The sequence below is a fragment of the Muscardinus avellanarius genome, assembly GCF_963383645.1.
Source record: "Muscardinus avellanarius genome assembly, chromosome: 3".
NCBI lineage: Eukaryota > Metazoa > Chordata > Mammalia > Rodentia > Gliridae > Muscardinus > Muscardinus avellanarius.
Window position 1 is genome coordinate 138,280,882 of NC_137788.1, and position 283,851 is coordinate 138,564,732.

The following is a 283,851-nucleotide window of genomic DNA, read 5'->3' on the forward strand; positions in this document are numbered from 1 at the left end:
TGCAGAGAAGGGGATTTGAGAAAGAGGTAGCACTCTTCAGGGGTCAAAGAGACTCCATAAAAATAGGTGGAAGCCCTTGAACCCTGTCCTTTAGGCGCTGATATGGTTTGACTTTCTCTGATGGATTGAGGTCATTTGCTGGTAGGTACTGAAACGGGGTTTCTTGAGAAGAAACACAGTGTTTCCTTAAGATGAAATGGAGTTTCTTGAGAAGAAACTCTGCGTTTCCTTACCGGGTTCTTGTCTGCGGTGAGCAAAGGATGACAACCGCAGACCGCAGGAAGGGAAGTAAAAGGTTTATTGGAAGCAGCAGGGAATGGGGAAAAGTGGCCGAACACCCCTACGGGGCTGTCGGAACTCTGAAGTCCAGCTGCAGCCTTCAGGTCACTACCCGAGTGTAGCCCAGGCCAAGTGCCTTCAGTTGCAAGCTGCTTTCTCCCAAAGTCCACGCAATCTGCCAGAAAGAAATAGGGAAAGTGGCCGAACACCCCTAAGGGCTGTTGGGGCTCTGGTGTCCAGTAGCTGCCTTCAGGTCACTACCCGAGTGTATCCCGGGCCAAGTACCTTCAATTGCAAGCTGCTTTCTCCCAAAGTCCACGCGATCTGCCAGAAAGGAAGTGCAGGTCACCCCTAGGGAGCCTGGTCGGCCTTGATGTCCAGCAGAGGCCTTCAGGTCACTACCTGAGTGTAGCCCGCCCAAGTCCCTTCAATTGCACTCCGCCTGCTCTCAAAGCTAATGCGACCTGTGAGAGAAAGAGAGAGAGAGAGAGAGAGAGAGAGAAGCTCCCAAAGTGGGAGGGGTTCCCAGAGTGGGTAACCGTCCTGATGACTGCGCTAGGGGTTTATATATATCTGCATGTCCTCTGTTGCTTGGAGTTTGGGAAGCAGCTCTCAGAATTTGCATAGGGTATTTGCAGGTCCTTTGAGGGGTCTCCTTTCAGTAGGAGTGTCAGACTTGCTCCAGTGATGTCTTCTGGGTTTGTTGATTAGTAAACAGATGGTTTTGTGAAGCTTTGGTCGTTCTTATCTCTGAACCACGGAAGAGCTGGTCTCTTTTAGGAGCCTTGGAAGTTTATTAGTATTCATCGCCCCTCAGGAAATCAAGTTTTTTCTACCGAGGCCTCTTCCCTATCTGCCTACTTCCTATTCTACCTCCTCAGTACCTAGATGGGTGCCTAAGCTCGGTGCCAGGCTCTAAACTGGCAGGGTTCTGGCTAATGTGTCTGAGGCTGGAAGCCTCTCCCATCCTCGGCACTTTGGCTTACTGGGGGTCTTCCACCCTCTGGGAAACAACCACGTTGACTGTGGAACTCTGGAGCAATAAGAGCATCAGTGTCTTGGTGAATGAGGATGCTCGGACTGTGCAGGGCCAGGTTGTCGCAGTGGAAGCCACAGTTAATCAAAGGTGCCACTGTTCTCACCACCTGACTTTGGAGAAACCAGCCCTTTGGATTCAGGAAATTCTTGGTGTTTTTGGAAAATTCAGAGTGGAGGAAGTCCAAGAAAGAGAGTGAGGAGAGGAGAGGAGAGGAGAGGAGAGGAGAGGAGAGGAGAGGAGAGGAGAGAAAAGAGGAGAGGAGAAAAGGGGAAAGGAGAGGAGAGGAAAGGAGAGGAGAAAAGGGGAGAGGAGAGGAGAGGAGAAAAGGAGAGAGGAGAAGAGAAAAGGGGAGAGGAGAGGAGAAAAGGGGAGAGGAGAGGAGAGGAGAGGAGAGGAGAGGAGAGGAGAGGAGAGGAGAGAGGAGAAAAGGGAAGAGGAGAGGAAAGGAGTTCTCGTTCCTTTGGGTGGATTCCAGAGGCTAATACAAATATTTATGAAAGTTTTTCTAGGTCGATATTATAGCATTTATTAAAATACCATGGGTAAGTAGAAACAGCAAAGAACCAAGGAATTAAAATGCAAGCTATGTAAAATCCCAACTAAAACCCAAAAGTATCTAATGTATTTATTCACCAACTAACTAAAAGCACAAGAAAGACAAGACACCCAATATAATAAGGTACTGCAAAACAATTGGCAATTTTCAGTTATCAAAATTGCGGGTTTTGCATTTTGAAATATTGACCTAATTTATAATCTAATTGGATAGAAAAAGTTCATATAATGGAATGGTATAAAACCATTCAAAATGATGTTGGAAAATAATGTATGATGACATGAAATTTCTGGGATATGTTAATTAAAAACTAGCATGAACACAATAAAGAATCTGGTTTTTGCAAGGAATATGTAATTTCTCTTTCTTTCACATTGTGTGTTTGGGACGTTGATGGGGACGCAACCCAGGGCCCTTCTACCTCTGAGCTATACCACCAGCCCTATTTTATTTTTTTATTTTGAAACAAGTTCTCACTAAGTTGCTAATGGAATTGACAAGTTGCTGAGGCTGGCCTCAATCCTGCAATCCTCCTGTCTCAGCCTCCCAAGTACTAAGATTTCAGGCATGTGTCACCACATCTGGAAATATATAATATCTCTATATAGATATAAAATGTGGCTATAGATATAAGGCTGTAAGAATACATACCAGTCAGCAGTGGTTATTTCTGGATGGTAGAACTGTGGATAATTTTTTTTTGGACTTAATATTTATTTTCTAAATTTTCTACAAGGTGCTTGTTTTGCTTTTAGGAGGTTAAATAACAAAGTTTTTTTTAAAGGATTGCTAAGCAGTAAGGGGCCCCCAGCTGAGGCTGAGCCAGAATCTGTAGAGAAGCCAATGCAGGAGGTTAGATGTTAGCTCTCCAGCTGCACTCGGCAGGTCCAGCTCAGGGCTAAGCACCCTGAGGGAGAACCCACCTGGCCAATTTCGGCAGTGTACCTCACCCAGCGTTGCTCGGGTGTGGCCCCTGGAACACATCTAAGGGGAGCTGCCCCGCACTCCCCATCTGCAGCTCTGTAGACCATCCCAACCTGGCAAGCGAGATCAGAGGACGTACGGTGAACTCCCCCCCCCCCCGCAGCTTCTGGGAGGAGTGGACGGCTGTGGCTACGGTTCCCATTACGTGGATTCCCATTACGTGGACGCTGTGTTTGCCTTGCTGCGCAGAGCTGCTTGGGACCAGCAGGCCTGGGGGAAGGAGACTGAGGACAGGGACAGGGCATGTCCCCAGCACTCAGAGGGCAGGCCGGAGTCCCTGAGGAGGACCAGAGCTTCCAGACCCACGTCACCTGGCCCGGGTAGCAGTCCCCCACTTTCAGAGTGACTCTGGCTCCATAAGAGCCTAGGGCCCACTGCTTTGCTGAGCATCAGCCCGCTGGGAGGAGCCTGAGGATGCCGCCCATCTCAATCGGGTCGGCTTAAAGCAGGAAGTCGTTGGTAGATGTGAATGGGTCTCTATTTGGCCAGGTGGAATTGGGGAGGTTACCCACATTCTGCTCTCTGCAGATCCCTGGATGATGACGATGATGATGATGATGATGATGATGATGATGATGATGATGATGATTGTGGCACTGAGGTGGAACCCAGGGGCTTTTCTACCTCCAGGCTATACTCCCAGACCATTTTTATACTTTGTTTGGAAACAGGGTCTCACTAAGTTGCAGAGAGCCTCACTAAGTAGCTGAGGCTGGCTTTGAACCTGTGCGATCCTCCTGTCTCAGCCTCCCAAGCGCGGGGATTACAAGCGTGCGCCACCACGTCCGGCCCTGATCCCTGGACTTTTGATTCACGAGTCAGATGTCACTACCTGCCCCATGGGAGCCCAGCCAGGCCTCTCTGCTCAGCACAGCAGGACTGTATCTCTCCCGGGGGCAGCACCTTTGCTAAGCAGCAGGAGGGGTGAGGTGCACAGGTGAGGAGGAAGTGGCCTCCCCTGACACACCTAATGCCCAGGTAGTCGATTTCATTACAGCCGGATGTGGTGGTGAATGCCTGTAATCCTAGGACTGGGGAAGTTGAGATGGGAGGATCACAGGTTCAAGGCCAGCCTCAGCAACTTCCTGAGACCCTCAGCAACTTAGTGAGACCTTGTTTCAAAATAAAAAATGGGTCTGTCAGGTGTAGCTCAGAGGCAGAATATCCCCGGGCTCAATCCCCAGTATAACAACAGCAATGGAATAATTCCATGCCATCCTCAGTACCTACTGGCGCTCTCTCTCTCTCTCTCTCTCTCTCTCTCTCTCTCTCTCTCTCTCTCTCTCTCTCTCTCTGAGCTTCTCATAAAGACAGTGAAGGAAATGTGATTTATCTCTGACTCATGATGGGCATTCCATAAATACTTGTTGAATGAACAAACAAGTGAGCAAATTAACTTTGTGAACACGGAGACTTTACATAGCTAGATACGAAGACAGGAGCTTTTTGGGCCAGGAGTATATAGATTAAAAATACCCAGAGCCCGGCGTGGTGGCACACACTTGTAATCCAGTACTTGGGAGGCAGAGACAGGAGGATCACAAGTTCATGGCCAGCCTCAGCTACATAGTGAGGCCCTCCGCAACTTAGTGAGACCCTGTTTCAAAATAAAGAATAATAATAATAATAATAAAAAGGCTGGGGGTGTAGCTCGGAGATAGAATGCCCCTGGGTTCAATTCCCAATTCTGAGGGGGAAAAAAAATCAAATCAAATCCCCAGGATGGCTGGCCATGGGTAGAAAAGAAAGGCTAAGCTACCAAGGTTTGTGACTGTAGATCAAAATGTTTCGGTTCTACTCCTGACACTTAAAAGTCACTGGTTGTCGGGCGTGGTGGCACACCCTTGTAATCCCCGCGCTTGGGAGGCGGAGACAGGAGGATCGCGCAGGTTCGAAGCCAGCCGCGCTGGCTTAAGAGACCCTGTTTCCAAATAAAAAAGTATAAAAATAGGTCTGGGAGTGTAGCCCAGAGGTAGAAGGGTTTCCAGGAACCCCAGTACCACCAAAAAAAGAAAAAAAAAAGTCACTGGTTAGCAATAGAACAACAGATTACCAAGTCCAGATGTCAGATAAGAAAACCGAGGTCCAGAAAGAGAAGGGAGGGTCCAAGTTAAAGCCAGCTTCAGTCTCTTGCTTCCAGCCCTGCAGGGCGCTCTGTCCTGCAAGTCACTTCTGCAGCGCCACTGAGCATCTTCTCAGGAGGAGGGGATGTGATCAGCTTCCCTAATAAATAAATATTGGCTAGGCATCTACCAGATATGGCATACCCTACATGCCAAGCAAGTTGCTAGGTGCTGGTGACAGATGGTACACTAGATCTCAACTTGACAGGGAAGGAGACAGGCAATTAATCAAGCAAGCCCGATAAGGAAAGCGCACCCAGTCTGGGACGCTGGAGGAGGAATTCCTAGCCCCAAGCTGGGGTGAAAGGTCGGAAGGCATCACCCCCTCTCCGCCATGGCCATTCCCACTGATCTGTCTCCTAGGTGCTTGTGAATGCCTGGCTCCAGGAGGCAGGCTCTCCAGATAAGAGTCACACCTCTGAGGACAAGGAGACAGAAATGCAAGATGGGTGGGGACTCAGGCTCTAGAGAGAGGCCCTGGGAAGGAAGGGCCTGGTTCAGGAGATGGGGGTGGGGGAGATGGTGTGGAAGCCCTCCCACCCGCAGGCAGCCAGGCTGCCTGTTCTTCCATCATTACCCCAGCTTTTTTTTTGGGGGGGAGAGTATTGCGGATTGAACCAATCTACCTCCAAGGGGCAATCTACCTCCAAGCTACACCCCCAGCCCTATTTTTTATTCTTTATTTTTGAAGCAGGGTCTCACTGAGTTGCAAAGGGCCTCACTAGTACGTTTTGTTTGAAATAGGATTTTGCTAGGTGGCTGAGAGCCTTGCTGTGTTGCTGAGGCTATCCTCAAACCTGCAATCCTCCTGCCTCAGTATTGGGATTACAGGCATGTGTCACCACACCTGGCTACCTCTGTCTTTTTTTGAGGCCAAAGCTTCTCAATCGTCTTTCTTCCTCCCTCCCTCCCTTCCTCTCTCCCTTCTTTCTTTCCTTCCTTCCTTCCTTCCTTCCTCCCTCCCTCCCTCCCTCTTTTCATACTGGGTGTTGAACCCAGAGGCATTCTACCTCCAAGCTATACCCCTAGCCCTGTTTTATTTTTTATTTTTGAATCAGGGTCTCGCTAAGTAGCTGAGGCTGACCTTGAACCTGCCATCCTCCCGGTTCAGCCTCCCAAGCAGTGGGATTGCAGGCATGCACCGCTGCTCCCAGTTTCTGCTCTTCTTTTCTACCTCCTTCCTCTCATCTGCTTGTTACTGGAGTCCCAGGCAAGAGGCCCAGCTCTGGGGATCCCAACAAATCAGGTCAACCATTCATCCCAAAAACCAAACAGAAAAAATATGATGAAAAGCAGGAAATGAGTTCTAATCAAAATGATCATATCGCAAAAATGAGTGAAATCAAGTGTCTCATCCCTGTCTTCAGGGGACTGACAGAGCTTTAGTGAGAGAGAGAGAGAGAGAGAGAGAGAGAGAGAGAGAGAGAGAGGGGAAGAACAGGAGCAAAGTGTGAAAGGTGTGTGTAATTGGGCAGTGTTGTTTAAAGTACATGGAGATGGTCTTAGCTCAGTTCTGGTTTTGCAGGTGGCTTTGAAGAAGTCCTTACTGCTTGAGGGGAAGGTCTCCATTTACTTCTCAGGGTAGGTATCAGCTCTGTGATCCTGGAGTAGGGCAGTTAGGTTCCCATGAGAGGATTATTCCTGCTTAGCGGGCAGGTGTGGCAGGTGTGGGCAGTGACTGGAGGCCCCATGGCTGCTCCAGGCGTCTGCAGCAGGACATTTTAAAGGCTGGCAGTTGAATGTCCCTGCACATCTTGAAAACACCATACTTACTCTTATCTTGATGTCTTCAACCCTGAAGAGAGCAAACTGGCAGCTTTAGATGAGCAATCCTTCAATGAATATCATGTCTGTATGACCCAAAGTTTCAGATAATCAAGGAGACAGATATGAAATGAGAGCAGAGATGCCCAAGTTTTGTCCTGCTTCTGGTCACTCGTTGGGCATTTGCAGGTCCAAGTGAAGAGTCAGCAAGGGCAGCCTCCCTCAGCCTCGGTTATATCCTGATTCTCCATCTCATCACCACGCCTCATCAACCCACCCTCAGTCACTCTCTCAGCCTTCTTTCTTCATTGATTTTTTTTTTTTTTTTGTGGTACTGGGGATCGAACTCAGAGGCATTCTACCTTCAAGCTAAATCCTCAGCCCAATTTTCTTTCTTATTTGGAAACAGGGTCTCCCTAGGTTGCTGAGAGTCCACTACTTGCTAAGGCTGTCCTCAAACCTGCATTCCTCCTGTCTCAGCCTCCAAAGTACTGGGATTACAGGAGTGCACTACCATGCCTGGTTTCTGTTCTTCTTTATTTGATAGAGACAGAGATGGAGAGGGAAGGAGAACAATGATCTCCCCTCTCCCCGTCTATTTTTTGGTATTGGGGATTGGAACCAGGGGCATCCTACCTCTAAGCTATCCCCCAGCCCTTATTTTTTATTTTGAGACAGGTTTCACTAAGTTGCTAAAGGTGACCTTGAATTCATAATCTTCCTGTCTCAGCCTCCCAAGTAATGGGGTTACAGGCATGCGCTCTTTTCATGGATCAGCGAGGTGCTGGGGGGTGGGGTCCTAAAGGATGATGATAAGTTGGGTCCTGTACTCGTGTGACTTTGCATCACGTGACCTCTGCACGGGCAAGGGGGGGGGTGAAACCCCCAGGAGAATTGGGCGTTCCCACGAGTAAACCCCCATCTCGTGAGACGCATACCTTGAAAAGTAGAGCCCACGTCCTCTAGCTTCGGACAGGCGCGCGGGCCCCACGGTGCCCTGATACCCGGGAGAGCCGTGCCATTAAAACTTTACATGCCACGTGTACTGGACCTCTCTCGTGTTTTTCACACTCTGCCATACTCACATTATTTTTTATTTTACTCGCATAATTTTTTATTTTACTTAACAGACACTTCATCGCCTTTTTTATCCAGCTGGACATGCTGGATAAAATAATTGGCTAAGGGAGGTCTAGGTTCTCTGATCTTATTGCTACAGCTGCTTGGCCCAGGACAGGCCCCTGGACCCTTTTCATGCTTCTCAGCAAGGATGTGATCATGCTCCCCAGCTCTGTATCCCCACTCTCCTATTGCCCCGCTTCCTATCTCTTCCTCTGCCTTCCCTTCCTGCCTTTTCTCCTTACCCCCTTCCCTTGGTACAGGGGTTTGAACCCAGGGACATTCTACCTCCGAGCTACACCACCAGCCCTTTTTATTTATTTATTTATTTATTTATTTATTTATTTATTTATTTATTTTTGTGGGTTCCCTACTAGGGTTCCAATGCATGGCTCCAGGTGATCTTTGATGCCTCTGAAATTGTGTGCAAAACATCATGTATTTGCACATATGTCCTTGTTTCTAGAAGGCCCCAGATTCTATCAGATTCCCAAAGGTATCTGCGATACACAAAAAGGGGCAACAGCCCTTCCCCGGGGCTTTAGAGCACCTTCTGCTCACCTGCTTCCTTCCAAGAGGCTCCTTACCCCTCTTCTGAGTTTCTTCTACCATCCTGCTTCTGCAGACAACTGCTCCCCAGAGCCAGCTGGGGCCGTGTGCCTCCCTGTGCTCCTGGACGCAGCACTGTGTCTCCATCGACTGCCCTATTTAGGAACTGCTGAGCTGGCTGCAGAAACCAGGTCTGCATTTGCCCCCACCAGGGGTATCGGGCTTTGAGGAAGGGTGTGGGAAAAGGGCCTCTGACTCTGTGGGCTTATAGAGCTTGAGTTCTGGAGTCAAAAAGGCTTCTTGCACTCCCTCCATGAAGTAATGGGCCTCCCTGAGATTCAGTTTCCTCATCTATAAAATGGGGGAAGTCATGTCTGCCTCCAAGGGCATCGTGAGGACTAGCTAAGGGAACAATTATACAACACCGGGCACTTGGTATATGTTAACTGGTATCTGGCACAATTGGATCCAGAAATTTCCTCCACAGTGCCCCTGGCAGGAGGATGTCCAGCTCCTCCTGGAGAGCTGCTACCTCCTAGGGCAGCCCAGCCTCCACTTGGACAGCTTGATGGTGACAGCTTTCCTACTGCAGTTAGGAGCTCGTGGAGTTGAAGTGACAGGAAACCGGCTCACCGGCTCACCATAAAAGGGAATTTGTTGGCCCAAGAAATTGGGAAGGGCAGAAACAGAGATGACCTCAGGGATTCTAGCCATTGCTAGGTCTTCCCTTCTCTCTCTCTCTCTCTCTCTCTCTCTCTCTCTCTCTCTCTCTCTCTCTCTGCAAGTCTTGACTCTATTTCTCTATGAGACTGAGGATTTTCTATTCTCCCCAAACATGTCGAGACAACTTAGTGGACCAGAGGAGAGAGCTTCTTTCTTTCAGTGGCCACATAAATTCCTGGAGAAGGACTGAGACTGGCCAGGCTTGGGTCACATAACCCATTTCTGAGCCAATCACTGTGAATTGTCCCTGGCCAGTTATGTTGGCCCATTTCACATGACCTGGGGGTAGAAGGTAGCATACTCTGAGTGGGAACCACATCGAAGCCATGATGGATGTGGGAGGTTAGACGACCCCCCCCCACCAAGCAGGAATGTTCTTTCTAAAATATGGACAAACAGAACCCCTGGGTGCTCACTACTCTTCCTTGCACTGGCCCCGATTCCTGTCCTTCTGGCGACCTTCGATCCAGCAACAGCCCTAGCTCTGTCCTCGTGGCCGGCACGGGCCAAGGCTGTCCACTCAGCTGAGTCAGCACCACAGAAATATGAAGAGTCCTATGATCTCCCCAATCTTCTTTTCTCCAAACTGAGTTCTTTTATTTCTTCCATCTCTGAGTACAATGGGTTTCCAACTCCCAGCTTCCTCTAGTCCTGAGCAGATGGCAGCAGTCTGGGTGGAGGCTGAAATGGAGCCCAGACAAGAATTAGCAAATGGAATGCAGATGAAAATGATGGGGGTCTTTAGTACCCCTTAGTGGCAGCCACTAATCTGGTGTCTCTTTAGCTACAGAAGGAGTTGAGGAGGAAGGAGAGGTAGGTGATGGCTGGGCAGAGGAGAAGGGTAAAGAGAAGGCGGGGAGTGGGGTGTGGTGATGCTATAATCCCAATATTTGGGAGACCGAGACAGGAATACTGCAGGCTGGAGGCTAGTCTCAGCCACTTAGTGAAGCTCTCTTTCTAAAAAAAATAAATAAATAAAAGCCGGGCGTGGTGGCGCACATTTGTAATCCCTGCATTCGGAATGCTGAGATGGGAGGATGAGTTTCACTGACATCCTCAGCTACTGAGTGAGGTCCTCTGCAACTTAGTGAGACCCTGTTTCAAAATAAAGAATAGAAGTAGGGCAAGGGGTGTAGCTCAGAGGTCAAATGCTCCTGGGTTCCATCCCCAAACCCGCAAAAATAAAAAATAAATAAATAAAAATAAAAATAATAAAAATAAAAAGGGCTGGTGGTGTAGCTCGGAGGTAGAATGTCCCTGGGTTCAAACCCCTGTACCAAGGGAAGGGGGTAAGGAGAAAAGGCAGAAAGGGAAGGCAAAGGAAGAGAGAGGAAGTGGGGGGGGGGATACAGAGCTGGGAGCATGATCACATCCTTTAAAAGGTACCCAGAATTGCTGGGCATGGTGGTGCACTCTTGTAATTTGAGTACCTGGGAGGCTGAGACAGGAGGATCGTAGAGTACAGGCCAGCCTAAGCAACTCATCAAGACCCTCGGCAACTTAGCAAGTCCCTGTTTCAAAAAATAAATAAAAAGAAGTGGGAATGTAGCTTGAAGGTAAAATGTCCCTGGGTTCAATCCCAGTACCAAAAAAGAAAAAAAAAGTACTTAAGTTTGTGCAGTACAAACTGTAAGTGCAGAAGGAGCTCATGGCTGGAAGCCATCTGGGTGGTCAGGGGAAGTGTCTTAGTCTGTTTGGTTTACTATAACAAATTACTAGACTGGGTGGTGTGTAAACAACAGAAGTTTCTTCCTCACAGTTTGGAGGCTGAGAGCAGGTGCCAGCATGGTTGGGTTCCCATGAGAGCCGCTTTCAGGTTGTGCCTTCATGCGGCAGAGGGGCAAGCAAGCGCAGCTGCTGTGTGTGTGTGTGTGTGTGTGTGTGTGTGTGTGTGTGTGTGTGTGGCACTGGAGATTGAATCCAGGGGTATTTTACCTTGGAGCTATCCCTCAACCATTTTTATTTTTGATTTTGAAATAGGATCTCACTAAGTTGCTAAGGCCAGCCTGTCTCAATCTCCCAAACACTGGGATTACAGGCACACACCACCACGCCCAGCTAAGCAAAAGCCTCTGAGCCTGTTGTGGAAGGGCACCAATCCCAGTCACGGGGACCCCACCCTCAGGACCTCATCACCTCCCAGAGCAGCAGATGCTCACAATGGAGATGAGGTTTCAACATTCGAATGCTAGGAACACATAAACATTCAGACTGCAGCCGCAGGCTTCCTGGGAGAGGGGGCCTTGAAGGAAGAAGAGGACCACGAAGCCGGAGCTTGCTGGATGCGTAGGATGCTCTCCGCCCAACTGGAGGGTCGGGGGCAGGCTGGTAGGAGAAGGGACTTCTCTCCTGTGTCCTGACGTTCTTCTTATTCCCAGTTGGACTGCCCCACTGAAGTCACCCCCAGGCTAAGCAGGAATCTTCCTGAAGTTTAAAAGCAATTAAGCAACAAATGGCTTCTGATTAGTCCTTTCTCTTGATGAGAATTTCAGTGAAAAGCCTCCTCTCCCCCACTGCCTCCCCTGCACCCTGGAGGTTAGCCAGCCTTGGATTTGCCTTGAGGGGCCCCCAGGGGTGTCTGGGAAGGCTGAGAGAGGGATGTGAGGGGCTCGAGTGGGATCCAAGGGGCTTTCCCAGCACAGCAAGCCCCCCAACTCTGCCCCTGCAGTCAGCCTGCATTCGCCCCAACATTTCCTTCCTTCCTTTTTTCCTTCCTCCCTTCTTCCCTCCCTTCCTTTTTTCCTTCCTTCTTTTCCTTTTCTACTGGGGTTTGAACCCAGGAGTATTCTACCTCTGAGCTACACCTCCAGCCCTATTTTATTTTTTTATTTTGAAACAGAGTCTCACTAAATTGTGGAGGCTGGCCTTAAAACTGTGATCCTCCTGTCTCAGCCACCCAAGAACTGGGATTGCAGGTGCATGTCAACACATCGGCTTCTCCTTACATTTCAGAGTGCCATTGTGTCCCCAAGACAGGGGCTGGTCCCTAAGGGGAAGGGGTGAGGGGTAGGGAGAACAGGAGACAGAGACACAGGAACGGGGAAATGATGGAACCAGACTGAGAACTTTGGCAGCTCACCCCCATCAAAGAAGCTGAAGAATAAATAACAAGTAGAAGGTTAACCCAGGACAAAGGGCAGACCTGCTCTGGGAAAGACATTCCTGGGTGGTGAGTGCAAAGTTGCAGGGAGGCACAAGAGGTGGGGACAGGGCTCAGGGGGAGGCAGAATGGTGCCCGGGCAGGACGCACTTCTACAGGATGGGCTGTGTGGTTCTGAGCAGCTGAGTCCCACAGCCCCGCCCCAGTCCTTATACTTTCCCGGAATGTAGTCATGGCGGTTGTTGCTAAGCCTTCCTCTGGGTAATTTTTCGACCCTCCCAGGAGGTGGTACAAGAGAACGCAAAGGAACTGAGGGTAGGATGGGGTAGTGAGTGTGGGGTTGGCTGGGCACCATCTTCTTTCCTACTCCCAAATGGGAGCTCCCCAGCACCATGATGTTGGACCCTGTTCAACATCCACCCCTATTTCACAGGCGGTGAAAGGCCAGGCTCCAGCTAATCTTCAGTCTGGACAGCAGGGCGGGCCGCAGTCTCAGGACCCCGCTCCCTCGGTACTAAAGTGGATGTTGTCCTCTGGGACCCTCACCCAAGCCTCTGTGGGGCAGCTGAGCAGAATGGTCTCAGCCCCACACTCCTGACCATGCCTCCAGCTGAGCAGCAAAGCTGTCTTAAAAGGATAATTAAGCCCATGGCATCTGGTAGAGGAAGAAAAAGGAACTGTTGGGAAAGATGGAGATGGGAACTGTTCCTGGTTCGGGCACCTGAGTAACAACAAGTTTAGAGCCGCCACCTCTACCCAACCTCCTTGGCTTCTGTTTTCTATACCAGGAACTAGCCTGGCCCAGAAGATCGGCTTCCGAGCAGGGCTCTGCAGCTCTGAGCTAGGGCCGGCTGCTCCAGGCTGAGATTCCCTACACTTGGCCCCATGACACCCTCCGGCACCGGCTCCCTCTGGTTGACTTTACAGCCTCAACTTTTGGGAACACGTCGATGTGTCTTTCACACAATGTGGCAATGGATAGGAGCATAGATTGGTCAGGTCTCGTGATGACAAGGGACAGTACCTAGTTCATACTAACGTTAGCACAAAAAGGAGCCAGGCGTGGTAGTGCAGCCCTGTAATGCCAGTACTTGGGAGGCTGAAACAGGAGGATCACAGGTTTGAGGACAGCCTCAGCGACATAGGGAACACGTCAATAGGGACCTGTGGGTGAGATATCAGTACCTTCCATTTTACAGCTGAGGAGACAGGACCTCAGACAGGTATTTCATTAAAATCAAGGAATGTCTGACTCCAAATCCTAGAGTCCTTATCTTTGGATTCCATTCCAACCACTAAGTAAAGCTAACCAAGACAAGAGGGTGCCGAGGCGATACGGCAGGTGGGGCACAGACACTACTGATATGTCTCCAGCCCTCATTCTAATAAACTGTTCCTTCTCTCAGCAACCTAATGACATCCTGTTTCAAAGTCAAAAATAAAATAGAGCTGGATGTAGCTTGGAGGTAAAATCCCCCTGGGTTCAACCTCCAGGATCATAACAACAACATCAACTCTAACAACAGAAAGAAACCTTGTGGACAGTTGTGGTAGTATCAGGTTAACCTTTCCAAGGGGCTGGGTGTGGGATATTACAAACATGCTCCAGTGAACAGGCAGCCTAGAGAATAGCAGGGACATTGTTGGGCCTCAGGAACACTAAACCCAAGTGTGTGTGTGTGTTTGGTGGGGGTTTCAGGGGAATGGACCTGGAGGCATTCTACCTCCAAGCTGCACCTGCAGCACTTTTATGTTTTTGTTTGGAAGCAGCGTCTCCATCGGTTTCTGAGAGTCTCCCCACACGGCTTAGATTGACCTTGAGCCTAGGATCCTCCTATCTCAGTCTTCCAAGTACAAGGATTACAGGTGTGCACCACCACACCCGGCTGAACCTAATCTTGAATGCCGCAGGAACCTGCTTCTTCCTTCTGTCTTTGTCCCTTGTTTCCGCCTCTTTGTAACAGTAGACAGGCTTCCTAAATCTCCTGGGCTCGTCCTCACACCTCAGTTCCTGAAGAGAGGACACTATTTCAGAATCAGTTCAGTCTCAGGAAAGAAGTTGCTGCAATAGTACATGCCTGTAATTGTAGTACTTGGGAGGCCGGGACAGGAGGATCACAGGTTTGAGGCTAACCTCAGCAACTTAGGGAAACCCTATAAAAAGGGTTAAGAGTATAGCTCAGAGGTAGAATGTCCTGGGTTGTTCAATCCCAATACAAAAAAGAAAAAAATCCTCACAGAAAGAGTCAGATTAGCTCACCTTGGTGGAGTCCCGCCCGTAGATCCATCAACTCTGACCAGAGGATAGAGTAACAGCATGGCTGATCCCATGTCAACCCCATGGTGTAGAAAGAGAGAAGGAACAGTTTATTAGAATGAGGGCTGGAGACATATCAGTAGTGTCTGTGCCTCACCTGCCGTATCGCCTTGGCACCCTCTTGTCTTGGTTAGCTTTACTTAGTGGTTGGAATGGAATCCAAAGATAAGGACTCTAGGATTTGGAGTCAGACATTCCTTGATTTTAATGAAATACCTGTCTGAGGTCCTGTCTCCTCAGCTGTAAAATGGAAGGTACTGATATCTCACCCACAGGTCTGTGGTTGGTGCCAGTTTGCAGAGAGAGTGAACATAGCCCATGGTAGGCACTCAAGAAATAAAAGCCAGGCAAAAGCCACGGCAGGATGTAGACTCTTCCGGCTCCTGTACGCTCACCGTGTCTGAGCACGAGCTATTTTTCAGCATGCCAGGGAAGGGTGTGGATACTGCCCAAGTGAGGCATTGAGAAAACCCCTCTCTTGCTCCCCAGCCAAGCCCACCCACATCCCTCCGGATCCCTCTCTTTCCTGGGAGAATGTCAAGACCCTGGTGAAAGCTCGTGGGCCCTCTTTGGCCTTAAGGAAAAGAATTAATTCCCTAGCGCACATCCTGAGAACAGAGAGGCTCAGGGAAGGGCGGCCCTGCACAGAACCCTGGACACATCTGTCCTGTGCAGGCTCCCGCGTCTAAATGTTTCCGGCCACAGGGAAACCCTGAAAGCAGGGTTCCGCGGGGCTGCAATCTGCATCAGTGTCCAAACCGTCCCTCTGTGTCGGCACGGGCTGCCCTTTCTGAGGAGCCAGGCGGGGCCAGGTCTGGGCACTGCACACTGGTCTTGGCTTCACTCCTTCCTGCTGGGTCAGTCTCCCCGAGCTGCTGACTGGTGGGCACGGTAGTCATGGCGGGTGGCTGTGGCAAACTAAGACACACAGATGTGTAAGGACACTCTCAGACACACGTGCCGGCCTGAGGGAAACAGATGGCCTGGACCAGAAGCCCGACCGGAGGCCTCCCAGATGCCTAATAATAGGAATTGAGCCTGCGTATACTGGGCACTTACCACGTGCCAGGCACGGGGCTAACCTTTTGGAGTTCATTAAACTCGATTTAATTGAATGACTCCATTGAAGGAGTCATTGAATCCTTTCTGCCCCCACCTCCCAGGATGAGGGCATGGGGATTCCTTTTTACAGAATAGGGACTAGAAGCCCTGAGAGGTAAGTAACTTGTTCACGATTATACTGTCTGTCAGGCGTGGTGAGGCATCCTGTGATCCCAGTACTTGAGCGACTGAGACAGGAGGATCACAGATTTAAAGACAGGCTCAGCAACTTAGTGAGACTTTGTTTTAAAATAAAAAAAATTAAAAGGGCTAGAGGTATAGCTCAAAGGCAAAATGTCCCTGGGTTCAATCCCAAATACCAGAAAAAAAAAAAAAGATTATGCTGTCATACTGTCTGGTTTCAAAGCCCTGTTCTCTTGCTGCTCACGTGGGCAGCACAACTGACCCAGTTTTCCAAAGAAGGAATTCATGGAAGCCAGAAGATGCTCCAAGCAAATGCACTGGCTTTTGCAGAGAAGAGAAAACCAGCCTCAAAGTCATGTGGCAAAGTGGCCGACAGTGCAAGCTCTGTCTTAGCCATCCTCTTGCCACGCACCCTTCCTCCAAGTACCGCTCCAGTGGGGTCAGGGCCCAGGAAATGCATGTATGTGTTACTAGGGAATAAACCCAGGGGTGTTCTCCTACTGAAACAGGATCTCACTAGGTTGCTGAGGCTGGTGTTGAACCCGTGATCCTCCTGGCTCAGCCGCCTAAGTCCTGGGATTATAGGCGTGCACCGCCACGCTGGGTGAGGAAGATCCATTTTAGAGGCTATCTCCCACTGGGCGGGGTAGTGCACACCTGTAATCCCAGGTCTTGGGAGGCTGAGATAGGAGGATCACAAGCTTGAGGCCAGATGCAGAAACTTAGCAAGGTCCTCAGCAACTTTGTGAGATCCCATTTCCAAATAAAAAATAAAATAGGACTGGGAGTATAGCTCAGAAGTAGAATTCCCCGGGGTTCAACCTCCAGTAAACCCCTCCCCCCAAGAAGGGGAAGCTATCTCCCATAATAAGAGCCTCCATTGTAAAAAAAAAAAAAAAAATGTTATTATAAGATTTTGCCTCCAAATGGCTGCAGGTGGGGCACAGGGATTTATATTTTTCACTTGGAAAACATAGAGAAGCTGACTATTATCAAAGTCTGACCACACCCTCTTGGGGGCCTGAATTCATGGCCATAAGCAGTTGCTGGGTTCCTCAGGTAAGTCCCAGGATCTGCACAGAGGACTCCAGGAATTCATTCTGCATTTTGGGAGGAGAGTGCACGCCCTCCAGCTTGCACCTGGCTCCTTAGGCTCCTGAAGGTCCTGTGGACTCAGCCACACAACACGGGCCTGCTTAGAGGAGGTGCCTCGGCCAGGCGGTCCCCATCCATCAGAGAAGGCATTAAAGGCTCCTGCAGAAACCCAGCCTCCCTCTGAGCTCCGCCCAGGACCGGCCCCTGGAAGCCTGGAGCAACCCCTTGGCTTCCTACGCGGACTTCCTCCCACACCATTCTGCCAGACTTACAAAGCTTCTCTTCCAAGAATGTCCTCCCCTGGGTAATTGGACCCTCAGGCCATTGACATTTAAAGAAATGTTCTTGACCTTTTCAGCAGTTCCATAAAATCACAAAATAGAACTCTAAATATTACTGCAGACTCCTCTTTGCCCAGACCCGGGCAGAGGCTCATTTTCCAGGCTAACTCAAGAACGAGATAAAATAGCAAAATTCCAAACAAAAAAAAAAAAAAAAAAAAGAGGGGAGTGGAGCTCTTCTCAAACATCTCCCTTTCAGTAATCATTCCTCTATGGGCTGCTGTTCCCTGTGTCAGGACCGTCCTCCACACCACTCTCTCCTCCAGCACCCCCATCGTCCACGTTGCCGCCACTGCCTTCATTTCACGATTACATAAAAAGCGTGGGGTTGATGCTCTTGAATCCTCGCCGTGTGAAAGGTGGACTTGCATTTTAGGTATGTGATCCAGTTGCCTGAGGACCTCTCGCCAGTCTGCTCCTTCCCCCATGGTTGTGAACCAGAAACGATGGACACAGAAGGACCACTGGCTCTGGACAGCGGCTCAAGAAAGGGCAGGACCTTGGAAGGAGGGGACTGAACGTGTTAGGAGATGTTTTGGGAAGATGGCTAACTTTGGGACATGGATTAGACATTAGATCAGAACCACCCTTAGGTTAACAGAACCTGAGTCAAGCGAGGGTAGAAGTTGAGTGCCAGGCGTGGTGGCATACACCTGTACTCCTGGTCCTTGGGAGGCTGAGAGAAGACGATGGCAGGTTTGTGGCCAGCCTCAGCAGCTTAGAGAGTCCCTCCACAACTTAGTGAGACCCTGTTGCCCTGTTTCAGCATAAAGACTAAGATAGGTCTGGGGATGCAGCTCAGAGGCAGAATGTTCTGGGGTTCGGTCCCCAGGACCTCCCAACACACACACACACACACACACACACACACACACACACACACACACACACACACACAGAGTAGGAGCCGAGTGTGGTGACACATACCTACCATCTCAGTATTTGGGAGGCTAAAACAGAAGGATCACAGGTTAGAGACAAGCCTCATTAATTTAATGAGATTCTCAGCAAGATAGTGAGATTCTGTTTCAAAAACAAAAAATAAAATAGGGCTAGGGTGTAGCTTGGAGGAAGAATGCTGGTGGGTCCAATCTCCACTGCAAAAACAAAACAAAAAGAGTAGAAATTTAGTGCGGGTGGTGGTGTATAATTCCAGTTACTCAGTACTCGGGAGGCAGAGACAGGAGGATCACAAGTTAGAGGGCAACCCTGGGCAATTAGCAAGATCCTGTCTCAAAATAAAATCATAAATAAGGCTGGGGAGCCAGGTACAGTGACACACACCTGAATGGGAGGCTGAGGCAGGAGAACTGCAGGTTTGAGGCTAGCCTCACCGACTAAGGGACACCCTCAGCAACTTAGTGAGAACTTGTTTCAAAATAAGAAATAAAGCTAGGTGTGGTGGCGCATGCTTATAATCCCAGCATTTGGGAGGCTGAGACAGGAGGATCGCGGTTCATGGACAGCCTCAGCGACTCAGTGAAACCCTTTGCAACTCAGTGAGACCCTGTTTCAAAATAAAGAACCAGAAATAGGACTGGAGGTGCAGCTTGGAGGTAGAATGCCCCTGGGTTCCATTTCCAGTACTGCAAAAAAAAAAAAAAAGAAAAAAAAAAGAAAAGAAATAAATAAAATAAAATAAAATAAAATATGGCTAGAGGTGTGGGTCAGAGGTAGAATGTCCCTGGGGTCAATCCCCAATATGGCAAAAAAGTAGAAATTTCAATTTCAATAGTTTTCTCTGTGTGTTGTCAATTAACATAGGAGTTGACAAACTCCAGTCTGCAGGTCAGATCCATTCCTTAACTATTTTTAAGGCCCTTAAATTAAAAATGGTTTTTATATTTTTATAATATCAAAATATAATTCACATACCATAAAGTTCACTTTTTAAAAATATATAGTATAACAGATTTTATAATATTCAGAGTTGTATAACCATCACCACAATCTAATTTTAATTTGGCAACATTTCCATCTCCCCAAAAAGAAAGATGACCTATTAGTAGTCACACCCCACTCCCTTATCTTTCAGTCCCTGGAAGCTACTAATCTACTTTTGATCTCTATGAATTTCCCTTTTTGGACATGTCATATAAGTAGGATTATATAATATGTAGCCCATTGTATATGAGTTATTTTACTTAGCACAATGTTTTCAGGAATCTTTCATGTTGTATCATAAATATCATTCCATTATGTGAATATATAAGCAGTATTTTCTAATTACCATTTCTGACAATAAATGCATTTTTCCCCCTCTGACACCAAATAGTTGTCATTTTCCCACACTATCAACAACTAATTCCCCAATACCCACTGATGTCCAACAAACAATTTAATTCAATTCAGTCTGGCACTACTTGGCATCAGCACAGACCCCATCACTTACAAGACTTAGAAGACGCCTCTGTTACTGGAGTCCTAGGTCAGAGGTCTGACTCTGGGGGCTCAACAAGTCAGGTCTGACCACTTGCCCAAAAAACAAGTGGGAAAAGCAATGGCAAAAAGCAGGAAAGGAGCTTTAATTAGGGAAGACAGGGGACCTGTGTCCCCAGCCATGTCTTGGAAGAGCTGACAAAGACTGAGGTTTTGGCATATATTATGGTATACATATTATATAATACATATTATAAAAATATTTCTATTTTTCATACTATAACATGCTACATTTTCTTTTCTTTTTTTTTTTTTTTTGCGGGTCTGGAACCCAGGGGAATTTGACCTCCAAGCTACACCCCCTGCCCTATTTTTTATTCTTTATTTTGAAACCGGGTCTCAATGAGTTGCAGAGGGCCTCACTAAGTAGCTGAGGCTGTCCGCGAACCGCGATCCTCCAGGTCTCAGCCTCCCGAATGCTGGGATTACAAGCGTGCGCCACCACGCCCAGCTGCCAATACTTATTATTGTCTGCCTTTTTTAGTTTAGACATCCTAGTGGCTATGAAATAATATCTTGTTGTAGTTGACATTTACTCTTTTTAAGAGATTGCAAAAACAAACACATAGGACAGAGAGTTGTGTGCTATATGTGACCTCCATTGAGTATGTGGCTCTTTATGGAAAAAGCTTGCCAAATGTTGGTCTAAATTATCCACTGAACTAAAAGGCAAAGTAAAAATTACAATAATAAATACATATCAAAAGTTTAAATCCAAATTATTTAGCTAAAGCTGAGTTATTTTTTTTTTAATTAGTTATATTGGCTGGGCATGGTGGCACATGCCTGTAATCCCAGTACTTGGGAGGCTGAGACAGGATTATAGGTTCTCAGTTGGCCTCAGATATTTAGCGAGGCCTTTTGCAACTTAGTAGGACCCTGTTTCAAAACAAAGAATAAAAAAGAAGGCTGGAGGTGTAGCTCAGAGATAGAGATTGAACCTTTGGGTTCAATCCCCAGTACCCACAAAAAAAAATTAGTTATATCTGAAGTATTATTATTCAAAATAATCACACTTGCTGGGCATGGTGGTACATGCCTGGAATCCCAGTACTTGGGAGGCTGAAACAGAAGGATTTGTGGCCAGCCGCAGCAACCTATGAGGCCATCTGCAACTTAGTGAAATCCTTTTTCAAAATTTAAAAAAATAGGAAATAGGGAAGATTGTATAGCTCAGAGGTAGAATGCCCCTGGATTCGATCCCTAGTCTCTCTCTCACACACACACACACACACACACACACACACACACACACACACACACAGATATAGATATATATATACATGCATACACACTATATATAAATATATACATATATATAACATATATATTGTGTGTATGCATGTATGTAAACACACATACATAAAATAGGGCTGGTACACACAAAAAATAGTCTATCTATTAGAGTTTCCAATGTAAAGAATCAGCATCATACTTTAGTGATATTACATCTAGATCTAACACATTACAAATTGAAGAGTAATATGAATTGTTTAATTTTGCAAAACATCCCTCAGCCACCGTATGCAAAATAATCACACTTGGTGGGCATGGTGGTACATGCGTGGAATCCCAGTACTTGGAGCACCGTATGCATTACAGCACCGTATGCATTACAGCCACTTTGCTAATTCGCCAGTGTCTCTGGAACCGTGAACTAAACACTCCTGGGACAGACACTTCATTATGCAAGAACCTACTGCATTCACGTTCTCTGAGAAGAAGGGTTTGGCAAGTTAATTAATTTGTCTTTTTCTACTCAAGTGACTCTGTGGCTAAAATCTGTGGGCTCTGGGCGGTGGACCCATCTCCAACTTCAGGAGCTGCATGGCTCTGATGCGTTTGGATGGAGACGCCTTTTACTTGAAGGCCTGGGGTAAGAAGGATGGTGCAGCACTTTTCTGGGTTCTGGATGGGGTTAGTCAGACAGCAGATGTTAGACCTGTGGGTTGTTGGTGCCAGGGCCGGGTACTGTGTGCTGGGCCCAGGGAGATAGAGGTGTCCACAGCATTCTCTACAATTTTGATTTTTGTGTGTGTCTTGAAAATATATGGGAATCCCTAAAGCATGGGGATTGGCTCAGATCTGAAAGTTACACTATATTATTGTATTAGAAGATATTGAGGGATTATTATTAATTTTCTTAGGTATGATCATGGTATTCTGATAAATTTTATAGTCATCCACTAACACTTTTTATTTATGGATAGAATAAAATGCTTTCTGAGATCTGCTTTATAACACTGCAGCAAAAATATGAAGGAGATTTATGATATCAGATTGGCAAATATTAATATTCACAGCTGTTAGAGCTGGGTGATGATATATGAGGGTTCGTTTTACCATTCTCTGTACTTTTTATATGTTTGAAATATTTTCTAATATAAAATTAAAAATAATAAAATGAAATAGAAAAGAAAGAAAGGAAGACCCAGCAAGCAAGTCGGGAAGGGGATCCAGAGATGTCCCTGCCTCCTGGACAGGTGGCCACCTCTTTCTTCCCAATAATCAGGGAGAGAGATAGAGCACCCAGGAAGGGAGAAGGGGCCCAGATACATGAACCTTTTCTACCAACCAGCTGCATAAAAATGGGATGAGATCATTTGAAGTAAAGGGCCAATTAAACTTTCTCCAGGATCCCAGCTGTACATCAGCCGACAGCCGGGCTTCTTGGACATGGACTATTCTCTCTCTCCCTTCTACAAATAAACTTGCCTGGGTGACAAGAGTTCTTGTGACAGGAGCTTGACCTTCAAGGTGGCTCTTTTCCATATCACTGTTAAAATTAGGAGATAGCTCAGGCACTGAAAAATGCATATAAAATAGTTTAACAGGCATCCATGTTCCTACCACTCAGCTTTTCAAATCTTAACATGTGGCCATCTTTGCTTCAGACCTTTTTTGTTGTTTGTTTGTTTGTTTGTTTGTTTGTTTGTTTGGTACTGGGGATTTAACCCAGAGGCATTCTACCTCCAAACTACATCCCCAGACCTATTTTATTATCTCTGTTTTGAAACAGGGTTCAACCTCTCCCTGGTTTAATGAGACTCTCATTACTTGCTGAGGCTGTCCTTGAATCTGTGATCCTCCTTTCTTAGCCTCCCAAGTACTGGGATTACAAGCGTGCACCACCACACCTGGATTTCTTCAGACTTTTAAAATAAATTGAAATAAAATAATACAGACACAGTTTTGAAGCCCAGGTAAATGATTCTGCAATTCTCTTCTCTTCCCTATGTCCTCAGAGGTGACCACTAGCTGGAATTGGTGTTCACTATTCCTTTCTAAACTGGGGTTATAGGTATAGAAGTATATTTCTATAAACAGAATAAGGCACTGTGGTGCATATTTTCAAACTCCACACAAATTGCATTATGCTTAAGCATCTTTCTGCAATTTGCTTTTTTTCCCCACTCACATTTTTTGAGATTTATGTATGTTGATTCTGATTTTATCACAATTTATTCATTCTATTGATGGACATTTGGGGTGATTTCAATATTTTTCAAATATAAACTATGTTGAAATGACAATTCTTGTGCCCGTTTTCCATGCATATGTATGAGAGTCTCTATTTAGCTGCTCGTACAATAATTGTTGATTTCTGGGGTCTGTACATCTTCTATTTAGTAGCTCTTGTTCAAATGTGGTTTATGAGAGTCCCTGTCACACCATAGTGTTTATTTTTGCCATTCTGGTGAGCGTGAAGCAGTAGGTAAAGTCTCTTAATTTTTGCCTATCTCATTATGTATAAGGCTATATACTGTCTACTTAAATTTTTCTTTTCTGTGAATTCCTTATTTGACCATTTATTCTCCTTTGCTTTATTGGTCTCTTTCTCAATGATCTGTAGTTCTTGTAGATTCTCTCTCTATACTGACCCTTTGTAGGATTGATGCATTGCATAGATTGTCTCGGTCAATACTCTGATTTCTCAATTGTGATATATATATATATATATATATATATATATATATATATATATATATTTTTTTTTTTCAGTATTGCAGTACTGAGGATGTAACCCACCCAGGGGCTTTCTACCTCTGAGCTACACCCACACTCCTATTTTTTTATTTTGAAACAGGGTCTCACTGAGTTGCAAAAGGGTCTTACAAAGTAGCTGAGGCTGTCAGCGAACTGCAACCCTCCTGTCTCAGCCTCCCAAATGCTGGGATTACAAGTGTACGCCACCACGCCTGGCTATGATATATTTTTTGCACATTTTTTTTTTAATTTTTAGTACTGGGGATTGAACCCAGAGGCATGCTACCTCCAAGCTACTCCCCAACCTTTTTTTATTTTGAAACAGAGTCTCACTGAGTTGCTGAGGGTCTTGCTAAATTGCCAAGACTGACCTCAAAACTTCAATCTGCCCGTCTCAGCCTCCCAAGCACTGGGATTACAGGCATGTGCCACCGTACCTGGCAAAAGCTTTTACTTTTGATGTAGTTGAGTTCATCTATTTTTCATTTTGTGGATGCTTTTCCCTGACTTTAAGACATCTTTTCCTACTTGAAGGTCATATAAATCTCCTCTATTATTTTCCTCTAACGTTCTGCCTTTCACAACTAGAATCTGCATGAACTATAGAGTGTGTGTGTGCACGCATTACTGGGTATTAAACCAAAGGTGCTCTGCCGCTGAGCTATATTTCAAGCCTTATTTGTTTGTGTGTTTGTGTAGAGACAGGCTCTCACCAAGTTACCCAGGCTGACTTTGAACTTGTGATTCTCCTGCCTTAGCCTCATGAGTCCCTAGGATTGGGAGTGTGTGCCATTGCAACTTTGATACAGATCTATTTTTTTCTTCATATACATAGCCAACATTTTTAGCACCACTTATTTCTGATTCAGAATTCTCTACCCTATATCACATATCCATATAGGCATAGACATATTTGTTGACTCTCTATTCTATTAGGTTTTTCTGTTGGTCAAGGTTTAGTTTATAACATACTCTTAGCCAACACAACTTACTACGAAATATTGCTTTCTGATTGGGAATGCACCTTCTCAGATTATCTTCAAAATTTTCTTGGCTATTTTTGATACTTCTTATTCCATGTAAATGTTAGGATCAGATTGTTCATTTCAATAGAAAACCCTATTGCTCAAAACAATATTTAGTTTATATTTTAATTTGGGATAATTGCCATCCTTACATATCTCCACATTTATTTAGGTAAGGTTTCTTTTTTTGTGTGGTACTGGGGATGGAACCCTTTCTACCCCCAGAGTACACTCCCAGACCTATTTTATATTTTATTTGGAAACAGGGTATCACTAAGTTGCCAAGAGCCTCACTAAGTAGCTGAGGCTGGCTTCGAACCTGCACAATTCTCCTGTCTCAGCTTCCCAAGTGCTGGAATTACAAGCGTGCACCACCACGCCCAGCTTTAGGTAAGTTTTAAGATATTTCAGTAGTTGCTGGGAATGGTGGTGAATGCCTGCAATCCCAGCACATGGGAGGCTGAGACAGGAGGAGTACAAGTTTGAGGCCAGCCTCAGTGATTATTGAGACTTGCAGCAAGCTAGTGATACCCTGTTTCAAAACAAAACAAAACAAAAGACCTAGAGAATATTGTGTTAAGTGAAATTAGCCAGTCACAGAAGGTGAAGGTCATTTGTTTTCTCTAATATGCAGAAGCTAGGGAGTAACTGAGATGCCAAAGGGGCTTCAGATGATGGGGAAACTTCAGTGGAGCCATGGAGGTGGTCTAGGGAAAGGGAGGAGGGAAAATCAATGCAGGAATCACTCCCATTGACATTCTGTACTTATGTGAGATACCAGTCAGTGTCAATACCTGTATGGGAAAGGGGCAGTGGGGAGCGAGCCAGGGAAGCCCACTGCATGTACGCCACCATCACTAGGACTTACATTATGATGTGACGCTAGGATGCACCTGATGTGACGCTAGGACGCACCAATAAGAGTATAGGTAAAATAAAAAAATTAAGAGGGCTGGGAGTGTAGCTTGAAGGTAGAATGCCTCTGGGTTCAATCCCAGTCTCTCTCTCTCTCTCTCTCTCTCTCTCTCTCTCTCTCTCTCTCTCTCTCTCTCTCACACACACACACACACACACACACACACAATTTGTGTGTGTGTGTGTGTGTGTGTGTGTGTGTGTGTGTGTGGTGATACTGGGGGTGGAACCCAAGGGCTTTTCTACCTCCAGGTCATATTACCTCCCAGACCCATTTTATACTTTATTTGGAAACAGGGTCTCATTAAGTTGCTGAGAGCCTCACTACATAGCTGAGGCTGGCTTCGAACCTGTGCGGTCCTCCTGTTTCCGCCTTCCAAGTGCGGAGATTACAAGGGTGCGCCACCACGCCCGGCTTTATTCTTTATTTTAAAACAGGGTCTCAGCCGGGTGTGGTGGCACATGCTTGTAATCCCCGCACTTGGGAGGCGGAGACATGAGGATCGCGCAGGTTCGAAGCCAGCTGCACTGGTTTAAGAGACCCTGTTTCCAAATAAAAAAATATATAAAATAGGTCTGGGAGTGTAGCCCGGAGGTAGAAAGGCTTCCAGGAACCCCAGTACCACCAAAAAATAATAAATAAATAAATAAATAAATAAATAAATAAAAAGGGTCTCACTGAGTTGCAAAGGGCCTCACTAAGTAGTTGAGGTTGTCTCCAAACCACAATCCTCCTGTCTTAGCCTCCCAAGTGTGGGGATTACCACACACACAATTTTAATAGTCTTGTATAATTTTCCCTGTCAAATTTACTCCCTGACTGGTTTTGGTTAGGTTTATTCTTTGTTACCTGTAATTTTGTTTGGCCTTTTTGACAGCTTTTTAAAATTATATTTTATAAGTATTTATTGCTGCCACCTATGAATGCAATTGGTAATCTCATTCCCCCTACACTTAGTTTTAATTTTAATATAGATTAATATGGCTTTTTCTATGCAAATAATATTCTACAAATAATGATGGCTTCATGTATTTCCAATCATTTTTGACATCTCTGTACTATTAATTTCTGCTTTATTGTGCTGCAGCTTTTCCAGTATTTGTTGTTGTTGTGTTTTCCTGTCCTGGCTATGACCTCTACTATTTTATAGAAAAGAAATTATATCAATGGAGAGAATCACTTTATTCCTTACTTTATAAGGAATGCTTTAAGGGGCATAGGAAGATGCTCCCTCCTGTTCTTATCAGGCCAATAATTTTTAAATTTTTATCCTAAATGGGGTCTCTCTCTCTCTCTCTCTCTCTCTCTCTCTCTCTCTCTCTCTCTCTCTCTCTCTCTCCCTCTCTCTCTTCGCTCACTCTCCCTTCTCTCTCTTTCCTCTATGTGATACTGGGGATTGAAACCAGGAGCATTGTACCTCTGAGCTACACCTTTAGCCCTTTTTATTTTGCAACAGGGTCTTGCTGGGTTTCTGAGGGTCTTGATAGGTTTCTGAGGGTCTTGATGGGTCGCTGAGGCTATCCTGGAAACTACAATCCTCCTGTCTTAGCCTCCCAAATACCGGGATTACAGGTGTGTACCACCGCACTTGGGTTTTTTCTGTATCTCTTAGGAAGTTCTCCTCTAAGTTCTGAGTTTTCGCTTGGCCTTGTGTGGAGGCCGGATTCATCGAGAGAGGCTGCAGCGGCATCCCCACCACTGATAGGCCAGGGCACATTTCTTCCTTCCCCGGCTGCAGCTGGAATTCATGCTGGAGCTCAGGCTCCAGTGAGACCGCATCTTCGAACTTGCAGCTTCTTCTCTCTCCATGATGAGCCATTTTCTCTCTCGCTCACAGAATGGGAGAATTTCTCTGAGGACCACTCTCAGGAGCAGAAGATTCTCATCTGGATGTCTTCTTGCAAGGCAAGACCTCACTATGTCATGGGAGCTTCTACCTTTGAGGTATGAAGAAAAACTGAATTGGAGGAAGGCCGGAATGGCGCAAGAGTGGTGGGCTATAGATAAGATGGCTGTGATGGGCAACTCTGTAGCTCACTAAGAACAGCGGTGCAAGAGATGGGGAGAACTGACAACAGGTAGCAGAAGATGCAAGGTCCATGTTAACCACACAGCTGGGGACCAGGTCCAGGTAACCCTTGGGATTGTGGCCCAAATAATAGCGGGGAAAGGGAGTGCTAGCACTGGCATAGAGGAGACCAGAGCTCCTTTATATGTTAAAGGGTTGGGCTGCTCAGAGTTGATGTATGTTGGTCTACAAAAGTGATATGAAATCCCTACACCTGAGGTATCGTGGCTCTCATTCATACCTATTATATGAAAAGGTATTTTTTATTTGCTCACCTAGACTATGAATGACTAAACAAAAGGCAACCAACCTTTCCATTTTTTGTCAAATGAAGATTTGTTGACTGATGAATGAAACCAAAAAACCCAGGGCGTGGCACCGTGATGTGGAAACTGTAGTGGTGTTGGTTAGAGAGATGCTAAGTGAACAGAGGGCTTCACAGACTCAGACAGTGTTTCCCTGACCAAGCCTGATTGAGAGAGCATGCCCACATTCCCTCCTCTTCCCTGGCCTCTTCTGTGTCCTCTCTAAAGGGTGATGAAGCCAGACAAAAGAAAGTGGCGAGAGCCTGTCAACTCACAGGCCCGCTCCCCCCGCAGTGGCTTTTCCCAGCTCGTCTTTATCTGCTCTTGTTTCACTAAGAGAATAAGACACATTTGGCCATGTAGTCTGCTCTTCTTCCCTACAAGCTGTCAGCTTGCCTGTCAGAGTTTATTCTTGCAAAACCATCAGCGATCAGAAAATACGGTGCTGGGTCCCCTGTCCTTGCTGTCTCCAGCAGAACCACAGGAAAAGCACGGATCACATCCCAACCCCTTTCTCTTCCCATGTCCTCTCCTCTCCAAGTCCCTACCGCATCCTCCATGATACTTTCTCCTAGTTAGAGATGTTGAAAAGCTAAAAACGGGGTTTCTCAGATCCTTTGCCTATGGTCTGCTGGGTTCAAAGTAGCTTTTTACCAAATAAATGCACTCCCGTGGTGTTTGGAGGTAAGAAGCCAGGGAGAGGCCATCTGCTGCTGCTTTTGAGTTAGGCTGAGAGGGTGTGGCCAAAGCTTGTGGTTCCGAGGTCCGGTCCTGTAGGTTGAGGCGCAGCTGTGGCGTCGGCAGAGTTGACAGCAGTGGCTTCCTGATAACTTTAGTGGCGTGGTCATTGATACTATAGTGTAGTAGCAGAACCCTAACTTCCATGCCACGAATTTCTTCCCCAAACTTACCTCCTTTTTTGCATTAAAACCCCTTCTGCATATGGTAATTAGAGCAATTTCTCTTCTCTTTATTGAGCTGATTGGTGCCTCTATCCTCTGTTAGGTTCCCTAAATATGTAACACTTTTCCCAGGAGAAAGTTCATTTGGTCTAGTTCAGTTCCAAATCTCCTGACTCTCCCTGTGCGTCCAGTCCATTTCAGTGGGTCCTGTCTTTAGGAAGTCCATCTGGGCATGGGGACCCATGCACGGGGTCTGTAGTCATAAATGGTACCAAGTACAAGGCGCCAATGAGACTTTACATCCACTCTCTTTCTCATCGTAACCCTCTAACATATATGTATTGAGAAAGACATTTTTTTTTTTTTGGTCACAAGCATTAGAAGACCTTAGCACTTATTTACATAAGTAAAGAGTTTGTTTTTTCCACACAAACAGATGTTCCTGCTAGAAAGTTTAGTACTGTATGGCTGGTTAAGGACGTTATGAAGAAGAATCCTTTTGTCTACCTACCTCACGTGTGTGTGTGTGTGTGTGTGTGTGTGTGTGTGTGTGTGTTTCACTTAAATAGAATGGAATAGGTGTTGCATCTCCAGACATCCCAACCAAATTCTAGGCAGAAAGAAGAGAGATTGAGGGAGACAAAAGCAGCAGAATGCAGTCATCTCTTCCTGGTGAGACATTGCCTTTTTATTCCAGAAGGAAAGACCTCCTTGTGGTCTTCTGCCGAATCTCCCTAGCTGGATTTGTAGCTCGTCATGGGCAACTCTGTCTGCAAGAGGGACAGGGGATGTAGACATTTTACTTGTTATCTTTTGTCATAGAGTAAGGCAGGAGAAATATGGTTAAAACAGATGCTAAATCAGCTAATCTGTGGTATCTGCCAGGGAAAGTGTTATCCCAGCTTTACAAATGAGCAGTCTAAGTCTGAGAGAACTTGCATGATCTGCCTGAGTTAACAGGAGAATGTGGACCATGGATAATGTCAGTCTGTCCTTGAGTAGCATCTGCTCATTGCATTGAAAGAAGGGGAGGAGCCCTTCTCAGGACCCGACCCAGCCTCCTTGGCCTCTCCTTCCTGTAGCCATCCTCAGACCTTGGACAGGAAGCACAGAGCTGAGGAAATGCAGAGCCTTTGACATCCCTAAACCTAGAGGCTGAGAAACCTACCTTACCATGTTAGTGGCCTTCCTGGAGCTGAAGCATTACTATGGGATGTACAGGCAACTGTGAGAAGAGAGGACGGAGGGGAAGTTTTCACAGTAAGCACCATCTACTCATCAGGAGCACTTGCTAGCACTTTTGTGGGGGACACTGTCACTAGGTGGAACAGTTTTTGCACAGAGCACCAGACAAGGGTCTATGGCTTATCTGTTCCACAAATGCTCAGAGTCAAATTGGCAGGAAAATAGGTTTTATTCAAAGCCAGTCTGAAGGAAGAGAAAAGATACTGTCTTGTTTCAGATCTCCATATTCAGAGAGGTCAAGGGCAAGGGAAGCTTTTATTAAAAAAAAAAAGGCAAGCAAATGGACAAAAGAAAGGAAATGTACAGATTAAATGCAGATTTAACTAGGCAGAGAACCTGTGAGTCTCAGCCAGGTCTCCAGTTCCTTGGTGCCTACTGGGGAGAGGGTGGCAGCCCTTCGCCTTTACTCTAATCAGGGGTGAAAAACAAGTTATCAGAAAGTTGCCAGCTTTAGGGCGAATCCGTCAGAGGGAGTGTGTCGTTTTAGGGGAGCCTGTCTCAGCACCGGGAGAGAGCATCAGGGCTGCCAGGGAATAGTATCAATGCTGAGATGAGACAGAGATGAGCTCCAGCATTTGCGATAGCTCAAAAAAGAAATGGTGAACAGGTAAGTGGCTTGGGAAGGGATGGGCAGAGGAATATTTGTGGTCCTCCTTGGACTCATTGGACTGATCAAAACTGATTGGCTCAGGTTTGAAGGGAGAGTGGAGCTGTGTCCATGGAGCCCTGCGGTGATTGGTGGCATCACAGGGAAGCACTGATGTGATTCAAAGGGAAGTAACTAGATGGTCTAATGACAAGACATTAGTAAAGATTAACTATAAAGTCTTGAGAGCTTTAAAGAAGGCCTAAATAAATGCTGCAGTGTAAGATGTTCATAGGTGGGGAGGCCAATACTGTTAACATGTAAATTTTTCCTAAATTGATCAACAGATTCAGTACAATCCCAACTCAAATCTCAAGATTCTTTTATGAACCGTGATAAGCTGGTCCTGAAATTTATGTGGAAATGTATGTGAAAGTGTATTCAAGATACTCTTTGCCAGGAACGGTGATATGTGCCTGTAATCCCAGTACTTGGAAGGCTAAAACAGAAATATAGCAGGTTCTAGGCCAGCGTCAGCAACTTAGGGAGACCCTGTTTCAAAATAAAAAGGGCTGGGGGCAAAGCTCAGGGGTCGAATGTTCTGGGCTCAATTCCCAGTATCACAAAAGAAATGTGCATATATATATTCGGTACTGGGAATGGAACTCAGGGGCATTCTACCTCAAAGCTACACCCCTAGCCCTATTTTTTATTCTTTATTTTGAAACAGGGTCTCACTGAGTTGCTTAGAGCCTCACTAAGTAGCTGAAGCTGGCTGAGAACCGCAGCCTCCGGAATGCTGGGATTACAAGTGTGAGCCACCACGCCCGGCTACTAAAGATATTCTTATGAAAGAACAAGGTAAGACAGGCGTGGTAGTACACGCCTGTAATTCCAATACTTAGGAAGCTGAGACAGGAGGATTGCAGGTACAAGGACATTTTCAGCAACATAGTGAAATCCTGTTTCAAAACAAAAAATAAAAAAAGGCTAAGGGTGTAGCTCAGAGGCAGAATGCCCTGGGGTTCGATACCCAGAAGCGTGCCCGTGTACACGCACACAAAGTTGGACATGGTGGCACATGCTTTTAATCCCAGTATTTGGGAGGCTGAGACATAAGGATTGCAGGTTCACAGCTAGCCTCAAAAACTTAGTGAGGCTCTTCACAACTTGGTGAGAACTTGTTTCAAAAATTAAAATAATCTTTATAACAGTACTATACTGTTTCAATTATTGTAGCTTTATATGGTTTGAAATCAGAAAATATATATCTTCTAGCTTTGTTCTTTTTTGAGATCGTTTTGGGTATCTAAAGTCCATATTCCATATTAGGATAGATTTTTTTCTGAAAAATAAATATATAAGTATATGATAGTTTCACCTAAAAAAAAAAGAAAAAAAATATTCTCTGGTAAGAAAGAAAGCAAAAAGAAATATTGAAATGTTATCTTTAAGTTATCAAAAGCTTGGTATCAGACAAATGAAACTGTTCTGTGAGATTATCATTTTAAATTTTGGATAAAAATATTGCTATAATACTAGATGTCAACCACTAAGCCAAGCATGGGAAGGAGGGATGGGGAGGGAATGGGGTGGGGATCGGGTGGGGGCTGACTGGGCGATGTGTGCATGTATGTCTACAAAAGTTTTTTTGTATCCCACTATGATGTATGAATACAGTGCACCAATAAAAAAATTTTTAAAAATTAAAATAATCAAATAGGGTTAGGGGAATCCTCAAAGTAAGAATGCCCCTGAGTTCAATTCCCAGTAACCAAAAATAAATATCTTTGTGATCTTAAAGTAGAAAACAAATTCATAGAAACAAAATAGTACTATGGAAATATTCTTCTACATTAAGACCTTTGTTCATCAAAAGTCACTAGTATGAGAGTAAAATGATAGGCATGGAATGGGGGAAAATATTTTCCACAATATAACTGACAAGAAAGAGCTCCTAGAAGTCAATAAGGAAAAGGTAATACAATTTTTTAGATGATGAAGTGTTCAGCCTGGCATGGTGGTTCACGCTTATAATCCCAGTACTTGGGAGGCTGAGACAAGCGGATGGCAGATTCCCAGCCAGCCTCAGCTACTTAGGGAGGTCCTTTGCAACTCAGTGACACCCTGTTTCAAAATAAAGAATACAGAATAAGGCTGGATGTAGCTCTGGGGTAGAATCCCCCTGGGCTCAATCTCCAGTACCAGGGGGGAAAAATGATGAAGTACTGAAAGTCCAGGGCCAGTGCAGTGGCGCACGCCTGTAATTCTACCTACACAAGAGGCTGTGGCAGGAGAATCACAAGTTTGAGGCCAGCCTGGGCAACGTAAAGAGACCTTGTCTCAAAATAAAAAATATAAAAGGGCTAAGAACGTGGCTCAGTGGTAGATTGCCCCTGGGGTGAAATACTACACTATATAGTAGATTGGGGAGGGATTTCGAGAGGCCCTCTGGTTTAGGTCCACTCCATCAAGCAAATCAGAAGTCTTTCAGCAAGACGTGGTGGCGCACGTTTGGAATCCCAGCATTTGGGAGGCTGAGACAGGAGGATTGCAGTTTGACAACAGCCTCACCTACTACTTAGTGAGGCCCTTTGCAACTCAGTGAGACCCTGTTTCAAAATAAAGAATAAAAAAATATGGCTGGCGTTGTACCTCGGAGGTGGAATGCTTCTGGGTTCCATACCCAGTACCACTAAAGGAGGAGGAGGAGGAGGAGGAGGAGGAGGAGGAGGAGGAGGAGGAGGAGGAGGAGGAGAAGAAGAAGAGGAAGAGGAAGAAGAAGAAGAAGAAGAAGAAGAAGAAGAAGAAGAAGAAGAAGAGGAAAAGAAGAGGAGGAGGAGAAAGAGAAGGTGGGGGAAGAGGAAGAGGAGGAGGAAGAGGAAGTCTTTCGCTGGGTGTGGTGGTACAAGCTTGTAATCTCAGTACTTGGGAGGCTGAGATAGGAGGAGTGCAGGTTCAAAGCCAGCCTCAGCACCTTAGTGAGGCTCTCAGCAACTTAAAAAGACCCCATTTCTAAATAAAATATAAAAATAGGTCTGGGGGTATAGCCTGGAGGTAGAAGGGCCCTGGGTTCCACCCCCAGAACAACAACAACAACAAAAAAGAAGTCTTTCGCCGGGCATGGTGGCGCACGCTTGTAATCCCCGCGCTTGGGAGGCAGAGACAGGAGGATCGCGCAGGTTCGAAGCCAGCCGCGCACGCTGGTTTAGGAGACCCTGTTTCCAAATATAAAAAAAATGTAAAAAGAGGTCTGGGAGTGTAGCCCGGAGGTAGAAGGGCTTCCAGGAACCCCAGTACCACCAAAAAAAAAAAAAAAAAAAAAAAAAAAGTCTTTCATCTCCATTTTCAGATAAGGTAAGTCAGTCTGAAAGCTTTAAATGGTGTGTCCCAAGCCATTCAGTGCTAAACATCAAAAGCAGGAACAGAGCCCAGACCTTCTGCAGGTGAAGGCTCTCTCCAATTTACTTTATATTTTTCCCAGCCCAAACATCCATAGCTCCTGAGAGTTAAGCAACACAGTTGAGAGTTTTGCAGGTAGCCTGGATCATCAGCAGGGCCACCTGTTGGGCCTCAGGGCTTCACCCTGAGGGCTCTAGAAGCTTCCCTGGGTCTCTGAGGCTCTTCAGAGTGGAGTTACTCTTGTTTCCTCCTCTGTCCCACATTCTCCATCTATATGCCTGGCTGGAGTGATCAGAAATTCATGTTTGTAGTTTTATGACCCCTTAGTCAAGAAGAGAGCTACCTAGCTGGGCACAGTGGCATATGCTTGTAATTTTAGTACTTGGGAGGCTGAAATAGGTGGACTGTGGGTTGGAGGCCAGCAAGCAGTAACTTAGTGAGACTCTGTTTCAAAATAAAAAATAAAATGGGGCTGGAGGTGTAGCTCAGTGGTAGAACACCCCTGGGTTCAGTCTCTAATACCGAGGAAGAAGGAAGATAATAAAAAGGAGAAAGAAGGAGGAGGGAGAAGAAGGGAGAAGGAGGAAGAAGAGGAGGAAGGAGTTACTTTAAAGATAGAGGGTATAATCTCTGAGAGTGTATGGACCACGTGGGTTTGTCCACAGGCACTCTACTCTTGATGTCTAGCACAGGGTCTAGCACAATACAAAATCTCAAACAACACTGATCAATGGTTTATTGCATGACCCGCCTAGGAGATGGAGGTAGTGACATGGGGATCCCTGAGCCGGAGTGGTCCGTGATCAGCATACAGCCTTTGTCAGTCACTGGTGCCTAGAACTGGGAGAGATCAACGTGGGCTGGCTGCTCAGAGAAGCCACCCTCGAACTGAGTCTAAAAGGATAAATAGGAGTTGATCCGTGAAAAAAGAATGGAGGCTGTTCCTGCATGGGCAGCAACAGCAAGGTACTGGGGACAGTGTTCAGTTGTCCTGAGGGGGTGTGCCAGGGTTCTGGCAGAGTGTCTCACTGCCCTTCTGATGCGGCATTTGATGGGGTTTGTCCTAAAGCTGGTGAAGCTTTCCTTGCGGGTCACAGCAGAGGCTCCTGCAGGACAGGACCTACCTCCTCCGTGGGCCGAGCTCAGCGGCTTTGCTGAGTCTCCCTTCCACGATCGGGCCTCTGTCAGCAGTGTTCTTGCCCTGAGCAGCTGGGTTTCAGATGACGGTTCTCCCAGAAGACCTGGTTTGCATTTTTTACAGGTTGAATCACATTATTTCATCTTGGCCGGCCCACCGCTCTATCCCTCTTGTAGTTCTTCGCCCCGCCCCCCCCCCCCCATATTTTCAGCAACCAATGTAATTAATGTGCTGTCTAATGTGTTTTCCTGGAACTGTGATTATGCTCAAGGTATCTCAAAGCTTTTTACAGTAATTACCGGGAAAAGGCTTGGAGAGTACTAACTGTGCATGCGGAGTGAGCTGTAATCTGGCCCTTGGACACTCAGATATTAAAAATCTCTCCGACTGTGTCTGCCTTCATTTGCATTTCCAAATTTTCAGGTTAGAGGGCCTTTCAGTGGATTGAATAATGGGTTAATGGAATCCTCTCTCTCTAATTAAATCCAGATTGTCCCTTTATGAAAGTACGCACTTGACAGTCTCTATCTGGATCATTCTAATTGCGTTCTGAGGGGGCCACGAGGGCTGCCTTGAAGCACCCATCCTGTCTGAGGGTAGAAACTCTGTGCACGAGGGACAGGAGCAGGAACATTCAGAGGCCACCCAATTCACTGGAACAGGAGGTTTCTGAAAGCAGGGACCCACTCTATCTTTTTATTTTATTTTATTTTCTGGATTTAGGAGAAATGAGGCTTGGGCGACACCCATCTCTCCCTAATATATGCTCTCGTAATGACATGTTAAACAATAGCCACCAGAAGGAATTAGGATCCCTCACCAGGTAAGGCCACCATGTTTCATGTTCAAAGTGAAAAATATTTTAAGAGAAAGAGGAGCACTATTAATCTATTTTTATTTGGAAATAGGGTCTTCAATAAGTTCCAATACATAAATTCTATGGGGACTCAAACCATAGCATGGTGAGAAAAATATTCTGGGCCTGACCACTGCAAGCATTTAAACATAAAATGTAACAAATATTATTTTTAATCACATAGTTAAGTTTATAAGAAATAAAAGTGGATCTTTCTTTAGCCACCATGGAAATTAGAATCATAGCCAGGTGTGGTGGCGCACGCTTATAATCCCAGCATTCAGGAGGCTGAGACAGGAGGATCATGGACAGCCTCAGCTACTTAGTGAGGCCCTCTGCAACTCAGTGACACCTTGTTTCAAAATAAAGAATAAAAAATAGGGCAGAGGTTGTAGTTCAGAGGTAGAATCTCCCTGAGTTCCATCCCCATTACTCCAAAAAAGAAAAAAGAAAAAAGAAAGAAAGAAAGAAAGAAATTAGAATTAGAACCACAATGTGAGACCACTTCACACCTACTAAGATGGGTATAAAAGTAATAAATAAATAAATCCAGAAAATAAAAGGTGTTAGGGTGTGGAGAAATTGGAACTTTTATATTTTACTGATGATAATGAAAAATGACACAGTGGAATGGAAAAGTTTGGCAGCTCCTCAAATAGTTGAATGGAATTACCATATGACCCAGAAACTCCACTCAAGAAAACTGAAAACATATGTTGAAGTAAAAATTCACCGGGCATGGTGGCGCATGCTTGTAATCCCAGTACTTAGGAGGCTGAGACAGGAGGCTCGCGGTTCACGGACAGCCTCAGCTACTTGGTGAGGCCCTCTGCATCTTAGTGAGACCCTGTTTTCAAATAAAGAATAAAAAAATAGGGCAGGGGGTAAAGCTCAGAGGTAGAATGCCCCTGGGTGCAATTCCCAGTATCCCAAAAAACAAAATGAAGAAGAAATAAAAACTCTATATGACGGTTCATTTCAGCATGACTTATAAAAGCCCCCAAATAGAAACAACACAAATGTCTATGAACCAATGAATGTTCAAACAAAAGATAGCAAAGCCATACTAGATAATATTAAGACACCTCAGGCCACTTCCTCCCACCCCAAAGGTTAATGAGAAGATATTCCACATAGAGCCCTGCCTTCTAGAAGGATTTCAGCTTTGCCAGGGGTTGGGTGGGGCAGCAGACCATTTTGGCTTACAGCAATACAAGTCATTCCATTCATGAACCAGGCCCAGTGTTTTACTTTTTACTTTAGCTAGTCACATGGGAACGGCTCATGAAGTCTTAGGTTTGAGCTGAGGGAGAAGTAGTGGTTCAGCTGAGGTAGGTAACACTGGGACTTGGGATACCTGAGTATAATTTACACAGGGTAAATTATTTGAGCTGTGCAGTTTAATTTGGGTTCCATCCGCCCTATGATGGATTGCTGCTGTGTCTCTTTTTTCTTTGCAGGTGAGGGAAACAGGGTTTTTTGCTAAGTTGCTGAGGGTTTCACCAAGTTGCTGAGGCTGGCCTCAAACCTTCAATCCGCTCGTCTCAGCCTCCCAAGTACTGGGCTTACCGGCATGCATCACCTCGCCTGGAGCCGTTGTGTCTCTTATGCCATGATTTGATGAATGCGACAGGACACAACTTATGATGTCAGATCCAGTGAGTCGCTTCATAGCCCGTGGTCATGCGCTCAGTCTCCACCGAGGGCTACCTCTGAAACGATGACTGTCCCTCTCCTGCAGGCAGTTACAGCTTTCTACTAAACGTTGTGTTGCTGCTCTCCTAAAAAGAAAGAAGGAAGGAAAGAAAGAAAGGAAGAAAGAAAGAAAGAAAGAAAGAAAGAAAGAAAGGAAGGAATGAAGGGAGAGAAAAAGAGAGAGAGGGAAAGAAAGGAAGAAAATTTTCAGTTGGGAAGGTGATACATGCCAGTAACCCTCGCACTTGAGAGGCTGAGACGGGAAGATTGCAGCTCAGCATCTTTATCTGTCACAGGTACCTCTGACCCCATTTGTACCTCTGGCCCAGGAACATAGCTGCTTTTGCTGCAGCCTGGGCCTGCGGGAGATCCCATTCTTACTCTAGGCCTAGCTCAAAACCAGCAGCCTTTCAATTCATCTGACAAATGGGACTGAACTGTATTCCCAATATGTTGTCTTTCAAATCCAGAGACCTTCCAAGTACTGTGTTCCCATATGAGTGTGTGTGTGTGGGGGGGGGGGTAAAGGACAGTGGTGTCCACTTGCTGGTGCAGAAGGCTCCCTGAATTTTTATGGGCTCTATGTCTTGTTTTTCTTTTTTCTTTTTTCTTTTTTTTTGGTGGTACTGGGGTTCCTGGAAGCCCTTCTGGCTCTGGGCTACACTCCCAGACCTATTTTTCCATTTTTTAAAATTTGGAAACAGGGTCTCCTAAACCAGCACGCGCGGCTGGCTTCGAACCTGCGCGATCCTCCTGTTTCTGCCTCCCAAGCGCGGGGATTACAAGCGTGCGCCACCACGCCCGGCTCGAGGCTCTATGTCTTACTCTTTGGCACGTGGGTGTCTGACCAAGGCTTCAAGGATACTTATCACCTCCACATTACTGGGTGTGATTAATGAGAATCCGTCAGTATAGTGTATGAACATGACGTTTTGCAGAATCTTGAGATGATGAAGATCTCTTTGGTCTATACTGTGACAGGGAGTAAGAGAGTTCATCTAGCTCTGGGCCAAGGCCAGCAGATGTGACCTGCTCTCTGTCCCGCATAAATGCAAACTGCCATTGATCAGCTTTACTATGGAGATTAAAAATGAACACACTCATCTGCCCAATAGGTGCTACCAAGTACCAAACAGTATGTGGATCTGCTCACTAAAAATACTAAGTCTAGCCTAACAGCTGGGATCGGGACTGCTACTTGTTTAGATTTATGGTGATCCACCAGCATTGGCCGTCATCTATCTGATTTTTAGATTAAGAGTGCTGCTGGGAGATGGAGCTCAGTGGTAAAGCACTTGTCTAGAATGTGTGAGATCCTGAGTTCAGTCCCCAGTACCACAAAAAGATCTCCAATTCAAGTACTTCTAAGGGCTAGGGATATAGCTCAATGGTAGAGAACTCACCTAGCATATGCAAGGGCCTGGGTTCAACCTCCAGTACTATAAAAAAAGATATTTTAGCCAAGCTTGGTGGCACATACCTGTAATCCTAGTGTTTGAGAAGCTGAGACAGGAGGGTTGAAAGTTCAAACCTTGCCTTAGCAACTCAGTAAGATCCTATTTCAAAAGAAAAAGGGCTGAAAATAGAATGCATCTGGGTTCAATTCCAGTATCACAGAAGAAGAAGAAGAAGAAAGAAGAAGAAGAAGAAGAAGAAGAAGAAGAAGAAGAAGAAGAAGAAGAAGAAGAAGAGGAGGAGGAAGAGGAGGAAGGAAGGAAGGAAGGAAGGAAGGAGATATAATGACATCTTCCCCTTGCAGCTCACCCTCTCTTTCTTTCTTTCTTTCTTTCTTTCTTTCTTTCTTTCTTTCTTTCTTTCTTTCTTTCTTTTTGGTGGTACTGGGATTCCTGGAAACCCTTCTACCTCTGGGCTACACTCCCAAACCTATTTTATATATTTTTTTAAATTTGGAAACAGGGTCTCTTAAGCCAGCACGGCTGGCTTCGAACCTGCGCAATCCTCCTGTCTCCACCTCCCAAGAGCAGGGATTACAAGCGTGCATCACCACGCCCGGCTCTTTATATATATATTTTTAACTTTCACATTGTCATTGGCCATGCATTTATCTTGCCCCTCGGAACGTCATTATTTAATAGTTTTTGCTCCAAATCCCCATGGTTTAGTGCCCTTGATTTCCTTCTGGCCTCCCCGCCCGTTGTGGTAATTACACCTACACGGCCTCTGACAGATAGAGCTGCCCCTGATCTGTGCCTCTCCAGAATTCTAACCTCTCACTGACACTGAGGACACCAGTTCCATAGGGCATCGCTTCCCATCAACCCAGACCAGAAAACAGCCACCACGGAGCCTCCTCGCTGGCATATTCCTCATTGCTTTAATGAAAGGAATGTTTTCTGAGCCTTCCCAGGGACACCATCAGCTGAAGGGCTCTCTAGCATTACATAACAAATCTATCCCAACATGCTTATCTTCCTGGGGCTTTTGACCTCCTTATTTCTCTCCTTCCCACCCTCCTTTCTCTTTCTTTCTTTCTTTCTTTCTTTCTTTCTTTCTTTCTTTCTTTCTTCTTCTTGTCTGTCTGTCTGTCTGTCTGTCTGTCTGTTTTTCTGTCTTTCTTTCTTTCCTTTTAGTACTGGGGATTGGATCCAGGAGCATTTATACCTCTGAGCTATACCCCCAGTGTTTTTTATTTTGAAACAGGGGCTTGCTAAGTTACTAAGCCTGGCCTCCAACTGTGATCCTCCTGTCTCAGCCTCCCAAGTACTGGGATTGCAGGCATGTTCCGTCAAGCCCATTTCCACCTTATTTCCTATAGACCATTATGAATCTAAATTCCATATTAGGACCAGGTCCAGGCAAAGCCATGGGGGTGTCTCCATATCGTTACATCTTCCATATCAAGCCTGTAGTCTAACTTCCACGGTCCAACAACCTCAGAATACATTTCCACATGTTTTCCACCTGCGAGTCATGTCCTGTAGCTCTTTTGAATAATAATCCCTTTCATTCCGTGGCAAGGACAATACTGGTCCACTGAAGCCATGCTGGGATCTGACCCTAGTTATGAGTCTTGAAGCAAGGAGGGGCAGCAGCGGGAGGCTGCTTTTCTAACAAGTGTGTGTGGAGGGCTCTAGGCTCTCAAGGGCATCTCCCCAGATATCCCCATCTCGTGTACGGGGTCCTGATCTCATCTTCCCAGGGCCTTGGTTTTGGCATTAGAGACTTCTTAGTTAGGGCTATGATTTCATTTTCCTTTGTAACTTTACCATTCACACAATCAAATATTGCCCTGATTTTTCACACAATGTGCCCACTAGCTGCAGGAGACGAGAATCACTTTTAAAAATTGCCATGGCCTTCATAATGTGTCCTGATTTCATAGTAGGCTGACTTGAGCTTGCTATTTTTTTTCCTTCTAGGTTTCTATGGCAAATAACAATAGGCAACCAACTCTGCTGTCCCTCTGATTAGCATTGCCTCCATATCTTTCAGGTCCTAGAGCTATTGAATAAGCATCTCACCTCTTTCTACTCAAACCCCATTCCAATCTGTGGGTAAGAGGTGTATTAATTATGATAAGATAATGCGACAGCTGGTATCATCACCCCATGAACCACTCGCTGGCATTTGGCTGGCAGATGACACAATCTCAGAATCCCATACTGAGTATCTGCCTCCTTGAGCCATTTTTGACACCAGCATTTTTAGGATGAAAGAAGGATTTGAGTGTGAGTGGCTTATTTTGAAGGTGTTCCCAGAGAGCAGCAGAATGGTGGTAGAAAAGAGAGACAAGGAAAGGAAAGAAGTCAACAGAAGTTAAATCAATACGCAGGCTCATATTCATCATCATCATCCAAGAATCACTCCCAGAAATCTCCATGACCTGGCACGTCTGGCTTCTCACCCAAGTGAGAGAACCTGAGTAGAATCACAGGTGTCTACTGTGGGATATCATTGGTTTGTATGGTAATGATGAAGGCGGTGGGATATGAGTATGCCACTAACAATGTCTACTCCAGTAGGGTAGATAAAACATTCTCCACCCGTACTGGGATGTTAAGGAAACTTGCCTGTTTTGGTTTTGGGGCAAAGAACTATCCTTCGAGAACTTGCAACTATAGGTAAATCCATGTCAGGTAGATCTATACCTGACATGGATTTACTGCTTGAATTTATACTCCTTGATAGTCTGACAACGCAAACTAAGAAATTAACATAAAATTTAACTCAGGTCCCAGGAGTGGTGATGCATGCCTGTAATCTCAGTACACAGGAGGCTGAGATAACAGGTTTGAGGCCAGCCTCAGCAACTTAGTAAGACTCTCAGCTTAGCAAGACCCTGTTTGAAAATAAAAGAATAAGGCTGGGGGGTGCAGCTTGGAGGTAAAAATGCCTCTTAGTGCAACCACCACTGCCATAAAAAAAAAGAAAAAATTAATTCCAGGCCAGTGATATCCATGGATGCTTAGCAGAAACATATGAAAAAAATAAAACAATTCTACATATAACTTAAAATATCCAACAAATGAGGAATGGTTTTTGATAAGGCCAAAAGATATAACTAACATACTGCAACCATTAAAATGATACAAAGAGCCGGGCGTGGTGGCACACGCTTGTAATCCCAGCATTCGGGAGGCTGAGACTGGAGGATCATGGTTCGCAGACAGTCTCAGCTACTTAGTGAGGCCCTCTGCAACTCAGTGAGACCCTGTTTCAAAATAAAGAATAAAAAATAGGGCAGGGGGTGTATCTCAGAGGTTGAAGGCCCCTGGATTCCATCCCCACACCTGCCCAAAAAAAAAAAAAAAATTAAGCCAGGTGTGGTGGCGCACGCTTGTAATCCCCGCGCTCGGGAGGCTGAGACAGGAGGATTGCATGGGTTCGAAGCCATCCTCAGCTACTTAGTGAGGTGTTCAGCAACTTAGCGAGACCCTGTTTCCAAATAAAATATAAAAAGGTCTGGGAGTATAGCCTGGAGGTAGAAAGCCTCTGGGTTCCACCCCTAGTACCACCACAAAAAAAAAAAAAAAAAAATTAAAAAATGATACAAAGAACTAGGGCTTGGGGGAGAGAGAAAAGATGAGTTGTTTAAGAAAGATGAGTAAGTTCTAGAGATCTTTCACAACAATGTGAATATACTTAACATTACTAAACTGCACCCTTAAAAATTGTTAAGAGAAGCCGGGTACAGTGGGGCATATCCATAATCCCAGTACTTGGAAGGTTTAGACAGGATTGCAGGTTCAAGGCAAATCTCTACAATCTAGCAAGACCTTCAGCAATTTAGTGAGACACTGTTTCAAAAATAAAAAGGACTGAGGGTATAATATCTCCAGTATAATTATACATATATGCATATATAAAAATATTATTATAATATATAAATATAACATCAAAGGTACCACAAAATGGTAGTATGCTAGTACCACAAAATCTTCAGTAGCAGTATAGTATCAGAGATATAATGTCCCTGGGTTTAATCCCAATAACACACACACACACACACACACACACACACACACACACACACCGTTAAGATAGTCAATTACATTTTTTGTTTGTTTGTTTGCTTTTTTGCAGCACTAGGGATTGAACCCTGGGGCATTCTACTTCTGAGCTACATCCCCAGACCTATTTTTAATTCTTTATTTTGAAACAGGGTTTCACTAAGTTTTGAAGGGTCTCACTAAGTAGCTGAGGCTGGCCACAAACCTACAATCCTCCTGTCTCAGCCTCCTAAGTACTGGGGTTACAAGTGTGAGCCACCATGCCTAGCTTCAATTATGTATTTTTTCTTTACTGAAAAAAAGATTAAAAATTTAATGACAAGGAGAAAACTTATTTTAGAATTATAGAGAGGAAGGGAGACCCAAACTTGTATAAGCCATCTAATTTCATCTGTGAAAAATATATAGCTACAATAGAGGGAAAAGATTTATGAAAATATATTAAAATGATAACAATACTGGTTGGCAGAATTACAAATAATCGACTTCGTGTTTAAAATCAATCTTAGTAATGTATCACTTAGGTTGCTTTCAAAATTTGCAAGAAATGGAAAATGCTATTTAAACTGGCTTGAAAAATATGGTGGTAGATTCTTTATATGTAAAAAAAGTAACAAACTGGTTTTTTTTAGCCTTTTTCATAGTAATGTGTAGGATGAATTCAGTATTCTGAAACCAACCTTCCTTCCTTTCTTCCTCTCTCTCTTTCCTCTTTCTTCTTTCCTTCCTTCCTTCTTTCTTTCTTTCTTAATTTCTTAATTTCTTTCTCTTTCTTTCTGCAATACTGGAAATTGAACCCAGGGGCATTCTGCCTCTGAGCTACCCCCAGCCCTATTTTTTATTCTTTGTTTATTTTATTTATTTATTTTTCATGGTACTGGGGGTGGAACCCAGTGGCTTTTCTACCTCCGGGTTATACTCCCAGACCTATTTTATACTCTATTTGGAAACAGAGTCTCTCTAAGTTGCTGAAAACCTCACTAAGTAGCTGAGGCTGGCTTTGAACCTGTGCAATCCTCCTTTCTCAGGCTCCTAAATCCTGGTATTACAAGTGTATGCCACCACGCCTGGCTATTCTTTATTTTTGAATAAAAATTAAAGAATGTCATTAAGTTGCGGAGGGCCTCACTAAGTTTCTGAGGCTGGCCATGAATCTCCAACCCTCTTGTCTCAGCCTCTCAAGGATTGGGATTACAATTGTATGTCACCATGCCTGGCTAAAATCAAATTTAACCTAATAATCTTATTAGGGATAATACTAAAAATATTTAATGAATAGTATAGCAGGTATTAATATGAGTGAAGAACCCAAACAATGGGTAAGGGTCACTGGTCATTACACCACATGGATAACCTTGGCTACAATCAGAGTATCACATAAGTCTGTCCATTTGACCTTCAGCCACCAGTTGTGGGCACACGTTAGTTATGGGATGCGTACTTACACTCAGCCTATCACCATGTCCAGGACATAGGGATCCATCCCTACCACCAAATACACAGCTTCAAGGGAGATGAGGACTGCCATTGTCAAACACCAGCGGAGGTATGGACAAAAGAGAGCAAAAGAAAATCTAGGAGAAAAAAAAACCTTCCCTGGTCCTCTGTTGGATTTAGTGAAGAGATACCAAGACACACTAATGTCAAAATGAGCATCATTGGCCAGGCATGGTGGCCATACCCGTATTCCCTGTACTCGGGAGGGAGGCTGAGACAGGATGATCACAGGTTCAAAATCAGCCTAAGCAACTTAGTGAGACCCTGTTTCCAAATAAAAGATAAAATGGGACTGTGAGTGTGGATCAGAGGTAGAATGCCCCTGAGTTTAATCACACACACACACACACACACACACAGTCACACACACTCATGCACGCACATAGCCACACACACGCATGGACACACACACACACACTCATACACGCACACAGCCACACATACGCACACAGTCACACACTCACACACATGGACACACATACTCACACTCACACGCACGTTCCATTGTTTATGCTGTGTCATCTTGGATAAGCTATTTCACCTCCCCAGCATGAATGTTCATATCTATAATATAATTAACATAAAAATAAAAAGAGTAATATATAAAAATGACCTACAAAATTGGCTATTAGCATTAGTCTATTGTCCATTACTATAATTAGTCTAGAATATATTAGTCTACTGTCCATTGCTATAAAAATACCTGCGATAAGGTAATATCTAAAGAAAACAGTCTTATTTAGCTCACAGTTTTGGAGGCTGCTACATCCAAGATCGTGTTCTCCTTTGGCCTGTGGTGAGGACCCTCTTGGCCATGTACCATCAAGGTGACCACATCATGGTTGGTGGGCGGCGAGGTAAGAAGGAAGCCAGAGATCGGGTTCACCCTTTTATAACAACTCACTCTCTCTTGGAAACAACTGAGGTCCCCTGAGAACTTCCTCCATCCCTCCCAAGGACTGCGCCCCCAGTGGCCTAACCATATCCTATTAGACCTCTTAAAGTTTCCATCACCTCAACATCACTAGGTCTAAGTCCCCCACATCCGCATCTTTCAGAGGCAAACCACATACAAAGTTCAGCACAGAAGTTGTGTAAGTAAAGTGTCTCCCTCAGGACTTGTATAGTAGGGAGCTAATTAGTGATAAGTACCTCTTATCAATGCCTCAAGAGACCAGTTGAAAATACCTCGGGGATCTGGGTATGGTGGCACACGCCTGTGATTCTAGCTACTCAGGAGGCTGAAGCAGGAGGATCCCAAGTTCAAGGTCAGCCTGGGCAACTTAGCAATCCCATGTCTCACAATAAGAAGAAGGAGGTGGAAGAGGAGGAGGAGGAAGAGGAGGAGGAGGAGGAGGAGGAGGAGGAGGAGGAGGAGGAGGAGGAGGAGGAGGAGGAGGGCTGAGGACATAGATCAATGGCAAAGTGGCCCTGGGTTCAATCCCCAGTACCGAAAACAAAACAACAACCAAAACCCAAATCAGAAACACCTCAGTAAACCCAGAGGCTCGCAAATACCTGCGTAGGATGATTAACTCTCTGATTTCTGACTCAAGGAAGTAGCTGCTGTTCTTTCCAAAATTTCACCCCAATTTTGAGCTTAAACCATCCATTCATCCACACTGCCCCATCTCTATAAATATACCAGATGACAGCCACTAATGCTGGCAACAGCTCTTTCTGAGCTGGCATTTCTGACAGCTCGACTTCCACAAGCTGTTCATGAGTTATTTCAAGGGACATTTTGCTGTCAATCACGTACCCCCGAAGTGGACTGCACAGGCTCGCCAGTGCCCAGGATCCGGAGAGAGGAGGGAACGTTTGCTTCTTGGAAATTACCACACTGGTACATGACCCACAAAAGGAAGCCAAGAAAAGGAATGTGATGTCAAACGAGGAAACAATTCTTACCAAGAATCCCATACCCAAGCTTATTAGCTCACCGACCCTTTTATGGAAAAAAATTATTCAGTGCCCAGCACTTCTGCTGCCCCCTTATTTTTATTTAAGGCTCTGCAATTCCAACACAGGCTACTACTACCTCCCCCATTGATCCAGCCCCCCCACTCCCAACACGAGATATCACTAACTTTGGGAATCTGTGCTTTAGGTACTATGCTACTTTGTTGAACCCTCACGAGAACCCTAGCGGGCTGCTGACAGATGCCCATTTCATAGGTGGAGAAACGAAGGCTCAAAGATGATAACTGATTTGCCCCAGCCAGAAAGGGAAGGGGCTGCTTCAGACTTGGGGATCTTTGAATGCAAAATTCTTCCAGTCTTCCTCAGAACTGATGCTGTTGGAATTGTGGGCAGAATTTTTTTTAATCTTTATTTTATCTCCTATTGAATGATGTTTTTTGCACTTCTGAGGATGGAAACTAGAGGCATTCTACCTTCAAGCTAGACTTCTGCCCTATTTTTTTTTTATTCTTTATTTTGAAACAGGGTCTCACTGAGTTGCACAGGGCCTCACTAAGTAGCTGAGGCTGTCTGTGAACCATGGTCCTCCTGTCTCAGCCTCCCAAATGTTGGGATCACAAGCGTGCGCCACCATGCCTAGTTCTGATTGAATGATGTTTAACAACTCTGGGCCCTGAAAATTCAAGGTCAACAGCAGGCTGACGCCACTGTAACATCTAACACTGCCTCTGACCTTTTCAGCCCTTCGTTTGTAGAGGGGTGAGATGGCAGACCCCAGGCTGAGAACCACTTCAATCATCTGTAGTAAATCCATCCGTAATAGACAAAACGACATTTCGTTTCAGAGCAGAGTTCTGACAGAATAAGAGGAGAAAAGAGAATTTTGCAGATGTGACTGTGTATGATGTCACCTAGTGTGGAAAGGCACTAGTGAATCCTAGGATGTGTACGCCTATCCAGTTGCCAGTGTTTAACATGCACGTGTGTGAACTCCACCTGTAAATAGCCACCCTGGATCCCCCACTCCTTTCTCTTCCTCCACATCCAATCAATCTTTTCACTCCTGTTGATTTCCTTCCCAGATATATCTGGCATCCACTTCTGCCCTTCATCCCCACTGCTGTCTCCATCAGACCTCTTCCATTCCCCTCCGGACTCTTGCGGCAGCCCTGTCTCTTGCTGTAGAGATCACCAATCCATTCTCCACACTTTCTGCCAGCACGCTCTTCCTAAAAGACAAATCAGACCATATCACCCTCGAACTCAAAAGTCCTTGGTATTTGCCATGGCCCGTAGCACTTTTAGGGCCTGAACCCTCTATCTATCTATCTTCAAACAGAAATGCAAAATGTAAAGCAGATCTGTGCAGAACTGCTCTGTTGAATTATGTCGACACTGTAGCAAGACATTCAAGGACTTTTATAATCTGTCTCCTTGCCTACCTCCCCAGCACCATCTCTTAACTCTACAGTGGCAACGTGCTGGATGGCTGAGTTTGAAGGCTCGAGAACCGAATGGCCTGTGATTAAATTATTTGTCATTTCCTAGCTGTGGACACTTGGGTATGTTATTCTACCTCTCTGTGCCTTAGTGATAAAATGGGAACTATAGTACTTTATGAGGTTCTTTTGAAGATTAGATTCACCTGTACGTTTGAAGTGCCTAAAACTGTTCCTGGCACATAGAATGTGCTCAGGAAATGTTAACCCCTATGGCCTTTCTTATACCTCACCGTGAGTTGCCCTAAATTTCTGCAAGTTCCCTGAAATGTTAGGCTTATCAGCCCTCTGTTACCTTGCATACTGCACATGGGCAGAGAAGCATGCGGGGCTTGGCTGCAAGACTTGGAGTCATGAGGCTACCAGAGAAAGAAAGGGGCCTTATTGCAAGGACACATGTGGACTGGATCTGGCATCCAAAGCTGCCCAGGTCCAAGGGAACTCTAGGCATCAAAGACTCTAACCACATCCCTTCTTCTGAGTGCTGGCTTCACTGCCTTTCTACTCTTATAACACAGATCAAGTTACATTCTCTGAAGTCTTGAGGGATCCAGTCTGATTGGCTGAATACAGTTTCCAATGCCTCCTAATTGGGTAAGACCCTTTGTATCAGGCTACTTCATAGGATTCTGTCTACCTTTGAGAAGAACACTTCTGGTCTAATCTACTTCGTCCAAGAATGGCTTTGGCCTTCTCTTCCCTAAGCAAGTATTGCAGGCGGGGCAGTTGGCAGCTGAAAGGAGCATGGTGACCATGTTTGTAGGACAACATCCCATAGCCACCAGCTGGAAAGGTTCCCTCCTTCCTCCTTCTCTACCTGGCAAACTTATCTGCTTGTCAAGTCTCAGCTCAAGGACCCTCTCCTTCATTCTCTTCCCTGATTGTCCCAAGAGGAATTAGATGCTATATTTACCCATACAGCACCTGGGTACACCCTCCATTGAAGGATACTTATATGGTCAGGAAGCTAGTTATTGTGGCATTGGAGACTGAGCTCAGGGTCTCACGTATGTTGGGCAAGTGCTCTACCATTGAGCTACGTCTGCAAGCAGGAGGGCCTGTCTTAGAAGCTCTCTCTATTTCCAGCTGTCTTTTCACAAGAGTTTTGAGGATTTCTAGCACCTGGGACACACTAGGTAGGCACTGAACAAAAATTGTTAAAAGAATGAGATGAATCTAGATAGAGATACAAACAAAAGTAGATGTCAGCCCATATTTGCTGTATTTGCTGAAAGTATAGCTTTTCTTCAGAACTAAGATAGGTTCACATCAAAGAGGAAAAATAGAACCTTGGGAGAAGTTGATTTGGTTTGTGCGACATTTCGTACCCTTCCCTACCCGCTGGAGGCACAAGTGGCCCTTGAGTCGTCTTCCTCTGCCCGCATTGCCATGTTCTTTGAAGGTACCTCTGACCTACGCCCTTGTCTGCCTGGCCAACTACCCTTCACCCTCGAATAGTTCCTCAGATGCTGGCTTCTCCAGGAACATTTTGATCGTTCACCTCCCCAGCCCAGATATGTCATTCTTCCTGTCCTGAGTCAAGTTTGAACAGCCTAATGTAGCTGCTTTCATTTTGCCGCATGAAATAGAGATTCGTTTTCTTACAGGTTGGTCTTTTTGCCTAGAAGAAAGCTTGTTGAGCACCAGGAAAGGGACTTACTCATCCTCTGGCTCCCACCCACCTAGGAGAGTCTTTGGGCTGCCATATAATATATGCTCAATACGTGTTTGTTGAATGAATGAATGAATGAATGAATTAATGAAAGAATGAAAGAATGCAGAGTGAGTAGCTACTCCAAAATAGTAGAAAATGCTAAATGCTTTAGCTCAGTCTTTGAAATGTAATTATCTTCCCACAGACTTTCTTTTCCCATTGTGTGTGGTTCAGACTGAAGTTGTTTATTTTCCCCTCTCACAGGTTTTGCAATTTCCCTGAGCATATATCAACTGACTGAAGAAAGGGAGGGAATTTAAAAATACTCACTAATGTGCCACCTGTAGACAGCGGAGGCCCAATTCAAACTTTTCAAAACACTTTTTTTGTATGATTCCTTTGGATAAGGTCTTAGTACTCACATTTGGATGAAATGTGCGATTCCTCTACCATCCCCAGTACACACACACACACACACACACACACACACACACACACACACACACGAATGAGGCACTAAAAAAGCTGACTGGAGATATATAACAGTTTGGGCTTTAAAATCAGTGAGCTCTGTAGTAGATTATCAGGTAGGAAGTTGATTTCTACTCTGAGCATTCCCAAATGTCAGGAAATCATTCCGTTTCTTTATTGGGAGGTACTAGAGATTGAACCCAGGGGCATTGTACCTCTGAACTATACCCGCACCCCTTTTATTTTTTTATTTTGAAACATGGTCTTCCTAAGTTGCTGCGTCTGTTTTCAATATGCAAGAACTCTCTGCCTGTGGCTAGGTATTTTGCAGTCATGTTTTGAGAGGGTGTCTCCTTTATCAACTTTCAATTAACCCATCTGTTTTCAGCCCCACATCTCATTCCTGTCTTCTGGGGACACAGCCATCTCTGCCCAACATGGCAGTTTTTCTTCCAGGTTTCCTCCTCCTGTGGTGTCCCAGGCCACAGCTTCTACTACCTTTTTGATTGAACCCAGGGGCATTCTACCTCTGAGCTGAGCTACACCCTGGCCCTGATTTTATTCTTTATTTTGAAACAGGGTCTCACTAAGTTGCAAAGGGCCTCAGTAGCTGAGGCTGGTCTCGAACCTGTAATCCTCCTATCTCAGCCTCCCAAGTACTGGGATTATAAGCGTGGGCCACCATACCCGGTTCTCCTAACCTTCTTTATCAGTTACCCTTCCTCATATAGTTTTGTTCTCTTCAGAAACTTATTGAAGTCTTTCTTCAACTTTGCTATGAAATTATGGGCTCTTTTTTATTTTTTTAGATGAATTGATAGTTGGTTTCCAAGGGCTAGAGAGAGGGAATAATGGGCATGACTGCTGATGGATAAGGGGCTTCTTTTAGGAATGATGAAAATGTTCTGGAACTAGATAATAGTGATGCTTGAACAACACTGGCAGTGTATTGAACATACATTGTAATAGTGTACTTGAAAATGGTTAAAATAATGAATTTCATGTTATGGGAATCGACCATAAGAAATAAAAGGGCCCACTCTTCTGCACACCTTCCTAACTGCTCTTGTTTGAACGTATCTTTCTGCATTTGCATCAACACACCGTTGGGTCCTGTCTTTATTGAGCCTCTTCCACATTATACTGCAAATTTTTTTTTTTTTTTGTATGTCCTCTACCAGACCATAAGCATTTTCAAGAAGAGTTTCATTCTATACGGATTTGTCTCTCTGTTACCTTGCTCAGTGCCGGCACAGAGTAAGTTCAACAAATCCTTGCTAAATAAATGTGTGAACAAATTAGTACAACTGACATGACCATTCCAAAAAAAATTTTTTTTTCTTTTTTCCTCTGGATCTCTCAATTTGTCATTAGAATTAGTCCCTCAGAAAAAAAATATTTTCATTCTGAAATGTACTGTGATGGCCTCAGAGCCAAAACTTTTGGTGTGAGGGAACATTGCGAGCATCCCTGACTGTTCCCAGGGTCATTCCCTAACCCTAACCCCTGACCTCTTACTTGCAAGCCTCACCCAGTCCTTCTTCCTGACATCTGCTGGAGGTATAGTTGCCAAGGTTCAGGCTAAATTATTCCAACGGATTCCAGCACCTAAGCCCACTGCTTCTGCTGAGTCACTCTCTAGCACAGAGCGTTTTCTTTATGATGCTTTCATCTGTCCTCTGAGGTGTAAATCGCAAAGCAGCGTCCCTCTAAGGAGGCGGGTTAAGGGACATCTCCAGGGCCAGGAAACAAATGATGGAATGGGAGAAGTGGTGCAGCAAACTGGAAGGTTTCTGGGGTCTTTGCTCCTTCCTGTATGTGACCACGCACATATAGGTTCCAGGGTTAGAAATTCCCCAAATAAAACAACTACCAGATTATAACTTTGAGATACAAAAATTTCTTTTTTTAAATGTTAGTTCCATTTCCTCTATGTTAGTCTTTTATACACTCCAAATAATTTTTCAATCATCCCCTTTCTCTCTTCCGTATTAACATTTACATTCCTTTCTTGAAAGAAAAATTGGGAACCTACCCTGTGCCAGGGACTCTGGATTTCAAAATAAATAAAATACAGTTCCTCTCTGCAAGATGTGAGTTCATAGCTTTCCATAGGGTTTGCTTTAAGTTCTTAATTCTGTCTCTGACCCAGCTTTATAAAACGTGCTCCCAAATTTACCATCTGGCAAATATTATTTTTTACTAGCTTATTATTCTCTGTGCTTTTAAAAAATGGGAAAAGTCAGTGTTAATCTCTTTTCACGTTGTGCCAATGAACAGCAACCCCGTGGACAGGTTGGGATTGTCTGTGTCACACAGAAATCCCTTCAATTACCTGCAATGAAGCAGCAGATTTTTTTTCTTTTCTTTTTGCATGTGAAAGATACAGAGTGGAAACAAAAATAATTGCTTTCTAGCAGTGAATGTAAAGTTCCAGGGGAACACCCCCTTGGTCACGGCATCCCGGGTCTGGGTCTGGCATTACGGAGACAGCTCATCTGGCTTCACTGATGCAAACAGGGCTGTTCTGGAAACTCCCCCAGACACCAACAGTGCTCTGCAGTTCTCAATCACTCTGTGTGCTGTCCCCCAAGGATGCAGCCACAGAGCAAGGTGCAGATTTCTCTGGCCTGCTGTCATCTGGGAGACTGAAGCCTGAAGCTGTAATTTTCTTTGTTAGGGAGAGGGGATGTTTAAGGTCCCGGTGTGCTTTGAAAGGGACATGCTAGGATTCTCAAATCCTCCAACCACTCACCCGCAAAACAGCCCTAGGTATACAGTAAAAGGATTTGGGATGAAAAATCTGTTTAGTAGGCGGCGTGGTAGCGCACGCTTATAATCCCAGCGCTTGGGAAGCTGAGGCAGGAGGATCGCACAGGTTCGAAGCCAGCCTCAGCTACTTAGTGAGGCGCTCAGCAACTTAGTGAGACCCTGTTTCCAAATAAAGTATAAAATAGGTCTGGGAGTATAGCCTGGAGATAGAAAAGCCCCTGGCTTCCACTCCCAATACCACCCACTCACACACAAAAGTTGCTTAGTGAAACAGATGCTCTTTTCCCTTCCACCTCAGGGGCCAGGTTTTCCTGTCTGGTAACAGATGTGTAAGCTCCTAGTTATCCACCGCTCATTAGAACACACACGCTGCTCTCCTGCTGCTCATCAGCGAGGCAGGGGAGGGTCTTCTTGGGATGTGAGAATCTTCTCTTTCCTCTGCCTCTTGCACCTCCTGCTTGTATGTAACTATATTAAAATGAAATACACAAGGGCGAGGACTAGTGATCTTGTTTGTCACCATCTTAGTTTGGTGTTCCCCAAAAGAAGACCCCAGAACAAGGATTCGAGTGCTAGTTGACTTGAAGGGTAAAGGGCACTGTCAGGAAAAAGTGGTTGAGGTGAGACGAAGAAGGTAAGTTAGCAAAAAGGAAAAAAAAAATGAATGAATTAATCAACAACAGGAGCTTAGGAAATTCTGGGAAACAAGGTATTATGCAAACCTCAATCACCTGAGGAGTGAGGGAGCAGGGGTATTTCTAGGCCAGTTTCTACCAGGCATTGGTTGAGGGCTGCTCCTATGAAGCATTAAGGAAATATCCATACGAAAAAATACTGAATCTCGGTCCCTACTGCATTCCACGCAAATTAATGCAAGGAGGACCATATGTCTAGAGGTTAAAGTTAGAACCACAAAGTTTCTAGACAAAAACATAGGAGACTATATATGTATAACTTTAGAGTAGGCAAGGTTCTTATAAGCAGCTACAGCATGCACTAAAAAAAGCACCTGAAAAAATTAGGAGAGCACTTCATCAGGATTAAATATGGTGGTTTGCTCTTTGCAGAAATATTATGAAAATGAGCCAGGCATGGTGGTGCTTGTAATCCCGGCGCTTGGGAGGCGGAGATAGGAGGATTGCGTAGGTTCGAAGCCCGTCGCTCTGGCTTTTAAGAGACCCTGTTTCCAAATAAAAAGTATAAAATGGGTCTGGGAGTGTAGCCCGGAGGTAGAAGGGCTTCCAGGAACCCCAGTACCACAAAATGAATGAATAAATGAATGAATGAAAAGTCAGATCATAGAATGGGACAATATTTTTTTACAAATATCTAACAGAAGACTCATATTTAGATATATTTTAAAAAAACTTCTACAGGCCATTATTTGAATAATTCAATATATTTGAAAAGATATTTCACAACATAAGATACACAAATGGTGAGTAAACTACTTGAAATAGGGCTCAACCTTATTCATCATCAGAGAAATGCAATTAAAATCCCTATGGATGCCAGGCATGGTGGCACACGCTTGTAATCCCCGCGCTTGGGAGGCAGAGACAGGAGGATCACGCAGGTTCGAAGCCAGCCACGCGTGCTGGCTTAGGAGACCCTGTTTCCAAATAAAAATGTAAAAATAGGTCTGGGAGTGTAGCCCGGAGGTAGAAGGGCTTCCACCAAAAATATAAATAAATAAATAAATAAATAAATAATAAAATCCCTATGGGAAACCACTAAGCACCCACTAAAGCGGCTAAAACTAAAAGACGCAAATGTTGCCAAGGATGAAGAACATCTGTAACTCTCATCTCTTGCCGGTAGGGGTGCAAAGTGCTACAACCACTATGGTGACCTCTTTGACAGATTTTTACAAAGTTAAATATGCCTATTTTTAGGGCCCAGCAATTCTATTACCATATGTTCATTGAAAATAAGTGATAGCACAGATGCACATATCTACACAACAGCCTTGCATGAGAATAGTCGTGCCAGGTGTGGTGGCGCATGCTTGTAATCCCAGTGGAGGCCAGCATGCAAAAGCTTAAAAAGACTATTTCAAAAAAAAAAAAAATCACAGTAGGGTTGGTATTATAGCTCATAGGTAGAACCCCATAGGTTCAATCCCCAGTTACACACACAACAAAAAAAAAAAAAAAAGAAAAAGAAAAAGAAAAAGAAAAAAGAAAAAGAAAAGAATGTTCATAACACCTTAAAAAAAAAAAAGTCTAGCCGGGCCTGGTGGCGCACGCTTGTAATCCCCGTGCTTGGGAGGCTGAGACAGGAGAATTGCGCTGGTTCGGAGCCAGCTGCGCTGGCTTAAGAGACCCTGTTTCCACATAAAAAAGTTAAAAAATAGCTGGGCATGGTGGCGCACGTTTGTAATCCCAGTGCTTGGGAGGCTGAGACAGGAGGATCGCATGGGTTCGAAGCCAGCTTCAGCTACTTAGTGAGGCTCTCAGCAACTCAGTGAGACCCTGTTTCCAAATAATATATAAAAATAGGTCTGGGAGTGTAGCCTGGAGGTAGAAAGCCTCTAAGTTCCATTCCCAGGACCACCAAAAAAAAAAAAAAAAAAAAAAAGTTAAAAAATAGGTCTGGGAGTGTAGCCCGTTGGGAGTGTATCCCGGAGGTAGAAGGGCTTCCAGGAACCTCAGTACCATACACACACACACACACACACACACACACACACACACACACACACAAAGTCTAGTATAAGGTAAAGAACAAGCAAACTGTGAAACATACATCAGAATGCTCTTCAGCTCCCCATGTGAAAGAACTATTGATACACACAGCAAAATGACACTGAGCAAAAGCAGCAGACATAAATGGGGACATTCTGTACGATTTCATGTATGTCGAGTACTGGGACAGAAAAGTTAAGCTATAGTGAGAAAGACTAGACCAGTGGCCGCGCTTGTGAGGTACGGAGTAACTAGAAAGAGGCACTTAGGAGGGGACTTGGGGGCTTGGGAAATGCTCTAGATCTCGTTTTAGGTGGTGGTTACATGGGTTTGCAGAGGCTTCAAAAGTCACCTAATTGAACATTTGTGATTTCTGTTTTTACTGTATCTTAACGAATACTATAGCTCTTCTTTTACAAAACAAAACACAGTGGCCATTAAAAATATGGAGTAATTTGCTCAGTGTTTTGCCCCCCACGGGAGTGTAAGCCTTCGGAGGCCAGAAGCTGATTTCCTCTTTCTCCAAGCACAATGCTTGGTTCCCCTTAAGTGCTGTTAATATTCTAAGTGTGTACGAGGCTCCATGCGTTGAACTGCGGCTTTATCGTCTCTCCCTCTGCGGATGTGACCTGTTCTTGGCAGAGGCTGGTGGCCCCAGAAGCTCAAGTGCAGGTGCATTGTCTAGGAAGGGAGCTTGCAGGTGGGAACCCAGCAGGGCCCTGGGTGTCCTTGGGCACTGGCAGGGTCCCGACTGTGAGCACCATCTGCTCCTGTGAAGGGTGTCTGACAGCAGCTGCAGCCCTGGACCTGGAAGGTGAGTACCTCTGAGACCCAATGTCAGAATCCCATTCCAATCCTCTCTTCTATTGCAATGCACGGAAAGTTGCTTTAACCCTGGAAGCAGAAATGACCAACATGTGTACCACTTTGTAGCTTACCGAGTGTTTTCCCATATATCTTCTTATTTTATCCTCTCAGTGATCCTGTAAGGTAACTTTTGAATCACTCTATTTTACAGAGAGGTGAAGCCACTTCCCGAAGGTCACACAGCTGGCAAGCGGCAGACCTGGGATTCAAACCAAGCTTCTCACCAGTGACGGCTGTATTAAGTGCAGTATTGCTGTGTCATTTAAGGACCTTCAGAAGCAATTTTTGAAATCTGACCCCTTCGGTAAGCTTTGCTGGACTAACGAAAAGATAAGTGACAAATCTCCCCTTGACTTTAATCCAATTTATCCCATATACCCCCAGAGATTAAACTGCCTGGGCTGCCACTAGGACGGTGCCGATCCCCTGCGCATATTTACCGCATTCCTCACCACCCACCAAGGAAAACCCATGCTCCTAAGCTTCTGTTCCATGCTCTTTGCCCCAACTCACCTTTGTAGCCCCATCTTCCTTACAAAACAACTTCATATTTTAGCTAGTGTTGCCATTATCCTCATTTCTGCAACCTTGCTCCTCAAATTCCCTTGGAAACAGGAATACCAGTTTCCTCCCTCGGGACACTTTCTCATCCTACAACTCCTACCTCAAATACCACTGACTTCCCGTTGGTAGATTTTTACTTTATCTGAATCCTTAGAGCACATAGCATTAAATGCCAGGAATCAGGGATGCATTTGGACCTTGTTTTGTCTGCTTTATTAGATCCTAAGATCCCATAGGTTAGATATACATACACCTTACCCATTTCAGTAACCAGATGGTGACTAGCATAGCTGTTTGTACACTGTAGATATTTAATGCTTTATACAGTGAATAATTTACCAGCTTTCCAACAATTGTCTATGTATTTAATACTCTTCTGTGTGTGTAATTTAAAAAATTGTTTGCATTTTAATTCTATTTTATGTGTTTCGTTAACCTAGCCTCCACCCTCTGTATACTTTGCTTCTGATTTGACACAGGCTTTATGAATGCCTAAATATTTTGCAAGTGGGGCTGAGGAATGGAGAGATTGTAAAGTTCACAGTTCTACTCTGGCTCTGCCACTCTCTGGCTGTATAACCTTAGACAAATCACATCTACGTTCTGAACCTTATTTTGCCTCCATTTATTCCATGGGGGCAATCATCCCTGTTTTGCTTCTCTGATTTCACCACAAGGTTGTTGGGAGGATAAATGAAATAACAGATGTGGAAGTGCTTTGCCGACTATAAATCACCCAGAAAGATGGTTTAGTTGCACCTGCTGTCTGATGAAGGCATACCGTTTGTTGCTGGGAGCCCCCTATCCACCTGCTCTTCGCTTATGGTGAACAATTGATGGTCTGGAGGATGCATGTCCGTGGGGGGGGGGGGCAGGATGATGAGTAAACCCTATTTCCTGAATGGCTGGCGGGACTAGAGCTGTGATGTGGTGGGTTTGAGATGGGGCACGATGTTGTCATCGGAGAGGCTGCTGCCAGGAGGGAAACACTGTGTAGGCAGCCCCAGCTGTGTAGGGCGCAGTGGGTACAAGGATTTATCCAGTTTGAAAAATTTCCCAAGAGTCAGATCTGCTGGACGATGTCAAGGGCTTCCTATGGGAAGATGGGGGCCCCAATGCTGCAGCGACAATATTTACTACCACTTATTAAATCTCATAATCCCAAGCAGGGCAGAAGTGCAAAATGGGTGCCTGAAATCAACACAGACGCCCAGGCCCGAGGTGCCTCCTAAAGGAGCATTCGTGGCCTGCTCATTGAGGGGGTGGGCGGGCCTTGAGTATCCGTGCTTTCTGATTGGCTAGTCGCACAGATTGGCAGATCCCGGCAGGCTTCGCGCCCTTGAGGCCAGACATGGCGGAGGCGGGGAAAGCGGCGGTTGGCCTTGGGCTCTCGGAAGGAGAAGTCACTCAGTGGCCTCTGCAGCGGTATGGTCGCTTCATGCTCTCGGGTGCCGGAGAACCTTCCGGGACTGGCCGGGAAGCCAGCCACAGCGCCTCCCACACTTGGAAGGTGAGGCCAAAGGGTTGAAATGGCCGCCGGGAGTTCACACTGCCCGAGGAGGGCGGGAACACGGCTGCGTGGGGCGGGTTGGGCCTTGGAGATGAGAATCGAGGACCGCCACCACCTACGGGGAGTATGGGGGGGATTGATTACAATTCTGAAAGGAGTTGTGAACATTTATATATTCAACAAATTTCAGTTGGGATTCAGTTATGGCTTGACTTTTATACAGGGTTCTAGGGATATAGCAATGGGCAAAATATAAATGGCCCTTACTCTCATTAATGTTTTTAGTTCAGTAGAGAATACGATATTTACCCAAGTAACTATGTACCTTATAATAGGTAGGACTGAATCATAACCAAGTTGTCACGATCTTTGGTAGTCAAACACTCACACAGGACTAAATTTAAATTCTGGTTTTCTTTTGGGTGATGGGTATTGAGCAGGGTCTCCCACATGCTAAGCATGTGCTCTGCCACTGAGCTACACTGCCAACCCCTGAATTCAAGCCTTGCCACTGAATTTCCATGATGTTCAATTCCTTAGTCTCCCTATGCCATATTTATCTGAAAATAGACATAATACTTTAATATATTTTAAAATAATCATTGAGACAAAATAGATGATAAAAGTTTACTTCATAGGATTGAACATTGAATTATAAATATATATCAATCACCCTAAATAGTGCCTGGTATGTTAAGTTGTCTAAGAGCTTGTTATTATTGTTGTTATTGTTTAGTTTGGTGGTATGTTGGTATGTTTTAACACCATGAGTTGTGAGTCATTCATTTCTTTTGGTCTGGTTTGACTCTTGTATACGGACCCTGGGGTTTTGATTATGGACATAAGCGTGTGTGTATTTGAGACAGCAGTAGATAAGAGGAGTAAAATAAAGCAAATAAGCCTTTCCACTAGAACACACATGTTGGAAAGGCCCCCAAACCTGAAAAAAATCTCAGCATGTGTAATACATAGAAGGCCAGTAAAGCTGATGCTTAGAGAACAGAGGAAATGATAGTGTGAGGTGAGGCTGTCTTTGGAGGTCAGCTGGTGTTTTGTGAACATTATCTGAAAACTAGTAACAAGCCACTGAAGTGTTTTAAGCTAGCACATTTTCATCTTTGAAAGATCACTCTGGCTATGGTATGTAGGAGAGTACGAGTGGGTTCAGAAAGGTCACTTTTTTCTTTTTGTGGTACTGGGGATGGAACCCAGGGGCATTCTACCTCTGAAGGACACCCCCAGCCCTATTTTTCATTTTTTTATTTTGAAACAGGGTCTTACTGAGTTGCAAAGGGCCTCAGTAGATGCTGGGGCTGTCCGTGAACTGTGATCCTCCTGTCTCAGCCTCCCAAATGTTGGGATTATAAGTGTGTGCCACCATGCTCGGCTCAGGTCACTTATAACTTTTGCAGGGTTGAAGGCCATAGATGGTAATGGTTTAGGCCTAGGGAGGGCAGTGGAGATGGGGAAATTTTAGAGGCAAAATGACAGGAGTTTGGTGATTGATTGTAAATGAGTGGTGAGAGGAAAAGACTTCTGGGTTTCTGGCAGAAGCAACTGGGTATATAGATGAGGAATGGGAACAATGGAGGGAGAACAGGGAGAGAAAGACTTTGGCTTTGGATGTATTAAGTTTAATTCATTTATGAAGCATCTGAGTGGAGACATTGAATATACAATTGTGTCTACTGTTCTAGATTCAGATCTGGGCTGAGGATGTGAAGGTGTAAGTCGGCAGCAGGAAAGTGATGTGTATAGCCTGGGGTTAGATGAGATCCCAGGACCAAGCCCAAGGTAGTCCAGGGGCTGGAGCCCCAAGAGAAAGTTGACAAAAGACAAAGAGTTGGAAGCACCTTGGAGAACACAAATTTATCAGTGCTAACAATAGTTATTTCAAGAGGGGACAAGTGCCTGAGTAATTTTGTTGAATGATGCTGCAAAGTGAAGAAAAAATAGGAGTAAGAGGTGTCTGTTGCAATTAGAGTGATGGTCCTTTGCAAGCTGAAACCAAGAGGTGTCAGTAGAGCAAAGGAGTAGAAGCCATCGAAGTGTTGATGTTCTAGAATATTAGTGTCAAGGACCCTCCTTAAAGCTTGTAGTCCCATAGAGAGGCATTTAGTACCTGGGTGTGTTCTTGTAGAACTCTCTGTCCTGAGAAACGACAGTAAGTTGAAAATGCAAAGTGGAGTGAGAAGGAAGTAAATTCAAGGATGGCGGGTCTATATTGGATCTTATAAAAAGCTGGGTTTGTCTGAGGACATATTCAACTTTTGAGTCTACTCCAAAAGGTTCCTTAATAACTTCTCTTAATACTCTTTAACCCTTCTCCTAAGGCATCTGTGTTGGGTTCATTGACTGAGATGTAGTTGGATAACTCAAATTCTTACATTGCAACCCAGAAACCATGGACATTTGACCATTTTAAGGAGTCGACTATTATTACAATTTTTTCCTTTTACAAAGCTCTTCGTAATTGCTTAGAAGGAACAACACTTTTGAACAGTTTTCAAATGTTTGGCGTAAAGCCACCGCCACAGTGACAAGAGATGAGGCTGGCTTTTGCAGAGCTTTTGAAAACTGAACATTTGTACCTTCCTTTGAATCTGTGCCGAACCATCTTGCCTGCTGTGATCAGTTTCAGCCTAGGTTTGTTATTTTTTTGAAAAAAGAGAAATAAGATTTGTTCTATTTTATGGGCATTGTGACTATTGTACAATAATAATAATAATAAAAGATGAGCCATCTAAAGCACTGTACTTTTTAAGTCTACACAGGGAACTAAATTTCTTATTTTAAAAATATGTGGTGCCTACAGTAAAAGAATATAGGCAAAGCACAAAAATATATTAGGATGAAGACTAGAATCATTCTGGTAGTGTTTTACTCTAAGGAACTTTGAAATTCAACTTTGGATAAACTTATTTTGATTTTTTTCATTTTTCTTGAAATTAAGAAGAGAATTTGTTCTCTTTGTTCTCTACTACAGAGTTGTTGTTTACTTATAGAAAAGACTTTCATCAGTTGCCACACCCTGAGACAAAATGCCAATCCAAGAGAAAAAAATGAATAGCATAACAAGATTTTTAAGATTTGAAATCCTGGTTGAAAGTAAGGTCAAATATGAGATATAAAGTGTCAATAATGACATATATGTATACTTATTTTATTTACTTCTTTGATTGAATTGTTCTTATTAAAAGTCACCATCTGCAAATAAACTATAATTTGTAAGCAAATAAACTTTTTGTAACAGTAAAAAAGTGGGAAAACATCTATAATAGTTTGTAGATATGCTACTCAGACTTCAATGTGCATAGAAATCATTTGAGAATTTTGTTAAAATTGCAAATTCTGACTCAGTCAGAATAGATTTGGTATGGAGATGAGAGTCTGTGCTTCTAACCGGCTCCCAGGTGACACTGATGCTGTTGGCTTGAGGACCACAGATGGTCCACAGAAGACCTTGGCTGAAGTGGAAAACCATGTAGTACAACTAATTAATAAAATGAATTTATGGAGTCGAGAGGTAAGTTACCCGATTCATAATGCATATGAAGACATTAATAGGGTTACTATTTAAACCATCTGTCATTTAAATGGGACGAGCAAATGAAATACAAACTTGAGCCTGATTTTAGTTCCTTACATCTGTTGGCTCCATCATTCTGAAAAGATGATCATAATAACAGATTGGTCTATTTTATGTATTTTATGTCTGGATATAATTTAGTCTACTAATTTGAGAATAATTTGAAAGGTGATGTTAATTGCAGGTTGCTTTTAAATTAAAGTTTTATCATATTCTTTAGATTCTGAGTATTTCTCAGACATGCCCTAATTGGTTGAACCTGACAACTTCTGAAGATTTTTTTTTCTTTCAAAGGGGGGAAAATTATTCTTTAATTTTTATAGGAGGAACTTAAAATAATTGCCCTACTTAGAAATTAAATAGAATATGAAGTTTGTAATTGAAATGAACTTTTTAAATAACATAGATAAATTTTGGGTCCTTTTATTTTTTTTTTCCTTCTGGTATTTCTAGTGCCTATATACTTCCTAGCATATGACCGGTATTTAGTAAATGTTTATGTGGCATGATAACTTTTCTTATGATAATGTGATATTATGAAATGGTAGCTACTATTTATAATTTGTTTTGGTATATTTCTTACATCAGTCCTGTGAATTAAATATTGTATTTATTTATAGTTAAGTGAACTGAAATATTATATTTATTCATAGATGAGTGAACTGAAACTTGAGAGGTTCAGTGACTTTTCCAGGAATACAAAGATAAGTTCGGAAGAAAGAATTCAAACCTTGGTTTTCCTGCCTCTAAAAGTTGCACTTTTAATCACTATGCTGTTTGCCTTAGAAGTGTTCATATTGCTTATGGGGAATAGCAGTTCAATCATATGGAAGAAGGCTTTTGAGATTAGCACACAGGGTGAAAAGGACAAAGATGACAATTTTGCTTTTGTTTTTAAGGCAAATTTAAGATTCAGTAAAAGCCCAAGAAAAAAAAAATTAAATAGTTCCTTGCATGCCTGATGATTTTTTAATTGGATGCCTATTGTTGTGAATTTAATTTTGTTGGGTACAAGATATTTTTGTATTCCTTTAAATATTCTTGAGCTTTTTTTTTTTTCTGAGATAAGATACTTGGAAACAGATGGATCCTTTTAAATTTTACTCTTAAGCTGTGTTAGGTGAGACCAGAACAGCATTTGGTCTAGGGCTCATTTTTTACATTGTTGAGGCAAAACTCTTCACTCTACCCAGTGCCCCATAATTAAGAGCTTTTTCCTCTGGCTGATGAGAGCAGGTGTTACTCTTTGCCTGCATGAACTCTAGGGATGGCTTCCATAAATCCTCTCTGTTGCTTCTTTCCCAGCCTCTGGTAGTTACAATTTAGGCTGAACTGTACTTAGCAGAAGGGCGGGGCTTTGCTAGCATCACAAGTCTGGCTCCTGCTGCAGCTCTCTGCTTTCTGGTTTTCTGTTCTGCAAACTGAGGGGCTCTGACCTCCTTGGACTCACAGCTCCACCGCAAAACTCAGGGAGACCTGCCAGGCCCTGCCTGAGTGTCTTCTCTTTGCACTTCAGCCTGGAAACTCTCCAAGAGGTAACCTGGGGCAATGGAAGGGCTTTTTTCCCATGTCATTTCTCAAGAAATGTGTCCTTTATTACTTGATATTCAACATCGTGTTGCTTCCTCTCATTTGCCCAGTTTGTTTTTTTTTTTTTTTTTTTGAGTTGTTTTAGGCAGGGGAGTAAATTGATCCCTGTTACTTCATGCTGGACTGAAATGGAAGTCTACAGTGGGTCTTTTGATTCAGTTGCATTTTGCCTTATTCTACTTTAAGTCATCAGGCTAATCAAACATTATTAAATTATCTCCTGGGTTCTTACCATTAAGCGAGGCAATGGAGGGGCTGTGGAACTATACTTGGAGTCACACAATCTTAAAGTACAGTTGTGTTTAGCTGGATGCATTGATGCAGGCCTGGAATCCCAGGGCTTGGAAGGCCGACAGAAAGATCACAAGTTCGAGGCCAGCCTCGGCAACTTGGCGAGTCCATGCTTTAAAACATAAAAAGTACCCCCGGGCTCAATTCCCAGAAAACACACACACACACACACACACACACACACACACACACACACTGCCCTATAACATCAGTACTGCACTGTCAGTTATTCAGTCCCCTCATCACACCCTATCTTCAGAACTGGGAGATGAAGATGGACTGCAGTACATAAGAATCACATGAGGGCCACCCCAGAAACTCTGATTCAAGGGTTTTATCCTGGAAGCAAGAAGCTGCACTTTGAACAGGCATCCTAAGACTGATGAGTCATCTGCCCACCTTGAGCCAGGCCCCAGTGAGCAGGTCCTTCCTGTCCCTTTAATTCTGCACCTCGGTGTCCTGATATAGTCATAGCTGCTTAACGATGTTTCAGTCAACAATAGACCATATATTAACATGATGGTCCCATGAGACTATCACCCAGTGATATCATAGCCTTCTTAATTGGGGTAAATACATACAGTACTATTCACATAAAACTGTCCATTGATTCATTTCTCAGACTGTATGCCTGTCATTAATTGAAACATGACTGTATTGTAGTGGGGAGGGAAGAGGGAGTAGTGGGGATTGAAACCAGGGATGCCCTTTCCCTGAGCTGCACAATCATCCCTTTTGATTTTTATTATTTTTTATTTTATTTTTTGGTACTGGGGATTGAACCCAGAGGCATTCTACCTCCAAGTTATACCCCCAACTCAATTTTATTTCTTATTTGGAAATAGGATTTTACGAAGTTGTGGGGGGCCTCACTAAATTGCCGAGGCATGGTGGTGCACACCTGTAAACCCAGTACTTGGGAGACTTGAGATAGCAGGATTGAAGGTTTCAGGTCGAGTGAGACCCTGAGCAACTCACGAGATACTGTTTCAAACTAAAAATAAAGGGAAAAGGGCTTGGGGGAGTGTAGCTCAAAGATAGAACAGGCCCCCCTTCTCACCCAGTACCAAATACAAACCATAGTTATTAATCTTTCATGGAAAACACTTTTTTTGAAGAGTTAGTTTATGTTTTATATTAGGATTATGATTGACTCTAAGTGACAGAAAATGCAACATGACAGTGAAATAAGATGAAAGCTTATTAATTTATGTAGGTTCAGGCTAATATGACACTCCAGTGTTAGAACTAAGGCTTCTTCCATTTTTTTTCCCCCCTACCATTATGACCATGGTCTTACAAGGTAGAGAGTAGAGATAGGATCAGCGGGAGAACAGATGAAGTGCACAAATAAACGTTTGTGGTATCCTAAGGAAGTTTTATGCAGGCCACTATGTGATACTTCCGCCTACCACTTAATGGTTAGGACTTAGACTTATGGCCATTCTAGCTGCATGGATAGCTGTCATATGCAGTCTGTATTGCATGAGGTCATGTGTCCCACTAAAAACTAGAGGCTAAGTTAGCAGATAAGAAGGAAAAATGGATGTTTGAGGGCAGCTGGCAGTTTGCCACACATCTTTTTCTTCTGAATCTGGATACTAAGAAATGAAGACTTATTTTTGGAGTCCCTAGTTGGAACCCTAAGGCACTTCCAATAATAGCACTATGGTTTAGTTTTGAGTTTGTTCCCCAAAGGCTCATGTGATAGAAGCTTGGTCCCCAGTTCTGAGGTGATGGAGCCTTTAACAGGTGAGGTCCAGTGAAGGTAACGAGGCCATGGGACACCAGCCTCAGCCTCAGAAGGATTAATGCTTGTCTTACGGAGTGAGTTCTCATGAACACTAAAGTGAGGCCACACTAAGTGCTTGGCCCCTTTACCATTCAACCATTCTTTTCTTTCTGCTTCTTGACTGTGTTGTAATATGGCCAAGGGACCCTCACCAGAAGCTAAGCAGATAAGACTGCCTGATCTTGGACTTTCAGCCTCCAAAACTGTGAGCTAAATAAACCTCCTTATAAAGTACCCAGCCACAATAAATGGACTAATAGAAACAACAGAAATAATAATTTAGTGCAAAATTATTGTATGTTAACATATAGAAAGTTCTTGGCATGCCGGGCGTGGTGGCGCACGCTTGTAATCCCTGCGCTTGGGAGGCGGAGACAGGAGGATCGCGCAGGTTCGTAGCCAGCCACTCTGGCGTAAGAGACCCTGTTTCAAAAATATAAAGTAGGTCTGGGAGTGTAGCCCGGAGGTAGAAGGGCTTCCAGGAACCCCAGTACCACCAAAAAAAAAAAAAAAAAAAGAAAAGTTCTTGGCATATGACCCTCAAATATTTATTCAATGAATAAATCAAAACCAGGCATTCTGCTAAGCATCTGAACTCACATATAATTTAATCTTTCTGATAATCCTACAAGGTAGTTGTTACTATTTTTATTTTACAGATGAAGACATTAAGTGTATTTCTGAGTGGCAAAGCTGGGATTTGTTCCTAGGTCTGTCTGATTCCAGATAATGTCTTTCATAAACGGCTAGTCATTAGTGCTGTTCACCAAATATACTAAGATGGCATATCCTTGGATTCTTGAAGTTAAGTGTGTCATATGATTGGTTTGGCTGGTAAAATGTGAGCAGACTGAAAAAAGTCATGGGCAGAAGCTTTAAGAGCCAGTGCACAATTGGTCTTATTTTTCTCCTTTGGCACAGTGTTGCAGAAATGACTCCTCTGTTGGCCTAGGTGCTAAAGTGAGTGATAGGGCAGTGTGAGGGCAGGCTGAGGAAGGATGATGGGTGTATGAGCAAGAAATAAAATTTTGCTTTGGGGGAGGTGTTACTTTCTAGGGTGGTTTTGGTGTGTTTGTGGGGTGTGTGTGTGTGTGTGTGTGTGTGTGTGTGTGTGTGTGTGTGTGTTGCTGAGGATCGAACCCAGGGCCTTGCACATTCTAGGCAAGCACTATTCCACTGATCTACATGCCCAGGAAGGGGGAGAGATGTTAATTCCTGTAGCATACCCTAGCCTATACTTGACTAATAGATATAGAAGTACTTTTATAACTGTGGTTATGTTTGGATTATATTTCACATGCATCATAGATTGGATAGGCTTTTGAGGATGAACCTTGTAGCTGATGTTCTTAACATTTCTTTTCTATGACAAAATCATTACTTGTTCCAAAGCACCAGTTTATAAGTACATATTTTTACCCTGGGGTCAGTCTTTGTTCGCTTCCTTCAAAAACAAACGCTTAATTTTATTGTGTAACAGACATAGTTTTCATAGACGCCATGACTTGTTTGCATAACATGATTTAGGGTAGAATTTATCTAGACAAAGATAGTGATGTGTTTTTTTTTTTTTAAGCTTAGTGGCTTAAGAAATCTGAAGAAGTTACAGTTGAGCATGAGGACCAAGAATATAACAATTTATTTTTAGGATTTATTTCCCACCTGACACTATGCAGGGCTCTTAGAGATGGCAGCAACACAGAACAACTGAGCCATGTAGCCAGTTAAGCTCAGGGGTTTGCTCATGTGGGATACAGGTGCTTTTCACTTTGCTGTTGATGACATTAAGGTGTTTAAGTGATTTAGAAATAGTTTGGGTAGTGAGACTGTTAGGAGCTTAAGCAGCTCTGAGTGGGTGGAAAAGGGCACCTAGGAAGATAGCAAAGGTGAGTGTGAGAGTTGCAGGGACTGAGGGTAGGTGTGCCAATGAGAAGGGCTACTTTCTGGTCCACTTGGTGGTTTTCGTAAGACTTACTAGCCTTGCAAAATTTTAAGGATGTTTTCAGCGTATTAGAGAGGTGTCCTGAGAGTTTATCAGAGGTGCCTGGATTGTTTGAAAGACATAAAGAACTTACTCCTTAGAGGCATGGAAAGTGTTTTGAGTAGATATATTTTAATTTAACTCTAGTGGTTAGTTTTAAAAGGACTGGGTACTTTCAAGATCAACAATCGTATTCTTCAGGATATGTAGTAAAAGAAGGGAAATGATATCTCTTGTTGGGGTACATGAGATCAATTTTGTAGGTCCTAAGAGAAAAAGTCTCCATATATATGTCATTATTTTTTAAGTTGGCAGGGGTAGGGAGTATATGGAATTATGTCTCTTAAAATTGTTTTAATTATTGCTACTGTTAACCCCCTGCATTTCTGTGAAACAATTTTTTTTGGTGTGCGTGGTACTGGGGATTGAACCCAGGGGCATTCTGCCTCTGACCTACACCTCCAGCCCTATTTTTTTATTCTTTATCTTGAAATAGGGTCTCACTAAGTTGCAGAGGGCTTCACTAAGTAGCTGAGGCTGGCCATGAACCCACGATCTTCCTGTCTCAGCCTACCAAGTTCTGGGATTTTAAGTGTGTGCCACCATGCCCAGCTTCTGTGAAATAATTTTTTTGTGTGTGCTACTGGGGGTGGAACCCAGGGGCTTTTCTACCTCTGGGCTATACTCCCAGACCTATTTTATACTTTATTTGGAAACAGGGTCTCACTAATTTGCTGAGAACCTCACTAAGTAGCTGAGGCTGGCTTTAAACCTGTGCAATCCTCCTGTCTCAGCCTCCAAAGCGCTGGGATTACAAGCATGTGCCACCACGCCCATTTGAAACAATTTTTAAAAAGCTAAATTTTACAGATTAGTAATGAGTATGAGGCAAAATCATATTTGTTAGCATAATATATACTACAAATCTCTTAAAATAATTTGAGACTTTTTAGTTATCAAGGAGTCAGTGGGGTAGAAGTTGATAGCCTACTTGGCAGTTCTGCACACTTTAAATTTTTTTTTTTTTTTTTTTTTTTTTACTTTTTATGTAGAAACAGGGTCTCTTAAGCCAGCAAGGGTGGCTCTGAACCAGCGCGATCCTCCTGTTTCCGCCTCCCAAGCGTGGGGATTACAAGCGTGCCTGGCCACTTTTTAAAAATTTTAAACACACAAATCAACAGTTTGGGTCAGTGTATAAAGCCTGATACTTTTCAAGAGGGTCTTAAAAGCAGAAAACAAAACCCTTATTCAAATATATAATTTGTCACCATCTGAAGAATAGTCTACTTGAGCTATTCATGTAGAAACAATTTACTTTAGGTACTTTTGAAATACTTTTCCATTTTTTCACATAGTTTTAGGTTTCATATAGAAAACTATCTTTTCATATAGTTTTAGATTCATCATTATAGATTTACAGAATTTGCACAAAGACATAATATAAATGGTGGGAAAGATTCTGTTTAATCAATGTATAAGTTGTCCTCGGGTTATTTAACTGGCATGTAAACTTGTGATAGGCTTCAAGTATGTCTTGGGGTGTGCTACTGCGTTGATGGCAAAGCAGTGTACTGGGCTGGCCAGGTCGATGCAAATCGCAAGCTTCGTTTAGGTTAACAGCTGGAATGAAGATGCGACTGTGGTTCTTGTTCTGTCATTCCTTATAATTAATCTTTTTTCTGTTATGACTTGGTCATTAGAGATAACATTTTCTTTCTACTTTTCATAGTGTGAACATTTCAGTAAGATGCTAAATTATCACTTAAACGTATTCCCAAGAGCCAGAGATAAGCAGTTTATTTTCCTGTTTGATACCTGGATTATGTTAGGTATTAAGATGCTGGAATTTTTCTGTAGAATGAGGACATTACATTCAAATCTTAAATATAATGTCCTTTATAGCAAACTGGATGCTTTTCTTCACCTTGATTCTACCTAGTCAATAGAGAACATGGAAGCCTCTTGTAATACTTTATTCTAAAAGATTTCAAGCATAATCAAAGACAGAATATGTATATCACTGCTTTAAGAATTACCAACTTATGGCCTGGGGGTTCCTGTGTTGATTACTAGCACTGCCAAACAAATAATATTATCCTTAATATTATCCCTAATATTAAGTAGTCAGTGCCTGAATTCATGTAGTCTTTCATAGGTATCATAGTTGTTTTAAATAGGGCCACATATTGTGAATAACTGGTGCATCTGTTAAACTTTAGGTTTCCCATCCATGCATTTCCTCCACCCAGACTCCTTCCCTTCCTTGCAGTTTATTTGTTGAAGAAGCCAGGTTGTTCTGTAGAGTTTCTCCACAGGATGGATCTTGCTGACTGCATCTCCTGGTACAGTTTAAGGTGATCTTCTGTATTTATTGTGGGTAGGTGGTTCAGTCTCGAGGTTGATCAAATTCAGATTTATTTCTTTGGGGCAAGATTGTTAGTTTGTTTTCTGTTAGAAGATATATAATTTCTATATCCTTATTTATTTGTTTGTTTGTTTATTTATTTTTCTATGTATGGAGCAATACTGGGGATCAAACTTGGGGACATTCTACCTTTGAGCTACACTCCCAGCCCTATTTTATTTTTATTTTGAAATAGGATCTCATTAGTTTGATGAGAGTCTCACTATTTGCTGAGGCTGTCCTCAAACTGTGATCCTCTCATCTCAGTTTCCCAAGCACTGGAATTACAGGTGTGCACTACCACACTCAGCTTATACTGTTTTACACTTACTTACCTTTTTTACAAGGTAGCTGTTGATGAGAAGTTCCTACGGATATTGACTAGGAGTTGTAAAATGGTGATGCTATAATAATTTTTTAGATTATTACCTGGAATATTTCTGTAAAGAAAAACTTCTCTGTATTTACTGTAGGTTACCTGGTGGCTGAATTGTATAGGAGAGGTAAGATAAATGTTTGAGTCTTTCCCTTTGTTTACCACTTATAAAAGAGGAGTTCCCTGGAATCCTCAAACATTGAAGGTAGGAATTTGTGGTTTTGTTTTTAACTGGAAGCTCTTATGATCTTTCTCTAAGCTTGGAATTCAGGAATTTCATCAGAATGCATCTAGTTGTTGATTTTTCTTCCACCCTATTAATGACTGGAACATAACCCCTTCCCATCTTCATTCGTCCTCATGTCTTTCTGCAGTTGGACGTTTTCTTCTATTTGTTTAATCGGTGCCTTTCCTCAGTCTGTTTTCCTCCCTTCACGTTGGCCCTTGTCATTAACATTATAGTTCTCCTGGACGTGAATCCTCATTCCATGTATCTTATGTTGTTACACATGATTTCTTCCTTATTGTGGTTTTGTTCTGTGTTGTTAAATATTTATCCTACTTGGTTTTTCAGACCATTAATTTAGTCTCAACCATTCCCATCCAGTTCTCCAAATATCTTTTGAATTTTTGTATCTATAAAGAATAGTTTCAGCTCCAAGATTCTTTTTTTTTATTAAGAAGCATCTCACTTTTATTATAAGTAAAACAATTTCTTAAGAATTATCTTAGGGAAAAGGGAAGTTTCTGGGGAAAAAGAAGTCTCTGGTTCTTCCCAGGCCACGGCCTCTCAGATGGAATCTGTATGGAGAAGCCCTCCATAGTTGAAGCACCTTCCCCTGCAGCTGAGTCCACGCTGGCCCAAGTCAGGATCCAGGGTGTGGGTTTTACCTACTGTATCTGTATGGTTTTTCTGGAGAAATTTTGTTTTTGAATAATGTGGGGCACCTCTGCCTTTCTTTCCCTGGAGCAACTTTAGGTTCCAGGGGCCAGCACCAGCAGCAGCATGTGTGGAGGATGCCAACAAAAATCCTCATGGTGACCTGCCTCCCATTCTTCCAGTCCTCATGGGTACTGGAGGTGGGCTCAGTACAGGGTTGCAGTGTGCAGGGAGAAGCTTTTTCTGCTGGCCCCTGGGAGGACCAGCTTCCCTCTGCCTTCTCTACACTGCTGGTCTGTCAGAGGCTGGCTTGGGGGGTGCCTCAGGGCCATGCTGGGGGATTGCACTGGGAGGGAGAGTCCTTCACTGGGCAGCTCGGGGAAATGGCAGGTAGGCTGGCCCTTCTGCTGCCCTTCTTCTTGGGCTGTGTGTCCTCCTTGGCTGGCAGATACTTAGAGGGCACAAGCTGGCAGGCGGGAAGGTCCAGCTCTCTGGCTCTCCTTTGCGGCAGCAGGAAGGCAGAAGGATCTGCTGGGGATGGGGGTGACACCACACCCTGATGCTCCCACCTTGCCCTGAGGCTCAGCTGCTGTTGGATCAGCAAGTGTGTAGCCTTAGTGTTGTTAAATGCCCTGTTAGTCACTGACAGCCAGATCTGGTGTGGGTCATCACCCAGGTGACTCATCACACTCAGGATGGTGGGGTTCAGGTGTTTGGGGAGCAGCTCTCTAGGAGGAGGTGAATGTTCCTCACCCGTCTCAGCCATGGGTGCTATAGGATTTCAGTGGTCTGGGCCTCATGTTCAGGTCAATAAGTAGTCAATGAGGCTTTGAACCTGGGCAGAAATGTAAGGGGGCAGAAAGTACCTTCCTGACAGCGTCTGCTTCTGCAACTCCCCCAAGGGGGTGTCACTGAACAGGAGGGAACCTACGAGTATGCAGTAGAGGACAACCTCAGTCCCCAGGCATCTACTTTGGGGCTGTATTCTTTGCTCAGGTAGACTTCTGGGGTGTAGTAGCGGGGACTGCAGCAGATGGTGGTCAGCTTCTGCCCAGTGGTGAAGTGGCAGCTCAGTCCAAAGTCAATGACTTTGATGTTCACTTCCAAGTCCAAGAGTATGTTCTCCAGCTTCAAGTCCCTATGAACGATGCCTTTCTCATGGTAGTAGTGCACCACACTCAGGACCTGCCTGAACATCCTCTGGACCTCCTCTTCCTACATACCAGTGACTCCCAGATGTGAAGCAGCAGCAGCCAGATCCCCCACCCCGCCCTAGGTGCTCCAGTTAGCCAAGTCTGTGATCTCAAATAGCTGGACCACATTTGGGTGCTCCACTGTCCTCATGGTAACCATTTCAGCTCAAAGGAAGGGGCTGTCACTAAATATAGGCAAGACCCTCACAACCATCTTGGTCCTAGTGAGGATATGGCTTGGGGGGTGCCTCAGGGCAAAACTGCCCTTGCCAGTGTCTCTCTTGAAACCAACATAGATGGCTAAGTCTGCATAGATGGGGGCAAACTCCGAGAATTGCCCACTGAACTTCCATGCATAAAAGAATTTAAGAATAAATAGCCTGGTATGGTGGCACATCCTGTAATCCTAGTGCTTGTGAGGCTGAGACAGGAGTATCACAGGTTTGAAGCCAGCCTCAGCAATTTAATAAGACCCTATTTCAAAATAAAAAACTAAAATAGGGCTTGGGATGTAATTCAGAGGTAGAATCCTCCTGGGTTCAATCCCTAGGACCAAAAAGAAAAAAAAAAAAGGAAAGAAAAAAATAATAAACTGGGAGCTGGGAGTGATGGTGCATATCTGTAATCCCAGTACTTTAAAGGCTGAGATAGGAGAATTGTAGGTTTAAGGCCAGCCTCAGCAACTTAGCAACATTTTCAGCAACTAATCAAGACCCTCTTTCAGAACAAAAAATGAAAATAGGGTTGGGGGTGTAGCTTGGATATTGAATATCTCTGGGTCCAATCCACAGTACATATACACACACAGTAATAAACTTGGTTTAGTAGAGCTTGCCTATAATCACAGCAACTGGGGAGGCTGAGGTAGGAGGATCAAGAATTTGAAGTTAGCTTCAGCAGCTTAGCAAGACCCTCTCTTAAAATAAAAATGAAACAGGGCTGGAGCTGGAGCTTAGTGATGGAGTACCTATGGGTCTAATCCTCAGTATCACGAAATAATAATACTCTGATAATTTGCTGCTGACCTGTGTATTTAAACTCAGCAGTTACTCTGGCAATTTCAGTTGACCCTTGAACTGACTGGGCTACTTACATGCAAATTATTCTTTGGAGATTTGTGACAATTTGAAAAAACTGACTAACCCTATAGCTTGGAAATATTAAAAAAATAACTAAGGGAGACTTGGGTATACCAGCCTGTTTTATAATTCACTACCATACAATATACAAAAAGTTAAATATTAATCAAATTTATGCATACAGATAGACCGTGGTACCGTTCACAGTTGAGGGAAATGTAAACAAATGCACAGCTGCAGTGTTAAGTCAGACCTGCACAGACCTAACCGTAGCACAGAGTGTACTACTGGCATTCTGTAGCCACCGCCTGTTGTTTCTGCAGGGACTCAAGTGCTCCGAATGTCCACTTAAAACCCCTATGATGCTGATGATCTCTGCAGGAGCAGTCCATCTCTCCAGTTAATTGCTTATCAAAAAGTTGTCTCTTGCGGGTTCTTGCATATTTTCACTGGAAAAGAGATTTTTGCAGTAAAAAGTGATTTCTCAGGGTTTTCCACATATATAATACATGTGGCTTAGAAAGTATGTTATTTGATTGTCTGCTATTGGTAAGGCTCGTGGTCGATGACAGGCTGTTAGTAATTAAGTTTTGGGGAGTCGAAAGTTTTAGGCGGAGTTCTACCTGGAGTGGAGAGTGGACCCCAGAGTTGGCGAAACAGCCCCACCAGGGCCTAGTTACCATCACACCCAGGAGGGACACAGTGGGCCAGTCACCTTCACCACATCCAAGACACAGCAAGCACTCTCCGCCTGGCCCAGGCCAAGCCCTGCACAATGCAGGGTCTCATATCAGTGCAGCCTGCATGCTAGGAGAAGGCCATTACAAGGAAGGTTTGGAGAACAGTAAAATGGTTCAATGTAAGAAACAGACAGTTTCTTCAGTAGGAAGCACACCAAGGAGGATGTATTTATACACCAGGCTGACAGAGAGAACAACCCCAAGAAGTACCTCTGCAGCTTTGGAAAGACTGCAGAGTTTGATGCTGCTGAGGAAAAGCATGCAGGAGCTGCAAATGTTGCAGGCCTTTGGGGAGTTCTAGGTCACTTATTCATGTAGTAGGGGTCTTGCACACAATTACCAGCAAAATTAGCAGTATTGAAAATGGGGCCAGGGATGTAGCTTAGTGGTGGAGAGCTTGCCTAGTGTGTCGGAGGCCCTGGATTCACTCCCAATGCTATACTGCAAGGAAAAAAAAAGGCCCAGAGAACGCTTGCAAAGGCCAGGCCCAACTACTGCAGTCCTTCTGCCAGTGAAGTTCCTTACTAGATGAGAAGAGCCTATGGGCATCTACCAGTTTTCTAATGCTGTTGTGCAGGCAGAGATGAGGGAGAGAGCTGACAAACAGGGTGGAGGAGAATAGGCTGGACCAGTTAGACATAATTAGGATCCCAGTTATAGACTAGTATTCCGCAAGAGCCCTCCTTGCCAAAGAGGGCCCAGAGAAGAGAACAAGGGAGAAGGAAAGAAGATGGAGATAAAGACCAAGATCAGCAGCCCCCTTAATATCAGCCCTGCCCCAACTTCCACTAGCATACACCCAGAAACCCCTGAACTACAAAGTGACAAAGAGATAAAAGCAGCTGATTTACCTGCTGAGAATTCATCTGCTCCAGAGGTTGAGCAGGGCAGGCTGAATAAACGCTGGCTTGCATTAGCACGTCATCTGGTTTCATCCAACAAGAAACAAATATGAAAGTACAGCAGTAAGACCGGGACAAAGATTGGAGCTGAAGACCTCAGGGGCTTGGTTGTTGCCGGTTGACCAGATAACTAGAACTTACTTGCATTATGTATATCTCATAGGGTTTTTATTATTTTTGTACAAGGACAATGACATTTCTTTTTGGTAACATCAGATGTATTTTTTGTGGTATTTGGGATTGAACCAAGGGGTGCTCTACCTCTAAGCTACACCTCCAGCTTTAATTTTTTATTTGAAACAGGGACTTGCTAAGTTATTATGTGCTGTTGGCTGTGAACTTGGGATCCTCTTGGCTCAGCCTCCCAAGTACTGGGATTAGAGGCATATGCCACCATCCTTGGCTTGGTGTGTGTGTGTATTTTTTATTTATTTTTTTTGGTGGTACTGGGGTTCCTGGAAGCCCTTCTACCTCCGGGCTACACTCCCAGACCTATTTTTACATTTTTATTTGGAAACAGGGTCTCCTAAGCCAGCGGGCGTGGCTGGCTTCGAACCTGCGCAATCCTCCTGTCTCTGCCTCCCAAGCGCGGGGATTACAAGTGTGCGCCACCATATGCAGCTCTGGCTATTGTATTTATAACTTAGACCACAACAAAGGATTTTTTTAAAAGCAGGAATATTTTATCATTGACACTAATTAGAATTGGTGGCAGAATAATAAAGAGCAGGTTGATTTTAGACAAAGAATTGTTTATAAAATGTTTTGTAGATTAAATGCTTCCAGCTAGATTGCTCTTCTATCCTACCATTAGTACTTCACTAATTACATTTATTGTTTGTTTTCTGTACCCTTCCTTCCTTTATACCTCATCCCACATTAGCTCCATTAGGGCAGGAAAGTTTGTTTTATTCAATAATTAATCCACTTAGAATAATGCTTGGTTGCCAGGCCCAGTGGTGCACACCTATAATCCCAACACTTAAGGAGGCTGAGACAAGAGGATTGTAGGTTTGAGGCCAGCCCCAGCAAGTTAGCAAGACACTCGGTAATTTAGCGAGACCTTGTTTCAAAGTAAAAAGGGCTGGGGTAAAAAGAGGTAGAATGTCCCCAGGTTTAATTGCCACTACCATAAAATCAGATAAAAACAGAATAATGTTTGGCATCTCATGGTTCAAGTGTTTGTTGAATGGACAAGTGAATGAATAAAGCATAAGGTCGGGGTTTTCTTCTAATTTTTTTTCTTTCCCAAATTATTTATGTAAGAGGAGTCTGTTCATTGTGGACACTTTGTTAATGTTGACTGACTTAGATGCTTGCTATATGGTCTCTTTGGAAACTTGCATTTCCACATGAGTTTTAGAATCAGCTCATTAATTTCTATAGAGAGTTTAGACATTTTGATTTAGACTGGATAGATCAATTTAGGGAGAATTAACATCTGTACTAGTTTTCTATTTATGTGATAACAAACTGCTACAAACTTAGTGGCTTAACACAACCAAACTTAATAACTTAAAATTCTAGATGTTAGAAGTCTTAGATTTTATGGGGCTATTCTGGGAGAGAATCCGTTCTGGACTTGGCCAAATCAGAGAGACTGCCTGTGTTTCTGCCCACCCTCCGCCTTCATCCAGCAGCACATCTCCCTCTGCCTTCTCCCTTCCCTTATTAATGACCCTTGTGAGTACATTGGGCCCATTTGGATAATCCCGGGTAATTTCTCCAACTCATGACATGTAATCACATCTGCAGTGTCTTTTTCAAACCATGTAAAATAACATGTTCACAAGTTCTAGTATTAGGGCATGGACACTTTGAGGAGACCATTATGCTCTGTTCACTGGAATCTTAACAATACTGAATCTTCCTGTTCATGAATGAAGCATATCTCTTCATGTATGAGTTCTAAATTTCTTTCAACTTTCAGTGTGCTAGTTTTTCACTTCTCTTGTCATATTTATCTTTAGGTGTTTGTGGTTTTGGTGCTATTGAATATTTCAGTACTTCTAAAATTAAGTTCTAATCTCAACTACTAATATATAAATGATTGGTTTTTATTTATTGATCTTGTATATGCCACTTTTCTAAAATTCACATATTCTCCTAAAATTAATTGGCTTTTATACATAGACAGTCAGACTATCTGTGGATGAAGGCAGTTTTACTTCTTGTTTTCCAATCTGGGTGCTTTTTATTTCTTATCTGATTACAGTGGTTAAAACCTCTGGTAACAATGTTGAATGGAAGTGATGAGAGTAGATGTCTTGCTCCTTATCTCAGGGAAAAAGCTTTCACCATAAAGTATGAAGTTAACTGAAGGCTTCTCACAGATGCTATCAGCTTTTATCCCTGGTTTGCTGAGTTTTAAAATCAGGAATGGATTTTGGATTTTGTGACATACTTCTTCTACAATCTCTCATTTATTGAAGTGATCATATATTTTTTTCCTAGTAGGTTAATATGATGAATGTCAGGTTTAAAATATTTCCTAATTTCCCTTTTAATTTCTTATTTGTCCATATAATTTTTAGAAACATTTTATTTAGTTTCAAAATATTTGGACCATTTTTCAGAGACCTTTCTGTTTCTAATTTAATTGTGTTCAGAGAACACTTAATTCTGTTTTAATTGATGCATAATTGTACATGTTTATTTGATATAGCATATTGTTTTGATATATGTGTACATCATATAACAAATCAGTTTTAGTATATCCATCACCTCGTGCATTTATTATTTATTTTAGTAAGAACATTCAAATTCGTCTTTTCTAGCCATTTTGAAATATTCAATGAAATATTGTTAGCCATAGTCACCCTATTGTGCAATAGAACACAGGAACTTATTCCTGTCTAACTGTAATTTTTTGCCTGTTGAACAATCTTTCCCTTTCCTCACGTCCTTCCCCAGCCTCTGGTTACTACCCATCTACTCTCTATTTCTACTAAATCAACTTCTTTGGATTCTAGATAGGCTTGAGATAATACAATAGTTGTTTGTATGTTCCTGGCATATTTCACTAGCATAATGTCCTCCAGGTTCATTCATGTTGCTACTAATAACAGGATTTCATTTTTTCCCCCTGACTTTTCTTTTTCTTTCCACACTGGGGAATGAACTCAGGATCTTGTGCATGCTAGGCAAACTGGTCTACCATTAAGCTACATCCTCAGCCTGAGATTTTATTCTTTGTGGTTGACTAGTATTCTGTTGTGACAAGTATTCCACATTATGTGTATCCACTCACCCACTGATGGACAGCTAGGTTGATTCCATTTCTCAGCCCTGTGAGTAGTGCTGCACTAAACATGGGAGTGCAGCTCATTCCTCAGCATAATGATTTCACTTATTTGGGGTATATAGCCAATAGTTGGATTGCTGAATAATACATTTTAGTTCTATTTTCAATTTTGAGGAATCTCCATATTGTTTTCCATAATGGCTATACTGATTTACAGTTCTACCAACAGTTATAAGAAAAGTTCCTTTTCTTCATATTGATGTCAGCTTTTGTTCTTTTTGGGAGTGTGGGGGTTGACCAAAATGGGGGAAAAACCTCTCTGTCTTCATGAATATTAAATTCTGCTCAGGATGGACAGATATCTGACAAGTAAAAATAAAGTGACAAAAAAGCAGAGCTACAGAGAAAAATAAAGCTGGAAATGAGATAGGAACAGTCTGGGTGATGGGAGTTCTCCAGGATTGTTGGGAAACCAGAGACTGAGAGCAGAGAGGTGGTGGTGGCTGGATCATGCGGGACCTCGCAGGGGTTTTGGAATGCAATGGAAAGCCACTTGCAGGGCTTTGAGCTGGATATGACATGATTGTACTGACGTTGTAAAAGGACCACTCTGGCTGCCATATTGAAAATAAACTCTATGTTGGATGGGGGAAGCCAGCCAGGAGGCTATTATAAAAATCCACTTAGCAATGTTGAAGATAACTCAGACCAGACCTGTGAGAAGTGATTGGATTCTGGATATTTTGAAGGTACTGTGAAGGATTTGCTGATGGATTGGATAGGGGTATGAGAAAAGGAGAAGTAATTCCACGGTTTTTGGTCTAAAGAAATGGAGAGTTAGAATTATTTTTCTAAGGTGGGAAAACTTAAGAGTCAGATGCCTACAACAGCTTAAATATGGTAGGGACTTTGTAAATGGTAAAAAAAAAATGAATGAGAAGGGTAGCAGTTGAGGGTTGGGACTGTTAAATTTGAGATGACTGTTAGACCTTTACATGAAGATGTTGACTGTTGATTGGGTTATCAGAGGCACCACTTGGAGAGCAGGTGAGAAGTTGAAACTCAGATTTTCCTGGAAGTCACTGTTTACCAATTGAAAAAATTATAAAATAATCGGGGAAGAATTGACATCTTTTTAGTGAGTATTCTTACCCACTTACCAGGGGACTTGGGGAAATTCATAATGGCATGTTGTAGTAGACCCAAAATAGTAACTATTTCACCAACACAAAGGTATGAAAAATAGTGACATGGTTATAGGATGGTATACTTCAATAATGAAAATCAATGTACATAAGACAAAAGTCACTTCTGTATGATCAAAATTATATAAATAAAATTAGTGGGGTGTGGTGGTGCATGCTTGTAATCCCAGTACTTGGGAGGCTGATACAGTAGGATTGCGGTTTGTAGCCAGCCTCAGCTGTGAGGCTTTCTGCAGCTTAGACCCCATTTCAAAATAAAGAATAAGAAATAGGGCTGGGAGTGTAGCTCAGAGTTAGAATCCCCCCCACCCCCCGTTCAATACCCAGTATTGTAAAGAATAAGTAAAACTAAATTCTGTTGGTAGAAGACAGGATGGAGATTATTTTAGGGAGGAGGAATCGAGTAGATTGAAGATAACATTGGCAGCTCTTTTGCAAGTCTGGTAACAGATCTGTCTTCACCTGGAGGTACTGATATGTTTGTGTGGTCATCATTTGTTAAGCTGGTCATTTAGTTTTGGAAACTTTTTTGTGTACATAATTACGTTTCTAAAGAACAAAAAAGTTAAACTGTCATATTAACATATTGCCCTCCAAAGAATTTGGTCCAGATTCTAGTTTTGAAAACTCAACTTGCGTCCTGGCTGTCCTGATTCTAGGTGGTCATGAAAAATAAAAGATAATTTATGTAAACTGTAGTACAAAGAATGTTGTATAGGTAACCAAGTTCCTAAGACTGGGAAAAGGCTGAGGAATTACTGCTGAAGGAATTAGCGCAGGGCTTAGTGTATCCCCCTTGACATATAGTGTTTACTTTTTAAGTTTAAAATAAATTAGAACAAAAGAGGAAATTGTGAGTTTAAGTATATTAAAGCTCCAGACCCCACAAAAGAAATGATCAGAGCATTATTTTTCAATAGAATGTAGGAATTTGTTAAATATACCTAAGTAGAGTTAGCTATATGTTAGTTAAACTTTGAACATTAAGGTGTGCTATGATTTATTATTTGCGTAAGGAAACTTGTCTTAGTGTTCATTGATGTTAAAGCTGTCTTTATAATAGAATTACTTAGGACCCAAATCCCAGTCTTATGTACTGGTCATATCTTCCCTGACACTTTGATTTAATGACCTCAGTTTCTTACAACTCAACAGCTGGAAATGTAGTCCACATCTAACATGATAAAATATAATGAGGATAAATCCAAGGCCTGACAGGGTCAAGATGAAGAAAGGGAGAGTAAAGTTTGTCAACGTGGGTGATAAGTTTCAGGGTGTTCACTGATTCAGGATCAAACATATCAATGAGACTACCCCTGAAAAGGTTAGTGTGTTTGAGGCTGCACTGCTGTAAGTGGCCAACGGTAATTAGATTCCAAGAGAATTAAGGTAAGTTTGTGAATGACATTAACATTCTAGAGCTCATCTAAAGGAAAGCCTCAGATTTTGAGCAATTGTGAAAAATGGGTTATTTAGCTGAAGAAATCAAGACTATGAAATCCCACAGCAACCCTGTTAAGGTATTATCCTTATTTTACAGAAAGGAAATTGAGATGCAGAGAGAAAATGCATCTGAAAAATGTAACTGAAAAGTGGTTGAATGGGGACCTGTATCTCTAGATTCTTAATCTGCTAATCATTTTGTTTGAAAATACTGGCTTTTGTTTTATTTTTCCCAAGTTTCCTCTTCATATATGAGGAGAAACTTGAAGCTATAAGGGCAAGGTTACAGATTAAATGAAAGGGAGCAGCCAGGCTAGAAAGATTAATATGAGAAAATAACTTGGTTATTAGAATTATAAATGTATCAGTACTATATAAATATATTTTTTATATCTTTCTCTTTGTCAAGGTTTTTGATTCCAATGAAGAATCCGGATATCTTGTTCTCACCATAGTTATATCAGGTCACTTCTTCATTTCCCAGGGACAGACACTACTGGTAAGTTTTATGCCTAATAATTTAATATGCAGACATGTTTCTTTATCATCTTTGCTTTACATTAATTATTGTGCCATCACGCTTCAGTCTTACTGACATTTCCTAAGTTCAGTAAGGAAAGCATTATTAAACATACTATAACAGTGGGAAACACAAAAACATACTAAATATTGCCTTCCCTAAAGGTATTTGTGTTTAGTGGATCAAAGTAGATGAATGGATTGAGATTAATCAGTATGATAAAAAAAACTTCATAATTGGGGAGATTGATTGAAAAGACAGGAGGATTTTTCAGGTAGAGAAATAGCATATGCAGAAGGGATAGGAGGAGGTAGCTAAAATAAAACAAAGCATGTTATCAATTGATAGGCCTCTATAAAACTCTTAATTTTATAAAAATGAATGTGTTGTTATTTTTCTTTTATTTTGCAGTACTGGAGACTGAACTCAGACATTCTAACTCTGAACAACACCCCAAGCCCTATTTTTTCTTCTTGATTTTTGAAATAGGAGCTGACTAAGTTGTGGAGGGCCTCACTAAGTAGCCAAGGCTGGCCTTGAACCTGCAGTCTTCCTGTTTCAGCCTCCCAAGTACTGGGATTACAAGCATGCAGCACCATGCTCAGCTCTCTATTCTCTTTGTGTGTATATCTCAGGAAATTTGTGAAAGAAAAAATAATCACCTTACTTGAAAGTTTAGGTTCTATTTAGTACATAGAAACAAAACAAGTATTAACCTCCAATTAAATTGTATAAGAAGGGAAAAGTTATAGAAGGATATTTAACATCCTTTAGCTGTGAGAAATGTCTACATAGACATAGTAAATTCATACAACAAATATCTACTGAATATAGATATGGGTATCATTTATTCAATTAACAAATACTATCATTTATTCAATTAGTATATGCTAGGTAGATGTGTGTGTGTGTGTGTGTGTGTGTGTGCGTGCACGTGCGCCCACATTTGTGTTATAGCAGTGAGCAGCATGGACAAAAATACCTGTCATTGTTAAGTATCCTCATTTTAGTGAGGAGAAACATCAGTAGCAAATAGGCCAAATGTAAAGACATTAGTTTTTGGTGAATTCCTTGTATGTCCTACTATGATATGATGAAAAGCTATCATGTGTGATATAGTGATGACTCATCTTTCCACTTAAATGAATGGGAGGTGACCTGCAAAGGCATCTTTTTGTTATTATTTTTGTTGTTGTTCTAGGAATTAAACCCAGGGGCTTTCTACTTCTGAGCCAGACTCCCAGCCCTATTTTATTTTTATTTTAGAAACAGGGTCTCACTAGGTTGCTGAGGGCCTCTCAGTTGTTGAGACTGGCCTTGAACCTGACTCTTCCTGCCTTAGCCTCCCAAGTACTGGGATTACAGGTGTGTACTTCCACTCCCTGTTCTTTCTAATGACTTAAAACTTCAGCATGAGTCACACTGTTTTGTTTTGTTTGCTACTGTCAGGGTCTGTATCCCTAGTACCAGATTAAATTTCTTGAGCTACTAATGAAGAATCTTCCAGATGGTAGCCTTGCGGATGTCTACCGCAGAAATGGGGTGTGGAGGCAAATACACCAAAGGTTGTGTACATGTATGATTTTATCATACTGAACCTCATTATGATGTCTAATTGCAATGCACTAATAAAATTTAAAAAGTGATTACTATAGTCAGCCTAGTTATATCATCACATGATATAAGTACCATTTTGTGTGTGGATGTACATGGTGAAAACACTGAAGATCTGCTCTTTTAGCAAATTTAAAATACACAATACAGTATTATTAGCCATAGTCACCACGGTGTACCTTAGGACTCTGGAGCTGATTCATACCTGAGGCTTTGTACGCTTAGACCAACACCTCCCATTTCCTCCATGCCGTCCGACCACTCCTGGCAGCCACTCTTCTACCCTCCACTTCTGCACATTCAGCCTTTTCAGATTCTACATGTAAGCAAGATTGTGAAATACTCTTCATTTTGTGTTCTGTTTAACTTAGCCTAATGTAGCCCAGGTTCATCTATATTGTCAAAGATGGTAGGATTCCTTCTTTTTAAAGACTGAATAATATTCCATTGTGTGTATGTCGAAATATGTCACAACTTCTTTATCCATTTATCCACTGATGGACATGTAGGTTATTTCTATTTTGTGGCTATTATGACTAGTTAGTCTTATGAACAAAGGAGTGCAGATGCTTCTTCCAAATATTGATTTCATTTCCCTTGGGTATATATTCAGAAGTAAGATTGCTGGATCATAATGGTAGTTCTACTTTAATTTATTTATTTTTTTGAGGAATCTTCATACTATTTTCCATAATGGTTGTACCAGTTTATATCCTAACCTTATCCTAGCGTAGAAGGGTTTCGTTTTCTCCACATTCTCACCAACATTTGTAATCTTTTGACTTTTTGATGATAGCCATTCTAAGAAGTATGAAGTGATATCTCATTGTGGCTTTGATGGTTATTTATGTTGAACACCTTTTCGTATACCTGTTGGCTATTGGTTTTCTTTGGAAAATTATCTATTTAAGTCTACTACAGTTTGGATCAGGTTTCCCAAAGGCTCATATGTTAAAGGCTTGTTCCCCTGAGTTGTATTATTGGAAAGTTGTGGAACCTTTAAGAGGTGCTTAGTGGAGGGTCTTCTGGTAATTGGGAAGGTGCCCTTGAAGGGCATAGTGGGACCTCAGCCCCATCCGTTTCACTTTTGTTTCCTGGCCATAAAGTGAGTTATTTTGCTCTGCTATGTGCTCCCACCATGATGTGCAGCCACAGGCCTAAAGCCAGGGACCAACTGACCAGACTGGACCCTCCAAACCTACAAACTAAATAAACCTTTCCTCTTGAAAATTTTTATCTCAGCTATTTGTTATAGTGATGGAAAGCTGACTTAACCCAGGTTTGCTTATATTTAATTGGATTATTTGTTTTTGTTATTGAATGTGAATTCCTTATATATTTTGGATATTAACCACTTGTCAGATTTATGGTTTGCAGATATTTTCTTTTGTTCTGTAGGTTGTCTTTTCATTTTGTTGATTGTTTCCTTTTCTGTGGTTTACTGAGTTTTTAATCATGAATAGAAGCTGAATTTTGTTGAATGCATTTCTACATCTATTGAGATGGTTTTTCTTTTTTTAGTTCTGCTAATACAATAAATTTAAAAAGTATTCCAGTTCCTACTGAATCAGCCTTTATTATAGAGTATTTGATTTTAAAATTATGTACATGTATAAGTGTGATAAAAATATGAATACATGTTTAAAAGATACTTTACTTTCTTTTTTTTTTTTTTTGGTGGTACTGGGGTTCCTGGAAGCCCTTCTACCTCAGGGCTACACTCCCAGACCTATTTTTACATTTTCATTTTGGAAACAGGGTCTCCTAAGCCAGCGTGCGGCTGGCTTCGAACCTGCGCGATCCTCCTGTCTCCGCCTCCCAAGCGCGGGGATTACAAGCGTACGCCACCACGCCCGGCGAAAGGTACTTTACTTTCTAAACTAAAGAACAGTTTTCATCAATTCATACAATTTCTCAGTATTTTCTGAGTTCCACACACACAAAAAAACACATAGAAGAGCAGACATATTTGGATTATAACATATTTCAACTGCAATTTTTATGTTGGTATTACATGTACATGCCTCATACTAATTTGGGTTGTGATATATTTTTAGAATTTTTCTCAAAAGGTATGGAAAGGACAGCCATGGAAAGCTTTAGCCACTTTGGTTTTAGTATAAGAATCCACCGGGCGTGGTGGCACAGGCTTGTAATCCCCACGCTTGGGAGGCAGAGACAGGAGGATAGCGTAGGTTCAAAGCCAGCCTCTCTGGCTTAAGAGACCCTGTTTCCAAATAAATATACAAAGTAGGTCTGGGAGTGTAACCCAGAGGTAGAAGTGTTCTATCCCCAGTACCACCAAAAAAAAAAAAAAAAAAAAAAAAAAAAAAAAAAAAGAATCCAATTGCTGGCATGAATGAAAATGTACTATATTTATACCCTGAATTTTTGTCAAGGCTGCATCCCCACCCCTCCAAAAGTCCTTTCTTTCAGGGGAATTCATGGCTATGGTCCAATAACAGCTCTCTGACATTTTTTTTCTTTGCAGAAATCTAAACAAGTCAACAAAGATCTAGGCTATTTTCTTGGTCCTGAGTAGCTGTTTGTTTATTTATTTATTTATTTATTTATTCATTTATTCATTTATTTTGCAGAACTAGGGATTGAACCCAGGGGCATTCTACCTCTGAGCTCCACCCCCAGCCCAACTTATTATACTTTTTTTTTGTGTGTGTGGTGCTGGGGATGGAACCCAGCGGCTTTCTACCTTTGGTCTCTACTCCCAGAACTATTTTCTATTTTATTTGGAAACAGAGTCTCACTAAGTTGCTGAGAGCCTCACTAAATAGCTGAGGCTGGCTTTGAACCTATGCAGTCCTCCTGTCTTAGCCTCCTAAGTACTGGGATTACAAGCATGTGCCACCACACCCGGCCCTATTTATTATTCTTTATTTTGAAGCAGGGTCTCACTAAGTTGTGGAGAGCCTCACTAAGTAGCTGAGGCTGACCGCGAACCTGCAATCCTCCTGTCTCAACCTCCCAAGTGCTGGGATTACAAGCGTGTGCCACCACACCCAGCTTGTTTTATACTTTATATAAAATGAAAAATGTAGGATTATTATTATTATTATTATTATTATTATTATTTTGGTGGTACTGGGGTTCCTGGAAACCCTTCTATCTCCGGGCTACACTCCCAGACCTATTTTATACTTTTTTATTTGGAAACAGGGTCTTGTAAGCCAGCACGGCTGGCTTCAAACCTGCGTGATCCTCCTGTCTCCGCCTCCCAAGTGCGGGGATTACAAGCGTGCGCCACCACGTTCGGCAAAATGTAGAACTCTTTTATGTCTGAGTTCTTTGCCTATTTTGAGACTTGTCAGTATTGTTGCGTATAGTTGTAGATTGTCCATTCTTGTTTTGTGATTACCACAGTTTGCTGATCCATTATACTGTTGGGGGGTGTTTGAGTAATTTCCAGTTGTTAGCTATTACAAATAGTGCTGCTGTGAACATTCCAGTACATGTTTTTTGGTAAAAACTCATCTATTTTTATTGTGAATATAACTAGGAATGGAATTTTAGTGGAATTGATGAGTTGCAGGATAGCATTTCTTAGGCTTTAATATGCATCTGAATTACCAGAGCCTTTATTAAAATGCTGTTTGTGAATCAGCAGGTTTGAGGTATCGTCTGAGATTTTGCTTGTCCAGCAGCTCCCAGGTGGTACTGATGCTGCCAATCCAGAAACACTCTGAGGGACAGAGTCATAAAGATGCCTATATTCAGCTTTGGTTGATACTGCCTAAGAACTTTCTAAAGATATTTTGCCTAATTTATACTTCTGTGGTAATATGTGATAGTTCTCTACATATTTAACAACATTCTTGGCAATATAGTCCTGATATTTTCTGTCTAAAGTTAGCCATTTAAGTAGGTATGTAATGATATCTCCCCAAGGTTATAATTTGTATTGCCCCAGTCACTAATGAAGTTGCTGTGGTTTGAATATGGTTTGTCCCCACTAAAACCCACATTGAGGCTTGGTTCCCAGTGTGCAGTGTTGGGAGGTGGGACCTGGCAGGAGGTATTGGGGTCACAGGACAGAGCCCTTGTCTTTCTTGTGTGAGTTCTTTTTCTGGTAGGATTGGATTGGTTGCTGCAAGAGCCTGTTATTGTAAGGTGAGTTCGACTTCCTTAGCTTTCTCTGGCTTCTCTTCTGGACTCCCAAGTTGCTCTTCGACATTTTGCCATGAGGTGAAGCAATGGAAGGCCCTCACCAGAAGCCAAGAAGAGCCAGTGCTGTGTTCTAGGACTTCCCACTCCCAGCGCCATGTGCCAAGTAAAACTGCTCTCCTTCATCAGTTACCTCAGAAAACACACTCGGACGGGTTGGACACCTTTCCTGTGTCTTAGCTACCTGGGTTTCCTCTTTTGTGAAGTGTTTGGAATTTTCTGCTCATTTTTCTCTTGGGTTTTTTTACTTCCACTATTAATTTTTCTTATTCTTAATTCTTCCAACTCCCCACTTTTTTCTACTTTATACTTGGTCAAACCTCAGTGTGCTCTCCAGTACCCAAACTTATTCCCTAATATTTTGTTTCTTGTTTCAAAGACTTCACTTTTGGATTTAATTTCAAATAGTACCGTTTTATACAGCATAATTTTAATTAAAATTTCTACTTCCAGTTTTGTTTATAAAATTGAGTATTATGTTTTCTCTTGCATTTTGGTTATGGAATTTTTCATAGACCATGTATTTTTTCTTTTTTTCCCTCCTTCATTTTCTGCCTCAGATCTCAATTCATTTTTCTTTCCTCCTCCTCCTTTTTTTTAAAAAAAATACATCCTTATACTTGGCGACATCTAGAGAGACCAGTGGGTGGATTTATCTGTATTAACCTCACTGTCCTTGAATACTAATAGATTTTTCTTTCATATGTTACAAAAGACATCTGATTTCCTAGATGATTGTTGGGCATGCGGCAGGACACATTTGAGGGCACAGTTCTTTCAAGTGCTCTGGGTTGGCTGTGCGCCGTGGATTCCAGGGGGAGGCCTCATCACTTTCCCATGGCCCACCTGTTCCTAACTTGGGCCCCTCTTCTTAATGGTGTCTTCGCCAGTATCTCCTCAGCTTTTCTCCAAGTCACAGCACTCCTTTCTCAGGAAGGCATGTCACTAATTGACTCTCAGTATCTTTATTCCATCTAAATCTGTTTTACCATGGCTTGCATAATTATTTACCAGTTTCTCATATGAATGACATCCATTCCTAGTGCATAGTAGTAGTATAGTTTTCTCCTATTTTATATTTTTTGGGGATTTTAATTTTGATGGGATGAAGTTGCTAATTAAAAGTCTCTGTTTAGCCAGGCATGGTGGCACACGCTTGTAATCCCTGTGCTTGGGAGGCTGAGACTAGAGGATCACACAGGTTCGAAGCCAGCCTCAGCTACTTAGTGAGGCTCTCAGCAACTTAGTGAGACCCTGTTTCCAAATAAAATATAAAAAATAGGTCTGGGAGTATAGCCCAGAGGTAGAAAGGTACCCCCAGTACCACCAAAAAAAAAAAAAAAAGTCTCTGTTTAGCCGGGCCTGGTGGCGCACGCTTGTAATCCCTGTGCTTGGGAGGCTGAGACAGGAGGATTGCATAGGTTTGAAGCCAGCCTCTGAGCCCCTGTTTCTAAGTAAAGTATAAAATAGGTCTGGGAGTATAGCCTAGAGGTAGAAAAGCCCCTGGGTTCCACCCCCAGTACTACCAATAAAAAATAAAATAAATAAATAATAAATTTAGAAAGTCTCTGTTTAAGTTTTTGTCTTATCTGGGAATCTAAATTCTTTCAGATTATTTGATTTTTTTTTCTTTTTAACTAAAATACTTGAAGTATTCAAAAAGCACCTTCTTTTCCAGTAGGGTAATGAACGGTTAAATTTTGCCACTTTCTGTGAGGTTTGGCTGCTCACTGTATCTCGGATGAGGTTATGTTTTCTGTAACTGGGTGATCTGCTATCCTAGTGGGCTACAATATCCAAAAATAAATGAAGAACATTAATGTAGATGTAAATAACTCACTGTAGTAGATCAGACAAATGAGGGGCTCTAATTGGGTAGCTGAAATGGTGATCTTTGACCTTAAGCCTTGTTGTACTAAGTGTTTCGTGCAAAGTGAGCTTATGTATCCTGCTCCACTGATACGGTAATGGCTTTGATAGGGAATTCAAGGGCTTGTCTGCTGCTTGCTTTTAAAACTGTAATGATGCATTTGTTCTGTTGCACTTTCATCCTGACCTTATATGTACCACTTTTCTTTCATTACAGACTCTTTCTTGACAATAATTTTTTAAAGAGCTTCTATTTTGCATTTAGTGGGACACTCTTAAGCATGTGAAACCAGTAATGTTGACTATTTTGGTTCTTGTCCTCATCTTTTCTCTCTAAAGGAATCCATAACTTTAAAATAATGCTTTTGCAAGGGTACCAAGGACTCACAAAAAGAGTAGCGTTGTACTTAAAAATCCAAGTGCTTTTTTCCCTCCTCCTTTTGTTTTCATTTTAACATATTGGAATCAAACATATGTGACAGATTTTTATAGACTATATATTTTTAGAGTTTCCCTTTAGTTTACTAGATTTGTAGTTTGAGAGTAAAAGTACCTTTTGGGGGCTAAATTCTAGTTGATTCACAAAGGATATGTTCAAAGTTGCATCAGTAGTGTTTTTTAATTTTTGGATTGGGGATTGAACCCAGGGAGTGTTCTACCTCTGAACTATATGTCCTCAGCCTGTGTGTGTGTGTGTGTGTGTGTGTGTGTGTGTGTGAGAGAGAGAGAGAGAGAGAGAGAGAGAGAGAGAGAGAGAGAGAGAGAGAGAGAGAAGAGGAGAGGAGAGGAGGAGAGGAGAGGAGAGGAGAGGAGAGGAGAGGAGAGGAGAGGAGAGGAGAGGAGAGGGAGGAGAGAGAGAGACTGACTGAGACTGACTGGGGGTGAAACCCTGGGGCCTTCTGCCTCTGAGCTACAATCCCAGCCCTATTTTTTTATTCTTTATTTTGAAACAGGATCTCACTAAGTTGTGGAGGGCCTCACTAAGTAGCTGAGACTGGAGGTGAACCTAGGATCTTCCTGTCTCAGCCTCCCAAGTATTGAGATCACAAGCATGTGCCACCACACTCGGCTACCCCCAGCCCTTTTAATTTTGAGACAGGGTCTTGCTCAGTTGCTCAGGCTGATCTGGAATTTGTCATCCTCCTGTCTCAGCCTTCTAAGTGCTAGGACTATAGTAACTTGTTCACTAGTTATTTGTAATACATTGTATCATTGATGTCATAACCAAAAATAGAACATTATAAATATTTGTCTTAAAAGTATTTTTGCAGTGTTGCTGGGCATTGAGTCGCATGTAATCCCCATGCCTCGGAGACAGGAGGATCACGCAGGTCGAAGCCAGCTCACTGGCTTAAGAGACCCTGTTTCTAAATAAAATACAAAATAGAAGCCGGGCATGGTGGCTCACGCTTGTAATCCCAGCATTTGGGAGTCTGAGACATGAGGATCGTGGTTTGCGGACAGCCTCAGCTACTCAGTGAGGCCCTATACAACTCAGTGAGACCCAGTTTCATAATAAAAAGAATTAAAAAATAGGGCAGGGGGTGTAGCTTGGAGGTCAAATGCCCCTGGGTTCCATCCTTAGACACACACACACACACACACACGTGTGTGTGTGTGTGTGTGTGTGTATATATGTATGTGGTCTGGCAGTGTAATGTATGTGGTCTGGCAGTGTAGCCCGGAGGTAGAAGGATTCCATCCCATTCCCAGTACCACCAAAAAAAAAAAAAAAAAAAAAAAAGTATTTTGCAAGTATTTTGCAGTGTCAACCTTGAAAAAAATATTCCCTCACACCCCCCCCCCTACAGTATTAGGCATTGAACCCAGGGGCTTTCTACCATTGAGCTACACTGCCAGCCCTATTTTATTTTTATTTGGAAACAGGATCCTACTAAATTGCTGAGGCTGGCTTTGAACCTGTGATCTTCCTTTCTCAGCTTCTCAAGTACGATGTGCACTACCACACCTGGCTTTTGTTTCTCTAATTTTATTTATTTATTTATTTATTTATTTATTTATTTATTTGTGTGGGTCTGGGGTGGAACCCAGGGGCATTTGACCTCCGAGCTACACCCCCTGCCCTATTTTTTATTCTTTATTTTGAAACAGGGTCTCACTAAGTTGCGGAGGGCCTCGCTAAGTAGCTGAGACTGTCCATGAACCGCGATCCTCCTGTCTCAGCCTCCCGAATGCTGGGATTACAATCGTGCACCACCACGCTCAGCTTGTTTCTCTTATTTTAGACTGCAACAAAATAATTCTTAGATTAATTTATATCTCTTTTACCCTCTTATTAAATTACATGAAGAACTTAATTATTTCTTAGTATTCTGCTAGGATTCTCAACTCCTTCCTTGTTAAGACTTTATACAATTTAGGGTCTTTTGAAAACACATCTTTGGCAGATGTTCCTCCACTCTGTAGTTAAGTCTACACTAGGTTCAATTGGATTCGTTTCATTTGGGTTCTTTTAAAATAGTAAATTTTTATTAGAGAATAATCGTTTTTTAAAAGTCACTATTAATGAAGGGGAAATGAGTAGGTTTTACTATGACTATTACTATTTAAACTCTTTAAAACTTTAAAGAAATTTAATATTTGGGAATGCTTAATTCTTCAGTGGAGCTTATTGAAGAGGTAAAATTGTATTCTAAAACAAAATTTCAAATGTTAGATTATAAACACCAGGAGTATAATCATTTAAAACAACTTTTAACTTGAAAATACTTTCAGACTTAGAAAAAGGTTGTAAAAATAATATAAGGAACTTTCACTCATCTTCCTCAGTATTTACATTTAGCATAGAACAGTGATCATACCAAGTCACGTTGGCACAATACTGTTAACTAATTCAGGCCTTATTCAGATTTCTACTATTGTATCACTCTCTGTTTTGCTAGTCCCTGACCTAGGTAGAAATCCCATATTGTATTTCATTTCCTTTTTTAATTAATGTTTTGCCAGGCATGGTGGCACAGGCTTGTAATCCCAGTACTTGGGAGGTTGAGACAGGAAGATTGCAGGTTTAAGGACAGCCTTAGCAAATATGAAACTCATTAACCTAGCAAGACCCTGTTAGAAATAACTTTACATGGCATCAAGAAAAGGCACGTGTTCTAAAATCGCTTGGCAAGTGGATTTTACTTTTTTGCAAAAAAGGGGTGCTCCCAGATTTGCGAGAGAGCACACCTGACAACTGGGTGGGTCTTATATCCCTGGCACAAACAACTCCTGTGCCGAACTCCCATTGGTGGTATCGGGTAAGTCCTCAGCTCAGGAACTCAGGATCTGCAGGGTCCTTGACTAACATCGCAGAAAAGAATTTCAGCACAAGCCAGTTAGAGGTAGGAACAAAGGCTTACTTGGGGGACAGGGAAGAGATACACATTCAGGAAAGAATGTGAGCTACCTCAAGAGGAGGAAGGCATACTGGGGAGTTGAGGGCGCTCTTCTTATAGGGGACTTCCGTGAGGGGTGGGCTAGAGGAGGTTTGTGAGGGTAGTCCCTGAGACAGTTTATGGTGGTCTGGTAGTCTGGTCAGTTTTAAGGGTGGATGATCTCAGTCCCATTGTCTCAAAGCACTTGCTGGTGGTCTGGTGGTCTGATCAACCTTAGGGTCCTCAGGCTGATTGGGGTCCTCATTAGCTGATTGACAGATAAGCTAGAGTGTCCTAAATTATAGGTTTCTTGAAATAATCGTATCTGTGTTATCAATGCACAAGGCAATTATAGTTTCTTTTAGTTAACTCTAGTATCTACAGATTTCCCAGGAATTTGGAAGAGTAAGGCCTGGAAAGAGAGCTGGTTTGTGGGCTAGAGGCTGAATCACACAGCTCCAGGTTCGTAAAGTTATATTTTACTTTTCCTTCCTGTCTCCTTTCTACCCACTTGCTTCTTCTATCTTACATCAGTGGGAGCTACAGCTTCCAGTTCTTCCCATCAGCGACCAGGGAGGATGGGGGAGGGGCAGCACCTGCAATGGAGATGCCAATTTTGCAAAGGAATGTAAGTCCCTACCAGACTACAAAATGGCAGTTCACATTAAAACTATTCTCTTGACAGAAAAGATACGACTGTATTCTCACAATCTTGTTTCCAAAATAAAAATAGGGCTGGGGCTGTAGCTTGGAGGTAGAATGCCCCTGAGTCCAATCTTAGTGCCACACACACACACACACACACACACACACACACACAATTAATTAAATTTATATTAATGATGCATTATGTATCAGTGTCTGACATGATATTTTATGTCTTCTTGGGATCCTCCAATTTAGGACAGTTCCTTGATTTTTTATTTTGTAATGACCTTGACAACTTCAAAGGCAGTTATTTAGTGCCCTTCTCAGTCTGTTGTCTGGTGGGGGGGCACATGTTGATAATATATAGCTGGTGATATTAACCTTGGCCATGTAGTTAGGTGGTATCTGCCACCTTCCTCCAGCATGTAGTGTACTGTTTTTCCCCTTTGTAATTAATAAGCATCTTGTGAGATATTCTGAGTGAGGTATGCAAATATTCTGTTCCTCATTATTCTCTTACCTACTAACTTAAGGAGCCATTGATGTTTCTTGCCTCCAACAATTATGCTCTGGTCTATGCCAAATGGATATTTTCTAGTTCTATCATTCATTCTATACTTATTAATTGTAATTCCAATTTAATAAATATCTAGCCACTTTATTATATAGTCATTTATTTTATGATATCAGCATGGAGTCATGAATATTCAGTTTATTCAATAGGTTATCAGTCATTACTATTATTTTGCCCCTAGCACCATGTTATCAGAATATCAGGGTTCTTACTCTAAATTCTCCTGTACCATGAAATTCAAACTTAAGCAAAATATTCAATTATTCTTACCCTCAGTGCCCTCAGTAAAAAAACGGTCATAATATTTGTTTTTCTACATATGAAACAAAGAAAATGAGGTTTCATTTGTTAGACAGATGTTAATATTGTCATAATTTGGCTGCTAAATACTTGTGGGTGGTGAGAGAACATGGCCTCTTTTTAGGGGGAGGCTTGAGAGAGAATATTTTAGACCACTCACTGATTTTTGTAAGTAGGCCCAAGAACGAAGGTGGAGAGAACCAGGTGTACTGAGATCAGAGGCAGAAAGAAGCCCAAAGTGAACCCAGGTACGGGCAGCAGATGTTCTGCATTCTGCTGTGTGCAGTACATTCTTTTTCATTTCCAAGAATACTATGCAGTAGTAAATATATTTCTTTGGATATTATTTTGAAAACTCCCTTGATCCATATAACAAAATGGATTGCCAAATTAGTGTGGCTTTAAAAACAGCAGTAAATTTTTTCCTGTACCTAAAACTGTTGTTTGATTTGGGAATGCTATCTCTGGTGTCCTTTATTAAGAATGTGTGAAGCACACAGAACCATATGGTGTTGTGAATGCTAATACTCTTGGATTCCTCCCCCCACTTTTCCTTTGTGAGTCATTTTGGGTACCTGTGACAGTAGTGTGTGTACAAGTCCTTGATGTAACTTTTTCTCATTAAGTTCTGAATCAGTACATATATCCACTGCTCAGGATCATTTGTTCCTCCATCCTATTTGCTGTAGGAATCTAGAGGATCTATTGAATGTTACTTTTGTAATTAAAGTTGTTTTTCCCCCTATCTTTGCAGATGAAGGTTTTATTTCTTCCTGTCACAACAATCAGGAAAAAAAATAGTAGACTAAGCTGCTAAGTAGGTCGACTTGCCTGAGCACTGTGAGGTGGCAAATTCTAATGAGATTGCCTGACTTCAGTTATCAGTGATAGCAACAGCCAGTAGAAATAGAAGTATTTGAACTTCAAATATCCAAGGAAGAATAAATGAGTTTCCATTTTGTTCAACATTTGTAACTGAGGAAATAGATTTCATACCGTGTGTTATTTTCTCTTTTAATGAATATGATCAAACAAGTCATGAAACCAGAGTGAAAAAAAGAACAGATCACAGTGATGATTATATTAATGGATTTTAGGCTATTCCAGTTGGCAGCTTCTGTGCTGTGTAATACAGTCAAAGATTATAAATGGGCTTCCTCACTGTTGCATACATACATAAAAGCTAACAGAAGGCATTGAAGCTATTAAGGGATGCCATTTTTTCCAGTTATTTTGAGGGTGGATGTCCCCCGGAGGGATTTGTAAAATCCACTGAGACAGCAAATCAACAAGAAATTCTATGCCAGGCTTGGTGGCACATGCTTGTAATCCCAGTATTTGGGAGGCTGAGACAAGAGAACCACAGGTTCAAGACCAACACTGGCAACTTAGTAAAGTTGTCAGCAACTTAGACCCTGTTTCCAAATAAGAAATAAAATAGGTCTGGGGGTGTAGTCTGGAGGTAGAAGTCCCCTGGGTTCTATACCCAGTACCACACACACACACACACACACACACACACACACACACACCCAAAAAGCAACAAAGAGAAATGCTATGTATAAACTTAAAATTTGTGCTTTCATTTATCTTTTGGTCATAGCTTAGAATTTCATCTTTTTCTTGTTCTAGCTGTTGGCTTCTTTGCAGAATGGTGCTCAGCTGAATTTTCCCTCCTGTTAAGTACTTGGTACTTAACTTGAACACTCTTCAGATGGTAACAGCAAGGACAGTGGGTATTCTCATAAAACCCTATTAAGATGCTAGCACTTCTGAATTAATTACTCTAATTTCACTTATTTCTGTATTTATGATTTATTTTGTACTAGGAATTAAGCCCAAGGGCATTCTAACCTTTGAGCTACAACTCCAGCACTTTTATTTATTTATTTATTGGTACTGGGGATTGAACCCCTAGGGACATTCTACCTTTGAACTCGGGATCTCACAAAGTTGTGGAGGGCCTAAGTAGCTGAGGATGCCTGCCAACCTGCGATCCTCCTGTCTCAGCCTCCCAAGTACTGGGATTACAAGTGTGTGCCAACACACCTGGCTCCCCCAACACTTTGTTTATTTATTTATTTACTTACTTATTGCAGTACTGGGGAGATGGAACCCAGGGGCATTTTACCTCTGAGCTACACCCTCAGCCCTAATTTTTTATTCTTTATATTGAAACAGTGTCTCACTGAGCTTCAAAAAGTCTCACTAAGTAGCTGAGGCTGTCTGCATACTACATCCTCCTGGCTCAGCCTCCCAGATGCTGGGATTACAAGTGTGCACCACTACCCTGGCTCACTTTTTTATATTTTAGTTTGAAACAGGGTCTCACTAGGTTGCTGAGAGTGTCACTGAGTTGCCTTGGGAACCTGGGATCCTCTACCTCAACCTCCCAGGTGCTGAGATTGTGTACATACACCAACATGCTCAGCTTCCTTTTATTTAATTGTACTGAACCAGTTATGAGGGGCAAGTATTACTGGAAAATGTTTTTTTTTGCTGCAAAGCCCCATGGAGAATGTTTTTAAATAGTAAAATTAAGTATTTATTTACTAGAACTTCATTTGACCATGTGCTATCTAATGTAGTTGTTTGCGTTAAATCTTTCAGCTTGGTTGACAAAGAGCAACAACAAAGTAGTTTTCAGTTGATGATATTGGAACCAAATATTTTTCGCACCAGTGTTCCCTTCATTTTTATTACCATTACCTCAGTTCAGGTCCTCATTATCTCTCTACACATGTGCACACGCATGTGTGTTACTGGAGATTGAATCTAGGGGCGTTCTACATCTGAGCTATATCCCAAACCTTATTTGATTTTGAAACAGGACCTTGGTAAGATCCCGAGGCTGGCCTTGAACCTGGGATTCTCCTTTCTCAGCCTACCAAGAGTTGGAATTATAAATGTACTTTAATGGCTCTCATTTGCTTTAGGATCAGGTCAGCTTTCTTAGCATAGAATGTAGGACCTTAATATAGTTCTCTTGACTTTTCAGTCTTGACCTTACCATTGTCCCAATAGCTATTTATTTATTTATTTATTTATTTATTTATTTATTTGTCTGGGGATGTGGGGATGGAACTCAGAGGCATTTGACCTCCGAGCTACACCCCCTGCCCTATTTTTTATTCTTTATTTTGAAACAGGGTCTCACTGAGTTGTGGAGGGCCTCACTAAGCAGCTGAGGCTGTCTGTGAATCATGATCCTCCAGTTTCAGCCTCCCAAATGCTGGGATTACAAGCGTGTGCCACAACACCCGGCCCCAAATAGCTTTTGATTTCCTAAAAACTACAGGTTTCCTTCTTGTCTTTTAATGTTGCTTTGCCAGCCATGTTATTGTCTAATTAACAAGTCTCTAGTCAGGCTTTTAGACAAAATTGAAACTTTTAAAACCTCTTTATTACAGATATTGTCAAATATACACAAAAGTAGAGTTTACCATAGTGATCCCTTATGTGTCCACCATTCAGCTTCAGAGTATCACTTAGCAAATCAAACTCAACATTTTTTTCCAATTTAGTCTTTGTTGGAGTCTTTCAGAACTTCCCTAAGCCAAGTAAACCACTACATCACTTCTTCCCTGTGTTCTCCTTAGCACCTTGACCATCGTGCTCTTGGAATGCCTGTAGACTGATGGCAGTACTTGTTTCTCCCTCTAGATCATACATCCCTTCAGGATAGGTGCCATCCCCCTGTTCTCTATGCCTCACATAAATACTGACACATTGTGTCTAATAAATACTAATGAAAGTGTTGAACCAGTTTCATACCTTTTTCATCTCACTTGCCATTTCCTTTTTACTACCCAGAAACACATACATAAAAAATGTGTTCCCCCAAAGAAGCCCGGTAGAAAAGAGCCTATGTGTGAAAGCGTTCCCTGTGTATGTACAATACTATGCTCTCGAGGAAAGGCTGAAGTAATTTATGATCATATAGAAGTTGGAAGAATGCTGTTATGTTGGTGGCAGACAAGGTGGTACCAGTTGACTGGAAGAGGTCATGCATGAAGGAGCCTTCTGGTTCTTGAAGAGTTCTCTCTTGGTCTAGAGGATGGTTAAATGTGTAAAAATGTATTAAGTGGCACACTTAAGATTTGTGTGGCCAGGTATAATGGCACACACTTGTAATCCCAGTATTTGGGAGGCTGAAACAGGAGGATCATGGATTTGGGGCCAGCCTCAGCTTCTTAGTGAGACCCTGTTTCATAATAAAGAATAAAAAATAGGACTGGGATTGTAGCTCAGAAGTAGAATGCCCCTGGGTTCAATCCCTAGTACCGCCAATAAATAAATAGATAAATAAAAATAATTGTGTATTTGCTATATGTAAATTGCACATCATTTTAAAAATGTATAATAAAATCTGCTCAGTTTCTCTTTCTTGCTAGTACCATTGTTTTCTTGATTACCCAAATTAGAAAACTGGGAGTTGCTCCAGACTCCTCCTACTCCCTCCTCTCACCTGATGAGTACATTTATAAAGAGCATTTGAATCCTTCCCTTCTTATTCATCCTTAGCACCTCTGACCCTAGCATGCAGACCAGCCTGTGGACTGGCCCACTTTGTATGAGGTGTCCCCCAGTCTTAAGTGTTGAGGGAGGGAGTCATATGGCTCACTACCCACTTAATAGCACTTGTGGGTGGCACTTGGCTCAAAGGATTTGTCGTTTGGGAAGACAGTGATTCACATTGCTAATATAATTTATTGAAAATTAAGTGATTTTTAGTACCTAAATAACTGAATTCATGTGAGTGAGGTATGATAGTTAAAGTAAAAAGAAAACCCCAAATACTATTTTTGCTAGGTGTATATCTTATTGTGATACATTCTTGAGGGTGCAATATTGAATTTAGTCAAGTAAATGTTAATTGAAGGTTGAAAGAAAATCTGGTGAAGGTATAAACAAACCTGTGGTCCACCCCTGCAGTACTACCCAACAGTATAAATACTTGGACTACTAATATATGCAACAAATGTGCAAGCCAAAGAGCCATACTTAAAAAGGATGCTCTGTGTGATGCCATTCTCCTGACGTTCTAGGAAGTGGGACCGAAAAAAGACAAGTGATTGTCAGTGGCCGTGGGTAGGAGGAGTAGAAGTAGGCGTTATTACAAGGAATACTTTTGGGGGATTATGAAAATGTTCTGTATCTTGTGGTGGTGGGTACACAATTGTTGTATGTTAAACTCAGGACTGTGCACTAAAAAGGGCAACATTTTACTGTATGTAAATTATACCTTGAGAAGTTTGACTTAAGTTTTTTCCCATCTTAAGGATATAACTAAAATGTCTAGAGAAAAAATGCTATGATGTCTGGAATTTGCTTCCAATTTACCTGGCAGTAAAGATGGAGATGAGATGAAGTTGACCATGAAGGAAGTATAAGTACATCAGAAGATGAGTACATGGGTGTTCGTTTTATTATGCTCTTTCTCTATGTGTTTGAAATGCCCTATAATTTTTTAAGTACTTGGAATTAAACCAGTCCTTTTTTTTTAATTTTGAAACAGAATCTCACTAAGTTACTGAGGGCCTTGTCAAGTTGTTGAGGCTGGCCTCAAACATAATCCTCCTGTCTCAGCCTCCCAAGTACTAGGATTATAGGCACGCATCACTATGCCATGATAATTTTTGAATGTTGCTAATCTAATGGATATGAAAATGAAATCTCATAGCCGGGCATGGTGGCGCACGCTTGTAATCCCCACACTTGGGAGGCGGAGACAGGAGGATCACGCAGGTTCGACGCCAGCTGCACTGGCTTAAGAGACCCTGTTTCAAAAAAAAGAATATATATATATATTAGGTCTGGGAGTGTAGCCCAGAGGTAGAAGGGTTTCCAGGAACGGGGCCCCATACCACCAAAAAATAAAAAATGGAATCTCATGTTTTAAAATTTCAATTTCCTTATTATAATGAACTTTACCATTTTTTCATATTGGCAATTCAGGTTTCCTCATCTATGAAGTGTGTGTGTGTGTGTGTGTGTGTGTGTGTGTGTGTGTGTGTGTGTTCCCCATTTTTCTACTAGCTTATTTGTCTTTTTATATAATTTCATTTTGTGCATTATAGTCTTGTATTTTTCAAAAGTAGTTCAGACAGCTGGGCATGGTGGCACACACTTGTAATCCCTGCGCTTGGGAGGCTGAGACAGGAGGATTGCACATGTTTGAAGCCAGCCTCAGCTACGTAGTGAGGCTCTCAGCAACTTAGTGAGACCCTGTTTCCAAATAAAGTATAAAATAGGGCTAGGAGTGTAGCCCGGAGGTAGAAAGCCTCTGGGTTCCACCCCCAGTACCACCAAAAAAAAAAAAAAGTTCAGAATGATAGGGGCATACAAGTTCAGAGCACTTGGTGAGCTCCTCCCCCCAACTCTCTCCCTTCCCTTCCAATACATGGCATTTGAGATTGGCATTGATAATTTCATACACATGCATAATGCCAATGCAAGTGTTTCCTTCCTTAATTCTCCCTCACACCACCCCATCTTCTGCTGGACCTCCTCCATTGCTCCACTGGGGTTTCTCCTCCATTATATCAAGCCCCTTTTGTATCCCGATTACTCCTAGTTTCCACGTATGAGAGAAAACATGACTGTTTGCTTCCTGTGCCTGGCTAATCTCACTTAATGTGGTGTTCTCCAGGTCCATCCATTTTTTTAATAAATAACATAATTTTGCTCTTCTTTATTGCTGAGTAGAATTTCATTGTATGTATGCCTATAATTTTGTAATTTGTTCATTTACTTCTAGACATCTAGTTTGGTTCCATAATTTGGCTATTGTGAATGTGCTGCTATTAACATGGATATGCACATATCACTATAATATTCTAATTTCAGTTCCTTTGGAACTTAACTGGGACTTAACTGGGTCATATGGTGGTTCCATTTGCAGTTTTCTGAGGAACCTCCATATTGATCTCCATAGTGGCTGCACTAATTTGCAATCCCACCAACAGAGTTTCTATTTCCCCACATCCTCACTAACACTTATTATTGTTTGTATTGTTCATGATTGCCATTCTATAATTGGGGCTAGATGGAACTTTAGTGTGGATTTCATTTGCATCCCCTTGATTGCAATGATGTTAAAACATTTCATATATTTGTTGACCAGTTATATTCTTTTGAGAATTGTCTATTTAGTTTAATTACCTATTGATTTTTTGTGTGTGTGTGTGTTAAGTCTTTTAAGTTCTTTGTATTCTAGATATTAGTCATCATCAGAGGAGAACCTGGCAAAGATCTTCTCCCATTCTGTAGGCTCACATTTTAGACTCTTGATGGTTTCCTTTGCTGAACAGAAACTTTTTAATTTGATGCCATCCCATTTATTCTCGTTTTAATTTCATGAACTTTGGGGATCTTACTGAGAAAGTTTCTACCAGAGTCTATATGTTGAAGTGTTGTTCCTCTGCCCTTCTATAGTAATTTCAAAGCTTCTGGTCTAATTTCTAGGTCTCTGATCCATCTGGAGTTGATTTGTGTGGGGTGAGAGGTCGGAGTTAATATCATTTTTCTACAAATGGATGACCAGTTTTCCCAATACTATTCATTGAAAAGGCCATCTTTTCTCCAGTGTATATTTTTGTTACCTTTGTTGGAAATCAGTAAGTGTGTGGATTTGTTTCTGTATCTTTTTTGCTGTTACATTGGTCTGTGTCTGTTTTTGTGCCATATTGTGCTGTTTTTATTACTATTGCTTTCAAGTCAGATATGGTGAAACTGGCTTAATAAAAGGAGTTTGGAAGAAATTCACCTCTTTCTCTTTTACTGAATAATTTGTGGAGGATTGGGTTCTTCTGTAAAGGTTGGGAATGCATCTGGACCTAGACTTCTCCTATCTTGATAGAGAAGTTTTTTAGTGTTGTTTCTATCTCTTTGCTTGCTATTAGTCAGTTTAGTTTATCCTCTTGATTCAATTTAGTAGGTTGTATGTATCTATAAACTCAGTTTCTCCTGTGTTTTTCAGTTTATTGGAATTTAATTTTCAAAATAGTTTCTGATAGTCCTCTGAATTTTCCTGCTGTCTGTGCTGTTTCCTTTTTCATTTCTTATTTTAGTAATTTGAGCCAATTATCTTTCTTTTGGTTAGGTTGGCTAAGAGTTTATCAGTCATGTTAATCTTTTCAAAAATGGCTTTTTGTTTTGTTGATCTTTTGTATTTTTAATTGTTATTTATTTCATTGATTTCTGCTTTGATTTTAATTTCTTACCTTCTACTGGCTTTGGGATTAGTCTGTTTCTCTTTTTTTTGAGGGCCTAGAGTTATATCAATTAGGTTGTTTATTTGTTGACTTTCTGTTTGTTTTTTTTAAATCTCGGCACTTAGTGCTATAAATTTGCCTCTTAAAACTGCCTTCAAAGTGTCCCATAGATTTTGGTATATTGTATCTCTATTTTTCTTTAATTCTAGAAAATGTTTTACTTCTACCCTTATTTTCTCTTTGATCTAGTCATCATTCAAAGGTGTATCTCTGTTTCTAATGTTTATTTTTTGCTTCTTTGTGTTTTATTACTTAAGTAGTTAGAGCAGGGGGAAACAGGATACAGATTCACATGTTGGGCTAGTCTGCAATGATCTGGTTTAAATCATTTAATTTATTAAAGAACTGATCACACACATATGCTGTGTGAAAATTTTATGGGTTGTATTTTTAAGGGGTTTTGTTACAGAACACAAGATATTTTATTGTACTCTATTTTGGTTTTGATTAAGAAACCCTAAGCATTGTGTTAGCCAGGTGGAGTGGTGTATATCTGTAATCCCAGTACTTGGGAGGTTGAGTCAGCAGGATTAGAGGTTTGAGGTCAGCCTCAGCAATTTACTAAGACCCAGTTTCAAAATAAAACAGAATAGTGTTTGGGGTATAGCTCAGATATAGAACGCCCCTGGGTTCGATCTCCAGTACCACCAAAATATATAAATATACTTCCCGCCAAAAAAACTGGACATTGTGTTGCCTAAATTTCCACTGTAATAAAATTGCATCCTCTTTTCTTATAAAATTGGATTACATTCTTTTCCTTGTTCATGCCATGTCATATTTGCATTTTCTGTCTTCACAATTGACTTTTTTCTTTCCTTCTGTGCTTGGGAAACTCCTATGTATTTGTCTTCTTCACTAGTTTGTGAGCTCTGCATCTCATTTGTTTTTGTACAAGTGAATCGTCCATATATAGATACAGATGCACACACATATATACACATTTTTATTTGCATTGCAGTTATACACCACACTGAGGTAGAGAGTGATAGGAGTATATGGGCACACAACTCATGGAGCATTTCCCCCCAGGCCCTGTTCCCCTTGCCCTCCTCCCCCTACATGTCTCTGAGGTTAGAACTGGTAATTTCATATATGTCTATAGCACCATTTCGGCTATTACATTCTTTATGTCTGTCCCTTCATAAACCCCCTCCACCACTCCATTGGAGTCTCTGTTCTTTTATTTGATGGTACACTTGTTTCTCAATTTCTTTCTAGCTTCCACATATAAAAAAACATATAACTTCATTTTTTGATACTGGCTAATCTCACTTAGCAAGTGACATGCATTTTTCTGCAAATGACATACTTTTGTTCTTTTTTGGGGCAGAGCACAATTTCATTGTGTGTATAGACCAGTTTTGTGATCCATTGATCTATTGATGGACACCTAGGTGGTTTCAAAATTTTCAAATATGTGCTGCTATAAACATGGATATGCATATGGATAAGCATGAATATGCTATAATACTCTGATTTTAGTCCCTTTGGAAATATATACAGAAGCAGCAGTTTTGGATGGTTCTAACCCCAATTTTCAGAGGCCCTCTATAACTAAGTGAGACCCTGCGTCAAAAAATAAAAAAAAAAATAAAAATGGGTTAGGGGTATAGCTCAGAGGTAGAATGCTCCTGGGTTCAAACCCCAGTACCACAAAAAAAAAAAGGAAAGGAAGAATTGAAATTATTTTGTTTGCTAATGACATGATCCTTTACTTACATGATTCCCCCCTCAAAAAAAAAAAAATCCTCAACCAAATGACTTTTAAAGATGATAAACTGCTTTTGCAAAGTAGCCACATACAAAATCATCTTACCCTGATCTCTGTGGTGGTTGTACTAGTTTGCACTCCAACACCCTTTCATGTTATATACATAAATAATATATGTGTGTATATACACATGTATATGTGTGTGTTTGTGTATGAGAGAGAGACAGACAGCGGGGGGGGGGAGGGAGGGAGAGAGGGAGAGAGAGAGAGAGGGAGAAGCCCAATGCAATCCCTATCAAAATACTAAGGTCATTCTTCACATATTTAGAGAATTTAGTCATAAAATTCATATGGAAAAAAAAGATACAAAATAACCAAAGCAGTTCTCAGCAATAGGAACCAAGCCAGAGGCATCGAGATACCCAATTTCAAATTATACTACAAAGAGGTAGTAATAAAAAACAGCATGGTATTGGCACAAAGACAGACACATAGACCAATGAAACTAATAGAAGACTCAGAAACAAATCCTCATTTATATATAAAGCCAGTTGATTTTTGATAAAGTTCTCAAAAGCATACACAGGAGAAAAGACAGCCTTTTCAACAAATTTGGTTGAAAAAATGATTATTCATTTATAGAAGAATAGAATTAAACTCCAACTTCTTACCCTGCATAAGAGTCAACTCAAGATCAATCTTATCTTTTAACCTCATTTATCTTGCATAGCATCTAAAATGTAGTTAGGGGCCCTGTAGATGTTTATGAATTATATTTACTGTTTGTGATATTCTTCATGTATAAAAGTTTTAAATTACTTAACTTAGTTTAATCAGTGTTACTTACCAGTTAAACATGTGTGTGATATTATTATCAGATCCTACCATATGAAACTCAACCTGTTTTTCTCAAAATTGCCAACACTACTAAAATTCTTATGAAAATAGTTTTTTCTATTCTTTATACACACATTTTTGCACATTTCTTATACAAACTAGTTAGGACCTTGTTTCTTTTTACTATGCCCTTAACTCTTATAGGGTCTTGTCTTTTCTTAATCTAGAATTCAGTTGTATATCTCCTTCATATTCTAGTTATAGTTTATAGAAATTCCCAGTTATACATTGACTATTTGTAGCTATGGTAACATTATACTCTTAGTTAGAAAAGGCTATTTTTATTTTTATTCCTGTGATGCAGCACTTGAAGAGGGCTTCTTTAAGAAATGTGTTTTGTGCAGAGCACATCCTTTCCAAAATGACAAAGAGAGAACATTCCCACTGCCTTTTTTCTCTTTATAAACAACTGTTTATTGATTAGGGCATTTCATATTAAAAAAACTTTCATAAAATGGAATTATTTACAAAGTAGGCTCTATAAATGAAAAGTAAGAATAACTTTGTCATTTCTTGGAAGCTAAACACTTTGCTTTTTTTGCATGTATCTTTTATCACAACTATTTTCTAATAATGGAAGATAGTGAGAACTGAGAAATAGGATTCTGAGTTGTGACCCTTCTCTTTTTTAAAAGCTTTGCCATGTTCCCTTGATTGTGTTTTTAGTGTCACTTATTAGTGCCTAAGCTGTACTGAAATAGCAAGAGGTGGCATTATACCTAACTCAGCTGGTTCACCATACTGTTATAATTACTACCTGTGAAATCTAAAAATTAAAAGTTTAAAAAGATGCCTGTTGTGCTGATATAACATGGCAGAAGTGCCACTAGAAGTCAGTGCAAGTGAAAGTTCTGGATTTGATATCTTAGGAAGTAGAGGAGAAACTGGTGTTAAATGTGAACAATGTAGATACACTTGGTACAGTTTAATTCAGCCATATATATGGGTTTATATATAAGAACATATATATATATATGGCTTATATATAAGCATATATATATGGCTTATGTATATATGTATGTATGTGTATGTGTGTGTGTATATATATATATATATACACAAATGAAATGAAATAGTCATTTATATAATCCTTGTAATAGTTATAAGTTTGGGAGGTATAAATTAATGATTGTGTTTTATAAATCCTATCACATTCCTGAAAGGTCAGTGATCACATTAAATTTAGAGGCCTTGGAATATCAAGAGAATTATAGTTCTGAAAGAGGGTACTTAAATTTGTGTAGTGGCTTCATAGCTTTTGACCTTACAGGAACTTTTAACTTACCAAGAAAAATACAAATAGATACTATATAAAAATGGAAAACTTTGATATTTCAAATGAAATACATAACCAGATGAAAAAAATAAACAGAAAATGAAGAAAGAAAAAATAGTCTTGGAGTTAGGAGGTCTTTCTAAATCAAATGTAAGCTTATAGTCAATAAAAGAAAAGATTGATAAAGTTGACTATATTAAAAAATTGAACTTGGATTGCAAAAATAAGTATAAAAAAACTAATGACGATATATCAACTCAAGACAAAGTGTTCATTTTCTTTATAATGTTTACAATCCATTTAATGAAATCATAACTTAGTTAAATATGGGCAAAGGAACCACATTAGAAGGACAGAGAACCAAGTAAAGAACCTAATGATACAACTCAAGGACCTAGAAAGATCAAACAGTCTAATCCCAAAGCCAGCAAAAGGCAGGAAATTATTAAAATCAGAGTAGAAATAAATGAAATAGAGAACAAAAAACAATTCAAAGAATCAACAAAACAAAAAGCTGGTTCCTTGAAGAGATTAATAGAATTGATAAACCCCTGGTCAACCTAACCAAAATAGAGAATCAACTCAAATTATTAAAATCAGAAATGAAAAAGGAGACATCACCACAGATAGTAGAGAAATTCAAAGGATTATCAGAAACTATTTTGAAATTTTATACTCCAATGACTAGTTATGAATTTTGTATGGAGAAAGAAAAGACCCGGAATAGCCAAAGCAATTCTCAGCAACAAGAACCAGGCAGGAAGCATCACAATCCCAGACTTCAAATTATACTCTAGAGCAGTAGTAGTAAAAACAACATGGTATTGGCACAGCAATAGGCAGACTGACCAGTGGAACAGAATAGAAGATACAGAAACAAACCCACACATCTATAGTCAATTGATCTTTGACAAAGGGGCCAGACTCATATGCTGGAGAGAAGACAGCCTGTTCAACAAATGGTGCTGGGAGAGCTGGCTATCCATTTGTAGAAAGTTGGATCTGAATCCTTACTTCTCACCGGAATATTTATTGCACAGGAATAATATAAGCACAGGAATATTTATTGCTGGTTTTTCTAAAATGTTTTCATTTGCCAATATTAATCAGAACTACTCTCAACAGTACACAGTTGTCAGCCTTTAACCTAATTCTGTTTCTCAGAATGTGCCTTAAAATGATAATCTAAAATACAAAAATTATGTATCTAAAAATGTCTATCATAGTATTTTCATAATAAGGATTAAAAGTATCCACAGGCGGGCGTGGTGGTGCACGCTTGTAAATCCCTGCGCTTGGGAGGTGGAGACAGGAGGATCACTCAGGTTCGAAGCCAGCCGCGCTGGCTTAAGAGACCCTGTTTCCAAATAAAAAAATAAAAAATAAATAGGTCTGGGAGTGTAGCCCGGAGGTAGAAGGGCTTCCGGGAACCCCAGTACCACACACACAAAAAAAGTATTCACAATAGCTGGTACTAAAGTGAGGCTTTAAAAAAAATTGTTGGCTCTATATGGAATACATTAAAAATTCTTTAAAAATGTAGCAGCATGAAAAAGTGCTTGTGGTAAAATAGTGGTAAATGAAGACATTAAAACATAAGTATAATAAGAATTACAATATGTAAAGAAACTCTAGAAGGAAATACTCTAAAATGAGAAAGCAGGAGGGAATGCCTGTTTGCTACAATTAGAGTAATTTTAAGTACAATGGCTAAACCTTCCTTTCTACAAGAAAGTACTTAATGGGCACTACTCAGTAACAATTTTTTATCTTTAGATATATTCACACATTCAAATGACTTATTGGGTTATCTTTTTGGTAGGAGTCTGAGAGATTCTGACAGTTTTATAGTTATATTATTTTTGTCAAACTACACAGTTTTTATCTTGATGCTTTTGCTTACAGAGTCCCAAAGTATCTTGCAATTGACTTTTTAAGTGTTATGAACTTAATTGTGTCTCTCCTAAAATGTATTTGTTGAAGGCTTAGCACTTAGTGGGATGGGATTTAGAGGTCAGGCCTTAGATGGTCAGGTTTGGATGAGATCATGAGGGTAGAGCCCATGATGAAATTAGGTCCCTTAGAAGAGGAGGAGAGAGAAATATCTCCCTGGCGCCTCTTGTCTCAGAGTACACACCAAAGAAAGAGCACTTGAGCACAGTGAAAAGGTTTCTGTCATTAAGCCAGGACATGGGCCTTCCCCAGACATGGAACCTGCCAAAATCCTGATCTCAGAGGTCCTGGCCTCCAGAACTTGGGATGTAAATCTTAGTTGTTTAGGCCACCTAGTCTGCGAATGTTGTTGTAGCAGCCTGAGTTAAGTTATGGCAACACCCAAAATAGCTACTTTTATATTTTGTCCTTAATCCATATTAGTACAAAAAGTGAACATAAAGACTCAGTAGCTTTAAGGTACCAGTAAAACTAAGGTTCTGATTATTAGTGTTCTAAGAACCTGGGGGTTCTAGAAAGACAAACCCACTGTGAACTTTTATGGTCTTCTAGAATAAAATAAATATATTTCCAAGTCAGGCATGGTGGCACATGCTTGTAATCCCAGTACTTGGGAGGCTGAGACAGGAGGATCTCAGGTTCAAAACCAGCCATGGTAACAGAGCAAGGCTCTCAGTAACCTAGTAAGACCCTGTTTCCAAACAAGAAATAAAATTGGGCTGAAGGTGTAGTTGGGAGGTAAAATGCTTTTGGATTCTATCCCTAGCACCAAAAAAATAAATAAGTAAATAAATAAGTATATTTCCCCAGGAGAGTTAAATTGTAAATATCAAAGCAGAGATGTGGAAACATGTGCCAAGGAAGTACGATGCTCCCAGGCTGAGTCCTGAAGAAAGATAAATGAAGATAGGTCCGCAGAACCTTGCAGGAGACTCTACTGATGAGTGAAGCCCGCCATCATGAAAGTGAGACGGCATTCTGGGCCAGGTCTTACTCAGGAACTGGAAAAGATGTTTATAGGCTGCAGAGCTTCCATGTTAGAAGACCACTCCCATCATTTCCATCTTCCCAACATTGTACTGGGGAGGCCGAGGAAGGAGTTGAGAGAATCCCGCTAGCACAAAGGCTTGCTCTATGTCCTTGGACCTTGAAGTTGAGGCCTAGGTTGTCCTTATGATTTCTTGGCAATTTATGCTCTTCAAAAGCCTTTCGTTAGGCTGCGTGTGGTGGCACACGCTTGTAATCCCTGCACTTGGGAGGTGGAGACAGGAGGATCACGCGGGTTCGAAGCCAGTCTCTCTGGCTTAAGAGAGCCTGTTTCCAAATTTAAAAATATATATAAAAAACAGGTCTGGGAGTGTAGCCTGGAGGTAGAAGGGTTTCCAGGAACCCTAGTACCACCAAAAACCTTTCATTAGTTGGGCTTGGTGGTAATCCCAGAATTTGGGAGACTGGGGGATTACAGGTTCAAGGCCAGTGTTTGCAACTTAGTGAGAACTCCAGCTGTTTAGCAAGAAAAGACCCCATTTTAAAATTAAAAGATAGAAATTAGAGCTGGGTGTGTGGCTCAGAGGTAGAATGCTCCTGGGCAATTCCCAGTACTAAAAAGTAAAAAATATGTGATGTTTATATACTTTACCTTTTCCACAGTGCCCTTTGCAGATCACATAAAAATTTTTTTATCCTAAGAGAAATAGGAAGCTATTGACAAATTCTAAACTGGGGAGTTATGAAAGTTACCAGTTATGTTTTCAGATAAAAATGACGTGTCTCACAGTGTTTGGAGAAGAGGAAGAGGTAGGCCAGAGGGCATAGGAGGCCTGCAGAGGGGGCTGTTACAATGTTAGTAAATCGAAGAAGATGGTAGCTTGGACAAGGATAGACAGATTGATTAAAGAGCTCTTTCCAAGGAAAAATCAATAGGCCTGGCGACCGTTTAGAGAGAAGAGTGGGTTGGGAGGAGACGTGTCGCTTCTCTGAAGGGGGCCTCCCTCTTGCTCTGAGGCCAGGAACTTGAGAAGAGCCAGGCCCCACAGCGCGAGGCGTGAAGTGACCACGTATCTGGTTTAGACAGCTTGCATTGGAGGTGTCTCTGAGACACTCAGGCAGGGGTGTCAGTTGCATTTATCCCCTTTGGCTGTTTAGCCATTAGCCCTCGTGGAAGGTCAGAGGTCGGTGCTGGAGATAGGAGGCAGGAGTCATAGATATTCAAGTTGTAATTGAGATGGGTGTGAAGAAGATAGTCTGGGGAGAGGGCAAGAGAGTGAGCAAGGGAAAGAAGAATGTAAGGGGAAGATGAGAGCAAAGGAGGCCAAGAAGGAGCTGTCAGGAGACAGCCCAGAGAGGCCCTGGGCACCGGAGTCAAGAGCAGAGTCCACCCTTATAACAAACACCCCTTTCCCAGCTGTAGCAAAAGTCTTAGGACTTACTAGGCTTTTACTAGGTTTTTTCAGAGGGGGGAGTGAGTGTCCAGCTATGTTGAACACTGCCAAGACATTAAGATTGAAAAATTAACTTGTTAATTGCTATATTGCTAAATGATGTGGAGTCTTGCAAGTGGTATGGCAGTGGACAGGGAAATGTGGACTGGTAACTGGGTAGTAAAAGAAATGAGTTATGCTTGCTGTTCGGCTTCTTTTTCTTTAACCCATAGGTCCCAGTGTGGGCAAGACCACCCCCTGGGGTGCTGGAAGGGAATACAGATACATATATGAACGCAAATCTTCCCCTGTGTCATTCTGTTTATTCACTTGATGAAGGTGGGTTTCTGGGTGTGGACACTGAATAATTTTGTTCCTGAAAGGATGGGGTGGTTAAGTTTGGGAATCTATGGAAGTTTAAACATAATAAACAACTTAATGCAGAGAGAGAGAGGAACGAGGAGGAGAGAAGGAGAGGAGGAGGAGGGAGAAGGAGGAGAAGGAAGAGGAAGGGAGGGATAAAGGAAAGAAGGAGGAGGGAGAGGGGTAGGGAGGAAGCAAGCCTTTGGACTATATTGAATATCTGTGCAGTATACTTTGTAGGTGATTTTTTCATATACTTTTATTAGTGCATTATAATTATTCATCATAGGTTCAAAGTGATATAAACACACATGCACACAACATTTTGTGTATTTCCTTCCACATCCCACCTCTTCCCCTCTCCTATCTCCCTGTAATGTACAGCTCATGAGATTGAAAGTGAAACCTTCATATATGGACATGGCGTTATTTGAACCGTTCCCTTCCTTCCTGTCCTCCACCTCCCTCCCCCACTCCACTCTCACTGCTCTGCTGGTCTCTCCTCATAAAGCTAAATCCCTTAAATCCCTGCTTTCTCTCTGGCTTCCACATATGAGAGAAAACATGACTCGACTTGCTGAAGCTACTTGACCTCACTAAGCATAATATTCTCTAGTTCCATTTTCCAGCAAATGACATAATTTTGTTCTTTATGGCTGCGTAAAGTCCCACTGTGTTTATATATCACATTTTCTATATTCATTCATCCATCAGTGGACACCTAGGTTGGTTCCATAACGTGGCTATTGTGAGTTGTGCTGCTGTAGTCAAATACCATGTATCACTGTGGTATTTGACTTTGATTCAAAGATGCTGAGGAGTTGTACAAATGCATCATATCGGTGATTCCTCGTCTTTTGAGGACTCTCCTTACTGATCTCCATAGTGGTTGTACTCATTTACAGTCTCACCCACAGTGTATAAAAGTTCTGATTTCTCCACATCGACCAGCATTTATTGTTTGCGTTCTTGGTGATCTTTGTAGGTAATCTTTTGTCTTCATGGATGAATGGATCTACCCAGTCACTGGAGGCAGAGGCAGGACTGCAAGTTTGAGTTGGGCTTGGGCAATTTAGCAAAACTCTATCTCAAGATAAAAAGTAAAAAGGGCTAGGGGTATAGCACAATGATACCATCTTATGTTAGAAATCTCTGCCTACTCTAGGGTTATGAAGATTCTCTGCTAGGTTTTATTATAGAAATTTTATATTTTAGCTAACATGTTTAGTTCTATGATTTATTTTCAGTTAATTTTTGTGTAAGGGTCAAGATTCTACTTTCTTCCAATGAGGATAATTCAGTTGGCCCAGCACCATTTGCTGAAAATATTCTGTATTTCTTCATTTAACTATTGTGGCATTTTTTTTAAATTTTTTTAAAATTTTTTATTTTGGGGGGGGGTGGTACTGGGGTTCCTGGAAGCCCTTCTACCTCCGGGCTACACTCCCAGACCTATTTTATATTTTTGAAACAGGGTCTCTTACGCCAGCGCGGCTGGCTTCGAACCTGCGCGATCCTCCTGTCTCCGCCTCCCAAGCGCGGGGATTACAAGCGTGCGCCACCACGCCCGGCTTATTGTGGCATTTTTATTGAACTCAGCCGACCATATATGTGTGGGCCTATTTCTGGACTCAGCTCTTCCACGAACCAATCAGTAGTGTCTATTTGATGCCAAAACCATACTGTCTTCATTACTCTTATAATACTGTTGAAACTGGTGGTGGATATTCTCCAACTTTGTCCTGTTTCACATTTATTTGGCTATTCTAGATCATTTTCATTTCCATGTGAATTCTAGAATGAGCTTGTTAATTTATAAAATTTTGGCAAGATTTTAATTGGGAATTGATTGACTCTATATATCAATTTGGGGAGAACTAATATCCTAACAGTTTCATATTCTAATCTAATAGAACTTGGGGAGGGCTCTGTTTCTGGGGAGAGAAAGGGGGAAAGAGAAGGAGAGATAGCTGATATGTCTTTTATAAAGCCTTATCTTTATGATCTTTATGATCTTATCTAGATGTAATTACCTTACAAAGACCCCTCCCTTCTCCATACATTTCAGTTTTGAAAATTCAGTTCAAAATATTTTCTGTTTGTTCTTGTGACTTTTTGGCCCACATATTATTTATCACATTATTTATAAATCTGTGAGGATTTTTCAGTTACTTTCATAAATTTTTTTTATTGTTTCATTCTGTTGTGGTCAGGAAGTCTACTACTCCATAATATTTAATTTTAAAAAAATCTTTAAGCTGGGCATGATGGTGCACACTTACAATCCCAGCATTTCGAAGGCTGAGATTGGAGGATCGCAGTTCATGGGCAGCCTCAGCTACTTGGTGAGGCCCTCTGCAATTCAGTGAGATGCTGGTTCAGAATAAAGATTAAAAAATAGGGGTGGGGGTGTAGCTTGGAGGTAGAATGCCCCTGGGTTCCATCCTCAGTACTGCAAAAAAAAAAATCTTTATATTATTTCAACCTTCATAAAACACTTGTTTTATGGCCCATGTGGTTCACCTTTTATGTACACCTCAAAGCAATGCTAATTCTGCCGATGTTAGGTGACGTATTCTGTGACTGTCAGATCAGGTTAGTTGATAGTGGTGTTCTGTATTCCTACTGATGTTCAGTCTGTATAGTCTATCGGTTACTGAAAAAGGAGTTCTGGTGTTTCTAGCTATGATTGTGGATTTGTCTACTTCTAATCTTTCAGGGTTTTCCCCTGTATTTTACATTGCACATTTAGGATTGTCATGTCTTCTTGATGAATTTTAACCCTTTATCACCATGAAATGCTACTCTTTTTTTCTTAGGAATGACCTTTAATATGACATATAGCTGTCTGATATTTATACCCTCTAGTTTTCTTACAATTAGCATTTAAATGAATTTCTTCATATATAGTATGTACACCTGACAGGGTATAGTCAGGTCTCTTTTGACAACCTCTGATTTGTATTTAGTGTTTAGACCATTTGCATGATATTTAGTGTGTGATGATATTGGAGATTGAACCCAGGGGCATTTTACCTCTCAGCTACACACCCAGCCCTATTTTTTATTCTTTATTTTGAAACAGGGTCTCACTAAGTTGCAGAGGGCCTCACTAAGTAGCAGCTGAGGCTGGCTGTGGGCCTGTGATCCTCCTGTCCCAGCTTCCCAAGTACTGGGATCACAAGCGCGTGACACCACGCCCTGCTGACCATTTGCATTTAACGTGCTCTTCTGTGTGAGTTTAATTCTACCACATGGCAGTTTGTTTTTTGCTTATTATTGCTCTTTGCTTCTCTTTTTCTTATTTTTTTGACTAATCTGGCAATTTCTAGGATTCCATTTCACCTGAACTATTGATTCATTAGTTACTCCTTTGTACCCACCCATCGTGGTGGCTGTAGGTTTGCAGCATGCATTTACACATGTCACTTCTTATGGACTGCTTGATTCATCCAACAGGGTATTTCTGTCTGCCCGCTCTCTTCCTTTGTGCTGCTGTGTCACAATTTTACTCTACACATGCTATAATCCTCACAATACTTACTCTTTATAGTCTACTATTTATTTTTGCTTCGTAATAGATATTTACTCTCTGCCATTGTGCATTGGATGCATGCAACTTGTTTTTTTTTTTATTATTTTTCCAGGGGCCCAGAGCAAAGAATTTACCTTGAGTTTTATAGGAGACTTTGAAGTTTTGGGCAATGTTGAAACTGCTAAGGCTACGGGGACTCTCAGAGATGGGCTAAATGTATTTTGCATTGTGAGATGGCGTGAGCTTTTTGGGGGCCAGAAGCAGAGTGGAATGATTTGACTATGGAATGTCCCTCAGAAAAGTTCCTGCACTGGACATGCAAAATGTTCAGAAGTGAAATAACTGAATCAGATCTCTGACTTCATCTTCAACCAGTCAAGTGGATAAATCCATTTAATTGGTTAATAATTTAAATGGACTTGCTTGGTGATAAGCCTAGGCAGCTGTGGTGTTGGAGAGGTAGGTCACTGGAGGTGTGGCCTTGGTGATATTCTATGTCCCTGGTCCCTCTTCTCTCTGCTTCCTGGCTACTATAAGCTAAGCCCCTGTCCTCAGTCATGCTCTGCCACCCTGATGCTTCTGCCTTGGAGCTGACTGTGGACTGAGCCTCTGAAACCATAGACAGCTTGAGGTACCTAATTTGTTTTTAAGGATAATTTTATAAATTTACTAGCATTTTATTGTAATTTGTAGTGGTTTTTTGTTTGTTTGTTTTTTGTTTTTTGCGGGTCTGGGGATGGAAGCCATGGGCATTCGACCTCTGAGCTACACCCCCTGTCCTATTTTTTATTCTTTATTTTGAAATAGGGTCTCACTAAGTTGAGGAGGGCCTCACTAAGTAGCTGAGGCTGTCCGTGAACCGCAATCCTCCTGTCTCAGCCAACCAAATGCTGGGATTACAAGTGTGCACCACCATACCCAGCTTATAGCAGATTTTTAAATTGTGCTAAAATACATAAAACATAAAATTTATCATATATTCGCCTTTGTTTTGTTTTTAGAAACAGGGCTTTGCTGTACTATCCAGGCTGGTCTTTAACTCCAGGGCTCACGTGATTGTCCTGCCTCAGCCTTTCACATAGCTGGGACTGCAAGTACATATCACCAAGCTAGGCTTATCTTAGCCGATCTTAAGTATACAGTTCAGTAATGTCAAATATATTCACGTGGTTATGAAATATAGTCATATTATCATTTTGTGGTACTGGGAATTGAACCCAGGGCTTTGTCTTGCTATGGATGCACCCTACCAATGAGCCACATTCTAGCCTACCTCCCCTTCTCCCTCCCTCTTCCCCTCCCTCTTTCTCTCCTCCCCTCCCTCCCTCTTTTCTTTCCTTCTATATGGTATTGGGTATTGAACTCAAAAACACTCTAAGTTACAACCCCAACCCTTTTTATATTTGATTTTATTTTGAGAGAGGGTCTTGCTAGGTTGCCCAGGATATCTGCAGTTTTTATTCCTTTTGCCTCAGTCTCCCAAGTACTTGGAATTACAGGCATGGGCCACCAGACTCAGCCTATTATCTTTTATAAAAATTTAAATATAAGAGCTGGCCTGGTGGCCCATGCCTATAATCTCAGTACTTGAGAGGCTGAGACAGGAGGATCACAGTTTGAAACATATACTTAGTGATATCTTGTTTCAAAATAAATAGGGCTGGGAGCATAACTTAGAGGTAGTGTACCGTGTGTTCAATCCCCTATAACACACATACACACACAGGGAAAAAAAAACAAGTTCAAATATCAGAAAAAAATTTCTTTTACATATACCCACATATCTGTCCTTTCTGGTACTAGTCATTCTTAAATATTTTCTAATTTTAGATATTTTATTCTATATCCTTAAATTTTTCTTATGTGTGTGCGTGGTACTGGGGGTATAACCCAGAGGCTTTCTCTGGGCTATACTCCCAGACCCATTTTATATTTTATTTGGAAAAGGGTCTCACTAAGTTGCTGAGAGCCTCACTCAGTAGCTGAGGCTGACTTCGAACCTGTACAATCCTCCTGTCTCAGCCTCCCAAGCGCGGGGATTACAAGTGTGCGTCACCACACCCAGCCAATGTCCTTATATTTAATTTGATTCTTGTCTTCTGTTTCTCTATTTTCCTATTTTAAAATGCTTTGAGAACATGGGACATATTTATAAAATGTTTTATTAAACAACCTTTTCTGCTAATCCTATCATTTCACAAACCTCTGAGTTGGTTTCCATTGACTTGCTTTTCTTGATAATTTCGTATATCTAGTAGTTTTTTAGCGGATATCAGATATTGTGACTTTCATATTACCAGTCTGGTTCTTGTTATATCCCCTTAAAGAGTACCCCTCCCAGCAAGTCCTTAAATTCCTTGAAATTAGCTTGACCTTCTGAAGCTTGTTTTTATTCTCTTTTAGGGTGCACTAGAGTAGCCTTTACCCTAGAACTAATTTAGTAATGTTCTTCTTGGGTGTGATTTCTACTGAATGTCCTCTGTAGGTCTTCTAGGGTGTGAATTCTGAATATTTTCTGTGTTTTGGGAAGTCTCTACTCTTAACTAGTTGAAATTTAAATAGTTTCCAGATCTGTGCAATTCTAGGACAGCTTACATGTTCCTAGTGCTTCTTCTTATTCGAGAAGTTGTTCTTGGTGCTGGGCATGGTGGCACAGCCTGTAATCCCAGTGCTTGGGGGCTGAAACAGGAGGACCATAAGTTCAAAGACAGCCTCGGCAACTTAGTGAGATTGCCAGTAATTTAGTGAAACCCTTTTTCCAAATAAAAAATAAAATCAGGTGTGGGATGTAGTTCGAAGGTAGAATGCCCTTGGGTTCAACCCTGTATCACAAATTAATTAAAATTTGTGTTATTTATTTTTATTGGTGCATTGTAGCCATATATCTTAATGGTGTACAAGACGGTAGAGGCATGCATGCACATATCACCCATTTAGCCCTTCCTCAGCTCCGATCCCATTCCCTTCCCCCTCCTTCTCATGTGTGGCTGAGTGACTGACTTTGATATATTTGTGAATGTACATCACATCACGTACATTCGGGAATTCCCCTCTCATTTCCCTCAGTTACGGGTGTCTTTCTCTTCATCTAGAGTTCCTCCTTTGACCCTTTTCTCCCTAGCTTCTGCATATTTAGGGAGAGCATCCAAGTTTTTTCTTTTTTGACTGACTAATCTCACTTAGCATAATATTCCAGTTCCATCCATTTTCCTGCAATGACATAATTTTGTTCTTTATGGCTGAGTAAAATTCCATTGTGTACATATCCCATATTTTTGTAATCCATTTTTCTGTTGATGGACATCTTGGCTGGTTCCATAGTTTGGCAATTGTGAATTGTGTGGCTGTGAACATGGATACACATGTATTAGTTTGATAGTTTGGTTTCTATTCCTTTGGGTATATACCCAGAAGTGGTATTGCTGGATCATATGGTAGTTTTGTTCTCATTCTTCTGAGGATTCTCCATACTGTTTTCCAAAGTGGTTACACTAATTTGCAATCCTACCAGAACATATTTGAGATTCCACTTTTCCACATCCTTGCCAGCATTGTTTTGTTGTTTGTGTTTTGAATGATTGCCATTCTAACTGGAGTTAGGTGAAATCTCAGGGTGTTTTTTTTTTTTGCATTTCTCTGATTGATAAAGATGTTGAACATTTTTTCATACATTTATTTGAATTTCTTTTGTGAAGTGTCTATTTAGTTTACTTGCCCATTTTTTGATTCAGTTCTTAGCGGTGAGTTTCTTGAGTTCTCTGTATATCCTAGATATCAGTCTTCTATCGGAGGAGTAGGTGACAAAACTTTTCTCCCATTCTGTCAACTCTCCGTTGGGGTTCTTGACAGTTTCCTTTGCTGTCCAGAGCTCTTTGGTTTAATGCAATCACACTTATTGATCCTCCTTTTAATTTCTTGTGCTTTTGGGGTCTTGTTGAGAAAGTTTTCACCCGTGCCTATGTGTTGCAGTGTTGGACCTGTGCCCTCTTCAAGGAGCTGCAAAGGTCTCTGGTCTGATTTCCAAGTCTTTGATCTATCTTGAATTGACTCTTGTGCAGGATGAGAATGTGGGGTTTATTTTCGTTTTTCTGCATATGGCTAATGAGTTTTGCCAACACCATTTGTTGAAGAGGCTACCTTTTTTCTAGTGTATGTTTTTGGCCTCTTTGTCAAAAATCAATTGGCTGTGTGTGAATTTGCTTCTGAGTCTTTTATTATACCCCATTGGTCTATGTGTCTGTTTTTGTGCCAATACCATGCTGCTTTCATTACTATGGCTTTGTAATATAGTTTGAAGTCAGGTATTGTGATGCCTCCTGCATGTTGCTGAGAACTACTTTAGCTAGTGGGTTTTTTGTTGTTCCAAATGAATTTAAGGACTGATTTTTCTATGTCTGTGAGGAATGACCTTGGTAATTTAATGGGTATTTTGTTGAAATAAAAAAATTTTTAAAGTCTTGTGGGAGTTCATTCTGCATATGAATAGACTGCTGTTCAGCCAGAGATTCAAGAAACCCCATTCAGGTTTCCAAAACTCTGCCTCACGGTGGTCTTCTCTTGAGGACTGTTCCTCTGCAAATTCCAGCTGCCTCAGCCTCCTTGACTTCTCATCTCTTTCTCCTCAACTCATGGGAATACAGGCCTTGTTTGGATTTCCCTTCTCAGTGTCACAGTCTGGAAATTAATTCCAGGAAAAAAGTCCAGGTGATGATAGGGCTCACTTCATTTGTTTCTTGTTTATCAAGCATTATTGTCCTGCACTACCTGTTTTGTTTGAAAATAGTTGCTTCCAATAGTTGCCTTGTCTTTTAGTTGTTTGTAACAAAAGTAGAATTTTTGACCCCTTATATCCTCTTGGCACAAATAGTTTTCAAATTTTCTCAACTCTCCCCTTTAAAAAGGTTAAATGGGGCTGTAAAGTCAAAGACCTACCCATGGATGATACCTATAATAACACGAGATGACTAGACATTCCTGTGACCTTCCAGATTTGAGTCGATGTTGCTAAGTCATGATAGCCAGAAGACATGCATGGTATCATCATCCACCCGGGAAGTGAAAGGGATGCAGGTCCTGGTCTTCAGATACCTGGAGACTGCTAAGGCCATGTCAGAAGAACATGAGTCAACCTGAAAAGGTCCTCACTAATAACTGAAGAGACACAATCAATAACTACAGTGCTTTGAGACAGCAAGCATATTTAAATTTGTGAGTTTCAAATGATACTTTGAATAAAAACCTCTCATTTTTGTCATTAGAGGATTCTACAGAACCATGTCATTATTTTGACATCTGGCAAACACAAGAAATAAAGTGAGCATTTATCCCACCTTTACTATTTTTACCTAGAATAACAAAATAGTTGATGAGGCAAAATTCGCCTTTATACATGTTCAAGCTCATAAATGAAGAATGAATGAAAAAATTAGAATATCATTTGCAACCCCTGATGAATTAATGAGTCCAGGCAGTGATCATCAATAGCTATTAACTTTATACACAGACAAAAAGAAAAAAGGTTGAAAAGACATTATTTATGTACCTGTTATGGGATCACACATCACCACTTAGGAACTAGAACTAGTCTTTCAAAATCTGAGGACAAAAATAAAAACTTGAATTTGGTTAGGCTTCTGGATGTGACTACCACCCTATAAGGTTCTTATAAGAGACAGGGGTACATGTTTAAAGACACCATGGAGATACAGTAACAGAATTTAGTAAGGGTAACTCTAGGGCAGGGATTAGCACACAATATCCCATGGAACAGATCTGGCCCATTGCTTGGTTTTGTATAGCTTTTGAGCTAAAATTAGTTTTCATATTTTTAATGGTTGAAATTCAAAAGAATAATATATTGTGAGATATGAAAATTATATGAAATTCAAATTTTATAAATAAATTGTTGGAACACAGCCGTGCTCATTGCTTAAGTATTTGTTCATGACTGCTTTCATACTATGGGGCAGAGTTGAAGAGGTGCCACAGGAACTGTGGCTTATGGCACCTAAAATATTTACTCATTGACTTTGTACAGAAAGAAATCTGTCAATCCCTGATTTAGAGGACTGGACAATTTCTTAAAAAAAAATTAGAAGAAGAAAGATGAAAGAGAGAACCAATATAAGAAAATTCTTAATCAAGTATCATATGTGGACCTTATTTGGGTTCCTCTTGAGAAAAAAAAAGTGTAGAAAAACACAATAATCAGAGAAATATGAACAGGGACAAAGGCATTTGTAAGGTTAGGGAAGTTTTGTGTATATGTGGTACAGAGGATTGAATTCAGAGGCACTTTACCAATAAACTACATCTCCATCTACTACTACTACTACTACTACTACTACTACTACTACTACTACTACTACTACTATTTTATTTTGAGACAGGGTCTTGCTAAGTTGCCCAGCCTAACCTTAAACTTGCAATCTTTCTCCCTTAGCCTCCCAAGTAGTTGGGACTGCAGATTTGTGCTACTGTGCCCAGCAAGAATTGTTAATTTTTAAAGATGTGGTAATGGTTTTGTGGTTTGTGTTTTAAGAAGAATTCTTAGCTTTTAAAAGGTACATTCTAAAGTATTTACAGATACCTGTCTTTGCTTTACAGTGATCCAGGCAGCGGGGGTTTCTGAGTATGGGTATAAGTGAAATAAGATTGGCTGTTATTAAAGTTGTAATGAGAAGATGGGTACATGGTGGTTTGTCATACTGTTTTGCTGTTTCCTCTTGTACATATGTTTGAAATTTTACTTTACAGAGGTAAAAATAAAAGTTATTTCAAAATAAAAGTATCTTAAAATCAACTAAAATGGTATTTCTTCTGGGGCTAGTAATCATTTAGTGTCTCTTTTCTGTGTTTCTGTAGCAGTAGGGAAATTATATGCTGATCGTTATTGTTAAATGGCTATTCGTCTGATTTCCTCTAACTTCCTTGGGGGCAGAGACCATTGACTTTGATCCTTAGCATCCAGCATAGAACTTGGCACAGAATCTGAAACATAATAGATCCTTAGTAACTACTTTGGGGACAGATTGTGACTTTTCATGACATATTTTGATTTCTAGATGTTAAGCATTCTAGAACTTTCTCGTTATCAAAGTCAGATTATGTAGAGATGAATTTCCAAGCAAAAGGTTTGAGAATGAACAAGGAACAGGATTGCAATCTGGGACACGCATAAACTAAGGAGGCCTCTGGTGCACTTGAGTAAGGAGGAAAAGGTTAAGATTTTATTGGGAAATGAACAATTGAAAGGTGTTTTTGTTTGTTTGTTTGTTTGTTTGTTTGTTTGTTGGTGGGTCTGGGGATGGAACCCAGGGGCATTCTACCACTGACCTATACCCTCTGCCCTATTTTTTTATTCTTTATTTTGAAACCGGGTCTCACTAAGTTGCAGAGGGCCTCACTAAGTAGCTGAGGCTGTCCGTGAACCGCGATCCTCCGGTCTCAGCCTCCCGAAAGCTGGGATTACAAGCGTGCGCCACCATGCCCGGCTTGAAAGGTGTTTTGAAAGAAAGCTTGTGGGAATGGTGCCTATGAGAACTGGCAAGCTTTTTCTGGTGAGGGGGCTGAAGTCACTTGATAAAATAGTCTTAAAATCATAGGTCATTTGGTTGGATTGGGCATGCAATAGTGTCCAGGAACTGAAAACTATAAACTGGCCTCTCTGTTCTACTTAGTTGGGTATGTGACAGGAATGACTCTGATTTGCATAATCAGTTTTCACGTAGTGGTCCTTATTTTTGTTGACTTTTTTTTTTTTTTGTGGTACTGGGGTTCCTGGAAGCCCTTCTACATCCGGGCTACACTCCCAGACCTATTTTTATATTTTTATTTGGAAACAGAGTCTCTTACGCCAGCACAGCTGGCTTCGAACCTGCGCGATCCTCCTGTCTCCGCCTCCCAAGCGCGGGGATTACAAGCATGCGCCACCACGCCCGGCGATATCATTCATTTTTAACTACCTCACGCCTTCTAATCAGCCTGTGGTGCATCATGAAACTGAACTTAAGGTTTATGTGCATTAGGTATACATTTTTGGTACATCAGGAAAACTGTAACTCCAAAGTAAAATAAGATATTGGTGGTATCTTGGTTTGAGCTGCATCAGTCTGAGAAATGATGTTTATCTCCATGTGAAATGTAGAATAGGTCCTTCAGGATAAGACAACCCTGCAATCCTCTTGTCTCAGCCTCTCAAGTCCTGCAGTTATAGATGTACACCACCACAACCAGCTATACCGTTTTTTTGTTGTTGTTGTTGTTTGGTTTTTTGCGGTACTGGGGATAGAACCCAGGGGCATTCTACCTCTGAGCTACACCTCCAGCCCTACTTTCTATTCTTTATTTTGAAACAGGGTCTTACTGAGTTGCAAAGGGCCTCACTAAGGAGCTGAGGCTGACCGCGAACCACGATCCTCCTACTCCCAAATGCTGGGATTACAAGAGTGTGCCATCACACCCAACTCAAATATTTTTTAATGTAACAGAAATATCTACATTCAGATCTAAGACCAAAATCCAATCCTAAATACAGTTACAAATTGTTATTTACCAGATTGCTTTATTTTATTAGCATAATAAGTAACAATCTATTAAGATTATTGAAAATGTAATTAAAAAATCCCAACTTTTTTTCTTCTCTTTTCACACTGTCTTCCTCACATTCTGTAGCTCTTTTATCACAGATATTTTTCCTGTTTCAGTGTAATTTGAACCTTGCAAACCCAAAGCTCTAGAGAGTGAGTCAGAGACACAACCCTAAAGGTTAAGCCAGGATCTAATTTTTAAATAAATCACCTGGCACGGAGACGTTTTCTCACATTCCTACGAAGCCCTTTTGGTACTCTAGGCTCCGGACGAGGTGGATTGTCAAATGGTTAGTCATCGGGTTATTTTTGTAACCTTAGACTCCTATGCTGTTTTGCTCTGGATCAGGGTGTTTGTAGCAGTTGAGAATACTTCTTAATCGTCATTTCCAGGAAAGTTAAATACTGTGTTTTCTTCCAAGCATTTATGAAGTGAGACCTGGAATGGCTTTGAAGCAGTTCACCTTGTTATTGAATGTCGGTGACCCTCTCCCGGGCAGAGTCAGAACCGAGTGGCATCTGACCACTGAAGAGACCAGCTCAGGGCCAGGCCGCAGTGAGGGGCAGGTGCGCGTGTTCTCACTGGCTGCCCTCCCGCTGTGCACCCTCGCTGCACCTTCCTTGGGTCCTTTCCTCCCTTCCCTGATGACTTCCTTTTTGTTTTTGGCAACTCTTAATTATGTGTGGTAACAGGGGCCAAGGGGGACATGGGTGAATAGAATCTAGACGTGAACTTCCCAGTGTGTCGCACATGGGAACCGGAGCTCGCCACTTATATGGACGTGTAGTGCAGCACCCCACCTTGTGCTCGGAGCCCCCAGCACTTGGGGGTTCTGCCAGACCTGAACAAAGTGAAGGGTGATCAGGGGAAAGCGGGGCCAACCATGTGCCAGAGATTGGTGCCCAGACACGCTGGTCCAGACGTGTGAAACAGCCCTGCTCCTGCTGAGCCAGGCGGAGGGGTTGGCACCTCCGGGCTCTGGATGCCCTGCGGACTGCACGGCCTCTTTTTCACTCCAGCCTTGGGCAGCGCCTGCCGCTGTTGGTCCTGTGAGCCTTGGAACCCTCCCCTCCCCATCGCTTGCACACTGCTCTGGCGTCTTTACTTCTCGGTTGTGGCTCTTAGTCTCTCATCTGATGGCAACTTGGCATTTCCTAGAGTTCTCTACCTTTCTGTACTTCGCACCCCAGACTATCAATTCTCAGATGTTTTTGTACCTCAACAGTTCCAAGGGTCGTGACACTGTCCTCATTTAACAGTGGCTTCTTATGAGTCATTCTGATCCCGTGGGGGACAGTATCCCACCCACCAGCCAGAAGCTTCCTGGGTGATTTGAACACACCCCTCATCCCCGGGGCAGATCCTTCCCTTCTCTTCCCTTTATCTTTTCTCTTTTCTTCTTGCACAGCAGCGAACCTTGGTCAGAGCTCAGTGGTGTTAGCTCTTTAGTAGCAGTGAGCACAGAATGCTGTGGGACGTGGAACAGGTCGCCTCACTGTGAAAGAGCCGGGGCCAACACCCAGAAAGCATCTGCCGAGCTGCCTGAATTCACCAGATGGACAGGCCTTAAAGGAGATGTAAACAGGTGGATTTTCAGACAGATCAGTTTTTGAAATCTGGGAATTTATGAATGAGTGGTTAGGTTTCTTTGCTATTCCCACAACGCCAGGATGAAAGAGGTGTTTCTGAATTTTGAACAAGATTAGCACGAGTGAAAAAACAGTAAGAAGTCGTGCATCATTGGACAGGTCAGAGATGGATGAACCTCATTGCCACCAAGAAATAAAACTGGCATGAAACACTCTGTTAATTAATTTTAATAAAGGGTTTCATTTCTGCATCCATTCGCTGAGTAAAGCTTGTTGAGGCACCCTGTGTCAAACTGTGATGGTGCTGTATATTCATTAGTGAGTAAAACCGAGCCTAACGCGTGCCCTCACGGGGCCTACCGTGAGAACACGTACACGAAGCAGATCACCACCACACAGACACACACTGTGATAAAATACAACGAAAGGGAAAGGAGCGTGCTAAGGAAAGCGTAACAGCTGGGCGCGGTGGTGACCACCTGTAATCCCAGTACTTGGGAGGCTGCGTCAGAAGGGTCACAGGTTTAAGGCCAGCCTCAGCAATTTAGCAAGACCATTTCAACATTAAAAATAAGAAGGGCTGGGATGCAGTCCTGAGGTAGAACGTTCAATCCCTAGTACCAAAAGAAAGTGTAACAGAGTGACAAGCTGAGATTGGGCGTAAATGAATAATGACTAGAGGTCATTAGGCAAAACAGGCAGAGGGGAAGAGCCAGAGAGATGTGTGAGGTTCTAGGAAGAGTGGTTTGGAACACTGATGAAGAGTCATAAAGCAGCTCGGTTAAGAGGAGCCATCCAGGAGGAAGGCTGCTCCCTTTCCCTTTCTGGGTTCATGAAGTAGCATTTGCTGGGAACGCAGGTGGTTCCTAGAACCTGTCTTGCCCTGCTGAAGGATTCCTCATCGAATCAGAGAGGAGGAAATGTAGCTAGTGATGACACAGGTCATAAGTACTACAAGATCTGAGACAGCAGAGCATTCTGAAGGCTCAGCTCCCTTTGCCTTGGGAGAAATTGATCAAGATCAAGATAGGTTTTAAAGGATCTGTGGAAAAGGCCATTCCAGGGACAGCTACCAGAATCATAGTGTGAGGAGCACAGCACGTTTGCAGAACCGCAGGGAGTTTAGGGCGTAGACAGCAGTTGAAAACACTCATGCACAAGAGGCCGGGTGTTGGAAATTCACATGTGCTGAGGAATTTGGGCTTCATCCTGCCAATGCTTCTTGTAGAGTGGGGCAGGTAGGGGAGGAGGGATGGTAGGGGAGAAGTAACTAGGTTCTTAACAGCTGTCCTGGGAATAGCATGAGACATTGGTAGTATGAGAAATTGGCCCTGGACTAAAAGGACCAGTTGGGAGGAAGCTGCAATAATTCTGGGGAGAAATAGGAGCGTCCTGATAGAGGCAGTGGCAGTATAAATGGGGAGAATGGCCAGATAAGCCGTTGGGGCTGGAGTTACTGAGGACAGGCCAAGCCCGGTAGCAGGGCTGTGGCTGGGGTGGTGCTGGTGCCAGTGCCCTCACAGAGGCAGCCACGTGCCTGGGGATCTGTGGGCTTCTGAGGTCTGTGTGGCAGCGAGAGCCCCTCTGGACGCAGACGGGCTCAAGATAGGAGGAGACAAGGTGAGGGCACCGCCAAGAGCTGAGCATTAGTGTTTGGTAAACTTCATTTTAGAATAGTGTTAGGCTTGCAGTAACATTTGTGTAGAGTCCACGGGCTGCTCACTTCTTAGGTTCTGCTCCCAACTCTTCTGTATGCGCGTGACATATTGGAATGGGCAGCCTTGTTTCCACAAATGGCCTCATGTCCATGCATACGAGACATACAATCGGTGCAGTATAAAAGGCAGAGACTGAGAACTCTTACCCCACCCTGCCCTCCACACGCCTCCTCCTCATGCCCTGCAGATGCTCACTGTGGTACATACCTATGAGTTTCTTGTGTATTAGTCCTTCTGTCTTTTATGCAAATGCAAGCAAATAAGAATAAACATTCTATTCTTTCCCTTATACAAAAGGTAGAATGTTATGGACATTGTTCTGTAGTTTTTGAGCCCAGTCAGTACAGAGCTGCATTGACCAAGGTCACTTACAACCACATGCAACGAGCTACTGAGCACTTGATATGTAGCTAGTACAGCTAAAGAATGGAATTTTAAATTTTATTTAATTTCAAAAATGGAAGCAGTATAAACTTTTTCCCATTAAACTCAACTTTATTGTTTTGCATGGACATTTCACTTTAACCATCAAAACTACAGCATCCAAGCCAGGTGTAGTGGCGCACGCCTGTAATCCCAGTACTTGGGAGACTGAGACAGGAGGATTGCAGGTTCGAGGACAACTTCAGCAAGCACTGAGACTCTCATCAACCTAGTGAGACCCTGTTTCAAAATAAAAATAAAATAGGGCTGGGGTTGTAATCTCCACTAACACACACACACACACACACACACACACACACACACACACACACACCAACCAACCAAGCCAGGGTTGGTGGCACATGCCTGTAATCCCAGCACTTGGAAGGCTGAGATAGAATTGCAGGTAATTTATCAAGCCAGCACACAGTAACACCCTGTTTCAAAACAAACAAAACAGACAAGAAACTGAAGTGTAGCTCAAAGACAGAATGCCCTCAGCTAAAAAAAAAAAAAAAGAAAAGAAAGAAAGGAAAAAAAAAAAGAAAAAACAGCATCCAGATTGAAATGTGGGCCGGGCGTGGTGGTGCACGCTTGTAATCCCCGTGCTTGGGAGGTGGAGACAGGAGGATCGTGCAGGTTTGAAGCCAACTGCGCTGGCTTAAGAGACCTTGTTTCCAAATTTTAAAAAAGTATAAAATAGGTCTGGGAGTGTAGCCCAGAAGTATAAGGGCTTCCAGGAACCCCAGTACCACCACCAAAAAAAAAAAAAAAAAAACAACCAGATTGAAATGTGGTTATAAGTATAAGAGATATACTGGATTTCAAAGACTTAGCTTACATTTTTTAATGGACTGTCTCAATGTTTTTTGCAATGTGTTTTGCAATAATGTTTGCAATGTTTTTTTATCTATTAGGTTAAATAAAACATTAAATCAATTCCACTAATTCCTTTTGTTTTTGAAACAATACCAGAAAATCTTTAAGTTACATGTGTGGCTTAACCTCTGTTTCTACAGGACAGCACTGATGAAGACTTTTATATAGCTACCTTTGTAGCTATATAGTATTGTGTTGCATAGAGCACCATAATTTATTTTACTGTCCCACCCTTGATGTGTGCATGAGTTGTTTCTAGTCTTTTAAAAGGCAGAAATGTTTAACCTTGTCTATACAGCACTTCATATGTATGCAGACTGGTCTGTAAAATGAACCCCAGCACTTGGGTGGTTAGGTCAAAGGATAAGTGCATTTGTAATTTGATATTACCCAGTTTTCTTCCATAAGTATTGTATCAATATACATTCCACCAACACTGTGTATGAGTGCCAGTTCTCTTTTATTGCCATTTGAAACTACAGTTTTTCTCTGTTTGGGGGATATAAGAAGTAACACATTTCTTCTTACTCATTCTGAGGGTTTTAAGAAGAAATTACAAATGCTTTGCCTCTTTTTCCTGTAAAAAAAAGTAAAGAAAGCTGGGCGTGGTGGTGCACACTTGAATCGCGCAGGTTCGAAGCCAGCCACACTGGCTTAGGAGACCCTGTTTCCAAATAAAAATGTAAAAATAGATCTGGGAGTGTAGCCCGGAGGTAAAAGGGCTTCCAGGAACCCCAATACCAAAAAATAAAAATAAAAAATAAAAAATAAAGAAAGCTTACTAATGGTAATAAAAACCATTTTCATTTTAGAATTGACTTCTTTAAAAAAGTTAAGGAATTAACCCACACTGTTTTCCCACGGAAGACAATTTTTATTAGAAGTCCCAGCATTCATCATATTCAGATTTGGAGAAAGTCCAAATAAATAACAGACATTTCCTTTTGTTTTCCAAGAGTTAAGGATTTCTTGAATTACTCCAGCAGCCCTCCCTAGCTGTGGCAGACTCGCATTTTAGGATAGAAAGTCAGTTCACATGCAGTTTTTGCATACTACCAGTTAATCAGGCTCTGGATCAGTTTCACTACATGCTAAATACATTCAGTTGCTCCTTCAGCAAGGAAATCCACTGACAACATAATTGGAGTTTAAGAGCTGACATAATCACTAGATAGTCTGTTCTACTTACTTTATTAAAAAGCTGCAGGAAAGCCGGGTGTGGTGGCGCACGCTTGTAATCCCGCGCTTGGGAGGCTGAGACAGGAGGAGGATCGCACAGGTTCGAAGCCAGCCTCAGCTACTTAGTGAGGCTCTCAGCAACTTAGACCCTGTTTCCAAATAAAATACAAAATAGGTCTGGGAGTATAGCCTGGAGGTAGAAACCCTCTGGGTTCTACCCCCAGTACCATTAAAAAAAAAAAAAAAAAAAAAAAGCTGCAGGAAAAGTTCATCTTTTTACCTTAAGGAATTAGCTGTTCCTCTTTTGAGACATGTGGTGCCCTCTACTGCCCTCTTTGCCTTTTTTTTTTTTTAAGGATGGAAATGAACTGAACTTTTCAGTATCCAAAAACAAATGGCTTTAAATTTTCCACTCATAAGAATCCGAAAGTAAGATTCTTGTGAACAGAAATCTCACTTTGTAATGGATGTGCCAGATAAGTTCATAAATTAGTATATACTGAAACTTGGAATAGAAAGTCCTATTTTAGCAAATCCTAGAAGTGTATTTTATTGCAAGTGTGATGACACAAACTTGCTGTTTGGGGTATTTTCTTAATTTTCAATAGGAAAAGATTAAGAAAAAAAAAGTTGACCGTTGATGCCGAACATGCAAAAGAGCACCATGACTGAGGGGTAGATACCGAAGCAGCTGTGCCACAGCTATTCTCCACGTCTCCGTGGCCTCTGGTGCTAATTTCCCCTAATTATTTTGTTTCAGGAAGGCTTTTCACTCATTGGCAGCCAGAACTGGTTGAAGATTGTAAGACGCATGGATTGTCTGTTGTTTGGAACGACAATAAAGGCAAGATAAAGCGGCTATGTGGCTAATGACCACACTCTTCTCATCTGTGTGTGTGGTGGGGTGTGGAAGCTTCTCTTTGTAGATGAAATGGTGCTGGGAGGAACACACACGTCGAAGAAAGGACATTATGAGCAAAAATGTGAGGCAAGGCTGGAGAGAGGCAGAGCCTTGCCAGCAAAGGGTGTTGCTGAGGCCAAGGCGGGCTCACCAGGTGTGTCTGCCAGAGTTATGCAACTATCTGCCCCTGCCGCCCTGGGAAGAGGGGGTACACAGCATAGTGTGTCTTGCTATGTAGATGTTTTAAAAGGTGTATATTTTTAAATGTTTCACTGAATGTCTTTACTTTTCCCCTGTTTAATATTAAAAAATAAAATTCCAGCTGGGTGTGGTGGCGCATGCTTGTAATCCCCGCGCTTGGGAGGCTGAGACAGGAGGATGGCACAGGTTCGAAGCCAGCCTCGGCTACTTAGTGAGGCTCTCAGCAACTTAGTGAGACCCTGTTTCCAAATTAAATATAAAATAGGTCTGGGAGTATAGCCCGGAGGGAGAAAGCCCCTGGGTTCCACCCCCAGTACCACACATACACACAAAAAATTTCCTTTTTTTTTTCCAGCCCTATTAAACAAAGAATGATCCTCATCAAATAAACATGCAGATTAATCACCGTGATTATTTTCTTTCAAAATAACTATAAAAACTAATCTGTTAAGATCCACGAGTAAATAATATTGAAACTTAGGTAGAAGATACTAATTTTGTGGGGTCTGTGTGTGTTTGTGTGTGTGTAGTCCTTGGGATTAGACCCAGGGGTGTTCTACCACTGAGCTGTACCCTCAGCTCTCTTTATTTTGAAATTGAGTCTCACTAAGTTGCCGAGGCTGGCCTCCAACTTGTGATCCTTCTGTGTTAGTCTCCCACGTCCTAGGTTACAGGGATGTGCCATCACCTGGAAGATAAATAAATTCTATTGTTATCTTTATCTTTTCATTTATTTAGTTATTATTCATTTTCCCCCAGCTCCTTCCCCACTTCCCCCTCCTCATACAGGATATTGAGATTGACATTTGTATTCCCACACATACATAATATCAGTGGAAGTGGTTCCCTCATTGACCCCCCCACCCCCGCTCACCTTTCCCTCCATTACCTAAAATTCCCACTTACATACAGATGGAGTAGTCCCTAGCTTCCATATATTAAAGAAAACAGACGACCCTTTACTTTCTGTGACTGGCCAATCTCACTTAACATCATGTTCTCCAGGTTCATTTTTCCTGCAAATTACATGATTTTGTTCTTTATTGCCAAGTAGAATTACATCATGTGTGTATCCCATAATTTTAAAATCCATTCATCCATTGATGGACACCTAGGTTGGTTCCATAATTTGGCTATTATGAATTGTGCTGCTGAAATCATGGATATGCACACATTACTTTAATCTGGTTTCAGTGCCTTTGGAGAGTACTCAGGAGTGGTATGGCTGGATCATATGGCGGGTCCATTCCCAGTTTTCTGAGGAATCTCCACACTGATCTCCATAGCAGCTGCACTGCAGTCCCACCGACAGTGTAGAAGAGATCCTATTTCCCCACATCCTTGCCAGCACTTACCATTGTTTGCTCACTGATGATTGACATTCTGATTGGGGCTAGATGGAATTTCAGTGTAGTTTTGATTCGCATCTTCCTGATTGCTAACTGATCATTTGTATTCTTTTGTTTAGTGTCTATCTAGTTAAACTGCCCATTTCTTGACCCCCTTTTTTTTTAGTGTCTTAATTTTTGTTTTGAAACAAGATCTTGTTAGGTTGCAGCCAGGCATGGTGGTGCACACTCGGAATCCCAGTCAGTACTAGGAAGGCTGAGACAGGAGAATCGCAGGTTCAAAGCCAGCCTCAGCTACTTAGTGAGGCTCTCAGCAACATGGTGAGACCCTGTTTTCAAATAAAATATAAAATAGATCTGGGAGTATGGCCTGGAGATAGAAAAGCCCCTGGATCCCAGTACACACACACACACACACACACACACACACACTAAAATAAAAAAGATCCTCACTAGGTTGTTGAGATAGACCTCAAACCTGCTATCCTCCTCTTTCAACTTCCCAAGTACTAGGATTACAGTTTATGCTACCATGCCTGGCTTTTTTTTTTTTTTTTTTGGAAACAGTGTCTTGCTAAGTTGCTGAGGCTGGCCTCGAATCCTCCTGTCTCAGCCTCCCAAATACTGAGATTACAGGCATGTGCTACCATGCCCAGCTTCCAACTACGTGTTAGATTTTATCCAAATCAGTTTAAATTTAGCCTCCTTACTAAACTTTTAACATGGGGACAATTTATGTTTTTATATTTCTAGCAAAGTAATTTTATAATTGGAAAATACTAATTTTATTTCCATTGACTTATATTTCTAATAATGTTCTCCACCTTTTCTGAATTGTCTGGGTTTTCAGAACACTGTAATCATATGGTTATGATGACATTTTGACATCTTCCTGGCTCACATGAGAAGTGTTTTTGTTTTAATTCTATTTTGGTATTGGGGATTGAACCTAATAGCACTTTATCAGAGTGCTCTACCCCCAATCATTTTTGTTTTTATTTTGAGGCAGCCTCTCTAATTTGCCCAGGCTGGCCTTGAACTTGTGATCCTCCTGCCTCAGGCTCCTATAGCTGGTATGCACCACCATGCCCACCTGCTTTTCAGGAAGTGGTGTTTAGATGTTAAGTACATTTCTGGCTATTGATTGGATATTCTATGCCAGGAGATTATTCTTTGAACAGCAGTTTATTTACTTATGTCAGGATTATAAAATTTTATTAAAACATTTCTGACACCTATCAAGATCATAGTTTTTTTTCTACCTTTCATCTGTGGACTTAATGGAATATATGACTACTAAACCATCAGCTGTTTCTTTTTGCCTTGACCAGGGTATGAGTCTTGCCTTGAACAACTTTTAGTTACTAAGTATTATGCCACAAATACAATTGTTTAATTAAATTGGCAATGTTAAAAACAAAATGTTATTCTCTTAACAGAAATTTATTCATTGATTGATTGATGGATTGATTGAGGTACTGGGGATGGAATTCAGACACCTTCTACCTCCAGGCTACACCCCAGACCTATTTTATTTCTTATTTTAAAACAGGGTCTCACTAAGTTTCTGAGGCTAGCTGTGAACATGAGATTCTCCCAAGTACTGGGATTATAAGCATGTGCCTCCACACCTGGCTAACAAATTTAATATAACAAATTCATTGGTTAGTAATTGTTACATATCTTTTCTCACTTTGGATTGAAATTTGTAGATTGAACAAATTAGACTTACTTTTTAAGGTGGGCTTCCTTTTTCCATCAATTATGAACAAAGAGTCTTGGCTGCTAGGCTACAGTGGACATCTAATTCTATGAAGAGCACTCTGGCTCAAAGGAGTGGCTCTCAGGCTCTCTCCTTATTACTTCTCACCTGTGGTAACTCAATGAAGATGTATGGCACACAGCACCACGTGGCCGGAACCATGAGCACTCCTGTGTCTGTCTGGTCTCTCCCTCTTATAAAGCCACCAGAATCCAAAGGGGCTCTGTCCTGTCCCTATCTAATCCTAGTTACTTCTTCAAGCCCCACCTTTGCACCTTATAGTGGGGATTAAATTTTAGCACATGATCTCTCCGGGGGCTCAGTCAAACCATATCCAAACCATAGTGCTGGTTAAATTTTTCTGTACTTGCCTCCACATTTGCTGTAGTTCAGGAAATAACTTTAACGGTGAGAGAAGCTTCCAGTTGGGGTCCTGAGAGTAATGGAAAACTTTTTATAGATCTGAACGATGAATTTAAAAACAACAGGAAAGATCCCCTGGGCTCGTGAGGCCTCAGTCTCTGGCTCCTACCGCCTGCTGCCTCCTGGGTTGGGTGCCATGATGTGTGACCGGCTAGAGAGCCTGAGGCTCCAGCATCTCACCAGAGACACTCACTCAGAGGGCCTGCCCCTCCTTAGAGTGAAGCCTCGGTTTTCTAGTGTGTGAAACAAAATTTCTTGTGGTACTGGGGATTGAACTCTACCCTTTTTTTTTTTTTTTTTTTGGAGGGGGGGAGTCCTACCTCTGAGCTACACTCGCAGCCTGTTTTTATTTATTTGTTGCCAAGGTTGGCCTCAAACCTGCGATCCTCCTGCTGGAGTCTCCCAAAAACTGGGATTACAGGTGTGCGCTACCAGGTCTGCTTAAAGTACGATTTTCTATAAATTCTTACAGTTTAAAATGAAATATGCTGAAGTAGGGTGGATATAACTTAACCTGTTACCCACTTAAATATAGTAATTATGAGCTAACCTCCCCAGATGATAGAGACAACATATTTGAGGTAGTCTGTGACTGTTGGTATACTTGAAAACTTTCCACTTCATAGCAAGGAGTGCTTTCTGACTTAAAATTATGACATTAAAAAACTCAAGCTTTTCAACCTGCAGCCCTCTTAGTTTTCCATTGTAACCTATGGCACTGAGGACATAAGATGAAGATGTAACTTGTTTTCAGATTTTTCCTGACGTATGTTGGGTTCCCATGTATTGAAATAGTATTTCTGGCTTCAGGCAATAATCTGGAATTCTAGCTGAGAAAAGCATAGAAGCAGACATGGAATAAGACCTCAGACATACAGCCTCCCTCTCTCTCTCTCTCTTTTTTGAACTATATTCCAAAGAAACTATCCATGCTGATTTTTAAATTTTCTTTCCGGTGCTGGAGATCGAACCCAGCACCTTGGCATCGGCATGGTAGGCAGCTGCTCTACAGCTGAGTTACACTCCAACCCTACCAAACTGAGTCTTATGGTGCTCATCCGCAGATGCCTCTAAACATACATAACTGGTCTCGGATAGTATGTGTCTGCTTGTGCATATGGCTTTTCAGCTAGCTAAGAGGTTCAAATTTTGATGTGCTGTTACTCAAAAGGCTAGCTAGATAATTATAGAATCCTTATAGAAGTGGTAAAAATAAAGATGCATATAGTAGCTAAGTGGGGTGAATTGGAGCCGGGCATGGTGGCATATGTCCGCAATCCCAGTACTTGGGAGGTTCAGACAGGATTGTGGGTTCAAGGCCAGCCTCACCACCTAGTGAGACCCCCCAGCATCTTTGAGAGAGCCTGTTTCAAATTTTAAAAAAAGCCAGGCATGGGGGCATATTCCTGTCATCCTAGTACTTGAGAAGCTGAAACAGGAGTATAATGGGTTCAAAGACAGCCTCACCAAGTAGAGAATCTCATCAACCTAGTGAGACCTTGTTTCAAAATAAAAATAAAATAGGGCTGGAAGTGTAGCTCAGAGAACACCCCTGGGTTCTATCCCCAGCACCACCATAAAACAAATTAAAATTTAAAAAATAAAACAAGGCTAGGGTTGTGGCTCAGAGGTAGAATGGCTCTGGGTTCAATTCCCAATACCAAAAAGGGGGCAGGGGATACATTAGAAAAAGCTAATTAACAGCAAACACAAAATCAGCTCAATTTCACAAAGATTCATAACATTATCATAAGCTGAATGTATAGTTCACTTATCGGTTCTTTTCCTTCCTTAGGGGAAAGTTAGATTTCAATGACTTGATAATTTGGAGATTATTCATCCAAGAGAAAAATGGCGAAGGGCATGAACAGAGGCAGTACAGAAAAGAAGAAACACACATGTCCAGTAAGCGTAGGAAACCATTCAGCCTCATGTGCAATCAAAGAGACGAGATCGTAAAAAATCGATGTTAACCTAGCAGGCTGACAAAGATGAAAAAGAGTAAGGATTTCCGCGTCAGAGGGTGCAGGGAAGGGGGTACACTCTTGGGGGCTGGAATCGGGCCTTGCCAAGGGCAGCATGGCGTCGTCCCACACACGAAGCACACACGTCCTGTGGCCCCGCAAGAGGCATTTATACACAGAGATGTATGTCTAAGACTGCTTATCAAAGCTCTGTGGTTTATAATAGGAAAACAGGCTGGAAATAACCTAAATGTTTTCAGTAGGGGACCAGTTAAGTAAAGGAATACTCTTCAGCCTTTAAGAGTACATACTATTTTTATATACTTATTGTTAAATAACTGGGTTACAGAATAGCAATGTAGTTTAAATAAATATATATATCCTATGTATTATATATATGACTTATAAAACATTTATGCATGTGTGTGTGTGTGTGTGTGTGTGTGTGTGCGCATACTCATGAGTATGTTAGAGCATTTCCCATATTGCAGTGACAGGTAATAGTAATGGATTACTTTTATGGTTGAGAAATTTTAAACGAATTAAAATTTGGAGCCGGGCGTGGTGGCACACGCTTGTAATCCCTGCGCTTGGGAGGCGGAGACAGGAGGATCACGCTGGCTTAGGAGACCCTGTTTCCAAATAAAAATGTAAAAATAGATCTGGGAGTGTAGCCCGGAGGTTGAAGGGCTTCCAGGAACCCCAGTACCACCAAAAAAAATAATAAATAAATAAAATTGGAGAGAAGCACCTGGTGGCAGCCCACGCGTAGGGGCATTTGTTACCATGTTTATCATGTCTCAGCCATGCCAAGAGTTTTCCAGAACCTAAGTAAATGACTGTAATGGGTTTATTTTTCTATTTATTTTTGTGGTACTGGGGATTGAACCCAGAGGCGTTCTACCTCCAAGTTACTTTTTAAATTTTGAGATTGGGTCTCACTACGTTGCTGAGGCTGGCCTCAAACCTGTGACTCTCCGTTTACATCCTCCCAAGTACTGAAATTACAGGCTCGTGCCACCATGTCTGGCTGATGAGTCTATTTAAGCAGTATAAACTGTGATCAGGAAAATCAAGGACTGTTTGCTTATAGGAACATTCAGAACTGTGGTTAGAAATGTTTTCACAATCATATTATAGCTTAAATATTTAATCAGTGAAAAGGACTGTCACTGTACCATCATAGCACCTACATTTCTTTACATAAGAAACAGAACAAATACATCCAATACCGTTTGGGGTGGCTTTTATATAAGTGACCCATCTACACTAGATGAAATATTAGGATGGTTTATGTTGTTAACATTACAGTTTAGGTGTATATTTGAACTTTACAAATAAGGGATGCAGCTGCTAGATGTAATAACTGCCTGTCTCACATCTGCTAATTTGCCAAGGTTGTAACTCGTATGCAAACTGAAACCACCATTCCCTGGACTTTGTAATAGTCTGGCCTCCCAAGATGGAGGACATTAATATGCAGCACGTGGTGCCTTCTCTCAGCACGGTGTCCCCTCACCCTAGTGTTGGAAGTTCACTGCCTTGTTTAATATGGCCTCTATCTAGTTTGCTCTTTCATTGACTCAGTTTAGAAAACTTTTGTTGAGCCAGGACTATGCTGTATTATCCTCACTGATTTCCCACTTTAGGAATTTAAAGCTTTTATGAAAGCTGTTTTCCAAAGCAAGACATTGATCCTCTGCTGCAGCCAGTATAGCAACCTTCCTTATCTTTAGGATACGGCTTTTCCATTTCCGCTGGTGTTCATTCTCTAATGGAAGTGAATTTCAGTATGAGGAACAGCTTTCCAAAAGAGGAAATTAAATGAAGTTTTGGTTTTTTCCTACCTGCACCAAGCCAAGATAACTGCACCATTATCCACACCTCTGCCTCCGCCAAGCAAAAGGGACCCATTCACCAGAAGACCCTACAGTAAGTCATGGTTAAGTGATTTAACGCGGGTCTCTAAGGATAGCTTTTGATTTGTCACAGAACAAGAGCCGCATGTTTCGCATACAGTTCAGCGGAGAGTCAAAGGAACAGGCGGTGGAGCGCTGCTGCAGCTGTGTGCAAAGCCTGGCCCGGTACATAACTGTGCAGGTGCCTGACGGGATGGCCCAGGAGCCCCAGCGGCACGCAGGCCCGCAGCGTGCGAGCGGAAGCCAGGAGGACCACACAGTGGGCCTCCCGCCACAGCTCGGGGTAAGCAGGCTAGTGAGTTGTCTGCAGGAGACCCGTGTGTACTCGGAGGAGTCAGACTCTTCACGTACTTGCATGCAAGGCATGAAAGACAGATGGGATCCAGCTACTTTCGGTTGTGCTAGATAATAGAGATTTTCAGAAACCATTACATTTGATTTTGGAAAGGTTCTTTTCATAAAAATGTCTCATTAACATCTATTGGGCTTTTAAATGAATTAATATTTTTGTTTTAATTTTTCGTGTGATAAGTCAAATAGACAATAACTCAAACGAGCTGAAGGCCAAGGTAATTTGTGAAAATGTTAAGGAGTCTGGACATTAAAGTTTGAGGCTCCCTGTGGAATTTCCTCTGGAAATAACTGTTTTAAGCATTTTTATGGCATAGTCTGAATGTTGTCTACTTGTATTTTTGGAATGGAATTCTAGTTTCAAGCTTGAGTTTATTTTCTACTTTGAGAAGTGATTTTTCCAAAACTGGTTGGAAAACTTTTTTACTTCATCTAGATCTCCTTTACCATGACAGTTCATTTTTGTTGTCTGACCACAAAGCTTCCGTTATTCACAATTTAATGTGAACATAAATGTATATTACGTATTCATAATTTGTCTTTTTTATAAGCAGCTGTGACATGATTCCCCCCTCAATGTGGTGTTTGCCAGATTTTGGTGTTTTCTTCTTTCCCTCTATTTGATTTTTCTTCCTTTTGCCATGCTGGGGAAGTGCAAGCAGGCATGTGCTCCGGCACGCAGGGCTACAGCCCCATTCCATCCTTTCGTGAAGATGCTAAGGCTGCTTGTCTCACCAACTCAGGGTCCAGTCTCAAGCATTAGTATGTCCATTCCTGCTCTATTTTGTAAGAATGCCTTCTCTACAACTGGGGTGGGAATTGTTATAAAGTACTTACGAGTCTTTTACCCTTTAATAGAAATGGTATTCATGGCCATTAGATTCAGATTATGCATAGTTTACCCAGTGCTGGAATGTAGCAAGAACCCAATAGGGTCTCATGGTTTTAGGAACCAGGGCTGTCTGAAATGCCTAATAAAGGTAATAGACACATCAAGCCACCTAATTAAGTATTTTTAAATGCAAGATAAATGCAGCTGTACCACATGCAGGCTGAGAGCTGTGGGCTGGTGCCACAGATGAAGGCTCCAGCTCTGATTTTAAAAGTTGGTCCCAAATACCTAGGCAGAAATACCCTAAAAATGGTTAGAAAACTTTCATGTCTTTTCTCCGCTCTAATTCAGGGACTCTTCTGATATGTAATTTGGTGTTCTGAATAGATGAGACAGCATGATATTGTGCAAAGACCACAGGCATCAAATCCAGAGAGATCTAGGTTAGAATACTGGCCCTCATTCTTGATAGCTGTATGATCTTGTACAAGCCCCTGAACCTCATCTGCAGAAAGGTGAGAGTGAAGTGCCGTGTAGAGAAAGCACTGAGTACAGACCCCGGCAGAATCTAGAGCACATTGCCACCACCCCAGTACTGTTACCCTTCAGCTCTGCCTCCCCTTGCAAATAGACGAATTAGCATCCAGGCAAATTAGTGAGGCTTAGAACCTCCAGAACAAGGATACAGAAGATCAGGTCAATTCTACTGTGCAAGACATCTCACTCTGCCGAGAATGTTCCTGATTTCCTAATGCAAATACGTGCCGAGGCCGGCCAGCCGGTGCACATGTTGGCTACCGCGCCCTCTTCCCCGAGTGCACCTCCCAGGCACGCGGGTGGCCAGTGTGCAGGCCTCACTGCTCTCCTGCATTCAGGGGTGTCACTTTCCCAGTGCCTACATATATTTTTAGTCTAAAATAGTTGTTACATTCTTTGCAAAGAGGGTAATTCAGTGTCTATTTCAAGTTCTTGAGTCATTTCCTGGCTATGTTTTAGTTTCTGCTCTTCCTCAGCTTGTAATTTTGTTAATTGTGACCTAACCAGGTGTTTCTCAACTTGAGGGCTCCTGAGGCCATTCAGCCCACCCCAGCATAGAGGGGGACAGAATGGGGAGAGCAGAGATCACGTAGAACTCTTTCCATTGTTAGCACAAAGAGGTCCACAGAAAGCAGCCAGAGCCCTGCTGTGGTGTGCGCAGAACCTTCCTTTCTTTTCCTCTGCAGTTGGTGGGAGGACCTGGAGCCCACTGGCCTCAGGCTTCCGTCACTCGGCAGTTGTTTGCGGTGTTCGTGGCATAGGCCTTGGGCTGACACCGTTCTCAGTTTGCAGAACACTGAGCTGAATGCATGTGTATCCTAGGAGAACATCAAACAGGCCCTGCTCTCTCCCTATCGCACCAACTCACACCTAGCACAGGGCGCTCTTTGGAGATCAGCGTTACAGCAGCTACCAGTGCCTAGGACATGGCAAGGGGAAGGTCTCCTGCCTCTCTGACCACGTCTCTCCCATGCCCAAGAGCCTCACCACTGTAGGTGCCAAGGCCACGCGGCCCCAGACGCTCCTGTTCACCTCGTTGGGCTGAGCACTGCCCGGGCGACCGCTCTTCACGTGCTGCATTCTCACTAGGGTGTGGGCTTCTCACCGGTGATGGCTAGGAAGTGTACTAAAGAGCCAATTCCTTCATACTGTCCAAAGTGAGTCTCTAAGAATCCTATTGTATTCAAAACACAGTTGTCTCACAATTAGAGTTTTTTCACTCATTTTACATTTCTACAATTACTCATATTACCTGAAGAGAAGTTTTAGAGGGTGGTAAATGGTGACATCAGAAGCTGGGCCCTGAGTGCACACGGGCCACCGTGCAACGCCTGCTTCCCTGGGTGCCACCCTCATTTCCGGGCTGGGCCCTTGACAGAAGTTCCCCAGTGCCTCACAAGAAGGCAGCTCGCAGCCCTGTGAGACACTGAGAACACCCAAGTACAGGCACTCCTAATGTAGTAGATTAAGTAACCCGTCACCAGGCCAGACCTGTGCTGAGCGTGATTAGTGGCCACTTTGACCAATATTCTTTTCTTTGACGACGTATGCATGTTTTCACTCCAGGGGCCCGCAGTGTTCATGTTCTCCTAGCCTCCTAACTGCATGCTGCTTTTATTCTAGTCCCACCAGAACCTGGAACAGCAGGTGTGTGTAGCGGCCAGCACAGGTGCTCCACAGGGAAGAACCTCAGTGGCGCACTTAGCTCAGGTAAAGCCCACTTCTGTGTCGGTTTATGAAGAACCGTGGTCCACAAGAATCTGTGCCTCTCTTCACACCCTTGTTCTGGAACAAAAACCTAAAGCATTAGGAAAAGGTAAAGACAAACGCCTGTCTCTGTCTGCTAGGTAACATAACACATACTCCAGAAATTAAAGAGGAAGACTCACTGAACATGAGACAGTGAACTTAATCACCACCTTCCCGAGAAAAATAAAGGAAGGGTTCAATATAATTTTGAAAATGAAATTTGGGGACTATTCTAAAGCAAATCTCAAAGTGAATCTGGAGTTAGATCTGCACTGGATTCTGCAGGGGCAGACTTTGAGGGCTGAGACTTCAGCTAAGGCTTTGTGGAACTCAGGAGTACTCGGCTCTGCTACCTCAGCCGACTTTGAGCCGGTCCCTGCCCGCTTGCTGAGGCTCTCACCAGAGTCCTGCAAGACCGGCCATTCCAAACCATGACGCTTGGTGTCTGCGGGCAGCTCTGTGAGGCTGCCTTCCTCCCACTGCGTCCTGAGCACAGGCGCTCACACCAGCAGAGCCTACGCGTTCCACAGACTTCTGCATGCAGCTCATCAATATTCAAGGAAGAATTTTCTTTTTAATTCATCTGTTTAAACTGAACTAACCATGGTACAAAAGGAAAACATTGGTGTTTTCTCCATCTGGCACACCACTAACTGAAAGTAAATGGGACTATCAGAGTGAAGAAGTCAAGAGGTTGGAAGATTTGAGCCGACGGGCGGAACTGTGGTAGAATGTGCTTGGTTAGCATATGCTGTGCTCTGAATTTGCTACACAGCAACCTTCCCCCCCAAAAAGCAAAGACAACTGGAAACCTATAACTCAACCGTGACAGAAAAATCACAGAGCTAACTGACCAAGAGCAGGGCAGGCTTCCTGTGGCTCACGTCTGACTGCGTGGCTAGTGTCAGTAGAGCTGCAGAACCACAAGGACCAGGGCAGCTTGTGTTGTCTACTGAGGAAATGCCAGGTGCTATGAATGGGGGCTCCTAACCCAGTTTACTTACAAGTATAGAAAAACTTGTACAAACGAGAAAAAAAAAGCACAAAGCCTGGGGCTCAGTTATACTACTTGTTCATTCCAACCTTCTGGACAAGTCATCCTATGAATGTTAAGTTGATAAAACTTTTTGGAAAGCAATTTAGTGTATATAAAATTTATTATTTTGTTACCTGTAATTCCATTTCAGACACACAAATATATATGAGAAGATATTTATCACAATCCTGTTTATAACAAAAAAATGGAAATATCAGAAATGTTCATTTGGACACCAAATGACCAAACACAGTGTAGTCGATAAAAGTAATGTTGATCCCTGTCTGACACGTTAAGTTTTGTTTTGTTTTTGTGGTACTGGGGATGGAACCCGGGGGGGGGGGGGCTTCTACCTCCAGGTACACCCCCAACCTATTTTTATATTTAATTTGGAAACAGGGTCTCACTAAGTTGCTGAGAGCCTAAGTAGCTGAGGCTGGCTTTGAACCTGTGTGATTCTCCTGTCTCAGCCTCCCAAGTACTGGAATTACAAGCTTGCGTCACCACGCTGGGCCTCACATTAAGTTTTTAAAAAGAAAGCTATAAAGAGCACCCACTAAGTTTGGAAGGTTATGCACTGGAATCTTAACAGAGGCTTTCACCAGAGAAGAGAGCTCCAGGTTACTTTCTTCTTTATGCCTGTAGGCAATCTGGAAAGCTGATGTGAATTTAGCAAAGTAAATTCCTCCTACAGACAGCTTCTAGGTGAATGTCAATAGAACACTATGCACTAAAACATGCCATCCACATAAAGGGCAGTAGCCATGTGCCTCACAACCAGCAGCAGTAAGATAACCAAGCCCGAGAGCCAAGAGCACGTGGGCCCCACACTGCTAGAGCTCGCCCCACCATGCAGGCCACAGTCACGTTTATTTGGAGGACTCTCATAATATTTAAACATTGGCACCTTAGCTGGTTTTTAAACACTGCACGTTATCAGAGAAAACATACAGATGGTGCATAACCATGTGAAAAGATGCGCAACATCATTTGTCATTAGCGGAATTTGCAAATTAAAACAATGAGACATCCCTGCACTTATTAGCATGGCGAAAATTAAAAACTTTAATATCTAGTGCTAGCCGGGCGTGGTGGCGCACGCTTGTAATCCCCGCGCTTGGGAGGCGGAGACAGGAGGGCCGCGCTGGCTTAAGAGACCCTGTTTCCAAATATAAAAAAGTATAAAATATGTCTGGGAGTGTAGCCCGGATGTAGAAGGGCTTCCAGGAACCCCAGTACCACCAAAAAAAAAAAAAAAAAAAAAAAAAAAAATCTAGTGCTAGATGGATGAGGAGCAATTGAAACTCTAAAGTACACTGCTGGTGGAATGTAAAGTGGTACAGCTACTGTAAACACAGTGAACCAAGAATTGAACCAATGAACTTAACAGTCCCCTTCCTATGTCCACATGAAATCCTGTACGTGAATGTAGCAGTTTTATGCATAATTGTAAAAAGCTAAACAACCCAGTTTTCAACTGGAGAATGCATAAACTGTGGCAAGTCCAAACACTGAAATACTTAGCAATAAAAAGGAATGAATCATGGATACACTTAACATAGATTCATGTAAGATGCATAGTCCTATGTCACAGAAGCCAGCATCAACAGGTATCACATACAGATGCTCCTCAGCTTACACTGGGCTGTATCACAATAAAGTCATTTTAAGCTGAAAATACTCTGTCACAAATTCGTTCAATACTACACCTGATCTATAGAACATCATAGCTTAGCAACACAGGACGCTATATTGGCTGTTTACCCTCGTGATGGTATGGGGGGTGGGGACCTACAGCTTTGAGGGATTCTTTGTGAGATGAAATGTTCTGTATTTTGATTATGGTGATCAGTACGTGACTATTTGTCAAATCTTAGATGACAAAAAAATATATCTTTTGGGCAGTTTGTGACCTCTTCCATTCAGAACCAGCTCCCCCACAATCACACAGACTGCTCACACTCATCTGGCCACTTATATGTAGAAAAGATTAAACTAAGCTTTATCAATCACAGAATGTTATTAACGCAGTATTCATTAGCAGGATGTCAACTTTGTAGATCATTTCAATAAATTTGAAATACTTAAGGATACAAGTTTATTTCATTTTGTCTGTATTTTCAGAATATGTAAATACAATATTGTACACGTAACAGTTTTTAAAAGACTTGTAAAGCCAATTAATATTTTTTCATGTGGCCGGGCATGTGGTGGCACAGCTTGTAATCCCTGCGCTCAGTAGGCTGAGACAGGAGAATCGCACAGGTTTGCAGCCAGCCTCAGCTACTTAGTTAGACCCTGTTCCCAAATAAAATATAAAATAGGTCTGGGAGTATAGCCTGGAGGTAGAAAGCCTCTGGGTTCCACTCCCAGTACAAAAAAAAAACCCCAAAATTTTCATGTGTGTTTCCCTGGTCTTAAGGCAATACTTTTTCTGTGGTTTACTGTACAGGGTTTTGCCTTTCACCTATAATAAACTATTCTTCTGCTGTCCCCACAGTCTATCTTGGCATCCGAGGAGCTGCCCCTTGCCTGTGAACAGTCTGCATGGGGCCCGGAAGAACTAGGCCCCTTTCTACGCTTGTGCCTCATGGACCAAAACTTCCCAGAATTTGTAGAAGAGGTAGAAAAGGAACTGAAAAAACTGATGGGGTTAAGAAATTAGTGCTCTGTGTGTGTATACATGTATGAAACTAAGGAATTTCAAATACTGAAAAAAATGCTTCCTAAAATTAAAGATATTAAAGAGTATTATTCCAAACACCTTTTATCAATGTTTTATTGTTAAAAACAGGTGAATCTTTTTTTATACATCATTGCACTTCAACAATTACACAAAACACGAGTACATGCATCTACAGTTACGTACCGCATGAGAACCTGGTCAAGGTTATAAAGTCTACCATCAACCATTAAATCAATGTGAAAAAATACAGTGTCAAACCAAACCAAAAAGTATAACTAGTTGCATAGAATATCACCATGCCATAACATTTCAAAGTCATTGAAAATAAAAGGTAAATTATAAAATTTGCCTTGATTTAATGTACAAGAAAAGGTTCAACATATCAGTGCAAAAGGATTTAAGAATTTACATGATTTAACAAAAGAAAAAATAGTCACTTAAAAAGCAATCATACATATATACTGCGATTGGTTATACCCATTCAGTGGACTGTTCCATCTTATTAAAATTGTAAGTTAAGCCCTTAAAATTATAGACTTCAATTTATAAATTACCTATCTTTATGTATCATAACTGCACAGTTTCCTCCTCTGACAACATACAATAAGGAATGAGTATCAGCAGCTTAAACAGGAAACAAGCATTTACTTTATTTTGGATTTTTCCCGCCCCCAAAAATATAAATATATATATATATATATTTATATACTGTATATATCTGTAGATTTTGCTGTACTTTACAAAAATGTGTCACTAGATGGCAGCAGTGCATTTTAGAGCTTTGCCAATTTTTAACAGCTGCATTAAGTAAAAAATGGCGCATGCATGATCTGATCCTCAGAGGACCTTTCACTTCTATTTAAATATTAACAAAGGGAAAAAAGCAACATTCACAGCACATCAAGCCCAAAATAGTTTACACCTTCTACACTGAAGCATTGTTTAAAATGTACCTGGCTAGGTCACCCTTATAGGAGAGGCTAAATAAGGCATGCTTTAGACGGTCATGTGGTGGTGCTCACTTGAAGGGGAAGACCAAAGAGGCCCAAGCAGAAAAGTTAGCAGGTCATGATGCCACCAGTTCAGAAACCTAAAGATCTACAAAGAAAGAAGTATCGGAAATTAGAAGGGACTATGCCCAGCCATTCAGGACAATACCAAATGCCACATAAAACAAGTCTTTGGTTCAAACAGCATGCTCAGGGATGTGGTGTGAAATTTCTGATCTCCATGTGCCTAGGCGGATGGCACTGTGGCCTCCACGACCTTCTGGCCACCATATTTGTCTTGCCCTAGAAGCAAAGCTGCACTAACAGGCCTCTGGGAATAATCCACCTAAGAAGGTAATAGTTTGATTTTTTTTCTTTTAAAGCTAGAACTATAGTGGACCATATATATTTTGAAACAAATATTCTGAAATGCCATTTATGTGAATCAGTGCAGCTGAAGAAAGTTTCTTTCCAGCCACTAAACTGAGCAGACAAAATATACCATTAGTATCCGCTGCTTTGAAATGAACCAAAAAATCTTACCACATAACACCAACTACTGAAAAATTTGTAACAAGGGCAACAGAGGCACAGTTCATTTGAATACATTTCTAAATCTCTAGAGAAGGCTATACTTACATTATAGGCAGTACTTAATTTGTGTTTCTCTGGCGCAAGTTTTTATCTTTGTGATTGTTGGTAGAGTTCGTTTTCCTTTGGAGGAAAAATTGCATTATATGAGTTAAACTAATAACAATGTTTTTAAGTGCAACACATGGAAATACAGGGTCTCTTTCACTTACTGCCATCCCTGGAGTAATAGGAAACTTTACTGAACAATATCAGCGCATAACAATACACCTTAGGTATAGTATCTACATAAATAGATCCTTTTGAATCCCAAGGCAGACAACATACAGGCCATTTTCCCTTTGATTTCTGAACTATACTCCAATTGCAATAAAGGTGAGAGTAACTTACTCCACTGTACCGTTAATTTTCAGCTGACAGAGACAGTTACCAGTGGCCGCGTTGTGCCGTCTAGCACTTAACTAACCGGGACACGGTTTGCCTGCCTCTTGCTGCTTAGTCTCCAACTCTAGGAGACTCTGCCAGTCTTGGATTGATTTCACACTTATGGCTTCCATCTTAGATACCAGCAACTGTTAATGGAGCTAGAGAATTTATCCATGCTACAGTCCAGCTTGAAATTAGCTTCAACAAAAGCTGAGGCATCATATATACTGGTCACTTATCAATGAACAATTTAAGCAAATGGAATATGCAAAATTGTAACTTTTTGCATGGTACTCCACTCGTATGACTAAAAACAAGACTGCAGCCTGTCCAGGGAATCAAATGGTCTGTCGGAACCGTGTCAGCCAAGATGCCTACACTCAACACTCACTTCCACTCACTGTCTCCCCTATGACCTCGGCTGCTACATCTGATAAACTGAAAACACAACATGATCCGGTCAGGAACTAGTCATTGGTCAATGTCCACTAAAGTACTTACATTGGTCCAGCTGGTTCATCGTCTACATGGGCATTCAGTTTTTAATAATCCATGAGAGGTAAGAAAAGAAAGAAGAAAACTGTTATATTCTGCACAAGGATTTAACAGGCTGCAAATGGCAAACATGGCTTTTTGTAGCATTTATTAAAGGCCATTCCATCTGGAAGTGCAAAACACTCATGGAGCTGTTACTTCTGAATTCAAGTTGTGATGGCAGGTATGTAGTTTCAATGATTTTAGTTAACACTTTGAATGCTTGTCATGAAAAACTGCAACTGTAGCGGACAGATAGGCTGAAATATCATTATACTCATCTTGTCCCCAAGTTCCAGTGGTTCACTCTTAATAGATGAGAAGACAAACCAACATTTCAGTTGTAAAATCCTGCTGTTTGTTTTCTTGTGGTGAATGCATGCAGTTTTGGCTTAATTCTGCAATGTACATGGGTGTGTGCATTCCGTACGTTTAGCCACACATCCTCACTTCCCCAAATGGCACTGTTTTTCTTTCTGTTCTCTAATCTTTAAGAGAGCTCTTTAGTCTGGAGAATGGTATCAAGGAAAAGGAAGCCATAATAGTTCAACCTAATACGGGCCAGCCACGCTGGGCTATGCCAGCACCAAGCACGTGCGTACCAGAGGATGTTCTGTGACACACCAGGGAGAGCGCAGTAGTGACATCCTTCTAGAAAAAAACTCGAGACAGAAAGACAGGCTCGCTCTTGTGCTCTGGCCAAAGCCAGGATATCTTTTTTTTTTTTTTTTTTAATTTTAACCAAAAAGCTTTTATCTGGGTTTTATAAGCCTTCTTAAATTGATGTTCTGATTTATAAGGTTTTCTTTCCTGTTTGTTTCAACTAAGGGCAACTTGGTTCCCTTTAAGCTGAAGTATACATACACAGAATTTTTTTTTGAAAGGACCGACAAAGGGAAGGGAACACGAAGTGCTCTTAGTTTGCTTTTACTATATAAAGGCCAGTGGATAATGATTCACAATAGTTTGACTTTGCTTAAGGCTTCTAGAAAACCTCTCAGCAGGATTCCACAAGGGGCTTGGTGCACATGAAGCAGTTATGGCGGTTACAGTCTCGGTGGAGGCATCTGCAGGAGCACACGCTGGGAGGAATGTCTGTCAGAGGAGACATTGCTCCACCTGTTCCTTCCAGGCAACGGAGAGGCAAAGCCACCGCCAGCACACACAGTGACTGGAGCAAAAGAAGATTAAAAAAGGAGGAGGAAAAAAAAGAACCAACCACAAACCAGTGACTCATAAGCCAGAACAACAGGCTGCGACACAGTGGTGTCCACGACTAACCGCGGTGCACTGTCACACAGGTAGAGGACACACTAGGACTCAGGACCCCGCACACGCCAGGTCTGACACCGCCCGCGACAGCCGCTGCTCAGCCACATGCCAGGGGCGCAGCACCCGGGGCACTGAGACATGGGGCAAACTCGAGTATTTTTAGTGCTCTGGCTATGCACCCAAAAATACAAGTTGTAATGTAAGACTGCCAAATCAAGAATATCACCAATTTACTCCCAACTTTAAAAGAAAGCGGGGGAGGGAGAATCACAATAGCCAGGCTAATCCTACTTTCCAAGCATGACACCATGGGGACCAACCCAAGCACCTCAGTCACCGGCTTTGCTCCTCTGGAGCGGAGGGATTCCCTGGTGCCTGATTAGAAATGTCACTTTTCACCCTAACAAGCTGATGACATGCAAAAGGCTGCATGTAGGTATTTAGCAACACCGTCTCTGGCACAGCCATGCCTGCGAGTGGAAGCAACCGTGATTCACACTGAGACCCAGGTCCCCAGGCTGCTCATCTCCCCCTAAATCCACCGTCACACTGATGAGGAACAGAGAGCCTCGTCTCCTCCTCTCCTGCACTGAGTCACTGCCTGCAGCACCACTCTCCTTCACAGACCGACAAAAATAAACAAACAAACAAAACAAAACAAAAACACTTGACCCCTAACAGGGAAGTCAAGAGAGGGAAAGAACAGAACTACAGAAAAAGGTATGAAAACCAAAGTAAATGAGGATTAAACAGCAAACTGAAATCCAAATTAGTCGTGAGAGTGAATGAGGAAAACTTGAAAAGTGTTAACATTATGAACTGTGCATCGTATAGACTGAAGCAGAGATTAAACAAACTCCAAAAGCATGCATATCGCTCACTTACCACCATGTTTTAAGGGTTTGATGCAATTGAGGGGGAAAAAAAAGAAGTCATAGTAACCGACAAGTATCAACACACCCCAAACCCTCAGGCCAAGAGAGTGCCTGAAGTGCGACTAGTTCTCCCACCGGGTCCTCAGCCACTGGCTAGACGGGAGGAAGAGGGCTGGGAGGACGGACACGCCGTGCTCTGGAACCCACAGGAGAAGGTGAAGTTCCCGGTGAAGTGGTGCGCACACCAGTTTATTCTGCATTTCCCAACTGCAAGTCTCACAGCCTTCCCTCCCCACACCCACCTTCCAGTCTAGAAGGGGAGCTCGAGATGCCTAGTAAATAGACAGCCTGATACAAAGAAGAGCTGCCGAGTCAAAGCAACCAAGCTGACTTTCTGGCCAGAGCTCCTTTGTCTTTGCATTCATCTCACTGAGAATGGGATCTTCTGCAAAGTTTCTAAATCCACTTAAATTTTGCCTGATCTCAGCAGAGCAGCATTAAACCTGAGATTTATGGTTCTTTCCAATTTCTTCCCTTATTGGGCTCTTGTATTTTCTCTTTAAGGTATTTTCTCACTACTGCCCATATGACCCTGAGTCAAGAGATGCTAAATGTAATTTTCAGGTCACATTTCTTTTTCGACACTCCTAGCCTGCTGTAAAGCCTCATGTACTGCCAAATGCTCTGACCAAGTAATAGGGTTTGGGATATTAGTATATCTTTTAAATCTATAGTGTTTAAAAGGGTGTGGACAAATCAGATACATCAAAATGCATCCCCAAAGACCCTCAAATATCTTTACCAGTAACTTAAAGAAGAGTCCCTTTGACTTGCTTATGAGAACTATACCAGTGTGAAAGAAACAGAAAATTGTTTGATGCTAACACTTCTTTTCTTCATAGGTTCCCACTGTTTTAATTTACTGTCTGTGAGGGCACTTAATAAAGTGCCCCAGCCACTGTGCAGGTTTGCCTCCCACGTCCCAGCACTGGGAGAGCGCTGACTGCACACACAACACACTCTCCTCTGCAGGCAGGCCAGCACAGGTGTGGTCCCGCAGGTGGCCTGCTGTCACGGGGCAGAAGGCTGGATGGCAAGGCTCTAATTCCTCAAAACACTGAAGGTAAAAGTAGACTGGGCTCCATCCTCAGACCCGCTTACCAGTGCTCCTCCCCAACAAAAAAGTGGGAACGTAGATAATCCTCCTATACGACAACCTTCTGGGTGTGGATCCTCAAGAGATCCTAACAGGAAACTAAAATATGAGACTTCGTCTGTAAAATGCCCTGGGCATACTCTAGGATATAAAAAGACGGGCCTTTTTTTGTTTTTTTTCCCACGGGTCTGAGGATGGAACCTCCGAGCTATACCCCCTGCCCTACTTTTTATTCTTTTTTTTTTTTTTTTTTTTTTGAGATGGGGTCTCACTGAGTTGCAGAGGGCCTCAGTAAGTAGCTGAGGCTGTCCGTGAACCGCGATCTTCCGATCTCAGCCTCCTGAATGCTGGGACTACAAGTGTGCACCGCCACGCCCGGCTGACATGGGCCTTTTAAAAAAAGCAGACTAAAGCAAATGTGTGTGCTTTTACACTTCCATACTGCTCACTAAGTGCTTTTCAAAGTAAGGGGCTGAGATACCAAGAACTCACAAATTGCCCAAACACAAGTACTATGAGTTCATATAAAAAAGTTCAGGAAATCTGAAATGAATCATAGGTATAGGTAATAAAGGACCTATTTGGCATAGAAAGAGCGTGTCAGACTTACCAAAAAAAAAAAAAAATCCCAGTTGCAAAGCTGCATAAATAAGCTAACCCAGAGCCACGTGTGGTTGTATGTACGAATACAAACACTCCCAGTTTGTATTAGATAGAATGAACCTCTTCATTCATTTCAAAATGGTGCATATATCTACATGTAAATCTGGGGAAGAACAAGTGGGAAGAAAGTATATTCGGTGAGTTTGTCCTTACTAGGAACTGCACTGGTGTTGGGAAAATGCTAAAGAAGAAAAAGTCACAGCATAAGGAAAGTTCACCAAAGAACTATCAACATTTTTTTGTGTGTGACTATTTCCAGGAGAGAAGAGAAAAAGGAAAAAGGCAGGCAGAAGCAGGAGTAATTTAAGAAAAAGAGGTAGAGAGGCAAAGGAGAAAACCGTGGGATGGCAATGCTGGGGTGAGGGCAGGGGCCTGGGATGGAGACGGGGCCTGGATCACACTGGCTGCGGGAAGGGGCGGGGAGGAGGCAGACACTGCGATCGTCCCAGCACCCCAGCTCTTTCAAAACAAAGAAGTAAAAGCTGCTTGCATGACAGTATCTTCCCAAAACCAGAGCAAAGAGGTTTTGCTTTGCACTTACCCTGCAGTAATCGCTTATGGAGGACTCATTTGCTGTCTAGAATCATTACGTTTTAAGAGGCTACTTTCCCTCAAGGAAGCCATTTAAGAAGACTGCTGGCCACAGTTGTCTCCTATAACAAAGTGGCCCCCCACAATAACCAATGAACTCTTAAAAAAAAGATAGGTGTTTCCCTGGTCAGATGTACCTACATCTGTCAGAAAGAACCAATCCTAAGCAATTCTCAAGACATAACTGGAGATGTGCTGCAACACTGGGATATCATCCTTGTCAACACAGTCCTCCAGGAGGAAAACTAGAACCTGAGAGGGCCATGCTAAAGCCAGGATGTCACTGTGATCAAAGGGGCAGTAGCCTTGTCTTAAAATTTAAAATCAGGCTTTGAAGACCATCTTTTCCTTTTTTCTGACTTTGTGCTCCTCAAAGCTGGTAAAGGACAGGCTGAGGAAGGTGGCTATTTGGTAAAGCTGGTAGTGGTGGGTGTATGTTTGTGTGTGAATAAGGGCCCTTTTCAATAATAAGGCATAACTACTCCCAAAAGACAGAGAACCCTCTTCTTGCATTTTCTGTTCTAAATATAGGTGCACTGGGCCTTAGGAGTCCTACCACGTAGCAAGATTAGGGATACATGAAAAACTCCAAGAATAAAGTTTCTCTTCACAAAGGAAAGTAAAACTCCTGGGGACATCCTTTGCCACAGGAAACCAGAGCGCTTATTCACAAAGGCCTCTTGGCTTCCAGCGGACATCCACCCCATTTCTCCATCTAGTTCACCAGGCCTTCCTGCAGGCAACATTAGTACCAACACAATAAAAAAATCTATTCAACTATTACTGGTGGACTCACTCAAATACTTGCTCTATTTAGTACAGGCAAAATTATTTAGGAGCTGCTAAGAAGAAAGGAAAATGGTTGTTGCTTAAACATGTCCTTTGAGAGTCCAGAGCCACTGGCATGCCTCTGAGGCCATGCTCTCTCCCAGGGGGCACAAATGCTCACCCAGTGTTCTCCACTGACACACGGGGTGGGGCTGCAATCTGCTCAGCCACAGGAAGACAGTTCAGAGGTGGGAGGGAGATACGGTATCACAAATGCATAAGCACAGGCCCCAGAACAGTCAGACTAAAGCTGGCAACTCCACCATCGCCCCAGGTCCCTTTACACTGACTTAGGGCGCTCCCCTCTGTCTAGCCCAGTGACAGACAGGGGGTGGTAATGGCTGACCGGCCAATTTCCTTTTGCCAGTGATGTTATAGGGTGCAAGGGTGGGGATGGGGAGCTCATTAGGAATCTGAAGTACTACACTGATACAGGTCTCCCCAAGCAGCTTTCCCCTGGGTTGTAATGATAGGGCTACAAATGCAAATCCACAGCCAAAAACGACAACATTTCCCAAGGCTTTCCTGACCTAAGCAAGTCCAAAATGTAAAACGTCAGCTCTTGCTCATTCTAATGCTTAATGATTCACCATGTTTGGCTACTAGTATCAGCTCCCTTGTGTGACCTGGGGCCAGATGGGGCCTACCTTGGGGATAGCAGCACTTAGCCCTGTCTTATACTGGGAGGGTAGACATATCAGGTACTCCCTACCAATCTTACCTGTGAAACACAGACAGAAACACCAGATGGTAGAGTGCCTTGAAGACCTCCTGAAAGGACCAACCAAGGGAACCAAAGCCTGGCTTGTTCCCGTGGCTTTTCTGACAAGTCTGACTGGGCTGTAACAGTCACCTACTTGGGCTCCACCAGGCAACTATGGGACAACCAATTAGATACCTTAAATCTGCCTGAAAGGACAGGTGGCCTGCGATCTTGGGGTGGCTTCTAGGCTTGACTTGGATTCTCCTCAAGCTCAATCTGCCTGATGATCTGTATTGAAGGAGGACAGAGCTGAACAAAGAGACTGACAGCTGCCCATTCACCACATGGTCTAAAGGACCAGGTCTGGGGTATGGAGAACATCTAAACAGGGAGAGAGCTAATTATAACTAGGTGGCTAAGACAAAAAAAATAGGGAGAGGGAGTTGGGAACTGGTAGAAAAATCTTCCTTCTTTTATTTTTGCTTCTGGAATGTTTGGGAATTCCAACATCTTATAGTCCTCTTTGGGAACCTGGAAACCACTCTGAGAAACCAACCCCAAAATTACTATTTTGCAGGAATGTTCTTACCATCAGGAACCTCATCCGGCCTCTTCCTCTTCTCGTACACAACGATGATGACCACGAGGATGACAATTTCAGCCAGGATTCCCAAGAAAGGCCAGAGAGGGGCCAGGTGGCTCCGCACCCGGAGGACGGTGACCACTGAGGCAGAGCCAATAGAGTTGGTAGCGTTGCACTCATACTCGCCGGGGTCCTCTGTGATCTGGAGGTTCACAATACTCAACTCAGTGTAGTTCTCCTTGTTGAGGATGAAGAAACGGCCAGAGACATTGACAAGATCCTGCAAGAAGTGACACACAAGGTCAGAGTAGGTGTGCTACTGTCCAAGGAAGGGTGAGGCGCCTCCATTCTTACCAGGACACCAGTAAGAGTAAGTTGGCAGGGCCTACTATCATGTTTCCTCAAGGAATTTTAAGTACCTCATTGATGACTGCCTTTGAAGATCAACCACAACAAACCAATGAGCTTCTGACGGAAGCAGGATCTAAGCCTCCCCTGCACTGGTCCCTTGGTCACCCCCAAATTCCACACTGAATGCATGCCTACTGCTGAAGGACCAACAACGACCAACATTCTAATAAATGCTGCTTCAAATAACAGGTAAGAGGCCACAGCAGGAAGAGGATGGTCCTACATGTCTGGGAACCCAGGTCTATGTGAGGACATCAGAGCACTCGGACTTCATGCTTGATGAGTCCTGAGACATCTCCTTAAATTCTTCCACATACTGCTAAGAACTTACTCTCAGAACAGGGAAAACCTCTAACTTCCCTTCAGGATACAGGGTTGAAGGAAAGGCTAATCAATTAACAAGAATCGACTGCATGTTTTATATCTTAAAAAGCAAGGTGAGATAGACAGGGATAAGAATGACACAGAAATGCACAAGGAGTCTGGCTTCAGGAAGGAAGCAGACCTGCGAAGGGCGACTGATCACACGAAGGCACCAAGAGGCACGGCAGAGTGTGCAGTGCTGCGGGACCCAGGGAGCACCGCCAGGCAATGAGGGCGAGCTGCAGAGAGGGGCTGAGGTCTGCACCGGATCATGGAGGGGAGGTGATGGAGCAGGGGTTGGGTAGAGGAACGATCATCTCATAGGACAGATGGGGGAGCAAGTGAGTGAGCTGGTGTGTCCACGCCCTGAGACAACTAACACTTAGAAATAGAGAGCAGAGAGCAAAGGGGAGGGTGATCTCCAAAATTATTCTAACTACAGCATACATATATGTCTATATTTCAATGTGGGCACAAGTGAAATGGAGACCTCAACAGAGGAGCTATTTCATGAAGGCACAAGTTTCAACTCTCAAAAGATGAAAATACTCACGGAGGTCATTTCAAACTGTTCTGGCAAAAGCTAGTGCCCTCCATTCCAATGCCGAATAGGAGGAAATCAGGATTTCCTCACCAGCACCTTAGAAAACTCAATATCCTGTTGATCTTTCAGGAGCTTGCTCTGAAAACACTCACCTCAGCAGCTTTGCTTCCCTGTTCCTTCCTCATCCTGATCTTTCTTCCTAATGGGCTTCTGAAATCTGACCATCACCATTCATGCTGAAGTCACTATCAATACCTGGTATCTTACTATCAAGAGGTCACGGAATGGGAAGAATTAAAGTACTTGAATTTAAAGACCAGGTATGACCTTTGGTTTAGCCATTAGTTTACCTTAATTACTATGTATCTTTCCAAAGAAGTTCAACTAGATGACCTACAGGGACCTTTCTGACTCTGGAGACTGGTAAAGTATAGTGCTGGGTATACAAGACCTGGGGATCAGGAGGAATGTATGATCACCCTCTGATGGAAAAGAAAACTTGTTAGAAATCACTGAATCAGAAAGAAAGTGGAAGAACCTAAGGCTAGGAGAAATTCCCATCAACCACCGAGGCCCAGTTGCAGAGAACTCACCATGGGCACACCATTGTCCTTCTTGCGCCATACCCACTCTGGGTGGGGGTAGCCAACTGACTTGCAGTACATTATCGCCTCCTGTCCTTCATTCTTGTTCTCACTTCGTTTATGGCCAGTGATATCAGGAGCAGCTGTAAAAAAAAATGTTAAACATAGTTACCAAGGAGCTTACTCTCAACAGGATAAGAATATCCAACCTGCTCAAGGCCTACCCTCGTGGGGTTTTTTCCCTTCCTTTCTCCCTTCTTTCCTTTCTTCCTTTTCTTTTTCTTGCAGCGCTGGGGATTGAACTCAAGGACATTCTACTTTCGAGCCACACCCCAGTCCTATTTTTTATTCTTTATTTTGAAACATATCTAAGTTGCAGAGAGCCTCACTAAGTAACTGAAGCTGGCCGTGAACCTGCGATCCTCCTGTCTCAGCCTCCCAAGTACTGGGATTACAAGCATGTGCCACCATGCCCAGCTTTATATTCAGCTTTCATAAAAAGCATTTCAGGCTAGAATAAGGTAATGGGGCCAACCTTATCCTCCATTCCCATCTACCAAAGAAGCCAAGCAAGTATCAGGTTATTAATATATAAGGTAGGTGGTTCTCCAACTTCCTGGAAAAAAAAGACACAGACCAACTGTCCCCAATTTTGCCCTCCTTAAATTAAATGCAAACAAAAGCCATTATCATCTCTTCTACTAGTCCAGGTTTTTTCTTCAAACACCTGCATTAGTAACAACTATGGATCATTACAAATGCCACACATTCCCCTAAGAAAATGAGAGATTCTTGAGATCAAACATGTAAAAACAAGCCCTATCACAAGATACATAAAAACAAATTCCTGGAGAAGACACTCAATGCGTATCAATGACCAAGGCTCTCTGAGAAAAGACAGAATCCAGCAAATTAGGTCTCCACAAGGGGAAAGACAGGAATGAAAAGGAATTCCAAACACTGTCTCAAAAGCTTTTGTTAACAGTTGCTTAAGAATTTGGCTTAGCCGGGCATGGTGCTACACAGAAGAATCCCAGGTTTGAGGATAGCCTCCGCAACTTAGGCCCTCCACAACTTAGTGAGACCCTGTTTTCAAAATAAAATAGGGCTGAGGATGTAGCTCAGGGGAAGAATGCTCCTGGGGTCAATCCTCAGTACCTCATACTACTACCACCATACATACACAAAAGAAGAAGCCAGCTTAAACACCTAATTTGCAATATTATTTATTTGTTTGTTTGTTCATTTATTTATTTTTGTAGTGCTGGGGATGGAACCCAAGGCCATTCTACCTCTGAGCTACACTCCCCAGCTCTATTTTTTTATTCTTTATTTATTTTTCTGTGGTACTGAGGATGGAACCCAGGGGCTTTCTACCTCTGGGTTATACTCTCAGACTTATTTTATATTTTATTTAGAAACAGAGTCTCACTAAGTTGCTGAGAGCCTCACTCAGTAGCTGAGGCTGGCTTCGAACCTGCGTGATCCTCCTATCTCAGCCCCCCACCAACTACTGGGATTACAAGTGTGCACCACCACGCCCAGTTTGCAACAATCTCGGATTAATCTTGCAAAAAGACTGGGTCTATAAACCCAATTTGAGGGAATTACTGGTTTCTCTTTTAGGAATCACATAGGAAAAAATAAAACAGCACTTATGGTCTAAAAACTAGATCAGTTTCAAGGATCCAAAAAGCCTGAGATGAGGCCGATTCTCTGATTTGTTCTTCTTTTATCCCAAGTCCATTTTCCACTAATGTCTGATCAGTTACAGGAACTTGAAAGCAATAAAACTCAAAGTAGGGGGAGGAATCACTTTGTCACCAGGACAAGAAAGAGAATCAACAGGTCTTAGTCCAAGTTCCAGTTTTGCTGGCTCTTTAATTCCATGCTTTGGTTCTTCTATACACTATCAAAGAAGAAGTAATTCTTGCCCTGCCTACCTCTAAATAAGATGTCAAAACATTGATTTTGAGGCTGTAAAATCTTGTAAAATTTTATCATGGGCTGACCTTTGACTGGCTTGGTTTTCTGGCTTAAAAACAATTCAAAGTCTTACTACTCAACAGACTATGCTTCCCAGGCACAAACTGGTTTTGCACTCAACTTTCAGAGGCATCTGGGCATGAATGGGCAGGGACACAAGTTGTTTTTTGTTTTTTTTTTTTTTTCCTTTTTTGGTGGTACTGGGGTTCCTGGAAACCCTTCTACCTCTGGGCTACACTCCCAGACACCTATTTTTTATATTTTTATTTGGAAACAGGGTCTCTTAAACCAGAGCAAGCGGCTGGCTTTGAACCTGCGCGATCCTCCTGTCTCCGCCTCCCAAGCGCGGGGATTACAAGCGTGCGCCACCACGCCCGGCCACAAGTTGTTTCCATACGCAGTCCCTGCCAAATTGAGGCCTGTTCAGCACCACTCAGCATGAAACGTCTCCACAGACTGGCTGTTACAAAGGCAATGTCTCCCCCCTCCACACCCAGGCAAAATTCTTTAGACCAAAGGGAATGGTCAGGCTGGCTCTATCTTGCTCCAAGTCAAACATTCTCCCAAAACACTGTCACTCTTCAGACCTATGGGTCACCTTTTCTTGGTACTTTCTTCAGTCTAAAAATACTAAGCACCCAAAGGAGTAAGCTCCATAACATCGCCATCACTGAAACACCTTCAAGGGAGGCTGAAGAACACGGCAAGCGGGAGATCTACTACTTGTTGCCTCCAACAGTGTTTCACTCACTTGACAAATTATTTGAGTACCTTTTACATGCTAGATAATGTTGTACAAGGGTCAGAAGAGGCTTCACAGTTGTGAAGAAAATATGGGTGGGAAGAACACTCCAGGGAATGAAAAGGCAAAGGCCGGGAGCCAGGTGTGTGCTTATTATGTATAAGGAATAGCAAAGAGGAGCTTGGCTGGAAGACAATGAACAAGACGACAGTAAGAAAAGACACCAGAGAGACTGGGGACCTGGACCGGCCCGGGCTCACAAGACCACTCCGAGGACGCGCTTACACCAAGCCTGCCAGAAGCCACTGGTGTCCACTAAGCGCAGTATCACGTTTCCTGTTTCCTTTCCGGGCTCCCTGTGGCTACTCTGTGGACAACTGAACGGACCTGAGAGTGGAAGCCCGAGCACTCCAGACAAGGAGCGAGGTGCTCACGGCTTACATGCAGGCAGCGGAAATGGACGGGCAGTGAGGCTCTGGAAGTATTCTTTAGGGTGAATTAGTAGGTTTGTTAATGAACTGGATGTGGAACATGAGAGAAAGAAGAATGAAAGACGACGCCAAGGTCCCGGCCTGAGTAAGAGCAGAGCTGCCCATTACTAAGATGCTCAGGGTGGTGTTTTGTTTGTTTTTTGTGGTTGTTAGGGAAGAGAAGATGGGTGGAAAAACCCAGGAGTTCAAGGTTAGGCCAAGTTAAGTTTATGATACATATTTATCATCTGATGAAGTTGTCAAGTAGGCAGTGAAATATCGAGTCTGGAACTCAGGAAAGTGGTCTACAGTGGAGATACAAAATTTTAAAAATCAGCTTACATATATTTTCCATTTTCATTCTCTTTTGCCCCAAAGAGAAGACCCATTCTGGGCCAGTGACTGGACTAACACCATCAGATTGTGATTTCAGGACTACTGGCTTTTGCTTTGGGGACTCATTCCCAAGATTATGTACAAGTCCATGTTAGAACCACCTAGAAGGCTAAAAGGTAAATTGGCATAAAGCTCCATAGGCTCTAAGTCACTATTCTGAAAAGACTCTGACTTAAAAGCGCACCTGGGGAGAAGAGTGGTGAGGTGTGTGGAGGAAGGCGCCACCTCCCCCTCTCGTCTGCTGCAGTATTCCACAGAACACTATTCTGTTTGCAGGTGAGAGCAGGCCTTCCAGACTCCTGCCAGCCCAGACCCTCCCTACATACTCTGCTGACCATGTTCACAGTAAAAGTCTACAAGAAAGTGTTTCAAGTGCGGCTTTTTCCTCATCTTACCAAAGAATACTGTATAAAGCTTAGAAACACCCCACTTACTTCATTCTAATGTATTCCAAACAATAATGCCCTGATTATTCATCCTCTGGATGATGCAAGTATCACTACTATACGAGGCAAGAAGAAAATGAACCCAAACCACACCACTCTACTCCTAAACGGAGTGAGTGCAACAGCCATCACGTTAGCCACTGGATCAAAGGTCTCCTGCTTTCATCTCATGGGCGCTGTTCAACCCAAGGCCTGCTCCTGTCCCATCTGCCGGGCAGGACGGCATACCCACAGCAAGGAAAGTAACCAGGCGCTCAGAGTGCATGTCAGCAGCACAGGCCCTGAGCTCAGCCACCTGTGATGATTTTAAAATAGCCCCAAATTTCTTTGATATGTTCTTAATTCCCTCAAGTGTCGGCTAGATTTAGTAACTCCCTTCTACTGAATAAAATAAAGCAAAAGTAAAGGTGTGCAACTGTGGAAAAGTTCACAGAAGGTACACACGCACATGCACGGGCACGCTCACACACGCTCTCACTCTCCCCACACCCCACACTCTAGGGAAGGTTAGCTGCCATGCTAGGGGATCACTCGGAGCCTAAGGAAAGGACCTCAGAGTGAGAAACTAGGGTCTCCTCCAACAGACCTGAGGGAGCCACCCTGAGAGCAGCTCGTGAGCCCTGACCAGGCTCCAGTGACTACAATCCCAGCCAACAGCTTGGCCAAAACCTTAGGAAGGACTGAGCCAGAAATCCCACTAAGCTGCTCCCTAATTCCTAACACACAGACACTGTGATGTGACAGGGCTTTGTTGTTCTAAGACACTAAGCTTAGAGATGATTCATTATGTAGAAATAGATTAAAAAAAAATACACCAACTGATAAAGCAGACCATACTCCATTTTCATGAACTGGAAAATTCAAGCTTGGAAATGTTATTTAATGTCTAAAATTATACTACTAGTAAATAGCAATAAAGCTAGAATCCAATTAAAGGCGGGACCCAGAAACCATGCATTTTATACTCCACTGTACCAAAGAGAAAACAATTCAAACCAGACTACAGACATAAAGATCCATGCTGTGGGTTACTGAGTACCGCGTAGCACACTGTCCAAGCGTCCTCTCTACTTGTGGGAGCACTGCAATACCCTAGGCCTGTGGTGGGACTGGCTGACTTGTCACTTAGTACAATGTAAGGAGCAGAGCAGAGTAGAGCAAAACTCTGGACTTAAAAGGTCAGGTGAGGGTGACTTTGTTCAGGTCGTCCCACTATGTCCCTCTGTGGCACAGTGCTTTACTCTGTGCTCTAGCTTTCCCTCTTTCTAATGGTGCCATAACAGTAACAACCTGTATTTTTTTTTTTTTTTTTTGGTGGTACTGGTGTTCCTGGAAGCCCTTCTACCTCCGGGCTACACTCCCAGAGCTATTTTATATTTTTTATTTATTTGGACACAGGGTATCTTAAGCCAGCAAGGCTGACTACAAACCTGCGCGATCCTCCTGTCTCCGCCTCCCAAGCGCGGGGATTACAAGCGTGCGCCACTACGCCCGGCTTGCAACCTGTATTTTTATCTTTGTAATAATAAACTCATTTAAATCTTCAAAAAAAAAAAAAAGGTCAGGTGAAATTTGGGCTCTATTATTCATCAACTGATGGACCTAAGGCTTGATCATTTAAAATCCTGAGCTGCAGTATCCACTTTGTAAAATGGGAATACCCTCATATCTCATAAAGGTCTTGTAAGGATTAAACTGCATCTCTGTACTAATCTAGCACAAGGCTAGGCGCTCAGGGTCAAAAATAAACACTTAGATTTAAGCATTATTCAGGGAAAGGAAGGGCTGAGGCTCCAGCATTCTGGGAATGTTCTGGGAAATCAAAGAGACGCCGATTATTATGGGCCCTCCCTATCTCTGATGTACAGAGGACTTTTGGTGCAGCTCTAATAAAGTTTAACCAGGTTAGATACTGGTGACATATTGATTAATGACCCATTTTAGTGCCTCACTTTATGTGGGCTTGCCATCTAATAAGGGACTACTTAAGCAGGAACTGTTAACTCTGAAAGCAGATCTGAGGAGCATGATCAAGCCTTCCTTCAAACCATAAAAGAGAGTGAGCAAATAATCCTTCCTTCCCTTTACCCTCATCGGGGTCAAACTGAGAGGCAAGAATGAGGAGGAGAAAGCAATAAAGAGACCCTTAGAAGAAATCACTGACCTACTTGGAAATTCACTCCCTGGTCTTAGTAGCCGTCTACTCTAATCACATTAGTTAATAGAATATCCTTCCAGTATCCTGGAACAGCAATGCAGGATCCCAAAGAAGTCTTAGTCATTTGACCCTATTTCATTATCCAGGCACCCTGGGTGTTTGGCTGAGGACAAATGAATATTCCTCAGTGCTCTCTGTCGCCCAGCCTTCGAATGCTCAGGAGAAAACATACAGTTAGAGAAAGGTGTCTGCCAGGTTAGAGAAAGTGTCAATTCAGGAAGAGGGGAGCATGTTCGACAAAGCTGATGTTAAGTAAGTTAGAGAACAGAACTAAAAAAGAGATCAAGGTATGAGGCCTTACACATAGCAAACTTGAAAGCCTAGCAACTGTTTCAAAGAAAACTTATTCCTGATGATGCCATCAACAAGTGGGCTGTTTCCTGGTAAACACACTTATTCTGCAACCTATCCAAATCCCAGGGACACCTCATTTTTTTGGCTATAGGCAAAATAAAGGCTTATCCGAAGACAGAGGGAGAGTTAAGATTTACTACTGTCTAAGGACTTAAAGCCCAAGAAGAATTAGGAGACTGGCTCAGATGAAAGGAAGAGGGACATCAGCTTTGGGATCAACAGGCCTCCTCCACATGGAGTAGATTCGTTGGTTGTAAAAACTGAGAGCATCTAGGACCTGCACCGCCTTCTGCAGGTGAAACCACTGAGCAGAAGGCGCACAAGTTTCCTCTAAGTCAATAGTTCTTAATTTCTGCTGTATATGATAATCACCCAGGCCACATTTCAGTGAAGTGTTTGAAAGGCTAGATGGAGAAGAAAAGGGCAGAAATGTAGAATAGATGTAGAAAAAATGTTTGTGGCCGGGTGTGGTGACACACACTTGTAATTCCAGCGCTTGGGAGGCTGAGACAGGAGGATCACAAAGGTTCGAAGGCAGTGAATGAGGCTCTCAGCAGCTTAGTGAGACAGTGAGACCCTGTTTCCAAATAAAATATAAAATAGGCCTGGGAGTATAGTCCGGAGGTAGAAAAGTCCCTGGGTTCCACCCCTCATACCACAAAAAAAAGAAAGAAAGAAAGAAAGAAAGAAAGAAAGAAAGAAAGAAAGAAAGAAAGAAAGAAAGAAAGATGTTTGTGTGTGGTCTGAATTTTATTTCCCTGAAGTGCTGATGCGGTTAAAGCCACAATGAGGGATATCTGTTTCAGCAGAGGGCATTTATGTTCCCCGAGTCCCTGAATCTCTGTGTTCTTAAGTACAATCACCTCATCTATTACTCAGCATATTTTTTCAAATCATTGTACCTTTAAAAAGATGTAAGTCCACCTTAGAGTTACTGAGGAAATAAAAGAAGACTTTATGTGACAAGTGTTCGTGAATTAATATACACCTCACTCTAAATGTAAGGCAGTTTTTCCATACAATCACAACTGGAAACTATCCTAGAAAATGATCTTAGGCCTATCTAAACCGTTTTTTGGGGGGAGGGGTGGGGTGGTACTGGAAATTAAACTTTGGAGCATTCTACGCTAAGGTACATCCCCAGCCTGGGGACAGGGTCTCTCCAAGTTGCCCAGGCTGGCCTCAAACCTGCAGTCCTCCTGTCTCAAGTCTCCCAAGTACTGGGATTACAAGCATGCACCACCACGCTTGGCTTAGGCTTATAGAGAAAGGTCAAATGGTCACTATTTCTACCAGACTCAACTATCAACCTGAAACATTTTCCCACACCCTTCATCCTCATGTGGAATAAATGTGGTATTTCTTCAAAAGCAGAGGAACCTGGATCCCTCCAAGAAAAGCCACAAATACCAGCTTCTGGCCTGCTGTGACTCCACCCCGTTAGGCAGCCAGAGGAAGCAGCAGCTATCCCTTCCCCAACTCACAAGAGCGCCGAATCACCACGGTATTACTCACATTTCATACCATGCAACGGGAACTGTGAATGTAAGCAAGCCTTTCTTGAATCCGCATTTTTAATCCTCTAAATATTTTAAGGAAGACCTGAATACTTCTTTTATAGGCCCTTTCTTTTTCCTAAATCTATCTTTTCAGCTTCTAGGGATGATCATTTGGAAATAGAGAACAAATGTTGGTCCTTCCTAAGAAAAATGAAAAACAATGAAAATAATAAGTCTCATTTCTTCAGTCTGACCTCAAAGAACAGCACTGCCTCTTCCTGGTCATTTTGTAAGAGTGGGAAAAGCCCTGCATTGAGAGACAAGACCTGGGCTCTAAGCTCTGCCACAAATTTACTGGGGGACACAGAGCTATTAGTTTCATTTTTTCCTGTGAAAAATACAAGAAAACTGGGATCGATGATATGAGGTAGCTCCAACATTTATAATTCTATTTGCCCTTCTTGAGATTTCCCACTATGCCCTTATCTTTAAGATGCTATGGAGCCAGGCACGGCTGCACATGCCTGTAATCCCAGCACTTGGGGGACGGAGACAAACGGATTATAAATTCGAAGCTAGCCTCAGCAACTTAACAAGGTCCTCTACCACTTAGTGAGACCCTAGTTCACAATAAAAATAATAATAAAATGGGGGTGGGGGTATAGCTCAGAGGTAGAATGCCCCTGGGTTCCATTCCCAGTATGACAAAACAAACAAACAAACAACAACAAAAGAAAAACCAGGCACCCACAGGGTTTCTATTAAATGTCTACTGAATTACTCATAAACAGCTTATGTTCACCTTACACAATGTACTTTCCCAAATCCTGCTGGTCTACTATAGACCTATGTAATAATACTTGTAGGACACTGATTTAAGAGCCTTATCTAAGTTTGAGTATAAGTTACAAACATTTCAACTTTTTTTTTTACATATATGAATGCCAATTTCATATACTTAAATCTACTATATTAACTTACTTAATCTTCCTACCAAACCCATGAGGTAAGTACTACTGATGTCCTCATTTTAAGCAGGGAGAATCCAGTAACTTGCTAACGTCAAACAGCAAGTAGATGATGGGGTTTGGATTTAAACCCGTGCAGCTAGGCCTAAGTCCTTGGTCCTAACTGTAACGTTACTGGCTTCTCAAATGGAAAGACGCAGAGTGTGCAGACCAGCAGTGCGGACCAAGGCAGCGCCTCGGGCGTGAGAGACTAACAAGGCAGCGTTAGTGAGAGGCTGTACCTTTCACTTCAATGGTGGCATTTGCTTTTGGAGCACTGAGAAAATGATACACGCAGTGGTATTCTCCTGAGTCCTCAGCCCTTGGCTTATTGATCCTGTAGAGAGGAAAAGAAAAGCAAAGTCAGGTAACTGGGAATGGTCAAGATGTACAACAAAAGGAGAATCAAGGGCAACCAGGGACGAGCTCCCAAGTCCTGCTCCGTAATGTAACTTACCTCTTCCTAACCAAAGACAAAAATCTCCTCTGTGCATCCCAAAACATAAGTACCTCACTCCTTATTGGGTGGCAAGAATACAGACACTGAATAGTCCATGGTCCCTAACCTTAATAATGCTCCACCTGTGGGGAGAAACGAACTGCAAAATAAGTAATCAAAATAGAGGGTTGCACAAAGTACTACAATTTATATTTAGATGCTCAGGATGCAGCCATCACTAAAAAGTTCTTGCTCAACTGGTGGTTCTAATCAGATAACTGAGAGCAGGGGACACAACAAAGCAAGCCTTTCCCAGCTTTCTTAAACGTCTTATTTAGATCATGCCTTTTAGTAAGTCCAACTAATTATACCCAGGTAGTCTCCGTCTCTCCCTCTCCCTCCCCCTCTCCTCTCTCCTCTCTCCTCTCCCCCTCCCCCTCTCTTCTCCTTCTCCCTCTCCCTCCCCCCTCCCCCTCCCCCCCTTCTCTCTCTCTTGCGGTACTGGGGATGGGACCCAGGGGCATTCTACATCCAAGCGACACCCTCAGCCCTAATTTTATTCTTTATTTTCAAACAGGGTCTCCGAGTTGCAGAGGGCCTCACTAGTAGCGGAGGCTGTCTGTGAACCGTGATCCTCCTGTTTCAGCCTCCCGAATGCTGGGATTACAAGCATGCGCCACCACACCTGGCTTTTTCCTTTCTTTTTTAATTAAAAAAAAAAAAAAACTGCCAACAGAGCATTAATCAAAAGGATGCAGCCAAAAAAAAGAAAAAAAAAAGAAAGAAAGAAAGAAAGAAAGAAAGAAAGAAAGAAAAGAAAAAAAAAGAAAAAAGCCCTTACCATAAGATCCAATATGATCTGGCCTGTCTGCCTCCCCTAGCCTTATCCTAATGCCATTTTCCAGCTCTGCTAGGCTCTTTTCAGTTTTTTAAAGTACCAAGCTTGTTCCTACCTCAAAAATCTTCACCAAGATGTTCCTTGCTACAGAATACTCTTCTCTAGCCTTAGCTCCTTTTCCATCAGGTCTGGCTTAGGCTTACACATCACTTCTTGACAGTTCTAATCTGAATTTCCAATGTTCTCTCTCACGTACCCTGTGATTCTTCACAGTGCTTACTACAATGTATAATTTTAGGACTCTTCCAACAGACCGGATTTGTAGATAGCCACTGTCCCGCTGGTGCACAATTCTATGCCTAGTATCTCACCTGCCACTCAGAGTACAGTAGGGAAATGAAAGTATAAATGAGTGGTTGAATGAATACAAACTCAGAGTGAACAGCCGGGTACAGACCCAGACAAGTTAAGCAGAAAGACAGGAAGGACCGTGAGGAGCAGAGCAGTCCCCCTCCCAGCCTCACAGGTGAGCGAACTGTGGGCGAACTTCACACTGCCTCAGAGTGCTCCAGCCTACACAAATACACCAGACACATGCAGAAAGGCTGGTTAGTAATCACAGAGGACAGACAATCAATACCCTACATAGCAGAGTATGGACATAGATACATACATACATACATGAATTCTGCTCTTTACTTAGTGGTGAAAATATACTTGAGATGATCAAATTTTTACTGCACTAATTAATGCCTAATAAAAATCCTAAATCAATATATGCACTAATTAATGTCTAATAAAAACTCCACTGACTGGACCATTGAATTTATTCATCTTACTGTTCAATCCAAAAACAGCATCGCATGTTAGGTGATTACAGATGGAGAGAGGCACAGACCAATCTCAGGGCTGTCTCAGCATATCCAAAGCAACCTAACATTCTGGGAGGAGCAGTCAAAATATCTTTTCAATCTGACAAAAAGCCTTATCTTAAATCAGAATATTCCCAATAGGAAGAAAGACAAAAATCAACTGCTCTTTAACAAATATTCCAGAGTTTGAGAGAAGAAAAGAAGCTGTATCTTCAGGAATTAGACAAACTCTCAGTTCCTTTGGAAATACTTGAGAAGACTCTCGAGCTTGAGTCTATGACTAGGGTTCACACTCTCCCCAGAGCATTTTCTTAAACTAGCTATTGGGAGGGAACTGTGGCATAGAGAAGGCTGGGGAGGTGGGTCAATGGCAGACCACTTGACAAGATGCTACGTCAAAGAGAAGCAGAAAGAAAAGAAACTGTCCCCTGCAGGCTATGTAGAAGGAAGCTTGTGAAGTTGTTTCCATGACTGACTTAGTGAGTTGTGGAATCCCTAAAAACTAAGCGAAACATGCCCAGAGAACTTCAAATAAGCCAAGAAAAAGAGTGAGTGGTGGCACCTGCCTGCAATCTCAATACCTGGGAGGCTGAGACGGGAAGATCGCAGGTTCAATAACAGCCTCAGCAATTTGGTGAGGCTCTCATCAAAATAGATAGACTCTGTTTGAAAATAAAAATAAAATCTGTAGCAAGGCCCTTTGCAACTCAGTAAGACCCTGTTTCAAAACTAAAAAGACAGCCGGGCATGGTGGCACACGCCTGTAATCCCCGCGCTTGGGAGATGGAGACAGGAGGATCGCGCTGGCTTAAGAGACCCTGTTTTCAAATTTTAAAAAGTATAAAATAGGTCTGGGAGTGTAGCCCAGAGGTAGAAGGGCTTCCAGGAACCCCAGTACCACCAAATAAATTAATTAATTTAAAAACAAATCTTTAAAACTAATGGAGATCAAGGATAAACACCTTCCATTCCATCTAACATCTGATACTGTCCAAATTATGAAGATATAGCTGAGGCTCTATTTCCCATTCTTTTTCTTTTTGTGGTACTGGGGACTGAACACAGGGGCATTCTCCCTGAGCTACGCCCCAGCCCCTTTTACTTTTATTTTGAAACAGGGTCTCACTAGGTTGTTGAGACTCACTAGACGCACTAGGTAGGTATCCTCAAACTTAGGAGTCTTCTCTCTCAGCCTCCCATGTACTGGGATTACAGGTGTGTATCACCACCCCTGGCCTCTATTTTATATCAGAAAAAATTACAGTGGAGATGAGTTGAGTTCGTTGCCAGTTAAGTGGTATGGTATAGCAGGGAGGGAATTCTAGAAACAATTCTAGGAAGTCAGAAGACCCTGAAACATACTGAATACATTATTTAGCCTTAAAAAGCAAGCAAGAGTTATTGTTCTTTGTGTTTCCTTACCTGAAAAAAAGAAGAGAATCTACAATTTATTTATTTATTTATTTATTGGTACTAGGGGATGGAACCCAGGGGCATTCTACCTCCAAGCCATACCCCCAGCCCTACTTTTTATTCTTTATTTTGAAACAGGGTCTCACTGAGTTGCAAAGGGCCTTACTACGTAGCTGAGGCTGGCTGCAAAACTGCAGCCCCCTCCTGTCTCAGCCTCCCAGATGCTGGGATTACAAGCGTGTGCCACCACGCCTGGCTGAGAATCTACAATTTATGTGGCTTAATTAAATAAGGTATGTGAAAAGATCTCAATGCTGCAAAATACTGCAAAATGCTCTTGCTACTGCAAGGTACACAGGGTTTCCCAGCCTCATTCCAGAGCTCGGTCTTTATACTGTATTGACCTTTCAGGCACATTTACCTAATCCGTTCTAGATCAGTTTCCAACCAGGAATAAACTATTCTGAGAGATGAAATGCCAGACATTCTAGATTAAAAAAAAAAAAAAAAAAAAACAAAAACCACCACCAAATCTTTGGGTGCCAGGTAACTCAGAGATCAGAAAATATCCTCTTTTCTTCAAAGGGTATTTCCAAGCTATCATCATCACTCCAGATCACCAAAGAGCCCTGTATCTGATGGTCCTGATAAGGTTATGATGATATTAAACATTTCTAAAAAGTGGCAATTCATTAGGACATCTACCCAAGTGGAAAGACCACTTGGGGAAATGTTTTGTTCTTGAAAGGCTCAAAGCCGGGCTGGGGGTGCAGCTCAGTGTCAGAGGACTTACCTAGCAGCATGTGCAACATCCTGGGTTCAGTTCCCAGCACCAAATTAACCCAGGTATTTAGCTGGGTTTGGTGGTGCCAACCTGAAATCCCAGTACTCAGGAGGCTGGTACAGGAGGACTGCAGATTCAAGGAAAGTCTCACAGCCACTTAGTGAGGTCCTCCTCGGCAAATTAGTGAGACCTCACTTAAAAATTAAAAAGTAAAAATAGGGCTGGGGGTATGGCTCAGAGGCAGACTGCCCTCGTGTTTAATTTCCAGTCTCAGTGTCTGTCTGTCCATTCGTCCGTCCATCCGTCTGTCCGTCCGTCTGTCTGTCTCTGTCTCTGTCTCTCTCTCTCTCTCTCACACACACACACACACACACACACAGAGACTCAAAGCCAACTTCAATCTGGTTTCTCAAATCACTAGAATATTCTAAGTCAAGGGAGCTGCATTTTAACTGTAACTCTACTACTGACAAGCACTGTTACCCTGAACACTGACATCACTCCTCCTTGCTGTTTCCCTGTTGTCATAGTGAGGGCATCACTTTTGGCTCTCAAACCTGGCCACTCACTAGAATCATTTGAGAATCTCTTACAGATTACTGTGTCTTGCCTCAGAATATTGGACGAGACTAGCCAGGAAAGGACAAAATATATCTCGTATCAAGGTTTATAGTTTAGTAAACAGTTCAATTCACTGAAACAGAAAAGTTTGTAGCCGGGCGTGGTGGTGCACACTTGTAATCCCGCACTTGGGAGGCTGAGTCAGGAGGATCACACAGTTCGAGGCCAGCCTCAGCTGCTTAGTGAGGCTCTCAGCAACTTAGTGAGACCCTGTTTCCAAATAAAATATAAAAAAGGTCTGGGAGTATAGCCCGGAGGTAGAAAGCCTCTGAGTTCCACCCCCAGTACCACCAAAAAAAAAAGAAAAGTTCGTGATGAATTTGTTAAGTAACATTCTTAGACTCATCTTTTCAACGTATGTATGTAAACTCCTAATAAGGCTTTAACTGCAATGATAAAAAGGACTGTAGAGAAACATGGAAAAAATGTTATTACAGATCAGTTCAGTAAACAGTTCAACTCACTGTAATAAAGAGTAGGCAATACATTTTTTAAAAAGCATATATCACTGGGCGTGGTGGCGCACACTTGTAATCCCCATGCTTGGGAGGCGGAGATAGGAGGATGACGCAGGTTCGAAGCCAGCCTCGCTGGCTCAAGAGACCCTGTTTCCAAATAAAAATATAAAATAGGTCTGGGAGTGTAGCCCGGAGGTAGAAGGGTTTCCAGGAACCCCAGTACCACCACCAAAAAAAAAAAAGCATATATCCGTGAACCCCTAGTGATTATAAATTATGAACATCAAGCGAGCTCAGCCACACCCCCTCCTATGTCCCCAGGTAAGGCTGGCCCGTCTCACCTGTATTCCATGTTGCTGGCATTCTTACGAGTAGCACTCAGTTCTACCCCATTCTTTGTCCAGTAGCTGTATGTGAGGGTATGAGAGCTGGAGGTGAGGTTACACTGCAAGGTGACAGGGAGGGCAGGGCTCTCTCGAATTATGACTTCTTCGCTGGTGACAATCCTTGGCTCTGTAAGAAGAGTGCACAATGACAGAGGGCCACAGCTTCCCAGTGTCTGCAGCCCTGGCCTGAGAGTTGGGTGGGGCACGAGGGGGCGATTAGAAGAAAAGGGAAGGCAGACAGGACCACATGAGGACTTTCACTTTACCACTTTGGAGGAAGTCAAAAGGAAAAACAATGATTATAAGCAAATGACCACTAGCGCAGACAAAGCCTGAAGACCAGCTGGCCTAGATGTGAATGAATGGGAGTATTCCGAGTGCTTGTACTAGCAACATCCACTTAAGGTTTTGAATACCACCTTTTATGATGTAAGAATCACCAACCAATTCAGCTTCATTAGAGAATCAGGCTTCACCTTGCAGTTCTGAAGACAAAAGTAACACCATTTATAAAACTAATCAATTCCCTATGGAGTTACTGGGCCTTGGAACAGCAGTAAAGTATAATTATACAATACAGGTATAATACAGGTAACATTTAAATTATGTTAAACCTATGGCAAACCAGCCATGGCCATTATTTAAGCAGAAAAAGTATAGCTCCTAAAAGAAAACTTCCTATTTAAAGTCTCTTGAATTTTCTCAACTTTGGAGAGGAAAAATCCTTAAGGAATAATTAGTTTTTCTCTCCAGCGCATATGAATTCCTAAACAGTTGAGAACTGCACTTTAAAACACATTCCATTTCAAGATAATTTAATTATACTAGAGTATAATAATGTCTTGTTATATTGGCTCCTAGAATTTTAGAGATACAAGGCCCCAAGAGTTTACTCTCCCTCGCTCTCTCTTTTTGTATTCATACTGGGGATTGAACCCAGGGGCATTCTACCTCTGAGCTACAACCCCAGCCTATTCTATTTTTTTATTTTGAAATGGTCTTGCTAAGTTACCGAGGCTGGCTGCGAACCTGCAATCCTCGTCTCAGCCTCCCAAGTTCTGGGATTATAGGCATGCACCACCACACCTGGCTATCCCTAAGAACTTAAAAAAAAAAGAAAAAAGAAAAGAAAGAAAAAAATGACAAGGCAATACTCATTATTAGTGGCAAAACTGGGCCTAGAAAACACATCTTATTGGATCTCTATCCCTGCCCACCATCCGCAAAACATTCAATGATTACCACCTTCCACTCTAAGGCAAGGTATACTTCACTTTCTGGTTCTAACCTGGGCTTAGAGAACCTGAGGTCACCAGTTTACCTACAAAAATAACCTAAATGCATTAAATACTATAATACATTGAACAGAAAAAATAAGTCATACTGTATCATTCTCGGAAAGTTTATTTTTAAAGCACCTTGAAATCTCCGTTGCTCTATTAAAGTCTGAGTCTCTACTATTAAAGTCTGAGTCTCTACGTTACTTGTCTTTAGAAGCCACTGTTGCCTTTCATCTTTTCCCAGGCTTGGTTCTTTTGCTGCTCTTGGTAGAACATTTCAGGTAATGTCTAAACTAACCATCTTTTCCCATCCACAAGTGGTATTCACTCTTCTACTTGTTCCTAGATTCTTTTTTAGAAACTCGCAACTAACTTTCCATGTTCCTGTATCTGACTATTTCATGACTGTATCTCAGCTCCCAGCACTATTTTATGCAGTGTAGCTCTCTTAGAACTGTCTCCTTCTACTGGAAACATTTTGTTTGTTGTTAAGAGAAGGGAAGAAGGCAGAAATGCCATGGGATACTTAAAACTTATAATGCCTTAAGGACCTCCTAACCAATGTTAACATTCCTGACTACAGTTTGTATCTTCAAAGAACCGTGTGATAAAGCCAATCTTTAAGTTTTCTCAATTAACAAGTTGGTTCTAACTACTTCCAATTCCGGCAAAAGAATAGTGGTTATCTTCCAGTCAACACTGGTCCTTATCAGTAACATCAAACAGAGTATCTATGTACAGATAATGGAGGCATAGCAGCCACTAAGACAAAAGCAGATGTATGTGAACACGTCAGCGCAGTGGTGTCCCATGGTTTCCAAGACACACTGGACAGAAGCCAAATCCCTGGGCCTTAAGAAGTCGAGCAGAACGGCTGCAAACCCTGCAATGGAAGGGCGCACACACACCATCAGCAAAAAGCATCACAATTCTAAGAAAAATCAAAATCAAGCAAAAACAAAAGAGAAAAAGATAGAATCAGTACTCCACAGAAGAGAAATTAAAAATATCAAGGCAACATTGAAACCCAAACACACTTTTAGGTTATTACTGAATTTTCATATCCAATTTCATTTTCTGCCCCGCTTGGGACTCTCCTGGTTCTTCCTCTCAGATTGCACTGAGAAAGGGTGAACTCTGAGAATGAGGCCAAGAGTTTCCAGATGTTTAAATACAAGGAGGCCAAAGTAAATGCTACTCTTACCTGTGGCGATGCAAATTGACCACTGCAGCTCAGGGAGATTAAGAAGTTGATGAAAGCAATCTGGTAGACTTTCTGCCAAGACTCTTGTAAGGCAAAGGAAAGCACTTTTTCCCATAAGTATTAAAGATCCAGGAGAGAGTCAGCTGGGAGTAACTGGGTAATTTAAATAGATTTGTATATAATTCTGCACCATAGGAGGGTTGTGGGTAGGGTAACCTGCCTCCTGTGATTGCTGTTTGTGGAAACCACTGCTAGACCAAGCTCCTTGGCCATGATGCCACATCTGCGGTATGCACCAGGATAAAGGTGGGGCTTTTATTTCTATGGCTGAGAGCTGCCCAGTCAAAGTCCAAGAGAGATGAATATATGAAGCTCAAACATTTGTATCTGCCGCTGACTCCATTTTAGTGGCAGATGGGTAGGAGCCCCTTGCCCTAGCCATCAGCATATGTAAAGAATATGCTAGGGCCACAGAGACACCATAAAAACTGGGCTTCTCTTCCTGCCTTACATTACTTCTAGAGCTTTGGGAAAAGGAATGCCAGGAGGTTATTCTTAGACTATTTCAACCTCTCCATAGAGGCAACTTCTTCTGGGATGCCTGAGATCATAAAACAATCCGATCGGGGTGTTTAGAAAGAAAAGAAGAAAAAAAAAAACCCCAATAGCCTGGCTCTCAGAAATAGTTTGTGTTAAGCGACTGATGGAGAAATCTAGGGAGTGAGTGACTAGCCACGATTTGGCTCAACTACGTGCTAAGTCAGGAAGCCTGTTTCCAAGTAAGTGGGGGAATGCTGTGTATTCTTGGGATGGATGGGTAGGTGCCAGGGCCACATCTTTTACTTAGCCCCCAGGCCTGGCTACAAAGTTATGAAATCTGGTCAGGCTCTTGGAGTACAACTACCAAATGCCCAGTCCACGCCTATAAACTTCTGCAGACTTTTCGTGGCCATTTGGGTAATTCTGCTTTTATAAGGAAAGGAGCAAGGGGGCAGGAAAAGGAGGCGTGCAAGGAAAAATTGGTAAAAGAAAAGAAAAATCACTGGATTAATGTTCCCCATTTTCACACAGACAAGGTTTTCTTTTCCCCTTACAGAAGCAGGTTCTCTGATTCAACGCTACCAGCTGCAGCAGCCTCCCTGCCTCTTCTCTAAGGCATGCATCCATTCATGCATTTATCTATTCATTTATTTTTAAGTAGAAGTCTTCTAAGTCGCTACAAAGAACAGACACCAATTTGCTATTTTCCATATAAGTATATAGATTCAGGGCCCATGTCATATTACTTCCTGTGTTATTATCAAATTCCTCATAAAAATAGTACTTTACTATTTTTAGTTCCTTACTATTTTTACTCACTCTATCTCAATCAGTCAGCTCTTTAAACTAAAGGTAGCTACAGGTTGCTCACCAAACCTTTGGAAATAATGTGAAAACCCAAAGGATCTTTCTTCCATTTAATAGAAAATGTACCCTCAATTATAACCAGATCTGAAGTGGGGCTGGTTCTCATCAGAAGCAATAGTTCTGTGGTGGCTTCTCCCTCCTTCATACAATACAAAGTAAATTACCTTCCAGAAAGAGAAGTGGCCACAAAAGCTACAGTGTCAATGCCTCTCTTGTACCTCTACCATAAACGAGGAGAGGATTCTGACCCAACTATTCAGGTAACTCCATCACTCAGAGGAACAGGATTGAGATTTAGTTTCCTCTTTTTTCAAGACAGAAAGAAAAGGCCAGTGTGAACAGTTTCCAGGCTATTTCTGGGGTTGCCTTCCTGAGATGAGGAGCGCTGTGCCAACAGTTGCCAAAGTCTGTCTGTGGACAGAAATGAGATGCGACTCATTTCAAGACAATACGCTGGAGCTTTAAAGTTTTTACTTTGCAGCTCTGTGTTGCCTACCTCCTAAGGGCAAGGCAAGGAGGGACTCTCAGGCTGCTGCTAAGGGAAAAAAAAGGAGATTGAACAGGCCCAGTAAGAGGTGTACTGCTGCAGTGGAGGTTTGCTGTCAGAGAAGCACATGCCACTGCTTTAGAAAAGAAAAAGAGCTGGAACTATGGAAATACCTGAGCTTACATGCCACCCAACAGTCAAAACACACCACCACACTGCACCCATGGCAACATTCCCATCACAGAACAAGATGACACAAGGCACAGTGAGGGAAGAGGCTGGGCAGACACAAACTCAAAAAACCATGCAGGTAAAGGCAGCTACTCAGAGAGCTTCAAACAGATGAACAGAAGAAATAAAAAGTAGTTAGATTGGGGAGAGAAACAAAAATAAAAGGCACCAGAGAAGAAGTCAGCAAAAGGAGAGCAGGAAACCTATTACAAAATTCAAGGGGAGGGGAAAAAACAATTTCAACACTACCCTCATTTGACTGCTTGGTTTTGTGTTTAAAAAATAATTTTCATCTCCCCCGCTCTCCCTCCCACCTCTCCCCAACGCAGATGATTTTGGACAGTCACGGATTTCCTCAAGTTCTTTGTTCCTGAGGAGAAAGACACAGAGAGGGTTGGGGGATGAGGGAGGCAGAGAGGACGGCAAAGAAGAAAAGAAAGGTGCCACAGATGTTTTTATACACTACAGTCAGAAGGGTCGTGGGTTTGAAAAAACAAAGACAAGGGATGGGGTGAGCGCTCGTACTGGGGAAGAGGGAAAGGAAGCAGAAGGGAGGGTCAGTGGGCCACCTCTAATGACTACAGTACTACTACTGTAGGGTGCTGGACTCACTCTGAAGGACGCTTATGGTGGCCTGGGCTCGAATCCATGTTATGGAGGGGTTTTGCCTCAAGTCATTCCTCTTGGGGTCGTTGCTGGCCCTGCACTCGTAAGTCCCAGAGTCCTCCAAGGTGAGCCGGGTTATTCTCAGCACACTCACGCCGTTTGACCCGTAGGCGGTGTTTACGGTGACACGGCGCTTCCGAGCACCGTCCCACAGCTGTCTGAAAGACTCTGCCCGGTTGACTTCTGCGTACCACCACTGGATCTCTGGCGTGGGGCTCCCGACCACGTCACAGTACAGCTCAAAGGCGTCCCCCGTGAGCTTAGTTTCTGACATGGGCGACTTGACAAACCCAGCTAGAGGGAGGGGGAGCAGGAATGCAGTGACAGGCCAACCAGAAAAAAAAAAAAAAGAATCAACAGGTGTTAATAGTAATTTAAAGAAAAGAAAAGAAAAGAAAGCAAATGAGTTGCAAAGAACAAAAAAAGAAAGGATTCATTTTTAAACTATAAAGAGACAGTAATAGCAATTCATACAAGCTTTCAGAAGAAGAACCATCCTGGGAAGCTCATGAAGCAAAGGCAGGGCATTACAAGCTGGGGCAGCCCAGGTGCTGGTCAGGCAGAAGCAAGCCCATTGGAAAGCACTTTAGCAATGGGCCCAGCTGGTGGGAATGAGAAGCCTCCAGTCTCCGGGAAGAGCCTTTTTCCTTAGAGCACAAACCATTACCTTTTCAAACTCACACAAGTGATGAAAGGTAACCAGAAGTGGCAGCAGGTTTATACGCCAAGTCAGGATCTCTCTTTTGGATGGGTAAGCATTTCATTAGAGATGCAACGTCTTTTCTAAGACTCAGCAAGAAGTATTTACTTGACTTATTGGTACCTTTTCTTGGGATTCTGAGTCCAAATTTCAGCTGAAAGGTAGCACATTTTTCTCATGCAGGATCCTATCCTGAAGTGACATTTCACTTCCCCCACCTCCTATTCTTTCCTGAGCCTCTGGCCAAAAGTCCAGTTTTCTGTGACTAGGCAGCCCAGTCACAGAATGCAGACTCAAGAGGCACAGGTGAACAGGACAGCGTGTGCTTCATGTCAGAATAAGAATTCCTCTTGGGGTCAGCACAGGAACAGAACCAGCAGTAATCGCAACCCAATTCATTGCTGGTGAAGGAGGAACTATGCCCTCCAACATCCCTAAGTTCATACATATAGAAAAATTTCATACAAATAGAAAAATCTCATGAAAAGTAACCATGCTTCCTGATAGGCTCCCTCCACATAGTTTAGTTGCCTGGCTTCTAGTGGCCAGTTCAAAAAGAATGAGAAATGTACACTAATAAGCTAAACTAAATTCTAAGGTGAAGGCCAGGCCTCAACCAATACTACCAAGGCACCTCTCATAATTTGCTTGAGGTTATATTTTCTTAAAACAAGGTGGCAATGATTGAATAAAATAATGATAATAACCAATAATCCAGGCTTATTTTAAAAACTTGGGTGTTGGATCCACAGGAAAAGAAATCACAGTGTGTATTCTCTCTCGCCCATTCACTCTGCCTAAGGTTCATTCAGCACTCCTGCCGATTCAGACAGTGTCCTAAGGTACAGAGCAAGAACTGAGAGAGGGCATTTCGGGTGGCGTGGCACCCCCCTTGGAAGGCCAGGGTCATGAGCTAAGTCAGCCCCTCTGCAGTGAGCAGACAGTGGGGTCAGGAACAGCATATATTAGACTAAGAACATTCCAGAGAGAAAGAATAAAATGGAACCGTTTTCCCTACAGTCCAGAAGCCAAAGATGTAAGGGGGCTAACTGAAAATGGAGGTTACTAAGTGGGAAACTTCTGCTTATATCCATAGCAGTATTTGCCTTTGTAGATAAACCCCACCCCATTATCTAAGAATGCTAAGGGAAACACTATGCTTACTCAAATAGAGGTCAAGAATTTCAAATGCATACTAGTCTTTCAATTTCTGAAATTTCCAGAATCTGGAGAATACAGAAATACTGTAATTACAGGCTTAGATTAAATGTTCTGCCTTGAATATGCTATTCTAAACTACTGCTTCAGATCTAGCACTCATTCCCTATAAGAAACTAACAAAGGCCCCAAGCAGCCAAACAGATGTCACTTTCAGACACAGAGGTTTTAGAATTCCAGAAAGGAGGGCCCTGTATGAAGAGCTGACGCTGGCTGCCAGATAAAGTAGCATCCAAGGAGCCATGTCTCCATCAGTCCCACAAAACTGCCACCTGCTCAGCTATCAAAGTCAATGTCGACAAACATGAAAAGAGGCAAAGGAACCTGCTTTCATTCATTTTATTATTAAATCAGCAGAGGAAACTGGCTATCAGTAAACCCCTGGAATACAGTAAAGAGCATTACTCTGTTTAAATCATATTCTTGGCCATTAAGTAGAAATCACAAATGTTTTTGTTCTCACATTCTCCGTGACCTGGGAAGCTTATATCCTCAGATGCTCTAAGTAAGCAGTTGATTATGCCCTAGAACTCTACTAGTGAATTTATCTTGTATTTCTTCCTCCTTCTGAATTTCACTTCAAACAGGTTTGCACTTAAGCATGTTCACCAACTTGTTGACCATGCTAACCTAAGACATGTTCAGAACCCACCCAACTGCAGCATTAATCTCAACTCCTAATACTCACAATTCAGAGGCAGCTGAGAAAGAGCGCAAGTGTGATTTCCACCACACAAAACGAAGCAAGTCACTCAGCGTGACCATGCCGCCCTAAGCAAGACTCTGTCCACCCACCCACCAACCTATTGTGGTACTTGACTACGATCTATTGTGGTACCCCCAGTCCTTTTAACTTTTTTATTTTTAAGACACATCTTGCTAAGTTGCAGAGGCTGTCCTCAAACCTGTGATCATCCCATGTCAGCCTCCCAAGTACAGGCATGCACCACCACGCCTGGCAAGACTTCCTGTTAAGAAGGAAGAAATGCTGACCTGATGCAGTTCAATCCCCTATTTGTATTGATGATAACAAGACCAATTCAAAACTGTCCTTTGAATTGGTAAGCTATATGACACATATTTAAACAAAACTTACTTTAAAACAGGCTTAAAATTCCCTTAAAACACTGACAATGTACATCTCTGTCCTCTCTTCAAAAGCCATTATTACGATTACTTATTATGAGACATATATTAACAGTAGCATTTTCTAAATATGTTGTTATATATTAGGTAATATACTAAGCACTCTATATTCAGTAGCCTTAAACTGCTTTAAGATAGGTGCCATTATAATCCCCACGGAAACTAAGATCCAAAAAAGTATTTTGCCCATAGTCACAAATAATGAGAATCCAGCCCAGAACCCAGATGTGTCCAAAGCCAAAGCATGGTCTCTTAACACTTTCCACAACTGCAGTCAACATGTCTTACAAAGCTGGAAAGGTTTTTGTGGTCAACTTAAAAGTTAAAGATACTTGCCGGGCGTGGTGGCGCACGCTTGTAATCCCCACGCTTGGGAGGCAGAGACAGGAGGATCGCGCAGGTTCGAAGCCAGCCGCGCACGCTGGCTTAGGAGACCCTGTTTCCAAATAAAAATGTAAAAAATAGGTCTGGGAGTGTAGCCCGGAGGTAGAAGGGCTTCCAGGAACCCCAGTACCACAAAAAAAAAAAAAAAAAAAAAAAAAAAAGTTAAAGATACGCTTTGTCCTAACTGCAAAAACTAGGATTCCTTTACTGAAAGGTGCAGCACACTGATCACTAACTCCTTAAAATTATAATCTCACCAAAGGACCATGAGAGGGGAGCACTGTTCAAAGAGCTCCTACAGCAACTAGGGAGGGATGGGTGAACAGTCAGAAAACAAAAGAAAAGATGATTCTGAGGAAGACCGCCCCTAGCTTTAATGATCCAATGCCCTGTCTTTACGAAGGTTGGCTTCAGAGGACAAAAGGACTTAAAACACATTAAATGTATTTCTCTGGTTTTAGGGTCAAAGACCAAAACAATAAATGGCAGATCTGAAAGTTTTACGAGACTCTACAGTTTGTGAATGTTGCCGTACATTCACTTCATTCACACAGTTCTCTAAGGTTCCCTGGCGGAGGCAGAGTAGGTCCAGGACCTGCCCTGAATCACTCAGGTGGCGAATCTTGACTGCAGCTGGACAGTAAGTCTTCAAGTCTCAGTCTAGGGTTCCTTCCAACTGTACTACCGCTACACAAACCACCTAGGGGATTCCTTAATAGCTGAACACCCATCAAAAAGAGCTATTTTTCCTATAAACAGCAGGAGGAAGGGGAAAAAAAAACCCTCTCTAAATGGTACTGTGAAATCACAATTATCAAGGGAAAGTTATTAGCAACCATCCAGCTCATTATCCATCCAAAATTAGCTCCAAGTCAGGAGAAGAGCCAGCTCTCAGAAGCAGCAGGCAGTAAGCAACTCAGACCTGACTCACTGCCCTGCCTCTCGTTACCAAAGGCTTTCAAACAAATATGTCCCCTAACATGGAAGCACACAACTGCCCAAAGCTGGGAGATCAGCAGAGAAAATCTGTTTGAATTCCACGTCGAGGCTCAACAAGTATTTTGGGGAAACCCTAAAGTTTAGAATAACTTCTCCCCACATACCCCTTTCCCAGCTATCATCTCTACCCACTGCCTTAAGTAACTGGACTCAGATGGCAAACAGTTTTAAGAAAGTGTTAGCATCAGTGCGTCAGCTCCATAGCATTAAGAGAGGAGCTGAACGGTGCTATGGGCTTTGGTGGAGAGAGGGACTAGAAGCTGGTGTTGGGAGTGGGAAGCAGGCACGGCATTAAAAATGGAGGCAGCAAAACCAGAAGAGCATAAAGTAAAATTGCATAACTGAGGTTGGGGGATGGGAAGCATAGATGACAGCTGGGGCTAGCAACCAGAGAAAAGGAGGAACTCTCTGGCAAGAAAAATGAATGTGTAGATATGTAGCAGAGGGTGAGAAGGAAAAGAGAACACAGAAGAGAAAGTTGAGCCCAATCCCAAGAAAACTGTGTTTACATATGCCCCAAGAACGCAAAAAAAAAAAAAAAAAAAAAAAAGCCTAGCCCTATGCAAGAAGGAACATCCAGAATTTTCAATTACCTCCAAGGCAACCACAGAGCAGGTAGCAAGGCTGGCTTCTCTCCCTATGCCTACTGCCAAAGCCTTTAAATCTTGCCTACTTTTGTCTTTTTTTAATAGCTGTTCGCTTCAAGTCCCCTCTAACACTAATTCCTTGTGGGTGGCTCACGCTGTTCTCTCCTTCACAACAAAGAGGAAATGACAATCAGGGACACACGGGCACTTCTTTCTCTCTCATTTACACATGCATGCTCAAATAATCTACCTCAAAAAAGCTGAGCAAGACCCACTGCCATCTAAATGTGGCTACAGGAACTGAGTGTTTCAAACCTGTCTGAAGGACCAGTAACTACTGTAAGGCCGTTGCAGACTTGAGCCTAAAGTACACTGTACACCAGCCTGTCCTTATTAACTAGGAAACACATCTTTTATCACTATTCCTCAACACCAAAGGCAGGTCAGAAGCCTGGACGCACTTATTCTGTGTGTACCAACCACGGTTACGACAGGCCTAGGCCCTGGGAACGGATGAAAATGGAGTAAACGCATTCTCCGGAGCATGAGAAGGTAAATGGGTGATTTCATGGGTCAGTCTGACCTCTAGGTAAATGAAGACGGCAGCCATTTTTCAAATTCAAACTGCTCCTTTCACAGCTACCTTGATCAGGCAAATAGAATGGAAGTTTGGAAATTAAGGCCATCCCATAACTAACTCCTCAACCAGGGCCCACCTTTAGTCTGAAATTATGCCAGCCAAAATGGCTAGAGGATTCTTGTTGGCCTATATTAACTAGCCTTCAGCTTTGCAGAAATAGAGAAATCTATTTGGTGCCAAGAGGGACTGTATGGTACAGTGATTAAAAGACTCAAACTCTAAAATCAGATTGCCTGGGTTCACCTGAGGCTTTGGCACTAACTGTATGCCCTCAGACAAGTGACCTAACCTCCCTCATCTGTAAAATGAGGCTAAACATAGCAACTACCTTACAACGTAGGGGATTACATATGATAACATAGCTTAAAACGGTTCCTGGTACATAATAAGCATTTGATAATGTTACCTATTATTATATGTCTCCATAGAAATAAATACTAAACAAGCCATGAGCAGCAGCATTGCTCTGGAACAGGCTGGGAAGCAGGCCTTCACATCCAAAGCTGAGTTTAACTTGGAATCTAACATCAAAGAAACAACAAGAATATTAACCTCCACCTTTCAAGTACAATGAGAACCAAGTGAAAATATTAATTTCAGAAGACAATGAAAAGGAATTCTTCATTCCCTATCAGTAGAGTAAACTAGAATTAGTGGAGTGCTAACATATGTGTGGACTCAAGAGCTTAGTAAACATTATAAAAGTTACAAGCTACTAAACCTGCGATAGCATGAACAATGTAGAAAATCCAAATACAATAAACAAGGCAGTACAAACTCTTTAAAAAAAGAGAGAGAAATACACCTACCAATTACAAATCAGCTTAACAATAATACGCAGGAATGCTGGGTATTGGTTAAGCCAAACTATAAATTCATGAAATTTAAGATAAATGGGTTTTGGATTATGTCAGCTTAATTACAGGAAAAAAGACAACACAACAAAAGCAGATCACTTCTTGAGTCAATACTTCCACAATTTAAATTCTCTTAACTTAGAGCAGTTTCTTTACATGGGAATTATGATAGCTACTTTACAAGAAGTTGTAAAAAAGAAAAACATGTGACATTCATATGCAGAGAGTTCTTTAAGCTGTAAATCTCTACACACATGGAAAAGACATTAGGACACACAAGAGATTAAACAACTGACATGACTGGTCTTCAACAAGGACTTTCATTCAAGCTTTGCTATCAATTCTCACTGACCAGCAAGCTAAACAGGCAAAATCTTTCTAGATTCATGGGTCTGAAAGAGTCAAAGATGGGTTAGAAATAAAACAACAAAAACCAGAAGCATGATAAAAAAAAAAAAAGTCGGGACTTATCTCATCCCAGAAAAATACAAACAAAGAATTTCAGGAGTGTTCTAGACCCCAGGTCTGACCCCTCGAGCCCGGAATGTACTGCTGATGAGGGGAAAGAAAAGAGTCTCTCTATCAAGCTGAGAGCTCACCTTATAGGGAAATGAGCCATGGTTTAGAACATTTGGATTGGATTCTTCAAGTTCTTCAACCCAGTTTCTTATCTGAAAAATGGGGACAATAATTCCTATCTTAAGGTTACAGTGAGTTTCACATGAACAATGTATATAAAATAACTTTGTAACCTCTAAAGCTGCAAATGTAATAATATGTCAGTTTTCTGCCGGCACTCTATCCTGTAATTTAATAGTTTATACCACTTATGAGTGTTCTGTTGAAGGTATTTCAAAAACAATTAGAAAAAAATTAAGGCTGGGCTTAGAGATTTACCACTGATGGAGGAAGGTGTCTACTAGACTGACTTTATCTGAATTTTTCAATTTTCTTCTTCTTCTTCTTCTTTTGTACTTGGGATGGAACCTGAGAGCATTCTACCTCCGAGCTACACCCCAGCCCTATTTTTTTTTTTTTTTTTTTTTTTTACTATTATTTTGAAACAGGGTCTCACTGAGTTGCAAAGCTCCTCACTAAGTAACTGAGGCTGGCCATGAATGGTGATCCTCCTGTCTCTGCCTCCCAAATGCTAGGATTACAAGCGTGCGCCACCACGCCCGGCTAATTTTTCAATTTTCTAAAAGAAGAAAGCATTGAAAACCACCAACCTAAAGAATTTCAACATGTTTCAAGGTGAGGTTGCTAGCAATGTATAAAGTGATTTAAAATAAATTCTGGTTACATTGAAAAATGATGGCATTATAAATACAGAATTTGACACCAAATCCAACAAACAAAAGGAATTGGAAATTTTTTTAATAGCAAAGATAATTAACTTAGAGTGACCCCTTTTGCATTTCCTCCTGCATGTCTAATAGTTTCCAAACATATTCTGTGTTTGAGTATCTTTACTTGGGCTCAAAGAGACTGGAAGTTCTCCTTATTTATCAGCAAATTCCAGCCACTTAGTCTAAGCTTTTACAGTCCTCAGGTAAACAGTCTTATTATTAAAGATACTCTCTAAAACTAACATTTATTCCTCATTCCAGGGCAGAAAGATGCATTTTAATTTAATCTGGAGCAAATAAAGTTACATCCAAGGAAGTGAGGCTAAATGTCCCATCTAGTCCCATTCTGACTTTGACATCAAAATGATCATGACATCTGAAAAACTAATGCTGCATCCAAGGGGGTAAATGCAGTAGCCACACACCACTGTTAAGCTCGTCTTTTAAACTTTAAGTAATTCATTTTTTAATCCCACAAACAGCACTGAAGATGCTAGTACACAAGAGGAAAAGCTAGTTTTTTTTATCTGTTTCTATCTCAGAGTGCTTTTAATGGAAGGTTTGAACAGTGAAACTTTACACACACACACACACACACACACACACACACACACACACACACACTCACTCATAAAAGCTCTTATCCCAAAGACTATTAAATATAGCTTTGGGCCAATTTGCAACTATACTCAAAATGGTGCTTGTAGGCTAGAAACAATTTTAAAACAAAAATCAAAAACCCACACGCAGTCTCAGAACATTTTAAGAATGTGCTTCAGTTGATCACACAGTTCAGATTTATAAGGCAAAATGAAAATAATATGCTAAGAAAGACTGTAAACACTCTCGTTTGACAATGATTCTCTGCTTGACCAAAATTAATCACGGTGTGTGTGTGTGTGTGTACCTGGGATTGAATCCAGGGATTCTACCTCTGAGCTACACCTCCAGCCCTACTTATTCTCCATTTTGAAATGGGGACTCACTAGCTGAGGACAGTAGTAATCCTCCTGTCCCTTTACGTCCTCTTTACATCCAAGTGTAAAGAGGTAGAAAGTCCCACCCCTATCTTTACTTAAACGGTCAGTTACCACAGAGTCATGCAATTTTAAATCACATCTCAAGAGTTATATAGTATCAGACCTACTCTTTGCAACTGATGAATTATTTCTAAGGCATAAGTAGCTTACAGTGGAAACCACAACGCTGGGAGTTTTGTTACTACATATCAAAGGCAAAACTTTCCTTACCCAGATGGCAAAATCCTAGGACAGCAATTCTTAAACTTTTCCATGCATCAAAGCCATTTGGAGGGTTTTTTCAAACACGGACTGCTGGTCCCGATTTTCTGATTCAGTAGAACTGAAGTGAGGCCTCAGAATTTGCAGTTATAGTAATTCCTCAGGTGCTGCTGGCCCAGGGACCACATTCGGACAACTAATGTCTAAGAGACTCTGAAACTGTTAACATTTTTAGCTTGTTCAAATAGAAGAAAAATAAGGACATGGGAGCTACAGAGATATTTTTGAAACCTATAAAGACTCTCCTAACAGCTGAAATCTAAGGGCCATGGCCAAAAAAAAAAAAAAAGTAGGAAAATGGTTGCTTAGAGAACATTGTCATTCACTATGGCTCCAAAACATGATTTTTATCTTGTATCTTTCAGTTTGCCAATCTATAAACTGAGAATGTGCTTTCAACTCAATCTGCCATTTCCTGAGGGCTTACTTACCAAGAGTATACACAGGGATAAGTATTTCTAGGTAGTTCTCAACCTTGTAAGACATTAGACATTGTCATAATAAAATGCAATACAAATGATAATAACCACTTCTATAACAGGTGTATTTGACAGATATATATATATATATAGCTTTGCTAAGGGAAAGGGCTGGTGTACACTTATACTGCGTACACTATAGAATATAAGTCTAGCCTTGTCAGGAGTGGGGAGGAAAGAGATGGTCTTGCTAGAGGCAAGATAAAACTGTGGGAACACAGCGGCAGAAAGCAGCAGTTCTAGATAGAAGTGAAAAAATTCAATGTTGAGTGTTTGTGCAATACAGAAAAATACCACAGACTGTATCAGCCATACGTCACCATTTAGGAAGGACAAGTATCCCATGGGCTAGAAGAACATATGTTCCAAGCTAAGAGCGGCATCTGCCTTTTTCCAAAGAAAAAGGGCTGTGAATGATCTGACTGATGGCAGTATTAGCAGAACAAAGGATGCCAGAAATAGGGAAGGGAGTCAGGAAGGAGTTAGGAAGTTCCTTCAATAATCCAAATGAAAAGTGAGTACAAACTAATTAAGAGTGACTGTGGGAATAGTGACAAGGCGATGGACGAAAATGTTTACAAGATACAATCAAGCAAACGTGTCGGCCATGGGTTAGAGCATGAAGCCCTAAGTGGGTAAAGGAAAGCAGACAGTTATTAGCTTTGGAGGCATATACAGAGGAGGTTATCCTGCTGAGAGGTCCAGATGTAGTTTTAAATAAGGACCTAAAATCCAGGAAGGAAGTAGAGGCTGGAAATATACACTAGGGAACCAGCAGCTTAGGTGCAAGCTGAAACCATGGGAGACGATGAGATCATTCAGGTAGAATGAAAGGGACTGAGGATGGAACTTTCTACATAATTATACTTCTTTCCAAGTGACTCACCACTAAATGCAATACTTTTACCAGGGTAAAATACACCAAATTAGGAATTAATTTCCTTTCTATATCTAGACATACTTTTAGTAACATCAGGTAAATACTTTATTACTCTGCTTTTTATGTACTTGCCATTAATGACTCAGATATAAGACCTATTATCCAAACCAGAAACAGCATTAGACTTTATTTTAGTAGAATACATGATGCGATTAGCCTTCATGAAGAATCCTGATGTTTCAGGAAAACAGTACTCTTTTAGTTCCAAAGATTATCTTTGAAAATGTTTCTTGTTGGGGAAAAAAGCTAACACAATATCCCGAATAAATTTATTCAACTTTTAAAAAGGAAAGTGTATGGAATCTTAGTCTGAAGCGAAAGACTAACTCCATCTTAGACTCTGCATTAAAGAGTACTGAAAAGAAACAACCAATATGCCATAGACATTTCTAAGAAAAATACAAACAAAACAGTGACTCTCATTTTAGAGGCTGGTAAACGTTCACAGAGCGTTATAATGTCCGTGATCTTTCCCCCACCTCCTAATCCTCTTCAATACTTCTGTCAAGATGAACCTGGTAGGATTTCGGATAATAAGGATATGACACACAGACAACTAACCAAGAGATTCTCCGCTTCAGCATAGCACAGAAGGGGAAATTTTCTTCCCCTTCCAGGTTTCAAAGGTTTCTCAATTTAAAAAATTGAGGCTACTCAAGAAAACTTAGTACTTATATTTGAAACTTTTTCTCAAAGCTATAAGTTGAGGTGAATCTTACTTCTTTACATATGGATCACATTAATGGTTTCAAACTGTAAATGTTCCCATTACTTAATCGAAATAGTGGCAAAATTATTTATATAGTTAGATTAAGCAATAGAGCCCAAGGAAAAAATATTTTAACTAAAAATTGGTATTTTTTACTACTTCAGATCATCTGCATTTGTTCCCAAATGTTCGATAATCATAATTCATTAACACAGGGCAAGCCGTTCTTAAGAGTAATGAGCAACTTGGCCGCCATTAAATGGATATGTATCATAGACACAGCCCACGTTTACAAGAATTAGGGTACTACGTGTGGAGTTTAGCATGCAAATCTAGACAGATTATCAGTATTTTCTTAAAATTAAATATACTTAGCTGGGCATGGTGGCGCACGCTTGTAATCCCCGCGCTTGGGAGGCTGAGACAGGAGGATCGCACAGATTCAAAGCCAGCCTCAGCTACTTAGTGAGGCTCTCAGCAACTTAGTGAAACCCTGTTTCCAAATAAAATATAAAATAGGTCTGGGAGTGTAGCCTGGAGGTAGAAGGCCCCTGGGTTCCACCCCCAGTACCACCAACAAATAAATAAATAAACAAATAAACAAACAGACAAACTTCCAGACAGTTCAATATTATTCAGCCCCAGAAAGAAGATATCAAGCCATGAAAAGACATGGAGGGACCTTAAATGCATTAAGTGAAAGAAACCAGTCTAAAAAGGGTATTACACAGTATGATTCCACCTATATGACATTTTAGAAAAGGCAAAACCATGAAGACAGTAAATGATCAGCAACTGCCAGGAGTGAAAGGTGAGGGTAAGGAAGGGCTAAGCAGGCGCGGAGGATTTTTAGGACAATGAAACGACTATGATACTACAGTGGTGCGTTCAAGTCATGCCCAGAGTGTACACCAGGAGTGAAATCCCATGTAACCTAGGAGCTTTGAGTGTCCATGTAGGTTCATCAACTTCACAAACTGGGTGGGGGATGGTAACAGTATGGGAGGGTGTGTGTGAATAGGGGCAGGGGGTGTGGGGAGATCTGTATGTACCGTCTACTCAATTTTACGATGAACCTAAACTTTTAATGTTAAGTCTGCTTTATTAAAAAAAATTGAAACTTTTAACTAGAAAATTTTTAGTCATGTACTGATATTTGCCTTGGGACTGAACACATTTCTCACAGATAAATTAAAAAAATAAAATGATACATAAAACACAAAACTACCTTTGAGAATTTGTTTCTGCCCAGACAAACTAATAATGCCCACCTATCTTATGTTTCTGATTCAAGCACAGAAAACATGGAACACTTTTCTCGTCAATAAATCATCTTAAATCTGAGGTCTCTCAGACTTCTTCTAGGCTGTCTTAATGCCTCTCATCTTAGGGAAAAGAATGCTACCCAATATAGAAGGAAATTTCGTAAGCCTTCATCATGTCAAGTACCCAGGGGCAGACATCATACTTCTAGGTACAGTAACTACGTAATTTGTCATCCAAACTAGGACACTTCTCAGAGTGAAAGGAATGTGCTATTAATAATTTTGATGGGGCAACAGGCACACATTGGAAATTATGTTTACTCAACTCATAGGGAACCTAGAGGATGTATTATATAAAATCAAGCAATTACAGTGGAGCTCTCCCAGAATAAAATTTCAAGTCAATTAACTTTCAATTCTAAATACAGTATTTTTGTGATTTACAAATTTTCCCAAGAACTTTAATCAATAATTTTCAAAAAGTCTCTTTGATTGTTAAATACCTGTGCTTCAGAGTCAAATATATCAAGTTCTCTAAAGCACCCCCCAAATTCCTGGGTTGGTTTGTTTATAGTACTGGGGAATTGCTTGTTTATTTGTTTATTGTACTGGGGATTGAACTCAAGGACATTATACCTCCATGCTATAACCCCAGCCCTTTTTATTTTGAAACAGGGTCTAAGTTGCTAAGGGTAGCCTTGAACCTGTGATCCTCCCATCTCAGCTTTTAAATTACTGAAATTAGAGGCATGTGCCAACACACCTGGCTTTATTATTTTTTCCTCTTCAAAATGAGCAAATTTTCCACCACCCTGCCACCTTTGGTTCAGATAATTTCACCATTCACAAGAATATCTTGCCCTACTACAAAGTACATAATTTAAGGCCCTGTTGCCCAAACAAAAGAAAATGACTCTCTTGATTTTAAATGCCAATAGACAAAGATCACTGAGCCCTAGTATTCACAAAAGGCAGTTCTCCTTTCATGCGTATCAGAGTATTATCATATCCAGTAAAACTATAAATCCTGGAGGAAGATAAGCCAAGACTGGGTAGGCTAACGTATCAATTTAAACTGACTTTCTTTTTCCTTTCGTTGTACTGGGGATTGAATCCAAGGGCCTTCTACCTCTGAGCTACATCCCAACCCTTTTTTATTTTTTGTTTTGAAACAGTCTTGCTAGGTTGCTGAAAGTCTCACTATGTTACTGAGGCTGTCCTTGAATCTAAGATCCTCCTGTCTCCACCTCCCAAGTACTGAAATCACAAGAGTGCACCACCACACCTGGCAAAATTGTGACTTTTAAATATATCAGTGTACAGAAATTATTTGACTTAATAGATACATATGTGAAAATCTGAATCCTCAGTTCCCTTGACTATACAATCAGAAGATTGGATTATGATTTCTAAGATACTTTCAGCTTTAATATTATCCATGGATGATTAACCGAAATGCAGCATTTTATGTGTTGATAAAGCTATGAGGCAAGGAAGAAAGTGTGTGTGTGTGTGTGTGTGTGTATATATATATATATATATATATATATATATATTTTTTTTTTTTTGGTGGTACTGGGGTTCCTGGAAGCCCTTCTACCTCCGGGCTACACTCCCAGACCTATTTTTTATACTTTTTTTTATTTGGAAACAGGGTCTCCTAAGCCAGCGGGCGCGGCTGGCTTCGAACCTGCGCAATCCTCCTCTCTGCCTCCCAAGCGCGAGGATTACAAGCGTGCGCCACCACGCCCGGCAGAAAGTATATATTTTAATAAATCATAATTATATGGAAACCATATGTTTCTAATTTTATATTTCTATAGTGTCATACTGCACACAATATATTATTTGTTAAAACAATGGTGAGTCATAAGATTGTCATTAACAGGATTAAGAATAGTTTGAGCTGGGCGTGGTGGCGCACGCTTGTAATCCCTGCACTTGGGAGGCTGAGACAGGAGGATCACACAGGTTCGAAGCCAGCCTCACTGACTTGAGACCCTGTTTCCAAATAAAAATATAAAAAATAGGTCTGGAAATGTAGCCCGGAGGTAGAAGGGTTTCCAGGAACCCCATTAACTAACACACACACACACACACACACACACACACACACACACACAATAAATAGTTTGAATTATTAACAATTTAAAATGTACTAGAGCTGGGTGCAGGGGCACACGCTTGAAATCCCAGTGCTTGGGAGGCTGAGACAGGAGGATCGCACAGGTTCGAAGCCAGCCTCAGCTTTTTAGTGAGGCTCTCAGCAACTTAGTGAAACCCTGTTTCCAAATAAAGTATAAAATAGGTCTGGGAGTATAGCCTGGAGGTAGAAAACCCCTAGGTTCTACCCCCAGTACCACCCAATAAATAAATAAGTAAATAATGTACTAAAAACTACCGGTGCATTTATAAGCAGTATAATAAATGAAACCCTCTTTCTTTAATTAGTGGATTTTCTTAGGAAGCAGACATTAGAAGAATCTTTCTGAATATTAACAGAATCATACATTCTAAGAAACCAGACTGTGATATATTTGAACTTACCACAGATACCCTGTAAAAAAGTTATTTTTCCATTAACACAAAAAAACTAACCTCTAATGTCAGTTTATTTCTAACGATGGATGGAATAAAAGTTGAGTATATGGTAGATGTATGGGAGTGTGGGGCTCCTGGAAGGCCTTCTACTCCGGACTACACTCCCAGACCTATTTTTTATATTTTTTTAAATTTGGCAACAGGGTCTCTTAAGCCAGCGCGGGTGGCTTCGAATCTGCGCAATCCTCCTGTCTCCACCTCCCAAGCGCGGGGATTACAAGCGTGCGACACCACGCCCGGCTCTGGTAGATTTTTTAAATCTGTGATTTTAGTTTATAGTTGAGTACTATTGAACTATTATTTTCACAAAGTACTTTGTGATGCTGCTGATTATCGATACTGACAAAGGAAGGAAGGTCAAATTTTCTGCAAACCTGGACTCCAACAGCCTATAAATCTCTTTTCTTTTGAAATATAACCCCGAAGAAAACCTGTGTGAGAATGGAGAGGAGGGAGAGAATATTTTCTAAGTATTCTCCAAAAATTAGAGACCATTTTCAAAAGATTATTGAATGCATAATTGTCACTAAAAACAAATTTATCCTAACAGCAGCTAAGCTTTATTATTTGTCAGATATAATGAAATCATGTAATTGAATTTACTACATCACAATACAATCTACCTCTTAAGAATTGTATTCCTATTCTACAGATAGTACAGACAAGACACACATCCTGACAGTATTAATTCCAAAAATTGCAAGACGTGTTAACACTACTGCATTACTGACGGCAATGCTGTATTTCTATGGAGAATTAGAACTAAGTATCATATGTGTGTTGTTTAATCCAAGCACATATTATCTTAGAATGACTGGTTCACAGTGCTTTCTCTTACTTTCTCATCCACATTATCACCTTGGGCCTATGTTATAATATATCCACTCACAATTATCTAAATTACCTATGCTACAGAAATTCTATGTGGGCCTGAACTAGAGTCTAAAAAGTATTTTTTGTTACTAATTGTAACCAATTTTTTTTTGTTCCTAATTAGAGAACTGGAATTTACTTCATAGTAAATCTCCATTTTTTACAGGCAGATCTACAAGGTGGTTGCTAAAACCACATACGCTAAGACTTTCTTTTCATCAAGGAAAGAAAACAGCATTTTCCTTCACTTTCCAAACATATTTAAGAGCATACTGCTGTAGTGTGCATATTCCTAGATTTCAAAACTCAAGGTATAGGACAAGTAGCTCTTTCCCACAAAAAAAGTTAATAACCCTTGAAACAAAAATTATTTCAATGAATCCATTTGACATAGGATTATTATTTTTGTGGCATTTTGTAGATTCTGCCCTAAAGAGACTGTCTTGTTCTGTTTTATTTCAACCATGGTCACAATTATAAGTTCTTTAACCACTGATTTTGCAAAGCATGCATAAGACTCCTCTAATGAAGCTATCAAGACTGACCTAGCAGATCATGAACCAAAGGTATAAAATACCCTTGTGTAAAAACTTTTAGAGCCAGGCGTGGTGGTGCATGCTTGTAATACCAGCATTTGGAAGGCGGAGACAGGAGGATCCTGGTTCCAGGACAGCCTCGGCCACTAGTGAGGCCCTTTGCAACTCAGTGAGATCCTGTTTCAAAATATTTTTAAAAAATATTTTTTAAAAGAGTAAGAAATAGGACTGGGGAGTCGGGCATGGTGGCACACACTTGTAATCCCAGCATTTGGGAGATTGAGACTGGAGGATCGTGGTTCGCGGATAGCCTCAGCTATTTAGTGAGGACCACCATAACTTAGTGAGACCCTGTTTCAAAATAAAGAATAAAAAAATAGGGCGGGGGGTGTAGCTCTGAGGTCGAATGCCCCTGGGTTCCATCCCCAGACCCACAAGAAGAAAAAAAAAGAAAAATAGGACTGAGGGTTGTAGCTCGAAGGCAGAATGCCCCTGGCCTAGGTTCCATCCCTAGTACCGCAAAAAAAAAAAATTTAGAAATACACCTACAGCTGGGTGTGGTAGCGCATGCTTATAATCCCAGCATTCGGGAGGCTGAGACCTGGAGGATCCCGGTTCGCAGACAGCCTCAGCTACTTAGTGAGGCCCTCTGCAACTCAGTGAGACCCGGTTTCAAAATTAAGAATAAAAATAGGGCAGGGGGTGTAGCTCGGAGGTTGAATGCCCCTGGGTTCCATCCCCAGACCCGCAAAAAAAAAAAAAAAAAAAAAAAAAAAAAGAAGAAGAAGTACACCTACAAAGGAGTCATCATCTCCCCAACTTAAAACTCTGCTCCTGAGATCCTAAGAATTCTTAGGAACAGGTCTACTTTTATTTACTTAAAGGAAAAAAAAGAGCTGCGCATGGTGGTGCATGCCTGTAATCTTAGTACTTGGGACGACTGTTGCAGGTTCAAAGTCAGTCATAGCAACTTAAGCAAGGCCCTCAGCAATGTTGTGAGACCTTGTTTCAAAATAAAATAAAATAAAATAGGGCTGGGGTATTGCTTCGCCTTTGCGCTCCATCTCCAGAAACAACAACAACAACAAAAACCTGTTTAATTCTTGCCCCATTTTAAGAAACTGTAATTTAGTTGCAAAACACTTCATAGCATCCAAAAATTGACTCTTGTTCACTAATATTTTATCCACTAAAACGTGCTGCCTCAATTCCTCAGGAAATCCCAAACATCAGCCAACTATTCAAATCTATTCTCATTTCATAATTACTTTTGATTTGTACTCAATTTGTTTTGGGCCTTCACTATCTCATAACTGCAAAATCAGGTAGAACCTCTCTTGCACTATGAGGTGGAGAGTCAGATTATATTATTTAGGTAGTGTCCCAAACACCAGCAAAATACTGTTTTTTTCTTTTGAAAGGGGAGAGCAAAATATTTCCAGAATTCTTTTTGCTAAAAATTAGCAGAGGAGTTCCAAAAATTATACACATGGGTAAAATACTAAATGTGTGAATACTTAAGATTTTTGCCCCAAAGTATGCCTGAGGATAAAAATCACAGTAATATATCATACTTTTCCACTTAATGAAGCTTTTCTTTGGAATGAGAAAGGCTCTCTCAGAAAGCCAATTTCAGAATCAAGAATGAAGGCATCTTCAACATAACTCTCTTTAGTGATAATTAGTAACAACAGATGTGTTCTACTAGCCCCACATATTTAAATAAGTGAAAAAATGTGTCATATGAATTACTATATTCAATAAAGACCATAAATACCAAAATGCATTATAACATAGTTAACAGTACTAAATGCAAAGCATCACATCTTATAAATAATTAATCTGTACAGAACAACTCTGAAAGTACACACATTCTTCGTGTGGGGGGGGGTACTGGTAGTGATGATCAAACTCAGAGATGTTCTCTGACTTACACCTATTTTTTTATTTTTAAACAGGGTCTCCCTAAATTACTGGGGCTGTTCTTGAACCTGTGACTGTCCCATGTATTAGGATTACAAGCATGTGCCACCATGCCCTGTAGAAGTACACTCAATTCTTAGTAATGCTTACTCCTGGGACGTTGGTAATTAAAGAAGAAAAAGAAAGATGTTCAATATTTTACTCTAAACACTTATTATTTGTGTTTCCAGGTAATTCCACTCACAATTTTTAAAAATCGAATAATTTAAGTCGGGCGTGGTGGCGCATGTTTGTAATCCCAGCATTCGGGAGGCTGAGACCAGAGGATCGTGAACCATGGACAGCCTCAGCTACTTAGTGAGGCCCTCTGCAACTCAGCGAGACCCGGTTTCAAAATAAAGAATAAAAAAAAAAAATAGGGCAGGAGGTGTAGCTCGGAGGTTGAATGCTCCTGGGTTCCACCCCCAGACCCGCAAAAAAAAAAAAAAAAAAAAAAAAAAAAATCCAGTAACTTTTGCCTTCATACAAAAAAATGAAATAATTCTAAGTCAAAACATTGGTTATCCACTACTCAAAGCAGAAGAGTAATACTTCCCCTCTGCGAATATTCTCTCCTGTTGTTAGATACACCTATTCTTTGAAAATTCAACCTGATGAAACCCTTGTTAAATTCTAGGCAGATAATTTAATGACAAGCTCATGTATCTGGTTACCTCAGGCTCACCTAGAATTACTAGTGCTGTCATCTTTTTCCAATGGTGTGTTTTGAGAGTTTAAGACTTGATACAATTCTTGAGTTCCTTCAGTGACAAACAGATAGTGTTACAGAAAGGGAAGGTGATACTCAGCACCAAGGCACCACTGAAAACACATTCTTCTCAGACTCTGGCTTTGAAAAGCTGCTGAAATATACATACCTACGACTGAAATACAATGTCAAGAAGTGCTTACTTCTGATAATTTCTAAGAAATTGTCAATATAGTTTAATGTTTCCTACAACAAGAACCATTACTCCATATACTCAAGTGTTTTCTTCCCCTTAATGTATAATTTGCCCTTTCATCCTTCACCTAAAAAATATGGTTACCCCTAAGCACTACCCCCACCCCATAATTGAATTTTAATGTCTGCCTGCCACTGGGTAGCAAATTATATGCTCTGAGGGCAGACAGTTCAGAATCTTTCATGCACCCTCCACAGTAAGTGGTAGTCTTGCAGGGAAGCATTCAAACTTGCCAGCCCACAGCAAATACCTCATAGCTCACAACCAATATTCATTACTAGCCACCTGCTAGAATTCTGTCTTGATATCCTCAGTTCCATCAGATATTAATTTCCTCTGTGACTAGGCCTTGAAGACTAGCTGAGCTGGTTCTGAGAAATACAGACATTATGACTCGGTGGGGATTAAAATATTTAAAAAGCATGTTAGAGAATCTCTACCGTAGGAAATGCAAAAATACCCACGAGTCACGTAAGAAAACACTGCTCAAAGGCATCAGTCATCAAAACTAAACTTTTCATTACAAGCATAACAGAATATACCATCTCTCTGCCTAAAACAGGCTCAAATAAAATAAAAATTCTAAAGTGCCAAATCTTTACTGAGGAAAAAAATAGAGAGACCAGATAGGACAGAACCCATTAGGTATGGGAAAGAAAAGAATAAAATGTAAATGTGAAAAATTAGAAGAAAAAAATTAGTTTTTATGTATATAAAACTAAGAGAGCTCTTTAAAAGGACCCAAACTCATATTGCAGAGGAAAAAAATTCGATGGGGGGAAGACAGGGACCAATATTTCCTAATATTATAGACTGTAAAATTCCTGTTTCACTACAAAACACAAACCTAGCTTTCAAACTAGAAATTAAAAAATAAACCGAGATAACTGAATGTATATCCATGGTAGATGGAAATTTTTATCATTCACCTATCTTGGGGTAATACTCGGTGCCTGAGGGAGGCAATCTCATTCTAACCACAATCCTGCGAGGTGTGCATTATGCCTACTAACCATAAGAGGGAACAGGCTAAGAGAAACAGATTTATCTAAAACAGCAGCAGGGGCACACGCCTGCAACCCTAGTACTTGGGAGGCTGAGTTAGGAGGATAGAAGGTTCAAGGAGAATCTCAGCAGCACAGAACTCTCAGCACCCTGTTTCCAAATAAAGCATTAAAAAGGATGGGGGTGCTGGACCTAGTGGCACACACTTATAATCCCAGTACTTGGGAGACTGAGATAGGAGGATTGCAGGTTGATGGCCAGCTTCAGCAATTTAGTGGGAATGCCGCAGGGTTCAATCTCTAACAACACACACACACACACACACACACACACACACACACACACACACACACCACACCACACACCACACACACAGAGGATTTGCCCAAAGTCAGAATTCCAATTCAGTCTCTGGGGTTCCAAAAGTCACATTATGGACCTATGGAGAAAAGACTACAAAACTGAGGCAACTGAGAGTTCTATTTGACCAAAGAAGGTATTCCAGTTTAGTAATTAGAACTTTTGCCTCACAACTATGATAGATGAGTTTTCAACTCCTCCTTTAAGGCATGTTAACAAAAGAATAAAGACAAGCGAACAGCTGCAGTCACTGCCCTTACACTCCTGGACAAGGTGTGGCTATGGCCAATGGTAGACCAGGTCATAGTGCTGCATACAGTCCTATGTCAGGATACTTACAAATGCAGGAACAAGATGGAGGTACTCTAAATGGTGGCTGCTCTGACTTTTAGAGGACATTTTTAAGAAATGTGTGGGTGTATTTTTGGTTGAAATGATGATTAAGATAGTACTACTGACTTACGGGCAAATCTTAAGGGTCCTCGATATCCCACAAAGTAGGGGAGAGTCTTGAGCAATGAAAAACTGTCCCTCTTCCTACACAACTTTCAAGTGACTGTCAAGCAGACAGAAAACTTGTTCTGAGCCAAGAATCTAACTCTGTTTTAAATATAACACAACGTATTCTTGCATAGTTTTAATCATCACTCAGTCTTACAGAAATGCAATTACTATGAAAAGTGACAATAAACTGTTTTTGCATTTGGAACTTTAACAAGAAATTTCAGAAAATCACAATGTTATCAATAACAATGGCACCTGCAGTCTTTGAATTATCACTACAGCATTACTCTATCAACATATGTAGCTGTCATATTGTTTTCTACATATGGCTATAAATGGCGTGCGTGCTTTTTTTTTTTTTTTTTTTTTTTGCGGTACTGGAGATGGAAACCAGGGGCATTCTACCTCCGAGCTACAACCCCAGGCCTATTTTTAAGTCCTTTTTATGTTTGAAACAGGGTCTCACTAAGTTGCAAAGGACTTCACTACGTAGCTGAGGCTGTCCCCAAACCACGATCCTCCTGTTCCAGCCTCCCAAATACTGGGATTACAAGCACACCTGGCTATAAATGGTGTGCTTTTTGAGTATCTTCTATATAGCCATGTTTAGGCACTTTTTAAATTTTTTTAAATTTTTTTTGGCAGTTCTGGGGATAGGACCCAAGGGCACTGTACCTCCGAGCTACACCCCCAGCCCTATTTTTCAATCTTTTTATTTTTGAAATGGGGTCTCACTGAGTTGTGAAGGGCCTCGCTAAGTAGCTGAGGCTGGCTGTGAACTGCTATCCTCCAGTCTCAGCCTCCTGAATGCAGGGATTACAACTGTGCTCCACCACACCAAGCTTGTTTAGGCACTTTTAGATCTAAATATTTTTACTATGAGCCATTTTCCCCTTTTTATTACATTTAGGGCATTTTTTAAAATAACATGTAGATAGGATAAACCCACATATGAATTTTATTTCAGGATAGTAAAAGAGAATTAACAAAAATTTGTCATAAAAAAAAGATATAAAGCCAGGAATGGTGGTACATGCCTGTAATCCCAGTACCTAGGAGGCTGAAACAGGAGGATCACAAGTTCTCACCGTTCTGTTTAAAAATGAAAAGTAAAATAGGGCTGGGGTTTATCTCTGCGGTAAACTGTCACCTACCTGAGGGGTAGGATGGAATAAGGATAACAAAGTGTTCCTGCAACTACATTTAACTTAAAAATGGACAGTAGGTTTACTTCAAAGATTACAGAAATTCATATCAACTTTCCTCAATTTAACAGAACAAAATTAAAAGGTTAGTCTGTTAACAACCACCTAAAAATGCACACTTTCATGATATCATTAATTTTTTAAAATCAATGAATTAATCTTCACTTTCCTATGAATAACCAGAGTTGTAGTTAACTTCGTAAGGGTCACTCTTTGAATACCAGACGCTATCACTCAAGAGTATACCATCATAACACTGCATAACACAGAAGCTCAAGCACTTTACATAATTTTTCTTTTTTTTGTTGCAGGTCTGGGGATGGAACCCAGGGGCATTCGACCTCCGAGCTACACCCCCAGCCCTACTTTTTATTTTTTATTTTGAAACACGGTCACACTGAGTTGCAAAGGGACTCACTAAGTAGTAGCTCAAGATGTCCTCGAACCACAATCCTCCCATCTCAGCCTCCCAAATGCTGGGATTACAAGCATGTGACACCACATCTGGCTACTTAATACTTTTAATACACAAAAATACTCATCAAGTTACAAGCCTTTATTGTCTTAAGTTCTAAATGGGAGGCAAAATTTAAAAAAAAAGGCGGGGGATATTAGATTTAACAAAAATTTTTCACTATTTATTCAAAATTCAAATGCAACTGGCATCTTATGTTTCATCTGACAATTCTCTACTCTTTAAACTATAGTGAGCTTTTATCCCTACCAAGACTTTGCAGTACAATTTCCCATTCCTAAAGAAACAAGCTGGGGCTTCTACTACAACATAATTTTGATAACAAAATCTTAGGAGTTAGGATGGAAGTGTTCTTTTCCAGGTGGTAAGGCTTCCAGAATAGCTGACATTTATCACATAAAAGTAAAAGCCTAATTTCTAATAATCAAATGTTAAATTTTAACAAGGTATCAACCAGTCCAGTAAACTAGTTATTCTTCCATGTATTGAGCACAGATTGGAAGAATTTTGAATTTGTTTCAATTTATGATAACTAAAGAAGTTGCTTAAAAATGATATAGTATACAGAAGCCTGTGGGGGGGTTTGGGCCTTATTTTGAGTCGTGTGTGTGTGTGTGTGTGTGTGTGTGTGTGTGTGTGATTGTTTTTTTGTTGTTGTTGGGTTTTTCTGGGTTTTTTTGGGGGGGGGTGGTACTGGGGTTCCTGGAAACCCTTCTACCTCCGGGTTACATTCCCAGACCTATTTTTATATTTTTATTTGGAAACAGGGTCTCTTAAGCCAGTGTGGCTGGCTTTGAACCTGCGCAATCCTGTCTCCACCTCCCAAGCGCAGGGTTTACAAGTGTGCGCCACCACACCCGACTGTGTGATTGTTTTTGTTACTGGGGATTGAACCCACAGGGTGTTCTACTTCTGAGCTACACTCCCAGCTTCAGTCTGATTTCCTGAAGCTGGCCTTGAACGTGCGGTCCTAACTCAGCCTTCCATGTACTGGGATCACAGGTGTGCAACACCATACCCAGGCTCAGAATCATGCTTTAGTATTATAGCAATTCCTAAAAGCTACTTTAATGAAATGGGTTCCAAAATTAGTCTATCATTTGTCTTGAATTCATAATTGTAGCAGTATAATTTCTGACCCTTTAAAAAGCTTCTGGAAAGTCCGTTTCTTTTCACATTCATCTCCACTGATGTTTCTTCTCCTGAGCTCCTAAACAAGTACTAGATGTAACAGAGAGATCCTTCTTTTTATGAGATCCCTGTCCACCAGCTCTGCCCTACTTACGATTCTGACAATGAATGCAGATAACTACATTCTTCTGCTAGTCCCATTTAAATTATCTTAACACCAACCTATGCCTTCCCCCGTGCTCTAGGCCTCTGCTCTCTGGTACCATGCATCCATCTTCAGAGACTGCTGAATTCCCTTACTTCATTTACACTGCCACCATGAAGTATTAATAGATAATCACATCCCTGCAGTGTTCCCTTTTCCTATGCCTAGCTCCTTCGGGTTTTCTCCTAAATCTTGAACTTCCATCATGTAGAATTTCCTACATCTTTTCCTATATGTGGTTAGAAAGTATTCTTAGTTATTTGGAGTTTACTTTTAAGAAACCAGTAGCACTATTAATAGTGCCACAATTTTGACATATGATCGCTATGTTATCTAAGGGTAATTCAATGACAGCTCACTGCAGGCTACCTGAAACCTCTGCATACTTGCTCTTTTTCAGGAAGCAGTTCCTTGGTGTGCATTAAGGCCATGTATTTCATCTCTCTTGGTAAACACCTGATATTCAGCATTAACAAATACAATTTCAATGCTGGAACTGTGCTTATTTTTTTCCCCCAGTTGCTCCATAATAGTTGCCAAACCTGCTAAACTTGTATCATCAAAAACTCCCAGATGGGTATGGTAGCAAATGCCTATAACCCCAACTACTAGGGAGGCTGAAGCAGGAGGATCACAAGTTTGAGGCCAACCTGTAAATAAAATAAAAAATAGCCTGTCTCAAAATAAAAAATAAAAAGGGTTGGGGCATAGCTCAGTAGTAGATCTCTTCCCTAGCACGTGTGAGGTCTTGGATTCACTCCCTAGTACAACACAAAAGTTAAAATTTAATAAATATTTTTCAATCTATAGACTGAAAGTATTTCACAGATAACTGCCAACAAAGGAGAAAGATCTCTTGTTGCCTTTTCTCCTACCAGAAGCAATGTCTAAAATCAAGAAAATAATCCATCTACCCTAGGAGCTTATATTCAAAGACAGAGGATTCTTTGGTGGCGATTCTGTTCCCTCCCTCCCTTCCCCTGGCCACTATTAGAGTCCGTTTGTCCTCACCAGAAGTGTGCTTCAAACAGCATCCCAGTAAGCACAGCTCGGAACACACAGAAATGCTCCCAGCCCTGCATTCAACCAGTAACTCAAAGGCTGGGGCTAAACAATAAAGAACACAACTCTAACTCTAGAAAGAAAAGTTATGTTTTGATTATGACCAAAATTACTGTGATTTCTTTTTTCCTCAGGTATTAATAGGGAGAAAATACATAAATAATGACTAATGCATGATTTTTAAAATGCCGTCACCTGTCTTACTAATAATAATCAGTAACTATATATGCTATCATTAACACCTTATGAAAATCCTTTTTATAAAAATCAAATTAGCCGGGCGTGGTGGCACACACTTGTAATCCCACCGCTTGGGAGGCTGAGACAGGAGGACAGCACAGATTCAAAGCCAGCCTCAGCTACTTAGTGAAGCCCTCAGCAACTTAGTGAGACCCTGTTTCCAAATAAAATATAAAATAGGTCTGAAAGTATAGCCTGGAGGTAGAAAAGCCCCTGGGTTCTACCCCTAGTATGAAGGAATGAAGGAAGGAAGGAAGGGAGGGAGGGGGCTGGGGGTGTCACTCAGAGGTAGAATGCCCCTGGGTTCCAACCCCAGTACTGGGGGAAAAAAATCAAATTATTCCAAACTAGATTCATATAAAAAATTTTTAATTCAAAATTACTCCTTACCTGAAAATACTGTTTTTCTGAGTCTCACTGCCCATTAATTAATTGTGCAATCAATTCAGGTGGTCACTAGTTTTCTTAAGTATACCCACACAGAGGATGAATAAGTACTGCCTCCTGAAATGTTATATATACTAGAGATTAACACTGTTACATACTTATATTAGGCACGAACTTTGAATCACAAGCAAAAAAAAATTAAAAGCCTTTTTCTAAAGAGCTCTAATATTTTTAAGGTATTTCAACATGATCTCATGCAAGCCGAATATTCTACTTTACTAACAAACTAAGCCTTACCAACTACATTTTAGGTCCTAAAAATTCATTTGCAATAAAAATTTTTAGGTTATTTTTTAATTCATCGGAGGCAAGAATGTGCTGATAACTATTCAAACAAGATAATGAGAATATAGGGGTTTCTTCTATTTATTTTTTCATGTTTGAAATTCTAAAAAAAAAAAAAAAACAAAAGAAGTAGTAAGGAGACTTGACAGATAGCAATTCAGTACAATGAGTAAGTTTATAAACTGGGAACTTTAAACATGCTATTTCTAAAGAATATCAATCTAGGAACATCCTCAGATTTATTCAGATGACATTTGGGTTGCCTTCGCCTACAATAGACAGGTTCAGAGGTCTTAAATACACAAGGGACCATGGAAATAAGTAATAAAAAAAAAACTTCCTTAAAGGACAACATAAAATTATAAATAGTTAAGTGTTTAACTATTTATAAATATTTATATATATATAAATTTATAACTATTATAAATAGTTCATGATCTCTTATTAACCAACCACTTTTCATCCAACAGAAAGAAATACAAAATATCTACCTACCTGGCAAGATATTTCAATTCTAAATTGTTTTATTTCCCGCTGGTAATTTTCCCAGTAAGATGAGACCTTATAGGAGATGCATCATTCTGCCTCCCTTGAGACAAGAACAAGTATCTGAAGTAGATTTAGAGGCAGGCAGATTTCCAAACAGTGCCTGCCTCAAAGTTAATTTTCATTATTTCCAAAATTAAGTTTCTAAAACCATTTTTAAACGAAACGTATTATCTCTCTGGGCCTTTTATCCACTGTAGATAGTGCCTAAGTGGTAATGTCAACAGAACTATGTATTTTTGGAACTGGGAGGGATTTAAAACATCTAATCCAGTGGTTTTTCAAATACTACCATCAGAAAAAAAATAACATCAGGAAGAAAAGAATGAAGCCGGATATGGTGGTGCATGCTTGTAATCCCCGCGCCTGGGAGGTGGAGACAGGAGGATTGTGCTGGCTTAAGAGACAGAGACCCTGTTTCCAAATAAAAATATAAAAAATAGGTCTGGGAGTGTAGCCCGGAGGTAGAAGGGCTTTCAGGAACCCCAGTACCCCCCCAAAAAAAAGAAAAAAAAAAAGAAAGAAAAGAATCAATGCAGAATACTCTATATATGTAAGCACAATCTTCCCAATTTGTTTCTGTGTATTTTACTGCATGAACAGTATGCTGCCTGGTTAGTATTCTATCAAAAAAGGACTTGGTTTTTGTCACATATTTTATTTTTTGGTGGTACTGGGGATGGAACCCTTCTACCTCCAGGCTACACTCCCAGACCTATTTTATATTTTATTTGGAAACAGGGTTTCTTAAGCCAAGGAGGCTGCCTTCGAACCTGCGTGATCCTCCTGCCTCCGCCTCCCAAGCACGGGGATTACAAGCGTGCGCCACCACGCCCGGCTGTCATATATTTTAAATCTAATCACTTTTAGAACATGAGTATCCATTTGGGCATGGTTAAAGCTGTTGGTACCATTCAAGACTTCATGCCTTCTAATAGAATCTTACATAATACAGAGAATCCTATCACTCTGAGAACGATTTCACATCATCTCATTCGTATTTCACGGTCTTGTCAATTTGAAGCAATATTTAGATGGAAGAATAATAAAGGCAAGCAAAGCATATCCAAATTGATATATTTCTTAAAATACACCGTAAAGCTCCAGTAATTAACATTATTTGGTAAGAAAGCTAGTCTTAAAACATTCCATAATTATTTCCAAAAATGCAAAAGAATAGCATTTTGCACTTTTTAGTACAAGAAACAACACATTATGTTTTCATCAAACTGACCACATTGTTTTAAAGAATGGTTAAGATTTGGGGTTTGCTTAGAAAAACAAAACAAGAAACATGCCAGAAGTGTCTATGGAACATAAAATGTCTCCCCTAATTTACCAAGTAAAATAAAATAAAATGTGGATACTTGATCTTGTGTAGGGGTGGCAGGTAACCAGGGATTGAACCCAGAGGTATTCACTCTACCTCCCAGCTACCCACCAGCCCTTTTTATTTTTTATTCTGAAACAGGGTCTCACTAGTTTGCTAGGGGCCTTCTAAAATGCTGACACTGGCCTTGAATCTGTGATCCCCCTGTCTCAGCTCTCAAGTACTGAGGTTAAAGAGGCTGTGTGCTATCTAACAAACATAATTTTTTTTTTAATATTTAGCACATAGTCCAATTAAGAGTTGAGTGATCAAGTCCAAATAGCCTCTAAATAATTAGGTTTGGTTAACATTCGTCTTTGTATATACAGAAAAGAAACAAAAAAAGTTAGGCCTATACTTCAATTTTCTAACATCTAAATTGAAATTAGGTACAAATTTTGACTCTACCTCCTAAATTTAATAAACTCATGAGAAGCAAATACATCTTTCTTGTATTTTCACTCTTTAAATTTACACATCACTATCACTGGGATTATGTTTTTATACAAAATCACTTTTAAATTCAGTGAATTTGTACAAACAAACCTATAAAATATAACAGTTTATAATCAGTTAACTTTTTTGTGGTACTGGGGATGGAGCCCAGGGGCCTTCTACCTCCAGGGTATACTCCCAGACCTATTTATAGTTTATTTATAAACAGGGTCTCACTAAGTTGCTGAGAGCCTCACTAAGTAAATGAGGCTGCCTTCAAACCTGTGAGATCCTCCTGTCTCAGCCTCCCAAGTACTGGGATTATAGCATAAGCCACCACACCCAACAATAATCAGTTAATTTTAATGGAGAGGTTTCCTGTCTTCCCAAAGTTAATCCTTACCAACTAAAATTAGGAACGCTGAAGAAAATATCCACAAAACCTCACAAACAAGTTTAAAAACACATTATCTAAGGTTCTTAAAATTAAATTCCATATTGCCAGTGACTTTCAAAATGATATATTATTTAAAGTATACTAAAAGCCAATTGTTTGCAGGAGGTCATTTTGCACCACGGTCTTAATTCTGATGTGTCAATTCACTTTAGGGGGCCCTGATCTACTTATTCTGACAGTTTCTATATTTGCAGATGTTCCTCAAACGAAGATCCATTCCTCATTCTTGCATCCTGCTTTTCTCTTTGTACTACTGCAGCCTTTCTTCTGTCTTTCCCTTTCTCTTATAACTTCATTCTCTACGTCTGATCCTGTCCAGATTGTTGCTTTCACTGTAAACAATAAATTGAATAGAATATATCAGAATTTTTTTCACAAAACTCACTTTTCCAAAACATTTCTGCATAATTTTATTCAAACTTTTATTGAATATCTCCTGCATGATTCAACTCGTCTTTCTTTTCCTATATACTTCAATGTAATGGATATTATCACCTTACCTCCTTCCCAAATTGATGTAAGAAATCTTTACACAGATCCAGTAATGTTTCAAATTTTAGATGTGAAATACCTTACTTTCAAAAAGTACCACAAATTAAATAAATAAAAAAGTGCCCAGCCGGGCGTGGTGGCGCACGCTTGTCATCCCAGCACTCGGGAGGCTGAGGCCTGGAGGATCGCGGTTCGCGGACAGCCTCAGCTACTTAGTGAGGCCTCTGCAACTCAGTGAGACCCGGTTTCAAAATAGAGAATAAAAAATAGGGCAGGGGGTGCAGCTCGGAGGTCAAAGGCCCCTGGGTTCCATCCCCAGGCCCGCAAAATAAATAAAGAAAAATAAAAAATAAAAAAGTGCCCAAACAGAGAGCACATTTCTGGTCATATTTGGCTCTTTAAAGGCCAGTTAAAGGCCTTTTATTTTAAAAATACAGTTAAAAAAAGACAGTAACATACTGCTCTTAACTAATATCTAAAAGTATTTTCCACAAAAGAAAATGCTTCACATCAAAACTGTAATAATGAGAAAAAGGAAAGGAATTTCTTCAAAACAGATCTTTCTCATGAGGAGCTTATGTTTAACACAGGCAAAGCAAATCTGCAATAAACTTTGATCTTGTGGCAAATAAATTAACTGTGGAGCACATTTATACCTAAGTGTTTCTCTTTCCTTTTGATGTTTTAAATACTCAGGCAGAGGTAAAGCTCTGTATCTCCAAGTCTCCAAACACACACACACACACACACACACACACACACACACACACACACACACACCTCTTAATTTGGGACCAGCCACTTCTTAAGAAAAATCTAGGAAGAAGTCCTAATGCAGTACGTGGCCTTCCCACCCAGACTCCTGACCAATTTCTAATGCTTGGGAGCTCCACTGTTATCAATTGTGAAGTTTCTGTCAGTTGCCTGAGAAACTAAAGGCATATAATCTCCTTAAGAGAGTCTTTAGTCCAAGACAAACTCCTACTTCTGGTCAATTTTTTTTTTTCCGGGTCTGGGGATGGAACCCAGGGGCATTAGACCTCTGAGCTACACCCCCTGCCCTATTTTGTATTTTGAAACAGGGTCTCACTGAGTTGCAGAGGGCCTCACTAAGTAGCCGAGGCTGTCTGCGAACCACCATCCTCCTGTCTCAGCCTCCCAAATGCTGGGATTACAAGCGTGCGCCACCATGCCCGGCTTGGTCAAATCTTATTTGGATTAATTATGCTAAAATTTGTAGCTTGACACTTATCATTTGTGAGATAGCTACCACAGATAAGGTTTATCTTCTCTTGTTCCTTTTAGTTCACCCAAAGAAAAGATGTACCCAATAGTAAACTGCCAAATTTAACAGAAAAAAATTTTTTTTGAATTATCTAAAGCAGATACTGACACTGTTACAAAGCTCAATTTTCACAATTATCCGGTATCGCCCGAGCAAAATGGTTTCTTATGATTTAACGTATTAATAATAAAATTCATTAGTCTTCATTTCAATAGTGTAAATTAACCAACTTGATATTTTCAGTGAAAACATACTGCATTTTTACACTTCATTCCCCATTCATTCATTCAGGAAACATCTCTCACACTTCACTGGGTCCAGCTACTACATTCTACTTTTCTACACCACCAGCCCTATTTTATTGTTACTTTGAAACAGGGTCTGGGTTGCCAAGGGCCTAAGTAGCTGAGGCTGGCCTGGCGAACCTTTGATCCTCCCGTCTCAGCCTCCCAAGTACTGGGCTTACAAACGTGTACCACCATGCCTGGCTACATCTTATTTTCTTATTCACCATAGTATTCTCTGAAGAGGTGATCCTAGCCCATATAAAAAGATACTTGGTTTGCTGTGGGGGAAAGGGAGAGAATGCCATGAACTTTAATGAAAATATGAACTTCCTCACCAGAATTTGCAACTGCAGAAACAGTGCAGTTGATAGCATTAGCAATTAACTATTCAGTATATACATGAAGAAAAATAAAGAATAATGTTACATTTAAAGGATAACAATAGCTAACATTACTGCCTTAAATCTATGAAGCCATTATCTCATTTAATCTTGACATTATCTCTAGAGGACTGACATTACTGTAATCTCCATTTTATAGATGAGAGTGAGGCTTGCTACAGAGACCCAATTCTTTTTTTGTTGTTTGTTTGTTGGTTTTTTTTTTTTTTTTTTGTGTGTGTGTGTGTGTGTGGTTTTTTTTTTTTTTTTTTTGGTGGCACTGGGGATGGAACCAGGAGCTTTCTACATCCGAGCTACAATCCCAGACCTATTTTATATTTTATTTGGAAACAGGGTCTCACTAAGTTGCTGAGAGCCTCATTAAGTAGCTGAAGCTGGCTTGTGCGATCCTCCTGTCTCAGCCTCCCAAGTACTGGGATTACAAGCGTGCGCCACCACACCCGGCTCAGAGACCCAATTCTACAGTGTTCAAAGCTATGTTCGTGGTCACCACACTATACTGCTTGGCTTATACTCACTCAATTTTCACGTAAAGCTTTTGAATGGCTTACAAGCTCTTTCCTTAAAATGAACCACATATTTGAGGATACACGTAAAAATCAACAGATAAGAATTTTACTTCAAACTGTGGTCTTAAAAGTCTAAATACATGGATGGGAAACAGAATCTAAATGAAAGCTCTGAATCCCTACAGTAATGTGTCACAGACTCATTTTGGAGTTGGAAAAAATCTTGAGGGTCATTCAGTACAAAATTTTCCATTTGAAGATTATAAAAAAGAGGCCTTTTTAAAAACATTTAAAAACTCAAACTATCACACACTCAATTCAGAAACACTTTAGGCTTTTTTTCAAAGCATCATAGATACTCTAACATTTTCACATTCTATAAAGCAAGGTGTCCCTTTCTGAAGCACTGTAAGAAAATAGAGACTTCATGACCTGAAGTTTGACTGTTGCAGAATGCATACTGTAAGATGTTATAGAAAGCTATAAAATGGCATCCTTAACGACACAAATTCAAACTCAAAAAAATAGCCATTTCCTCTTTGAATTAAATTTACATTCATTTGGGTCAACTACCAGTATAGCTTCACTTTACCAGTCTCATCATGTGACTGAATTCAAGCTCATTTCAAGGGAAAGGCAGTACTATGCTGTATTTAGAACACATATCACTGACAGCAGCCAGATGAGTCTTTGTAGGCCTATCTAAAAACCTTGCTTTAGTTGCTAAGAAACTACAATTTCACCATATTATAAATCATTGGAAAGAAGCTACGCCAGCTAAGATTAAACATGTAAGATCAAGAATCTCTCACCTATTGTGTAAAATAAAACCATGCTATTTCTGTAAATCAAATAGCTGATATCAGAATCTGACTTAACCCACATTGTTAATACAGATGAAAAACTAATGAGACAAATCACACTAACTCTACCTGCTTTCCACTGTGGCTTCATACTTAGAGGAAAATAGGGAAAAAATACCCAATATACTTAGCATAGTTGATGCAAGAGACAGGAAAATGTTTCCTTCCTGACCCCTGCAGTGATAATCCAAGGCCATGAAGCATACATGAGACTTGATTAGTACAATGTGGTACCACAAACATTTCTATTTAACCGATGATGTTTTTTCAATCCAGTAATGTATTTTCACTGTCATCATTTTTCCACAGAAAAACCTCCACTGGCTCTATCACTGATTTTTTTTTAAAAAGAAAGTCATTTAAATTTCATTTAACAAGAGTAAATTTAATTGTTCTAGTAAAACAATGAGGAAGACAGTGAGAAATTAGTAAAAAATAACTTAGTTGTCTTAACAAAACAACGAAGAAACACTGGAAAATAAGTAAAAATAGCTTACAGTTTACTCTCCAATATTAACTTCTCATCATTTTTTCATATGAAAAAAAAATTTAAACCTCTTAAAAGTGTTTCCACAAGAGCAGAAAGAGGTTCACAGCCCTTCTTGTCTCACTTCTGAAACACCAGGTCAGTAGCTGAACTATTCTAAAACATGCCTTCAGTCAGAATCTGTGTGGTCTAGATCACCCATGCCTATGATTCCCCACCATTTCTCCATCTTCTCAAAAGAGCTTCAGTTCAAAACCCAATTCTCTCATTTCCACTGTACCCTGTACACACAGCCAGAGGGGTCACTTTCTCGGAAATAACACATCTTTTCGGTCTTGAAACTTCAGATCTCAAGACCTACTTCCATCTCCCTGTGGCCAGGAACTGCCTTCAATCCCACCACCCACCGCAGCCGCAGCTGTGTCCCTGCCTGGCCCAAGGCCCAACCAGGTTCACACAGTTTTTGTCACAACTCATCCTCCTCCTTCTCTAATCTACCCTCCACACTGCAAACCAATACTATACCCCGTTTCCTGCATTTTACTCCCCCCTCCCTTTTTTCGGTATCCCTCCGCCCCCACCACTATACTCAGGCACCCTTACTTCCCCTACCTCAGTTTCACCCGGTTCTCCCTATCCCCTGCTCATTTTCCTTTCCTTATTTAGAAACTCCCTTTTGCTCTCCCAACCATTAACCTAGAATGCCCAGCACTCCACCCCTCCTTAGCAAACCCAGCCCTCTTCCCCTAGCTTCTCCCCAGGTCCCCTCCTGCAGTCAACCCACTCCCTGATCTTCCCACGCACCTTCCCTCCACCCCCAGACCCAAGGTTCCCCCTTCCCCTCCTCTTGGGCTTCTAGTACTCAGCTCACCCTCGGTTATCCCGGACCCCCAATTTCTCCCTTCTTTTGAAGGATGTCACCAGTCTTGCGGGGCCCCGATTAAATCCTAGTCGATCCCAGGGCCCAGGAGGGAGCCCGGCTCTCTCGGGGGAGCCTGCCCGACACCATCCTCCATCGCCTTGAACACGAATGCCTGTCTCCTGCCACCGTCTGTAAGAGCTGCGCCCCCTCCTCACCCGCCCCCGCTACTCCAGCTCCCCGCGCCGGCTTCCTCGGTGTCCCGACGCCGCCCGGCAGCCCCGAGCTCGGCGACGTGGAGCCTCCTAAGTCTCCAGCACCTCGGACGCCCCCACCTCCCGCCCGGCGCCTCCGGTCCTCACCCGCGCCCCTGCAAAGCCCGGGCCGGGACCTCCTCCTCCGACGGGCGCCCGCCGCGCGGCCCGAGCCCGCAGCCCCCGCCCGGCCCGCCCCCGGCGCCCCGCTTACCGTTCTGAGCGGCGCCTGGCCCTGGGAGGAGGGAGCCAGAAACCAGCAACAGCGAGAGGGCCAGGGCGCTGGGCAGCGGCGAGCCCGACATCCTCCCTAGCGGAAGACCGAACAGCGAATGGGCCGGGGCCGGAGCCGGGGCCGGGGAAGGGAAGGGAGGGAGGGAGGGGGCGGGCGAGAGCGCGAGGGAGTGAGCGAGGGAGGCAGCCGCGGCTCGGCTCCGTCCTTCCCCGTCCTCCTCCTACCGCCGCAGCGCCCAAGCCTCGCGAGACCTCCGCTCCGGGCCGTGGGCGGCGGAGGAGCGACAGCGGCAAGGCTCGCGAGAAGACGCGGCCTCTCCCGGCGTCCCCGCCCCTCGGACTCGGAGGCCCCGCCCCCGCGCAGGCTGATTGGCCCGGCGCGAGGCGGGTCACGTGCCCGGGGCGCCCCTGGCCACGTGACGGGGCGAGGCGGAGCTCCGCCCGCTCTCCGGGCGGTGGAGAAGCCCCGAAGTCGGCGTTCGGTTTACTCCTCGGTGGAACGCGAGCGCCTGTAAATAAAAGGAAGCGTTAGGGACACAGCATACTTCCTCCACCCATCCTGCCTTTCAGGCGGTAGCGCTCTTGGCTGCAGAATGTGATACGCCACCCCCGCTTTTACGCTTCCGCTCATTGTCCTCTATCAAAAACCTGCTCTTTCTTCCTTTGGACTTTGGCCATAGATCTCTCCGGGTTTCTGACCCCAACCTCCCGCTCTCAGCTCTCAGGTTTTCTCTTCCAGGTAAAGCGTTGCGCTCGCCGTGTCCGCTATTACCTGGGGCCTTTCTGCCTCGACATCTCCCTCTGCCTGAAATGTCCTCCTTTTCCGCCCCCGCCTACTCCTTCCTACCCCCCATTTTGGCCTTATTTTAGCTTCGTAGGCTCTCAGGGCCTTAAGTTCAGCTAGCCTAATTGCATGCCCATAGACACAATTCTACATACAAGGAAGTCATTATGTATCAACTTATATAAAGAATCCTCTGAGGCTTTTTAATGCAGCGAACATTTATTGAGTATAAGCTTGTGTACCAGACACATAATGAAACCCACATTGAAAATAACCATTCCCGCCCTGGTGAAGTTGGCAGCAATGTCTATCAGAGGAGTGAGGCAGGGTCAAACGACCCCTAGGGTGGCTACAAAGCCCTCTGGGAGTTCATTGCCCATGTGGTTACTACCAGCTGCGGGATGTTTGGGAAATGCCCTTTTTTAAAAGGTGTGTGTGTGTGTGTGTGTGTGTGTGTGTGTGTGTGTGTTACCTTATGCTGGTGGTTGACAAGGAGTTTCTGTGGCTTAGCTCATCCCTGAGTCAAAGCAGACATCCTGTGGAATGAAACTGAGGAGCTAAGCGAACAGTGCTGCTGACCTGATTTGATTCAGAGATTTTGGAGAACCTGGAGGTAGGCGCCCCTCGCAATCTCTCAAGCTAACATGGTCTCAGTTTCCAACAGGAACTGGACAGCTGGTGGTTCCAGACTGAGCTTTCTAGCAAGGACCAGGACAACTACTATGGCATGTTGTTGGTGGAAGGAAAAACTATATCCCTCAAAATTGAGGTGTGTGAGTGACGAAGTCAGCACGAACAAGACAGCCTCTTAAGAAGAGCCAGAGGGCCGCCTGTGATGGGACCAAGATATTTAGCTGATGGGTGCAGCCATAGTAACCATAGCAAAGATTCCTATTTGACCCTTGCAACAAAGGATCTTTATAAAATGATTTTTCTGGATAGAGAGACTGAGGCTGAGAGGACATGGCCTGCCCAGGGTCTCAAGAGTGTTTGCGATAATCATTAACGCCAGTCTGGTTTGCCTGCTTCTAGGCTCGTGAGAGAAATGCATCTCCTTGTCCCCTTGGAGTTGGGAGTGTCAGCCAATGAAATGTGAGAGGTAACATACATCATCTCCGAGCAGAAGCCTTTCATCTCCAGGGAAGACAGGGTGGCATTCTTTTCTGTGGTGGGAGGTGTTCAGTAATAGTGATGGTGAAAGCATGTGTCAACTTGAAGCTTGCATACACCTGGGTCCTTCAGTGAATCCTGTCAGCCGCATAGAACAGATAGCAACTGTTAAGCAGCTGAAGTTCAGGGGAGTTCTAATAGCACAACCTGAATTAGTCTGGTTAGCCTAAGATGAAACTCAGATCCACCTCACCGCCACCACTAGTATCGACAAGTTATGCAGCCTTAGAAAAGTGACCTAATCTCTTTGGGCCTTATTTATCTGTCAAACGGGGGTAATGATAGTTACAGACTCTTAAGACCACACGAGGAATAAATGAGTACTGTTCAATATTTAAGACAGTTTCTAGCTGGGCCTGGTGGTGCTTGCCTATGTAATCCCAGTACTTGAGAGGCTAAGAAAGGAGGATCACAGGTTCAAACCCAGACTCAACAACTCAACGAGACTTGCATCCGTTTATTAAGACCCTGTTTCCAAATAAAAAATAAAATAGGGTTGGGAGTGTAGCTCCCTGGGTTCAGTCCTCAGCAACACACACACACACACACACACACACACACACACACACACACACACACAGGCGCATGCGCGCAAGGCATGATAACACACACTTGTAATCTCAGTACCTGGGAGGCTGAGACAAGAAAATCATAGGTATAAACTCAGCCTCTGCAATTTAGCAAGGTTCTCAGTAACCTAGTGAGATCCTTTTGCCAAATAAGAAATAAAATTGGCCTAGGAGGTGTAGCTTGGAGGTAGAATGCCTCTGGGTTACATCGCCAGTACCAAAAAAAAAAAAAAAAAAAAAAGATTTTGGTGCATAGTAAACATTTTTTTTAGGTACTGGGGATGGAACCCAGGGGCATTCGACCTCTGAGCTACACCCCAGCCCTATATTTTATTCTTAATTTTGAAACAGAGCCTCACTGAGTTGCAAAGGGCCTCACTAAGTAGCTGAGGCTGTCCTCTAACTGCGATCCTCCTGTCTCAGCCTCCCAAATGCTGGGATTACAAGCAAGCCACCACGCCCGGCTGAAATTTGAAATGTTTTGTTTTTTATGACATAGATACACTAATTTTTTTTTTTTAAGATCTCTTTACAGTACAGAGGATGGCTGAGCCCTTTTGCAATACCACAGAAGAGCCCTAGGGGTCCTCAGAGCTCAGGCTGAGACGCACTTTCCTCGCCTCCAGAGAAAGCTCGGAGGTCGGCTTCCTAGTGTTGGTAGCGCCCTCTGGTGGGAAGACCTATAATAATAAAGCGTTCCCAGTTGAAGTGCGTCGGTGTGGTTCACTAAGCCTTTGGAAGGCTGTCCCTTAAAAGGATACAAGAGAAGTGTTGCTAGAGGTGACTTTGAACTTCTAATGGTGTCTCCCCTTCCAAGGAATCTTGGAAAGATTCCTGCTCCTTGAAAGCTCTCGCTACTCAGATATACTAACCCATCCATCTCCAGTGCTGTCATATTTTGACTTCCAAGTCAGTGTAATCTTTTCTCCCCCTCTTTAAACTCCTAGCACCATCATTGAACTCCATGGCGGAGTTTAATATCCATATCGATTATACTTGTCATTATTCTTGATTATTCTGGTTTCTCACTTTTAACTTTCTCATTTCCAACATTCTTTCTTCAACTGAACCACTCCTTCCAATGTGATGCCCTGAGCACCATAATCACCCCCCAAAGGGCCCAATTTTTGAAATATGAAAATATGATGCCTAAGTCTCCATTCATCCACACCCAGCCTCCCGGTTCCTTATGCTAGTACCTCATTTGCTAAAATTCTTCAACCTCATTGAGACCGCTAATCCGCTAATCCCAACTAAGTGCTCTTTGGCCATTACCATTTGCCTCTGGGTTCAATTTAAAGCCCATGAGTCATCATTATAATCATTCCCTTCCCCACATTACTCTCCTGGCAAAACCACAGCCTGGCTGAGCACAGCAGTCTGAAATGAGTTTTCTTGTTTGCACCTGAGCAGCTGAAGGTTGCCAGAAAAAAAATAATCACACAGACTGAATTTTTTTTTTTTTTTTACAGAACTGCTGGTTGAACCCAGGGGGCATTGTATCTCCAAACTACTTTTTTTTTCCCCCCTGGGACTGCAAATGGGACCCAGAAGCATTCTACTATAGCATTATACCCCAAGCCAGATTTTATATCTTATTTGGAAGCAAGATCTCACTAGGTCGATGAGAGTATTACTACTTGCTGAGCCTGTCCTCGAACCTGTGATCCTCCTGTCTCAGCCTCTCAAGTACTACTGGGATTATAGGCATGCACCACCATGCCCCACATATTTTTTTTTATTCTTTATTTTGAAACAGGCCCTCACTATGTTGCAGAGGAACTCACTAAGTAGCTGAGGCTGGCCGAGAACCTGCGATCCTCCTGTCCCAGCCTCCCAAATACTGGATTACAAGCATGTGCCACCACGCCTTGCAATTTTATTTTAAATTCATGATATCAATCCTCAAAAGGGTACTCAGCCTCACCCATCAATTCTACTCCTTCATGTGTGGTAAGCATGAATTTGTACTACCATGGTCACATGTATGAAATTTTGTTTCTTAGCCGGACGTGGTGGCACATGCTTGTAATACCAGCATTCGAGAGGCCGAGACAGGAGGCTCACAGTTTACTACCAGCCTCAGCTACGTGGTGAGGCCCTATGCAACTCAGTGAGACCCTGTTTCAAAATAAAGAATAAAATCTAGGGCTATAGGGCAGCAGGTATAGCTTGGAGATAGAATGGCCCTGGGTTCCACCCCCAGTACCGCAAAAAAAAAAAAAAAAAAAAAAAAGAAATTTTGTTTCTTTCTGAATTTAATCTATTCTGATCATCTTTCTACTCAGATGATAAAAAGAATCTTGGTCATTATGAGCCTCCATCCCTACTTCCCAGAGTACAATGAAATACCTGGGGTTTCCTGCAAACCAGGATGTTTACCTTTGCTACAACATTCATTCTGATCGGTGCTGGCATGTGCTTTGCCTAGACATGCGTGATATCTTGCAGGTGAACGGTTCAGAGGCTACCAGCCTCTCCCCCAGCAGCCCTACCCCACACCCCGTTCCCTTCCGGCTCTGTATGACTGCCCTGCTGCTTCTCACGGTGGGGCCTTTGTAGATTGTGCTCTCTGCCCTGATGCTCCACACTTGATCCTCTGCATGGGGTCTACTTCCCATTTCTAATTTTCACGACCAGAGGAATGATCTGGTCGTGAAAATTAGAAATGGGAAGTAGACACCTTCAGATCATTCCTCCGGTCGTGAAAATTAGCACCAATTTGAAGAGCTACCTCACACACAGGATCTGAATTTATCATTCTTTAAAACCTGACGATAGCAAATGCTGGTTGGGGTCATGGAGCAAGAAGTCATACACTATTAGTAAGTATATAAAAATGACAAGACCATCCGGGCGTGGTGGTGCACACCTGTAATTCCAATGCTTGGGAGACTGAGACAGGAGGATCTTAGGTTTGCTGCCAGCCTCAGCAATTTAGTGAGGCCCTCGGCAACTTAATGAGACCCTGTTTTCAAATAAAAAAATAAAATAGGTCTAGGGGTGCAGCCTGGAGGTAGAAGGCTCCTGGGTTCTATATCCAGTACCAAAAATAACTAAAATAAGTAGAAATAGAAAGCCAGGTGTGGTGGCCCACGCTTGTAATCCCAGCATTTGGGAGGCTGAGAGAGGAGGATTGTAGTTCTTGGACAGCCTCAGCTACTTAGTGAATCCCTCTGCAAATCAGTGAGAATGTGTTTCAAAATAAAGAATAAAAAATAGGGCTGGGGTTGTAACTCAGAGGTAGACTGCCCTGGGGTTCCATCCTCAGTACTGCAAAAAAAAAAAAAAAAAAAAAAAAAAAGAAAAAAGAAAAGAAAATAGAAATAAAAGTGACAAAATCATGTGTAATCAATGACCAGTAATTCTATGTCCTCAGAGCCCAGAGAAATGCAAGCATATGACCATGAAATTATTTGGTAAGAGAAGTTCACAGCAGCTCTATTCACAATAGACCAAAGAAAAAACAACCTAAGTACCGTATTCATCAACAGGTGAATTGAAAAGCAGTGGAATATCCATATAATGGAATATGTCTCAACCAAAAAGAAAAGGAAATGAACCACTGATATATGCCACAATGTGAATGAATCTCAGAAGAATAATGCAGAGTGAAGGAAGTAAGACAAAAAAATAAGAGCACATACTGTAGAGTTCTATTTATACAAAGTTCTAGAATAGGCAGGATTAGTCTATATTGGCAGATTTGCCTCAGTGGCTTGCTGGGGTGGGAAGGAGGTTCACTGCAAGGGGCACTAGGGAACATTCTGGAGTGGTAGAATTGTCTACACCTCGACCTGGGTGATGGCTGCACTGGTATATACGTTTATCAACACTTGTTGAAATTATGCCCTAAAAAAAATTAGGTTCACCTGGCGTGGTGGCACACGCTTGTAATCCCCACGCTTGGGAGGCTGAGACAGGAGGATTGCACAGGTCCAAAGCCAGCCTCAGCTGGTTTAAGAGACCCTGTTTCCAAATAAAATAAAATAGGTCTAGGAGGTAGAAGACCCCTGGGTTCCATCCCCAGTACCACCAAAAATAAATAAATTAATAATAATAATAATAATAATAATAATAGGTTCAAATTACCTTTTAATCAGGGAAGCCTTTTCTGATCTCCCTAGCTCAGGTAAACCTCAGTATTATATCTACTCATTCCTCCACCTACGTCTCCTTTATAGCGCTCATCACAGCTGGGATTTTACAATTGTCTGTGTGGTTGTCTGTTTGCCTCTGGAAACTTTTCTGGGTCTCCACAGAGGGGATTATGACCCAGTGCCTAACAGTGCCTGGCATACAGTGGTTATTTAGTGAGTATCTCTTGGGTGAATAACTGAGACACAGAATTAGACTCGGAATCAGAGACTACTGACTCCATCTAGAGCTTCTTTCTTTCCTCCTTTGCCGTGTGTGAGTGTGTGTGTGTGTGTGTGTGTGTGTGTGTGTGTGTGTGTGTTACTTGGGATTGAACCCAGAGGCATTCTAGCTCTGAGCTATACCCCCATCCCTTTTTATTTTTTATTATTTATTTATTTATTTATTTATTTATTGCGGCTCTGGGGATGGAGCCCAGGGGCATTTGACCTCCGAGCTACACCCCTTGCCCTATTTTTTTATTCTTTATTTTGAAACCAGGTCTCACTGAGTTGCAGAGGGCCTCACTAAGTAGCTGAGGCTGTCTGCGAACCGCAATCCTCCAGGTCTCAGCCTCCCAAATGCTGGGATTACAAGCATGCGCCACCACGCCCGGCTTATTTTTTGTTTTGAAACAGAGTCTCTCTAGGTTGCTGAGAGTCTGTCTAAATTGCTGAGACTGGCCTTAAACCTGGGATCCTCCTATCTCACCGTCTCAACCACTGGGATTACAGCTGTGTACCACCACGCCCAGCTGGAAACTCACTATTTCTCTATGAAGTTCCTTGGGTATCATCTCCACTCTGATGACCAATGCAGGGTGGGGCAGGGCAGCTCAACAGCTGGACTGTGTTATCCTGTGGTTGGGTTGAATTTTAGGGTAGAATACATAATATCCTTTAAAGCCTTGCTCAAACTTGGAAATGATTGAGAGACAGACATAAGAGTGGGCATGCAGGGATCAAAACATCCCCCTCATGAAGGTGATGTGGAGAACATGGATTGGTCTGCTGGACACATGAACTTGCTGACACTTCCCCCCCGAATTTGGCAGATATGTCCGGCCAGAGCCCCTGGCAGTGCGCAAAAACCACAAATCTCCTGCTACTACTGGTAACTTGGGGTGTCACGGAGAGGCAGAAAAAAAGGCCTGCTCTCTGCAGGCAGCAGGTCTCAAGCATGCTCAAGCCCTTTGGCCAAACGTGCTTACCAGAAAACTCACTCCTGAGCCCCTGGGGAGACACTAGTTAAAGGAAAGCATGAGTGTTACAGTAATGAAATGATTCTCTGCGGCTAAAAATTAGAATCAGCTGGGGAGAGCGTATAAAACAACACCAGAACTAAAATAGATATACTCACCATTGCCCAAGTCCCAGGCTCAGAGATTTCAGTTTAATTGTCTGGGGCGGGGCCCAGCTCGTAGAGCAGAGTGAGGTGCTCTAATGTGTTATAATGAGAATGCTTTGCATTTCACGCACTGATGCACATTAGATCATCAAGCACATTAAAAAAAAAAAAATTCCAGTCCCTCCGGGCGTGGTGGCGCACGCTTGTAATCCCAGCATTTGGGAGGCTGAGACTGGAGGATCCTGGTTCACAGACAGTCTCAGCTACTTAATGAGGCCCTCAGCAACTGAGTGAGACCCTGTTTCAAAATAAAGAATAAAAGCCGGGCGTGGTGGCGCACACTTGTAATCCTCGTGCTTGGGAGGCTGAGACAGGAGGATCGCACGGGTTCGAAGCCAGCCTCAGCTACTTAGTGAGGCTCTCAGCAACTTAGCGAGACACTGTTTCCAAATAAAATATAAACAAGGTCTGGGAGTATAGCCCGGAGGTAGAAAGCCTCTGGGTTCCACCCCCAGTACCACCAAAAACAAACAAACAAAAAAAGAATAAAAAACAGGGCAGGGGGTGTAGCTTGGAGATCAAATGCCCCTGGGTTCCATCCCCATATCTGCAAAAAAAAAAAAAAAAAATCCAATCAATTAAATCAGAATCTCTGGAAGGGCGGATTTAGCTATCAGTATATTTTTAAGCATCCTTCAATTATTTCAATATGTAACCAAAATTGAGAATAGGTGCTCAAATGAAGTCATGTTTCAAGTTTGAGTGTGCCACGGAATCACAAGGAAGGCTTGTGAAAAGACAAGTTACTGGGCCCCATCTCCAGAGCCTCGGATTGAGTAGGTCTGGAGTGGGACTTGAGACTGCATTTCCAAGTTGCCCAGGGATGCTCATGCTGCTGGCTTGGAGCCCCCATTTTGAGTCCTGTTCTAAGTGTTACTTCCATCAGATGGCACAGCCGTGATGAGGCTGATGTGATCACTTTCATTGCTGAAAGTCTCTGGCAGAGACTGTCAAATTGATTGTGTGTGTGTGTGTGTGTGTGTGTGTGTGTGTGTGTGTGTGTAGTGTGGTACTGGGGGTGGAACTCAGGAACTCAGGGGCATTCTACCTCCGAGCTACACCCCCAGCCCTATTTTTTATTCTTTATTTTGAAACAGGGTCTCACTGAGTTGCAGAGGGCTTCACTAAGTATCTGAGGCTGTCCATGAACTGCGATGTTCCTGTCTCAGCCTCCCTAATGCTGGGATTACAAGCATGCGCCATCACACCTGGCTACTGAATTATATATTTTTAAAAGCCCAGCTATGACCATAGATGAGCGAATAAGGTGACCTAATTGAGGGGGTTGGGAGGAGGGAATTTCACTAAATTACGTGATGTACACTCACAAATCTATCAGAGTCAATCACTAAGCCAAATATGAGAAGGAGGGAGGGAGGAGGGAATGGGGTGGGAATTGGGGAAGGGCTAAATGGGTGATGTGTGCATGTATGCCTCTGCCATTTTGTACCCCATTAAGTTGTATGACTACAATGCACCAGTAAAAATTTTAAAAATAAAATAAAGAGCCCAGCTATATGCTTTTGATAAGTTGGACATTTCTAATATGAAACAACAAATAAATTTAAAATAAAAGAACTGAAGCTGAGCGTGGTGGCACACACTTGTCATCCCAGCATGTGGGAGGCTGAGACAGGAACATCGCGGTTCATGGACAGCCTCAGCTACTAAGTGAGGCTCTTTTCAACTCAGTGAGACCCTGTTTCAAAATAAAGAATAAAAAAGAGACCTGGGGGTGTAGCTCTGAGGTAAAATGCCTCTGGGTTCCATCCCTAGGACCGCAATAAATAAATAAATAAATAAATAAATAAATAAATAAAAGAACTGAAGGCAGGTGCAGTGATACATGCCTGTAATCTCAAGGTTTGGGAAGCTGAGGATTGCAGGTTCACAGCCAGCCTCAGAAACTTAGTGAGGCCCTCCAAAACTCAGACTCTGCTTCTAAGCAAAAGAATAAAATAGGACTAAGGTGCAGCTCAGAGGTAGAATGCCCCTGCATTCAATCCCAAGTACGACAAAATAAATAAATAAGCAAACAGCAAAAGAACTGAAAAAGTATCCCATTCAGACATGAATTAAAGGAAAGCTGGGATGACTATATTCCTATCTAAGATTTCCAGAAAAGAATATTATCAAGTAATCATGGCACTGTTATGTAATGGTAATGCCATCAGTTTACCTAGATATCCATCTGAAATTGTATGATGGCAACAAGATGGCACGTGAGCCAAAGACAAAACCGTAGGCAAGTCCACATTATAGTTGGTTGTTTTAACACTATGCTTTATGTGAAAGATCCAGGTAGACCGAAAGTCTGTAAGGTTATAAACGACTTGTACAACATGAATCATCAACGAGACGTAATGACATTCTCTGAACACACATTATTTCAAAGCCTGCATGGCGGTCACTAAGCTACGTTGTAGACTATAAAACAAGTCTCAACAAATGTCAAAGTATTGAAATCATATCGCCGGGCGTGGTGGCGCACGCTTGTAATCCCCGCGCTTGGAAGGCAGAGACAGGAGGATCGCGCAGGTTCGAAGCCAGCCGCGCTGGCGTAAGAGACCCTGTTTCAAAAATATAAAATAGGTCTGGGAGTGTAGCCCGGAGGTAGAAGGGCTTCCAGGAACCCCGGTACCACCAAAAATAAAAAAAATTAAAAAAAAATCATATCAAGTATTGAAATCATACAAATGAATATCTTAGTAATCAATGAGAAAAAAGATACCTCGAAATTCCTCAAATAACTGGAAATTGAGCAACACACTTCCAAATGACATTGGGAATTTAAAAATATTTTTAATAGCCAGGCATGGTGGTGCACGCTTGTAATCCCCACGCTTGGGAGGCGGAGACAGAACCCCAGTATCACCAAAAAAATTATATTTTAAACAGATTTAAAATAGAAAATATTATGTTTAAAAATACATATTTAGCATTTCTAGAATTCTTCATTCTTATACATAGATACAAATATCCATGTGGATCAGTTTCCTCCTGATTATAATATGTCATTGGCAGGTTTACTGCTGCTGAATTCTCTCCCTCCCTTTCTTTTCTTTCTTTCTTCCTTTCTTCTCTCCTTCCTTCCTTCCTTCATTTCTTTATTTCTTTATTTCTTTCTTCTTTATTATGTGCTTCTGAGAATTGAATCCAGAGGCATTCTACCTCCGAGCTACACCCCCAGCCATATTTTATTGTTTATTTTGAAACGGTATATTAAGTTGCAGAGGGCCTCACAAGGTTGCTGATGCTGGCCATGAACCTGTGATCCTCCTGTCTCAGCCTCCCAAGTACTGGGGTTCCAGGCATGTGCCACTACACCCGATGCTACTGATTAATTTTCCAAGCTTTGTTTGTCTGAGAAAGCCTTTGTTGTTGTTTTTGTTCTGGTACTGGGAACTGAACCCAAGGACATTCTACCTCTGAGCTATGCACCCAGCCCACCACTCATAGCTTCTGAGAAGTATTTCATCTTTTCTCTCTCTCTTTTTCTTTTGTTTTATGCAGTACTAGAGATTGAACCCAGAGCCTTGCACATGCTAGGAAGTGCTCTACCATGAAAAACATCCCCAGCTCTCATTCATATTGCCTACCTCTTTCTCTCTCTTGTTTTTTGCAGAAAGAAGGAGGTTGCTAGAGATTGAACCCAGGAGCACTCTCCCTCCGAGCTACACCCCAGCCCTTTTTACATTTTATTTTAAAATATGGTTTTGCTAAATTGCTGAGGGTCTCAAGAAGTTGCTGAGGCTGGCCTTGAACCTGCCATCCTCTTGTCTCAGCCTCTCAGACATGCAGCACTACGTCTGGCTTATTCTACTCTTCATGAAGACATTTTGGTTGGATTCCGCTCATCTGTTGTTTTAATAGAAAGTAATTGACTTCTGGATCAGTTACACTGTCATCTTAAGGAGACTTCTTTCTCCTCGTGAACACTATGGGAAGTACTGTAGGGAACAATACAACCAACATTGGTTCCCAATTCACATTCCACTCGGAGATCGGTCTAGGTCAACAATAATAATAATAATCCCATTCGCTTTGCTGGTGATGGGCTTAGGAATGTAACTCAATTCTTCTGGCCAAGGAGACAAAAAGATAAATTAGCCAGGGAGCTACTGAAACAGGTTTTCTTGATCCCAAGAGGGGGAAAAACACAGTACTTTTTTCTTCCTCTGCACGTTGTCACATCTTGCTGGATGTGGCACTTAAAGCTGTGGCAGCCATCTAGCTATCAGTTGGAGTTCAACACCACTGCTGAGAGATGGCCAAGAGGTGCGGAAAGAAGCTGGGATCCAGGTGATATAAGAATCAATGGATCAATTAATTCTGGAGGCTCTGTAACTGGACTTTCTGTTTTCTTATTGCTTAAGCTAGTTTCTGTTTCTTAGAGCCAAAATATTAATTTCTGAGGATAACACTGTTGGCTTTCTGCCTACTGTGTTTTTAAATTGTCTTTATCACTATAAGAAACTCACCCCCTCCCCCTGCCCAGAGATGGAAGGGAAATATTCCTAGTTTAAAAATGCTTTCCTCTTTAGATTTCTTTTCAGTAGGGTTGCCTGTATGACCCATTTAATTCTAGCTAATGAGATACAGATGAAAAGTTAAGGGGGGGGGCGCTCGGCAAAATCTTTTTAATAGGATTTAATTTCCTTCTTCCTTCTTGCTGGGGATAGAGATTTGACACATGGAGTACTGAGCCATCTTGTGTCAGGGAAAATGAAGACCCAAGGCAAGGGCTGGATGAACTGTAAAAGGAAGGCACCTTGAAATTGCATGACACCGCTGCACCAGCCATAAAATGCCTTTAACGAGACTTTTTGTAATGTGAAAAAAAGAAAACCATATTTTTTGTTTTTGTTTTATTGGTGGTACTGGGGTTCCTGGAAGCCCTTCTACCTCCAGGCTACACTCCCAGACTTATTTTATACTTTTTTATTTGGAAACAGGGTCTCTTAAGCCAGCGTGGCTGGCTTCGAACCTGCGCGATCCTCCTGTCTCCGCATCCCAAGCGCGGGGATTACAAACATGTGCCACCACGCCCGGCGAAGACCATATTTTTAAAGCTGCTATTAGTTCATTATAAGAGAAGACATCAAAGCCCCAACTTCTTCCTCCTCATGATTTTCACATTCAGTTTGTTTCATTATAATCTGGAGATTCTCTTTCCTCAGAGCATGAGATAGACACTTTCTTCATATTTGCAGGTTCTGAAAGTCCTTGTTTTGTTTCATACTTGGTTAATAGTCTGGCTGGGTGTACAATGCAAGCTTGAACATAATGTCCCCTCAGAATTATTAAGGCCATTGCTCTGTTTCCTTCCAGCATTAAATGTTGCCGAGGAAGATTCCACTACTGATTTGATTTTCCACCAGGGAGAATGGCTGTTAAAACAAACTTTTAGAAGCTTTAAAAAGCTGCATTTTATTTTGAGTGTTCTAAAATTTCACAATTATACGTCAAGGTGTAGGTCTTTTTCATTTATTTTGCTCAGTAGTTTCTGGCCTCTGTTAATCTGAAAACCTCTTTTTCTTTACCACTCAGGATGAATTCTGACCTTCCGTGCTTTTCCACCCCTCTTTCTGAATGTTTGACTTTCTAGATTGATTCTCTCTCTTAAATCTTTTCTCTTTTAATTCCTGGCCCTTTTGCTTTTTGCTGTATGTTCTAAGAAATTACCTTTTGCTGCCAATTCTTTATTGATTGATTGATTGATTGATTGATTGTGGCACTGTGGTTAGAACCCAGGGGCCTTCTACCTCTGGACTACAATCCCAGACCTATTTTATATTTCATTTGGAAACAGGGTCTTGCTAAGTTGCTGAGGCTGGCTTCGAACCTGCACAATCCTCCTGTCTCAGCTTCCCAAAGTACTGGGATTACAAGCGTGCGCCACTCTGCTAGGCTCAATTTCTTTTTTATTTATCTAACTTCAGCAATTATACTTAAATTTTTAAGAAGACTTTCTAGGCCAGGCATGGTGGCACACACTTGTAATCTCAGCATTCAGGGGGCTGAGACAGGAGGATTGCCTTTCACAGACAGCCTGAGCTACTTAGTGAGGCCCTTTGCAACTCGGTGAGACCCTGTTTCAAAATAAAGAATAAAAAAATAGGGCAGGGGGTGTAGCTTGGAGGTTGAATGCCCCAGGTTCTATCCCCCTCCAAAAAAAAGAATTCCTTATTCCATGACTATTACCTTATTATAGTATTCATACTTGTTTTTATTAATATCTTATCACATAAAATTTTCTCTGCAAGTAGTTTGTATAAGTTTTCTATTCTTCGCATTCTTAATTCCTTTGGGCCTGTTTTTTTTTTGTTTTTTTGTTTTTTTGGGTGGTACTGGGGTTCCTGGAAACCCTTCTACCTCCGGGCTACACTCCCAGACCTATTTTATACTTTTTATTTGGAAACAGGGTCTCTCAAGCCAGCACGGCTGGCTTCAAACCAGCGTGATCCTCCTGTCTCCACGTCCCAAGCCCGGGGATTACAAGCTTGTGCCACCACGCCCGGTGGTTTTTTTTTTTTTTTTCATTGTTTGTTTTTATGGTGCTGGGGTAGGAATTAAGGCCTCACACATGTTAGACAAACACTCTTATCATTGAGCTACATACCAGCCCTTTTTATTATTTTAATTTTATTTTGAGACAAGGTCTCATTAAGTTGCCTAAACTGGCCTGGGACTTGCAATCCTCCTGCCTCGGCCTCCCGAGTAGCTGGGATTACTGGCATGCACCATTGCATCTGACATGGGCCAGTTTTTTTTTTTTTAAATATATTTTTATAGCCAGGCATGCATGGTGGTGCATGCTTGTAATCCCAGCATTTAGGAGGCTGAGACCCTATGATTGCAGTTTGAGGACAGCCTCAGCTACTTAGCGAGGCCCTTTGCTACTAAGTGAGCCCCTGTTTCAAAATAAAGAATAAAAAATAGAGCTGGGGGTGTAGCTCAGAGGTAGAATGCCCCTGGGTTCCATCCTCAGTCCCCCCCCCCAAATATATATATTTATCATTATTTTTTTCTTTTATATGTATGTGCAATGGTCTATATTTGTTTTTTTTTTGTTTTGTTTTGTTTTGTTTTGTTTATGATACTGGAGATCAAAGTAGCTAAGGCTGGCCTTGAACCTGCAGTCCTCCTGTCTCAGCCTCCCAAGTACTGGGATTACAAGGGTGCGCCAACATGCCCGGGTTTTATTTTTATTATTTAGAAACAGGGTCTCAGCTTGGTGTGATGGCACATAGTCTTGTAATCCCAGCCCTGAGTTCCATCCCCAGTACCGCAAAAAACAAAAAACTGCGCAATAATATTAAAAGTAAATAAAGCCAGGCATGGTGGTGCATGTCACGTCTGTAAGTTCAGTACTTGAGAGACTGAGAGAGGAGAATTGAAGATTTGAGACCAACTTATAGCAAGACCCTCAGCAATATAGTGAGATACTGGTTTTGTTTTTTGTTGTTTTATGTGTGTGTGTGTGTGTGTGTGTGTGTGTGTGTGTAATCAGTGATTTTCATCATCCTGAACAGAAACTCTGAACCTATTAAACAATCACTGCTCCTTTTCTGGAGTTTGGACCTTGAATGTCCCCCAAAGACCCTGTGTGAAAGGCTTAGTCCCAGGAGGGCACTTCTGGGAGGTAATGGGGCCTTTAAGAGGTGGGGCTTAGTGGGAGGTCTTTAGGTTATTATGGGAATGCCCTTGAAGGGGATAGAGGAACCTCAAGCTCCTCCTTGCCCTCTTTTGCTTCCTGGCCAGAAGAAAAGTGGTTTCACTCTGCCATAGACTTCCTCCATGATGTACGGCCTCACCACAGGCCAAAAGCAATGGCGTCCGCTGGTCATGGACTGGAACCTCCCAACTGTGAGCCAAAATAAACACTTTCCCTTTATGAGTTGATTATCTCAGGTATTTTGTTATAGTGATAAAAAGCTGACTAACATACCTAGGCCTTCCTCCCTCAACCCTGATAACCTCTATTTTACTTTCTATGAATTTGCTTATTCTAGGCATCTCATATAAGTTGAATCTTGAAATAGTTGTCTTTTGTGTTAGCTTATTTCACTTAGCATATATTTTCAAAGTTTACCCCTGTTGTATAAGAATTTCATTCTCTTTTAATTTTTATATACATTGTATGTGTATATCACACTCATCTATTTATCTGTTGATGGACAGTTGGGTTGTTTCCACCTTTTGGCTATGATGGATAATTCTTCTGTAGATATTAATGTTCAAGTATCTGAGTCTCTGCTGTCAATTCTTTTGGGCATATACTTAGCAGTAGAATTGCTAGATCATGTGATAATTTACATTAAACTTTTTGAGGATCTGCCAAATTGTTTTCCATGGCAGCTGTACCATTTTACATTGCCCTTAGCAATGCATGAGGATTCCAGTTTTAACAATGTCTGAAGGTTCCATTTTCTTTGTATCCTCGCCAACACGTTATTTTCTGTTTGTTGTTGCTGTAGACGCCATACTTATAGATATAAAGTGGTGTTTTATTGTAGGTTTGGTTTGCATTTTCCTAATAGCTAGTGATACTGAACATCTTTTCATGTGCTTATTGACCTTTTATTTATCTTTTTTGGGGTAAATTTCTGTCCAAGTCCCTTGCCCATTTTTTTTTTTTTTTGATACTGGGGATGGAACCCAGGGGCATTCTACCTCTGAGCTATACCCCCAGCCCTATTTTCTATTTTTTTATTTTGAAACGGGGTTTCACTGAGCTGCAAAGGGCCTCACTAAGTAGCTGAGGCTGTCTTCCCACCCGGATCCTCCTGTCTCATCCTCTCGAATGCTGGGATTACAGGCATGCACCACCACACCAGGCCCTTGACCATTTTTTGATTGACCTCCTCCTCTTTTTTTATTCTTTATTTTGAAACAGGGTCTCACTGAATTGCAAAGGGCATCACTAAGTAGCTGAGGCTGTCTGTGAACCGCGATCCTCCTCTCTCAGCCTCCTGAATGCTGGGATTACAAGCGTGAGCCACCACGCCTGACCCCATTTTATTTTATTTATTTATTTATTTATTTATTTATTTTTATTTTATTTTATTTTATTTTTTTTTTTTTTGGTGGTACTGGGGTGGAACCCAGAGGCTTTCTACCTCCGGGCTATACTCCCAGACCTATTTTATATTTTATTTGGAAACAGGGTCTCGCTAAGTTGCTGAGAGCCTCACTAAGTAGCTGAGGCTGGCTTCGAACCTGTGCGATCCTCCTGTCTCAGCCTCCCAAGCATGGGGATTACAATAATGCTCACCACGCCCGGCTTAACCCCATATTATTTTTTATTGTGAAACAAGATCTTGCTAAATTTCCAAGGTTGGCCTCAAATCTGCGATCCTTCTATCTCCGCCTCCCTAGTAATGGAATTACAGGGGTGCACCACCACGCTAGGCACATTGACCAGACTTGAAGTCATCAACAGTTCCCTGTGGCTAGTGGCCACCATATTCAACAAGATAAAACGAACGTTCCTATTTACCATAGAATGCTCTGCTGGACATTTTTATTTACTGTGCTGTGGTACTGGGGATTGAACCCAGGGCATTTTATTTCTGAGCTATACTCCTAACCCTTTTTTATTTTTGTTTTTGAAACAGGGTCTTGCTAGGTTGGTTCTACTTTATATCTACCTTTCACATCTCTCCTGTTTTTTTTTTTCTAATATTCTGCATCTCTCTTTTATGGTCCTTCTTCTGAGGAACGTTCTTGGATTTATCAGTCAGACATTTAACTGATCGTCAGTCATAACCATTTCATTATTGTTCTCTCATATTTAAATTTGAATCTTACTTGGCTGTTAGTTTCATAAGTCAATATTTTTTTTTCTCCTATTGCTACATTTTTAGAGCAGCAGGTTCCTTTGTTGTTGTTGTTGTTGTTGTTGTTGTTTCCAGGTTCAGTTTCCACTTGATTTATTCACTGAGGACACTAATTCACCTAACTTTTTTTTTTAAGTTATTCCTTTTGTGAATTAACCCTGTATCTTCCATAGTGAACACCCTATTTGTTCCACTTGCTTCTTCCCTTTCATGCTGCTGGTTTTCTTTAATGTCTACTGATTCTTTGCCTTCTTTCTTTCTTTCCTTCTTTCTTTATTTCTTTTTTTCTTTCTTTCTTTCCTTTCTTTTTTGGTGGAAAAAAAAAAGTGAAACCAAGGAGCATTCTACCTCTGAGCTATATACCCCAGACCTATTTTGTTCTTTTTTATTTTGAAACAGGATCTCACCAAGTAGCTGAGGCTGGCTGTGAACCTGTGATACTCCTGCCTCAGCCTCCCAAGTACTGAGGTTACAAGCGTGCGCCACCACGCCCGGCTCTTATTCTTAAATTATTTACATTTCATATAGGCTGAGAGATAGCTTCCATTCATTTTCAACAACTAAAGCTCCATTTCTACAACTAGTCTTCTTTTATTGTAAGATGAATGGCAGGCTCTTAGTGCGAGGTCAGGAACAGGCAGATAATCTCCCATAGGTACAAAACAATAAAAATATACAAGGAAGGTCTTACTCTAGAGATAAATTTTATTTTAATCATGGAGAAGCTGCCCCTTTTTAAATTTCTTTCTTTCTTCTTTTCCACTTATATTTTGAATGTATAGAATTGTCTTGGGTCTAATATTCAGATACTCAAGATCTTCCTCTCAGGCAGATTCTTCAGTCTGACTAGAGAGTGCTAATCACGACTTCATCCTGTGGCCAAGCACTACAGGCACCTGCTCCACACACAGAGAGATGATGACTGGCTCGGGTGGACCTTTAATGAGTTACCTCAGGGAGGAACTTTCATTAGTTACCTTAAGCCCCACTTCTGCTCCTAGCCCCTGCAGCCTCCTTGAAGCTCTTTAAGAAAAAACATCTCACCCGGACATGGTGGAGCACGCTTATAATCCCAGTACTTGGGAGGCTAAGACAGGAGGATCACAGGTTCACTCACGGCCAGCCTCAGCTACTTAGTGAGGCCCTCTGCAACTTAGTGAGACCCTGTTACAAAATAGAGAATAAGAAATCGAGCTGGGGTGTAGCTCAGCGGTACTACTGTATGTCCAAAAAGAAAAGAACTGGAAATATCTGAGGGAAAGCACTAATGACAGTGTCTGACCTTTTGGTCAACAAATATTCAATTTGTTTTTTCCTCTCTTAAACACACACACACACACACACACACACACTCCCTCTCTACCTAGGGGAGTTGTCTAAGACACGCCCACCATTCCCTATCGCGGGGAGCACATGTTCATTGCATTGGTCCTGACTTCCTGTCCTGGGAGTTTCCACCTTGTCCTTTGTTCTCCTCTGGGAGATTCTTTCTTGTCTGTAATCTGAAGAAGGCATCAGCCCACTTCCTGCCCACTGATGGTTGAGGGTCCAATTTTACACTCATAATTTCCTTAGTAATATAATACTGGTTTTTTTTCAGTACTAGGGATTGAATCCAGGGCATTTTACTTAGCTACTCTCTCAGCTAGCTTGCTTTCTTTCTTTCTTTCTTTCTTTCTTTCTTTCTTTCTTTCTTTCTTTCTATTGGGGATTGAACCTAGAGGCATTCTACCTTCAAGCTACACCCTCTGCCCAATATTTTATTTTTACTTTTATTTTATTTTATTTATTTATTTATTTTGGTGGTACTGGGGTTCCTGGAAACCCTTGTACCTCCGGGCTACACTCTCAGACCTATTTTTATATTTTTATTTGTAACAGGGTCTCTTAAGCCAGCGAGGCTGGCTTCGAACCAGCGTGATCCTCCTGTCTCCATCTCCCAAGCACAGGGATTACAAGCGTGTGCCACCACGCTCAGCTATTTTCATTTTTTGAAACAGGGTCTCGCTAGGTTGATGAGAGTCTTACTACTTGCTGAGGCTGTCCTCAAACCAGCGATCCTTCTGGATCAGCCTCCTAAGTACTGGAATTACAGGTGTGCACCACCATGCCCCACTTATTATTATTAGTTTTTATTTTGAAACAGTGTCTTGCTAAATTGCTGAGGCTGGGCTTGAACCTGATATCCTGTCTCCGCTTTCCAAATACTGGGATTACAGGTGTGCACCACCATCCCCAGCTTACAGTTGTTGTTGTTTTACAATGCTTTTTTAAAAACTTAAAGCCTAGCCAGACGTGTTGATGCACACTTGTAATCCCAGCATTCGGGAGGCTGAGACCAGAGGATCACGGTTCCCAGACAGCCTCAGCTACTTAGTGAGGCCCTCCACAACTTAGTGAGACCCGGTTTCAAAATAAAGAATACAAAATAGGGGATGGGGTGTAGCTGAAAGGTTGAATGCCCCTGGGTTACATCCCCAGTCCCCCCAAAATAAAATAAAATAAAACCTTAAAGCCTTCTTATTTGGTTCCAGTCAGTCCCATACGGATGCCACCTACGGCCCCATCCCCAGATAAGCTTCTTGGATTGGCTACACGTCTTGCTTTCTCACCCAGTCTCCGCCCCTTCCTCCCTCTTCACTTGACCATAGGTAAGGCATGGAGCTTATCAGGTTTGGTGGAACAGCTGCACATTTAGTCTATTTTCCTAGAACCATTTTGTCGAAATAAAAGAATTATCGACTATCTCACCCTTAGTTGGACACTCTGAGACATCTCCATTGATTCTAAGGTTTTGAGTTACGAAGCAATCATAAACTTGACTTGGTCCTTGTGGAAAGGCTGAAATTTTAATTGGTCTTTGTCCTTCACAGCCCTTCTGATTTTCCCTTTTATTTGATAGGGTTGAGAAACAGTCTTCACTTCTAACTATGTGAAACCCTCACTTCTGGTCTCTTCCAATTCCTTTTAATCCTGCTGGGAAACCTGCCAATTACGTTCTGAGCTCATCTGAACCGCAGTCAATAGAAACAAATGCTTGCTACTGTCTTCCTTTCCCCTCAGGTTAAAAGTAGGCACACTTCATAGATCATTCCAGGTAGCACATTTATCCAATATTTTGCTTCTACATAACATGAATCATCACTCTTCCCACACTTTTTTTCTTTTTCTGAGACAGTGTCTCTCTGTGTTACCCAGGCTGGCTTTGAACTCCCGGGTGGTCCTTCTATCACAGCTCCCCAATGTTGGGGCCACAGGTACGTACCACCATGCCCAGTGATGCTACCGATCTGTAATATTTGTTAAGTATTTAAACTCTACTTATTCATTCTTTAAAATTATCTGATGTTCTGTTGTGTTTTCTATGCATATTATAATATCTGTCGTTTGAAAATATCCTTTTTACTTTTTTGTGTGTGTGTGTGTGTGTGTGTGTGTGTGTGTGTGGTACCATGGATTGAGGGAACCCAGGGTCATTCTTCCTCCGAGCTACACCCCAGGCCCTATTTTTTATTCTTTATTTTGAAACAGTCTTACTAAGTTGCGGAGGCCTCACCACGTAGCTGAGGTTGGCTGTGAACTGTGATCCTCCTGTATCAGCCTCCCAAGTGCTGGGATTTCAAGCATGTGCCACCATGCCCAGATTCCTTCTTTACTTTTTAAGTTGACTTATTATAGTGCCCAAGTTGAATAGTGGTGGGGATATAGTTCAATCCTTGACTTGCTTGTCATTTTTTTTTTTTTTTTTTTTTTTTTTTATTTTTTTGCAGGTGTGGGGATAGAACCCAGGGGCATTCAACCTCCAAGCCACACCCCCCACCCTAGTTGTTTTTTGTTTGTTTGTTTTGTTTTGTTTTTGCGGGTTTGGGGATGGAACCTAGGGGCATTTGATCTCTGAGCTACACTTCCTGACCTATTTTGTATTTTTTTATTTTGAAACAGGGTCTCACTGAGTTGCAGAGGGCCTCACTAAGTAGCTGAGGCAGTCTGCGAACCACGATCCTCCAGTCTCAGCCTCCCGAATGCTGGGATTACAAGCATGCACCACCACGCCTGGCTTGCTTGTCATTTTTAAAGATGCATACCTTCAAGCCTGTCATGGTGGCACATGTCTGAAACCCCAGTACTTGGGAGGCTGAGATAGGAGGATCGCAGGTTTGAGGACGGGCTCAGCAAGTAGTGAGACTCTCATTAACATAGCAAGACCCTGTTTCCAAATAAGAAATAAAACTGGACTGGGGGGTGTAGCTCAAAGGTAGAACACCTCTGGGTTGAATCCCCAGTACCACACAGACATACACGCCAAAAAAAAAAAAAAGAAAAGAAAAGAAAGAAAGAAAGAAAAAGAAATAAAAGAAATAAAAGATTCATGCCTTCATTGTACTTGATTTTGTGTGTGTGATACTGCAGATTGAACCTGGAGGCATCCTACCTTTGAGCTATACCCTCAGCCCTGTGATGGGAGTCTCACTACTTGCTGAGGCTGTCCTCAAGCTTGCGATCTTCCTGTCTCAGCCTCCCCAGTACTGGGATTATAGGTGTGTACCTCCATGCCTGGCTTCTTGATATTTGTATTGAGGTATTTATAAGTCACACGCGGTGAAATTCATAGTTCTTCAATTAACTATCAAATAGGCTTTGGTGGATGTGGAATACCTCCTTCCCCTTAGAAGATCTCCATGTTCTTCTTTACCGTCACTCCTTCTTAGTCCAGAAGCAGCCACTATCCTACTTTCTCTTTCCTTTGGTGCTAGAGTTTGAACTCAGGGGCATTCTACTGCCAAGCTATACCCCACCCCTATATTTATTTATTTATTTAATTTTGCAACACTGGGGATGGAACCCAGGGGCATTCTACCTCTCAGCTACACGTGTGTGTGTGTGTGTGTGTGTGTGTGTGTGTGTGTGTGTGTGTTACTGAGGATGGAATCCAGGGGCATTATACTTTCAAGCTATATCCCCCAGCCCTATTTTTTTATTTTTTTTATTTTGAAACAAGGTCTCACTGAGTTGCAAAGGACCTTACTAAGTAGCTAAGGATACTTAGCTAAAATAAAATACAAGGAATTTACAACATTCTCCACACTGGAGAAGATGTGGAGCTACTCAGCTCTCACACATTGCTGGCAGGGGTATACAATTAAACAAACACTGTGGAAAACTAGTGGTTTCTTCAAAAGTTAAGTGTATATCTACCCTATGACCCAACGATTCCACTCCTAGAGAAATAAAAACATATATCTAGAAAAGCCTGATATAAGGACTTTATAATAGCATTAGCTATAACCATCCCAAATTGGGAACAACCTAGATATCTGTCAAAGGGAGAACAAATACCTTTTGGCATATTCATATGTGAAATACTACTAAATAATAAAAATGCAAGCCAGACACGTGGCACATGCTTGTAATCCCAGCATTTGGGAGGCTGAGACAGGAGGACCAGGGTTTGCAAACAGCCTCAGATACTTATATTGATATCTAGGTAAGAATGTCTCAGTTAGAGTGAACAGTAGGTGCCAAGGTCCTGAGGCAAGTATGCCTGATGTATTAAGGAATAGTAAGGAAAAAAGCACGGAGTAGAAGAATCAGAGGAAGGAGATGAGATCAGAGTATAGAACAGGAAGAGTTTATGTCTGGCCTTAATAGTCAATTTAAAGACTCCAATTTTAACCTAGAAAATCCTTAGCTTTTCCTGTGTCTGAAAGGATCATTCTAGCTGCTATGTAGAAAGTTGCTATAGAAGGCAAAAGTGGTAGGAAAGAGACCAACAAGAAAACCATTGCAATGCAGGCAAAGGCTGGGGATGGCATGGCTTCGGCTGTTAGCTGTGGACGCTGGGAATGAACATCCTGATTCTTTTGAAGGTAGAGTCAGCAGAATTCCTGACGTGGGTTTTGCAAGAAAAAGGAAAACCGAGGCCGACTGCGGAGTTTTGGCCTAGAGGAGCTACTGGAGGAATGGAGTTGCCGTCGCCTGATACTGAGGAGGCTGCAGAACAGAGGGTTGCTTTGTTTTCAGCCACTGGGGGTGCTGGTGGACGTTGTATGGTAGAGAAATAAAGTGGAGATGTTGGATAAGGACACAGTCCACGCTGGAGGTTGGGTTAGAGAGGTCTCAGCACACCGATGTAGCTAAAGCCATCAGCCCATCAGGGTGGCCAAGGGAGTGTGCAATACACAGATACACAGGCAAGAGCCGAGTACTATGTCCTGGGGCTCCTTGACATTAAGGATTTGGGAAAAAGAGAGGGGCCCAGCATAGGAAACCAGAAGGAGAAGCCCGCGAGGTGATAGAAAAGGCAAGATATGGCAGAAGTATAGAAGCAGAAAGTGTTTCAAGAAAGAAAGTGGATGATTTAGGGTGAGAGAGAGGGGAGTGAAGAGTTGGCTGGAGCAGACTCTCCAGCTGCATTTCCACCTATGCCCAGCAGGGGGCTCAAGACAGCAAGTGCCGAGGTCCACCTCAGGGGGAAGAACTCGTCTGTGGTCGGGGAAGCTGTAAGGAAACCCTCCGTCCGGTCCTGGCTCTGCAGGCCGTTTGGCCCTGGTGCCATTGATCCTTCTCACTGAGGAGCTCAGTTAACCCGTTCCCCCAGCCATGTAGCTCGACCTTGGCAGGGCCGGGGAGTGAGTCCTGGCATTCCGGTGTGCAGCCTGCTGCACTGTCTACACCGCACTCCTGCCAGCCAGGGCTAAGACCTTCCCTCCAGCATGCAAAATCGTGCAGCTAAAGGCAGCGGTGGGAATGAAAGGGCGGGCGGAGCTCTCCAAGCCACACGCACAGTGCAGGGCAGGCAGGGGACACCGCGGGCCGGGCACATCCCCACAGATCAGGGTTCAGGTGGCACCTGTGCCTGAGAGGAAAGGAGTGGGCTTGACAGTTGGAGAGGGCACCTCCGACAGGCTCCCTCCCCGTGAGGGGAGAGGTTGGACTGCGTGAGTCTTTAGAGAACGCTATGAGGTGTGGAGGGCGGTGGCGAGGGACCACTTTGTGACAGCGATGCTGGCCCCGAGAGCATAAAGAAGGGCCGACTGGGGACTTCTAGGGCGAGGGGCGAAACTTGCTGCCACCAAGGTTTCAGTTAGGAAGCCCAGGGCTTGCTGCTTGCCTGTGGAGTGTCAGGTTTCATCTGAAAGAGGAAACTGGTTCAAAGGGTTTCTGTGCAAGTTACATTTGTGATGATCTCATCATGGGAAATGGGGAAGAGAGAAGAGGTGCTGGGTATGTTATTGTGCTGAGAGTCCTGTTTTAAGAAATAAAATGCAGCTGGGCATGGTGGCACACGCCTGTAATCTCAGTACTGGGAGGTTGAGACAGGAAGATCGCAGATTCGAGGCCAGCCTCAGCAATTTGGCAAGATCCTATTTCAAAATAAAAAAATAAGCCGGGCGTGGTGGCGCACGCTTGTAATCCCCGCACTTGGGAGGTGGAGACAGGAGGATCGCGCAGGTTCGAAGCCAACCTCGCTGGCTTAAAAGACCCTGTTTCCAAATAAAAAGTATAAAATAGGTCTGGGACTGTAGCCCAGAGGTAGAAGGGTTTCCAGGAACGCCAGTACTACCAAAATCAATAAATAAATAATAAATAAATAAAAATAGGGCTGGGGGTGTAGCTCAGAAGTAGAATGCTCCTGGGTTCAATCCCCAGTTCTACAGGAAAATAAGTGCAAGGTTGTAGTAAAAATCATCATCATCATCATCATCATTATCATCTACGGTGGTGAGATTCCCCAGCCCAGTACCTCAAGGTGACCAGAAAACAAATTCTGTGACTCCCACCATTTTGTGACTCTCAAAACAGCAAAATTAATACTGGAAAATTCAGCACTTGGATTGAGATTAGGATTTCTGGGTTCCATGTGGCTTATGCGTTGTCTTCCACAAGAGGGTCACCTGCTGCCGGGTTTACACGTGGGTCCCCTTGTTCTCCAAGTCTGGGCGCATGAACTCATTCCCCTAGCTGGAGCCCTTAGTCTCCTGGTCAGTGCTCACCTCTTAGCCAGCAACGGGCCAAAGCTGAGAGCAAGGTTGGGTAGGTGAGGTCCTGTGACGCAAAATTGGGGAGGGGGTCATTTTTAGGTCAGTACAAGTGTGGAGCCCATTTTGAATAACTCAATTATTTATACATTAGAACGATTAGAAACTAACAATTCACAGTAAAGCGGAAGGTTTACCCTTGTATCGTGGTATGGCCTGCATTTTGCCACTCCCCTCTTTTTTTATTTATTTATTTTTTTTGGTATTGGGAATTGAACCCAGGGGTATTCTACCTCCAAGCTACATTCCCAGTCCTTCCAATTTAAATTTTTTTTTTTTTTTTTTTTTTTGGTACTGGGGATGGAACCCAGGGGCATTCTCTGAACTACACCCCAGCCCTATTTTTTTTTTTTAATTTTTAGTTTGAAACAGGGTCTCACTGAGTTCCAAAGGGCCTCACTAAGTAGCTGAGGCAATTTGCGAACTGTGATCCTCCTGTCTCAGCCTCCCAGATACTGGGATTACAAGTGTGTACCACCACGCCAAGCCCGACTTTTAATTTTCTCCTTCTCCTCCTCCTCCTCCTCCTCCTCCTCCTCCTCCTCCTCCTCCTCCTCCTCCTCCTCCTCCTCCTTCTTCTTCTTCTTCTTCTTCTTCTTCTTCTTCTTCTTCTTTGTGGTACTGGGGTTCCTGGAAGCCCTTCTACTTCCAGGCTACACTCCCAGACCTATTTTTACACTTTTTATTTGGAAACAGGGTCTCTTAAGCCAGCACGGCTGGCTTCGAACCTGCGCTATCCTCCTGTCTCCGCCTCCCAAGCACGGGGATTACAAGCATGTGCCACCATGCCCGGCCGATTTTTAAAATTTTGAAACAGAGTCTCTCTAAGTTACTGAGGCTGGCCTCAAATCTGTGATCCTCCTGTTTCAGTCTCCCAGGTACTGAGATTACAGGTATGTGGCTGTTTTTGTTTGTTTGTTTGAGCACTGTTCAAGACCTCTCATTTGGGGGACCCCTCTGACTCTCCAGAAGCAGGACATAAGCTCTGAAATGGATTTCTGGTACTGGGAGTGTTGTCAGCTGGGCTATAGAGAAGAAATAGGAAAAGGAGAGGAGGGTAAATGCTCCCCCTGGGATAGGGGAGGACAGAAAATGGAAGCGGGTGAACAGGGGAGAGAAGGGGACCGTGGGGCAGAAGGAGGCAGCTGGTTATACAAGCTTCGGTCACATGCTGTTAGTTGGCTGTGCACTGTCAGGGTTGGGGAGGGGCGCCCCTCCTTGGAGGGTCAGCTCCTCTCTTTCTTTAGGCTGCTGTTATAATTTTGCCTGCCAGATGCTTCCGGCTGTGAGCATGTGGATCTAGATACTTGAAGCCTATTCCCAGACTCATTCCCAGGACTAGGAAGTTGAGAAAACAAAAACCTGCAGTGGTCAGCAAGTGCCATACCCAGCCCTACGCTGGCTCCAGTCGTTTGGGGGAACTGTGGTTGCCTCGGTCTGGCTGGGTGGGATAACTTTGGGTGGCCTCCCTGTGAGCTCTAAATGAGCAGGGCAGGGTGGGGTGCAGGGGAGTGGCCTTTGCCAGACTTCTGGGCCTGGAGACCTGACAGTGCGCACCCAGCAGCCGAGCAGAGGGAAACCAGGGCCGAGATATTGGTTCCAAGTCAGGGCAATCCTCAAGAAAATGCCCAACTGGGGCCTTACGCCTGGGCACGGCCAAGGATTGATTTTTTTCTTTCTTACAGAGGCAGATAAAATGAATGAATTTTGAGTATCATTCTTAGGTGAGGCATCCCCATGTCTCTGAGCCGTTTTCTAAATTATGGGCTGCTTAGCCACGCTAAACATCCAGGAACATCTTTATAGTCTCCACTTTATTTTTGTGTGGGGTCCTGGGGATTGAACCTAGGGGCATTCTACCTCCAGTCTACACCTCTAGTCCTATTTTTTTTCTTTGTGGGTGTGGGAATGGAACCTAGGACATTCAACCTCTGAGCTACACCCCCTGTCATATATTTTTTATTCTTTATTTTGAAACAGGGTTTCACTGAGTTGCGGAGGGCCTAAGTAGCTGAGGCTGTCCACGAACCGCGATCCTCCAGTCTCAGCCTCCCGAATGCTGGGATTACAAGTGTGCGCCACCGTGCCCAGCTTCACCAGCCCTATTTTATTTTATTTTTTTAAGCAGGGTCTTGCTAGGTGGATGAAAGTCTCACTACTTGTTGAGGCTGTCCTTGAACCTGTGATCCTTCTGTCTTAGCCTCCCAAGTATTGGGATTACAAGCATGCACCACCATGCCTGGTTCGTAGTCCTCACTCTAAAGATAGGTTAAGGAATCTCGTTTGTTTAAGTGCATTTAAATAGATGAGGAAGATACTTGTCCTTTTTTATGTTAAAGGAAACAAAGGGAAGTTATCTCTGAATTTTACAGAGAATTTATAATTTCTTTTTTTTTTTTTTTTGGTGGTACTGGGGGTGGAACCCAGAGGCTTTCTACCTCCAGGCTATACTCCCAGACCCATTTTTTTTATATTTTATTTGGAAACAGGGTCTCACTAAGTTGCTGAGAGCCTCACTAAGTAGCTGAGGCTGGCTTCGAACCTGTGTGATCCTCCTGTCTCAGCCTCCCAAGCGTGGGGATTACAAGCATGCGCCACCACACCCGGCTGAGAATTTATAATTTCTGTCCTGGTGTATTAGTCAGCTTTCTGTTACTGTAACTGATACTTGAGAAAAATCAATGTAAAAGGAGGAAAAGTTGGGCTGGTGGTGTGCTCAGTGGTCAAGCATTTGCCTAGCATGGCCAAGGCCCTAGATCTGACCCCCATTTGAGAGAGAGGGGGGGGGATCGTTGATCTTGGTCATATCTTATATATTTGCAGGTCTCAGCCCATGGTTGGCTCACTCTGTTGCTTTGGGGCGTGTGGGGAGGCAGCACATCATGGTAGAAAGCCATTTACCTCATGACTGGGAAGTGAGAGAGATAAGGAGGAAGGCGCTGGGGTCCCACTACCCCCTTTAAAAACATGTTCCTAATGACTGGAAGACTTCCTACTAGGCCCTAATTCTTAAAATTTACTTCCCAATAGCATCAAGCCGGGGACTAAGCTTTTATTATTTTTATTTATTTATTTTGCGGCACTGGAGATGAAACGCAGGGGCATTCTACCTCCGAGCTACTACCCCCAGCCCTATTTTTTATTCTTTATTTTGAAACGGGGTCTTACTGAGTTGCAGAGGGCCTCACTAAGTAGCTGAGGCTGGCGGTGAACCATGATCCTCCTGTCTCAGCCTCCTGAATGATGGGATTACAAGCGTGCGCCACCACGCCCGGCTGGGACTAAGCCTTTAAATCAAAGGCCTTTGGGGAATACTCCAGATCCAAAGTAACGCACTGGGGGAATGCAGTAAGAGGGCGTTCCCTGGAGTGTGTGTGCCACATGTTGCTTATCCAGTTGTCCATCAGTGGACACCTGGATTACTTTTCTCTTTTGGCAACTGTAAACAATGTTGTCATGAACAAGAGTATGTACGTATGGCTTGGAGACTCTGCTTTCAAATCTCTGGGGGATGTACTCAGATGTGGAATCGCTGGATCCTATGGCAATTCTATTTCTGATTTCCTGAGGAACTGCCATGCCTGTTTTTTGTAGTACAGACCCACTCTTTTCATAGTCTCCCCCTGTCAGTGAGTTTTACTTTCATCTCATTGACCTCACTGGGTCATGTGACCACATCTAGCTGCAAGGGAGTCTCAGAAACGATGTATTTTCAACTAGGCATAGAACTTCTTAGAACAAAGACTGTTGGTAAGGAAGAGGAGGGGAATACATTTTAGGAGATAATTGGTATCCTAATAGCAAATGAGAAGAGAAAAAGTACTTCAAGTGGCAGAGACACATTGTAGAATTCATATTTTATTTTAGTACTGGGGATTGAACTCAAGGGTTTTCCACCTCTGAGCTACCCTTCTCCCCTTTTTATTGTAGTATTGGGGATTGAACCCAGAGACAGTCTACCTCTGAGCTATACCCCCACACCTGGCTAGAAGGATCTTTTTATTCTTTATTTTGAAACAAGATCTCACTGAGTTGCAAATGGCCTCACTAAGTAGCTGAGGCTGTCCGCGAACTGTGATCCTCCTGTCTCAGCCTTCCCAATGCTGGGATTACAAGTGTGCACCACCACGCCCAGCTGTTCTATTTTATTTTGAAACAGGATCTCGCTAAGTTGTTGAGTCTTTGCTAAGATGCTGGGCCTGGTCTCAAATCTGCAATCCTTCTGTCTCAGCTTCTTAAGTACTGGTATTACAAGTGTGTACCATCATGCTGGATTGGAAGACTGATATTTTAGAAAAATCTCTCTAGAAGCTGTTAGCTGAGGAGTTAAAATCAGGAGAATGTGTGTGTGTGTGTGTGTGTGTGTGTGTGTGTGTGTGTGTGTGTCTGATCCTGGAGTCATGAGCATCTTCCTCCAAGCTACACCCTCCAGCCCTTTTTATATTTTTTGTTTTGAAACAGGGTCTCACTAGGTTGCTGAGAGTCTTATTAAATTGCTGAGGCTGATCTCGAACCTGCAATCCTCCTGTCTCAGCTTCTCAAGTACTGGGGTTATAGGTGTGTGCCACCACACCTGGCTAGAAGGATCTTTTAAGAGGCACCATAGCAACCCAACATGGAGTGATGAAGCCCAAGTAAGGATGGGGTAGCTGTAGGGTTCTCAGGGGAGGGATGGATTCCAAAGATACCCTGGGGCCTCCCTTCATGCCTGTTCAGATGTAGACAGCGAGGAAGTGAAGATTAGGCTGAGTCCTTGTTTGGGGCTTGGGTTCTTTCTGAATATCTATAAAGATAAATGGGTTTGGGAGAAGATTATAGTTCAATTTTGCAGGAGTCGAGATTGGGGAGGCTGCAGAATGGGGAAAATTTGAGGGAAGGCCTGTACCAATCTGGGTCTTTTTGGATTGGTTTGTGACCTCCTTGGAGAATTTAAGGCCTAACCAGAGATAGACTACTCTGAATCAATCACAGCTGTGCGAGCCCAGAAAGCAGGCGGAGGGCTTTCGTCTGGGAAGTGGAGAATACAGACTACACTCCATCCTGAATGTCTGCCTTAGGAGAGAATCTCTGCAAAGCACCCCTCCACACACTCCCAGGTTCCCAGGAACAACCATTTTCTGAACTAAGGAGATCTGTGTGTTGGGTTGGTCACTCTAATTGTCTGTGCTCGGGGCCAAGAGGCTCCGCTGAGCTGATCCTACAGACACAGGAGGGCTCCCCTCAACCGTGCTTCTAGTACTCACTTCCTTCCCTCCTGAACCTGCATCCCCAAGTGATACCCAGTATAAACTGCCCTCACTGTCCCTTTGCCGTCCATCATGTACAGGCCTTCCCTACGAGGTGTAGACCCATTGTGTGTGAGGGGGCACAAACCCTTCTTTGTGAAGGGAAGGAAAGTAGGTTCCTTTAGATGGGCGCCTGCAGGGCTCCTGGCTCTCAGCCCAGGGACACCTCTCCCTGGGACACTCTGTACCCAGGTTGCTAGGCCTATGGGGGATACTTGTCTTGAGACTGTAAGGCCAATCCCTGACTGGACAGAGCCTGACAGGGCAATGGGGAGTGGTGTGGATTGATCCAGAGTCCCGGAGGCTGATGACCACTAGCAGACTTAATTCAGAAGCACTTGTGCGTGTTGACTCAAATCCAGAATAGTCGCTTGTACCTCTTCACAATCGACATACCTGTACCCTACCAACCCCTACACCTGCTTCCTGGATGCAGTTAAGTTTGACCACAGCACATAAACTTAAGGGGCCTCGAATAGCTTAGGGTCCTCAAGTAAATTACTTAATCTCTTTGTGCTTGACTCTCCTTATCTGTAAAAAGCCAAAATAAAGTGGGTATGGTGGTACATGCTTGTAATCCTAGTACTTGGGAGGCTGAGACTAGAGGATTGTAGGTTCTAGGTTAGCTTCAGTAATTTAGTGGAAACCTCATCAGCTTAGTGAAACCCTGTTTCCTCTGTGTATGTGTGTGTGTGTGTGTGTGTGTGTGTGTGTGTATGTGTGTTTTACCCAGGAACATTCTATTTCTAAGCTACACTCCAATCCTATTTTATTTTTTATTTTTATTTTTGGGTGGTATTGGGGTTCCTGGAAACCCTTCTACCTGCGGGCTACACACCCAGGCCTATTTTTAAAATATATTTTTATTTGGAAACAGCCTCCCCCCCTCCTCTCTCTCAGTGGTACTGGGGTTCCTGGAAGCCCTTCTACCTCCAGGCTACACTCCCAGACCTATTTTTTTTAATATTTTTTATTTGGAAACAGGGTCTTTTAAGCCAGCGTTGCTGGCTTCGAACCTGCTCGATCCTCCTGTCTCTGCCTCCCAAGAGCCTGGGTTATTTTTTATTTTGAAGCACCACGCCTGGCTTATTTTTTATTTTGAAACAGGGTCTCACTAAGTTGGGGAGGGCCTCCCTAAATTGCTAAGGCTGGTTGTGAACCTGCAATCCTCCTGTTTCAGCCTCCCAAGGACTGGGATTACAAGTGTGTGCCACCACTCTGGCTGTGAGACCCTACTTCAAAATAAAAATCTGGGGCCGGGCGTGGTGGCGCAGGTTTGTAATCCCCGCACTTGGGAGGCAGAGACAGGAGGATCGCGCAGGTTCAAAGCCAGCCGCGCTGGCGTAAGAGACCCTGTTTCCAAATAAAAATATAAAAATAGGTCTGGGAGTGTAGCCTGGAGGTAGAAGTGTTTCCAGGAACCCCAGTACCACCAAAAAAAAAAAAAAAAAAAAAAAAAAAAAAAAATCTGGGGGGTGTAGCTCAAAGGTAGAATGCCCCTGGGTTCTGTAACAAAAACCATAAAACCCGAAAAACAAAAACCACAAGAAAAATGAGAATAATAACGGCATTCACCTGGCTGAGTCACCAAGATTAAATGGGATAAGATGGTGAGGAGCTTCGAGCACCTTTCCTAAGCCCTGTCCACTTGCTACGGTCACTTGGTGTAAGTCTGGCAGCAGAACAAGGCCGCAGTGCCTTCATTCCACCGAGCCTTTAGTGTTTTCATCTGCAAAATGGGAATAATGTTACCTACCTGGTGGGGCTGTTGTGAGGATCTAAGCGGCCCGCATAGAAAGCTCCCGACCTAGCCTCTGGCCCACAGCAGCCTGATGTGATGGTGAACAACCTGCTGGATGCAGGTAAAGTCCACGCGCCTGGCTCCATCTCCTCCCAGGCTGGAGCTGGACCCGGGCTGGACCCCTAGGACAGAGCCCAAGGCGACTGGAGGTGTCAGGCTCGCTCTCCCCTCCTCTGGAGCCGGGGCCGGCCAGCAGCCTGGCATGGGGCTGGGGGCAGGGCCGGCCCCTGTGGCTGTGGGCGGAAGGAAAGGAGGAAAACCATCTCAGTGGAAATTGCCTTGCGGTTGGCTCAGGCGCCCACGACGCTGTATTTATAGAGAGCTCCCAGCGGCTCTTAATTTCTCCAAGTCGAGTTAACCCTTTCCAAGCCGTCGTGCCAGCCTCGTGCGCAGGGAGAATACCGGATTCAGCTCCGCGCGGTCGCCTGCAGCCTGGCCGGTGGGGTGACCAGTCAAGGACCGGTCACCTGTCTTTCTCTCTCTCTCTCTCTCTCTCTCTCTCTCTCTCTCTCACACACACACACACACACACACACACACACACACACATCCCCCCAAAACCCCTGGGGCTTTGGAAGCGCGGGACCGGGTGGGGGATGGGCAGCGAGCAGACCCGCGCCCCCCGCCCGCTCACCGGCCTTCCCCCCCAGGGTGGGGCTGGGGTCGGGGCGGGGTCCTGGCCGGGCCGGCCCAGCGGGCGGACTCAGGCCTCGGCCGAAGCGCGGGTGCCGGCCGATCGGGCCTCTGGGCTCCCGGGCGGCCGCCTTCCGGGCCCGCGGTTCCTCCGGCCGCCCCGCCCCCGGCTCCCGCCGCCCCCGGCCCCGCCGGCTGCGCCCGCCGCGTCCCCGAGCCCGGGATCGGCGGCGCGGTGAGTGCTCGCGTGGCGCGGGGCGGGGCGGCCTTTGTCCCGCGAGCGGGCCGAGCGCGGACCCCGGCTGGCCGCCCGCACGCCGAGCCCCGGCTGGCGCCCCGGGGCCGAGGGGCCCGCGGCCCGGCCGGGCGGGGAGGGGCCGCGCGGGCGACCGAGCCCCGGGCGCGGAGCGAGGCCCAGGCCGAGGTTTGGGGGCTTCAGGAAGGCTCCTGGAGGGACGCAGAGCCCCTCGGCCATGCTGAGCGAGGACAACAGCCCGCTGCCAGCTCCGAGAAGGGCACCGGCGGGGAGGGCCGAGGGCTTAGGAGGGCTGCCTGTGTTTGGCCCCGAAGAATGAGGGAGTGGGCATGGGACTGCCACAGGCCACGGAGGGATGGGACAGAGGCTGGGGGTGACAGATCAGGACACAGAGGCCCTCCAGATGAGGGCACAGGAGGGAGCCGGGATGGGCAGTCAGGGCTTAGGAAGGCCCTGGCAGGCTGGGTGGGGCAGGGTGCAGAGGAGCCGGGGAGACAGTGGCGGGAAGCTAGGTGCCTAGGGCAGGGCTGCACGGAGAAGAGAAAGAATCCCAGTGCCCCGGGCGCCTCATTGCACGGGGTTAGCTAGCCAATTGGCAGATTTGGGAGCCTAAAGCAGTGATTAGCAGAAAAATGAAATGTTTTCTTTTTCTTTTCTTTTCTCTTCTTTCTTTCTCTCTTTCTTCTTCTTCTTCTTCTTCTTCTTCTTCTTCTTCTTCTTCTTCTTCTTTTTTTTTTTTTTTTTTGTGGTACTGGTGATAGGATCCAGGGGCTTTCTACCTCCGGGCTACACTCCCAGACCTGTTTTTATATTTTATTTGGAAACAGGGTCTCACTAAGTTGCTTAGAGCCTCACTAGGTAGCTGAGGCTGGCATTGCATCTGTGTGACCCTCCTGTCTCAGCCTCCCAAGTACTGGGGATTACAAACGTACGCCACCACGTCCGGCTTTCTTTTTTCTTTTCTTTTCTTTTTTGTACTGGAGTTTGAACCCAGAGGCATTCCACCTCTGAGGTACACCCCATCCCTATTTTATTTTTTATTTTGAAATAGGGTCTTGATAAGTTGCGTAGGGACCTTGCTGGATTGTTGAGGCTGGTCTCAATGAACCTGTAATCCTCCAGTTTCGGCCTCCCAAATACTGGGATTACAGGCCTGGGCTCCCACGCCCTGCTAAGGGGATTTATTTTTAAGCCAAACCTACCCTAATGAGAAATGTGTGATGGATGACTCAGACATGGGATATATCATGGAAGGGAAATATTAAGCAAACAGTAAGACAAAGATTTGTGTGTGTGTGCTTGAAAGTGGGGATTGATTTAATTGAGAAAAACCATTTACCTTCAATTTGGTGTGGACTGTCTATAAATGAGTCTGATTTGATTTCTTCATTGAATTAAGGCCCCGGCTCCGTTTCCGTATGAGAATGCAATGAAGCTGTTTGAGCCGAGAGTTCTTTATTTAGTAGAGCCTCCTCTCCAATTCCCTCTGACCTCCCAGAGAGCTGGGAAATCTGGTGCTAGGCAGCAAAACCTTCCTTGTAGTTTGGGGACCTGCAGATTGGTGGGGGCACTTCTGAAGGCCGGGGAAATTGAAGCCTGCACTTAAAATTGAAGTCTAAGCCTGCCTGAGGGTTTGGGCTGGCCTGAGTGGCGGGCAGGGGTGGGGGCTGTGCTGCTTCAGGGTTAGGAAGTGCTGGCTCGATTGCCGTCTTGCTTGGGAAAGGCAATATTTGGGTGTGTGGATTTGCCTGATAGCTGGAGTTTTCTAGCTTAAGTACTAACGCTTAGTTAATTAACTAAAGTCATGGAAATCCTCTTCCCCCATGTTACTTACACCACTGCCAGTGTGGAGTGTTCTGATGTCTATGAGAATCTCCCTCTTGACTTTGGGTCAGCCCTGGGAATGGCAGCGTGTGTCAAGGGGACTCATTTTCTGTTGTGTGGGGATTCTACCTCCGAGCTACATCCCAGCCCCCTCCCCTTTTTTGCAGTACTGAGAATGGAACCCAGGCGCGTTCTACCTCTGAGCTACATCCCCAGCCCTGTTTTTTATTCTTTTATTTTGAAAAAAGGTCTCACTAATTGCAGATAGCCACACTGAGTAGCCCAGGCTGTCTGCAAACTGGTGACCTTCCTGTTTCAGCCTCCCAAGTACTGGCCCAGCTCTTTTTATTGTTTTATTTTGAAACAGAGTCTTGCTGAGTTGTTGAGGCTGACCTCAAACCTGCAATCCTCCGGTCCCAGCCTCCCCAATACTGGGATTACAAGTGTGTGCAAGGGGATTCTTAAGGGAGAGAGAGAGCATTTGCCTGTGCGGCACGTGGCCGAGGCCGTGCTTCACCGGTCCCAGCCAAGTCAGTGGTGGCTTCTCCTGCCGCCCATAGGGGGCTTTACAATGCACTCCAGACTCCAGGGCTTCCAGACAGATCAGACCAGTCAGCTTTGCGAGGGAGGAAAAGCCTGAGTTAATACCAGCCTTGGCGTGAGAAGGGGTGTTGGGATTTTGACCCAGTTTTCCTTCTTGACTCTGTCCACCTTCATCTCTGTCCCCAAGAGCAAGTTGGCTGGATATCTGAGATGCTCAGATGCCTGACCGCTGACAGGTCCTTCCGTGCTTAGGAGAGGGCAGTTAGAGACGTTCGCCTTTCAAAGGAGTCCTCTGGGGAATCTGTGTCCTTATTCTGGTGAGGCTGGCTCCTGAATTCTGTGGGCATTCCCTCTCCTTAAACACTGGCCTTCCCTGCAGAAGGACAGCTTCTTTCTTCGGAGCAGGATTTCTGTTTGACACTGACGTGGACGCTGGGGTCAGAGGCACTGTGTGATCCTAGAATCGTGTGTGATTATTCCACACACCCAAAGAGACTCCTAGGGAGGGTAGAATGAGCGCCCGGCCTGTTGCGGGATGCTTCTTTGTGGGACATGCCGGGTTTGGGCCACGTGCAGAGGACGGTGGCCCCCATCCAAGCAGCCTGAGATCCTGACCACAGGGGGGCTGCTGAGCTGTGGCTCTGAGTCATGGGGCCAGGGGAGAAGTAGGAAGGGAAGGATGATGTCACTGCCTCTGAGCTTATCCTGAGTGGGTGGTGACTTCTCATTAATGTCCTTTTCCCACACCCCCCCAGGGCATCAGTGGCGGGAAAGGCACCAGCAAACAGGCAGGGCAAAGCTGGGAGTTGGGGGTGCTGGAACAGGGGCTCGGGATGGATCACACGTCGGGGAGGGCTACTTGTCTGCTGTGTGACCCTTACCTGCCACACTGGTTTGGACACCCCTGCAGTGTACCTGGTAGGAGCTTTGGCTTTTCACATTTTGGGAACAGATGCTTAATAGACATCATCTCAGGTAATCAACATAGTGAGAGAGGGAGGGCATCCTTAGCATCACTGTAGAGATGGGGAAACCAGGCCCCGGAAGAGCAAGCCACATGCCCAAAGACACACAGCCGGCAATGGTGCGGGTGGTCTGTTGCCTGCTTCCAGAACTGGCTCTTTCTGCAACTCTGGAGGCAGCCACCGTTTGACCTCTCCTTTTGGAGCCCAGCAAGTATGCTACGGGTCCCCTGAGGCAGAGAAGACTGGTCTGAGGAATCTAGGGAAAGGGCAGGCCCGACCTGGTGACCCAGAGACTAGTGTGCCTCTCAGTGTGGTCAGGGCCACTGCTGCGAGTTCTGGGTCTCCGTCACGCTGGTGCTGCCACTGGTCCATCCTGCACCAGCAGCTTCTGACTGTGCTTCCAGCCAGCTCCTCTCATTCTCTCTGTGGTCCAGAGAATAGATGCCCCCCTCCCCACGCTAAAGCTTTTGGGTGACCTTCCTGGGGAGACTCTAGAAGATGTGCTTGTGGGGGAGGCCCTGCCCTGGGGAGCGTGGCTGCAGTAGGGAGAGTAGGGACTAGAACCCATGAGCCATGGAGCTGGGACGGACCAGGCTTCTGGGGAGAGGGAGGGGGAGAGGACCACAAGAACCAGCCAGACTCAGGCATGGATTCCAGTTGTTCCTCTGCTGCTTTGGAGCTGGGGGGTTGGTGGTGTTCTAGTTAGAAAGTGGTGGGGGGCGCACAGAAGGAGTAATGGTCCCAGTGACCTGGGTGTAGAGCCTGACACAAGCGGTCCTGGCTGGGGAAAGTGGGGTCTGAGAAAGGGAGGCTGGGTGCAGAGGGGCCCAAGAGGCCTGGTCCTCAGGCCTGTGGCCCCAGCAACAGCAAGATCAATAAACATTACGCTGTGTGGTGGTGGCCACTTGCTTAGGTCTTCTTTGTCGTCTTGTTTATTTTCACGCCAGCCCTGCAGGGATTTCTTCTCTTCTAGAGCTGTGGAATGGGAGCCTCCTATAGCAGGGCTTTTGGGTCAGAACCTGAGCCCAGGGCTGTCTGCTTTAGAAACATGCTGTCCTTTGAAGGAGCAAGATAAGTTTGTATAAGAGGTGAGGGAGGAGTCCAGGCCTGGGGGCCTGGTTTTAGTCACCTCTGCTGGTGATGGATGACTGAGCATGGGCCCTTAGGCAGCCTCCCTGAATCCCTTTTTTTTTTTTTTTTACATGTTTTTATTAGTGCATTGCATTTGTCCATCATAGTGAGGTTCTATATGATTAAAAAAAATACATGCACACAGCACTTGGTGTATTTTTCTCCATATCCCACCCTACTACCTCCTTCCTCCCCAAATCCCTTCTATACAATGGCTCTGGAGATGGGCCCTGGACCAGGGAGACTCCGAGAGGCCTTCCAGCTCTGAGGACTGGTAGAGCCTGCTGCACTCCTCCTGAGACATCCTTGGGAGAGCCAGAGAGATCTAAGGTGCAGAGAAGTCAGCAGAGTTGTTCTGCTAGCCTGAGCCTCTTTGGAGGCAGGGAGGCATTGGGCAGATCTGGGAAAATGGGCCCTTCCTTGAGGGGAGTTTGGAAAGGCTCCTGGCAGGGGTGGGACTTCCGGACATGTTTAAATGGTCACCCGCCAGGCTGTCATGCATCCCTGTGCATGGAAAGTTCTGCTTCTCAGCCTCTAACAGGCTTCCAGGGCCAAGATGGCATCATGGTGCCTTATCACGTGGCTCTCGGGCTACGGAAGATGGAGACGCATTTTGGAGCAGCCCCTGGCCAGAAGGGAGTGAGGAGGGCCAGCCTTCTGAGCTCCAGCCTTCTGGGGCAGGTGTTTTGTTCTTTCCACGCTCTGAGCTCTGACCTCAGCATGGAGAGGAGGCTGTGCTGGGGATGGCTGGAGCCAGACACTCCAGGCCTGGGGGGAGCAGGTGGCGGATGCTGGGAAGCCCTAGGGCTGCGCTGCCAGGCTGCCTCATGACATGCAGTCCTGACTCACACAGAAATCACTTGGAGGAAAAGACAGAGTTGTTCTCTTGGGTGGGATCACAGGGCTGGGGCGCAGTGCCCAGTGCACACAAAACACCCAAACTGACTCAGATTATCAGGAAAAGGGAAGGGCCACGGGGAGGAGATTCCCCGGGTTCTCTGGAGTCTTCTCTTTCCTCTCTGCAGGCCTCCACTCATTGATGGAGTACCTAGGGTTCAGTTTAGATCCTTTTGCTCAGTTGAGTTCTACAATCATTGTGTGACTATCGGGTATATTATCCCAGTTTACAAACGAGCAGGGCGTGGGGATGTAGCTCAGTGGTGGAGCTCTTGCCGAGCATGCACAAGGTTTGATCTCCAGCAACACACAAACAAGATAAAGGAGCCAGGTATGGTGGGGCAAGCCTGTAATCCCAGGACGTGGGAGACTGAGACAGGACGGCAGGTTTAAGGACAGCCTCAGCAAAAAGCAAGACTTAGCAATTTAGCAAGACTCTGTTTCAAAACAAAAAAATAAAAAGGGCTGGGGGTATAACTTGGAGAGAGAAGGCCCCTGGATTCAGTCCCCACTACCAAAAAAAAAAAAAAAAAAAAAAGGCAACAAAAAGGACCAGACTGAGAATTGGCGTGCCGCCCGCCGCTAAAGTCACCGGACTTTGGAAGTGGCAGGGTGGATCTGAGCCACCTCCCCAACTCCAAAGTCAGGGTTTTTTTTTTCTTTCATATTGGGGATTGAACTCTGAGGCATTCTACCTTGGAGCTATGCCCCCAGCCCATTTTATTTTTTACTTTGAAACAGGGTCTTGCTGAGTTGCTGAGAATCTCACTAAATTTCTGAGGCTGATCTTGAACCTACGATCCTCTTGTCTCAGCCTCCCAAGTACTTGGATTATAGGCGTGCGCCGTCGCTCCTGGCCCAAAGTCACCTTCTTAAACAAGAGGACCCACTTCTTGTGATGTCGCCAGCCTAGCATGTGATATGATCACACATGGGAGGGTGGCGTGGATCCTTCTTTAATGGTGGAGGAGATGAGGACCCAGCCAGGCCAGGGGGTTGCTCTAGGTTGCCTAGTAAGTGAGTGATGAAGCCTGGTATTTGATGTTACTATATTCTTTTTGTTAATTGCAAAAATAGGTTACATGGTCATTGTAAAAAAACAAAAAAAGACTATATAAGGTTGAAAACAAATGTAGACTCTTGCCCTCATTTGCACACTCCAGGGGTGGGTCCACTATCAAGCTTCCAGACCCGTTTCCCCCGAGCAAACATCTGTCCATCCATCTATCTCTCCATCTGAATACAGGCACTCATCCATCCACGCGTTCATTGAGCAATGCATTGGGCCCTCATACATGGCAAGCCTTTGCTAGAATTAAGGATGCACTAATTAAATAAAGCAGATGCAGTTCCTGCTGCGGGAGGTTCGCGTATGATAAAAAGAAAACAGGATGTAATGAATAACAGGGACTTTGAGTGGCTTTTTTGCCAAGGGCACCTTCAAGGTGAAAAGGTGTTAGCCATGTCATCTAGGAACCATGTTGGCAAAAATGTGGTGAGGTAGGAAAGAGAGTCTTATGATGCAGTGTCTGGAAGCAGCTCACGGTGGCACGGGGCAAATAGGAAAAAGTGAGCTTGGGGAGGTGGGCAGAACCAGAACAGACAGGGCCCCATAGAAGCTGAGATCTTGTTCCCAGCAAAATGAACAGTCCTGGGATCTACCATTGAAGGTGGTGACTTAATACAACTTATGGGTTTTGTTTCACTGTTGGGGAAGTTGAACCTAGGGCCTGGTACATGCTAGGCAAGCATTCTACCACTGAGCTACGTCCCCAGCCCAGCAATTTATGTTTTTATGGCATTTATCTGGCTGCTGGGTAGGGCATAGATTGTAGGATAGAATTGGATGGGTGAACAAAAGAAAAAGTGGGAGGCCCATGAAGAGGCTTCATAGTCATCCAGGCAAGAGATGGCGGTGAACCAGAAATTGGAAGAATCAGGGAGAGGATCAGAGGTGGAGAGAAACAGTGAGGACCTGTCAAGATATATTCCAGAAGCTGAGTATGGTGGCGCATGCCTGATATCCCAGGCTAAGGAAGGCTAAGACAGGAGGATTGTAGGTTCTGGGTCAGCCTCAGCTACTTAGCTAGACACAGTTTTAAAATAAAAAGGGATGGGGGTGTAACTCAGATGTTGAATTCTCCTGGGTTCACTCCCCAGCAGTCCCCTCCCCCCAAAGGATATTAAAGGATTTATAGCTTAGATTCCCTTCATGCTTAAAGTTGTTTTTTGTTTTTGAAACAGGTTCTCACTAAGTTGCTGAAGGTCTCAATAAATTGCTGAGGCAGGCCTCAAACCTGTGATCCTTCTGTCTTCAGCCTCCCAAGTCCTAGGATTAGGGCTGTGGCCAGCTTGCCTGGCTGGCTCAATTCTTTAGGTTGCTAGTAGCTGACAGATTGATTGCTAACAGCCCCAGACCTAATCTTTCCTAGCAACCTCAGCAACAAAGAGTCTTTTCTGATGTCTCCAGCAGAAAAGCTCTAGAGAAGTCTCTGATTGGGTGTGGCTTGGCTCGCAGCCCATTCCCAACCCAATCACCGAGTGGGGGTGGAGCAGGGGTTCTCCATTGAGTCAGAGCTGGCCACAGGCCCAGGCCTGAGGCTGGTTGTGCAACTCCCCAGCGCCCTATGGACCTTTCGCTGCAGCAAGGTGAACTCCCATTATCAGAAGGAGCCAATCGAGAGAGGGGCGCTCTAAGCTGGGTATGGTGGCACACGCTTGTAATCCCAGCATTCGGGAGGCTGAGACAGGAGGAACATGATTTGGGGCCAGCCTCAGCTACTTAGTGAGGCCCTCTGCAACTTAGTGAGACCCTGTTTCAAAATAAAGAATAAAAAAATAGGGCTGAGGGGGGGTATAGCTCGAAGGTAGAATGCCCCTGGGTTCCATCCCCAGTATCGCAAAAAAGGGGGGCACTCTGGGTAAAAGAATATGGAGTAAAATAAGGAAGAGAGTCAAGACTAGCTACTAAGGACAGGGAGTGTCTGCGGCACGCATTTCACTTCTTTGAGGAGCAGATGTTCAGGAGGAACTGAAGCGCAGGCCAGGCGGGGAGGCGAGAGTCTATTTTAACGGGATCTGTCATCCAGCCCCTGGGATTACCTGGCTGAGTGCTGAGTGAACTTGGAGATAGTATCTCTGAGAAGCTGTCAGGGATATTTCAGGACAGTCTGGGGTAAAAAGTGGGAGAGGGGGTGGAGGTGTGGGTCGCAGGATTCCAGTTTCCCACTGTGTGCAGAATAAGTCAGAATCAATCTGGAATCCTTAACTGACCCCTGACTGCTCTCTTTGCCTCATCTTCTGACAGCCCCTCCGAGCCCCATGTCTCCAGAATATGCTGTCACTCCATACTTCTTCTGTGACTTTTCCCTCTACCCCCTCTGTAGACAGCTGAATGTCCCGGGCACTGTGCAGTCCTTAACTCAGCCCATCCCACCACGCCCATACCTTGTATAAACCTGTACCAAAAAAACCTGGCCCTACTTTAATGATATCCTTGTTTCCCAAACCTTTTTTTTCTATATTTATTATTAAAATATGGCATCTTAAATATTCATATCACTTAACAATTATGTAACCTGGGGCAAGTTACTTAATCTCTCCATACCTGAATGTGAAATGAGGTAATAATAGTACCCACTTCATAGAACTGTCGGAAGGTTTAGAGGAATTCATGTGTGTAAAAGCACTTTACAGAGCTGGGTACGTAAAAAATGTTCAGCAATACCGGCTTTTACTATTATTGTTGGATATAAACAAAATAATAGACAACGTGGATAACTTTTGAAGTGTAATATTAAATACACCCCTCAATTTAAGAATGACAATATTTATAGGTGTATATTTATATCTATCAGAGTATGGCATAGTGCCCTAAGCATAGATGTTGAATAATTTACTCCTTCCTTCCTTCCTTCCTTCCTTCCTTCCTTCCTTCCTTCCTCTCTCTTTCTCTCTTTCTCTCTTTCTTTCTTTTGTATGTGGGATTGAACCCAGGGGCTTTCTACCTCAAGCTACAAAGCTACACCCTCAGCCTTTCATTATTACTTGATTTTGAACAGAGTCCTTTTAAGTTGTTGGGGTTCTTGCTAAATTACTGAGCGTCTTGCTAAGTTGCTAGCCTGGAACCTGCAATCCTCCTGTCTCAGCCTCCCAAGAACTGGGATTACAGGCATGCACCACTACACCTGGCATGAATAAGTATTTTTTTAATAAATAAATGAATGAATGCTGGAAGACTTGAAGTGAGCAAATAACCAGTTTTATAAAGTAGATTATGGGAAAGATAGATTGGTGATCTGTCCTCAATGCCTGACAGTTCCTTGGAACTAGTTAGCCAATGAGGACTTGAAGAAGAGTCCATCAGTAGAACCCCGTGACTTTACTAAGGTTTTGTAAATGAGCCTCTTTCACTGATCTGATTGGTCTCCATTTGATTGGACCTAGGCCAGAAGCCATAAGAGCCTCGGGGATGAGATAGGTGGATGGGCACAAGCAGGAACTCATCACCCCATGAGGAAATGTGGATGCACACTGATCCAGGGGCAGGCTCTGTGGGCCTTTCCTGTTTCTGTCCTTCCCCAAGGACCTTGGTGACCGTGACAACCTTGGTAACCCATGGCAGAGGGAGAGAGAGCAAACTTTTGGGATGGTATTCATATTTTCTTTTTTTTTTTTTTTTCATCCAACAAAAAATTACAAAGCATTTTTTTTCTTTTTTTTTTTGCAGGTCTGGGGATGGAACCCAGAGGCATTCGACCTCCAAGCTATACCCTCTGCCCTATTTTTTATTCTTTATTTTGAAACAGGATCTCACTAAGTTGCGGAGGGCCTCACTAAGTAGCTGAGGCTGCCTGCGAACCGCGATCCCAGGTCTCAGCCTCCTGAATGCTGGAATTACAAGCGTGCACCACCACGCCTGGCTCCACAAAGCATTTTCTATGCACCGGGTACTATTATAACAGTACTTCAAGCTGGGCGTGGTGGCGCACACTTGTAATCCCAGTACTTAGGAGGCTGAGACAGGAGGATCGCAGGTTCACAGCCAGCCTCAGCTACTTAGTGAAGCTCTCAGCAACTTAGTGAGGCCTTGTTTCCAAATAAAATATAAAATAGGTTGGAGATGTAGCCCGGATGTAGAAGGCCCCTGGGTTTCATCCATAGATAGCGCGCGCACACACACACACACACACACACACACACACACACAACAAACAAAAAAAACCCCACAAAAACTTCAAAAGATCTTGGCAGAGCTGGGTATGGTGACACATGCCTATAATCCCAGTACTTGGGAAGAATGGACCAAAAGATCACAGGCTCGATCACAGGCAACTTGGTGAGGCCTTCTGCAACTTCACAAGATCCTGTTTCAAAATAAAGAATTAAAAAATAAAAAAATAGGTCTGGACGTGTAGCTCTGAGGTAGAATGCCCCTGGGTTCTATCCTCAGTACTTTACAAAAAATTAAAAAATAAAAATAAAAAATACAAATAAATAAATAAATAAATAAGGCTGGAGGTATGGCTTGGTGGTAAAATGCCACTGGATTCAATCCCCAGTACAGTGATGGAAGGGCAATCATAGCATTGTTATATCCGCTGTTACTGATGCCACTGAGTTATATTCTTAAATAGGATTAGAATGATAAACTTCAGGTTATGGATATTTTACCAGATTATATTAAAAGATCAGCTGGGCATGGTGGCTCACGCCTCTAATCCTAGTATTTTGGGAGGCTTGAGACAGGAGGATTGCAGGTCGAGGCCAGCTTCAGCAATTTAGTGAGACTCTGTTTCCATATAAGAAATAAAATCAGGCTAGGATGTAGCTTGGGAGCAGAATGCCCCTGGGTTCAATCAACAATGCCAAACAAAAATTAATTCATAAATTAAAAGATTAGGGTATTTGGAGGGATGGACTCAGCTTAACTGGGTAAACTGAAATAATAACAAAGGAAGCAGCCTGCAAAGCTCCATTTGCTCCTGAGAGCCATCAGAAGAGGCCCTGCAGAGATGTGGGGTAGGGACAGCAAGTGAAAAGGGCTCGCCGTCAGAGGCCACAGATCTGATGGTCTGTTTTTTTGTGATCCTTGTGACATGGCTGCCCAGGGTTGACCTTGTCAAGGATGATCAAATGCTTGCAGGTGTGTGGGGAAGGGGGATGCTCATTCTGCAGGTCCAAGAGGACTGCGGGGGCCAAGTTGGGGAACAGAGATTGCTTCCCAACAAGGAGAGCTGCCCCACAGCGAGTGGACGCCTTGGGAGGCAGTTGGCCTCCCTCCCTGGAGGACAAACAGAGGGGTAGGCTGGCTAGAGAGAGGTCGCCTATTCTGATACAGGACCTCTAGCTTCCACAGCTGCTCCAGAATTTGCCCTGGGGCCTCTTCTCACTCCGTCATCACCTGCAGTGATCCCAACTTTAGCCTGGACGGCTTTCCACCTCTCTCTCTGTAGGGAGCGCTAGCTCCGTATCCGGGAGTCCACAGGACATTTTGGTGTGTATGATCAAGCTCCCCAGGAATTGTTCTTCCCCCTAAATGTGCTCATTGCCAGGTCTCCCATCTCTGTCTGTGCCACATTCGCCCATTTGTTCTTGGCTTCAGACCATCCTTGACTTTTCTCCCTTTCATCCAGCCCCCAAGTCACCTCCACCTCTGAGATGCCCCTGAGCTGGGCCCAGGCACCGCCAAGCGACTGGCTGAGATGGTCTCCAGTTCATGTTTTGAGATACTGATTTTAGATGTGGTTTCCTTTCATGGCTCTGAGCACTGGCAATTTTCACAGGGTGGAGAGAGGGAAGGAGAGAAGGGGGGAAAGTAAGGGAGGGAGGGATGACTCCCTAAATGACTTCAGATGCTGGAAGAGAGACTCAAAATAACAGTGACTTATGCTGGATCAGATGCTTCCTTCTCACCCATGTGACCATCGGGTCCATCCAGGGCTGATCCCACAGCCCCTCCGGATCCTTCGGGCTTGCTGCTCCGCGGCGCCCAGCATGTCAGCGTTGGCAGTCCCATCTTGGAAGGCTCCACAGCTGTGTTCTAGCTGGGGGGAGGAGAAAGAAGAGGGGTTGCTCCCCCTCTGTAAGGGCATGACCCAGAAGCTGTACAGAGCAGTTCCTCTCAAATCCTATTAGCCAGAAAGCAGTCACATGGGCACACCCAGCTGCCAGGGAGGCTGGTATCTGTAGTCTAGCTCTGTAGCCCTGTGCCTAATGAACATTCTGCAGAAGGGGAGAATGGGTGTCAGGCGACAACTAAGGGTTTCCGCCAGTCACTACGTACACATCAGTGTGGATTGTCTGGCAGCTAATTGACAACTTGAAGGGCGTGGCACACGAAGGGTCAAATGCTGACGCTGTCCCATCAGCTTCCAGCAAAGGTTTGCTTTCAGAAATGGGAACACTGAGTTCAGAGAGGGGGAGGCCGCCTCATTAAGATGGAATAACAAAGTGTCGGGGCTGGGACTAGAACCCCGCACTTTGGACTCACTTTCTGCCATTTCAAGGAGAGCTGGTGGAGAGGGGGACAGATGGGCCCTGAGGCCAGGGAGGGGGCCATTTTCCCAGCTGTCCCTGGACAGCTGCGCATCATTGTTCAGGACTGAGCTTAGGGCCGCAACGGCTCTGAGGTGCCTCGGAGCGGCCCTGGCTGGGCCTGAAGCCTATTCTGTCCTGCCCTGCACTGACGCGAGCCTGTCCGCCTTTCCCCAGCCTGCCTCTGCTCCCCGGGGACAGACGCGGTGCTTAGTCATCTCTCGTCCCCACTGCCTCCCTATCCAGTGCTCAGTGAATAGTGGAACGGGTTTCTGAATTCATGGATGAACCTATATTGAAGGACTCTTTCACTTGCAGATAATGGCAAGCGATCTCAAAATGGCTTAAGGGAAATAATAAGATTGGCTCCAGTATCTGGGTAGTCAGGCAGAGCAGGATCCAGGAGTTAGTGGATATTTTCAGAGCTCTGTCTCTCGGACCCTCCTGGTCTTCTGTGGGAAGTGTTGCCCAAGGAGTCCTGCAGGGATAGGGAGGAGCAGGGGTTTAGGAGGATTTATGCCGGTGGTCGTGGAGAGAACCAGGAGTCCCTCTTGGGCACCTCCGGCAGGTCCAGGGCTTTTGGGCTCAGAGCCCAGTATCAGTCTAGTTTGTTTTGACTTTGCGGGTGTGCATATTGGGTCATTTCTTGGAGTGACTTCTGCTGGGCGTGGATGCACTTGTAGTGCCCTCTCAGGGAGGCCTGCCTCTCTGTGGACTCAGGGCAGGCCCTCCTGAGGAGGAGGAGAATTCTCCTTTGTAGGAAAGGTGGGCAGTGTGGCATGCGTTTCCCGCTAGGTCTGCCTGTGTCTGCGCGGCTCTGGGTCCTGGGGCTGCTAGACAGGCCGTGATGGGCTTTCTGTCCTAGGCCCCCTTCCAGCCGAGTAACACCTTGGTGCTGAACTGAGCTTCCTTGTCCTGCCAGTGCCTCGGGCCCAGCCGTTGTGGCAGGAGCCTCGCCTCTGTGCTGTGGAATTCTCAGGTCGTGGTAGGCGGTTTCTCTCCAGGGTAGGGTGGGCTTCCTGGGTCCATAATTTAGGAAAGGGATCAAAGGAAGCAAGCCAAGTGCCCACCCTGAAAGCCTCTCACCCTGCCTCTGGAGGGAAGGATAGCTCAGCTTTTGGAGAGCCCTGGTAGGTCTGATCAAGAGAGGTGAACCCTGTTCCCCCAAAATGCACAGAAGCCAAAGACATTCCCAGTGGCCCTAGGGCAGGAATTACTTTGATGAATGGAGGAGACAGTTGTTAAGGCTCCTGAGCACCAGGCAGAGGAATGTGGGTTTACTTCTCTAGTCAATGGGGAGCCAAGGGAGGTTCCTGAGCAGGGGAAAGATGCTTGTCTTGGCCTTTCAGAGAAGGCATCTGAGAGACTGAGGTTGAGGGGATGCTGGGGGGTCCGGGCAGCAGTGGGCAGGGTGAAAGATGCTGCCCAGGAAGAGCAGATTCTGCCTGGGAGGTTTCCCCTGGGCTGCAGTGGCCAGTAAGGCAGGATGTGGCGCTGCCAAGGGTGCCTTTGAATGGAGTGGAGAGGCTGCGGACTCAGCAGGCGGCGAGGCTTTGAGGCCACCAGATTGTGGGCCGGAAGCGTCTGGAAAGGAAACAGCTGCTCAGGGCTTCCCCACTGTGGCTGGCCGGGGGAGAGGCTGCCAGCCAGGATGCCCGGGGAGTCCCTCAGCCCAGCTGCAGGAGGCGGGGAGCTGGGTGGGGGGTGCTGGGCTGGGACTAGAGGGCCCAGCATGGGCCCCTGAGAAGGGAACAGATGCTGTGGCTCTGGGAAGGGCAGACGGTGTAGCAGGAATGGCCTTCTTAGCTGTGTGAACCGTCAAAGACAGGACGTTAACAAGTTCACTTATTTGAGCCCTATTTTTTTGGGGGGGGGTACTGGAGATTGAATTTGGAGATGTTCTACCTCTGAGCTACACCTCCAGCCTAAAAAAAAAATATATATATATATATAGCGCCAGGGGCCTTCTACCTCCAGGCTACACTCCCAGACCTATTTTATATTTTATTTGGAAACAGGGTCTCATAAGCCAGCTAAGGCTGGCTTCGAACCTGCATGATCCTCCTGTCTCAGCCTCTCAAGCGCGGGGATTACAAGCATGTGCCATCACGCCCGGCTATTTATTTATATTTTAAAACAGGGTCTTGCTAAAGTTAGCATGTGCTGTGGCACACACCTGTAATCCCAGTACTCGGGAGGCTGAGACAGGGGATGGTAAGTGTGAAGCCAGCCTCAACAATTTAGTGAGGCCCTTAGCAATTTAGTGAAACTGTTTCCAAATAAGAAATAAAATCCAGTTGGAGGTGTAGCTCAGAGGTAAAATGTCTCTAGAGTCCATCCCCAATACCAAATAAATAGACATATAAATAAACAAGTAAGTAAATAAAGTCAGCACATGCTGGCCTTGAACCTGCAATCCTCCTGTCTCAGCTTCCCAAGTACTGGGATTACAGGTGTGTGCCACTGCAGCTGGGTAGAATCTAATTTTTTTCTCCTGCAAAAATGCAAGCAAGATGCTGGTGGTACATATCTGTAATGCCAGTACATGTAGACTGAGACAGGAGGAACACAGGTTTGAGGTCAGCCTCAGCAACTTAGCAAGACCCTTCTCAGCAACTTGGAGAGACCTGTTTCAAAAAATAAAAACATAAAAAGTAAAAAAGAAGCCAGGCGTGGTGGTGCACACTTGTAATCCAGCATTTGGGAGGCTGAGACACAGACAGTCTCAGCTACAACTTAGTGAGGCCCTTTGCAACTTGGTGAGATCCTGTTTCAAAATAAAGAATAAAAATAGGGCTTGGGGGTGTAGCTCGGAGGTAGACTGCTCCTGGTTTCCATCCCCAGTACCACAAAAAAATAATAAATTAAATAAATAAATAAATAAGAGCTGGGAGTGTAGCCCCGAGGCAGAATGCCCCTGTTTTTTTTTTTGTTTGTTTTTTTTTTTTTTTTTTTTTTTTGCGGTACTGGGGTTCCTGGAAGCCCTTCTCCCTCCGGGCTACACTCCCAGACCTATTTTTACATTTTATATTTGGAAACAGGGTCTCCTAAGCCAGCGCGCGTGACTGGCTTTGAACCTGCGCGATCCTCCTGTCTCTGCCTCCCAAACGCGGGGATTACAAGCCTGTGCCACCACGCCCGGCATGCCCCTGGGTTTAGTCCCCAGTCTTCCCCACTGCCTCTGTGCTCAGGGGGAGGTTAGGGGGATGTGCGTTGTTCCTATTCTTGCTGACCGGTGGTGGGTTGGTGCAGTGTATGTACTTAGGTGGCTTGAGCAGGATGTGGCTGGAGTGGTCAGGGGAGCAGCCAGAGGGCCCCGGGAAGAGGCGCATGCTGCCTGCCTGAACTGGGCCCCCTGGGGGGCAGACTGGAAGCAGGGCTGTGGCAGGTCTGGGGCCAGGCATCAGCCTCTGATCAGTCCTCACTCTGTCCAGCCTTATGGGTCATTCTAACTCCTGGCCTCTTCCATTTCTGTTCAGTCTTGGTCACTCAAGACACATGTGTTAAAAAGCAAATGTGTCTAGAGCCCCACACTCATACACCGGCTGGCTCCAAGACCTCTGCCCTGGAGTTTCTGCAAAGTCCCCCCAGTGGCGTGTCTTCTTCAGAACCCTCCACACCTTGGCCTCAGTGGCTGTCCTGGTCCTGGACACCCTGACCGCTCCCTTTTCCGCTCCCCACATCGCCAGATGTTGTTGTTCTCTTGTGTGTCCTACAAATGCTGTCAGGTTAATCTTCAGGAAGCACAGCCCCGACCTTGCCATTCCCCTATTCAAGGACCTCTGGTGCCTCCCAGCTGCATTCAAGGAAGAGTGCTCGCTGAGGCTGGCCTGAGCTCTGTCCCTGTGAGCTCTTGCCTGACACCAAAGGGACCTGCACACAGCCTGCCCAGAGCAGGCCGCCTTGCTGACACTATACTATATATATATATTGTTTGTTTTTTGTTTTAGTACTAGAAATTGGACCTAGAGGATCTCTACTTTGAGCCACACCCTTGGCTCTTTTTAGTTTGAAACGGTCTAGCTAAGTTGCCAAGACTGGCCTTGAACCTGTGATCCTCCTGTCTCAGACTCCCCAGTACTGGGATTACAGATCCTCATATCTTAGGGCTGGAAGTGTGGACTGCCCCCCCCCCCCCATCTGCCAGCACCTAGCCAAGCTCCTCCATGGAGTCCTGTGGGGGATGGGCAGGAGGGCCCCCCAGGGGGCAGTTGCCGCCTTCCCCACGCTGGTCCTGAGCAGCCCAGGCTAGACGGGTAGGGGAATGCTCTGGAGACAAAGCCTCACTTCCTCTTCTCTGCAGGCAGGGGCGGGGCGACCGTGGACCGTGGAGAGCCTGGTGGTCGGCTGCCTCGTGGGAAGATGCTGCGTGGACGTGGACGGGGCGGCCCGGGCCTGGGCGCGGCCCTGGGGATGCTGTATTTCTGCCTCACAGGTGAGGGGAGGGGCAGCGACAGGGACAGTGTGTGTGTGTGTGGGGGGGGGGTGCCGAGCCCTGTCCAGCAGGGCCACGCACATTCCCACCTCTTGGTGGGAATTCCTTTCCCTTCTTAGCTTTCACTGCCTGGTCTGTAGGATGGGGAGGTAAGCGGTGGGCACGAAATGCGAGCCTGCCATCTCCTGAACACCCCGTGCACGCTCCTCAGGACCTTGCAGGGACTGATTCCTCTGCCCGGAACTTTCTGCCCAGATGCCGGCACGACTCCGTCCCCTAGTTTGCCTTTCCGGTCTCTGTTCAGGTGACGCCTCCTCTCAAGGCTCCTTTCTAGGCTCCCTTGTATAAAATGGCACCTTGTCCCTCAGACCTCCGGTCCCCAACCTTATAGCGCTCAATTCAACCTGACATATTGAGCTTGACTTGCTTTATGCCAGCTGCAGCCCTGTTCAAAGAGCAGGCTCTGTTTCCTGATCCAGGGTGAGTGCTTGCCACATAGTAGGTGTACAATAAGCATGGCGAAGAGATTTGACTCATCCCACACCGCGCTTGGTACACAGTGTGCACGCCATCCCGCTGGGGAGGTCGCCCTCCGCGGGAAAAAGAGACGTGTGTCTGGCGCCATCTCGTGGTCATTAGGAGGTGGTGCATGTCTCTACTCTGGCTGGTCAGGTCGGGGTCTGGGCTCCAGATGTCCCTTAGAAGGGACACTCTTATCCAGCTGGCTGGGGTTGGGAACTTTACCGATTTTCCATGGGGTCGCAGCAAAATATCTAGGGACAGTTGAAGAACTTTAAAGATCCCCATGCATTGCAAAGACTGTGTGTGTGATTCATGATAAAAATACTAACCATAAAATAAAAGCTGCTTTTCTAAACCTTCCATGGATACCTTCGGTTAGCTGCATTTCAAGACTGAGCTTCAAATATTTCAAGTGTGCCTGCATGCTTTGCTGGTGCCTGGAGCCCTCACCTAATGTAATCATCACCCAAGAAGGGCAATGCCAGCCTCTGAGGAGGCCGCCAGACCTCGCCTAGCTTTCCAGGGAAGGAGAGCTGCAATGGAGGCAGAGGCGCCTGGTGGGGAGGCTGCAGGGCAACTCCACGGATGGAGGGTGAGGGTGGCAGCCGAGGGACCTGAACCCGGGGGGCTTTTCTTTGGGAGCTCTGAAGATGCCTTGGCCCCGCCTCTGGCAATGGAGTTGACCTTGGCTTCTGGGGTTCCTGCTTTTGCCTTCCCCTTCCCCCAACCCATCAGCAGACTCTGACAATTCTCCTTCCGGAATAAACATGGAGTCTAGCCAGTCTCCATCTCTACTTCTACCTGGCAAAGCCAAGTCACCATCACTCCGTACTGGGACCACTGAAATGGCCTCTTAATTGCTCTCCTTCCTGCCCTTCTAATTGAGTCTCCCTCTGCAGCAGAGCCAGAGTGAGTTTTAAGCCTTGTTCCCTAAATTATATCCACCCCCCCCACCTCATGACTTTCCATTACAGGTAGAAAAACTATATTTGTCAAGTGCATACCTGGAATCCCAGCCACTTAGCCCAGAGGCTGAGCAGGCCAGAGGCCAGCTTAGGCAACTTAGCGAGATCCCGTCTCAAAATAAAAAATAAAAAGGGTCTGTGGATGTAGTTCAGTGGTAGAGCACGCCTGGGCTCAATTCCCAGTATTACAAACAAACACACCTAAATTTCTTAACTGGTCTCTCAAAGTCCTGCAAAGTTTGGCTCAAACAGATCTTCCAGATGGCTTCAGGCTGGGTCTTACCTCAGAGCTCGCCCACCTGCTGTTCCCTCGACCTGGAATATATATATATACATGTGTGGTACTGGGGATTGAACCCAGCAGCATTCTACCCCAAGCTATGCCCCCAGCCCTATTTTTAATTCTTTATTTTAAAGCAAGGTCTCACTAAGTTGCAGAGGGCCTCGCCTAGTAGCAGGCTGGCCGTGAACCTGCGATCCTCCTGTCTCAGCCTCCCAGTTACAAGCGTGCACCACTGCGCCCAGCTAGAACACTCTTATACGGGATCTTTGCATCTCCGCTTCATATGATGTCTCTTTTTTTCTTAGTGTTGGTGTGTGGCATTAGGAATTGAACCCAGAGACATTCTACTTTTTACTTCTGAACTTCGCCTCCCCCTCGCACCTTTTTTTATTTTTTGCTTTGAAACAGAGTCTTGTTAGGTTGCTGAGAGTCTCACTAAATTACTGAGGCTGGTCTTGAACCTGCGATCCTGTCTCAGCCTCCTAAGTACTGCGATTGTAGGCATGTGCCACCACCACACCCAGCTTGATAGGATCTCTTTAAAGATCTTGTGCCTCACCACCATCACACTTAAAGGCATGGGCATTCTTTCTTTTCTGTATAAAACCTAATCATGCCGGGCATGGTGGGGCACGCTTGTAATCCCAGTACTTGGGAGGCTGAGACAGGAGGATCATAGGTTTTTGGCCATCCTCAGCTACTTAGTGAGGCCCTCTGAACTTAGTAAGACTGTTTCAAAATAAAAGATAAAATAGGGCTGAGGGTGTAGCTCAGAGGTAGAATGCCCCTTCCCCAGTACTGGGGGGGAAAAACCCACTAATTTATTTAGGAAGAAAAGAAAAGAAAAATCACCACTTGTGATCCTTTCTCATCCAGAGAAGATCACTATTAACATTTTGGTGTGTACCCTGTTCGGTTCCCCTTCCCAGTTTATAAAACTAGTATGTACTTAGGGAAATTGCATGCAACCCAGTAGGTGCAAAGTATCTGTCAGATTTTTAGAAAGGGCCATCTTGCCTTTGAATCCACCCTCAGCTTCTTTCTTCTTTCCTACCCCCATCAGGAGCCTACGGACGTTTGTGTGGGGGTTTGTCTTTTTCATTAAAATGTGAGCTCCTTGGGCGTGCCGTTGGTCTGGCTCTCCTTGGCTTTGCCAGCTCATGCCTGGCCGGTGGTAGATGCTACCAGATTCTTCACCCAAGAGGAGCCCAGACAGTGAACTTATCTGGGGGCTCAGACCTAGAGGGAGGGGTGGCCAGAGTCTAGGGGGACCGGGGAGGTCCTGAGAGCCCCGCCCTCCCCCCAGGAGCCATGGACGTGCACATCCCTGAAGACCCGGTGGTGGCCCTGGTGGGCGCCGATGCCACCTTGCCCTGCTACTTCTCGCCCGAGCCTGGTTTCAACTTGACACAGCTCAACCTCATCTGGCAGCTGACCTACACCAAACAGCTGGTGCACAGCTTTGCTGAGGGCCGGGACCAGGGCAGCTCCTATGCCAACCGCACCACGCTCTTCCCAGACCTGCTAGAGAAGGGCAACGCGTCCCTGAGGCTGCAGCGAGTGCGCGTCACCGACGAGGGCAGCTTCACCTGCTTTGTGAGCATCCGGGACTTTGGCAGCGCTGCCGTCAGCCTGAAGGTGGCAGGTGAGCTCCGGGAGTGGGGTGCCCATCCTCTTGGACCCCTCCTTACCCCTCCCGCAGCCTCTTACCTGCAGCCTGGCAGCCTCGGTGCTGATCCCTGCCCTCACAGCCCCACACATCGTTTTCCTGCCTCTGACCTCTGACCTCTGCCTTCTGCCACCCTCCAGCCCCCTACTCAAAGCCCAGCATGACCCTGGAGCCCAGCAAGGACCTGCGGCCTGGGGACATGGTGACCATCACATGCTCCAGCTACCGGGGCTATCCTGAAGCCACAGTGTTCTGGCAGGATGGGCAGGGCGCGCCCTTGACTGGCAACGTGACCACGTCGCAGATGGCCAACGAGCAGGGCTTGTTCGACGTGCACAGCGTGCTGAGCGTGGTGCTAGGCGCGGATGGCACCTACAGCTGCCTGGTGCACAACCCGGTGCTGCAGCAGGACGCACACGGCTCGGTCACCATCACAGGTGAGGGGCAGTGGTCAGCCGGGGAAGCCCGGAGGGAGCAGCTGCCGCTTGTCTGGAGGCTACGCTGGAATTTCAGTACGCTTGAATGATGGGAAGTTTTAAAAATCATTTTCATAGAGAATTCAGATGTCTCAGAGGCTTTTCAACAAGAAGCCTGTAAGGGCCTTGCTTTAACGAGCCTATGACTGTCATTCATGATACTCGCTCTCTTAAGGGTGCTTTGGGTGGTGCTTACTGTTATGTAGGAGAGGAAGTACCTGCCTGGAATCTGGAGACTGGGCGGCAATTCTGGGGCAGCCACCGGCCTTCCCCCGGGACTGGTGAGGTGAGCTTTCCAGTGGGGACTTCTCTGGGCAGTGTGGTGTTGCTGAGTCCCTGAGCACATGCTGATTTGGAAGGCCTGAGAGACAGTGGGGGCCTTCTGGTGGTCAGCCCCCTCCTCACCTGGGTCCAGGTCTTCTCCCAGGGGGCTGGGGCTCCACCCAGGCAGCAGAATGGCTGGAGCTGACTCTGCTGCCCCCATGTGGTCAAACACGAGATCCCAGTCACCCGCTGAGTAAATTCTCTGAATCTCAGGTTTCCTGGTCCTAGCAGGCCCAGGTCAGCACCACTGGGGGGAGAGGGGGCAGGCACTGAAGAAGGCTCAGGACCACCTCTGGCCAAGAGAGACAGTGGCCATTTGTTTGGCCCTGAGAGGTCTCCGTCCAGTCCTTTCATAGGCCCATTTGCTCAGTCCAGCTACGCAGTCCCTCCCCCCGGGCCATCTGAGTTTTCCTAGGGACCAACTACATCCCTGAGGACAGGACAGCTGCTTCTATGTGTCTGTTACTTCTCTTTTTTCTTCCCACAATTTCTGCCTGACCCCCAGCCCACCTAGGACCAGCAGCAGCTCCTCCTCCTCCTCCTCTTTCTCCTTCTTTTTAGTATTGGGGATTTAACTCAGGGAGGTTCTACCTCCCAGCTACACCCCCCAGCATCTTTATTTTTTGAAATGGGCTCTCACTAAGTTGCTGAGGGGCTCGCTAAGTCCCTGAGGCTGGCCTCGAACCTGTGACCTTCCTATCTCAGCCACCCAAGAACTGGGATTACAGGTGTTCACCACTGCACCTGGTTTGAAAGTCTTTATTTTACACTTTAGTAACTTCGTTTTTGGGTTTTTTTTTGTTTTTTTTTTTTTTTGCAGTACTGGTATTAGAACCCAGGGGCATTCTATCTCTGAGCTACACCCCCAGCCCTATTTTTTATTCTTTATTTTGAAACAGGGTTTCAATGAATTGCAAAGGGCCTCACTAAGTTCGTGAGGCTGTCCACGAACACGGACCCTCCTGTCTCAGCCTCCCAAATGCAGGGATTATAAGCGTGCACCACCACGCCCGGCTCGTAGCTAATATTTGAAGGGGTTTCAGGCTAGTGTTGACAAGTATGTTTCTCAAAAGAGGAAATCGAGGTCCAGAGAGAAGAGGAACTTCCCCAAGGCCATGGACCAGCACCGTCCTAGCTAGGAGCCAGGCACCTCTGAAGATTTGACAAGTTATAAATCCAGTAGTTTGCATCTAACGTGGAGAGCGCGCGGCCTCTCTGCAGGGGTCTGTGCACCTTGGCTCCTGCACTCGGCTGTGAATAGATGAGCCAGGATCCCATCCAGATTTGGCTTCTCAGCCTAATTTCCCCTCCTCCCCACCAGCCGCACTCCTGGTTTTGTGCGAGTAGGTCTGGCCTACTTTGGAGCCCTTGGCCTGCATTTTGTTTGGGCAGCTTTGTGTCTTGTCAAGCATTCTGGGATCCAGACTTTCAGTCCTCCAGCCGGTCCCTCCCACACCTGATGGGGTGGGCGGCCTTGGATGCGCCGTGCCAGGCCTCTCTGTGGACAGGGCTTTCTGAAGCAAGAACTAGAGGACCGCCCTCAGATATGAGTCTGAGCCCTACCCGGCTCTGGCCTTTTAGTGGGTGAATGAGGGCAAATCGGATTCGAGTTCCAGGCACCACCATCAGCCCAGGGGTGAACACAGAGACCCTCCCTTTGAGGATCTCGGTGGCTCTGACCCTTCCTCTATTACAAACCCTCAACCTGGGATTTCTAGGACCTGTCTTCCTTCCTTTCCGCTATTCCTGGGGATTGAACCCTGGGGCACTCTACCACTGAGCCACGCCCCAGCCCTTTTCATTTTTTTAATTTTGAAACAAGGTCTCACTAAGTTGCCCAGCTTGGCCTTGAACTTGCCATCCTCCCGCTTCACTCTCTCAAGGAGCTGGGATTCCCCAGCCCAGCTTTCTTCTTCATGCTTGTTGGCTGGGTCAGCTCTTGCTCCTGCTCATGTGGGCGATGGGTTCCTTTGCTTCCGGTGGCCAGAGCAGCAGTCTTCGGCCATGCCAGCTGAAAGTGACCTCTGCCGCAGGACCTGCCCTGTGCACCTGTGCCCGCGCCTCTGCGGCAGACGGGCTAAGGGCTCCTCTGGCCGCTCTGCCCGCACCTCTGCACAGCTGCTGGCCATGTGCTGCGGGTGCCTGGCTACGCATTGTCTCCAAGTACCATCTTTGCTAGATTTTTCCCTGAGGCTCTGTCCGGGACTGCTCAGCACGCCACGAGGTTAGAGGGTGTTACAGGTGATGGAGTCACATATGCTCATATAAAAGACCAAGCCGGCATGGTGGCGCACCTGTTATTCCAGCATGCGGGAGGCTGAGACTGGAGGATCACGGTTTGCAGACAGCCTAAGCTACTTAGCAAGGCCCTTGGGTCCTTAACTCCTCTACTGGCATGAGATGTCAGACAGAAGAGGCCTCGGTGTCTCACATGAATATTCTCCTGCCAAGGCTCCCCCAGACCTACATGAATCCTTGGGGAAACTTCACCCTCACGCCAGGGCCCTCATCTGTATGCAGAACTCAGCACATATTTTCTGTAAAGGACCAGAGAGTAAATGCATTGTGGACTTTACACCTTCTTCTTCCTTCTGTTCTTCCTCCTCTCTCTTCTTTTTAACAAATGTTTAAAAAAACAATATTCTGCCGGGTGTGGTGGCGCACGCTTGTAATCCCCACGCTTGGGAGGCGGAGACAGGAGGATCGGGCAGGTTCGAAGTCAGCCGCGCTGGCTTAAGAGACCCTGTTTCCAAATTAAAAAAATATATAAAATAGGTCTGGGAGTGTAGCCCGGAGGTAGAAGGGCTTCCAGGAACCCCAGTACCACAAAAAACAAACAAACAAAAAAATGTTCTTTTTTATTTTATTTTAAACACTAATACTCGCTCAGGGACTGTACTAACACAGGCCACATGGGCCATAGTTTAGCGGTTCCTGGTCCGCAGAAGGCGAGAGCAGAGGTGAGGCTGAGCAGTAGGCGGCCGCCTGGGGAGGTGGCTAGGGGGAGTTTGGGAACGCTCTGTGGGAGAGGGGAACTGACCAGTGGTGCGGAGGCTGGGAGGGGCCGGGTGTCTGCAGACAGTGGCTAGGAGGCCACTGTGGCTGGAGTCGGGGTCCTGTACTGAGATGAGAAAGAGGAGCTGGGAGAGGAAGTGAGAGCCAGACTGCAGAGTTTCCCGAATCACTCAGAGAAGGCTGGAGATCATTCCCAAATCACCAGGGACCCGCGGGAGGGTCCTGAGCATTGTTCAGCGTGGTTGGCTTTCCAGGCCTGGTGGGATGAGGTGGATCTGCAGCAGCCACAGCCATCTCAGGGTTTGGGGGTGAATCGGGAGGGGCAGTGGGGACTTGAATGAGCTTCGTTCACAGTGTTGGGGCCCAGTGAGGGTGGGACCCCCATTCACACTGTGCAGCTAGAGGCTGCTGTGCTCCGCGGGATGGGCCAGGTTTCAGTTTTGTTCTCACCTTTTCTCCCCCCAGGACAGCCCATGACGTTCCCCCCGGAGGCCCTGTGGGTGACCGTGGGGCTCTCTGTTTGTCTGGTGGCCTTGCTGGTGGCCCTGGCCTTCGTGTGCTGGAGAAAGATCAAACAGAGCTGCGAGGAGGAGAATGCAGGTGAGCGAGAGGGGGGAGGAGTGTGTGTATGTTCACACACACGCATGTGTCTTGGGCTGTGTTGTCTTTATCAATTTTATGCTACTGTAACAGAATACCCGAGCCTGGATATGGTAAAGAGCAGAAGGGTATCAGGTCCAGTGTCAGAGTGCTGGCTTTGCTGCGCCGTCACTGTGCAGGTGAAAGGGAGGGCAAGGGGGCAGGTATAGGGCACCGCACTTGGGCCGCACACTGAGCGTTTCAGCGGGTTTGCACGGCCCTCGGCAAGTGTGTGTCTGCCTCAGCGTGTGCGGAGCCTGAACTGCTGCCATCTGGGGGCTGAGAGTTAGTGTGAGTTGACTGTGGTGACTGGTAGGTGGGGTGTGGACACGGGTGGGGGTACATGGGCAGGCAGATGCGTGGCAGTGGGCAGGTAGCCAGTGGCTGGGAGGTGGCCACGTGATAGGAATGAGAGCACAGAAGTGGTTGGTCACTTGTGGGTAGGTGGCAGCCTGTGCCTGGCTGGTGGACAGGTGGGTGTGTATGTTGGAGGGTGATGGTCGGCTGTGCTGCTGGGCAGGTGGGCCAGTGAGGTGATGGGGCTGGTGAACTGGTGTGGGATGGACAGATGGACCGTGGCTGGGTGAGTATGGGCCCAGGCCAGGGCCCTTTCGTCCCGTCTCATGGTTGGCTCTGCTGTGGTCTCAAACCCCAATCCTGTCCAGCATTTGGACTGCAGGCGATGCCCCAGGCGGGGAAGGGCAAGTGGCAGGCGACCCTGGAAAGGTTTGTTGACTTAGTTCTTCTCTTGCAGCAGCTGAGGACCAGGATGGGGATGGAGAAGGATCCAAGACAGGTGAGTCTGAGCTCAGAGCTGGTCCTCATGCCTCAGGGGACACAAGGGAAGGAGAGAGGCTTTGGGAGCTGGAGGGGCCAGGTCTGCTTTGAGGTTTGAAAGAAGCATGTTGCCCAGGCTGAAACCTCCCATCCCAGACAAGCTGATGTGCTTTTTTTTTGGTGGTACTGGGGGTAGAACCCAGAGGCTTTCTACCTCCGGGCTATACTCCCAGACCTTATTTTTATATTTTATTTGGAAACAGGATCTCACTAACTTGCTGAAAGCCTCACTAAGTAGCTGAGGCTGGCTTCGAACCCATGCGATCCTCCTGTCTCAGCCTCCCAAGCGCGGGGATTACAAGCGTGTGCCACCACGCCCGGCCTGAGGCTGGTTTTAAACCTGTGGGATCTTCCTGTCTCAGCCTCCCAAGCAAGGGGATTACAAGCGTGTGCCACTATGCCTGGCTGCTTTATTATTTTTATTTTTATGGTGGTGAGCATTGAACCTAGGGACACTCGACCACTGAGCTACACCCACAGATTTTTATTTTTTTTTAACTTTGAGACAGGATCTCACTAAGTTGCTGAGGCTGGCCCTGAACTCATGATCCTCCTGCTTTAGCCTTTCAAATACTAGAGTTACAGGAGTGCACCACTGCGCCGCCCTGGACAGGATGCCCTCGGCTCTGAGGTGGATCTCCCGACTCCTTCCTATGAGCTGCTTCGTTTCTCCAGACACCAGGGCCAATGTCACCTGACGGGCCCAGCACTGGGCCATCTGGGGGCTCAAGGCGTAGGAGCAGGGCCTCAGGAGATGGGGCGGCCCGGGCTGTCTCCCGCACACCAAGTGGCCTTCAGCGAGTCGCTGTGCCTCTCTGGCCTCAGTTTCCTCAAATGTAAAGTGGGCAGAACAACAGGTCCACAGTTTTCTGGGCTAAGTTAATGAGATAATACATACGGAAGTCTAAGGACTGTACCTGGCGCCTAGTAAGCGGAGCCCTGACATCATTTGGCAGACAGCTTAGAGCAGCCTTGTTCTTACTAGAGGCTGTTCACTTTGGACCAGGTGCTCTCTGCTCCTCCGGGCTTCAGTTTCTCATCTGTGTAATATCACCCTGGCCCTACTCTGATGCACAGGAGGGTGCTTCGCAAAGGGCATTGTGCTGCAGACCTGGAGCCCTGGTTGGGTGGGTCCTGGGACCCTGGTGTCCCACAGCCACCGGAGGCCTGAGTTCCAGGAGCACCTGGGCTGGGAGAGACAGGTTCCCGTGGAGCCTGTGGGACAGTTCCAGTTGACACCACTTCCCTTCCCACCCCCACGGAAGGAAGAGCAGGAGATCGACACCTTGGGACTGCTATAAATGATGCCAATTAATTCTCCGCCTGTTGGTGCCCGTGCGGCAGGCGTGGAGACAGCCTTGGGATCAGGCCTCATTTTTCATGCTCAGAGGCAGGTGTAGCCGGCAGGAGGGAGGGAGTGGGAGAGCGGGTGGGTTGGGGGGCTTCGTCAGCCTCCTCCCTTTGCTCATGATCCCGGGCACCCGAGGACATCTGCGATTGGGCCAGACCCCCGGAGCCCCTCACTTCACCCTCGTCTGTAGAGTGGGCTCAGCACACGCCCACTTCTTCAGCTCATGGGAGGGCAAGGCGCTTGCCCTCATTCTATAGATACAGAAAAACAAGGCTCAGAGAGAGGCGTGGCGAGACACAGAATGGCGCTGAGGCTTGGGACGACACCGCGGCCCCTCTCCTGGCGCTGTGCTGGGCCCAACCTGCCGGCTCTCTACCCCATCCGCCTCCACAGCTCCTCCTCACTGTATCTCTCTCTATATATATATTTTAATTAATTAATTTATTTATTTGCAGCCTTGCGGCCTCTGAAGCACTCTGAAAGAAAAGAAGGTAAAGATGTGCAATGCCCAACTTGTGTGCCTGTGTACTTATGCATGTGTGTGTGTGTGTGTGTGTGTGTGTGTGTGTGTGTGTGTAGGAAGCTGGGGTGGGCAGGTGGGTATCACCTTTTGCTGGTGACCCGAGGCTCCTCCCCTGGGCAGATGTTAGAGAGCTGACTGACCCAGGTCCCAGCTGCCCTATGTGACAGACTCTCACCCAGCATAGTCTTCAAACTGCTATAGGCCTAGAGCCAGGTTCCACTTTCTACTCTTCGACCTGCAGCTTCCATCCCCAGGCCCAAGGGTGGCTCCAGCTGCCAATCCCCCTCCAGAGGCAGGGGGTGGGGGAAGAGGAACATCTTTCTAGGGCTTAGCCAGAAAGAGCTCACATGGCTTGGGCTTATATCCCATTGGACAGAACCTAGCCGCGTGACCCCCGACCTAGGCGAGGCTGGCCATTTGCAGCGGGGCAGTCAGGCTCCTGGGGCATAGTATGAGGTCAGTCAGTGCCACCCGTTGCTATTACTCATCCTCCCATAATATCGACAGGACAGTTGCATTAGGAAACCCAGGAAATCAGTTGTCTCCCTCCCTGTTGTTCGGGAGCACGGAAGAACGGAACGGACAGTGCTGAGGATGTCAGCTTGGCGCCCCAAGACAGTTGCCTGAGAGCGTGGCCCTGTGGGTGAAGCGGTGGGCCTCCTAATCCTGCCCTCCCACCCCCAGGCTCTGGCCACACTGGATGACCCGGATGGGAGGGCTCCTTTGCCTGGGAGATAGGCCCCAAAGAATGGGAGAAGGAGAGGCAGGGTAACACTACCCAAGGGCCTCTGAACTCTGCCCCCAAGGCCATGGTGTGGAGCCAGGCCTGGTGTGGGTGCATTTTGATATTCTGTTCATGGAGGCGAGAGCCGGAGGGAAGGAGCTCCCTGTGGCAGGTTTCTCAGGGGCATCCTCCTAGAAAGGGGAAGGGGCTTCCTGCTAGAGAACAGAGTTGGGCCGGGCCTTGGAGGGTGCGTCAGATGAGTAAAATGGGGAGATAGGAAGGGAGACATGTTCCAGGCAGAAAGAACAGTGGGAGGGAGGTGTGGAGAGTGATGGGCCAACAGGATGGAGAGAGGTGGACAAAGAGAGGGTGGTCCCCTCTCAGTGGCCTCCCTGGACCTGCCCAGCTCCAGGGCAGCAGTTAGCCCAGGCTGTGCTGAGCCTCCTGAGGCCAGTGTCACGCACACTCCCACCTGAAGTGTGTGACCTCAAAGCCTGAGTTTCTGGCATAGTCCTAAGAACGGAACTTCTTGCATCTAATGCTTTTTCCTTCTCTCCTTTTTTTCCTTCCCATTATGGAATTCAGATGATGGACCAGAAATAGCCTGACCAGGAGCTGCTGCCCCCGCCTGGGGCTCCCAGCCTCTGGCTGCGCTGGGCCTGGGTGAGCCCTCCCCTGACAGAGGGGCCCGGCTTGGGCAGGTCTGCACAGTCTCCAGAGGATGCGGTACATGCACCACCCCGCAGCCTTATTTCTCTGATGGACGTGATTCCCGGGTCGTCCTGCTGCCTCCCTACCCCAGCAACAGGATACACAAAGCACCCTGCTGCCTTGGTCCTCGTGGACACAGTGCACAGGCCACCCACCTCCTTGTCTGCAAGTCACCCTGCTGTCCCTTCTCCAGTGACACAAGTCGTCCCGCTGCCTTAGTTCTTCTGGACACAGTACACAGGCCACCCCACCTTCTCATTCCTCCAGAGCCACGTGGATCACCGGGATGCTGTTTTCTCCAAAGAACGCAATATTCAGACTAACCTTTCGCCTTAGTTCTCTAAAGACACACTACACATTCACTGTTGCCTTGTTTCTCCCGTGGCCCTGATACATTGGTTACCATTTCTACCATTTCTAATCTCTTTCCCAAACCGTGTGTTTGTGCAGTTCCCCAAACTGTAATGGTCTCCTCAGCATCTTGTTGAATCTACAGCTGTTTCTCCTGCCTCCTCCTGCTCTGGCCCCAACCTCAGCCTCCTCCCTCCTGCACCAACACCCAGCACACTCCCCCCAACCCCGCCACACACACAGGTGTGCAGAGACCTGCAGCTGCACGTGCTGGCCCGCGTGCACACTTCCCCCGCCAGGCCTCTGCTCTGCCCACCCCGCGGGAAGCAAGTGTGTATCACCCTGGTTCTCTGGGGCTTCTGCAGGGGGCGCCCCGGGGGTCAGTTCTTACCCCTCTTTCCCCACCCTTGGAGTCTGTTCCATTCACAGATCTAGTAGATGAATGTTTGTCGAGCCCTGCGTTCAGTGCCAGGGTCCTTCATGTGAAGTCTCTCCCTTTGTTTCTGAGCTGGAGGGATCTAACCCTCCAGCACAACCTTGCTGTGGCCCACGGCTCCTGCCTGCTCCTCACCCTTCCCTCCGCTGCTCCTCACAGCTTCTGGGATACCTCACCCCCGCCTGCCCCCCTCCTTATCTAAAGCCTGGGATGGGGCGCAAACCTGGAGAGGGAGATGCAGCCCCTCCCCACAACTGGAGAATCTGGCCTTTCCCAGGCAGAAGCTGAGGGGCGGGAGGCCAGGGCCTCCGCAGAGGCCGCACAAGCAAAGCCAGGGCCTCCTCTCTGGTGGAACGGGGCAGGGAACACCGCCCCACCATGGTGCTATTCTGGGGCTGGGGCGGACCCCTGCTGGCTTGTTGCTGGCCGGCCCCAGCCTCTTGCAGCAGAACTGCTGCTGTTCTTGTCTTCCTGAGGGCATCTATCTCTCCCTGGCCCCTGCGGGAGTGGGAGACATGAAGGTTTCTAATTTAAATGTGGGACTCTGTAAACTGAGGTGTACTTTGGGGGAAATAAATGCCTTTGTCAAAAGCCTCTCCCCTGTGTAGCCTTTGGAAGTGATGGGGGAGGGGAGGGGTACATCAGGAAGCCATCCCTTGGCAGGAGTCGGGATGCCTGGGTCTCCACGGCCCTGTGGGCCCCCTCAGTTTTGTGGCCTCAGTTTCCCTCCTGGAAAAGTGAAGTGGGTTGACCAGAAGGCCAGGCTCTTTGGTCACTAGGGGAGGAGGGCGATTCACTGGATTCTTTGCTTCAGAAGACTCAGCTGGGTGCGGCGGCACACCTGTAATCTCAATACTTGGGAAGCTGAGCCAGGAGGAGCGCAGGTTTGAGGCCAGCCTCAGCAACTTAGTGAGACGCTGTTTCAAAACAAAAAATTGTAAAAAAAAAAAAAAAAAAAAAAAAAAAAAGGCCAAAGGACTGGGGGTGTAGCTCAGAGGTAGAATGCCTCTGGGTTCAATCCACAGTACAAAAAAAAAAAAAAAAAGCTTATGCCTTTGCCCCTAAACCTACCCTCATGCCCTTGAGCACGTGGCTTTTCCCAAGGGGCTTCAGCCCCCACCTGAAGTGGGCAGATAACAATAGTGCTTGAAAGGCCTTGATTCAAAGGACTGCGTCAGACAGGATGGTGATGCGATGCTTCAAAGCATAAGGTCCTGGAACTGTGAGGGTGGAATCTCCTCCCTGCTGTTGGGGCCACACACTGTAGCTCTCTAGGTGATTTTGTAGGTTGGACACGGTGACCCAGATCCAGCTGTCTCAACCTGTTTGCCCATCTGCAAAACAGGTGTGGTAACCAGTCCTTTTTCTTTCTGTGAGAGCTGGCGTAAGGCTCAGATGGTACACTTTTTATTTTATTTGGTTCTAGAGACTGAACCCAACAATTTCTTTTTTTTTTAATTTTAATTTTGAGATGGTCTTGCTAAATTTCTAAGCCTGACCTCGAGCCTGCAATCCTCCTGTCTCAGCCTCCCAAGTACTGGGATTATAGGTCTGCGTCACCATGCTGGGCTCAGAACACTCTGTCAAGTGCTGGAAGACTTGCCTGGGAGCTGAGGGGTGAGGAAAGAGCCTACCACATTCCTCGGTGCCTCGTGCCCTCACGAGCAGTATTTTTAGCTGCCCTTCCTGGGCAAAGCTCCAACTCCTGCATTTTAATGGAGAAATAATTCTCACAGTGCGACAAGCTGTAGCCTGCAGGTATCACATTCATATTAAAGAGAGGACCTAGTGGAAGGTTCATTTGCCTGGTTTGAGGTGTGACCGGAATTTGCCTTTAGAACTGTTTGTAACCAGGCCTGTAAAGACCAATTAGCAGGCCTGACCACTCACCCCTCTGGGGGAGGAGGTCAGGAGATGGGGAGATGGTGTGGCTGGAGCCCCTGAATCATCAGGACTCTTTCTCCTTGCCTGTTACAGAATGTTCTGTTTCCACAACACAGACAAAAATACTTTCCATGGGGTCTGTTCGGGGAGAGTTACTTGACCTTGCCCATCCTAGGAGATGGATGAAGTGCTGGTCATGTGGGCCAGTGAGCAGGACCCCAGCAGGTTCTGTTTAGAACAGGGCATTGCTTAAACATGTAGCAGCAAGCTGAGCGGAGAATGCAGGCCTGTAATCCCAGTACTCTGGAGGCTGAAACAGGAGGGTCGCAGGTTTGAGGTTAGCCTCAGCAACTTAGTGAGATCCTGTTTCAAAGAAAAAAAAAAAAAAAAAAAAGCCCGGGGGAGTATCTTGGAGGTAGAACACACCTGGACTCAATTTCCAGTAACCCAAAACAAAACCAAACCAAACAAAAATCAAGTTGCAAAGCCCAAGTATTAAATTAAGACATTAAGTAAAATTTGCCCCAAGTAGCCAAAACCTTTGGCCACCAAATACAAGGGACTCAGAGAAGCCGGAGCTAGAGACTTGGGTTTTGGGGTGGGCGTGGGGACAGGGACAGATCTAAACACAGTGCATGCAGGCAATACAGAAATGTAGTAGGTTCTGCAGTTTCTCTTTTCTAGTTTCCCTACTCAGAGGAAAATGTTAAGATTTGCTATCCTTTCAGATTTATCTTTACACTTGCACGTTTACAAAAATGATATCAGAAGCCGGGCATGGTGGCGCACGCTTGTAATCCCCACGCTTGGGAGGCCGAGACAGGAGGATCGCAAAGGTTCGAAGCCAGCCTTAGCTACTTAGTGAGGCTTTCAGCAACTTAGTGAGACCCTGTTTCCAAATAAAATATACAAAAGGTCTGGGAGTGTAGCCTGGAGGTAGAAAGCCTCTGGGTTCCACCCCCAGTACCACCAAAAAAAAAAACCCCACAAAAAAACAAAAACAAAAACCCAAAAATGGTATCAGACATATTATTCTGCAACTTTTTCTGTTTTTTGTTACCATTTCCCTAAGGCCATTCTAGAGCACCATCCTTCTCTTTACTTCTTAAATTGATACATAACTCATGTATTTTATGGGGGGTACTGGAGGTTAACCCAGAAGCATTCTACCTCCAAGCTAAACCCCCAGCCCCGTTTTATTTTTTACTTTGAAACAGGGTCTCACTAACTTACGGAAGGACTTTGCTAAATTGCTGAGGCTGACCTCGAACCTGCAATCCTCCTCAGTCTCCCAAGAACTGGAATTACAGGTGTGTGCCACAATGCCCGCCCTATCCAGCGCTTAAAAGATGCTAAGCCTCGGCAGTGTTTATCCATATAACCACGCCTCAGATCGCGGTACAGAACAATCCTGGAACTACAGAATGCTCTCCAGTGTCCCTTTCCAGTCAATAAAGTCTCCTGTTTACGTTATGAGTTCGTTTTGCTGGTTCTTAAACTTCATATAAATGGAGTCTCACTATTTTGTATCTATTTTGTTTGCGCTCCTTGCTCCTGTCTCCTTCATTCTTTTTAATTGGCTACACGGTATCTCAAAGTACGGCTATTCTAGAATATATCTTGCCAGTTCTTATAGCTTGGATGCAAATAATGCAATCTTGTGTTTTAGTGTCCACAATATGGAGTCCTAGAAGTGGGATCTCTGGGTGCGTCTTAAATGCTGGTAGAGTTTCCAATTATTTGCATAGCCTTTTTAGCCAGTCCCACGTAAAATGTGCCAACAAAGAACACAGGGCCACTAGCAAAAGGACACTAGATGGGGCCAGGAGGGTGGTAGAGATCAATGGGTCAGCTGGGCTCTCCGGGGGGAGCCTGAACTCAGCAGTGGACAGGACCTATGGCCATCTCTCCTCCTCCTGAGTGTCCCCTCCCCCTCTCCCTTTCTCCCTCTGTGTCTTGTTGCCCCCAGGACTCCAGATGTGCACAGTCACGTGGCTGGTTCGGGCTCCCTCCTCCCTCCAGCACTGTGTGCCCCATGGAGGGAAGGACCATCTGTCCTGCTCCCTGTAGCTGTCAGTCTGTGCCTGTGAGCCAGGCCCAGTGGGAAGAAAGCATCTCTCTCTTCCTGCCTCACCCCTTTCTCAGATGTGCACCCACCCGAGGGGATCCTGAGTCTCCACTACGCTTTACACCTGCAGTATCCAGAGTGACTGAGCACAGCATCTCTCCTCTGGCACTGTCCCCCACCCCTACAACCTCCTGTGTGTGGTTCTCTGGCCTCTAGCTCTTCCTCGGTCTCAAGACTTAGCTACCCAGAGTTTAGCTACCTAGTCCCAAGAATCACAGGCCCCTGCTTTCTGGGTCCAGGTATGCACCGTATTGTATTTCCTTCCTGTCCCTGAAACCCCCACTGTTGGGGATGACAGTGGGGGCCCAACATGTCTCTGCAAAGCCTGCCAGCCACTGAACCCCTGCTTTGCCTTATTTGCTAAGAGAATTGAGTGTAATTTGCTGGTAAAGACTGGACGCTCTTCTTGCCCTCTTGCTTTTGTGGTTGCATTGAGGTTGAGGTCCAGGTGCTTGCTGATGGAAACTGAAGCCGGTCAGTGCAGAGGCTGATCAGCTTTCTCCAGCGATCAGGATCTTGGCGGCATGGCCAGGGGCCGATTTCCCTGGTGTCTATCTGTGCTGCTCTCCTGAATGCCCTCCTGTCTGCTGCATCCAGGGGGATCTGGGTCAGTCCACCAGGAGAATGTGCTGGCAGCTGGGGTTCCGGACAGGCGTAGGATATCGGTGGCAGCAGCTCCGCTGGGAGAGGAGAGCGCACTCCATCCTTTTGGCGGATGAGTGCTATGGGCGTGACGTGGGGGTGGGGGAATGGCGGTAAGAAAGACAAGGACAGAGAGGACTGAGCAGGAGAAGTTGCATGTCCCATATTCAATTGTCTACGAGCACTTGTTCAGGCTTCGCTCTGCCTGCCTCTGCCTACCTCTTCTCTCCTCTGCCCGGGCACATCCTACACTCCCCTTTCCATTCTGCCCCAGATCTCTGCGCCTTGGTGTTTTACAGCCCCGGGAAGCCCTTGGCCACCCCCTGCCCCCAGCAGCAGGTCTGCACTGCCTCCCAGCCCACCTCCTCATTTGCTACAGGCAGGGAAGGACCTAGACCACATTCATTCAGGTCTCTGAATGGAACTGTAGCTAAAGTTTACTTCTGCACTAGCCATGGCGGGGGGGGGGGGGATTCTCAGCAAATGAATACTGTAAATGAGGCTGTCAAAGGGTGACTAATCTATTTAAAGAAATAATCTATTTTAAAAATCTTTGAGGAGCCGGGCCTGGTGGCGCAGGCTTGCAATCCCCGTACTTGGGAGGCGGAGACAGGAGGATGGCGTAGGTTCGAAGCCAGCCTCACTGGTTTAAGAGACCCTGTTTCCAAATAAAAATATAAAATAGGTCTGGAAGTGTAGCCCGGAGGTGGAAGGGTTTCCAGGAACCCCAGTACCACCAAAAAATATTTTAGAACCCCTGTTTACCCAAAAACAACTGATATGGCAATTGCGAGCCCCCCCTTTATTTACCTGAGAAGGCTCCTGAGGCTGTTGGCCCTCTCCCGCTGGGTGGGAATGCTGTCGACACAGAGCTGGATAGTAAGAGCTGTGTGCCCTGTCGGCTGCCATTATAAAATGGGGTCAAAAGTACCCCCTTCCCTTGCAGGGTGTGGTGGTGAGCCCCAGTCATCCTAGTACTTGGGAGGCTGAGACAGGAAAATCACATGTTCCAGGACAGCCTCAGCAACTTAGCAAGAACTTGTTTCAAAACAAAAAAATAAAAGGGGCTCAGGTGTAGCTCTGAGATAGAATGCCCTTGGGTTCAATCCCCAGTACCAAAACATAAAAATAAAAAAATAAGCCGGGCGTGGTGGTGCATGCTTGTAATCCCCGTGCTTGGGAGGCTGAGACAGGCGGATTGCACAGGTTTGTAGCCAGCCTCAGCTACTGAGTGAGGCTCTCAGCAACTTAGTGAGACCCTGTTTTCAAATAAAATATAAAATAGGTCTGGGAAGTATAGCCTGGAGGTAGAAAGCCTCTGGGTTCCACCCCCAGTACCACCAAATAAATAAATAAATAAATAAATAAATAAATAAAAAAGAAGACTCCCTTCCCCTGTTGACTAAAATACTAAAATAGAGAGATTGGCCGAAGGACAAAGCCTTCATGGGCGCCCTCACCTGCAGTTCAGCAGTGTGAATGGACAGGTTGTTGCAGATGGTAATGTCCTCCTAAAGGGGGTTGGACGTCAGACAGTTTCAGATCCTGTGCTGGGGACAAGTTGGAGGTGGAAGCGGGGATTACTGGTTGCTGAGCCCAACAGGGCAGGAAAGGAGCCCCAGGCATGCCCCCCGCCCCGCCCCCAGCATTGCACTGCAGACCCATGTAATTCCTGGGCCTACAGTTCCATTGTGCCTTCTCAGGGTTTAATTGGCTTGCTGGCTTTGGTTTGGGGAAGAGCAAGAAGCACTTTCTTGTAGAGAGAAGCTGCGTCAGAAGTGGCCACAGTGGATTTATGGCTTCCACACTCCCCCCAGAGGGTTCTGGGCCCCCAGATGGAGCTGAGCCTCTCCCCTCCCCGGGCCCCAGCAGGGCCCTCCCTGCCTGGTGCGGAGGCAGGCCAAGATGCCTGGGCTGAGGGGCTCCTGGGGGTGGCGCTCTGGCTCAGGCCTAGCTGTTCCTGGTCTGCTATGGATGACCCTGGATGGATGTGTGCATAGGGCAGGGGAGAGGGGAGCTGGGGTGGGGGCAAAGGGTGGCATCCACAAATCTGGAAATGTCAGCCTGCCGAGGAAGGGATCTCCCAGTTTCTTCTCCATTGAGCTCAGAGAAGGGAAGGACTTGTGCAGCAATTGTGGACAAAGCTCAGAGTAGGAGCCAGGAGGCACCTGTCCCCAGCTCAGAGCCATGTCCTTGAAATTCTGCCATACATCTCCATGGGGTCCCATAGCGTGAGCTGTCAGAGTTGCCATTGGGAGGAGGCGGCTCCACAAGCCCGGGATTTTCCTCCCCATCCCCCCAGGGTCAGCCCCGCCAAGGGAGTACATGTTTTATTGGTGGTGGCGTCCACAGCTGCAGCCCAACAGGGCATCTCTTCTCCAGCCTCACCAGCCTCCTCTCTGCTCCTGTGGTTTTCCTAATAAATACCTCTAAAATATTTATGAAGGCAACTTCGATGAAGTAGTGCAACGATGTGGCTTTAAAATGATTTTCTTCTAATAGGTAGTTGGAACTTGAGCTCCGGTTCCGAGCTCTGGAGGGAAGCCCCAGGGTGGGCACTCGGGTGACTGAGCCCAGCTGTGGGGACCCTGTCCCTCCCGCAGGAGAAAGGGCCTGGCCTGCAGAAGCTATGACCCTGAGTGACTCTGTGACAGCACTCAGGAACTGCACTCTGGGGGGAATGGTTGAGAGGGTGGGGGAGCCCAGCGGGGTTCTGCAAACACTCTTGATTAGGAGACTGGAGACTGGAAGTAGTTTATTTATTTATTTATTTATTTATGTACTGGGGGTTGAGCTCAGAGGCATTTTACCTTTGAGCTACACCCCCAGTCCAATTTTTTATTTATTTGGAAACAGGGTCTCACTAGGTTGATGAGTCTCACTACTTGCTGAGGCTGCCCTTGAACCTGCGATCCTCCCATCTCAGCCTCCCTAGTACTGGGATTACAAGCATGGGCCGCCATGCCCAGCTGGAAGTTGTTTTAGAACTGTGAACAGTGCCTGAAAGTTGTGTCCTTGGGGAACTGAGAAGCCGGAGCTTGGGAAGGAGGATTCCTGGAGCCTTGTCTCACTATGTTGACAGGAATGGAGGAGGGATGTAGTTTAGAAGGAAGTAGTGGGCACCATGGCGCCCTGGGTGCCTGGCCCGCTGAAATGTTGGGGCTGAGCTCAGCCCCTCCTCAGCATCCCTGGCCAGAGACATGCTGATAGCAGTGCCTGTCTGCACAGCTGGCGGTTGCAGTTTCAAATCCACAAACAGCCCCAGATTTGTCTCTCTAACCTGCAAAACTCCAAGCAGCTCCTTCCTGTCCTCCTTGCATGGACACTCCTGAGCTGTCCATTCATGTGCGGCTACGATGACACCTAGTCCAAACTCCTTTGGGCACAGATGGGGAAATTGACTGAGGCTCCTCCCTGTGTCCCTGCCTCTCTCCAGTCAGAAGGAAAACCCTGTCTGTATCTTTTCTTTTATTTGGTACTGATGATTGAACCCAGGGACAGTCTACCTCTGAACTATACCCCCAGCCATTTGAATGGTTTTTTTTTTTTTTTGCAGGTCTGAGGGGCATTTGACCTCCAAGCTACACCCCCTGCCCTATTTTTTATTCTTTATTTTGAAACAGGGTCTCACTAAGTTGCAAAGGACCTCACTATGTAGCTGAGGCTGTCCGCGAACTGTGATCCTCCATTCTCAGCTTCCCGAATTCTAGGATTACAAGTGTGTGCCACCATACCCAGCTAATTTTGTTTTAACAAGGTCTCACTAAGTTGCTGAGTCTGGTTTAAGCCTGTGATCCTCTTGTTTCAGTCTCCCAAGACTGGAATTACAGGTGTGTGCCACCACACCCAGCTGGAAAATCCTGTC

General features: G+C 43.7%; 3 protein-coding genes across 6 annotated transcripts; 2 read left to right on the forward strand and 1 right to left on the reverse strand.

Moving 5' to 3' along the window:
- Positions 1-58,554: 58,554 nt before the first annotated feature.
- Positions 58,555-145,006, forward strand: REC114 (REC114 meiotic recombination protein; the record flags this gene model as incomplete). Its single annotated transcript, XM_080692148.1, has 6 exons — positions 58,555-58,713; positions 81,832-81,921; positions 130,078-130,161; positions 137,910-138,119; positions 141,180-141,266; positions 144,842-145,006. 6 exons carry the CDS (start codon positions 58,555-58,557, stop codon positions 145,004-145,006), a joined length of 795 nt encoding a protein of 264 aa, XP_080548274.1.
- A 1,663-nt stretch (positions 145,007-146,669) lies between these two features.
- On the reverse strand, positions 146,670-211,323 carry NPTN (neuroplastin; the record flags this gene model as incomplete). Of its 4 annotated transcripts, none has more annotated exons than XM_080693441.1 (8): positions 146,670-146,730; positions 147,535-147,544; positions 154,245-154,518; positions 156,150-156,283; positions 165,501-165,595; positions 171,025-171,196; positions 176,291-176,638; positions 211,233-211,323. In XM_080693441.1, the coding sequence occupies 8 exons, from the start codon at positions 211,321-211,323 to the stop codon at positions 146,670-146,672; spliced, it is 1,185 nt and encodes a 394-aa protein (XP_080549567.1). The 4 variants fall into 4 exon arrangements, with proteins under 4 accessions (XP_080549567.1, XP_080549566.1, XP_080549569.1 ...); XM_080693440.1 differs by having other exon boundaries at positions 147,535-147,556; XM_080693443.1 differs by lacking the exon at positions 176,291-176,638.
- Positions 211,324-262,433: 51,110 nt separating this feature from the next.
- Positions 262,434-279,426, forward strand: CD276 (CD276 molecule; the record flags this gene model as incomplete). Its single annotated transcript, XM_080691653.1, has 8 exons — positions 262,434-262,506; positions 265,583-265,921; positions 266,086-266,382; positions 270,226-270,360; positions 271,154-271,195; positions 273,043-273,112; positions 279,186-279,214; positions 279,362-279,426. The coding sequence occupies 8 exons, from the start codon at positions 262,434-262,436 to the stop codon at positions 279,424-279,426; spliced, it is 1,050 nt and encodes a 349-aa protein (XP_080547779.1).
- Between the last annotated feature and the right edge of the window lie 4,425 nt (positions 279,427-283,851).